General features: G+C 47.2%; 3 protein-coding genes and 1 long non-coding RNA gene across 9 annotated transcripts in view; all 4 read left to right on the top strand.

The window, feature by feature from the left end:
• The first annotated feature begins 10,440 nt into the window (after window positions 1-10,440).
• LOC130252073 (uncharacterized) lies at window positions 10,441-16,541 on the top strand. The gene is made up of 3 exons (XR_008840294.1): window positions 10,441-10,549; window positions 13,185-13,248; window positions 15,919-16,541. It is a non-coding gene; the product is annotated as an uncharacterized LOC130252073 (long non-coding RNA).
• A 65,115-nt stretch (window positions 16,542-81,656) lies between these two features.
• SLC4A11 (solute carrier family 4 member 11) lies at window positions 81,657-184,601 on the top strand. Of its 5 annotated transcripts, none has more exons than XM_056489231.1 (21): window positions 81,657-81,764; window positions 99,310-99,360; window positions 111,322-111,465; window positions 120,189-120,235; window positions 125,105-125,336; window positions 125,965-126,027; window positions 126,570-126,651; window positions 143,513-143,636; window positions 146,862-147,068; window positions 151,655-151,739; window positions 158,714-158,839; window positions 160,267-160,380; window positions 161,424-161,556; window positions 161,851-161,924; window positions 166,479-166,704; window positions 167,410-167,516; window positions 168,618-168,786; window positions 171,643-171,816; window positions 176,126-176,321; window positions 177,791-177,960; window positions 181,108-184,601. In XM_056489231.1, the coding sequence occupies exons 1-21, from the start codon at window positions 81,728-81,730 to the stop codon at window positions 181,172-181,174; spliced, it is 2,628 nt and encodes an 875-aa protein (XP_056345206.1). In that variant the 5' UTR covers window positions 81,657-81,727; the 3' UTR covers window positions 181,175-184,601. The 5 variants fall into 5 exon arrangements, with proteins under 5 accessions (XP_056345206.1, XP_056345208.1, XP_056345204.1 ...); XM_056489229.1 differs by lacking the exon at window positions 81,657-81,764 and adding an exon at window positions 86,116-86,554; XM_056489232.1 differs by lacking the exon at window positions 81,657-81,764 and adding an exon at window positions 88,611-88,700.
• Window positions 184,602-193,904: 9,303 nt separating this feature from the next.
• LOC130252066 (5-hydroxytryptamine receptor 7-like) lies at window positions 193,905-204,627 on the top strand. Of its 2 annotated transcripts, XM_056489252.1 has the most exons (3): window positions 193,905-194,234; window positions 195,085-195,629; window positions 202,946-204,627. In XM_056489252.1, exons 2-3 carry the CDS (start codon window positions 195,124-195,126, stop codon window positions 203,715-203,717), a joined length of 1,278 nt encoding a protein of 425 aa, XP_056345227.1. In that variant the 5' UTR covers window positions 193,905-194,234; window positions 195,085-195,123; the 3' UTR covers window positions 203,718-204,627. The 2 variants fall into 2 exon arrangements, with proteins under 2 accessions (XP_056345227.1, XP_056345226.1); XM_056489251.1 differs by having other exon boundaries at window positions 193,997-195,629.
• A 73,696-nt stretch (window positions 204,628-278,323) lies between these two features.
• Window positions 278,324-284,648, top strand: part of DDRGK1 (DDRGK domain containing 1) — a 33,869-nt gene continuing 27,544 nt past the window's right edge. The window contains exon 1 of the mRNA XM_056489254.1: window positions 278,324-278,481. Coding sequence (XP_056345229.1) covers window positions 278,394-278,481 — 88 coding nt within the window. The 5' untranslated portion in view covers window positions 278,324-278,393. The remainder of the gene's footprint in view (window positions 278,482-284,648) is intronic.

Raw genomic sequence — 284,648 nt, 5'->3', positions numbered from 1 at the left:
CACTCCTAGGGAGCTATCTCGTGGCCTTTCCTGTGGAGTCCTCTGCTCTGCTTCTGCTGTGGGAACTGCTTCCCAGATGGATTGTTCAAGCTTGGAGCACTTCTTCTTCTTATTTTTATTTTTTTTTTCCCACATCTGTCCTCCCTGGCAGGAGGAAAAGAAACGGAGGGATCTCCAGTTTCTGTCTGAGCTGGGATGCTCTGGCAGCTCCTCTCCTGCCACTTCTTGATGCTCTTCTGAGCCAGGTTCCCCCTGCTCCCCCTTTTCTCCAGGCTGAGCCCCTGTCCCAGCTCTGTTCCTCTGCTCTCAGCTCCTGCCACGGTCACTGAGCTTTGGAGGGCACCTGGGGCTCCCTCTGCTCTCCATGCAGGCTCCTAATTAAATCCCTGCCAATTAACCCCTGCCTGTATTCCCCCCTTGAGCAGATTCCCATCCTGCTGTGCCTGATGAACGACCCTCACCCCAGCTGGCACAGAACTGCTTCTCTGGAGGGATTTTTGGGGAAAAAATGGCTCTTTCTAAGCTGTGGAGGTTTAGGATGACCCCAAGCCTGGAGGCCTTTCCCAGCAGTGAATTTCTCTCCCAGCAGCACACACCTGGATGTCAAACCCTGGAAGAGGGGCAGGACTTGTTTCAGCTGCCCCAAGTTTGGCTGAAAACTTCGATTTTTTCATTCCCTCCCACCTTTGCACCCTCCAGCATCATTTTCCTCCAGGAATGACAGTTTGCTCAGGAGGAGGAGCAAGTCCAGGTATTTTTATTTTATATTTTTATTTTATATTTTATTTATATTTTTATTTTATTTTATTTTATTTTATTTTATTTTATTTTATTTTATTTTATTTTATATTTTATTTTATTTTATTTTATTTTATTGATGTGATGACACAGGCTTTTCTATTCGCTGCAGTTTAAATAAAAAAGCTGCAGCTGCTGTAAGAGCTGCTCCAGGCTGAGCTCTGGATGGTTCCTTGGCATCTGGGAATTCCAGCCCAGCCTCTCCCCACCCTCCCAGTCAGGAATTCCTTCCCAATATCTCACCTAAATCTCTCCTCTTTTAATTACATTTAATTACATCCCAGTGTTACAAAGCCAAATTTTGCTCCTAGTCTTTCTAGACCAACTCCAGAGCTACACTAAGACCCCCCTAAAAGATAAATTTTCCCACAAGGCCCCCAAGAAAGACAAGAAAATATAAAATGTGCACGTGTCAGGTGCAATAGAATATTCAGTGGAGAAAGAACCCTTCAGTAGAAAAGAACCCATTAACCTTTGTTAGAGGTGAGATGAGAGGTAGGAAAGACTTGCTGATTTCTTCAGAGCACCAAATTTTCTTAATTGGCATTTTCTTCACATGGACCTGTTGGTGACAGTCCCCAGGACAGAACTTTGCTCCATCTCTGGTTTTTTTTTCTTTTTTTTTTGTACTATAAACTCTTTCAGGCACAGGCTGAGGTTTATTTTGTCACCCCAGGTGGAAAGGATGGAGACACGACCATGAATTCATATTTTCTATTTCCTTGGATCCTGTTCCCTTAATGAAGCCCACCCAGGCAGGATTGTCTCTGCAGCCTCATTTGTGTGCTGAGAGATAAGGAATGGATCTGGCTGGCTGGCAGCTCATTAACAGGTCACTGATGAATTTGTGCCACTCTCTGCAGGGCTCTCACCCTCCTGCTGAGCTGGGGTGGAGCACAGAGAGTTCTGTGACATCTCTGGTGCCCCCCAAAGCTGAGCACTGCTGCTGCTCCAGACACCCCCAAGCAATGGATCTCTAAATTAAAATAAGGAAACTCAAGGCAGGTGCTCCTGTGGCCTCCATGTTGTGCACACCCCCAAATTTTAATTATTCAGGCTGAACATTGCCAGGAAAATCACACTTTTTTTTTTTTTCCTTTTTTTTTTTTTTTTTTTTTTTTTTTTTCCTCTGAACAAATTATAAAACATCCCAGGGTTTGGCAGTGCAAGGCTGCTGTCAGCAGGAGATGCAGGGCAGATGAGGCTTTGGGGAAAATCCCTTTCTGCTGCACCTTGTGGGGACTGAAAACCCTTTCCTGAGCATCTGCTGAGGGATGAGTGAAGAGAAAACACCTGGCAGGGGAGGAAAACATTTTCTGGAGGTGCAGAGAATCATCTGAGCTCAGGTATGAAATTAAGCAAATAATCATTTGGGATTTTTAACCAACTTTAATTCAATTTTTTCACTCTGTCTTGTTCTCCTTTCTTTACTTCTATTCCAGAAGTAAAGAACCAGAAAAAAATCTATATAAAGATCATGAGACATTTTGGATTTTGGATTTTCAGTTGCTCAGAGAGGTTGTGGATTCCTCTTTAAGCTCATTCCAACCCAAACAATTCCATGATTCTGTGACTTCCTTAAAATCTGTAGGGTGGTCCAGCTATTCATGAGAAGTTCTAGTGGCAGCCTGAGAAGGTTTTAATGAGGAGAATGGGGCAAATTTCTTCAATTTTGGAGTTCTACAGAGCATCCCCTGCTGTTGTGCAGAAGATTGGCCTCAGGGATGTCAGGAAAGCCCCTGAAACACAAACTCAGTGGCCTAAATGTGTTTATTTGCACACCATCAGTCCAGAAGAACATCAGGTAAGACATGTTGGGATTCCATTCCCAATGGAATAATCCATAATAATGGAATGATGGAAAAATGGAATAATGGAATAATGGAATAATGGAATAATGGAATAATGGAATAATGGAAAAATGGAAAAATGGAAAAATGGAATAATGGAATAATGGAAAAATGGAATAATGGAAAAATGGAATAATGGAAAAATGGAATAAAGGAATAATGGAATAATGGAATAATGGGATAAGCCATTCCCCATGGTGGGGAATGCTGCCTGGGAAGCAGGGACTGGAAGGATTTGGGGACTGGCCTCTTGAATCCTGGCTCCCAGTTTGATGCTGTGACCAAAAATCTGTCAGGGCTCTGTGTGTGACGTGGGGCAGCTCAGGTAGGAAGGTGGGGTCAGCTTGGTGACCTCAGGTAACTCAACCTCCCTTCAAAAAATGGAGTCTGGAAATAAAATTTTTGGATGCATCACCATTAAAAAAAAAAAAAAAAAAAGAAAAAAGTTCCTCCTGATTAATCACAGGAATGACCTTCAAAGCCGTTTTTTTCACCCTGTGATCCAGCCCAGATCTCCCTGGAGCTGTGAGTTGTGTTGCATCAACTGGGAATTACAAATTGCAAGAAAATGCAGGGTCTATACTTCCACTGTTGATGCAACATTCACACTGTGATGCTAAGCAGGACTTTAAAGCAGCTCCAGGGGGACTGAGACACCCAAACCCTTGGGATTTCAGCACGGGGGTGAGTGTGAACCTTGCTCTCATGGGAAATGGGTGGCTCATTTTTCATCTGTTTTGCCCTCAAAACCAGAGCAAAGAAAACATCTCATCCCAGGGAAACATTTGTGCAGATCTCCCTCCTCTTAGATAATAATCCTCAGCCATTTCTGTTTCGTTGTTTACTTTTCTTTCTTCTTTAATTGAAGCCCTGCTGTAAAGGATTAAAAGCAAACTGTTTTGTAAAAGGGCTGCACATGGTCCCAAGAAAATCTGTGTGAGCTTTCCCCACTGCTCAGAGCTCTGGGATTTGCTGATCTGTGCCTTTCTGTGCTCTTTGGCTTCAGTTAACATTTTGGTCTTTGCTCCTTTGCCTGCATCTGCATCCCTCCACTTCCCTGTGCTCCCTGCCAGGTTTGGAAATGCACCAGCTCTGATGGAGAACCTGCAGCAGGAGCAGCAGCATCCCTTGAGGTGCTCTGTGCTGGTGGCCTCCCATCAGCTGAACATCTCCCTGTCAGCAGCTTTGCCTCTCTGCTCCCTTTCCATGGCTGTCAGCACCTCCTGGAGCACAGGGCCAGGAGGGAATCAGGGAATGAGGTGGGAACACAGCAGGGAGGGAGAGGAGAGGGGCAGGGAGGGAGAGGTGAGGGGCAGAGAGGATGTTTCCACACTTGGGTGGGAAGATTTGGGGTTTAAAGACAGGGAATAGCCAACAAAGAGAGGGTTATCATGAGCTGGTCAGCCCTGTAGTCCAGGGTCATCCTCAGCTGTGGCACCTAGAGGTGAGTCCTGCTTGTGGGATCCCCTCCTGCCCTCATGAACAGACCTTGGGAAGCCCATCTGTCCTGTACAGCCAAAGACAAGGATAATTAAAGCTGCAGTGCTGGGATTCAGTCAGGAGACCCCTGGAAGTGCTTGCAGGGTGTGCACTTGTCTCCAAACCCCCTGTGGAAGTGCTCATCCCACTCCAGCATGGGGCAGAACCTCCCTGAGGGGTATCAGGTGCTTTCTCTCGGTTCAGATTCGCTCTACATCTAATAAGAGCTTGCAATGAGTTTTTAACTGCTCTGGAGAAGCCAACCCAGGCACCAGAGAGAGCAGAAAAAGGCAATTTTTGCTGAAGGCACGGAAGGGAAGAGCGGCCTTTGCCAGAGGAGGATGTGCAGGGACAGCCGTGGAGCAGAGCAATTTGGCAGTGATCCCCCCCTGGTTCTGCTTATTGGGGTATCAATAACAGGGCTAATGGCCCTCTGGTTCCAGATACAATGTGCAAGGCTGTTTACAGCCTCTGCTGAGAGCCTCTTACTTTTACTCTCGCTGGCAAGCGATTGTTTACGTCTCGCGTTTCGAGACGCGGCTGGGTTCCAGCCTCTCCTCACCCACCGGCCGATCCCTGCCCCACGTGCTGCTCTTTAGCAACACAAACAGCACAGCCAGATCCCACTGAGAGGGGTTTGCTCACTCCCCAGACACGCAGGGCTTGGCTCCCAGCGCTCCGGCTCTTCCCGCCGGCTCCCCGAGAGGCACCAGAGGGATAAAGGCTGGCTGAGCACCTCTGGGATATCCTGGAATAAAAGTGGGCTCCATTCTCCTGTCAAGGTTCATGTTGGTGTGGCCACATCCCTTTTTTCCCCCCACCTTTTTTGAAGGATGGATGGAAAGCTGGGCTTGAGGAGCTTGGAGGTCTTTTCTGACCTGAAACGATTCTACAGAATTTGAAAACAAAACCAATGAGAGACTCCAAGTCAGAAATACAATTTAATAGGGGAAAAAAAAGAGGAAAATAAAATATGTGCCTGCAATAGTACAAAAGAAAATCCACTGACAGAGTCAGAATACAACCTGACACCCCACTAGTCAGGGTGGTGGTAACAGTCCAGGTGAAGTGGTCTTGTTGAAGCAGTGATCCTGTAGAAAGGTCTGGTCACTCTGAAAACCAGTGGCTAAGGGCTGCTCTGGTGTTCCAAATGTCAGTTTTGATCTGGGTAGGAAAGGCTTGGCTCCTCCCCTGGCTGGAGCATCTCCCAGTGGGATGATGGAATTTTATCAGTCATGCCCTGGGACTCAGTGGCCATTAACAGGAGATATCTCCTGGAGGGAGGATGGGCTGTGGGAAGATAAAGATGATTGCCCAGCTGGTTTAAAGATGGCCCATTAGCAGAGGATATCTCCCACGAGGAATCACTGCCCCACCATGGTTTCAGCCCATGGTGATAGAACACAGACTTTTGGCCACATCTTTACATTGTGACCTAGGACATGGAATCATCCAGTGATGGGGTTGGAAAAGACCATCTCATTCCATCCTCCTGCCATGGACCTTCCACTATCCCAGGTTGTCTGGTGGTCAAACAGACAAAAAAAAAAAAAAAAGGACTGGACATGTTTGGCACTCTGCCACCTTAAGCCCTTAAATCTCCAGAGAGGAAAGATCAGCCCCTATCTCCAGTCACCCCCTCAATGCTCAGGGGAAACCTCACTCACTGAATTTGCTCAAAGGGATTTCCACTTGTGTCCTAAACCATCTCAGGACCTGCTTTCATGCATGCCAGTGCTACCTCACAGGACAGGTTAAAAATCTCCCTTTTTCAGAGCAGACAGCACTTCTAAACAGATTTATTCTGCATTTTTCCATGTTTGAGCAAACAGAACACATCATGGAAGGATTGCTGGCCATACTGGGATCCCATGGGGGTGTTTGGGGGCCCCTGTGCTCTGCTCCTCCTTGCTGGGAAGCATGCAGGGCTCAGAATACCTGGGAGAAATCCCGAATTTTTGTTTCCCACTCTGGCCCCATGTCCAGGGCGCTGATGGAGGAGGGAGCAGCGGCTGATTTGTGTTTTCAGGAGCCCCACAGAGCTCCTGACCCCCTGTGGTTCCCTGTTACATAAAGGAGACACCCCCGTGCCAGATGTGCTGCATCACACTCCCCTTCAGCTGAATCCGTGGGCTCTCCACACCATGCCATGTTTGTGTGGACTCCTGAGCACCAATTTTGCAATCTTTCCCATTCTCTCCAGCCAACACACATCCAATTAAACTGTCCAGTTACCATGGTTTCCTCCTCACCAACCTGGGGAGTTGGGATGTGGAGTTTGTGGAAAAGAAAAAAGTGTTTTCTTGTTAGGAAATGTGCTCATTTGGCTTAAAATGTTGTGTTCAGCCCACTTTGTGTTTGGGGGGTTGATGCTGTGTTTGTGGGGGGTTCTCTGGGTACCAAAATCCATGGAAAGGGAAGAGCTTGTGAATGGTTTACCATGACAAATGCATTGTTTTCAGAGTCAATTTAAGCAGCCAGAGAGGAGGACTGGAGCTGGGGAATGTTTGCTGGAGTATCTGAACGTGCTGTTGGAAATAGTTTGTTGTTGGTAAAAGCTGGGTTTAATTGTAGTTTCTTAAAACCCCTGAATGACATATAAAGGGAAAAAAAAAAAAAAAAAAAAAAAAAGCTTTACAACAAAACATGCCTTTCAGGGCAGAGCTGGAAATGAATGCAGAGCCTAGAAACAGACTGGGGTTGCCTGGACTGGATTAGTGAACTCTGACTGTTGTCATGCAGCACATTCACCATCCTGATTTTCAGGATCCTTCCATAGCACAGGAAGCTGGACTCAACTCCTGTAGCCATAAAATACCTTCAGAATCAAACAAGAAAAAAAGATTGAGACTCACTGAATGATCTGCAGAGAGTTGGAATTCATCATATTGTAATGACCATCAAGTAAGTGATAAAGGTGGCTGACCTGGTCCTGGAGGAATTTCATCCTGAATTCTTTGGCTTCCTCTGTTTTCTTCCTCTCCATGGTCAAGGGAGATGAACTGAAATTCAAAGAGGAGGGACAGAGAGGAAGTAATAGGATAGTATCAGAGGATACCTGTTCTACAAAAAAACCCCAGCCCAATCCCCACAAAAAACAAAACAAAACAAAACAAAACAAAAAAGCCAACAGCAAAAAGACCTGACAAAAAACCCCCAACAACAACAAAACCCACAAAAACCAACCAAACAAAACCAAACAAAAAATCCCACACCAAATCAAGAGTTTGCTGGCCAACAGAAATCCACTAAATCCACTAAACAGACATAATGCCATAAAAAAATCAGGATAGAAAATAGGTTAAAAAACTGTCAGGTGATCATCCAAATGGTTTCATCTCCTCAATACACTTTGGCCTGGTCTGTCCCACACTCTGCTCTCCCTAACCGAGTCTGGAAACTTTGCAGGGGCACAGCAAGAGTCAAGGGAATATGGGAAAAAATCCTATTTTGCAGTCTGTGATCACAAACCTCGCTGCTCCATGTGTCTCCAGGGCCAGAAATATCCATGGCATTCAATATGAAATCTGCTGGGGAGCTGCAGCCATCCCCTGGTTTTATCCCTGTGCAGAGGGAATGTTGACTTCCATGACTCCCCATCTTAGGGAAAAATTGAAATTACAGCCAGAAGTCTGCACCTTAGCACATGAACCCAGGGATGCTCCAGAGGCAAAGAGTCATGGAATGGTTTGGGTTTGAAGGGAATTTAAAGGCATTGCACTATCCCAGGTTGTTCCAAGCTGAGGGTGCTGAGGGGCTCAGGGCACTTATGGGATGCTGTGGGAATGCACACAGGAATGGACAGTCAGTATGAAATCTGCTGGGGAACTGCAGCCATGCCCTGGTTTCATCTCTGTTCAGAAGGGAAGTTGAGGTTACAATGACTCCTTAGCTTGAGGAAAAATTGAAATTACAGCCAGAAGTCTGTACCTTAGCACATGAACCCAGGGATGCTCCAGAGGTCAAGGCAAAGAATCGTGGGATGGTTTGGGTTTGAAGGGAATTTAAAGACTATTCCACTATCCCAGGTTGTTCCAAGCCCTGTCCAGCCTGGCCTTGGACACTTCCAGGGATCCAGGGGCAGCCACAGCTTCTCTGGGCACCCTGAGGGTCAGTGGGTGAGGATGGGAACCAGCAGCTCTCCAGTTTCCATCACTCCCTGGCGAGCGTGGCCCGGGCAGCCTGAGCTCATGAGCTCATCCTGCTAGCCCGAGGTCAGCACAGAACAACATTTCAGCACTGGAGCAGACCTCAGAGCCGAGCCAAGCCACAGTGCCATGGTTATTGTGCAGGGCTGGCAGGGAGCCTTCCATTCTGCAGGGCCTGGGGCACTCATGCTGCAGTGCACATGGTGGGCTGGGGGTGCTGCTGGAGCCCCACTGCTCAGCCGTGCTCTCACGGGCGTGGACAGCCAAAAAAAGGGTTTTGTTGCCTGTCTCCCAAGCAAGTGGCTCCTGGCCACCACCACGAGGAGGGATGGAAGAGGGTTTTGTCAGCAGGAAGGCTCCAGCTGGCTCTGGGAATGGCACACACGAGGTGGGCGAGGCAGGAGGGGAGCGAAGGTGGGTGGGGATGGGATGGGGTGTGATTTGGGATAAAGGGGTTTTGGAAGTGCAGTGGTTCTGCTGAGGAGGGTGGAAGAGTGGGGAGAAGGAGGCTGGATTAAAGCCACGTGGGGGGATTGATGGCAGTGTGCTGGATCCCAAAAATCTGGGTTTTCTCCTGTGCTTTATGGCACTGACCCCCTGGAGAACACTGCTTTTGACCTGAGGCCTTGGAGAAGGATTCCAAATTTGAGTAATAAAGTTAAAACCACGGGTGTGTAGTTAAATAGAAGTGTGTGATTTCACATAGGTGAAGGGTTTGAAATTTGAGGGTTTTGTAGTATAGTAATAGGTATGAAACAAGATAGAAAATGTTGGGTGGTGTCTCTTTCAGTGTTCATCTTCCTTCTTCTTCATAAGTTTCAAGTAGTAGTTCTAGTCAGTCAGAGGGTCATGGGAAGTTAGTTCTTGGGTTAAAAAGATAAATAATACAAGTGTTAATTATGTTTATCTTTAAAAGACCTTGTAGCAGCTGGATCTTGCTCCATTTTCCTCACTTCTAGCAAGTAGCTGTAAGTGCTGCTAAATGTTCTTTTTTAAACATTTTAATAACATTTAATTACACTTAACACATTCAATACATTTAATAACATTAATAGCATTTAATAAACAACCAAACCTGAACACAAAAAATCACTTTCCTTCATGTATCTTTTAATCCTAGCTCTAAATAAAGGCAAAAAAAGACTAAAATTAAAGACTTAATTCAGTAGTGCAAACTCCCACCACTGTTACAGCAGTGGAAGAGAGACCATGGAATGTCAGCATCCCATTATAATTAAGTTGGGAAATTCCTCCAAGGTCATTGAGTGCAACCTGTGCCTCATCCCCACCTCCTCACCAGAGCAGAGCAGTGGGTGCCACATCCAGGAATTCCTTGGTCACCTCCAGGGAAAGGACTCCAAACCTCCCTGGGCATGGGAACCTTCCATTCCAGTGCCTGACAGCCCTTTCCACGGAGAAATTCCTCCTGAATTGGGTATGGGGTGTGAGTCAGGCCCATTGAGCAGATGGTTGGGGTGCTTGAGGGTGGCAGAGCAGCCAAGGGCTCAGGAGTGTGGTGGGAGATGTCACTGATGTGCCAGGGGGGACCAAGAGGGACAAATGTGGTGGAGATGGCAGGAGAGAGAGAGATGGGATTAGCTCTTGAGGGCTGGTGAAAGGCAGAGCAGAAGGGAGTTTAATTATTAAATGACAAGGAATGAGAGAGAAGATCTGGAGGGGATGAGAGGAGGGGTGAGAGGAGAAGGGGCTGGTGAGGTGTCCAAGTGACAGATTGCAGGAGTGGGGCCATTTCAGTCAGGGATCTGTGGCTGCCCCTGACTGAAAGGGAAAATCCAGGATGTGATGAGGCTGATGAGATTTCACAACTCCTGCCTGCCCTGTTTCTGATCAGGAGGCTGCAAGATGCTTGTGGTGCTTGGGCCACGAGGTGCTGGGCTGGACCAGAAAAGAGGGATGAGAAATGGGCACAGGGATGTGCAGCTGGAACTGCTGGGCTGTGGACACGTCTCCCTGTGCTTTGGAAATCCAAGGGAATGTTGAAGAAGGCTAAGAATAGCCTGTCAGCCCAGCCCTCAGACACCAATGGCCATGGGAAGAGGAACCACACAAACCACAGCTGAAATTCAGAGTGAGAGAGGTCCCTGCTAATCATCAGGCATTATCATGCCATTGCTGCAAAAATGTGTTTGTTCCCCACAGAACAGCCTGTCCTTCCTTGGGAGGAGAAACTGAACTGACTCTGGGGCAGCAGCAATCCATGAAGTTCCCCAGGCTCCTCCATCCACCTTGGCCACGCTTTGGCTTCGTGTCCAGGTGAGCTCCTGAGGGAAATCTGGCTGTGCAGGAATGGGATGAGATGCAGTGCACTGCAGTTCATCCTCCAGAGGGGTTTATTAGGGGGATTTTATTAGGTTTTATTAGGTTTTATTAGGATGTGCTCCAAAGGACACTTGGGACATGTCTGTACCATAGACAGAATGAGCAGGGAAAACTCACCAAGATGCTTAAAATGAAGAAGTAATGGGAAGTTTGTGGGGTCCAAAACAATGGTAAATTATATTTAGGCACTACCAGACCAGTTTATCCACCAGGCTAAGACACAGAGGCTCTGCCAAACTGGAATAAATGGGTTCACCTGGTGTCACCTCAGCAGAACAGGGACATTGCAGGCTCCTTCAGGACTGTCAGCAGTTCTGTGTGTCCTGCTGTGCACCACAAGTGGTGACAGCAGCTGTGGAAAGCAGCAAATCCCTGGATGCAGCTGAAAGGTGTCACAGCCAAACCAAAGAAAAGCATCAGAGTTGTTCCAGGCCATACCTGAGCTGAGGAGAATCCATGGAAAAATCAGTGAGGATGAAAACCCTCAGCTGTGAAATGCTCCAAATGACCAATTTTGAAGCAAAAGCCAGGGAGAGATTCTCCCCACTGGAGAAGGGATGCTGCTCTGCAGAAGATCCTCCTGCCTCTCCTAGAGGGAGGATAATGGATGCTGATTCCTCCAGGCAATCCCATCAGCAGAAAAACACCTTTCCCTCCCCAGCTCTGCCTGCCCTGGTGTGACAGGGAGGCTTCTCTGGTGAAGGAAATGCTTTGTGCAACACAAATGTGTTTTGTCACATCAGGGACAGAGCATTTCCAAATGTCTTGGCTCTTCCACATTCAGGAAAAAGAGAAATTAGCAACCTGAGTTGCCATGGTAAATAATACAGCAGCACCCTTGCTTAATGCCACTCTGCAAATACTTTAATATTGAATAACTGTAATTTTTTTTGCTTTAGAGTCTGGAAAATAGATTTTTGAGACTAACTGAACAGTAGCTGATGAAAATAATTTTGCAGTGGTCTCTAACAGAGCCAGGCAGAAAGAGGCCAGAAAAATTAGAAACCTTATAGTCAGAGTTTTTTAAAGAATCTGGAAACAGGCAATTGGATGGTAGATGTGCTATCAATGCACTTCATGGGATGTGGGTTTGGTCTGCTGAATGGCAGGAATGCCTTCAGAGTACATCTCTCTTATTTATTGAGTAGTGACAGTGGCTTTAGAGCAGCACATGGCAGAGGAGAAGTCCCAGTTCTCCAGCACAGGGTGTTAAATAGCTCCAGGGGAAGTGCTGGGTGTGGTGGGGAGCTTTGGAAAAACAAACCAGTGCAGGACCCTCTTCCCTTCCCTGGTGCTTTCTCCCCCATTTCTCCTCCATTCCCCTCTCTCAGCAGCTGTGGTGACTGGAGAGCATAAATTAAATCCTCTGTGGCAGGACAGAACACAACTTCACACTTGACCCTTGCCTGGTGAGCCATCAGTCCTTGCTTGCCCAGGGGAGATTGTCCACGATTCAATTGCACTGGAGAAGAGGAAGAGCTCAGCAGACTCTGCTCTCCTGTTCCTCCTTGGCCAGGGGATACCTCTCTGTGCTGTGTTTTTTGGGTGAGCAGCTCATCCCAAATCCAGGGATGCTGTTCCCACCACGTACATGGGGTTGGACCAGGCTGAGGTGACCTAGCCCCTCAGACTTCTCCAAACTTCTCAGAGCAGCAGTTTTGTCATGGGCTGAAGTCTGATCCTGTCACCCTCTATGCTCCAGCATCAGTCAGATCCTCAGGCTCTATCCTGGAATAAGAGGGGAGCATAAATGCCCTGAGAGGAATGTCCTTAACCTTTATTCCACATCCTGATCTTGGTACTTGATCTTTATCCAAGATATTGATCAGCCAAAAGGCTTCCTGAAGTGGTAGGTTGTGGATTTTACATCTTCACTGAGGAAAGGGAAATAAAAACACTCAGTAAGACTCCTCAGAGTTTTTAATTTGGGGCACTGAAGAAGTACCAACCCCAAAGCCAATTTGGAATATATTCAGTGTCTTGCCCTGTTGCTGACATCAGAGGAGGAAACAGGATTAGCAGGTGTTGGATTTTTGTCTCCTGAGGGTCTGAGAAGTGTGGAAGGCTGTGGTGAGCAAGGTGTGGAAGTAGATTTGATTTCAGTTTTTCCTTCTTAAAAAAAAAAAACCAAACCAAACAAACCCAAATCAACAAAACAGAAGCAACTGAGTGCTTTGTTTAAAAAGTAATAGAAAAGTTGTGCACAAAATCTAAAAAAAAAAGACTGAAAAAATAGAAGAAAAAAAAAATCAGCTCCAGAAACAAGCTGTATCCTCTGCTGGATCCTGGCGTGGAGGGGAGATGACAGATCCCTTGCCCTGACAAAACACCAGTGGTAGGTCTCAGAACAGCATGTGAGACACCAGTTCCTCCAGGAGGTTTCTCATTCATTCACAGGCCTGGGATACATGGTGTGCTTCAACCACTGGGCAGGCTTGTGCTGTCAAGTTCTCATTCCTCCCTGTGGTTTTGGCGGTGGAGGAAGCTGGAAATTGGGATTACTTGATATTGCTCTGCCCAGCTCCACATCATCCTGCTCTTTTCCCTCACAAATATCTCCTTTTGACAGAGAACCACCACCAGAAACATCAGCCTTTCTTCAGGGCTTCAGAGCTGCTGGACACAAGCCACAGGTGGGCAAGACAAACCTTGGTGGTGGCTGGAGCACTTGGACCTTGTTTCCTAAAATTTGGGTGGTGGCTTGGACAGTGATAAGAGGAGGAACTTTTATTTTTCAGGGCATTTTGCTGAATTTCTCTCTCACACAGCCTGGTCCTATGAAGGTTTCAGCACTGGCCTTGCTTGGCTCCTCATGGAGTTGGTTTTTCAGTGAGTCAAGCCTCTGTCTCCAGAGATGGCTGGGATGGATTTTCCACGTTCCAGGATGGTTTTCATGTGATGTGAGTGCCCACCAGAGCTGGTCTGTGGTTCCCTTCCCTCTGGGGAGATGCCCCAAGCAGGGCATTGAGGTAGAGCTGAGCATTTGGGACAGGAAGAGCAAGGAATAGGGAGCAAAGAAAAAACAAACCCTCATTCATTGGACTTGATGAGCTTAAAGACCTTTCCCAGCCCAAGCTGCTCCATGATTCCATGACCCCTTCTCAAGGACATCTCCCACCTGTGTCCTGCTGTTTTCACCCCTTTCCTCCCAACACTGGGCAGCTCCATACCCTGGGCAGATCCCAGATTTGCAGAGGAGAGAGATTTCACACAGATTTGGAGATGGAGAGCTGGAGTTTCACCCTTCCTTGTGCCTCCTCTCTCAGTCTCTGTCATCACTGACAATGTGTTTATTTGCCTCCATGATGCTCATGTCCTACAGAGAGGGACTTCCCTTCCTCCCTTCCTTCCTTAAAGGTCTGTAATGGTTTTGAAAGCAGAACCAGTGAGAGGCTCCAAGTCAGAATATATTAATAGGGGGAAAAAAAAGGAGAAAGATAAAATACATGCAATAGAACGAAAGAAAAATCACTGACAGAGTCAGAATACAACCTGACACCCCGCTAGTTGGGGTGGTGGTAGCAGTCCAGGTGAAATGATCTTGTTGAAGCAGTGATCCTGTAGAAAGCTCTGGCAGCTGTTGTCCTCTGGAATCCAGTGGCAAAGGCTGCTCTGGTGTTCAAATGTCAGTTTTGATCTGGGTAGGAAAGGCTTGGCTCCTCCCTTGGCTGGAGCATCTCCCAGTGGGATGATGGAATTTTATCAGTCATGCCCTGGGACTCACTGGCCATGAACAGGAGATATCTCCTGGAGGGAGGATGGGCTGTGGGAAGATAAAGATGATTGCCCCGCCTGTTTTTTTAACAGCTGGCCCATTAGCAGAGGATATCTCCACAGAGATAAGGATCACTGTCCCACCTGGTTTCAGCAGATGGTGATAGAATACACATTTCTGGGCACATCTTTACATTGTAACCTAGGACAAGGTTTGTAAAAAAGATGAAGACAGACTTTTTAAGTAGAGCCTGTTGTGATAGGACAGGAGTTGTTGGCTGCCCCATCCCTGGCAGAGTCCAAGGCCAGGTTGGACAGAGCTTGGAGCACCCTCAGACAGTGGAAGGGAGGTTGTATTCCATGTATTCCATGACTTTTAACATCCCACCCAAACCATCCCACGATTCCTCCTCTCTGAGACAGCAGAAACTGCTCTCTGCCTTGTGGGCAGCACACAAAACACTCCAAGAAGATTTCTCAAGCTGCCTCAAGTTTCTCTCCTTCTCCTGGAGCCTTTGTCACCCTTATCCTGATTTCTCCAAAGCCATCCCTGCAAGGCCAGATCTGTCAGCAGGAGAAGGCTGCCAGGGCTGCTGATAAGAGCCCAGCACTCCCAGTTCCAGGGGACATTTGCTGTGGGGATGGTTTTTAGGGCAGGTTTTCATTATGTGGAAAGCGTGTGTCCTGCAGGGTGGCGTGGTGCCTGTATTTACAGGGCTGGCAGCTTTCAATAGCAATCTATTTTTAATGAATCCAAGCTGGAATGTGGTGCCTAAAGCCCTGATTTAAGGCAGATTTCTAAAGGGAAGATTTACGCAAATTTGCTTGATTGGAAATTAATTACTGCAACAGTCAAGTTCAGCTCAAATAATCTCGCAGAGACGGCTGCAGGAGTCAGATAATTCATGTGGAGAGAAGACATCAATTTACATTCCTTACATTTCCATCTGGAAGGTTTCCTAATTCTAGAGCAGGCCAGAGGCATCACAGACAAAGCAAAGGGTGAGGGGGACTGGTGGCAAGCTGGATCTGCTGAGGGGCACTCGGTGATCTTGGAGCTCTTTTCCAGTTTAAAAATTCTGTGATTCTGGGTCATTCCCCAAAACGCTCCCAGGAGAGCCATTGTGCCACTGAGTTATGGCCAGCTGGGTTTCAAAAGGGGTGAAATATTCCAGACCCTGTCACTTCTCCAGCTTTTCTGGATGCTCCTGTGAAGGGGAGTTTTGAGGATCCAGGTGTGAGAGGGAAAACATTTGTTGGTCTTGATGAGGGAAAGGCTTTGATTTGCAAGTGTTTTTTTTTTTTTTTTTTTTTCCTAATTATTAATCTTATTTTGCTGTGAGGAGCCCTTATCAGATTTGGGAAGGCTCTGCTGGGCTCTGATCCTGCTTACATTGCACAGATCCTCTCTCATTTCCTAAGCCAACAGTTAAATTTGGGGAATGGAAGAGGAACTGAGCGAGCTCTGTGGTCCAACAGGTGATGGGGACATGAAATGTTTGAAGTCACCCTGCATTGCCCTCAGCCTCTCTGCTGCCTCACGTGCTCCAAGCCCCCTTTCCCACCTTTCTCCCCTCTTTGCACTTCAGGAAGCAGAGCCTGGATAGGAAGGATGCTCCAAATCTCTGTAGTGCTGAAGGCTGTGCTTCCCTTTGAAGCTGGACTGGTTTTCCAGCCTTTCCCAGCTTGCTGTTCATCTGTCTGGCATCTCTTCTCCCCCAAATGCACTTCAGGAATTTCTCTGATCCCTTCCTTAGCCAGAGGGAAGAGCAGAACATGTCATCCCACATGTCACCCCTCCTCCTCTCAAAACTCAATCAAGGAAATGCTCTGTCTTGGGTTGAAATACAGGATGTGGCCAGAAATGTGAATTCTGTCCCCACCTGGGTGGGGCAGTGCCCCTGATCTCCTGGCACACATTATCTGCTCATGGGCCATCTTTAAACCAGCTGGGCAATCATCTTTATCTTCCCACAGCCCATCCTCCCTCCAGGAGATATCTCCTGTTCATGGCCACTGAGTCCCAGGGCATGACTGATAAAATTCCATCATCCCACTGGGAGATGCTCCAGCCAGGGGAGGAGCCAAGCCTTTCCTAGCCAGATCAAAACTGACATTTGGAACAGCAGAGCAGCCTTTGCCACTGGATTCCAGAGGAAAGCCAGACCTTTCCACATCATCCCTGCACCTTCAGAGGAAACTGCACCTTCTCCAGGAGCACTGCTCCAGCTGAACCACATCTGCCCCTGCAGGAGGATGCAGCCACCATTGAATGGGACTGTGCCAACACCCTGACTGACTGACGGGTGTCAGCTTGGATTCTGACTCTGGCAGGGTTTGGGATTGTTCTGTGTAATACTGCATTGCTATTTTAATTTTCCTAGTAAAGAACTGTTATTCCTAATTCCCATATCTTTGCCTGAGAGCCCCTTAATTTCAAAATTATAATAATAATTTGGATGGAGGGGGTTTACATTCTCCATTTCAAATAGGAGCTCCTGCCTTTATTGGCAGACACCTGTCCTTCACACCAGGACATGCTCCCAGCTGAGCTGTCACACCCTGGACCTTGCAGTGACACCTCATGGGTGGTTTTTGAGGTTCCCCTGTTTGCCCACAGTCACCAAGAGCTTCATGTCCATTGTGGCTGCAGACCAAGGGCTGGGAGCTGCTGGAACACCTGGCAGCTCCTTGAGGGATTTTTCTGAGGAAAAGATGCTGGGTTTGATCCCAGAAATCCACCCTTCTAAAATGGTTGGCATCCCACTGAGGTCCAGCTCTAGCACAGAGCTGTGTGATTGGTGCATGCAAAAGTAGCTGTTTGCAAATAAGGACATTAAAATAGAAATTCATCCTGGGCTGAAATGTCATCTTGCCATTCTCTGCCATGGGACAACAGGGAAAGGACAGGAATTCACAATTGTTGTGATGTTTTCCTAACTGGGAGAGCTGGGGCTGTTCAGCCTGGAGGGGGCTCTGGGGAGACCTTCCAGTGCCTAAAGGGGGCTTAAAGGAGTTTGGAGGGGAACTTTGGACAAGGGGTGGAGTGACAGGACAGTGGGGAATGGCAAGAAGCTGCCATAAGACAGGGTTAGGTGGGATATTGGGAAGGAATTGTTCATGTGAGGGTGGGCAGGCCCTGGCACAGGGTGCCCAGAGAAGCTCTGGCTGCCCCTGGATCCCTGGAAATGTCCAAGACCAGGTTGGAAATTGGGGCTTGGAGCCACCTGGGACAGTGGAAGGTGTCCCTGCCCATGGCAAGGGGTGGATTGAGATATTTAAGGTCCCCTCAACCCGAACAATTTGATATTTCTGTGATACTCTCCCAGCCTCTCACCACTTGTTCAGGATCTTCCCAAACCAGGGTTGCCTGCATTGTTTAATATCCTCAGTCACATTTCTCTTCCCTGAATCCTCCTGTCACAGCTGGAACACATGCCAGGCACAGATGTTTATCTGGAGACCCGAACTCTGCCCCCACCTCACCCCAGGTTACCTCAGTGATGCTTCCAAGCCTCTCTCAAGGATTCCTGCCCTCCAGCCTGGAATGCTGAGGTCTGACCCACCGTGGTGCTGAGCAGTTGGAAGGATCCAGACTTTTCTGGAAGAGAACGTGGGATTCAGTCCGTGGAGCTCCCCTCCAGGTTCTTGGAACTGCCAAGTGGCTTTGAAACACCTTGGGGGGGCAAACAGATGGAGAACACCACGGAGCACAAACTGCATTTCCTAAGGAGACCTGACAGGAGTAAATAAAGGTGATTTTAGCAAGGAGGAGGAGACAAGCACTTTGTTTTCCTACCACAGGATGCCATGGGTACAACGAGTCACACAAAACATTAAATTTCCTTCCAGAAGGTGGCTGACAGCATCCCTTTCTGCTAATTAAAGTAATTCTGGGTAGCTTTTTCTTGCTTGAAATTAGGCAGGGTAATTTAATCATATTTAGGTCACTCTCAGTGCACACACTGCATTTAGCAGTGCAGGTTTTTTTTTTTTTTTTTTTTTTGGACTGATGTGGTTGTCTCTGCCCGCAATCATGAATATCTACAGATTTTTCTTTGTAGATATTCATGTATCCCAGAAGGAGAGATGAAAGATGAAATCTTGAGAATTGCTGATGGTTGTTCTCACCAAGGAGCAGAGACTCCCCTCTGAGCCCAAGGAAGGGAAGGGTGGCCTATATTTTGTGTGGGAGATGGTGAATAGTTCTGCAGACACAAAGATGGAGTTTTCTCTCTGGCTGTTCACCATGCTCTAATTAGTCCAGCATTAATGGGAATTAAGTGTCCTATTTAGCTGGAGCAAGTGCCCATGCTAATGTTATTAGTGCAGCCAGCTGCAGCTGGTATTCCTGAGCTCACAGGGATTCTCTCCTTGCTGAGGAATCCAGAATTCCACAGGATTTCATGTGGCTTCACCTTCTCACTCGAGGAGAGCTGTGATCTCTGGGAAGCTGAAAGAGACCAGAAGAGCAACAGGGGTTTCAGCAGATTTCTGACACTTGGATTCTCATCAAAGTTTCACACAGGAAATGGAAAAAAATCACACAGTGCCTGGGGGACAACAAGGACAAAAAGCAAGCAGACCCTGACCTGGTCCTGCACCTCAGAAATTCTTGGCCAGCAGAAACAGAGAGTCCAACCAGAATGATGGCAAAATGTTGTTGTCCCAAGGTCCATTGAGCACAGTGCCCTGTCCCCAAGAGGAAAGGAGGGGATGACTGGATAAATAGAGAAAAAAAAGATGATAAGCACAGTGGTCCATCCCCTGCAGCAACGAGCAGGTTAGAGCTCCATGGCAGCTGGAACATCAAATTTATTGCCAGGGGAAGAGTTATCCTCCAGAAATTTCATCATCACCCCAAAAACCTGTGGATGAGGTTCCCTGGGAGGGTGGTGAGACTGGCACAGGTTTTCCAGAGAAGCTGTGGCTGCCCCTGGATCCCTGGCAGAGTCCAAGGCCAGGCTGGGCAGGAATTATCACTAAAAGTTGTTCCTTTCTGAGCCTTCTGCACCATTTATGGCTTTTCCCATCCCCTGCCAGGTCCCCTCAGGGTGCACAATGATTTTCTGGGGTTGTGGCACCTCAGGGAATCTTTTACCCAGCTAAAAACCTTTCACTGAGGAGTAAAAACTCTTTTTTTCCAGGAAATGAGGAAAAAGAAAAGACTTGTCGATGTCTGTAGTCTGGTTTTGTTCTTTTATTATTGTAGACACTCAAAAGTACCAGTGGAGGACCCAGACAGATCTGTGCTAATTTATGGGATGGAAGGACAATCCTGGCCCAAAATTGCCCTACAATTGATGTGCCAGACAAGAGCCTCTCAAATGGTTTCCAGGAAGGTTCCTGACTGTTTCCACTGATAACCAGACACCTTTGCTGGGGGATGTCAGGGGTTTTTCATCCAATTTTTAGGGCTGGAAAACACAAAGACCATGGCAGTGCCTCACATTTGTGGCCAAAAGGAGCCTCTCTGTGCTGCTGGCAGATTGATCCCGTGGGTTAAAACCCTCTGGAGCTGCAGTCACCACATCCCCATCCCTGGGTTGCCAAGGCAACCTCAGCATCCACTCCAGGATCTGGACACACATGGCTTTGTCTTCTGGCTCTGAAAGGCTCCCTAAAGCCACCTCCAATCTGCTTTTCCCAAGGGTAGGTCCTAGGAAAAGGTGAATTTCTGCACTCAGATGGGAAGTGCTTGTTTTCTAGAATGATTTAACTCTTGTCCCAGCCTGCTGGAGTTTTCTGAGCTCTCATTCCTCAGTGACACGGGAAGGGCCAGAGTGTGCCAGAACCAGTGGCCAGCCTCACTCCCAACCCTGCTTTTGACATTAATCATTCCCAGCTGCTTCAAAGAAAGATGGAAGAAATGCTCCACTTGATAAATTATGCAATTTTCCCACAGGAGAAGTTTCATCCTAATGGGCTGTTGGTAGCTGGTTTGTGCTCTGCAGCATGAGAATTGATATCCCTTTTCAGAGCAGTCTAGCAGAGCTGTAGATGCTCCAAAAACAGAGATAAATGCCATTTTCTCCCTCTTTTTTTATTTAAAAAAATATATTTTTTTGCAATCTTTCTAACCTCTGAGCTTGCACAATCGCTCTTGGTGATGAGTTCCACGGCTTAATTAGGCATTGTAATCACACAGTTTAAACTGATGAGGTGCTCTGCTTGCCTTTGAACTGAGCTGGATGGGTTTGGGTTTTTTTCTAGACATGATGAAAGCAGTGGAGAACGGGATTCCCAGCCTGCTCATTCATCATTTCGTGCCTTCTTCATGTCACCTCTTCTCCCTCTCTGCTCTCTGCATCCCCCAAGGCAGGGAAAAGCCTTTCTCTCTGTCCTGATCTAAAATCCTTTTGAAACATGGGAAGAAAAATCCACCTTTCTCCATGGATAGAGACAAACCATTTTCTTCCAGCTTTTTCCTTTGAAGGAGGGAGGAGAGAGAGAGGAATGACATTGAGACTTCATCATCCCTTTATTTTGACTTCTGGGCTAAACTGAGTCAAAACAAGATGAAGCAAGATGCTGTGAAGTTAAAATAATGATTTTTTTAAAAAAAAAAATCTCAATAGTTGATGAGACAAAAAAGGAGAAAGATTTCAAATGTCCATCTTAAAATTAATTTTATTTTTATAGACATTTTAAACGTTTGGAGGAACAAATATCCTGTTGCTCAGGAAGCCCACACTAAAAACACCAAATATTCCTATCAGGAGATAGGATGAATTATGTTGTGGTTAAGAAAACTTATTGGGGCTCAGGGAACGTGGATTTATTTCCTGTCAGGCTTATAAATACCCTCAGTAGCTCTGAACAAACCTCTGGGAAATAAATCTTAGCAGGGATTCAAACACCCCAGTCCTGAGCACTTCATTACCCATTTCTGAGGTGTTTACTGCCTGCAGAGGGACTGAAATCCCAGGGAGAAGGGGATGTGGCCAGGGAAAACATCCATATGGGAGCAGCAGATTTTGAGTCTAGCAGATTTCCTCATTCAACATTCCTCCTTCAACCCTTCCCTGAAAAAACCTCTTCCCTCCAGTCTCTCAACACTCATGGCAGGAAAAAAAGGAAAGATTTGAGAGGCTGGGAGAGATTTTTTAGAGCTGTGATAGATAAAAACTTGGGGGTCTGTTTGCTTTATATTATTTTTAGTTTATTGGGTCTTTGTTGATTTTTTTCTGTGATTCCTGCAGGTAAAATTATTCAATAATCATGGTTTGGTTTGGAGGGGACCTTAAAAATCATCCCAGCCACTTTCCACTGTCCCAGGTGACTCCAAGCCCTGTCCAACCTGGCCTTGGACACTGCCAGGGATGGGGCAGCCACAGAGGAATCACAACTCCCAGCTGAAAAAATGACAAATTGTCCTTTCCTCTGCAGCTGCAGGATTTTCCCTGCACTGATGCAGCTGGAAAATGGATCCCACCTCTGAGAGAGTGTCCCCCCCTTATCCCACTGCCAAGAGCAAACCAACGTTCAAGTTTCAGGCAGCAGATCCCAGCTGGAGGTTGGAGATTGAGAAGGACTTGATGGTTGAGGCAGAACTTTGGAATCAGGGAATATTTCTTCTGAAAGAGTGCTGTGTCCTGGGGTGCTGGTCCAGCTCTGGATCCACAGCAGCAGGAGGATGTGGAGGGGCTGGAGAGAGTCCAGAGGAGTCCAGGAGATGCTCCAGGGCTGGTGCCAGGCTGGGAGAAGAGATGAGATGAGATGAGATGAGATGAGATGAGATGAGATGAGATGAGATGAGATGAGATGAGATGAGATGAGATGAGATGAAGAGAAAGAGAAGAGAAGAGAAGAGAAGAGAAGAGAAGAGAAGAGAAGAGAAGAGAAGAGAAGAGAAGAGAAGAGAAGAGAAGAGAAGAGCTCCAGGGAGAGCTCAGAGCCCCTTCCAGAGCCCAAAGAGGCTCCAGGAGAGCTGGAAAGGGACTGGGGACAAGGATGGAGGGACAGGACACAGGGAATGGCAGGGATGGGTGGGATATTGGGAAGGAATTCCAAATAGAATGGAATCATGGAATGGTTTGGGTTGGAAAGGACCCTAAGAATGATGGCAAAATGTTGTTGTCCCAAGGTCCATTGAGCACAGTGCCCTGTCCCCAAGAGGAAAGGAGGGGATGACTGGATAAATAGAGAAAAAAAGATGATAAGCACAGTGGTCCATCCCCTGCAGCAACGAGCAGGTTAGAGCTCCATGACAGCTGGAACATCAAATTTATTGCCAGGGGAAGAGTTATCCTCCAGAAATTTCTTCATCCCCCCAAAAACCTGTGGATGGGGTTTCCTGGGAGGGTGGTGAGACTGGCACAGGTTTTCCAGAGAAGCTGAGGCTGCCCTGGATCCCTGGCAGTGTCCAAGGCCAGGCTGGGCAGGGCTTGGAGCCCCCTGGGCTGGTGGAAGGTGTCCCTGCATGGCAGGGGCTGGAGATAAATGATCTTTCAGGTCCCTTCTTGGCCAGGGCAGTGTGCAGGATTCTCTGGTGCAGACAGCAATGCAGAGCAGAGCTGCGGGACAGGCAGAGAGCCGGGGCTGCTCCCTCTCACTCAAGGGTCACTTAGTTTGAAACTTGCTGCTCTGTCAGAGCCACCAAGCCCCTGGGGATGGTGGGATCCATGTGTTTCCTGAGCTCTGCAGGCCCAGGCCATGCCAGGGAGCTCTGGGGGCTGGTTTGAGTCTGGCCCTTTTTCTTGTGGGATTGCGCCGGGGCCGAAGCGAACCCGGAGATGCTCTTTGATGCTGCCCCTGGATCCTGCTCTGCCAATGTGCTGAGGGCACAGTGACACCAAAATAAATCAAATATTTCTCAGGAATGGGGTGGGGACATCAGCAAAACCTCTGCATTATGCAATTGCCGCCAGCATTACAGCAGATTTAAAGCAGCTGCTGTTGGCTTTCCCTCTTCCCTTTCATGAACTGGTTGTTTGTTTGCTCAGGGCTGGAGGAGAGGGGAGATGTGGGGGCTGAGATGGTTGAGTGAGGGGATGGTGCCCAAATCTTCCAGAGAGAGCAGAAAATGGATGGGCAGGGTGAAGCTTGGCCAGCCTGACACGGGCAGGAGTGGTTTTGTCACCCCATCAGTATTTGGGGTTTGCATGGAGGGCCATAAACAGGGGTTGAGCCAAAAGGGATGTTCCTGGAAACACCAGCTGGAGGGGAAAAAGGTGTTTCCATCAAGGCATCGACTCCCAGCAGCTGAGGAATAGGGTCAAAGGGTTGGAGAAAGGACTTTGCTTCCTCAAGCAAAAGGAAAGAGGAGTCTGATTTATTTATTTATTTATTTATTTAAGTAGCAAAAAGTGGAGTTACAAGATTTGGATGGGGTGGGAGGGTTCAGGGGATAGGACTGGCCCTAGGGTGGTGACCAGTGGTGGCAGAGGGGACTGACCCCACTAAGGTTGGGAACCATGGGATCCTCATGGGGTTGGAGAGTGTCCAGGGAAGGGAATGGAGCTGGAGAAGGGTCTGGAGCACCAGGAGCAGCTGAGGGAGCTGGAAAGGGGCTCAGCCTGGAGAAAAGGGGGATCAGGGGGCCCTTGTGGCTCTGCACAACTCCCTGACAGGAGGGGACACCGGGGGGGATTTGGGATCTGGGAACAGGGACAGGGACAGGAGGAGAGAGAACGGCCTCAGGCTGGGCCAGGGGAGGTTTAGATTGGATATTTGGGAACATTTCTTCATGGAAAGGGCTCTCCAGCCCTGGCACAGCTGCCCAGGGCAGTGCTGGAGTCCCCATCCCTGGAGGGATTTAAAAGCTGTGTGCATGTGGCACTTGGGGACATGGGGCAGTGCTGGGGGAATGGTTGGACTGGATGATCTTTGAGGCTTTCCCAGCTGCAATAATTCTGTGGTTCCTGCAGCAGGGAGGGAGGATGTGATGCACTTGTGTACAAAGAGGAGAGGGGCAAGAGAGGGAAGATAATGGAAAGGTGGCACAGGAAAAAATCTCCAGGTGAGCACCTGCAAACAGGAAAATCCCCCAATCTCAGACACAGCAAGGCTTTACTTTTACTGCTTTGAGCAGCCTGCTGGAAACTCTGCAGGATGAGAGAAATCCCCATTCCCAAAGCACAGCAGTGCCTGCACATGCAGAGTACCTGCCTGTGGGAAAACTGGGATGCATTTTCCATCTCACCCCAGGAAAAAACATCTCTGGTAGGAACACTCCAGGCTGGAGCTTCAAAACTCAGCCATTTATGAGGAATGATTGGGTATCTCTGACCCAGGCCCTTTCCCAATCCAATGTACTCCCTTCAGCCACATATTGCTGCCTTTATTGAGCCCAAATGCTCATCAGCTTCTTTCTATTCAAATATTACCAAAAGAACATGCTCATCCAAGGGTCAGCATGGCTTAATATACAACCAGCATTTCAGCAAGCCCCAGGAGCAATCAAGTCATCACTCTAGTAGAAACAGTCCAGCCAGATATGCACAAAGCAGCCTTTTCCATCATTCCAGGAAACAGTCCCTCAGCTGTCTCCAGCAATCCTATTGTGAATAGATGTCTTTTGCCACTTTCCCAGAACATCCATAAATGCAGGGGGTTTCAAATCTGGAGAGGACAGCCCTGTTAAACCAAGATTTAGAGTCTCAGTGGAGGCAAAGGAATTCCCTGCCATCCATCCCTCTGCCTTCAGCCAGGCTGGAATGAGCTCCAGCCCTGCCAGTGATCCTCACGGTGTGAGACAATGGAGCTCTTTGGAGGTTTTTTTTTTTTTTTTTTTTTTTTTTTTTTTTTTCATAGAATCACAGAATCCTTTGGGTTAGAAAAGACCTGTAGGGTCGTGGAGTCCATCCATTCCCCCCCAGCACTGCCAAGGGCAGCTCTAACCCACGTCCCCAAGTGCCACATCAGCTTTTAAATCCCTCCAGGGATTGTGACTCAGTGACTTCCCTCAACAGCCATTTCCAGGGCTGGACAGCCTCTTCCATGAAGAAATTTCCTCTAATATCCAATCTAAACATCCCCTGGCACAGCCTGGGCCATTTCCTCTCATCCTGTCCCTTGTTCCTGACCCACCCCCCTGGCTGCCCCCTCCTGTCAGGGAGTTGTAGACACATAACTGGTGCAGTTTTAGGGTTGCTTGTCTTGACAGGGGCTCTCAGAGTCCAATCCATGATGAAGTTTGGATGGTGACAGTGAAAGACTTAAAAAAAAAAATTCCTTTCCACTCCCTCCATGCCCAGCTGTGCCTTTGCAGGGAGTGGGTAAGGGATAAACCCATGGAAAACACCTCCCAGCACATCATCTCCCCAGTTTCTGAGGCTGTGTTTTATCTGCATCTCTGTTTTATCTGGGCTTTTCAGCTCTTTGGGCTGAAAGTGAGGCCTCTGGGTTTGCAGATTGTTCCAAGCCACCACCTCATTTCTGTGTTCCCAGCCTCACCATTCTCCTTCCTCTTTGGATGCTAAAAATGCAGCAAACACCTGCAGGGCTGGAATTTTGCTTCACTCTGATCATCTCCAGTGGGAAGGTGAAAAGGAGGAGGAGCTTGCTCTGCACCCTGGGTTTCTCACCAGCCTGGGATTTATTTTCACACCTTTGTGGACAGAACTTGTGCCCTGTGAGTGCTGGATTTTCACCCATCTGCCTGAGACATCCTTTAATCACAACCACTGGACTTGGGTCAGTTTTGTTCACTACAGCAGCGCTCTGGTGCTGGGTCACAGCTTGGACTCGATGATCTCAGAGGTTTTTTCCACCCTGAGTGATTCTGTGACCCATGTCCTTGCAGGAGAGGCAGGAAGACAAACACAGGGGGAATCTCCTCACCTTCCCATTCTCCTCCTGAGAGAATCCTCACACTGCCAGGGAGTGCAAGCAGATGGAGGCTCCCACACAGCTCTCAGCTTGCATCCCTGATGGTTCCCTGAGCTTGGACAGAGCTGCTCTGGCTGCTCTTCCTTCCCAACTACTTCAAAAGCAGCTTGAGAAGACCCAGAGAGGTGAGAGCTCAGCCCTTCCCTCCCCTTCCACATTTCCCCTGCTGTTTATTTAGTCAAAGACCAACATTTTCATTTTCATTACAGTATTTCTGCTGGGTTGGTGCTGAGCTTGGTGTTCTGTTGGGTTTGTGCCATGCACCTCCTTTCCCTTTGTTTGTAGTTCAGGAACAGGAGCAGGTACATTTCCAATCCCATTATCTGCCTTTCACCTGAACTAAAAGTTTTCCAGTCTCCAAGGTGAAAGGGCCATGTTGTATTCCCAAAAACCTCTTCTTTCTTCTAAAGGAGAGTCTCAAACAAAGAAAGAATTAGCTGAAGCAAACATTTATTAATATTCATAATAATAATTGTTTCTCATTTATTTTAATCATGACTCCACTCCTGCTTTAATCCTGATTTTACACCTGTCATTATTGTAAGAATGTATGGCAAAAAAATGAGGCTGAGAACCCTTTACTGCATCAGTAACAGCAAGAGCAGCAAGTGCAACAAAAGGTAGAAAACCTTATCAAAACTTACAATAAATTATATACATCTGAGTTAATTAGAAAAGGAATTAAAGGAATTTAAACATGCCTTTTTTATTTTTTTCCCCCCAGGTGTGTAGGTTTGTTTTCTCACCCAGATGAAGTTTTACATCCAGGGATGGAGAGAATATTTTGGCAGGGGCAAGTGACCTCTCCAGAGCTCTTAGTGGGATGCATGACTTTGGCCATTGTTTTGTTCTCCTTTTATTCAGCATTTCTTTCCTTTACATCAGTGAAAGCTTTGGGTGAGGGAAGCTGAAAAATGAGGCTTTAATTCAAGCCAGAGAGGGGAGAAGCAGGCTGAGGGTTGTGCAAGAGGTGAGGCAGCTCCACCTGAGCATTAAAGGGCTCAGAAAAACCCACAAAGATGAAAGAGGATTTGAAACCAGAGCCTGGAGTGCTTTTTTTGCCTTGCAATACCACCGTGAGAATTTTAATGAGTTCTGATATAAATGAAGAATTGGACTTTTCACATTTTACTTGAACTATTTAATTATTAAAAATGAAAAGAGATGGACTAAAACAATGCAGTTTATTTTCAGCAGTTATTCTTTAAAGACAGTGTCCACATCTAGAAAAGAATTTTATTTTAAATACTTTCCATATCCTTGAGGTAAATTTCTGGCTTATTTGAACACATATAAACTCTTCCTTTGATCTTTTTGTTTACTTGTAGCACACCTAAGGGTGGAACTGAGTGTGAGTGAGAACCAAATCCAGGGTGCAGAGGTGGAAGGCTCAGCTTGTGAGTGACATTCTTTGTCACAGAGCCCCAGGGGACACCTGGTGCCACTTGCACATCCTTCTTGTGGTTGAAAAATTCAAATTAAACTGAGGAAGCCCTGTGGCCACAGAGGAAAGGATTTGAGGAGAACTCGACATCCAGGAGGGCTGAGGACAATGGGGAGGCACCAAATGACATTGAAAGCACAAGAATTTTATTCACAATGGGAAAAAAAAAAAAAAGTGTTGATAATGATGAAGACAGAAAAATTCCCTAAATATTTCTGCTCTGGCATTGGGAACAGCCAGATGATGGAATCCCAGCCTGGATGGTGAAGGGGGGCTGGGGCACAACCATTAATTCTTGACTCACACAGCTCTAACTGCACCCAAGAGTTTTCAAAGAGCATCCTGAGGAGGTCTCTGGAACAGAAATGATGTTTTTTTTTTCACTTGATTTGGGTGGTTCTGAATGATGAGAGCTGGGCTGAAGTTATAACTGTGTTTTCCAAAAGGTAAATGGGATATCCTAGGAAAGTGTATGTCCCTTGGTCTGGCATTAATCCCAGGCTAAAAAATACATAATCTCACACAGGACACAATAAATTAAGGGAAAATAATTAATAGAGGAAGGAAATTAAAGGAGGGTAACAAAAGTAAGACAAAGCAGTAACGCTGTCAAGTGAATTTGGTACCTGATAAAAATAAGATTATGAAGTTTTTCAGAATTGTAATGGGCTTGATCGTAAAGATCTTGTCACAAAGTTACAGAGAGTGGCGCTTTAAGTTAGTCCTGGGTTTAGTTTGAGTAACAATGGTGAGCAAGGCATGTGGAAGGCATTAAACAGCCCTCAAAGCAGCTAATTAATGGGATTCAAAGTGTAATTGTGAAGGCAGTAATTAAAGCAGGGACCATGTTCCCACCAAAAGGCCAAAAGCATTTCCATGCTCTTTAACTTTTGGATTAATGACCTGGAGACAACACACGGTGGCTGCTGATAAAACCTTCCAGGTGACCCAGGGAAGCCATAAACACGGAGGAAGGAATTGTGCAAGGCAGAGAAATGTTGGTTCACTCGCTGACACGCCACGGGGATGGAGCTGGACACGGCCAAGGATGAGGGAAGGCAGCAAAAACCCAAAAAGCTTTGGGAATTTGGGGGTGTGGTGGGAGCCGTCTGGATCTGGGCTCCCACTGCTGCTGGAGCACCAAAGGATGTGAAGGTGGAATGGAAAGGTAAAGCAGGGATGGAAGGAGCAGGCTGTGTCCTTGGGACACTGCTGGGAGCCAAGAAAGCAGCATTGCTCAGGCTGCTCAAGGACAGGGGATTGGGACAATGATTAAACACCTGCTGGAGATGTGATGTTTGGCACAAAGCATGTTCTCAAAGAGGTGTTGCCTTCTTGGGCCAATGAGCTTTTCCATTCTGCATTGCACGATCTACTCTATATAAGTGCAGTGTTTCTTTAAATAAAGCTCTCTTGTGCTTCATTACATGAAGAACTTCGCTGCATTATCCTTTTCTCCACTCTCCTATAGCTCAAATACAACAAGGCTCAGCCCTGAAACCAGCACTGGAGGGTGGTTTGAGGGGAGACACAGCCTGTGGGAAGTGCTGGCAGCTGGAAAGGGCTGGAGGAGCCCAGGGGTGAGCTGTGGGAGGGAGAAATCCTTACAGGCAGTTTGGTTTTCTCAGCTCACAGCTCCAAGCTCAAAGGCAGGAGCACTCTGGGAATTCCCCTGGGAATTTTGGAAGTCCTTAGGTGCAAAGGGCAGACACGAGTTCCCAGGGGTGCTGGGGCTCCTGAGTTGCTGCTGGCAGACCCAGACCCAGCAGGGCCCTGTGAGGGAGCTGAGCCCATCATTGGAGCTCCTGGTGGGATCTTTGGGATGGCAAACTGGGCTGCTCCGAGTCCAGGCTGCAATCTCTGTGATTGCAGAATCACAGAAAGATTTAGGGGGGAAGAGACCTCCAAGATCATCGAGTCCAACCCAACCCTAACACTCAACTAGACCATGGCACCCAGTGCCACACCCAATCTTTTTAAAAACACATCCAGGGATGGTGACTCCACCACCTCCTCAGGCAAAGCATTCCAATATTTTATTATTCTTTTATTATTTTATTCTTATTATTTTATTTATTTTTATTCTTTTATTTATTATTCAGGCAACTTCTGTCATCCTTTCCCTTTCTCCCATCTGATGATTACCCTGGGAGGAATTGTAGCTCCAACATTTTAATGGATAATTCCTTTGGGATTGGGAAAGGTCAGGTGCCCCTTGACAGAACTTTGGTGCATTACCTTGTTTTCCTGAACCTTGTGCCTACAGCCTTGGCCCTGAGCTCTGTGGTCACCATGAAACCTTGTCCAAATCTTTACAAATAAGATCTGAAAGGCAACAAGAGTTCCACATGAGCTTCAGCAAAAAAACAAAACAAAAAAAACCCAACAATAATAACAACAACAAAAACCCCAAAAAGACACAAACTAAAAAAACCAACAAAAAACAACAAAAAAGGAAGCTTTCCTGCTTTTATGCTGTCCCTGATTTTCTTTTCCTTTTAAAAATAATTTTACTTCAGTTTAAAGATGCTATTTTTCCAGAATGAAAATTATGAAAATTAACCTTTTGCCTGATTTGTGAGACAGTATCAGGAAACACACAGCTGTCCACATGTTCTTTGCTACTTCCATTAAATCAATAAAATGGTAATTGTTAAGGCTGGACAAGAGTATTAAATTAAGAAGACCTGAACCCTTGAGTGGAAGAGACCTTTCCATGTCACCCTGTTAGTCTTTGTAAGGAGACTCAGAGCTTGTGTTTGTCCAGGGCATCTCTTGCAGAAAGACACTTGGCTTTGAACTAGAGAAGTGAAGAAGAGAGAGCTCCACTGCCCTTGGAGGATTTTATTTCCACTGTGAAAAAAAAAAAAAAAAAGGAGACTTCACTTCCTATTCCACTTTATCTGGCTTTAATTACTGTGGAGAGAACACCAAAGTTTCCCCTACAATCCAGAAAATCCCCGTGCTCAGTGAGGATGCCCTGTGCTGGCATCTCTGCTGTGCTGTGGAGATGAGTGGAAAAATCAGAATCATGGAATGGTTTGGGCTGGAAGGAACCTTAAAGACATTTAATTCCAGCTCCTGCCATGGGCAGGGACACCTTCCAGTAGTCCAGGTTGCTCCAAGCCCCATCCAACCTGGCATTGAACATTCCCAGGGATGGAGCAGCCAGAGCTCCTCTGTGCCACAGCCTCAGCACCCTCACAGGGAGAATTTCTTCCATATTTCCAATCTAAATCTCCTCTCTTTCACTTGGAACCCATTCCCCTTGTCACTCCAGCTCCTGGTGAGTCACTCTGGGCTCCCTTTCAGACCTGGAATTGCTCTGGGTGTCCCCACAGCTTCTCCTCTGCCCATCTCCACAGGAGAGCCTCAGCCCCTTTCCCAGCTTGATCTGAGGTGTGTCTGCCAGGAAACACCAGGAGACAAGAGGTGATTCCCTGCCCTCCCACTGATGGGCAATTTGAGCAGAAAGGAAACTGCTTTACTTGGCTGTCCCTTCTAACAGGGGCTCCCCTGCTGTCTGTAGGTGCACCTCGCCTTTCTGGCACTCAAGAACCAGTTATTGTTCAACACCAACCCCCAAAATCATCCCTTTGAGCCTTCCCACCCCTTCCCAAGCTGCTCCATGGCCCTCAGGAGCTCAGCCCTCTTCTGTGCAGGGCCAAGCTCTGCTCTGGATTCAGGACAATGATTTCTGCAGCTGTAGGTCACAGGGTCTGCTGCCATTCCCATCCCACTGTCTCCCTCTGGACATACCTGGATCTAAATCCCAGCCCTGGATGTGGAGGAAATGAAATCCCCACTCTCTGATCCTGAGGCCACCTCAGATGAAACATCAGAAAATCTCAGATGCCATCAGGAACAACCCCAGGGCTGAGGAAACCTCCCAACAGAGGCAGGATCCACTGCCTGGTCTGAACTGAGTGGTGCTCCTGAGATTCTGTCCCTGTGTCCAGCTTTAACTGGGAGCTCCAGAGCTGCTGCTGCAGGCTGAGCTCAGGGACACTCGAGGTGACAGTGCTGTGCTGGTGGCACTTCCAAAATCTTCCACCCTCAGGGCCATCCTGAACGTGGACACAGGCATGGAGAGCAGGTCAGCAGGGCTTGCTGCTCCAGTTCAGCTGGGGGATTTAAAACACAACCCAAAAGGCAGCACAGCATTGACTGTCACATTGACTGATTGTGTAAAGCAAAGAAAAACTTATTTATTTGGGTTTTTTTTCCCCTGAGAAAATGCTTTCTCTTCTCAGGTGCACCTGAGTGACCCTTGTAGCACTGAGCAGGGAAATTCCATTTTCCTGAGGGCAGAGCCTCATGCAAAGCTCACCAAAATCTGTGAGGACCAGGAGATGTTGGAAAACCACTGAGCACATCTTGAAATTGTTCCCTGCTTTCTGTTTGCTTATCAGACTGATAGACATGATTTCACAAATCAATAAAAAAAGGTAAGATCATAGAGGGAGTCTTAATAAGAACCAAAAAGCAGTGAGAAGAAATTGAATGTGATTATTGTTCCCAAGGAGATTATTACAGCATCAAACAGAAATTCTGCAGGTTCCTAAACCTTCTGTAAATTCTTTTTGTGGTCACTTCTTTCTGGGACATCACAAAGGAGTTCTTGCCATCAACACCTGAAGGATTTCCAGCTGGCTCCTCAAACTTTTCTCAGTTAGGGACTGCAGATTCAAATAGGTTTGACAAATTCTTCTTTATTCTTCTTTTTATTTTTTACCCACCTAGGGATGAAATGGTTTCTTTTAATAACATTTAATCACCTCCCTGCAGGACAGAGGGATTCAGAAATGCAGAGCTTGGAGATGCAGAGTTGGGGTTGGAAGTTCCACTCCAGGTGTGGTGAGATGAGAGGCAAAGAAATTTTAGAGAAATTTCTCCCATTTTTGCCTGCAAATCCACCCTGTGAGCACTTTCTGGGATAAGTTCCTTCACCTTTCCAGTGCTTCCTGCATTGCTGATGTTTCTAACAGCCCCATGAATTTGGGGACAGAGTTAGCACAGGGCTGCTCCCACCAGCACTTACTGACTGTTGCCTCTTTGTCTTCTCTAAAATGAAATTCCTCATTATCAACTGAAATGTGGGCTTAGCCCTCATTGGGAAAAGGGGAAGATCCTAAAAGGTATTCAGTCAAAAAAAACCAGCTGAAATTGCTCAGTTTGGATTCTCCTGAAAGGGCTCAGCAGCTGATGGCTGAAGCAATTTCTCTATGGCAGAAAAAATATAAAAATTCTTGGCTGTGGAGAAAAAGTAAAATGTTTTTGTAGAATAATTGAAAATTCTGAGTTGGAAGGGACCCACAAGGATCATAAAGTCCAAATCAAAACCCCCACCATGAGAGGGTCACACCCTCCTGTGCATGTTGTCAGGAACATTTTTATTGTGACTTCCTCTCTCTAATTCTTTTTTTCCTACTGTGAGCAGCTTTGGAATGATAAACCTAATCATGGAATTAGAAAAGGAGTTCTCCTCGTTAAGAGCTGCTGACAAATCTCCACACACAGCCTTATACAGCACCCTCAGCCCCTGCCAGGGAAGGGTGGTGTGAGGAGATGTCCCCCCTGACAGGCAGCAGCCTTCCATGAAAATCTTTATTTGGGTTCCAGGAACACAAACAAGCTGGTTTTGCTCTTGGGAGAAGGTGTGAGCTCCATAAGGAGCTGAAAGTTCAGTGTCTTCACTCCCAGCCTCGACCAGGCTGCAAACAGGGACAAATGTTGTCAAAACCTTGGCAAAACGTGCTGAAAGGTGATGAAAGGAAGACTTTGGGAGCCACAAATGTTTCTCTCTCATTCCCTGCATCTCCAAAGCACATGGAGATTGTTTCCCTGCTCCAAAGCTTGTGTCTCCTGTGCTCCTCACCAGTCTCAGCTTTATCTTCCCACAGCCCATCCTCCCTCCAGGAGATATCTCCTGTTAATGGCCAGTGAGTCCCAGGGCATGACTGATAAAATTCCATCATCCCACTGGGAGATGCTCCAGCCAGGGGAGGAGCCAAGCCTTTCCTACCCAGATCAAAACTGACATTTGGAACACCAGAGCAGCCTTTGCCACTGGATTCCAGAGGAAAGCCAGACCTTTCCACATCATCCCTGCACCTTCAGAGGAAACTGCACCTTCTCCAGGAGCACTGCTCCAGCTGAACCACATCTGCCCCTGCAGGAGGATGCAGCCACCATTGAATGGGACTGTGCCAACACCCTGACTGACTGACGGGTGTCAGCTTGGATTCTGACTCTGGCAGGGCTGGGATTGTTCTGTGTAATACTGCATTTCTATTTTAATTTTCCTAGTAAAGAACTGTTCTTCCTAATTCCCATATCTTTGCCTGAGAGCCCCTTCATTTCAAAATTATAATAATAATTTGTAGGGAGGGTGTTTACACTCTCCATTTCCAAGAGAAGCTCCTGGTTTATTGGCAGACACCTGTCCCTCAAACCAGGACACATTGCTGCTTGCATTTCCATGGCAAGCTGCCTTTTGAAATAATTCCCAGCAGAGTGAGGACGGTGCCAAACACCAGCACTGTGCCTGACTCCAGTGCAGCTGGAGATCCTCTGGGGTTTTATGGCTTCAGGGAGAATGCACAGCACAGAACGCTGCAGAATTTCTAGGAAAACGCCTCTGTTGACAATTCACAAGAAAGAAATGTTTCCTCTGGTGCAGGGTGCTCAGCACGTCCCGGTTTTCATGGCCCAAAGCGAGTCCATTTGAGAGCAGCTCCTCTCTCACTGCCAGCCTTGGGCCAGCACATCTGGAGAGGTGAAATGTCACCCCCAGGGTGTCCTGAGGGCCACACTGGGAGACCAAAGTGGGGCTGGCAGCTGCAGGATGGTCCAGGATGCTCTGCAAACATCAAATCAAACTGTGTCATGGTGCCACCACTTCCTCCACAGCAGTGACACCAAGGTGGCTGCAGGTGTTCTCTGGGATTTGACCCGGCCTCAAATCCCTCCAGAGTCTGGCTCCTGGCTCAAAAACCAAATTTCTAAATGCACAGACCCACTGCTCCCATCCACATCTTGCTCCTCCTTGCTGTACAAAGACAATTCAAGATAATATACAACCAACTTTCAGAGAGGCTGCAGCTCACAACTCTGCCTTTAAAAATGTATTTTACAACCCCACCATTCTTGATTTCCAGGAACTCATGAACAGAAAAGATATATTGTTCTTGGTAACTAAATAGCATCATTAAAACCATTATGAATCTTGCAAAAATCATTCCTGTCTACCTAATTTAATCTTGGAACAATGACTATTATTAACTTGTCTTGTGCTGTTGCCATTTGAGATGATGGCCCTGCATGCACGGGGAGCTATTGCAGGATCCAGTTTTGGTAAATGTGCATTGCTCTTAAGTGCCTGAGTGCCTCTCCTTCAAGGGAGCTCCCAGGATTTATCACTTCCAGGGCAGTGTTGTGAAGCTGAAGAGGGAATTGAGGAGTTTAGGGGACAACAGAGAGCTTAACTCCTGTCCTTATCACATAGATAAGAGTCTCATGGCTGAGTTCTCATGCTCAGCTCCACAGGAGATCCACTGGAAGTTCTCCTTGTGATTGACAATGACATTTCTCCACGTGGATGTCCTTGATGTCCTCAATAACGTGCTCTCTCCCAACTGTCTGTGAAGAATGTTGTATTTTGAAGCCTTCAAGGTTCAGCCAATGTTGGTTCCATTCCCTCAGGCTCTGTCTCACAAGTGCTGAGCTGCAGAGGAGAGAAAAGGAGCCCCTGTCTGGTTCCCAGCCTTGGATTCTGTTCCTGCACCTCACCTCAAAAATGTGGCACCTTCAGCAGGCAGCACTCCCTGAGCCTGTGACTGTTTGACCTCCCCCTCCACACAGCTTGATGGAATGGGTCTCATTTCCTTAGGAAACTGGCTTCCAGGGGAAAAAATTAAAAAGTCTTCTACCTGTTTCCCTCATTCCCTGGTAATAAAAAATCAGTGAATTATTTCCCTGACCACAGAACTGAGATGAACCAAACAAAACCACAGGAGTCCCCCAAATAAGAAGAATAATAAATATAAAATCTGCTGCACTTTGGGATGGAATCCCTGCAAAAACCAGCTTCAGCAGAAGAGGGTTTCACGTGCCTGCAGAGAGCAGGGACAGGGGCTGAGGCTCCCCTCTGCCCTGCTGAAGGTGCTGAATGTGCCTTCACCCATTCTCATTGCTCTGCTGCAAAGGTGTTTATCCTCTTCATCACAGGGGCAGAGAACAGCAGTTCCCAGGCATCTCCAGCAGGAAGCAATGATGCTGCTGGTGTAGAAAATGAAAAACAGGAAACATCAGTATTCTTCTAACACGATGGGGTGTGATGTGTGGGTGTTGATGTTATTCCTGTCCCACTCCTCCCTGGTGCAACCTTTTACCCCCTTCTCCAATTCCAGAGCCACAAGAATTTGGGTTTTTTCAGCTTTCTGTGCTTTCTGACACTGACCCCCAGGAGAACACTGCTTTTGACCTGAGGCCTTGGAGAAGGATTCCAAATTTGAGTGATGGAGTTAAAATCATGGGTGTGCAGTTAAATAGAAGTGGGTGATTTCACAGGGTGAAGGGTTTTAAATTTGAGATTTTTATAATATAGGTATGAGACAAGATGGAGGATTTTGGGTGATGTCTCAGTGCTCTTCTTCATAATTTCAGGCAGTTCTGGTTGGGAAGTTAGTGCTGCACTGAGGGTCACAGGAGTTTGGTTATTGGGTCAAAACTATAAATAATATAAGTGTTAATTCTCAATTGGACTGTTTAGCTTTAAGAGACCTTGTAGCAGCTGGATTCATCTCCATTTTGCTCACTTCTAGCAGGTAGCTAGGAGTATTACTGAACTCTCTGTACTTTAAATAGGATTTAATAAACAACCAAGCCTGAACACGAGAAAATTCGTCTCCTTTGTGTCTTTTAATCCTGACTCTGAGTGAAGACAGAAGAAACTTCAGACAAGCCACTGATTAAATGGTGCAAACACCACCCTGGTACAAGTGGTGCCCTGTGTGAGGAAGGAAGACACCTGTTAAACCTCAGAGTCAGGACTTCCCTGAAGAAAAAGAGAGAACAAGCAGCTGGAAGCTGGAAAAGTCCTCGGGGTGAAAAGGAGCTTGGAGAATCCCTACATGCTGGTGAAAGGTGCCAATACACAAAACCACTGATGTTTCTCAAGAACAGACACCTGAGCAGAGGTGAGAGACCTCAGAAATCTCCTGTGGACAGCAACACCCACCTCAAACCTACAGGAGAGCAACATCTGTGTGCAGGGACTGACAGAACTCTTTGATTTCAATCTGGTTTTATGTCAGAGGGGTTAAAAAAGCCAGAATTCTGCTCTGGTCCCAGCAGAGCTGCTGAGGTTTGTGGGGGCATCACCAGAGTCTCTTGAAGGAAAGGTGTTCTGCTTTCCACAGTCTTGGGTTACAATACAGGATGAGGCCACAAATGTGAATTCTGTCCCCAGCTGGGTGGGGCAGTGCCCCTGATCTCCTGGCACACATTATCTGCTCATGGGCCATCTTTAAACCAGCTGGGCAATCATCTTTATCTTCCCACAGCCCATCCTCCCTCCAGGAGATATCTCCTGTTCATGGCCACTGAGTCCCAGGCCATGACTGATAAAATTCCATCATCCCACTGGGAGATGCTCCAGCCAGGGGAGGAGCCAAGCCTTTCCTACCCAGATCAAAACTGACATTTGGAACACCAGAGCAGCCTTTGCCACTGGATTCCAGAGGAAAGCCAGACCTTTCCACATCATCCCTGCACCTTCAGAGGAAACTGCACCTTCTCCAGGAGCACTGCTCCAGCTGAACCACATCTGCCCCTGCAGGAGGATGCAGCCACCATTGAATGGGACTGTGCCAACACCCTGACTGACTGACGGGTGTCAGCTTGGATTCTGACTCTGGCAGGGTTTGGGATTGTTCTGTGTAATACTGCATTGCTATTTTAATTTTCCTAGTAAAGAACTGTTATTCCTCATTCCCATATCTTTGCCTGAGAGCCCCTTAATTTCAAAATTATAATAATAATTTGGATGGAGGGGGTTTACATTCTCCATTTCAAATAGGAGCTCCTGCCTTTATTGGCAGACACCTGTCCTTCAAACCAGGGCACACACTGATAAAATTCCCATGGAATTCTTGGTCTTATCATTGAAAATTTCAAAGCAGACCCCAAACAGGGGCTGAAAGTGAGACCAGCCAGAGGAAATCCCCCTTGATGTGTGACCTGATCCCTGAGTTGAGCCCAAGCACCCCCAGCTGCAGGGCCAGCGTGCTCCAGAGCTGAGCTCATTTCCATGCTGGGTGGAAACTTCTCACAGTGGGATTCTTGCATTTTGTTAATTAGGAGTTGTTCTGCCAAGCCAAGGGTGGGAGGATGTGCCCTCCCCACCCCTGCTCAGCCAGGGAGGAGCCAGAGCAGGGATCAGCTCCTGCAGGAACGTGGAACCACCTGGGATGATGAAAACCTTACACTGAGGATGTAATGAAAAAACAAACCACTTTCCTTCCAGTGGAAGGCTCTGATATCTGTAACTGAGCAGGTCAGAGGGAAGAGAGGATAAAACACAGTTGTGGCAAAGCTTTGCAACTGCAAGGATGTTGTTTTGAATATTTTTTCAGAGCCAGGATAAGGAGCAGGGGATGGACATTTGCACCTGGTAACACATCCTTAGGTCCCATAACACAGGAGATCTTGTGTCATTTAATGACACCCAAAGAGGTGCTTGGGTGTGTATTTTTTTCTCCCAATCTTCTCAAAATATGAGATTGAAGCCTCTGCCTGAGATATGGAGTCTGTAATGATAATGACCAGTTATTTTTAATAGGATTCCCTGAAATTTCCCATTTTATTTAGCAGGAGACAAAGTATAAAGAGTATCAGAGCAAGAATTTATTCCTGGGAAGTATCAGGAGTGTGGCCCTTTATCAGAAATCCTCATTACAACCACAAGAGCATCCCAGGGGGATAACTCTGAAAAAAACAGGGAAACAAGAACTGAAAGCAAACCTAACTATATGTTTTAAGCTCTCCCTATTAGAGAGTCCCCAAAACACCTGAAAGCCACAACTCCCAGTCCTTTTGGAGCTGTTCCCCTCAGTTATCACTCCCTTTGGCTTTTCCCAGCATCTCCAATCCATGGGGGAAGGATTTCTGACAAAAAGCTCTTTTTTGAACCCATTTTCCCCATCTCCACCCGTGCAACCTCTCCCCACCCCAGTGCCCTGTGCCCCCTGTTCCAGGGGTGTTTTCAAAACCAGGAATTTCAGGAGGCAGCAAACTGAATAATAAATAATAATGTTCACCAAACTGAACTTCTCCAGCTGCTCCTCAGGGATCCCTCTCCCTGTCTGGAGGGGTAACACTGCCTAAACAGCAAATAATTGAGTATTAACCTCCCCAGGCTGGTGGTTCCAGGGCTGTTGGGCCACTGAGCTCCAACCCAGGCAGCTGAGGAGCTTCCCCCACCCCAAAGTGTGAATGAGCTGATGGGAAATGGCAGAGGGTAAAGGGGAGGCTGGGTGGAGAACTTGTTTTCCTCCCCACCCTCATTAGGGGTCCTGACCTCTTCACTAGGGTGGAGAGGAGCTGGTTTTTTAATTTTTTTTTTAATTTTTTTTTTTTTTTATTTTTGGGTCTTTTTTTTTGTTATTTTTCCCCCCATATTTGTGATGATGAATGAGGTGACCCCTCTGGGCTCCAGCAGAAAAGGAGGAGAGGCAGAAGCTGAATCTTCTACACCCTGTAAAGATGAAAAGTGAGTCAAAGGAGGTTCTGCCTCATGGAAATGGGCTCTCTGTCCAGCAAGGTAAGCTCTGATTTTAAGTTTTTTAAAATTTTTTGTCTTTGTCTGATTAACTTTGTCTTTTGCTGATTATTTTTGTGGCTGTTTGAAGTGATGGGAGACAAGGGAGGTGATGCAAGTGCAGCTGAAAGCTGTTGAGCAGCTTGGTCAAACACTTCTGTTTGGGTTTTATTAATTTCTGTTGATTTTTAAGGATTTAAGGCTTTTTAAAATCTGCTCTTGGCAAGTCCTAGTTGCATTTTCCAAGTAAAAGCAACACTCAGGGATGCTGACTGTGGAGACCTTGCTGTAAAGGGAGGAGGGGGAAGGAGCAAAGCTGTGGGATGGTGTGAAACAATGAAAGGGACAGAGGTGAGACATAAATTTATTCCCTGGAACCCAGAGGTTGAGGCAGGGGTTGTGCATTTCTTGAAAGGTCTTCCACTATCAAGCTGCTGTTAAAAGAACCACCCCACCCTGCTGTGCATCCTGCAGCCAACTTGTATTTTTAATTAATGAAACACCCCTGGCAGAGAGGCTGCAGCACAGCTGGGGCAGGGGGAAGCCAAGGTGGTGAAAAGTTGTGTCCCTTCCCCTGGAGCTGTGGCATCTCCTGCCAGGAGCTTCTGGGAAGAAATTTCCATGCTGTTCTTGGAAGGAACAAGAGAAAAGAAAGGTCCCTGTGCCTGCTGTGGGAGCTGGAGTTTGTGGGCAGGGTGATGGATGAGCTGAGGGAGCAAGATTTCCCTGCCCAGGAGAAGCCAAGTAAAGATTCCATGAAATTCCTGATGAAAATCTGGGCTGGAAAGGGATGGAATAAACCAGGTGAGAAGGTGCCCTGGTTTGCAGGACAGGTGTCTGCCAATAAAGGCAGGAGCTTCTCTTTGAAATGGAGAATGTAAATGCCCTCCCTCCAAATTATTATTATAATTTTGAAATTAAGGGGCTCTCAGGCAAAGATATTGGAATGAGGAATAACAGTTCTTTACTAGGAAAATTAAAATAGAAATGCAGTATTACACAGAACAATCCCAGCCCTGCCAGAGTCAGAATCCAAGCTGACACCCGTCAGTCAGTCAGGGTGTTGGCACAGTCCCATTCAATGGTGGCTGCATCCTCCTGCAGGGGCAGATGTGGTTCAGCTGGAGCAGTGCTCCTGGAGAAGGTGCAGTTTCCTCTGAAGGTGCAGGGATGATGTGCAAAGGTCTGGCTTTCCTCTGGAATCCAGTGGCAAAGGCTGCTCTGGTGTTCCAAATGTCAGTTTTGATCTGGGTAGGAAAGGCTTGGCTCCTCCCCTGGCTGGAGCATCTCCCATGGGATGATGGAATTTTATCAGCCATGCCCTGGGACTCAGTGGCCATGAACAGGAGATATCTCCTGGAGGGAGGATGGGCTGTGGGAAGATAAAGATGATTGCCCAGCTGGTTTAAAGATGGCCCATGAGCAGATAATGTGTGCCAGGAGATCAGGGGCACTGCCCCACCCAGGTGGGGACAGAATTCACATTTCTGGCCACATCCTGTATTGTAACCCAAGACAGAAGGGGGCTGTGATCTCATCACCATCATCACCACAACCTTTGTGAAGCCTCCCTGAGGGACCTGGGGCAGCTTCCAGGGGATGGGGGGAGATGGAGAAAGGATGGGGATGGACCCTGAGTGATGATAATTCTGCTCACTTTGGCCTGTGCCTGTTGCCTCTGGCTGAAGATCCCCTTTGAATGAGTGCTGGTGGTCAGAAAGGGGGAAATTTGTTGGTTCAGGAGTGATTTCTCTTCTCTAGATGCTGTTTCTCCAGCAAAGATCTTGATGGACACTGTTCCCTCTGAAGGGAAAGAATGAGGATATGGGAAACCACCAGGTGGGTCCTTTCAAGCAGGGAAGGGTTGAATATTTGCTCCCTTTTTCAATCAATGTGCCCAGTCTGGGGTACAGATTGAGATGAGCTCTATGAAAAAAAATATCCTCTGGCACATTTAGGAAAATACCCCCAGATCCTGAGGCTGCTGATGCGGGTTTTCTATCCAAAAGGAGCTGGGAGAAGCTTTCTGGGAGAGGCTCAGGTGGGTTTTATCAAGAAGCAGATGTTGAGTTATCCCTGCACCCACCTGTGTGTGTCTCTTGCTCTGGAGCTCAGCTCTGTCCTGCAAACCACCCAGCCAAAACTCCATTTTGGATGCTTTTTTGCTCAGTTTTTTTTTGCTGCTTAGGACTTTATTCTTGCAAAGAGGCACCTGAACTCCTTCCCAGGCACCTTGACTTATCCCTGTGTCCCTTCTCTGGTTGGGGAACAGCTTTAGGGGAGCCAAGTGTCCTTGTCCTCCTCCCAGGAGCTGCAGAACCTCTCTCTGCATGGCCTGGGAGAAAATGTGGCCCTGAACTCGCCCTCAGTTTGATCTTCAAAGCAATAATTAATTTGCTGACCCAGAATATTGAACAGTCTCTCTGCTGAGAGCCTTGCTCCCTCCCAATGAACATTCCTGTGCCTGTCCCCATATTTTGGGAGGGTGGAACTCAGGTGGGATCCCCAAGGGAGCAGAAATGACAATTTTCCCCTTCCATAAATCACTTGGGATGGAGGAGCTCCTTCAGGGAAGTTGTGGTTGGGAATTTCCTTATTAAAAGTGCTCAGCTGGGATCCCATTCCCTTCCTTGGTTAAAGGGTGAGTTTCAACCCTGAGCTTCACAGTCTCTGGTTTTGGAGGGTGACCATGGGCAGCACACAGCTCTGCTGTGAAGGTTTTCCTTAAAAACAGACCAAAAATGGAACCTTTGCCTTAAAACAATCCCTTGATGGTCCAAGGCCTGTGCATCACCTGATTTTTTTTTTTTTTTTTTTTTTTCCTCTATCACCCACCCCCCAAAAAGCCAAACCCCAAATCTTCCCCTATTTAACCCCCTGGCCAATCTTTATTTTATTTATTTATTTATTTATTTTTAATTTATTTATGGCCCAAAGGCATTTGGGTTCCACCAAGTCCAGATGTTCCACTCCAATTACTTCTGTAAATAACATTTCTGGGGAAGTGGGAATCTTTAATCCCCAGCCCCATCAGCAGAGTGGAAGCAGGGAAGGAAGTGAAGCTGGATTCTTAAAGGGTTTTTAACCCAGGGAAGGATTTTTCCCTGGCAAAACCAAGGGTGGGTGTTGGAAACCTTTGTCTGTGTGATGGGATGGGATGGGATCCAAGAGAGCCAAAGGCTTCTCCTGCTCTGGAAAGGGAACAGAACTTTACAGAGGACAGAGAGAATCCCATCACATGAAACCTGTGCCTGGCACTATTCTTATTTCTTATTCTTATTTCTTATTTCTTATTTCTTATTTCTTATTTCTTATTCTTATTTCTTATTCTTATTTCTTATTCATATTCTTATTCTTATTCTTATTCTTATTCTTATTCTTATTCTTATTCTTATTCTTATTCTTATTCTTATTCTTATTCTTATTCTTAATTATTTCCTGACACTTCTGGTGTTGTCCCCTGGACTGGTGTGAGGTACTTTGGTTTGGGGGAAACTGGACCAGGGTGGGTTTTTTATAGGATAAGAGTGAGAAACACTTTTTATCCTCTGATCTGGGATATCTGTGGCCTGTCTGGGTAAAAGTGAAGGGAGGTGTTCTCATGAGACCCCAAAGTGTTGGTTGTTTGGGAAAACAAGCCACATCCTCCTGTTTGCTATTAAAAGTGAGCTCACAAATCTTTTCCATTCCTGTTTTATTTATTAAAGTGAGGGATTCCCGAGGAGGGAGCTGGTTTTCTGTGGGAAGGAGGTTGCAACCAGCAGCAGAGTGGGAAATTGGGAGGGAGGGCTGGATTTTTTCCAGGGAGGAGCCTCCAAGCACACACCTGGTGTGTGGACAGGATGGGATTGGCTCTGCTGTGGGAATTCCATGGCAGAACAGCCTGGGGATCCCTCCAGGCATCCCCCCCAAGCCCTGGCAAGGGCCTGAGTCCTTCTCCTGCCTGGGGTTTACCATCTCAGTGTGGCTGTTCCTAAAAAGTTCTGTGCAGTTGGAACTCATGGATGGATGTTCCCAGAACAAAAAAGAAAATTACATCAGCTGTTCCCATCAATGGAATTAAGGCCAAAGCCTCCAGATGTCAGGCATTGTTGTTTTGTTTTGTTTTGTTTTGTTTTAAATCTTTGTGTGACTATAGGAGCTCTTCCTTCATTTGCAGCTAATGAATAGAACAAAACACAGAAATCTGCACTGGGTTAGAAAGAAATGGATGTTTTGCTGGTTGGGGCTGCATCCATGGGGGCAAGGGCTGGATTAATAACAGGTGGGAGCCTGCAGACCAACCCCAAACAGGATTTTTCAGGTGGAATACCTGTAAGAAGCTTCCTCAGCATCTCTGCTGATGGTGCCTGGCCCCAGAAATGTCAGTGGGAAGTGTCTGAGCCCTCAGCTGAGGGCTGGTCAGGACTAGCTCCAATTCAGTGGAAATCCTGATTATTTCAGTTCAGCTCTGCAATGAGATGGGCTGGGGCAGCAAAGAGGGATCTGAGATGTGAACTCTGTACCTCAGGAGGAGGCAGGGATGCACTCTGTGTGGTGGCCAAGAGCATCTGAAGTATCTCCTAGGATGTCACATTCCTTGGGAAATGCCTTTAATTAGGTCTGGGGATTTCCACACGTCCCTGCACTGCTGGATGCCAGTAAAGAGCATCTCCTTTGTCAACTTAATATGGAAAAAAGCTCAAAAATTAAACAAAAATTACCCAGACAGGCCTTCTGTACTCACAGCTGGTAATGAAAAGAACCCCAAAGCTTGTGGCTCAGGGACACCACGAACATTTTAAGGATCTTTTTGAGGAGAGGTGTTGAGTGAACTCAGAGCCAGGTGTGTAAGGAGCTGAGAGCTCTGGAACTTGTGTCCCTCTGGGGAAACCCCTTGAGGAGCAATTCCTGCTGATTTGATGTGGTGCTGATCAAACTCCAAACTGGCTCCAATTCCCTTCTTGGACAGCAGAGCCTTCATCTCCCTCCAGAGTCTTTGAACCCTGGAGTCAGTGGGTGGCTCAGCCAACAGCAGCTCCTCTTTCCCCTCACCTGCTCTTTTCACATTTCACTGTATTGAAATGATTTTTTCCCCCCACCCATTATCTAAAGGACAATGGGAGATAACTGTGACCTTAATGGCTGGGATGGCTCCATTTATTTTACTTTTCCCAGGAGTGCTGTTGCAGCAAAGCCTGGAGTGTTTGAGATCCAGAACAATGCACGGGCTCATCTTTGTTTTAACTGGGTTGTTGGGAGCTCCTGTTTCTCCTCTTGTCCGTGTAAATGTTTTATGGAGTGAGTTTAAAGTCAATAAAGGCTTCCTGTTTAAGCTGCCTTATGAAAGATGCTTTGTAAAAACATCAGAGCTCTCACCCTGCACGGGGCTTATCTCAGCTCCCCTGCTAAGCATGATATCAAAACTCATCTAGGAGGGGGAAAAAAAAATCCTGATTTCAAAAGAAAATAAACTCATGTCTTCCTCTTAATGATGCTGCACTGATTATGCAGCAACACAGCATATTGAAATTGCTCTGAAATTGGATTTTGGAGCCAGCTGAGCTTCAAATCCTGGTGGGAAGGCTCATGGGGAAAGCTGGCCTGCAGTGAGCACCCAGCTCGTTGCTTTCTTCCTGCTTTTTTTTTTTTTTCCCTTCCTTTTTCAGTGTGACAAACGAAATTTGAATAATTGCTGTGTAAACTGAGAGCAGTTGTTGAATCTGAGAAATCTGTGCTTTGCTCTGCTGCTGCTGCTGGCTCACGTTGATCGTGGCTGGAATCTCAACCCCGTGCACTGGGACAGGAATTTCTCTGATATAATAAAAACCAGGCAGGTCCCTGGCTTTGCATGACTCTGCAAAGCTGCAGCTGGCACAGAAATGGGCACAGGCTGGGGGTTGGCAGGGCTGATGTGGGTGCTGCCAAGGCAGCCCTGGGCCAAAGGTGGGTGCAGAAAAAAGATAAAAGTGCCTGATGTGATGCAGCTCCAACCTTGTCTTTGCTCTTCCTGGGGTGGCAGGTACTGGGATTTACTTGCTTTTATTTGTACAGATAATTTTGCTTTCCTTCCTTTAGCAAGGGGAATCTCCTGGGGGAGGTTTTGTTGAAACTCCTGCTCTGTTCCATCAGGTGGAGCATCACCTGAGGAGTGCAGCTAACAGCCTGTGATGTCAGGAAAATGGCTTGGGGAGGGAAAACACTGATTTGATTTTTTTTTATGGTTGTGTGTATGTCTAAATTGTGTCTTAACAAGACTGGGATTATTTTCAAACTGCCTGGTCCTCTGGAAGAAGTTTGCTGACAGGAATAGTGCAGGAGATGGTTTGTTCCTCCTCAGCCTTCACCAGGAGCAAAAATGCTGAGCTGCAGATAAGATAAGCTGCTCATCAGACCCATGTGGGGCTGAAGGAAGCATCAGTTTGCAGAGAAAAAAAAGAAAAAAAGTTTCCCTATTTTTTAGTATTTTTTTTGTGTTTCTGAGAAGTGGCTTATTGCAAATATCTCTGATGTGGAACAACTCAAATCTGAATTGTTTTAGTAGAATAAAATGTAATCTGAGCAGTTTTTGTTATCAAGGGGCTTGCTGAGGTTTGAGTAGGTGCCACACTGAGCTGGGCAGCCCCTGAACTGTGTCTGCTGGAAGGGAATTTGGAAACTGGGATTTCTCCCTGCCAGAACCTGGTGCAGCTGCTCTGTCTGGGCAGCCTCAGTTCTGATTTCCAGGGGCTGCCTCTGCCCTGCAGTTCAGGGACTTTAACTTGATTTGCATCTTCACATGACACAGCTCTACAGCTGCCTGTAGCCCAGATTCCTGCCAGGAGTTTAGTGAGTTTAAAAATCAGGTTTATTCTTTCTCTAGACTCCTTTATTTCTCCACCAAACCTCCTGTGCTCCTTTACCAGCTGGGACTGCTGAAGGAGTTTTGCTTGAAAAACTTAGGGCAAAACCCCTTTTTCTGATTTTTTTCCTTTTTTTTCCCTGACTGCTCCTCCAGTAGACAGCTGCTTTGGACATGACTTTTTCTTTTCAGGAGAGTCCCTGCTGTTCCATTGCAATGATTGCTCTGATGAGACCTTGCAGGTCATGAGTGACCTTTGTGTTTTACCCAAGTAGGAGAGACTGAGTGGAGATGAGTTTAACAAGGAGCCCTTGGCACAGGTGCTGTTTTACTGCTTTAAAACCCTTTTTTTGTGCAATTATCCTTAGAATTAAAGGAAAGACTTCTGATAAAGGCCAGGCTCAGGATCAGCTGTGCTTTATAAAAGGGAGCAAGCTGTGAATGGAGAGGCAGCAAAGCTCTTGGAGATGGAGCTGGGGGGATGCTGCTGCTGTTTTCTGGCTTGCTTGGATCAGGCTGGGATCTCTCATTTCACAGGATATCTGCTCCATATCCTGCCTCCCAAATCAGGGGGGACAGCTCCCTGTCCCTGAAGGGCCATGAGGGGACAGGAGGGGCTGCCCAGGGTGGCTGGAAAAGGGGATCTGACACCAGTTTGGATGTGGTGAGGTCTCTGGGGCACGTACAATCTGCTGATGCTGTTGGAAATGTCTCCTGTGACACTGGAGTGCAGGAGATGGAAAGATGGAAACTTCCACAGATACTGAAGAGTTTGATTTGCACCCTTGGGAGAAGCTTGGGTTGATGTAAAAATAAAAGCACACAGACATTAGGCAGGAAAATTACAAATTTATGCTTTTTGAGTTGTAAGTAAGAATATGCCTTAAGTAAGAAGCTTAGTATTAAGTAAGAAACTTAAGTATTGGGTAAGATGGTGAAGGGTTTTATAGTGTAGTAATGAAATTGCACAGAGTAAGGTAAGAGTTTAGAGGTTATAACAGCAGCATGTGTGTGTATGAATATCCAGTGCAGCAGAATTAAGTAAAGGGGATTGGTTAGAAAAACAAACTTTGTGGCAACTTTCTATTGGATTAGAATTTTATAATTTGAATTATGAAATGGGAATATATATTGCCTTGTAACCAAGAAAGTTGTGACTACTTTGATCTATGGCTGACTTCTTTCTCCTCTAAAATCTCCCAGCCTTTGAGGCTGATGTTTATCTGAGTAATAAATCATTTTTAGCCTGACAGTGGTCCCATCCCTTTGTTAAAGTGTCAGTAATCCTGGAGAAATCCTTCCCACCTGAAGAGGGACTCGAGCTGATGTTCTGATGGTTGCAGTGGATGGGGAGCCCTCCCCTGACCCTGCGGGTGATAAAATCCTTTAGGGAGGCTGCAGGAGCCCTGCAGTGAGTCCCAGCTCCCTGCTCCTGCTCCATCCAGCTTCCCAACCCCAGTGCTCTAAGCTGAATGCCCCAGAGAGCAGCTGAGAGTGGCTCCAGGACAGAAACAAGCCACAGTCTAGCCTTGGTTAACACATTCTGTGTTTTGTGTCTGTCTGCAGCAATCCTGTTGCTGCTTGGGAGCTTTGATGTGCAGCCAGGATCCTCCCAGGGGTGACCATGCCCATCCTCAGGGAGCAGCTCTGCTCCTGCCTGGGAAGGCTGCTGGAATCCCAGCTGCATGGTTTTGGTTTTTGGGGAGGCTGCTGGAATCTCAGCTTGTCCTGGTTTGAAGGACAGGTTATCTGCCAATAAAGGCAGAAGATTCTCTTTTAAATGGAGAATGTAAACCCCCTCCCTCCAAATTATTATTATAATTTTGAAGTTAAGGGCTTCTCAGGAAAAGAGATGGGAATTAGGAATAACAGTTCTTTACTAGGAAAATTAAAATAGAAATGCATATTACAAAGAACAATCCCAAACCCTGCCAGAGTCAGAATCCAAGCTGACACCCGTCAGTCAGTCAGGGTGTTGGCACAGTCCCATTCAATGGTGGCTGCATCCTCCTGCAGGGGCAGATGTGGTTCAGCTGGAGCAGTGCTCCTGGAGAAGGTGCAGTTTCCTCTGAAGGTGCAGGGATGATGTGGAAAGGTCTGGCTTTCCTCTGGAATCCAGTGGCAAAGGCTGCTCTGGTGTTCCAAATGTCAGTTTTGATCTGGGTAGGAAAGGCTTGGCTCCTCCCCTGGCTGGAGCATCTCCCAGTGGGATGATGGAATTTTATCAGCCATGCCCTGGGACTCACTGGCCATGAACAGGAGATATCTCCTGGAGGGAGGATGGGCTGTGGGAAGATAAAGATGATTGCCCAGCTGGTTTAAAGATGGCCCATGAGCAGATAATGTGTGCCAGGAGATCAGGGGCACTGCCCCACCCATTCACATTTCTGGCCACATCAACCCAACACAGCTGCATGGTTTTGGTTTTTGGGGAGAGCTGCTGGTACCTTCCCAGTGCTGTGAGCTCTGTGAGATGCAGGTCACCAAGAGTGCACAAAGGGAAATGCAAACTGGGGGTTGCTCTGTCTTGGAAAGACCTGTCTGGTTTTCATCAGGGGTTTGGGGACTCTGATTGAAATCTCTGTCACTTGTTAAAAGCCCTGAGGTGAGGTGGAGAGTTCCTGGTGGGAAAACCACAGTCATGACAGCAGCAGGAGAGTGAATGTCCTGCTGAGGAGCATTGGACAAGGCATGGAATGGGGAGGGAAAGCTGCTCCAATCCTTGCTGAGCCTTTTCAGGAAGCCCCTTGGATGCAGTCAGCCTGTCTGCCTTGGCCTGGGTGGGCAAACAGCTCTGTTTGATGTCACTGGTTCCTGCTGAGGGGTGCTCACCACCCCCAAAATAACCTGGGGGGCTGGTCCAGCTCTGGATCCCCAGCATCAGGAAGATGTGGAGGGGCTGGAGCAAATCCAGAGGAGTCCAGGAGATGCTCCAGGGCTGGAGCCAGGCTGGGAGAGCTGGGGGTGCTCACCTGGAGAGGAGAAGCTCCAGGGAGAGCTCAGAGACCTTCCAGAGCCTAAAGGGGCTCCAGGAGAGCTGGAGAGGGACTGGGGACAAGGGATGGAGGGACAGGACACAGGGAATGGCTCCCACTGCCAGGGCAGGGATGGATGGGATATTGGGAAGGAATTGTTCCCTGGGAGGGTGCTGAGCCCTGGCACAGGGTGCCCAGAGAAGCTGTGGCTGCCCCTGGATCCCTGGGAGTGTCCAAGGCCAGGCTGGATGGGGCTTGGAGCAGTCTGGGATCATGGAAAGTGTCCCTGCCCATGGCAAGTAATGGAATAAATTGGGCTTTAAGGTCCCTTCCAACCCAAATGGTTGATTCCATGCTTTGCCAGACTAACCATTGCTTCTTGGAATCTCCTGTCTGTTGTAAACAGAATTTGCATCCTAGAGTGAAAAAAAACCAAACAAAAACAATCCAAACTCAACCAACTAAAATAAATAACCCCAAACCAAACAAAACCCACAACTCAAACCACAACCTCAAATCCCAAGAAACTTGGCCACCTTCTCTGCAAATGGACTGGATTTTTCTCCCTCAGCTCTCCTGGCAGATTTTGTATTGTCTGCCTCTGATCTGTATCTCCTGGCAGGCAAGGCAGTGTTTCCTTTGATTTGACAGCATTTAGAAACAAAATCTGAAAGGAAAGCTTGTGATCTGCAGCTGTCAGAAATGCCACTTGCTCTGAGTGTGCTTGGAACAGGGAATCTGCTGGGACTGCCTGCAGCCCTCCTGAGAGAGAGGTTAAAATACAGAAGTGAGATAAAACAGAGGGGTTTGGCAGCAGATTTTTTTTTTAGATTAGATTTATTTTATTTATATATATGTTTATAAATTTCTGCCAAAGCCTTGCCAAACCCTTCTGGCTTATCTTATGCTACAAGGCTGAAAGGGAATCTGTATTTCCATATATCTGCTTTCCCTGGGGAACCAGCTGCTGGTAAAAGGTTTGGAGTGGGATGTTAATGGAAGTTGTGGGACAAGAAATGGGAAGAAATCTTTGAGATTTTTGCCTTGGCCATCTTGAAAGATCAAACCACAGCACCAGCAGCACTTTGGCCCTTTTCTCCCCAGCAGTGCCTGCTTTGGGGTCACTCCAGGTGAATTTCCAGGCCTGTTTTTAGGATTTTTCTCAGGGCCAGGACCTGTTGTTTGGGCTCACTCCGAGCTGTGTCACCAACAATGGCAGAAATGGGCAGCATTTCTGAAAATGTGATTATTCCTGATTTGTGCAGGATGGGGGAGTCTGGAGCAGGGCTGTGCCTTCCCCTTGTGCTGCTGCACAGAAGGGAAAGTGCCTTCAATTCCTTGGGCAAGGAGACTGGAATCTCCCATCAGTAAACAGTAAAATGTGATTTATGGAATAAATGATGGTGCAAGGGAGGTCTGGGGGTCTCTGGTTCTGCTCCAAGGTGGCTTTTAAAGCAAGGGCAGGTTCCTAAGAGTGAAGGATGGGAGATTCTCTCACCTCACTGGGGCCCTGATCCAGTGCTCAGACTTGGTCAGAAAGAGAGAGAGAAAAACCCACTCATGGTGATGGAGTTGGCATTTCCATTTCTGGCTTGTATTGTCTCTGCTTTAAGGTTAAAAATCTTGCAGCACTGATAAGGAGAGCTCAGCTTTTCTCTTCAGAAGTTCCTCCTGCTCTAGATAAAGCAGAACCCAAAATAGCAGCTGATCAGTCAAAAAAGGGTTTAAATTTCAAAGTTGAAAGTGAATCTACAAAGGAGTGGTGCTGATGCTGCTGGGTCTTGTCTTTAATTCTATGGAATTTTAAGGGATTGAGGACTCAGGGAATGGCTCCCAGTGCCAGAGGGCAGGGCTGGATGGGATATTGGGCAGGAATTGTTCCCTGGGAGGGTGCTGAGCCCTGGCACAGGGTGCCCAGAGCAGCTGTGGCTGCCCCTGGATCCCTGTCCAAGGCCAGGCTGATGGGGCTTGGAGCACTCTGGGACAGTGGAATGTGTCCCTGCCCATCCAGGGGATTGAAATGGGATTGATCTTGAAGGTCCTTTCCACTGGAACCATCCCATGACTGAAAGGACTCCTGATGAGCAAACCCACAGCTTTGGCTGCTCCTCTGGAACTCGCTGGCTCAGAAGTGTCTGGTGCCTCCTCCAAGACACCTCAGGAACAACAATGGCCCTCCCACACCTCAGAACATTCTTTCAATAGATTTAAAGACTGGCATTTCCCCAAATAACTCTCTTCCTCCTCTGCTGTAGGAGAGATGACGCACTTGCTTGGGAGGGAGGTGAGCTGGTGCTCGGGCTCATTCTTGCCTTGCTTTAAGGAGATAAACAGAAGGTTTAAGTCTGGAGCAAACAGGCTGGAGCTTGGTATGAACTCTCAGGTTACTCATAATTGAAAGGCTTAAAACTTTTCTGCACCAGCAGTAAAACAAAGAGATTCTGCAGGCAATTACCCTGCTGGCTTTGGAGGTTCCACCTGCACAGGCAGAGCAGAGGCTCCTGGGCTGTTTCCTGCATTCCTTTGCATCTGCTCAGGCTCCTTAATGTGGCAACTCTGCCCCAGCCCTGCCTTGTTTCCCAAGCTGCTGGTGACTCTGACACTGATTTCAAGAAGTGTCTGCATCTGATGTCTCATTAGGATTTCCACAGTGTCATGCAGAAGTTCTGTTCTAGCCCTAGCAAGAAGTTTGAGCCCATTTCTGCCCAGGTTTGCTTGTGCTTATTTTCTGTTAGGAAGTCCCACGAGCATCCTTGCTCCAGGTCCAGCTCTGCTCTGGTGGGAGCAGGCATGGATGTGTTTGCATCCCAAACTGGATTTATCTGCCTGTTTCCAGTGGTGGTTCCAGCTGAGTCTGTCAGAGGTGGTTTCTTGCATGCTGAGGAACACACCCTAGATCAGAACAGCTGGACAAGGCCCTGTCTGTTCAAACTGTCCCTAAGAATATTTTGAGTTGTTTTTTTTCAGGTTTTTCAGGTGGTTGAATCACCTGGCCAAACCAGCCAAAGGTAAAGAAGTGAGTGCTGGGCTTTTCCTTTCAGAGGAAAAAGTTTCTCCCAGTGTTTGTCTATACTGCCACAATCCCCAGATTTCCTTTTTCTGCCCATCAGGGGCCATGGTTCAGCTGCAGTTTCCTTCAGAGCAGTTTCTGATCCAGTCCCACCAGTGCCAACACATTTGTGATGTGGATTTGCACAAAAGTATTGCTTTGGAATCTGGAATAGTCAGAGCCTCCACACATCAACACAAACTTGAAATGGATATATTTTCATGTCTGCCTGTGCAAAATGATGCTTGGGCTAATAATGGAGGCTGTTGGTTTATTAAAGTCTGGATTCCTGTGTTCTTGCTGCTACAGATTCCCTTCAAATGAGCCATTCTTCCCCTGAACACGAGGGTTTGGCTGCTCAGCCCCCTGGCAGCCTCTCCCAAGATCAGGGAATTCAGGAATGAGTTTTTAATAACAAGGCAGCACAGGGATGCTCTGAGAGCACTGCAGGCTTGGGGCTGACAGCTCCCTCAGCCTGGGGATGCCTTTCACTTGGAACTGAAATAAAAACAAATGTCAGAGTCTTCCTGAGCTGCTGCTGTGAGGTGCCTCATCCTCAGAAACACTTCCCTGGATTTGTGTGTGCCAGGAGCTGGAAGAATCCAAGCTGATGGAGCCTCCAGCACTGAGTGCACTCAGATCTTGTCACTCTGAGATCTCCCTGGTCCCTGCACTGATGGTTGAAGTGGATAACAGGGATGCAGGAGGTGTTCCAGCTGCTTTCCCCCTGCAGGAAGGAAGGTTTTATGCAACAAGCCAGAGGTGCCAGGTGATCCCAAAGCCTGGTGCAAGGCTGGAGGGAGAGGGGAGCTGCTGGCCAGCATTCCTGCTGCTGTGGTGCTGGGGGATCCACCTGGGGGCTGGAGCCCAGGGGTAAATTTGAGTCATAGAATCATGGAATGGGTTGGGTTGGAAGGGATCTTAAAGATCATCTCATTCCAACTCCCTGCCATGGGCAGGGACACCTTCCACTACCCCAGGTTGTTTCAAGCCCCATCTCCTGCAGGGATGGGGAGCCCACAGCCTCTCTTCTCAAGAAAATACTTGTTTATCCAAGGCCAGTCTCAAATACCAGACTCTCCAACTTGGATTGTGAAGCCACTTCTACCCAATCTCACTTCCCCAGCTCCTTGGAACTGGGAAGGGTTGGAAATCTCCATGTTCAGAGTGTTGTGCTGATGTTAGGTAATGTTGGCTGGAGGGAGTGTGATTGTATTAAATTTATACTCTGCCAAACTCCTTAATTCTGTACAGTTGAGCCTTTATCCTTTGCCTGGAGCATTTCCTGGTGAGTGATGGTGAGTGACAGAAGTGACAGGACAAGGTGCAATAGGTTCAAGCTGAGAGAAGGTTTAGATGAGATAAGAGGGAAAAAAATAAATTCTTCCCTGTGAGGGTGGGGAGGCCCTGGCACAGGGTGCCCAGAGAAGCTGTGGCTGCCCCTGGATCCCTGGAAATGTCCAAGGTCAGGTTGGAAGGGACTTGGAGCAACCTGGATAGTGGAAGTTGTCCATGGCAGGGGGTGGAATGAGATATTTAAGGTCCCTTCCAGCCCAAACCAGTCTGGGATTTTATGACAGAAAAGCAAAACTGACCCACAGCATGGAGATGGGAATGCAATCCCCCAAAAAACCTGTTCACCCTGAGCTTGGAGCTGCAAAGCAGTTGTGCAAGTGCATGGAAGGATGTGGGCTGGCAGGGAAACTGGATGTTTTGGTGGAGGCACAGCCACAGTTCTGTTGCTTCAGGAAAGCAGGATGCATCCAGGGTGTGTAAATCTGGGAGGAAAGGGATGAGCCAAGGGAGGGACAGGTGGGAATCCAGGAACAGGCTGAGGGGAGGCTTGAACATCCCCCAGTACTGGTGTTCCTCAGCCTGTTTTTGGCTGGCAAGGGGCTGAACCTCCCCCTGTATTGGTGTTGACTGTTCCCCAATTTGTTTTTGGCTGGCAAGGGGCTGAACCTCCCCCAATATTGGTGTTGACTGTTCCCCAACTTGTTTTTGGTTGGAAAGGGGCTGAACCTCCCCCAATATTGGTGTTGACTGTTCCTCAGCCTGTTTTTGGCTGGAAAGGGGCTGAACCTCCCCCAGTATTGGTGTTGACTGTTCCTCAGCCTGTTTTTGGCTGGCAAGCCCAGGGCCCACCCTAGCTGGATGAGACCCCTTCCCTGCCCTGCCATCAGCTTGAGTGTGTCCCTGTTACCCTCCTGCTGCTGCTGCTCCCTCTGAACCTACAACAAGTGTTTCAAAGGGATGTGCTGTGCCCAGCAGCTGCTGTAAGGATGATGTGGCAGAGCAAGTGGAAGTTGTTTGACATATTTGGGACAGAGCTGAGACCACTAACAAGCCCTTGGCTCGACAGTGACTGGGAGAAAGGCTGCCCAACCTGCCTTGCACTGAAGTACAGCTGTCTTAAGCACAGCAGGACTGTGGGATTGCTAATGAGGATTCTACCCAGGCTGGGGATCTGAAAAAAATCTCATTTTTGTGAAACCAATCCTATTGTAAACAAGTTTTGGTTTTTTTTTTTTGTTTTTTTGGGTTTTTTTTTGTCTCAGTAAATAGACACCAAGTGCTGTGGAATTGCAAATGTGAAACTGAATTGTGAGGGGTGACTTTTAGGGGTAGGCTCCTGTTCTGTCTGTATCTCTGCAGGCTTCATTACCTTTCCCTGCAAGCCATAAATTGAATAAAGCAGTGCAATAGATCCATTCCTGCCTCATTTTTAGATGCTCTCATTTGCTTTTATTGTACCCTGAACAAGGTATGAAAAACTTGGTGTGTATGGAAAGCTGGCAGGGGCTAGAAAAACAAGAGAAAACTTTATAAAATCGACCTTCTTAAGGGTGTGGGCTGACAAAAGGGGAAGGAAAGGCTGCTGGGGTCAGATCTGATTTTCTGATTTTCCATAATGTGTACTTCTAGTTGCTTTGACTTCTAACAAACCTCGAAACACTTGACAAATTTTTTTTTTTTTTTTCCCAGCTCAAAAGTGAGGGTGAATAAACTGAAGGAAAAGAGGTGGTGTGTAAGTGCTGGTCCTGAGGAGATTTTGGGCTTTAGAGCTCTGCTGTGCCCTGATTAGAAGCAGCAGCCCTTGGCTCCCACCAGCAGATGCTGAAGTTCTCAGCTGCTCCAGCCCAGCCCCTGGAGCCACATTAGCAGAGGCTCATTTGAAGCATGAAATGAGCTGAGTGTTACCAGATTCTGTTTGGAGCTCCTGTGAAGGAAGGGATGAGATCAGAGTTTTGACTTTCCCTCTGTCTACCCCACGAGTGATAAAGTGCTTGAAACCTGTGCCTGTGGTGCTGCAATGTCAGAGCTGGAGGTGCAGCCTCCATCTGCAGGTCCTGGACACCAGGTGGGCAGGATTTTAACTGGGGATTGGTGTTTATGACCTTTGTACCCCCTGCTGGTGCACAGCTGATTTAAATCTTAGTGCTGTGCTGGAATGGTTTGGGTTGGAATGGACCTTAAAGATCCATTAAAATCATCATATTCCCCCTGCTGCCATTACAGGGACACCTTCCACAGCCCAGCCTGTCCAAGCCCTGTCCAGCCTGGCCTGGGACACTTCCAGGTTGCTTCTTTTGGCAGCCTCACACCCTCACAGGGGAGGATTTGTTCCCAATATTCCTCTGGCAGTGGGAATCCATTCTCCCTTCTCTTGTCACTCTTAAATAATCTCTCTCCATCTTTCTTGGAGCTCCTTCAGGTATGGAAAGGTCACAATCAGGTCACCCCAAAGCCTTCTCCAGGCTGGACAATCCCAATTCTCTCAGAGAGGTGATCCAGCTCTCAAACCTGGTGGCTGCCTGGACCCAATCCAGCAGGAAATCTCTGGAGCAGTTTGTTCCATCTGCTGCTGCCTGTGCTCCTCCAGCCCCGTCCCAAAGCACAAGGGAAAGCTGGATCATCCTCAGACCCAAGGTTTCACAAACTCCACAGTTCTGGATCCCTTCTCCTCAAGCACAAGACCCAACACCCAACTTGGTGCCAGATGCTTGAAGGCCACCAAAGCAGTGCTGGGGAGCCCAGCAGGATGGAACTAAAGCTGGATGTTTTATGGGGCAATAATTAAACACTGACTGGTGCTCTTTCACTCCCCAAATCACAAAAACTTGCTAATTCCTGCCTGCTACTGGGAAAGGGCTTCTCTGGTGTCAGGGCTGCCCAGCAGCAGGTTTGTGATTTCCTTAAACAGCCTCTGGCTGCAAAGGGCTTTTCCAGAGCTGGATGGGACACAGGACAGACTTAGGTAAAGGGTTCTTGTGGCTGCTGGGCAGAGGATGTTGGGTCCTCGTTTCACCCTACAGAATGCTGGATGGGGCTTGAGAAACCTGTTTTGGTGGAAAGTGTCCTGATGATCCTTAAGGTCCCTTCCAGCCCAAACCACTCCATCATTTTGTGCTTTATGCTGGAGCCAGTAGAGAACTTTTTGGCACCTTTGTCTTCCCCCCTGTTGCCCTCAAAGCTGGGTTTTGAACCTCCTCCAGTCACCAATTTTCCTGCTGTTGACTTTTTCACTGCCTTTTTCATTACCTCCTCCTTGCCCCATACCTGCTTCCAATTTTCCTCAGCAAAGCCAAAACCCTCCAGCTTTAAATCCTGAACTCTGAGGGCTGTTGAGCATATGCAATTTAGTTGCTTTTTCTCCTCCTCTCAAAAGGCTTGTAATTTGCCTGGATTTTTGGCGATGACAAAAATGAAATTTGACACAAAAAGCTTGTCCCTTGCTCATTAAAGCCCTTGTTCTAAATCATGGGTCCGAGGCTTTAAGGGGAAAAAAAAAATAAAAAAAAAATGGAAAAAGCCACCAGAAATTGAAGAAAACAATGTGTTTATTCCCATGCTGCTTTCTGAGAAGCAGTTGGATTCACATGTTCCAAGAGAACTGTGCCCCAGGCAGACCCAGCCTAGCATGCAAACTCCTGATGAATTTATAACCCACTGAAAGCAGAGCTGGGCAGAGTCAGGCAGCCCTGATAACCCTGCCTGGAGATGCACCCCTGGAAGGAAGGTTATCCCTTAAAAACACTCTTTAAAAAATAATTCAGGCCCTGCTGAGCTCCCCATAAGGATGTGCAGGATGGAATCCAGGCTTGCCACGCTCCAAGCCTTACAAAATCCCCTCTAAACATCCCAGTTGTTCTTGACTCCACCACAACAGCACAAAGGATGAATGGAAATGGTTCTGTGCCTTTCAGGGGTCATGGCCATGTGGCTCTGCCTCCAACAATCAGACCCTGAAAGAACATTTTCTGCTGGACAACTTCCTCTGCCACAGCAGCTTCACCCCCAAAGGGCAGCCCCCCTCTGTGATCAGGACAATGAGGAATGTGTATCTCTAAAGCAGCATGCCCCTTAATAGTTGATTTATTTTCAAGAATGGGTGTGATTCAACAAATTTTTAAAGGCTTCATCTCCTGTCTGTATCATAAGGAATAAGCCTGGTGTTGATCTGGTGATTCTTTAAATGGATTTTTTTAAATGGAATCTTTAAATGGATTTTTTAAACGGCTGAGCTCAGTGTTTTGAACAGGTTTTCTCAAAGCTGGGCTCTCCAGGTTTGCTCCTTGGCCCCACTGCAGCAGTGCCTTGCCATGGAGATGTTTCCTGTGAGAGGGATTTCCACTCTGGCAGGGCTGTGTGAGCCCTGGGACAGCCAGCACGAGTGTTTGTGTGAATTAACCCAGTGGAAGCCTGGTGTTCTCCCACTTTTGGGAGCTGGGAGTAGAAAAGGAGATGCAGAACATCAGGGGATTATTTTTTCTGCCTGGCTGCTCAGGTTGTGCTCTGCTGCTGGAGGTTTCACAGTGGATTTGGATGGTTTTTGAAGAGTTCCACAAGGTGTTAGCAGCCTCCAGGAGAGCTGGGGAGAGAATTTCACAAGGGCATGGAGTGACAGGAGGAGGGGGAATGGATTCAACTGAAGGAAAGTGGGTTTGGACTGGGATGAGGAGAAATTCTTTGCTATGAGGCCCTGGCATAGGTTGCCCCATCCCTAGAAGTGTTCAGGACCAGGCTGGATGGGGTAACCTGGGCTGGTGAGAGAGTTTTGGGTTGGAACTAGGCAGTCTTTAAGGTCCCTTCCAACCCAAGCCATTCTGTGACTTTTTTTTTTTTTTTCTTTTAATGGGTTTGGCCATGATTTGTGTAGAATTTTTGCAGTTTCTGCAGTCCAAAATCCCCACAAGCACTGCAGGATCCTTGCCATCCTTCCTCCTGGATGGGAAAGAAGGAAGAAATAATAATTGTGGTTCTCAACCATGGTTCCCCTTCTTCCCTTGCTGCTTTTTTAATGCCAGATCTCTGATATTGGAACATGAGGAACCCCTGCCCAGATTCTCTTCTCTGCTCTCCTGTTTCCTCACTGGAAGTGAATAATCCTTCCTGGACAGCACTTCTGGATAACTTTTCCTGAATTATGCTGTCTGATCACAGAACCACAGAATATTCTGAGTTCCACAAGATCATCCAGTGACTCCTGGCCCTGCACAGGGCACCATTCATTATTTTGCCTTCCTCTACTGTCCAAATTCCTCATTCTCTGAGCCTTAAAAAGCAGCTGAGTGTTTAATATTCAGCCTGGGATGAACGTGGGTGCTGAGCTGGAGATGAACCCAGCTGACCACCAGCTTCCTCCCCCTCCTTCCACCCCACGAGTGGTCACTTCAAATTCCAGCTCTGCTGGCTCCTGAAAACTTTAAATCAGATCTTGGGTGGGCTGAATTATCTTCCTGAAAAGTCCTTGAAGGGTCTTGTCTGTAATAATGTTCCTCAGTGCCTGGCGTGGGTGAGCAGCTCTGAACTCCCAGCAGAGCTCCATGGTAACCAGAAATGGCATTAATGAGAAAAAAATCACCATTTCTGCTCAGTCACTCTTATAAAATAGCCCTGCAGCTGCAGGAGCCAGTGCCTGGCTCAGGTGTGACACAGGTTCAGGCTGGAGCAGCCACTTCCACACCTTGGTCCTCCCCAAACCCCAAGGTTTTGGTTTTCCTCAAATCCCAAGTCTTGGTGGTCCCCAAACCTCCCAGGTTTTGGATCTTCCCCAAACCCCAAGGTTTTGGTTTTCCCCAAAACTCCCAGGTTTTGAGTCTTCCTCAAACCCCAAGGTTTTGGTGTCCCCTAAACCAGCAGTTTTTGGTGTCCCCAAAGCCCCAAGGTTTTGGGTCTTCCCCAAACCCTAAGGTTTTGGTGTTCCCCAAATCCCAAGTCTTGGTGATCCCCAAACCCCAAGGTTTTGTGTCTTTCCCAGCTCCCAAAGTTTTGGTCTTCCCCAAAGCCCCAAGGTTTTGGATCCACCTCAAACTCCCAAGGTTTTGGATCCTCTCCACACCCCAAGGTTTTGGGTCTTCCCCAAAACTCCAAGGTTTTGGGTTCTCCCCAACCCCAATGTTTTGGTGTCCCCAAACCCCCAAGGTTTTGGTCTCTCCCAAATCCCAAGTCTTGGTGATCCCCAAACCCCCAAGGTTTTGGTCTTCCCCAAGGTTTTGGATCTTCCCCAAACCCTAAGATTTTGGTGATTCCCAAACTCCCAAGGTTTTGGGTTTTCCCCAAACTCCCAAGGTTTTGATTCTTCCTCAAACCCCAAGGTTTTAGGTCCTTCCCAACCCCAATGTTTTGGTGTCCCCAAACCCCATGGTTTTGGTCTCTCCCAAATCCCAAGTCTTGGTGATTCCCAAAGCCCCAAGGTTTTGGTCTTCCCCAAGGTTTTGGTCCTGCCCCAAACCCTCAAGGTTTTTGTGTCCCCAAGTTTTGTTCCTCCCCAGTTCCCTGCTGAATGAGATTTCCTCTGCAGATCTTCCAGAGTGAGTTTGGAAAGGCACCAATGAGCTCTTCCACCTCATGGCTGCTCCAGGTATCCCTCACTCCTTTGGGACTGGAATTTCTTTATAAAAACCCCACTCTTTGATTTGGTTTTCATCATTATCCATCTCTCAAGGGGCTGCTGTTATTATGGGATGGAGGAGCCAGCAGGACAAAAGGTAAGAAAATGATATTTCCTCCAAGCCACCGTATTCCCATTTCTCATTAGAGGCTGGTGATAGTTGGCAAGGGTTGGTCAGGTTTATTTTTAATTTCTTTTTTTAAAATCTGCTCTGACTTTCAAAGGCTGACAGGACATCCTGTACTCTTGAAGCTGCTTGGTTTTCCAGGTTTTTTTTTTTGCTGTTACCACTAAAAACCTAGAAAGGCTTCAACTTCTGTGCTGGAAGAGTTGAGTGTTTCCCTTACAGACTCCACATGAAGGGGAGGAGACCAGTTCTTGTCTACTGAAAATGCTCTTCAGTGCCTAAAAACTGGCCTGGACTTTAGCTGGTCAGACACTACAAGAATTACCTTTAAATCACAGATTTCAGAGAAATTTGGAGTGCTAAATTTCTGTCAGCAACAACAGAATTCAGTAGCTGATTTTTTATTTCATCATTTTGCTCCTGCAGAGCAGTGAACCCAAATGAGGGTAACTCTGAAGCAATAAATACTTGTTTCTGATAATTTAAGGTATTTTTTTGGTTTGTTTCTGGTAATGAAGATGATTTAGGCTCCCTGAAGAGCTCTGACCAGCCATAGTAGTGCTCCCCACCATATCTTATTTAAAAGTATGTGTGACACCCATCTTGATGATCAGGGCATGAAAACAACCCAGAAAAGCTGGAAAATGCATTTGGAAGTGAGACCCTTCCTTTATGAAAAGCTTGAATTATTTTCCCTGCTGAATTATCTTTGATTTTTTTTTTTTTTTACCTGGCTTTTTTCCACGAGCACTTTATGATGACACTTAAATAACACTTTATATCTCAAAAGCACTAAGTATGCATTAAATCCTGCTGTAGCTATTAGGAAATAAGACTTCTGGCTAGTGGTAAAAAAAAATTAATATGATGCTTTTTGGTATTTGAGTCATTTATTACCTAAAATAGTCCAAGGTGGAGGTCTGGCAGGGAGTTCTGCAGCCCAAGTGTGACACAGATCTCCAGGAAGGAGCCCAGTGCAGGCAGGCACAGGAAGCTTGGGATGATGAGCACTAATTCCCCCAGGCAGGTTTCTATTAACACCACTGTTCCTTCAGCAATTTTCAGCTGGAGCTTTTTCCTCCCTCATCTCTGTGGGTATATTAAATAGCACATGGTGTGCCAGAGGCTGGGAGATGTTTTGTAGGGAAGGGATGTGTGGGTCCTTCCCCAGCAGATCAGAGGTTGTAGCCAGAATGAGCAAAATGATCCAAGTTCTGTCAGGGTGGTATCTTGCTCAGGTTGGTTTGAAATAAGCAAAATGGGTAAGTTTTTTGTTTGTTTGTTTTTTTTTTTTTTTTTTTTTTTTTTTTAAGCAAATCTACTTTGGTAGAGGGGGAAAAAAGAGATTTCCTTAAATTCCATCCTCAGCATTTGTGGGTGAGAGCTCCTTTCTCCTGAAGGAAGGAAAGTCTGAGTATGAATTCTGTGATTGCACATCTTGTCTTTGTTTTGTCTTCCCTGCCATGACTTTCCCCCTTTTCTCCAGCTGATCCTGATGCCTTGTTAGCTGGGTTAATCCCTTTCCCTCTTGGAAAACCCTGCATTTCTCAGCTGCTCTGCCAAGCTGAGCACCAGATTTATCATTAATTCCTCGTGTGGATGCTTCACCCATCTCCAGTGCTCCTCATTCCCATGGCTGATTTTTGGGAAGGTTCTTTAGTCCTGGGAGTCCCTCTGCTTTTTGCTCCAGTTGCTATTAGCTGGGAGTTGGATTTCAGCTCTTTTCAGCTGACAGACACATCAGTGAGTTGTCACTTCCCTGCAGAGCTAAAAATCTGCAGTGTGGAGCTGAATTCCAACCTGAGCTTGGTGTGGTTTAATCTTAACCTGGTGCACTCTGCATCACCAAATGCTCCCAACCCTCCTGCTCTGCTCTTCCAGGGTGCCCTGTGGGCCATGAATTTCCCATATTTTCCTCCCTAAAAGATTCCTTTGCCCTCTCCAGTTTCCACCTTGTAGGGGATGGATTGTTTATTTATCTAGATTTTTTATTTTTTTTTTTTAATATACAGGCATCTCTTTATGGTGTCTTCTTCTGGCTATACAAACACCTCAGCTGAGAGGCTTTTAAATTATGATGTCCCTGATGTAACCCAGGTGATTTAGGAGCTGGGATAGTGTTTGTGAGGAATACCTGCCCCTGAAACAGGGCAGTTGAAAGCTCTGAGGTTTCCTGAGGCCCTTAGTTGTTTAGAAATAGGAGCAGCTTTGCTTTAACATGAATTAAAGACAGTGGGTGAGGACTCTGGAAATCCATCAGCCTGTGCAGAGAGCAGCAAGAAACCAAATGCCTCAATCTTATCACAGAGTCATGGAATGGTTTGGGTTGGAAAGGAGTTTAAAAATCACCCAGTTCCATCCCCTACCATGGGCAGAGACACCTTCCCTACCCCAGGTTGTTCCAAGCCCCATCCAGCCTGGCCTTGGACAATCCCAGGGATCCAGGGGCAGCCACAGCTTCTCTGAGCACCCTGTGCCAGGGCTCAGCCCCCTCCCAGGGAGCTATTCCTTCCCAAAATCCCATCTAAACCTTTCTTCCTCCAGTATAGCCACTGCTCCTGGCCCTGCCATCCCCAGCCCTGTCCCCAGCCCCTCTGCAGCTCTGCTGGAGCCTCCTGCAGCTCTGAGCAGTTTGTGCTGGAGCCCTGCCCCTGCCAGGGATGGGGAAGGTGTGATGCAGGCACTGCCTGGAGCACAGCAGGGCTTCTTGGAGGAGAGAGGAAAGTCTGTGAGTGCAGCCCTGACCTTGACTCCAAGCTCCCAGGCAGATAAAAACGAGCTGGGGAGGGCTCAGGGGTCGGGAGCACGCCAGGGCTGGGGCTCTGCAGCTCTGCAGATGGGGGAATGTGCCAGTGACAGCTTTTTGGAGGGGTCTGAAAGGACAGGCTGGGTCCTGGGGAGGTGGCAGAGCTGTGTGGCTGGGAGGGGAATGTGAATTTATTTGCTTGGGTGAGTGCTCTTGCAGCATGAGCTGGGAATTTGGAGAGCAGCAGATGTGGGGTGGGGCTGGGGATTGTTTTATTTTATAAATAAAATAATTTTATAATGTTTTATCATTTATAATATATTTTTTTATATTTTATAATTTGTAATTTTATAATAATTTTATGCTTATTTTATAAAATGAGCATTTATTAAATGTCCAGCACAGGAATCCAGCACACCCCAGGGACCCTCCTGCTGAGCCCCCATTTCACTGCAGCTTGTGCTCACAAGGTTGGAGTGAAAGAATTGAAAAAGTTGTCCTGGAGAGCAGCACTGAGAGCTTGGCCTTGCTTTTCACTTCTTGGGGGGATTTTGAAGCATGAGCTGCTCCTTGAGTGACTAAAACCCCAAGATTATTGGTTTTTATTTTATCTCCACAATGTGAGAAGGAACAACCTTATTTGAGGTGACAGGGTCTGACACAAGGCTGGACAGGGCAGCTTCAAACACATCTGCAACACGATTTCAGATAAAAAAATTCTATATACATGTGATTTTAGCTGCACCTAGAGTCCAACCAAGAGCCAACCTGGCACTGACAGCATCAAAATTAATCTGTGGTGGTTGGGGTTTTTTTTTTTTTTGTTTTGTTTCGTTTTTTTGTTTGATTTTTTTTTTTTTTGGTGTGTGTGTGCTTACTATGAATAAATATAAACAGTCTTCTCCATCCAAGTGTTAGCAAAAGCAGAGCAGGGGATTAAAAAAAGTTAACACCCACCCTGTTTTGCCTGAAAACCTCTTAGAAAATAAACAGTGCTGCATGATAGCCTGAACTATTTACAAGTCTACTTTCACTGCTGATGAGAGTGGATGGGAAGGAGAAAACATGTTTAAAAAAAAAAAACATGTTTTGTGTCTTGTTGACTTCTGCCTAAATTATGGAGAGCCTGGAGCACTCAGGTGCAGGTCCATGGCTACCCTTAAAATGAAAATATTGATGTCTACCAGCTCTTGTGTCTGCCTGAAACAAGCTCTGGGGCTCCCTGGTGCTCTCTCCAAGCTCTCCATAAAGTTGGGTTTAGGAGTGTGAAGATCAAATCATTGCTGTGCTCACTCATCTCTGAGGTGATGTTTCCAAAATCAGGAATTCAGGCTGCTCCTGAGGTTCAATTATTAGGGAACAGTGGTGGTAGCAAGGCTTGTGTTAAATGACAACAATTTACTACCTGCTTATGTTACCAGGCTTTTCCTTGCTACAGCCACACTGGTACCATCTGAGCACTTAAAATTTAATTTTGCTGAAGGACTCCTTCAGGGTAAGGCTGTATTTCCATCACACAGCCCTCAAAACAGCCTCTGAAATTCCCTCTGGGGAGCTGAGACTTTGCAGCAAGAATCTGCTGAGCAGAACCAGCCTGATCCTCTTCAGTGACACTGGGAGAAGGTCCCATGGCACATCTGGGGCTTTCCCCTTGGACAGCACAGGTGGATTTTGGACAGGAGAGTGGAGCCAGGTGAGGGTCAGGCTCTCCTCCCAGGGAAGTGGCCTCAGCTTGTGCCAGGGGAGGTTCAGGTTGGATTTTTGGGAAAATTTCCTCACTGAAAGGGCTGTCCAGAAGAGTGTTGGAGCCCCCAGTCTCAGAGAGATTGAAATGATGTGTGAATTCTCCACAGCAGGGCATCCCCCTCATGGTTAACAGGGATAAGATGTCTGTGGTTGCCACATCTTGATGGGCCTTCAGTTAATTAATTAATTAATTAATTAATTAATTAATGCCCCTGGATGCTCTGGCCCCAAAAATTCCTTCCATCTTTTCTGACCCTGGTGCTTCTTTCCAACCAAAATTAACTTGGAGCTGAAATCAAAACAACTCTTTGCAATGGAAGTGTCTGAAGTTGGAAGCCCTGCACAAGCCACATGCTGGATTGCCAGACAGGTCTGTGTGAGCAATCCCCCTCCCAGAATGCTCCCATGGGGGGAATTTCTATTAAAAATCTAAAATGAACCCCTGGGATAACACCCTGTGTTACAACTGGAGAACAAACTCCTCTGAGTGTTTTAATCCCTGTGGAACCTTCTCCCCTGTGACACATCTTGGCAATTTAGAATGTAGCAGATATAGCAAAAATATACCAGATTTGAGAGATTTGAGATTTTTTAAACTTGGGCTCTGGCTAAAAGTCCATTTTCACATCTGACAGACTTGGAACTGGGGGTGTGTGAAAACAATCTCAGAATTCTCCCTCCACAGTCCAGCCAGGGAGGTCAGGACCACTTGTAGCCCAGGGATCCTGGCTGGGGGTTTGGTGGCCGAGTGGCTGAGCTGGGGCAGGGGGGTGTGACAATGATCTGTGAGCCTGGGGAGGTCACAAGGGCTTAAACTGTATGTGTGTCACCTCACAGGAGGCTTTGCTGAGAAACAAAAGGTGTCAGGGCAAGGCCAAGGGCAGCACTGGCAGAGCCAAGAGGAGCCAAACCACACAGCCCAAGGTTGCACTTGATGGTCTGGGAGGGTGTCTTGGGTTGCAATAAGTGACCAGAAATGTGAATTGTGTCCCCAGCTGGGTGGGGCAGTGCCCCTGATCTCCTGGCACACATTATCTGCTCATGGGCCATCTTTAAACCAGCTGGGCAATCATCTTTATCTTCCCACAGCCCATCCTCCCTCCAGCAGATATCTCCTGTTCATGGCCACTGAGTCCCAGGGCATGACTGATAAAATTCCATCATCCCACTGGGAGATGCTCCAGCCAGGGGAGGAGCCAAGCCTTTCCTACCCAGATCAAAACTGACATTTGGAACACCAAACAGATGGGTTGGGATAGTTGAGGGCTACAGGGGTGGCTGCTGGAATTCTCCCTGTGCCCCATGGAACCAATGTTTTCCTGGAGCCCAGGAAGAAGGGAGGGCTTTGGGGAAGGTGTTTCTGAGGTTTGGGTTCACTTCTTGCCCTGCTCTGATTTGATTGGCAATAAATAAAACACACTGCCCTGAACTGAGTCTGGATTTCCCCTGTTTTAACCCGTGAGGGATCTCTGCCTGCCCTGCTCTCGACCTTGAGCTTTGTTGTGTTTTCTCTGCCTTGTCCAGCTGGGGAGGGCAGTGACAGATCTGCTTTGGCACCCACTCAGGGTCAGCCCCACCACAAGCCCAAACAGCTCCTCCAAGGCTGCTCAGTCTGGGATCTGGGGCTAAAGGCTGCAGAAATTCAGGGAAATGTGGAGAGGCATTTTCAACTGAAGATGAATTAGCTGCAGAGCACTTTGTTCTGTCCACACCTGCTTAGATTTCTTTGGATCTGGGAAACACTTGGGGAAAAAAATGCCCAGATTGCTTTTTTAGGCACCTTAAAGTCTATTATGGATAGGGTTTTTCTGCAAGGGAGCAGCTTTAGAGGAAGAATTTGAAAAAGAATTATTGACTGTGAGGATGTGGCACAGGGTGCCCAGAGCAGCTGTGGATCCCTGGCAGTGTCCAAGGCCAGGCTGGATGGGGCTGGAAGCAGCCTGGGACAGTGGAAGGTGGCACTGGATTGTCCCTAAGGTCCCTTCCAACCCAATTAATTCCATGATTCTGTCATATCCATGTTTAAAAGCAGCAGAAGCATTTATTTTGTGCCTGGGGCTCATCTCAAAGCCTCGAGAGCAGGCTCTGCTCCCCCTGCCAGCCTCTTGATTATATCCAAGAATTCCATGTGACAGAATGTGTTTGTGTTGGGAATATTGTCACACTCCAAACTGACACCCTTAATTGGGATCTGCCTTATAGACAAACTTGCTTTGTGATAAATGGCAGCATTTCTTGTGCATGGTTAACTTTTTTTTATTTTTATTCTTCTTCTTTTCCCTCCATCCCCATGAACCAGGAAGATTAATGGGAATTTGCTGTTTTCAGCTGTAGGTTTCTATCCTGGTGGGGATAGCCCCTGTCCACTATCTGTAGGGAAAAAAAAAATATGGGATTGGGGGTTTTGGGTTTATCAAGGCAAGGAAGGAGCCACAGGCCATTGGGAAGAGGAGGAACAATTATCCAGATGCATTGCTGGAGGTGCAGAGAATTAAGTTTTGCTCCTGTTGTTCTATTCCCCTCTTGAACTTGGCTTTATCTTTGTCTTAATCTCCTCCAACCCTTTTTTCTTTGATGCTCAGGAGCTGAGGGGTGGGGGGGATCTCCTCAGGAGATGCTGAAAGGATCCACTTCTGGATTAGGATAAGGTGGTGGAGAAGAATAAAAACCATTTCTGGATTAAGATAAGGTAATGAAGAAGGAAAAAAAAAGCACTTCTGGATTAGGATAAAGTGGTGGAGAAGGAGGAAAAAACACTTCAGGTTTAGGATAAAATGATGGAGAAGGGAAAAAACATTTCTGGATTAGGATAAAATGGTGGAGAAGGGGAAAACACTTCTGGATTAGGATAAGATGGTGGAGAAGCAAAAAAACCCCATTTCTGGGTTAGGATAAGGTGGTGCAGTGTCCCACAGCCATGGTCAGGCTTGCCCAGGGGAGGTGGTGATGGCAGGACTGGTAACAAGCTCTGATTTGGGGCGGTGAGAAAATGGGAAATCTGCTCAGCTTGTCCTTTTCTGCCTTTCCTTGGGATCAGAGAGCCTAGGGAGCAGAAGTGTGGGCTGGCTCTTGGTGCCTTGAAAAGCCAGAATTGGTGTGATGGGGATGAGCCTCATTTTCTATTTAGTCAGAGTGGGGAGTGCAGCTGGGGCTGAGGTTTCTGCTCCAGGGTGGCTGAAGGGATTTTGGGATATTCTGGATAGCTCCAGAGCTCACTGGTCCTGCAGCATCCTCCCTGCTCCTGGGTCAGGTGCACAGGCAGCAGTCCAAGCTGGCCATGCCTGGGATCCTCAAAAGTTTGGACTGGCTGGGAGATGTTCATGAGAAGTCCTTGGAACCCACCCAAAAATTGGTCTTCAATTTACAGAGAGCTTCCAGCTCTAAGGGATGCAGGTAGAGATTTGTTTTCTGCTTTTCCTGTGCCAACAAACCACATCCCAGGATTGTAACCTTGTTAAGAGGGAGGTTCTGGCAGCATTGGGGTCTCTTGGATTTTGGGGGCTGCCTGATGTCCTGGTTTGCAGGACAGGTGTCTGCCAATAAAGGCAGGAGCTTCTCTTTGAAATGGAGAATGCAAACCCCCTCCCTCCAAATTATTATTATAATTTTGAAATTAAGAAGCTCTCAGGCAAAGATATGGGAATTAGGAATAACAGTTCTTGACTAGGAAAATTAAAATAGAAATGCAGTATTACACAGAACAATCCCAACCCTGCCAGAGTCAGAATCCAAGCTGACACCCGTCAGTCAGTCAGGGTGTTGGCACAGTCCCATTCAATGGTGGCTGCATCCTCCTGCAGGGGCAGATGTGGTTCAGCTGGAGCAGTGCTCCTGGAGAAGGTGCAGTTTCCTCTGAAGCTCCAGGGATGATGTGGAAAGGTCTGGCTTTCCTCTGGGATCCAGTGGCAAAGGCTGCTCTGGTGTTCCAAATGTCAGTTTTGATCTGGGTAGGAAAGGCTTGGCTCCTCCCCTGGCTGGAGCATCTCCCAGTGGGATGATGGAATTTTATCAGTCATGCCCTGGGACTCAGTGGCCATGAACAGGAGATATCTCCTGGAGGGAGGATGGGCTGTGGGAAGATAAAGATGATTGCCCAGCTGGTTTAAAGATGGCCCATGAGCAGATAATGTGTGCCAGGAGATCAGGGGCACTGCCCCACCCAGATGGGGACAGAATTCACATTTCTGGCCACATCCTGTATTGTAACCCAAGACACCTGGTCACCCCAGCTGGGCTGTCCCCATCCCATTCCCAGGACTCCCATCCCATCCTGGGAAGGGAAATGCCACTGTGAGAGCTCTGGCTGGGAAGTGTAGGAACTGTGCAGCCTGGGGAGGATTTGTGCTTTTCCTGCCCTGATCCCACCCCACATCAGCCTGTTCTCAGGGATGATTTATTGGAATTATTGTGTCTCTCCCTCTGATAGGGAATCCTTTACCTGCTTCAAAGCTCCTCAGCTGTTTCTTCCCCCAGAGCTCCCTGTTCTGCTCTTCTGGGCTGCTCTGCTTTGTGCCTCCTGAAAAAACTCTTCCAGATGGTTGAAATCACTGCAAATCACCTCTCTTTGGAGCAGAGGTGCAGTTGCTTCATCAAGCACCAAACTTTGGGATAATTTTTTTTTTTGTCTGTCCGTGTTAGCCACAAGTATTCTGTTGGGATAATGACTGGATAATTATTTAACCTCTTTTGAGTTTTGTGGTGCTAATCAACCCTGTCTTCTTTAATCTGGGCTCCAGTGTCGTGACTGGGGCTTGATTTACAGGGAGGAGAGGGGCATAAACTTGTGTTATTGAGCCAAATTTGCTTAACCTCCCTGAAACAGCCTGTGAAGGTTGTGTTGCTCCAGGCCACAGCTGATCCTGTTTTTTTTTTTTTTTGTGCTGCTGGAGATCTGAAAGGCTCTGGATGATCTGATCTCCCTTTGATTTAGGGTTCTTTTTGTTACTGTGAGTGCAGGGAGAAGTTTCTGCCTTACCCAGACAAATCATGGCTTCTGGAAAAGGAATAATAAAACAATTCTCCAGCCTGCACGAGGTCACAAGGGAGGAGACTGAAGAGTGTGGTCAAAGGTGGGGGAAAAAGAAATATTATGGAGATTTTTTGCTTAAAAATCTAACAAAAGGTAACTGTTCTTGTGACACAATGCAGAGCTGCAGGATTTTTGGAGATGCTGAAATGACCTCAGAGGATGAGTGAGCCCTCCTTAAATGGAATCCAGACTTGGGGGGCACCTTAGGCAGCCTCTCCATAGGCTGGGAAGCTGCAAAAGCTCTTTAATGGGTATTTATTGGTAGTTTTTATCCAATCCAGAACCCTGGGCTGCAGCAGATTTATGGATGAGTGGGAAGAGCTGGTTTTAGGCTCTTGAGATGCCCTTTCTCCCCCTCCACAGCCATCACCAGTAACTCCCACTGTGTTCAAAGGCTGGCAGCAACACTGCTGCAGGCTTCTGCTTTCTCTGTGGAACCAAAACCTTAATGGGATGTTTGTTTGGGAATTGTGGCCAGGAACACTCACCCTGGGTGGATGTTGCAAGGAGAGGGGCTGAGCCTTTGGCTGTCTGCATCCTGCTCCTCATGCTTCTCACAGGGCTTGCTCAACTCTTCCCTCACAGTTTCTGTTTCTTGTGGGTGATCACAGAGGAAATGTGCCAGGTGAGCCTTTTAGTCTTTCAGGAAGTCAGATAATGACCTTGAATCCAGCCAGGATGGTGCTGTCAGCACCTCAGGGTGTTTGGTGTGATGGGGACACTGCCACTCAATGATTTCAACCTTTTTAATGAGTGAGGCTGGGGCAGCCTGGTGTCCCAGCCCAACCAGATCTGGGCAGGGATGAGCTGGATATGGGCTGGAATCAACCACAAATTGGGCCAGACTTTCCTGAGCTGCAGGATGTTCCTTGGGCAAGAAGGGATAAGACTTTCTTATTTTTCTAGATTTTTCTAGAGCTGTCAGATCTCACCTTGCTCAGAATTTAAATAATTGAACTGCAGAATATTCTGAATTGGAAGGGGCCCACAAGGATCATCAAAGTCCAACTCCTGGCCCAAGAATCCCACCCTGTGCCTGAGAGCCTTGTCCAAAACTTCTGGAACTCTCTCAGGTTGTGCCTGAATTGGTTTTGGTATTGGGACAGAATTCTCTTCTCCTTCCTCCTGCTGGGGAAAAGAAACCAGGGATGTGATGTCTGGGCAGAGCTGCTTGTGGGGAAATCCCACAAAGCTGGGTCACAAACTCAGCTCAAAGCCTCAGTGAGGATTTCTTGCTCATTGATCAGTGTGGGCCAGGGTGGAACATCCCAGGATGGAACATCCCCATCCCAATCTGCTCTGAATGCCTCAGCCCAGGGAGGTGAGAGGAGCCCTGGGGGGATTTGCATCACTCACCCAATACAACCACAATGAACTTTTGGTACTTGTGGATGTGAGCATGGTTTTAGAGTGCAGGGAACGTTCTGACTGTGAGAGTTCAGGTGCAGCAAGCATGAGAACAGCCAGACTGAGCTGGAGGGGAGTCCTGGAGCCAGGAGGTGGCAATGAACTGCTGTGGTGTTTCAGTCTGTAATCAATAAATACTTGTGATGGCAGGCAAACACTCTGTTAAAAAGCTTTGAGAGTGTTTGCTTTGTGTTTCCAAGATGAAAACAACCATGCCAGGACAGCAGCCTCCCTGATTTTCTCCTTCCAAATGCTGCCTCTGTTTGGTCCCCTGTTCCTGGCAGCAGTTCAGGGGGTGCCTCGGTGTGATGGTGTCTTGGTTTGCAGGACAGGTGTCTGCCAATAAAGGCAGAAGATTCTCTTTGAAATGGAGAATGTAAACCCCCTCCCTCCAAATTATTATAATTTTGAAATTAAGGGGCTCTCAGGCAAAGATATGGGAATTAGGAATAACAGTTCTTTACTAGGAAAATTAAACTAGAAATGCAGTATTACACAGAACAATCCCAAACCCTGCCAGAGTCAGAATCCAAGCTGACACCCGTCAGTCAGTCAGGGTGTTGGCACAGTCCCATTCAATGGTGGCTGCATCCTCCTGCAGGGGCAGATGTGGTTCAGCTGGAGCAGTGCTCCTGGAGAAGGTGCAGTTTCCTCTGAAGGTGCAGGGATGATGTGCAAAGGTCTGGCTTTCCTCTGGAATCCAGTGGCAAAGGCTGCTCTGGTGTTCCAAATGTCAGTTTTGATCTAGGTAGGAAAGGCTTGGCTCCTCCCCTGGCTGGAGCATCTCCCAGTGGGATGATGGAATTTTATCAGTCATGCCCTGGGACTCAGTGGCCATGAACAGGAGATATCTCCTGGAGGGAGGATGGGCTGTGGGAAGATAAAGATGATTGCCCAGCTGGTTTAAAGATGGCCCATGAGCAGATAATGTGTGCCAGGAGATCAGGGTCACTGCCCCACCCAGATGGGGACAGAATTCACATTGCTGGGCACATCCTGTATTGTAACCCAAGTCAGATGGACAGAGAAGGAGCTGAAGGGATGGATTCATGTCCCCCATGAGCTGGAGAGGAGGGGTCCTCAAGCAGCCTGAAGTGATCTGCATGGACAAGGAGATAAAGATGTGAATGCAGCTTCTCACCTAAACATTTTTGTTTTGTTAGGGAATAACCCTGTAGCTGCTGAATGAGGGCTTGGCATGTTTGTGTGTAAGGACAAAAATATCAAAGAGCTCCAGGTCAGGTTGGATGGGACTTGGAGCAACCTGAGATAGTGGGAAGTGTCCCTGCCCATGGCAGGGGTGGAATGGGATGAGCTTTTCCCTTCCAACCCAAATCACAATTCCCTGATACCTGTAGGAGTTTTTGGGAAGGAGGATCAGTGTGTTTGGTCCCTGGGAGGGGATGAAGGTCAGTTTGGGCTGCTCTGGAAAAAGCATCATTGGACCTTTCCTTCCCAAAGCTTAGAGCTGTGAGCAGTGACACTGAACTCCATCACTCAAGGATCCTCCTCTGAACAGCATCATATTGGTGGAATAACATCAACTCTGACCCTAATTTTGGCTGCTTATCTGGTTCCCAGCAAGCTTCAGTGCTCAGAGACAAAATCATCTGAGGCTGCTGCTGTCTTGGGGAAGCACATGCTGCAAACAGAGGAGCTGCTTCTTGCTCTGGAACTAAAATATTTCTGAAATCAAAGTGCTGCCCAGCTTATCAGGGTGTAAACACGTTCTCCTGTGGGAACAGGAATTGCAGGCCAGGCTGAGCTGAGTCTTGCTGCCTTTCCTCATATCAGTCTGCTGGAGTTTCTCAGGCACTGGAGCTCTGCAGAGGGTTTGAAATCCATTATTTTTCTCATCTGTTTTCTTCACGGGGGAGGCAGCAAAGACCTTGGACTACCAAGAATGTTTGGTTTCATTCAGAGCTGCTCTGTGGTGGGTGTTACACCAGAGCAAGGCAATGCACTGCTTTTATTCCCTTTCTCAGAAAACCCCTTCTTTTGTTGGTTCTGGTGCTGAAAGCTCAGAAATTACACTGAGGCTCCTTCCACAAACCCATCCTTGGGGATGTTTCCAACTGGTTGAACTCTTGGGGGTGTGGACCATCCCCCAAAAAAAGGAAGGACAGAATGTTGTGATAAAGGAATTGTGCTCCTGACGTGTTTTATTCTGTCCTGGGGTGTAATCTCTTGCCACATCCTGGGACTTGAGGCTGGGGAAAGGGCAGGGCATGTGGGAGCTCCCCAGAGAAGGAAATGACTCTCAAGTTACTCTCTGCTTTAATTTCAGTCATTTCTACCTATTTTCTCAGCATTTCCAGCCAGGAGCCAGCCTGTCTGTGAGAGAATAGATGAGAAGGTGCCAGCACTGTTGGAGGTGGCTCTTTGAAGTCTGCTCACTCTCTTCAGCCAGGACACCCCAAAATACAGCCTGGGAGGGAAGGACAGGGAGCAGGAGTTGTGAATTCTGCAGAAACAGGAGCTGCAGCCCAGCAGACACCAGCCTGTCCTGGTGGACAGCTCTGAACTGCAGCTCCCAGTGGCAAATCCTGCTTGGGTTTGGTCATTTTGGTGGGTAAAAGTTGTTTCTGCTCACTGGGCTAAGAAGGCAACAACAGCATGAAAAGATATTTTCTATAGTTCTGCAGCCTCAGGTGGAGAATGAGGAATGGGGAATATTGATGGGCTGATTACAAAATAAATACAAAATAAGTACAATATAAATATTATGAAGCCTTGCATCTCTTTGCAGGTAGAGATCTTTCCTGCAGCAAGGAAATAATTTTATATTCTGGCACAGGACTGACAGTGAAACACTGAATTCAGAGATAAGAATCACTTGTTTTTCTTCCAACTCTCCTCTATTAAAAAGGAGTAAAACTCATCAAACCCCCCCCCTTGTTTTTTATATAACAACCTTTGGGGTTTTCTGGTTTGTGCAAGAAGAATGATCTCCTAGGACATGATGACCAGACTGGTGTTTAACTGGTTTAATGTTGGAAAACTTCCCTGCCAGTGAGTCAAAATTACCTTGCACTGGTCCTTTCCTGTTCCTCTGCCTCATGGCAGTAAAACATGGCAAAAACTCATGGTCTACTTGGAATTTTTTCATGGAATGGTTTTCTTTGTAAACTTGCAGGTGATTTCAGGCTTCTTACTTTGGCTATCAAATGCTTACAAGTTTCCCTTTCTGCTTTGTGAAGACTGAGAAGGAAGCTAGAACCCTCCAGATCCCTCTGGGACAGTTTTTCCTGTCCAGAAAGGGTTGCAGAAGGCAGATCTCATCTCTCAGCTGGACTGGATGGTCACTGTGGGATGGAAATTCTCTACCTCAGAATGGCTTGTCCAGCTGGTTATTCTTTCTTCCCTCTCATAGAAAAGGGAGGTGTTAGGCTGGAGGGAAAAAACTCTGTTTTCAGACTCCTTCCTCTGCCACTGTTCAGTGAGAGTCACTAAATCCCTGCTGGCATCAACAGTCTGCAAAAATATTATTATAAAGATACTGAGCTGCTTCCTCAAGTCAGTGAGGGCTTTATTTATCCCCTTCTGCAGGTGGTGGGAATGCTGCTGATGCAAATTAATTTGAAGAACATGTGCTGGGCTATTAGCATGAAAAGAGCTCAGTTTTGGTAAATGTGGCAGTGGGGAGAGTAACTCAGTCCCACGGTTGGGTTGTGCTGTTGCATTGGTGTTCTTTAGTTTCATTTCAGAGTAAAAAATTCCTCTAAGTTGCTGTTGGTTTGAAGGGAGGGCTCTCAGACCTGAGACTCTGGGTCTGTGGGGGCTCTTGGTGAACCCTTGGAGGTTGTGGGGAATCCTCCTGCTCCACAAGCATTGCTCCCACCCAACCCTTTGGTACCTGTGCTTGACACATCCCTTGAAATGCCTCCTGTGCCCCCAAATATCCCATCCTGGTGCAGGGATCTTGAGGTGTGCAGCTGTAGTGGCTTCACTGGGGTGCTCTGTGCATCCCTGTCCCATTGCTGGGGGGAGGAGAAAGAACCAGGAGGTTTTTCCTGCAGCCCAACTTGAGTTCCACGAGCACAATGAGTTCTAAATCCACTCTAGCAGGGAGGAAAACCCTGTTGGGCTTTGAAGCTGCTTGTGGAACTTGAGGGGCATTTTTTTTTCTTTCTTTTTTTTTGTGTGTGTGTGTGCTCTTTGACATTGCTGCTAGCAATTGTATGTGCTCAGTGAGATGAAAGTCACCGTGCCCAAGTGTGAAGAATCTTCACAACCACATCCCAGAACCCAATCTATTTTTGTGTTAAAAGTGGGAGTTTTAGCTTGTCTGGAAGTTGTTCCAGTTGCTCACAACTTCTCTGTGCTGCAAGTCCTCATGAACCTGCTGCTGAGTCAGTTAAAATCTGCTTTTTTTTTTTGCCTGGAAAATGGTCTTCATTAGGCTTGTTTTTGTTTCTGCTGCTTCCCCTGTGTTTTTGCCTGGTGTGAAGCTGCACTGCTCCTCTTCCTCCCCATGAAGGTTCCAGGTAAACATTTATGCCTGTGGATATGTGTGATTTAACTGGATTAATTAGTCAAGGGGCTCTGCAGAGCTGGGATTTGAGGTTGTTCCTCATTACATCTTGAGAAGCTGCTGATTGTCCCTGGTTTTTATCTGCTGCTTTCTGTTGTGTAATTCTTCACTGCACTGTTACATGACATCATCTGGATCTGCTGCTCTGGGCATCAGAACATGTTCAGCTGAGTCTTGGGCAGGGAGGAGAATTTATTACTAAATCCATTAGAGTTCTGAAAATAAATAAACACCATGCTGAATTCCTTATCACCAGCACGTTGCCTCCAGCAGCAGTGAAAATATTCACATTGAGTCGGGGCTGGGGTTGCCAGTGCCTGGAGTGACTGAGGGTTTTTTCCTTCAAATTGTGCTCTTGCACAAAAAAAAAAAAAAAAAAAAAAAAAAGAAAGGTTGGCAAGTGTGTTCTCTACTGGAATCAACAATCTCTTAATGCTCTGAGGCTAAACCAAGGCTGAAGTCAGCTATTCAGCTGTGGCTCTGTGCAACTCCATTGTGTTTATCTCTGGCCCAGACGTTCTCATTAGGCAGCAGGACTCTTTGTGTGGCTGGAACATGGTTTTAAGGGTAGGATTTTCCCAAGATTTTACCCACAAAGAAACCACAGCAGTGGAAAACCATCTTCAGCTGAATGTCCTCTCTTCTTCAGTGGCATGGCTGAGGCTCAACAATCCCACTGTGCTGGAGAGGAGGGGTAGCTCTGGTCTCTGCTCTGGGACAGGGACAGCACCAGGGAATGGCTGGAGCTGGGTCAGGGGAGGTTTAGGTTGGAAATCAGGGAAAAGTTCCTCATCCAGAGGTGCTGGCACTGCCCAGGCTCCCAGGGAATGGGCACAGTCCCACAGAGCTCCAGGAGGGTTTGGGCAGCACTGCCAGGGATGCTCAGGGTGGGATTGTTGGGGTGTCTGTGCAGGGACAGGGGTTGGATCAATGATCCTGGTGGGTCCTTTCCAGCTCAGGATTTTCCATATCCCACCTTGTGTTTGCAAGGCTGTGTTGGGTCTCTGGCAGCAGGGAGATGCAGCCTGGGCTCTCCTGCAGGGTCCCTGTGTGTGACAGCCCCTGTGTGACACAGACCCTGAGTCCTGCTGTTAACCAGCCATGAAGAGGGGATGTGCTCTGACAAGGTCCATGGAGAGATCTCTGATTGCTCCAGGAGGGAAATCTGACAGCCAGGTACTGAAGGGCCAGAGCAGAGCTTCAGCTGCTGCTTGGGAGATGGATTTCAATCCCACACTCCCCAGGAAATAACTTTTTCCTTTATACCAAAATTAACCACAATCATTGTTTCAAATTCTGCCCTGGGATGGATTGGCTGTGCTCAGGAGCCTGAGGACAGACTGTGGCTGCAGGAGGAACCGAGTCCATGTGCTGCTGCTCCTCTCTCCCCCAACAGCAGGAGGATGTGGAGGGGCTGGAGAGTCCAGAGGAGTCCAGGAGATGCTCCAAGGGCTGGAGCCAGGCTGGGAGAGCTGGGGGTGCTCACCTGGAGAGGAGAAGCTCCAGGGAGAGCTCAGAGACCTTCCAGAGCCTAAAGGGGCTTCAGGAGAGCTGGAGAGGGACTGGGGACAAGGGATGGAGGGACAGGACACAGGGAATGGCTCCCACTGCCAGGGCAGGGATGGATGGGAAACTGGGAGAAAATAGTTCCCTGTGAGGGTGGGTAGCCCTGGCACAGGGTACTCAGAGCAGCTGTGGCTGCCCCTGGATCCCTGGAAATGTCCAAGGCCAGGCTGGATGGGGCTTGGAGCACCCTGGGATAGTGGGAGGTGTCCCTGCCCATGGCAGGGGGTGGCACTGGATGATTTTTAAGGTCCTTTCCAACCCAAACCATTCCATGATCCTCTCCAAGCTGCAGTTCCACCCTGTGTCTCCTGCCCAGGTGATAGTTGGGTGGGAGCTGCTCCCTTTTCATCCCCTTTAACCCCTCCTGGAGGTGGGAGATCCTTACAGAGACATGAATCCTGTTTTGGGGCACGAGAAGGGCTGTGCTCAGGGCAGAGCTGGGCAGTGACCACAGTGCTGATGTCTGAGCCCTGGGTCCTGCTCTCACCTCCCCATTCCAGCAGGAGTTGGCTGCAGCTCTGCCCTAATGAGATCTGCATGTTGGCATGGCTCTGGCCAGGCAGTTTCTGCCTCCAGCTCTGGCACAGCCTGCTGGAGACTGGCTGCCTTCCCCAGCTCCTGCCACTGCCAGGAGGAAATCACCATCTGGGTGCAATCTGCAGCTCCAGCAGCCTGACCTTCCCAGCAGCTCTGGGTTGAGCACCAGCTCTGGCCCTCACTGGGCTCCTTTCCTTCCTAGGGAAAAGGATTGCACAGGGAGGAGACAAAGGAGTGGGTGTTTGTGCACATTTTAATCAGATATAGCTGATTTCTTCTTTGGTGGGAGATGATTCTCACCTTCTGGCTGGGAGCACGAGCAAGGAGCAGCAGAATATTGACTTTACCTTAAAGCTTCACATTTCTGGGTCTGCTCCTGCTAAACTCTCCTAATGCCCCTTGTGCTAAAAGCACTGTTGTGCCTTTTCCTGCAGTTGTTTTGTGAATTTCATGCTCTTCTCTCTCTTATTTGGATGACTTTCTCAGGTAGGGGCAACCTTAAAATATTTGACTCTTAAAGGAGGCTCTGCTCCCTTTCACCTGGGGGAGCTGATGCTGTTCAGTCTAATATTTATTTGTGCCTTTGTGCACCAAAAAGAAGATGGCAGTGGCTAAACTCACCTCAGAGTCTCAAAACCAGCTCAAACTGGCTCCTTAGCCTCTAAATTTAATTTCTTTGATTCCTGAAAGCAAACCTGATGCCTCAAACCAGCCTCATGGCAGCCTGAAATGGGATCCCCAGAGCTGCTCCTGAGGGATTGAGCTCCAGGGATGAAGCCAGAGAGCCCTGAAGGAAACAGTGGTGGGATAAACACTTAAAACCCATCCCAAATGACAAGGACTCCAAGGCAGGAGTTACCTGGGAGTTCCCAGCAGGTCGCTGCTCCCTCTGCTGTGCTTTTTGTTTGTCCTGCAGGTGATGGCATGAACAGGATGTGCAGCAGGAGCTGGGAAGAGAACTCAGCTTTCCCTTGAGTTCAGTCAAAGCAGCAGGAGGTGGGGTGGGATTGAAGGAGATCATGATGTAAACAGAATAAAACAACCCAGGATTCAGGTATGGTGGTACTTAAATTTTTTATTTGGGTCCCCTAAGCAACTGCTTTGCTTTTGTTTCAAGTCTTGGCTGTGTCACGGCTTGGGAATCCCAGAGCTGCTTCACGAGGATGGGATAAGGGTTTCTCTGCAATGCTTGGGTCCACCTAGTGTTACTTTCTGTGTCCAGGCTCTTGCAGCCTCCAATGTGAGGCCACCAAAAAGAAAATAAATTAAAAAAAAAAAAAAAAAAAAAAAAAAAAAAAAAAAAAAAAAATCAATCAAGAGTCTTGGAAAAGCATCCTGCTAAAAAGCAAATACACCTGGCATCTGTCCCTGGCTTGGAGGGAGCCCAAGAATCTTCTGCTGGGATGCTCAGCTGATCCTGCTGGACCAGGCAAGCAGGTCCTGTAGGATCTGGTTGTGAAGCAAAAATCCACTTCCAGCTGGTTTCCAGCCTCAAACCAGCCTGGCTACAAAGAGCTGCTTAATGCCAACCAGTCAGTCAGTGAGAAAGGAAAATGAACTTCTGCCTGGGAGGGAGGCTGGCTTTGTGCATAAAGTTAAGAACCTGCTGGAGGGGAATGTTGGATGAGGCTGATGGGCTTGGGGAAGGGTGGGACTCCTGCTCCTTGCATCCAGCTGCCCCTGGGTGACTGTGCTTGGCTGTGGCAGTGGGGAGTGTCTGCAGAGATCAGGTCTGGAGACGCTGGGACACAGCAGGCAGACACTGGGGTATCTGATGTCCCCTCTGGTGCCTGGCATCCTGTCAGATAAGTGATACCCTCCAGAAAATGCTGCTGCTGGTGGGGGCTAAGATTTCCAGCATGGGACAGGCACTGCTGTAATGATAATTTATCATCATGGGGAATAGGGTTTGGTGCATTAAAAGGGAGTTAATATGGGGCCAAGTTTTCTACCATGAACTGAGAGGCTGCAGGATGTAGGACTGGAAGGGATTCAAAACTCCTGGCCCTGTGAAGTTGTCCCTCCATGCTCTTGTATATTCCACAGTCCTTCCTGGCTGTCCTCTTCCAGGAGGAGCTGGCAGGGGGGACACTGGGGTCCCACCCACCTGGTGCAGCTCAGCATGTGCACAGAATTAAATGTTGTATTCAACATGTACAGTTTAAGCTGTTCAAACAAGGATTCACTTCTACAATAAATGCATCTTCCAAGACAACATAACTGGATTAAAACCAAATCCCCCCCACTTTTTTCTTGTTTTGGCTGGGATATAGTTGATTTTTATTTCCTCAGGAGCTGGTGTTTTGGATTTAGTGTGAGAATAATGTTGGAGTAATAGCTTTAACCTTCAACTTTTAACAGGGAGTTTCCCACCTCAGTTAAAATGATGTCAAATGCTTTCCTGGGTGGTTGGGTTTTTTCCCCCTGGATGTGGTTTGTTGATTTTGGGAAAGGTTGACTCAGGATATGCTGCCTCTATACCAAGATTTGTACCATCCAAAAAAAAAAAAAAAAAAAAAATCTGATTTCTTTAAACCTTTTTCAGTCCTCATTTCCAAATATCCAAATTTTGTGGCTGTCCTTGGATCCCTGGAAGTGCCCAAGGCCCCAGGCTGGATTGGAGCAAGCTGGGATGGTGGAAGGTGTCCCTGTCTGTGTCAGATGGGCTGGCACTGGTGGTACTACAGCAATTTGGGAATTCTGGAATGGTTTCCATTTCCAAACCATTCCAGGGTTCCCAAATTGCTGTAGCTGGATCAGCTGAGACCCTTCTGGAGGAAAGAAGAATCAGGAAATTGAGAAACAAACCAATCCCAGTCCAAACTTTATGGTGTAAGAACTTAAATGTATCTATTTTTTTTCCTAAAGCAAAGGCTGCAGGTTGTTTTTTTTCTGCACTTGCTTTTCAAACTTTCTTTACAAAAATAAAGAACCTCAAGCTCGCTTTGCTGTGCCCCAGGGATTTATTTTGACCCCCAGCTGGTTGGTTTTGACTCAAAAGTGCCTGTGCTGGGTTATTTCAGAGGAATTTTGAAGTGGCAAAGCAAACCAGTCTCGGATGATGGTGTCCATGGATGATGGGGAAATCAAGATTTGTCAGTGCTGTGCTTTCCCCCTGCTCTGAATTTATGAACATCATCTCCCCTGCTAATGCTTCCAGCAGCCTGCACCCCTGGAAAAGTGAATACAGATTTAATTTTTCATTGAAAGCAAAACCTCGATCCAGAGCCTGTTGAGCTGGAGCAAGGCAGGATGGTTTTAACCAGAAGGATATGTGTCTATATAGATAAGAATCAGTATTAGGTAGAATTTTTCAATAAGAAAGAGGGTGGGGAGGGCCTGACACCTTGCATTTAAGGATTTCTTTAAACCCTCTTCACCCCGGGTTCCGGGGACCCCTGAGGTGTCCCGGGCGGTCGGACTGGCGCGGAGCCAGCGGCGATGGTGGAAGCTGTCCCGCCATGGCAGCGGGTGGCTCTGGTGAGGCCCCTTCCCACACAAAATATCCTAAAAACCCCCGAGGAGGGCTGTGCGGGACAGATGTGCCTTTGCCGTGTCGCTGTCCCCGCGGTCGGGCTTTAGGACCCGGCTGTGACACCGCCTGTCCCTTCCCCTCCCAGCCGCGCTCCTCGCTCGGGACTTTCTCCACCTTTTTTTATTTTTTTTTTTTTTTTTCAATTATCATTATTTCTTTCAAATCGGCGCGCGCGGTGGGGGGGTTGAAAACCTAATCGCGTCTCTCTCTTTTATTTTTTTCTAATTATTTATTTATTTTCGGCGGGGGGAAATAAATAAAGAACCCCCCCCTCCCCTCACGGCCGCCTCACGAAGGCGCGGCAGCGATGGTGCGGACGGGGTGAGCGGCGCGGCCATGGCAGCCCGGCGGCTCTTCCACCTCCAGCCCTGCGGTGAGGGACCCCGGGCCCTTTGGGGGGGCTCAGAGGGGCTTTTTGGGGTTCAGCAGGGACAGGGCTGTCCCCTTGTCACCCCGCTTGCCGCCCCGGCTTGTGCTTGTTGCATCGGCGCGGGGGTCGCGGCGCGATGCGGGACGGGGATGCGTGTCCTGATTTTCCCTCTTGGAGGATCGGGGGAAAAAATCGCTTTGCATCGCTGCTAGAGGTTTTATTTATTTTTTTATTTTTATTACACACAACCCCCAAAGTTGAGCTGCTTGGGCAGAGCGGGATGTTCCAGCTCTGGGGATGAGGGGGGAAAAAGGAGCGATGGGAATTTGGGGTAGCTTTTTTTGGGATGTTTTATTTTACTTTGAGACTTGTTTGCAGCCGGTGTGGTGCTGAGCTCCGCTCTGCTGCTTGCGGATGAGGTTGCCTGACTTCGCGTTGGTGTAAAAACCGCAATAAAAACGAGGGGAGAGGAAAAAAAAAAAAAAAAAAAGAAAAGTAGAAAAAGTGAAACTTTAACGTGAAGACTTGGGGGGTTGTGCACGCTGGGAAAGACCCCCCGGCAAGGAGTTTGTTTGAAATGCGGGGGGAGGAGGGGTCTGAACACCTTCGGGAATTGGTGTTTTCATCTCGGGTGAGCTTTTAAAGTTACTTAGCGCGGTGTGTGCTGGCAGAGGAAGCGCTTCCTTCGGCGGCATGGCCGCGACAGCGCTGGGTGACAGGGACGGGACAGGGACGGGACAGGAATATGGGGACCGGGACAGGGACCGGGATAGGGATATGGGGACGAGGACTGGGATGGGACCGGGACAGGGACGGGGGTATGGGGACCGTGACAGGGACTGGGAAAGAAAATGGGGACAGGGACCCGGACAGGGATATGGGGACACGGACCAGGACAGGGACAGGGACCGGGACAGGGATATTGGGACACGGACCAGGACAGGGACCGGGACAGGGACAGGCACTGGGACAGGGATATGGGGACGCGGACCGGGACCAGGACAGGGACCGGGACAGGGACTGGGACAGGGATATGGAGACGCGGACCGAGACCAGGACAGGGACCGGGCAGGGACACGGACCGGGAATGGGGACAGAGACCAGGACAGTGACAGGGACCGGGACAGGGACTGGGACAGGGATATGGGGACACGGACCGGACGGGGACATGGACCGGGAATGGGGACAGGGACCAGGACAGTGACAGGGACCGGACAGGGACCGGGGCTCAGCTCTTTGTGCTGGACCACAAGTGACTGTAGGTGGCACAGCAGCTTTGTCACCCGTGCTGTCCCCGGGATCAGTGCTCGGGAAGGGTTCGTGCCTCCGGAGCTTTCCCCGCTGCGGTTTAATGGGAAAAGTTTGTATTTAGAGCTGATGTTCTGCCTTAGAGCTTTGCTCTGCTGCTCTTTTCGTGTCCCGTGCTGTTGTTCTGGTGCCTGCAGGAATAAAAAATCATGGAATGATTTGGGTTGGAAAGACCTTTAAGATCATTTAATTCATTTAATTCCACCCCTGCCAACGGGCAGGGACACCTTCCACTGTCCCAGGTCAATCCAAGCCCTGTCCAGCCTGGCCTTGGACATTTCCAGGGATCCAGGGACAGCCACAGCTGCTCTGTGAGGATTTGCACGTGGAGGATCCACAGGGAATTTCCCCTTTCCCCATAGCTGTCCCAGCGTTTGCAGGATTTCTCCTGGATTGTCTCTGGGTGTGAGCACAGCCTTGTCCCTCCTCTGCCAAATTCCTGCCCCACGGGATAAACCACTTGACTTTGAGTAAATCCAGCTGTGCCTCACCTGGGTTACTTGTTGGGTTTGTGGCTGCTTTTTGGGTTTTTTTTGGGGCAACACTCTGAGTCCTGTCTGCACAGCAACCTCAGTCATTGCTACTCCTGCCACTTCCCAGCTATAATCAGGATTTGTTGGCTAATCCATCTCAGCCAGAGCCCTCCAGTTTTGAAATATCTGTGGCTTTTGTACAGTTGGTGCTCCGTAAGAATGATGGACCGCAGAGGAAGTTCCCCTCCGGCTCTCCTGTTGTTCCTTGGCACTTTGAATGCTTCAGCTTGTTTAAATAAATGCAGATAAAAAGAAAGGGTTGGGGTTTTAACTGGAGCCCTTGCTTGACCCACCCAGTGGCATAAGATATCTGTGTGTAAGCTCAGAGTGGCTTGACTTCTAGTAAAGCTGTAGTAAATCATTGGAGGCTGTAAACATTTATTAAAACAAGCTTTATTTTTGTGTTGAGTCAGTGTGAAAACAAAGATGTCTTGGGTTTCAAAGGGAAAGGATCCGCAAGGGAAGCTTTCTGCTTTGGCTTAAAGGAAAGTGTCAGTGAGAAGTTGGATATTTCAGCAGAAGGGAGCTGAGGTAAGAGTTAGGGTCAGATTTTTGCTTCAGAGTTGGAATTTAATCCAGAATTATCAGACTTAGCCTGGTGCTGTTCAATTTGCCTGTTTGTTTGTTTGGTTTGGTCTTTCTTGCAGGAGGCAGCTGAGGTACGAGTTAGGCTTAGGGTCAGGCTTTAATTGGATTTTAGTCTGGAATTACCCAGCTTAGCCCTGGTGCTGTTTTATTTGCCTGTATAAGACTAAAAGCTCCAATTCTGTCCTGGCAGAGCTGCACTGATGCCCTGTATAGGTACTTTATGCTTAAGGACAGGTGTTAAATTACATTATGTGGGGAAAGCCGCTTGTTTGGAGTTTTTTAGTGATTCTAATACAGTGCTAATACAGCTGGGAACCCTGTGGAATCCCAGAACCTTTCTGTTGCAGCAGGCTGGGTGGCACTTGAGTTATCTCCTCCTAACATGAACCCACTTCTGGAGAAGTCCTGGTTCCTTCTGTAGGATTGCCCTGGGACACTTGAATAACTCATCACCATCATCATCATCGTGGAGCTGTTACCTACCCTCTAAATATGCAAATCCTTGCCAAGACACCCAGCACAGGTTAGATCCCAGCTACCTTTGCTATTACCATACAAGCTGGGTGGGGAGGCTGTTGGGAAGGATGCAGAGTGGTTAAAAACTGGGAATGTTGAGGCAATTCCTCAAAGTTCATCCTTGCTGGAGTCTGAGCAGCATTGTGTGATTGTGAGGTTTGCAGAGCAGCTCCTTCAGGAGTTTGTGCTGGGACCTGGCAATGCTGAAAATCTTGTTTTATTCTTTTTTGTTTTTTTTTTCTCATTTTTAGTGGAAATACAACTTCCTAAGTGTGATCTGTGCTGAGCTGCCCACAGAGGCTCTGTGCAGAGCACGGTGACACGCTGGCCCAGAGCTCAGCTCTGCAGGCTCCTGCATCTATCAGTGCTGGCTGTGATATCAAAGGGCTCTGCTGTCACTCATAACTCCATGGCTTCTTCTACCCCCTCTTTCTAAATTCATCCCTGGCTCTGACTCCCAATTAAAACCAGCAGGACTGAGGGTTTCACTCTACCTCTGCTGCTGAAGGAGGTTCTGTTGCTCTGATGAGCCAGTGGGGCTGTGATTTGGGAGCAGAGGTAAGAGTAGTGTCAGCACTCAGAAATTTGCCGATAAAATGTGAGAACATGGGGAGAAAAACATGAAAACCAAGGCAGTGGAGTGGGTGACACTTTATGCTGGTGTTGGGTGAGGACTTTCCTTCCCCACGTGTCCTTTGGGGTTCCCCAGTTAGCAGGACCTGATGGAAGAGGCAGGAGCAGGGCTGGTGGGGCTGTGCCGTGATGGGATGGATGCCAGCAGTGCTGGTGGGGGCTGTGCTGGGGAAAACCAAGATTTGAAGCTGAAGGAGAGATCTCAGCTGCTCCGTGCTCAGAGCTGGGCAGCCTTTGTCTCCAGGTGTTGAGGTGGGGTGAGTTGTTGCTGGTGTTACCCGCTGAGAGGGGCTCAGGAGTGGAAATGAGGAGGACAGGGCAATTTGGGAGGAGGATGATGTCGCCTTCCTCCCCTCCTGGTGTTGGTGCACCCTGCAGTGGCCACCTGGGCTCCCCCCTGGGGACAAGCCACCCCGCGGGACTCAGTGGGAGGCACCAGGTTTATTCTCCTTTTCCTCTGCCTGCTGCCGTCTCCTTTAGCAGGAGTTCCAGCCTCTTCCCTTTGCTCCGAGCCTAATTGCGTCCCCAGGGTTTAACACGCGTGTGTTTGTTTTATTCAACGTGTTGGCTGTTCCCACCGGAACACGCTGATTTTTCTTTTTTTTTTTTTTTTTTTTTTTTTTTAGTGATTGGGCTATTTTTTTTTTTTTTTTTTTTTTTTTGCTTATTGTGCACAACAAGATATTCGTTGCGGGAGGAGGTGGGGGGGGGGGGAGGAGGAACTGTAGTAATGCCAATACTTCTTGAATATTATAAACCTGGCTTATCAGCCCGACGCAGAGCTGGAATTTGTCTCTTCCTGTGCTGCATCTCTGCTTTCTGAGAGGGGCGTTTAAATACAGGCTGGAGACGCTGCCTTGCCAGTGTGCTCTGCTGGGCTCTGACAGCAGCAGCGGGGCTGCTCCAGCGTCTTTGGGGCTCCTTTTTTTCTTTTGCACTAAATCCTTGGGGAAAAAAGGAACTTTCCTGGGAGAAGGCTCTGAGACTGCATGTCCCGAGAGTTGGCGCTGCAGGAGGCGAAGGCAGACGCGGTTTGCTTCGTACCTGGCTCTCCTCTCTTCTCGGTGCTGATGGAGCCGGCGTCCTTCTGCTACCCCCAGCTCACCTTCCTGCGCTCGCCCTACGGCCAGTTCGGGGCCAGCGCTGCCTCTAACCAGGATTTGGCCCCGTGGCCGCAGCGTTTGGTGCCCCAGAGGTGGAGCAGGCCGGTGGATGGTGAGCAGGGTTGGGATGGGGCAGCAGAGGGGTTTGGGGAGGTTTTGGAGCGCTGCTGGGGTTTTGGTGTGGTTGTGGGATGCTCTCCTGGTCCCACAGCATCTCCATCGAGGAGCTCTGGTGCCTGCTGCACCCAGGGAAAGCTGATAAACAGCCTCAGCGTGGAAAAAAAATTAAAAATAGAAACTGATCTGAGGCAGTCTTTTGTTTCCTGAGCTTGTTCACTTGCTGAAATGAATCCGGCACCGCGTGAAACCTGAAATACCTGCTGGAGGCTGAGCGGGCTCAGTTCACCTCTGGGGTTGTGATGCTGTCAGGTGTCCTCTAAACTGTTGGTGAAAGTATCAGGTGTGGGGATAGAGGAAGGTTTGAAGATGTTCTGATGCAGGTTTGTCTCACTGTGAGGAATTACCTCAAAAATTCCAGCTTGGTTCAAATCTTGCTTTAATGGTGAATCCTACTGGTTTAGGAACTGAGCTCTGTTAGGATGGCAGTCTCAACTTCTTACAAAACTTTTTTTGGGGGAAGATGTCTGGCTCGGTGAGGTGTTGTCCTGATTTCTCTTTAAAGGTGGAGCAAGGAGTGGGACTGGAGACCTCCAGGGGTCTCAAACACTTCCCGAGCCATGCTCTACCTCCTTAGCATCTTATTGCCAGTCTGTGATGTGCTTTACCTGGAAAAGCTCGTCAGGTGGCATGGCAAGAAAAAAAAAAATTAAAAAAAAAAAAATGGAGGAGACTGGCTGAGCAGTCTCGGCAGAGAAAACGCGTGGGAGGTGTTTAAAAACACGAATTGCCTGTGGCTCTGTGCAGTGGAAACCAGCCTGTGGCAGGGCCTGGGCATGGGGGACTGTGGCTCCCTCTGCTAAGGGGATGCCCCTGCCCCAGCTGGCTGCTGCCTCCCCTTGCCTTGCTCTGGGAAGTGTTTGCTGCCTCCTGCTAAATATCATCACTGGGGATTTTTTTGCTGAAATCTCAGCGATTGTCAGAGTTTCTGTAGTAGGGGAGTGAACCCAGCCTTGCCAGCATTTGGGTAATTTGTTGTTTATTTCTGTCTTGTTCTTTTAGGGTTCTGCCTTTTCTGAGGCTGAGTTGATGGTGCTTTGGGGGCTTTGTTTTTTTGTTTCTTTCCCCCCCCTTTTTTTTTTTTTTTTGTTTTGTTTTGTTTGTTTGGCCAGCTTAGACCATTCCTCTGGGCTTTAAATATCCAGCTGGGGGAGACTTGGCTTATTGTGCTGAAAATGTGAAATTGTAAGGAAAGTGAAGCAGTGTAGAATAGGCTGGGGCAGGAGGAGGGGATGTGGCATCTTCCCTCTGAAGCTTTTTAGGCGCCTCGTGGTCCAGCACTGGGCACACAGGCTGGGATTTAAGTCCCCTCGGATGAGGTGAGGTCTTTCAGCTCTAAATTCTGCAACTTGCTGCTGGAGCACAGACTTGCTGCCCTGTTTCTCATTCCACTGCATGCATGCATTAACCCTTGCAGTGCTGCTGCTGTGCAGCTGAGCTGGATGAAGCACCAGAGCCCGGCAGACACGGCAGCTGTATCTTTAAGGAATTTGCTCTATCTCCCTCTCAGCAGCAGGTTTTTCCCCCCTCCTCGTTTTTTTTTTTTTCATCCTCAGGCTTTCCCTGTACTTCTCTCTGTAAGGTACAGCATCTTCTCACTTCAGCTCTGCCTGGCAGAGAGCTTTTTTTCTTTTTTAAGGAGGCACAGGAGCTTTCTCCATCCTTCATCCAGCAAAACTCTCCAGCTCCGGAGCGCTGGGTCACTTTAACTCCTCAATTTTTTTGCTCTTGGAGGCAAGCAGCTCTGAGAGGCGCTGGGCTCTGGGTGGCTGGAGGAGGAGACAGCCCAAAGCCTTGGCTGGGCAGTGTGGCATGTGCAGAGGTGCTGCCCAGGTGTGGGGTTGGCAGGGCTGGGCTGGACGTGTCCGTCTGGGAGCTAATGGGTCGCGCTCTCACTCCACCCATCCGCCGCTCGCCAATTGGAAGTGAGGGACAAAGATGCTCTGGATGGATTCACACTGGAGCCAGTGAAAAAGCAGGAGCCAGCTCTGCCCCGGCCACCTGAGCGAGTGGCCTTTGGGGACAGGTGCTGCTGGCTCTGGGAGCAGCCCAGGCATCTCTCTCTTGAAGAAGTAGTGCAGGTAAGTTGTGGTCTTAAAACCTCCCCCCCAGAACTGAAGCACTGCTGTTGCTGGGTGATGCATTTGGTCAGGAAATCTGAAAAAGCAGCTCTGCCAGCTCTTGAATTATTTAATTCACTAAAGTAAGGCAGTGCTTGATGTATTTTCTATGGGCTTTGCTGTGCTTAGTGATGATATCTGTTGCCTGTGCTGGATGTCTCTGTGTTTAAGGATGGAGAATGCCTTTTAAATTCCATTTAAATTAACCAGAGCGCTGGCTGTCGGGGTTTGAATTTAGTTTCAAGGTATGCATGGGGAGATGAGTGCTGAAGAGCTTCTCTGTTCTGGTTTTTCTCTTAATTAATGGCAAAACATCCTCCCAGCCTGTCAGTGAGCTTTACACAGAGCTGTTTCACTTGGGGGAAGTGCAGTGCTGAGTGGAGACAAAATCATGCATGTAGTGTGTGTGAAATGCTCCCTGGTGCTGGAGCTGTGGAAGCCTTGTAGATGAACCAGAAACAACATCCTAATGAATAACATCATCTCCCAGCCTGTCAGTCTGCAGTTATTTCATCACTGGACTGGGGCATTTTAATTTTGGATTGGTGATGGACAGGAAAATGGGATTTGGTGCTGCTGCCTCTCCCCCCACCTGTGTTGTTGTTGTTGTTGTCACTGATGTTGTTTTATGGCTCCTGAACGTGGGGAGCTGCATGGGGTGGTTTGTGCTGTCCTGCTGAAGCTGGTGGGAATGGCAGACCCTGTTTCTGGGGGCTGGATGAGGCTGCAGAGTGCAGCTCTGTGGCCATTTGAGTATCCTTTGGGCTGTTTTTTGTGGCAGAGGGAGGTTTTTTCTTTCTCTGTCTTGATGAGAATCACAGCTGAGAATGTGTGTGGTGATCAGGTGGCTGGGTCCAGTGCTCTGCTTCTGTTTCCAGTACAGACCTTGGGTCTGGGCTAACTTCTGGTTTTCTGTGGGCTAGATCTGTTCCACACAGTGCTTTCTGGGGGCTGCTGGTGGGAAGGGGTGCAGGAGCAACTTTGCTGTAAAATCTTGGCTCAGCCACTGCTGCCTTTTCAGCAGCTGTTTTCATTTCTGGTGGTGATAAGATAGTGGGGAGAAAAAAACTTTCTAGAAATCCACTTTGTTCCAAAACATGACCCTGGTACCCTGAAAGAGGGAGGGATGTTCCAGAGTGAGACTGCTGGTGCTGCAGCATCTCTTCTACAAACCCCCAAGAAAGGCTTATTCCCAGCAGTTTACTCCTCCCTGCTGCTTAATTTTTACAGTATTTACACATTTAAACCCCTGCAGGGAGCAGCTCCCACCCTCTGAACAGCCCCAAGTCAGTGAAATGTTGTCAGACTGTCTCTTAACCATTTTTACATGGTTTACACAGTGCCACTGCAGATAAGTGGCAGGTGGTGGCCTCTGGAAGACCTGCCTGTGCAAAGAAGGCATTTCAGCAGAGAAAAATATCTCAGGGATCTTTTAAAATCCATCCTCAACCCTGAGCAAGAATTGGGGCTGTTAGCAGTATTTCTTTTTCTTTTGGAATAAGAGTGATGAGGCTTCTGATAGAGCCCTGCAAGGGAAAGAGCTGCCTGAGAAGCTGTCAGTAAGAGTTAATGCTTTGTAAATTATTTAAATGTTTCAGGAAAAGTCTACTGAAGAGCCTCAACTGGCCTGATCTTGGGCCTTTGCCAGCTTGTGGGATCTCTGGAGGTATTTGCTGTCTCTCCATGTAGTGCTTAAGCAAGAAACCCTGCAAGTCCTAAATCACTTTTTTACAGGGTCCAACAAAACAAAATCTTTCCCTTTAACCTGTTAAAAAAAAAAAAAAAAAAAAACAAACAAAACAAAAAAAAGGGAGGGGGTGAGGAGAATAGCCAAAATAGTCCAACAACCAAATGCAAAAGTGTTGTTGGTGCCTTGGTGCTGAATTGTCCTGCTCACCTGTGAAATGCAGAGGATGAGGAGTGGGTGTCCTGTTGGGAAAGCAGCTGCAGGGCTCTGGCTGTGCAGGGTGGCTTCCTCTTGCAGCTCACCTCTGGGAGGCAGCCTCGGATATTAATTGTTTGGGTGGGCTAAATTGTGATGAGTCAACCTGGAGAACGTGGTGCTCCTGCTAAATCCAGACAGCTTTTTTTTTGTTGTTGTTTTTTCTTTTTGGGTGGGGGGAGGTCTCTGGGAGCTGTCACTGCTGCACCCAGTGACTCTTTCTCAGCTGGTTTTATTGCAATGGGTGAGCTGGAGGAAGCTGAGGAGGGGAATTGTTCAATGCAGTGAGGAAAAAGGCTTTGAAAACAGGCACGTCTGATCCCTGAGCCTGTGTGTGGGTGTGTGTTTGCCTGGCAGGGAGCAGGCAGGAGGATGCTTCCTGCTTTATCCCTTCAATATGATGCTTTATTTTCCCAGCCAGCCACTGTGAAAATGAATTCTAGGGTTTCATTTACCACATTGACCCATGGCATAACTTAAAAACCTCCCTTCCATCCTCAGAAGAGTATCCAGCTCCTTGCATATAATCCATGATTTGAGCCTCAAAGCCAGAGTTGTGTTTTCTGCCTGGAGCAGGACTGGGATGTCACCCCACTCTGATGGAGGACACTGTTCAGATAGATCCATGGAGCAAAACTTTATTTCCAAGTGACTCAGGATAGCCCTGGAAATGTCAGAGGACTGGTTTGTGTTCTCCAAAAATGACAGAAATGGGACATTTCAAAGGAGTGTGGTTATAGTTTGGAGAATCCAGACCCCTGAGTCCTAAAAACAGGGATGTGGGGGAATGAAACCCCTCTGGGAAGCAAAGAGGTGGTGAAAATCCTATGGGGATAGGGGAATAAGCAACACATCAATGCAATCCTGTGGCAAGAGGAAAATGTTAAACATAAAGGGAGTTTTAAAGAATTATTTAACTGAAACATTCTCTGCTGTAAAGTTTGCTAGAGGACATGTTTATCCATCAGGAGGGTAAAACCTGTGCCCCTGCAGGTCTGAGTCTCTGGCCTGGAGCAATAATTTGCCATCAAATTGGGCTGCTTAAAAGCACTTTCCTCCCCAGTGATGCTCTGAGCAGCACTTCATCTTCCAAAAGTTTGGTGGGGTGAAGAGCTTTGGAGTAGATTTAAATCTTTCTGGGGCATGGCTGTCTCCTAAAATGTTAATTGAGTTGATTTCTTGTAGGTATTTGCATGTTAATCAACCCATTTAGGTAAAATGTTTACTTCCCAGTAAACATCCCTTGTTAAATATCCCTCTTGTTGCCCAGGGATGCCAGCCCTGCTGCCTGTGCTCAATCTCCAGGTGTGCTGTGCTTTTTTCCCTTCAGGGGCTGGGTTTTTCCTCCTGAGGAGGAGGAGGGTGAGCTGAGGAAGGTGAGGGGCAGCAGATGCAGGCAGAGGGGAGCTGCCCTCCCTTGGGTACCAGCTGCACTGTGGGGCTTTGCCCACTCTCTGCTCTTCTCCCGGGGCTGCAGGGAGCTGGTTTTGGGAGGATGTTTTGCCATCTGTGATGGGTGGAACGGGGGGGAGCAGGGTCACAGCTGTGCCTGTGGAGCTGGGTCTCTCCTTGCAGAGCCCTTCCCTGCAGCCCTGGCACTGAGCTGGGAGAGACAGGGGAAGGGAGGGACAGGGATTATCTCCCTCTGGCTCTGCTGGGGATGGATGTATGTCTGCACTGACAAAAGAGAGCCAGGCTGCAAAGCTGTGCCTAAAAAGAGACCTTCAGCTGATCCTGACTGAGCCCTTCAAGAAAAAACTCCCTGGGACTCCCAGTGCAGATTTTCCCCAGTTAATGACTTACAAAAGGTCTTTTGGCCCCTCTTGAATTTTGTCTTTGATGTTTTCCTTTGCCTTTATGGATGCTTTTTGGGGAAAGGTCTGTGTTTCACAGACACCATTTACCAGGCACTTTCCTGGCCAGGTATTACCAAGCATCCCTTACTGATCTTACACTTCTTGAATTGCAGTGATCAGTTTAGAAACCCTGTCTTCTGTGATTTTTCTTCTTTTTTTTTTTTTTTTTTTTTTTTTTTTAATCACACCACTCTAGGCATGGAGGAAAAACAAGTCAAATCTCCTTGAGCTCTTGTCCTGTCTGCCAGTTGTGATTTCCCAGACCAGCAGCACAGGGACATATTCCAATCTCTGTGCCAGCAGGAGTTTTGCTTTCACCAGGCTTTTCCAGCTGAATTAGGTGGAGCTGTGGGAAGGAATCAGCTGCTGAAGGTGTAGATAGAAATGAGAAGTGGCAACTTGAGGCAGAATAGCTTTTTGCTTGCTGCTGCCCATTAATTCTTGCTGACTTGGGTGGTTTGAAATGATTTGCAGGGAATGTCTCCACCAAGAGCCTGTGCTGCTTGGTTCTTCGTGGAAACTCCCACAGTCTCTTGTTTTAAGAGCACAAGAGAGGCTCTGTTGGAGAAAAACTTGAATATTGACATATTTGGAGCTGATCATCTCAGCTGTGATCAGATTTGCTGCCTTTCAAGCTCCTGTCCTATTCTGCTGTGATGCAGTTGTGTTATCAAAGGAGTTTGAGGCTTCCTCATCCTCCTCCAGCTGAGCTCTTGCTGCACACTGAGATTTTTAAACTCCAGTTCAGTCAATGCTCCACATAATTAAAAAACTCCTCCTCTCCTTCAGGTTCCCCCTGAGGTATTATTTCCTGTATGTGTGATTTTTCTCTGATTTTTCTCTTTAAGTCTGGGTTTCTGCTGACTTTGGATGGAGAAGAAGAACAGCACCATTTGTTTATTGGGTATTTAAGCACATAAATTGTCACTCTCCCCTTACTCCAAATTGCAGGAACCTGAATTCAGCTTGCAGATCCCTTGTGCAGGAATCCCTTGTCCTGGAATGTTAATTCATGTTGGGGTGGAGACAGCAGAAAATAAGAATTTAATAAGAGTTTAATATTGAACACTGGGACTGGGGAGCTTTGGGTGGGAGAAGCTGCATCATCTTCCAGCAGGTGAACCCTTGGATGAGACCATAAATTTATCCAAGGTGGATCAGTTTGAGCTTAACTGTAATATTCTTCATTTTGCATTCAGTGCTGGTGGACATTGACTGATAAGCTCCTGGAGTCAGCTGGAAGTGACCAAAACCTTGCTGCAAAGCTCAAGTCCTGCATGTCTTCTGGGAAGTGGATTTCTTTCCAGTTACCCATCCCATTTCTGCCCAGTTATCTGACTGGGCAGTTCAGTATGATGCAATAATTGGTAATTCTTCCTGGGAGGAAATGGGCAAAGTCTGAAGGCTTTTTCAGCACAAACAAGTGATTTTTGTGGTAATTTCTCACTCGCAGTCTGACGTGTTTTGCTTTATCAGCTTTGAGGCAGGACATTACAAGTGCTGATGGGTCTGAGAAATGTCCTCAGAGCTCCAGCAGAAAATGGTGGAAATTGAGGGTGTTGAAGAATCTGTGGCTGCCCCATCCCTGGAAGTGTCAAAGGCCAGGCTGCATGGGGTCGGAGGAACCTGGTCTGGTGGAAAATGTTGGAATATGGGGCTGCAACTAGATAGTCTTTAAGGATCCTTCTGGCCCAAACCATTCTGTGAAATTGGGATAAAAATTGGAGCACACCCTGAGTAAAAGATAATGAAGATACATGATGTTTTCTGATCAGAACTTCTGGGGTAACTAAACTTCCCAGATGTACGAGCTGCCCGTGTTCAGAGACAATCCAAGAGCTGCCAATATTAAAGAGCCTGTAAATAAAAAAGTTCTTCCCCAATACCTCTTTCAAACGGGTGTTATCTCAAAATAAACTCCAGTTAACTATCAAAGCACTAGAATTATTTGAGATTTACCAGAGAGAAATCATAAAAGGCTGTGGCAGTACTTGCAGAAAGCTTTTGCTGTGTTTAACTTCAATATAAGGCTTGTGCTGCAGAGGGCTGTTTACTTGGAAGATGCCAGCACCAGAACATTGTAATTGAGTTACCCAAGTATCCTGAGAATGTGTTTTTATTCATAATCCTCCAGTATTGCAAGGCTCAAGAGAACTTATTGCTAACTTTAAAACAAGAGAGTCAAAATGGGTTATTAGACTGGAGACACAGTGCCCACAGGGATTTAATAACGGGGGATGGCATGGCAGGGCTTTGTTGTTAAAGGTAAAAATGGTAAGAATGTAAGCAATCAGGAAATATATCCATGTCTTGTCTGGTGCTTCCCATGGTGGATCAGCTGTTCCATCCCAGTCCTAAACCCAAGCACCTTAAACAACAGCAGCAAAGTTAAAAGATAAATGTCATGTCTAAGTCTGGTGGAAGGTGTCCCTGCCCATGGCAGTGTTGCACTGGATGGTCCTTTAGCTCCCAGCTCAAACCACTCTGTGATTCTCTGATATTCCTCTGCCTTGGTGGCTCTTGGGGTCTCTGCTGTTGCCTCAGCTCAAAGGGTGGTGGCTTAGCCATGAAATCTTCACCTGTATCCTTGAGTCTAGAAAAAGCAGCTTTGTTTCCTCTTTTGCAGCACTTCAGCTCTTCACCTCTGAGTTCAGCACTCAGCTCAGAAATTTTCCTTTTGAGAAAAGAAAGGATTGGTAACACTGTGTGCCTCTCCAATTTAGTCTCATCTAACACACATCCCTACAGGGAATAAGGTTGGGGTGGCAGTAGGAAGTTATTTTCTGGAGTAAATTAACGTTTAGGAAAGAAGAGCATGGCTTAAATTGTCAAAAGAGGGTTGCACCATGTGCTTTTGGGCAGACAGGGGAAGGTGGCCCCTTGTTCTGCCTTTGGACAGGGAGAGCAGCTGGAGAGTCTGGTTGTCCTTGGAGGTGATGGGTGAGAAAGAGTCTGGAGAGAGGCAGGACCTCTTTAGAGATCCCAGAGGGATGAGCTGTGCTGTGCATCTTTGCTCCTTGGGTAGTGCTTTCCAGCTTTGTCTCTAGAAGTCTTGCTGGAATTTCTTTGCTTTTGCAGCTTTTGAAGGAAAACCTGGGTGAAAGAACAGGCAGCGTGGGCTTGGTGAATCTGAGGGTGTGGAGAGGGGGAACCCCTGAGCCCCTCTGCACTTTGCAGGCTGGAGGAAGATTTATCCTTCATGGAAACACTTCTGCCACTTCAGGCAAACCGTGGAGCATTATCATGCTGATGCCTAATGAATTTGGAGACTTGTATTCCTGCCCAGGCTTCCCTAAGCCCAGCAATTGCATCGATCACCGCCGTGTTTCATAACTGGCCCTTGCTTGAACTCTTTTTAATTTCAGGAGTGGAGGTGAGGTGGGGAGAGGAAATGCAAGGTTGGTGTGTGCGTCAGCTGGAGCAGAGCAGGCTCAGCCTTGCTGTCAGCTCTGCACAGCCCGAGCCCATGGCAGCCAAACCCGGCCCAGGAGCCGAGACCTTGGAGGTGAAATCCCGTAAGCGCCGGGAGAGGGGAGCAGGTGGAGCTGCTGATGTGTTTGTCTTGCTGGCTGCTCCTGAGCCTGCACTTCAGCACCAGCCAGCTGGCCTTGTCCTTAGCTAGCATCCCTCAGCACAAGGAGTGCTTGCTCCTGATGGGGGAATACGGGCAGAAAGGGATTGCAGATAAAGGAGATTAATGAATTGGGCTCCCCCTGAGATGGGTCTGGTTTGTTCTGCTCAGTTCAGAACTTGGGGTTGGTCAAGCTGAAGAAGAGGTGTCATCTATTAGAAGGCACGTTCATTTCAAGGTGTTTCCTCCTAATTTATCCAAAACTGGGACAGAAGGTTCTAGGGTGAACTTACTGTGATGTTTTAGAGCATAAAGGGGGCCTTTCAGAAAGGTGGGGACAGACTTTTTAGAAAAGCTTGTTGGGATAAGACAAGGGGTGATGTTTTTAAACAAAAGGAGATTTAGATTAGACATAAGGAATAATTTTTTTGCAATGATGGTGGTGAAATACTGGATGAGGTTGCTCAGAGATTGGGTGGATGCCCCATCCTAGGAAGTGTTCGGGATCAGGCTGGATGGTGTGCTGAGCAGCCTGATCTAGTTACAGTTATCCTTTCCCATGGCAGGGGAGGTGGAGTAGACCTTTAGAAATCCCTTCCAACACAACCTGAATGAAAAACCAGGTGAATGCTGAATTCTGTAGTGCATCAGAGGTGCAGATGCTGTAGCCCCCAGTTTGCCCTTCCTGCCTCCACTTGTGCTAATCCCTGACCTTTGCTGCTCCCGTGGCTCCCTGCCTGTGTCTGGGCTTGTACAAACACCCATCACCTTTTACCTCCTGGGCACGCCACACGCAGGTTCCTGATGTTAATGTGCCCCTTCCGTGGGGGTGTAGCAGCTTTTCCAAAGGCGCCAACAAGGCTGTTTGGAAGTCTGAATTGGGTTGGTGCTGTGGGACACCATTATGTTGGGAGAAGACAAATTACCAGGGCTGGGTTTTTGCCAGGACATAGTAGGGTGAACGCCTGACTTTTTTTTCTTTCTTTTTTTTTTTCCCCTCTCCAAACGTGCCATTGCATCTTTAATTACAAGGTTAAGACCTCTGTTTTATGACTCATCTGAAAAAACCAGCACCTCCACCATAATTACCTGAGCATGTTGCCGGGGGGACTGTGGCTCATTAGTGACTCAGAGGAACCAGTGGCACCTAATGAAATGGCACTGCCTGCTGTAACACCCCAGCCTTGCCCTTTTCATGCCTGGTCCAAGCAGGGACCAAACCAGTCTCCAGTGATGGTGTGATGCCAACCCAAGTGATGCTGCAGTTGGAAGGAATTTCTGAGGAAGAAACCAACCAATTCCTGATTGTTAGACAGCATCAACCTGCAGCAGAAATAGCTGTGTTCAGTTGAAGGAAAAGCAGAGTGTCTTGTTTGGCCCAGTGAAGGATGAATATGTTGCTTCAGGCTCCCTCAGAAGCCATAAGAGGAGTGAGAAATGGGTAAACCATCCTGGTGGGAATGTGGGTTCCTTGGGTAATCCGCCCGCCGCCGCGTATTTGTTTGTTTCCCTGAAATACGTAAATGCAATCATTGCACAATGAGAGCCTCTGTAAAAACTTTCCTTTGATCATTAACATACTAATCAGTCTGGATGGATCTTCTCCTTCCCTTCCAGGTGGAGGGAAACAATTGACTCGTGTAATGGGTGCCCCTTGGCCACAGTTCGGTGCCGTTTGTTCCTCCAGCCCATTGTTCTGGGATGAACTTTGGAACATTGTGTTTCTCCCTTGGACCAGACACTTGAATTGCCCTCTGGTTTATGTGCTGGCTCTTTTCTTTCTTTTTTTTTTTTTTTAATTTTTCATGGCCATCAGGGTATCCCTTCAGGAACCTGTTGGCACTGGAAGGTCTGAGTGGTGACAAGTGACAGGGCGGGGAGGTGCTGCCGTCAGCGCCGTGACTTTGTCATGTGCACAAAGGCTCCTGAGGGACCTGCAGGAATTGTGAGCCCTCAAAACGTGGCTCAGTGTACAAGGGAATAAAGAGTCTGCAACCTGGGAGCCAAAAGTTATGGGGCAGAGAAAGGGTCTTGGGAAAACAGTGTCATACCTCAAAGGAAAAGCAGGAAGCCTAATCTGTAGAACAATAAGGCAGGCAAAACCTCTTTCCTTGTTGGCCCAAATTCATCCCAGGCTTGCGTAGGTAATGTTTGATTAGCCTAATGAAGTGGGGAAAGACAGAGCAAACCTATTCCTCTTTCTGATTGCTTTTTGGCTGGGAGGAATTGTGTGAAGAGGCAGCATCGAGCCCCAGGTTTCCAAGGGACTGCTTGGGTGACTCTTGCTCAGATATGGAAATCAAGAGCTCTGTTATTCACTGTAAAATGGGCTGTGCACCTGTCCAGGGTGCCCACACAGGCTGAGCTGTCACCTTTTGTCAGTGTTCTGAACAGCCAGGCTGGCTTTGGGCAGGCTTTGATCACACCTGAGAGCAGGTGCTCCTGTGCTCTGTTATCACACCAAGAAATGTTCCATACCCACTTTGCCAGCAGTGAATTGCAGAAGTGACTCGGTACCAGAGTCCCTATTCCCTAATAAATGATGGGGATACATCCCTGCTGCTGCTGTGTTTGTGGCTTTGCTCTTGCTCAGTGTCATTTCCCATTTGTGGCTTCCTCACCAGACCCTGTTGGTGCAGATGGTGTTGGCTGCTGGACCCCAGCTCAGGAAGTGGGCCAAGGAGGGCTGGAGGGTTCTGGGGCTTATCTTCAAGTGCCAAGCGCTGTTTGGGGGATATCCTAATGATTAGGAGCAGCAGGATGGGAAGTGAATTCCCATTTTCATTGAAATAGAGTTGTTTTTTCTAAATTAAGCTGGTTCTTTCTATCTGAGCACAAGGTACAACCTAGGTTTCATTATGGCTTATATTTTCATAAAAACCTTTCAGGTGTTTAGTTTGTATTATTGCTGACATACTTGTTCAGGTTTGGTAAATCCCTGAGTTGATCAGACTTGTCCTGATCTTTTTTGCTCTTTTGTGGTCCCAGCCCAGGATGTCTGAGACTTTTTGTCAAGTACTGCCTGTGGCTTTAAAGGAAAGTTCTGGTAAATACTATAGCATCAATAAGCAAAAAGTTACATTTACCACATACAGGAAAATCTGATGCCTGCAGTATTTTGGGACTGGCTTTGTGCTGTAAAGTGAAGACATTCAGCATTTTGATGATTCTCATGTTTCATTTTTTTTCTGTCTTCTCCAGAGTCTCCACCAGCAGCGATGTCAAGAAATGGATACTTCTTTGAAGAGAGTGGCAAGTATTATTTGACTTTTTTGCATACACATCTTATTGGAGGGAGAGCTGCACTGCAGGGGTAGCTGCAAACCTGATATGGGTGATACAGGATCCATTTAACTGAAGTGTGATGTGAAAACAGTCTGGTGTGGTGGTTGTGTAATCCTGTCCTGGGAGCAGGCTCCGTGTTTTTAAATCCTGTAGATGTTTGAGATAGTCAGGCAGTAAATAATCAACTCCACATTGTCATCAGTGACTGTTCTGGGTGGCTCCTTGTTTTTCAAGTTCTTTGGTGATGTTTTCCTGTCATACAGCCTGGCAGGTGTATCTGCTTGTCTTTTTCTGGAGTGGGAATCGTGCGTGGGTGTTGGATCCCTTTGGAGACATCCTGCCAAAGAGCATCAGGCAAATGTTGGATGGCTCTGGCAGACACATCTTTTACTGCAAAGATTTTTATTTTTCTTTGAAGCGAGATTAAATGGTGGCATTTGAAAACTTGGATCATCTGCCTCAACTTGAATCATCTGCCTGAAAGATGACTGAGATCTTGGAGATACTGTACTGACAAAGGAGCAGTTGAAGTGCAGTAAAGTCCCACCTTCTCTGCTGATTTTGGAGAAACAGAATCATGGACTAATTTTCGTTGAAAAAGACGTTAAAGATAATCTTGTTCCAACCCCCTGCCCTGTGTTTTCCCCCACAACAGCATGTGTGTAGTGAGAGAGCTTCTGGAGAGTTCCAGCCTCTTCAGGAAGAGAGCTTGGGGCTTCCTGCCCTTGGAAGGGCTGGAAATATTCAGGACTTCCAAATGGTGAGAGGAAAAGACTGAAATTCTCTGGTTGTTTAGGCCCTTAGATGCTTGGCTCCTCTTTCTTGTTGCAGGGGTTGACATCTGGAAGGGGAAGCTGAATGTCTGCCAGATGTCAGCTGATCCAGCACCCCTGGTGACAGCACTTCCTTTGCCACTGGCTCTCCCCTTCTCCTGGGGCTGGCTTGAGTTGCAGAAGGGCAGAAAATAATGTCTGACCTCAGGGAGGGTTTCTGAGGGCATGTGGGGTGTGAGGTCTGGGTATCCCAGCTCCTTCCCACCTTGCCTGGGGGCTCTTGGGATGTGCTTGGTGCTTTCCTGAGGATTGGGAGTGTGAGAGGGTGACCCAGGCTGGGACCTGGGGAGGTGACTGAGCCCCCAGCATCTGCCTGAGAGCAGTGTAAGGCTTGGGGAGAAACTCTGCTGGCTTGGGAGGCAGGGCAGACACCTTCTTCTTCCCAAACCCTTCTGCTACAGGAAACACCAGCCCAGCTATCTGTCCTAGCATTTTATGTGGCTCTGCATGTCCCCTCCCAAGACTCAGTCTTGCCTTCTTCAGACTATCCCCACAAACAACAAAAAACCCCAAAAGCAGATCTCTGAATGTTTTCTGTAGTTTGGCACCCTCTGTGCAAATCTCTGAGAGACGCTTCTTCTTTTCCTGACTTGGTGCCACGGCAGTGGGCATTTCTGCCCTGTAATTGTGTTATTGCTCATCTTCCTCCTTTGTCTTGAGGAGACAGCCCCTTGGAGCAGCCTGTGAGGGCTTTGAGAGGCCGTGTGGTGCTTTCCTGTTGTGCTTCTCTGTGGTTTGGGCAAGGAGGGGACGCCGCTGGCGAGTTCCTCCTCGGCCCGCGCGCCGCGCCGTTGTTGGAAATACAGCAGATTTCTTGGTTGTTTCCCTCTCAAGGCTGCTGTCACTCTTTCTCCTCATTACAAACTGACCTTTTGGAAGAGTTCAGCTGCTGTGGAGTGATGAGTCACCTTCTGCTGCCTGATGGAGCCGAGGCCTTGGCGCGGCCGGCCGGCGCATCTCGTGTGAGCGCTGCCGCCCCGCCGATCTCTCTGCAGGAGTTCTGAGCTCTCACATCCTCAGACCCATCACCCCCAACGTCACTGGGGCTGCAGGAAGCCACAGATAAAGATGTCACCTTTTCACAGGGTTTCAAAACAGCTTGTTTTGAAACAGAGCTGCGAAATCACCGAGCTGCTTCGTGGCGCCGCTTGTGGGGCTCTGCTGGGCAAGAGATGCGCTTGCCCCAACTCTGGAACAACAAAAATCCCCAGTCCCTTAATGCTCTGTTGGGAGAGGGCAAAGAAAAAAAAAAAGAAACCTCTTTAATTCTGTTTTTTTGGACAATTTCCTCCCTTTTCTCAGCGGAGCAACATCTTTTGATACTCTTGCTCTGCGTAGAGTGGAGCTTTTTTCCTTATCTCCTCCTGGGATCTTGCCTATACATATGGTTTTCTGTATTCTTAGTAATTAGGATGTTTTTGTTTCTGAGCATATCTGAGGCTCTGTTTGGAGCCTGGGTCTCTCTTTTGCCAGCTGACTTTCCTTTACCCTTCTTGTGTTCTCAGCAATGTTAAAATTTAAAAGTTGAAACCTCATTTTCAGTTGAAAGGGCTGTAGGAGGGTGATCTTGGCTGCAGCACCAAAGCAGAGTTTTGGAAGAACCTCCTGGATGTTTACATCCATAAAAACTTCATGTCTTTGGTAATTTGTAGCTCTGTTAATTACTGAGGAGTTGGGGGAAGCCCTGGAAGGATTTTCTAGTGAATTAATATGTGACTGTTTGGGAATTTCAGAGGTTGTTATGGTCCCAACCATCTCCCAACCTAACTAGCTAAAAATCTGGAAAGTTTATCAAGGAAACCACATCTCCAGCTTTGAGTTCAAGTTTTCCCTTATTTCTGGAAGAACTTGAAAGCCACTTTTGTGCCTTGCATGAGGTAAATACTTAAAATGTAGCTGGGTGAGTAGTTTGTTCTGTACAGACAATATTAAGAGAAAAAAAAAAAAAAAGGAAATAAATTTGTGCCTGCCCAGTTGGATATTTGTGATTGAGGGTGGTGGCAGCAAATTTGATGGCATCTGATGGCCACAGTCTGTTCTCAGCCCAGGAGCATTTTCAGTTTTAATAGTTGTCCTCTGTCTTGCTGATGGAAATCCATGTTTTTTACTCTTTTTTTTTTTTAATCTCTGGAACAAACCTCTTACACAAACAAACCTGGCAGGGCTTGGAGGTAATTGGTGTCCCCCTCCCTGTGTGTTAAAGTCACTTAAATCCTCTGTAAGGTTGTTTTGACAAATGAGTTTTCTTTCTGGCGAATTTGAGTGAGTAATGAGATGAGTGTGTAGCCCCAGTCCAAACCTGGGGATAATTGGAGCCCTGATGAAAGGCAGCTCAGCAATCAAGGCTCAGAATTAACTCATCAAGCCCCCCATTGTCTCTTGTGAGCATCCTGCACCCTCCTGGTGGAGGTGGGTGAGCTCTAAAGGCCCTGGAATTACCTGCAAGTGATTAAATTCTGCCCAAATTGCCATGAGGTTTTTAACTGAGCCAAGAACTTTCCCTGATAAGACACAAAACCAGAAGTTTTTTGGTTCCTCTTGCAAAATCCAAGGGGAGGAATCCCAGTGCAGTGCTGGGGATATCTGAATTGTTGCATTGTTTTAAAGCTGGCTCAACAGATCCTGCAGCATAAATTTATTTTTTTTTCTGGTCTTCCAGAGCAAATCCCTCACTGCTTGGTCTCCTCTGACTTATTAATTGGTTTTGCTGGCACAATAAATCACAGTTGTGTTGAAGGGCCCCAAGGCCTCAGTCTGGCTTGGGATGTTTGGATATATTTTATCTGCTTGTTTTTGTTTTTCAGTTTGCAGTTCAGCTTGGTATGTGTGCTGGGGGGTTTTTTTCTTTCTTTTTTTCTTTCTTTTTTTTTTCTTTTTTTTTTTTTTCTTTCTTTTTTTTTCTTTTTCTTCCTTTTTTTTTTTTTTTTTTTTTTTTTTTTTTTTTTTTTTATATTTGACTTTATCTGTCTTGGAATTGTTTGCTTTAGTAGGAGATTAATTTAAATGTTTTTGTGAAACAAATCTTTTCCCAGTGGATGCCCAGTTTGCCAGCAGGAGATGAACTGCTGCTACCTGTGGGAGAGCACGAGGGGATGGCTCACAGGTCTCTTGCACATTTTTACTTCTGGAATTATCAGGCCTGTAATAAAGTAATAAAAGGAGAAGGAGCACCCCTGATTTCTGAGGGTTCTGCTGCAAAACTGACACTCCACGTGCTCCTGTGTTCTGTAAAAACAAAACAAAAAAACCCCAACAACACTCCACTGAATTACTTGGATTATTCACAACATTTCCTAGAAATCTGGCTGCAAAATACAATACTGGAATTAATTCAAAAGTGCCTGGGTGTTGTTTGTTTTGGGTTTTTTTTTGTTTTGTTTTGTTTTGGAGGGGTTTTATTTGCAGCAGCAGATCAGCTCTTGGAGTTCTGTTATGAATTATCACTGAAGTGACAGGGGAAGCTTGATGTTTTCATCTGGCTCTTCATGCCAGGAGGCTGGAGTTGGGTTGGGAAGATGCAGCTGAGGTTATGGTCTGCAGGGATCTGGGAGAGCTCTGCTCTTGGTGACTCACCTGCTCTGCACTTTCTACCTCTGGTAGTTTGGATTTTTAATTTTTTTTTTCCTTTCCAGGAGGAGGTTGTGGTTTAATCTGTGCTCTTGAGCTTAGGTAATGGATTGACATCATTGTAGCAGGTGGTCATAGCTCCATAAAATCTGTGTCTGATGAGCTCCCAGAGAGTGCTGGAGAGCCAAAACCATCACCCACCACTGCCCTGGCTCTTAAGGTACCTGTGGAAGGTCTGGCATTGGGGACACTTCTCTAAATCCCATTTACATGACCTGAAGATCTGCCTGTGCCAACCCAAATTATTTGGATTAAACCTAGAGTGATTTATTTGAGTTGGGACCCTAAAGACCCATCTCTTCCACCCCTGGCATGGGCAGGGACACTTCCACTATCCCAGGGTGCTCCAAGCTGTGTCCAGCCTGGCCTTGGACACTGCCAGGGATGAGGCAACTTCTCTGTGAATGTTGATAAAGAAGTTTTTCTAACCAAGGTATTCAAGATAAGCTCTGGATCCTCCTGCCTAATTAATTTTTAGCAGCAAACCCTCTGAAGTGCAGCCATGAGGTTTGGGGACACCCCCAGCCCCACAGGAGTCTCCTGGGCTGGCACAGTGTCCCTGTGAGCCTTGCCAGGGACCCTCTCAGCTGTGGATTAAATGAAGGAAAAGTTGAAAATCCTAGCAAGCATCCAGCTTTATTTAATCACTGTGGTTACAGTTTTAGTTGGGTGGGAGACAGCTTTGGGTGCTGCTGGCTGGTTGCAGCCTCACAGTTGTTTTTGTCTCTGAAATGCAATAATTTGTTAGGAAGGAAGGGGTTTTTCCATGATTCTTGTCATGCAAAACAAACCCCAAGCAGGGATGTGTAAAGTTTTAAGTGTGTATTTACCTAAAAAATGTGGTTATATCAATGTAATTGCTCTCATTTTGTCTGAAAAAAAAAAGATAATTACTTTGGTAAGTAGGTGATTGTGCTGGGATCAGCCTGTGAGATGTGCCCACAAACTTGCTTTGGTTCCTGTGGGAGTAGGGTGCTGTTTAAACCCTTTTTTTCTGGAATGCTCAACACTTGTACAAAATCCTTCCAGGTCCCTCCTGAACCCTCCAGTTTCCCTGCCAGATTAACTGACTGGAACCTATGGAGGCACCAGGAATCCGTGTTTTCTGTGCAGAGTGTAAAGGTCAGGATGGAGGTGGATGCTCCACTATAATTGAGTTTCCTTTTGCACCCAGAGTTGGGGATTTGGGTGTTTTCCAAGTGATGCAGTGAATTGGAGCCTGCAGGGAGCAGAGCAAACCCTCTGAGAGCTGAGATTTAATTAAAACTTCATGCCTTTCTTGAAAATTAGTGTCTGCTTTTGGCTAGAGCAAGTTAAAAATCCAGAAGGAGAAAAATTAGGTGAAGATGATTTTTTTTTTTTTTAACTTAATGCCAGTATTGTCACCAGTTTTTAGGTAGATACAAGGCTTAAGTCTCTTTTGAGCTCCTTAATATTCTGTTGCAGCCAAGCACTGGGATGCTCAAAAGAACCAGACTGGATTTTAGGGTAATGCCCACATCCCAGCTGATGCTCCTTTACCTTTAAAAGTTATTGAATATACATTATTATCATTGATTCCTTTGGCCTTCTGTACTTGACCTGCAATTTCTCTGAGAAAATGGATGCAGAAATGGTTCTCAGGCTCTTCCAAAACAATTTTGCTGCCTTCTGTGCCTAAAAACTCACTTGAGAAATCTGAAATGGCTTTTAAGGTGACAAGCTGATCGTGTTGGATTGCCAATCATAGCTCAAAAAGCCTCTTTTAATGTAGGTTGAGGTTCCTGGCTTTCTGAGGAGAGTTTTTTGAAGGGGTATCTGCAACTTCAGAAGAGAAGAGATGCAATTCCACGATTCTGGAAGCCTGGGCTTGGATTTGACAGAGGGAATAGGCACTGCTATAAATGAGAACAGTTTTCCAGGCCTTGGAAATTAAGGATAAAAATCAGTTGCTTCCAGAAAACTGCTCTGAGTCAGTGGCTTGTGCCTGCAGATGTTGGTTAAAGCTCCACAATTGGCTTTGTCACCTGAGACACCCCAAGATGTCATGCAGGAGCTGTGGCTGGAATAATTTCCATCACCTGGGGTGTAAGAGGATGTTTTTAGTAATAAAGCTGCTTTTCTCCCAGGAAATTGAGCTTGATTGAGGTTTTTGGCTTTCCTGGAGCAGCCTGCAGCTCTTGGGCTGGGAGTTCAGCTTTTGCAGGGAATGTATCTGATGTGACTGAGTCTGAGCTTCCTGCTCACTGATTTTATTGCTCCAGGTGCAGCTGCCAGGTGCCACCAGAGCAGCGGTGGGACACTCAATGCCAGCTCTGATGGCAGCACCTGCAGTCACTGCTGCTCCCTGCAGAGCCCTGGGCACTAAAACTCAGCTCCAAAACAGAATAGCTGCAGGGCAGGCACCTTGTCAGAGCTGTGAGAGGGCTGAGAGCAGCAGGAGCTGGGAGATGAAGTGGAGCTGAGAGTGTGAGGAGAGTAAAGAGAGAAGAGTGGGGATGGAATCATGGAATCCTGGAATGGTTTGGGTTGGAAGATTGTCCAGTTCCATCCCTTACCATGGGCAGGAACAGCTTCCATTAGACCAGGTTGCTCCAAGCCCCATCCAGCCTGGCCTTGGGTGGATATTGAGATATTAGAGCCAGGGATAAACTGGAGAGGAAGGGATGATTCTTTGGAGGGGAATCGCCAGAGAAATCATAATTATTTCTTTGTTTCTGTCTTCCCACCAACTGCATAAAATTTGGTTTATTTTCTGGTTTATTTTCATATTGCATGGTATGCACTGAGGGAAGCCCTTGAGGTAAAAGAGGATTTAAGTGGAAGCATCTGCTGCTTCTGCCTGCAGAGGGTGAGGAGGGGGTTTTGTTCCTGCAGCACTGAAGGATGCTGCTTGCTCTCCTTGTTCTTGTTCTCTTCCCAGATTTTTCCATTTCTTGGCCATGAGCTGAGTCCTGCAGGGTGGACTGAGGGGGATTATCCTGACCACAGTGTGTTTGTTCTCCTTGGTGCAGGAGGGCTGCTCTGATCTGAGCCAGCTTTAACTGCATTCCAGCTCCTCCTCAGCCAAACCTATTTTCTCCAGTGCTTTCAGACCATATTTTTGGGCTGGAGTGGCACTTTCTGTGCTCAGAGCTCTGACTGGCCCTCTCCTGTAGCTGGTGGCACTTCAGCCAACTCTGCCTTCCTCTGAAGGTGCCACCTTGCAGTGATAAAAATGAGGGGAGCACCAATTTGGAGATCTTAAACTCTCCCCCAGGAAATCTGATGCCAGTGAAGAGGTGTGTCAGTGTTTTGGTTCTTTTTTCTTTCGTATTACTGTACTTTTATTTTAATTTTCCTAGTAAAGAACTGTTATTCCCATTCCTATATCTTTCCCTGAGAGCCCCTTAATTTCAAAATTATAATAATTTGGGGGAAGGAAGTTTGCATTTTCTATTTCAAGAGAGGCTCCTGCTTTTTTTAGCAGATATCTGTCTTTCAAACCAAGACAAGGTGTTTAACTCTGCCCTCTGTCTCTGAAGCAACTGCTCCTGACACAGCCTGTGAAGTTTTATTGGGACTTCTGTATGGAAACTTGAGTGGCACAAATTCTGCAGCAGCCACATCAGATCCTGCTCTGAACTTCTGCAGAACACCCATCAAACTTCCAGGGGAGCTGAACAGCTTCTGCTGTCGCTTGTGGCACTGGGTGAACATCAGGGGATGGGAAGGGAAGGGAAGCAGCTGCCAGGGCTGGAGGCAGGGCTGGAGCTCAGAGGGAATGTGCATCTGCCACAGAGCCTGTGTCACCTCGAGGTCACCCTGCACGGGACAGGCGTGAATTGCTCCTGATTTCAAACTCCTGGCAGACCAAAAAGGCTGAAGTGGTCTGAAAGGCTGGAGGTGGTTCAGTGACCAGGCAGACACCTGTCTGGGAGTGCAGTTCCTGTCCAGCCCAGGTTGGGGATTATTTGCAAGCCCAGTGTTTTGTCCGTGCCTTGCCCAAGGGACACGAGCTCGGCTGCCTTTTGTTCTGCTCTTTCCTCCCCTAAAGAGGGAGGAACCGAGGATGCTTCCCTTGCCAGAGTCCTCGCTGACCTCTGCCCAACCCTCTGATGCTGCTCCACCCTTGCCCTTCTTCCAGCTCCTGGGCTGCTTCTCTCCTGTCCCCAGCCCTCCCTGTTTTCAGAGGCACCACTGCCACCCTCTTATCAAACCAGTCAGTGGCTGGGGAGGGGAATAAATCGTTTTTCCTGCTTGGCTTTTCTCTGTTTACCCATGTAATCCCATTGGGACAGGGAGGAAAAGCTCAGCCAGGTTCTCAGAGCTGGGTGCTCAAACCATCCTTGTGTCTCCCATCTGACCCAGTGAGTGGCAAAGTTGGAGATGAAGCTCAAAACTTCCCTGAGGCTGCAATTCTGGATGTGGTTGAGGTGGAAAAAGCCTTCCCCAGGCTGACTTTTTTTCCTTTTCAGGGCTGCCCAAACTCTCCTGGCACCGAGGGGAATGTCAGCACTGTGGGTCCTCGACTTTGAGGAGAGGTTATGGTTTCCATCTTGCATTTTGGAGGAGCCAAACCCCAGCTTTGGGGCTTAGTTTGGGATTGAGATGCTCATGTGGGACTTTGCAGTACTTGTGAAGGCAGCAGGCACCTTGTCTGGCTGTTGTCCATCCCTCCAGGACATCCCTGCCACATCTGCCAGCATTCATTTCATAGCTGGTGGTGCCCACAACATTCAGGTGTTTCCTGTACTTTCCTCACCTCACTTTTTTTCTGCCTGGACAAGTTTCCATCGTGCAGGGATGCAAACACCCTCAGCTCTGCCAGCAGCAGAGGGTGATATTCTTGGCGTGCTTTGCTGTATGAGGACAGCATGGATGATTTTTGAAGCCTTCAGGGCTTATGCACATTTATTCCTGTCAAGCTGTAAGGTGAAGGAGGCAGAGATCAGAAGGGGGGTTAATCTGAGGGGCTTTATCAGGTTTCCCACCTTTGATAAGCAGTTTAGGAGTCATCTGGAGGCTTGAAGCTCCTGCAGCCCCTTTGCACCCTCTGAGCCCTCTGGGGGGATGCTGAGCTCCATCAGCTCGTGGCAGGAAATGCTGCAGCTCCTGTCCTGTGTCACCGAGTTTCTGTCTGTGGTCTCACTCCTCTGGGTTTGTGTTTTGTGGTGGAGAGCTGTCAGCTTGATCCCTCAGAGGCAGCATGTGCTGCTTTCAGCTGCTGCCTCCACATTTGCTTGTACGAGGCTTTAAATAAAGCCATCAATATTTTAGTTTCCGTTCAAGCCTCTGCCTTGAAGCTTCCCCTTTTCATTTCACTGTAGTGCCTAGAGCCAGCTAATGAAATATCTCCCTCCTGCTTCGAATTAGGCATAAAAGACTTGTCAGAAGAAGAGGAGAAGCTGCTGAATAATCCTGGTAATGTAAAAATCGACATTCTATAATGTCCCTAATTCTCCTAATTAAACATGATGCATGAGTGTGCTCCAAGAGTCCTCCAGCTGCTCCGTAATGAGATGTTACAGGGACCAGTTTGCTGTTGGATGAGGCTGGGTTAAACTCTAATTAAAGCCTCACAAAAGGCTAAGGAGTTGTCTGGTATAATTAAAAAACTTGTCTTGTATTCTCAGTGCTGCCACCCCCAGCGACCTTCTCCTCTGCCCCGTGGGGACCTGTGGGTCTCTCTCTCCTTATCAGGTGTCTCACTGGAAACTTTTTTTTTTTTTTTTAATTTTTTTTAAATTTTCCCACCTGTAGTTTCAAATTGCGGTGTTGCAGAGGTGTGGCCATGGTTTGGTGGAAGCATTGGGTTCAGGGTGTGTAACAAGGGGGAAGTTTGCACTACTTAATTAGTGGTTTGTTTCAGTTTCTTTTTCTTTTATTCAGAGTTAGGATTAAAATATACACGAAGGAAATGTTTTTTTTTCATGTTTGGGATTGGTTGTTTATTAAATATTATTAAAAAGTACAGAGTGTTTAGCAGCACTTCTAGCTACTTGCTAGAAGCGAGGAAAATGGAGAAAGATCCAGCTGTGCAAGGTTTCTTAAAGCTAAATAGTTTAATTGTATTATTTATTTTTTTTACCTAATAACAAAGTTCTCATAACTCTTAGTGTGACACTGACTGACTAACTTCATGAAACTCACGAAGAAGAAGGAAGATGAGCACTGAAAGAGACACTACTCAAAATCCTCAAAATCATGTTCTATACGTATTACTTGTTCTATATCTCATTTTATACCTATTACTATACTATAAAACCCTTAAATTTAAACCTTTAGCCATATGAAAGCACACACTTCTATTTAACTACACACCCAAATCATCACTCAAATTTAGAAGCCTTCTGCAAGGCCTCAGGTCAAAAGCAGGGGTGAGTGCCAGAAAGCACAGAGAGCTGGAAACCCCCGGGTTTTTGGGATCCAGCATCGCTGGGCTGGGGCGCAGCTCTTGCTTTGGTGGTGTTTTTATTCAGCATTTCCATCCTGTGGTGCAGTTTTACCTGAGGGCAGCGAGGTGCTGGGGCTGGGCCTTGCTGCCAGCACCGTTACCCTCACAGAGAGCCCCGTGGCCACCCCAAAACACACCAGGAGCCATTTCCTGAGCCACCCCAAAACACACCGGGAGCCATTCCCTGAGCCACCCCAAAACACACCGGGAGCAATTCCCTGACCCAGTGCAGCCACCCCAAAACACACCAGGAGCCATTTCCTGAGCCACCCCAAAACACACCGGGAGCCATTCCCTGAGCCACCCCAAAACACACCGGGAGCAATTCCCTGACCCAGTGCAGCCACCCCAAAACACACCAGGAGCCATTTCCTGAGCCACCCCAAAACACACCGGGAGCCATTCCCTGACCCAGTGCAGCCACCCCAAAGCACACCAGGAGCCATTCCCTGACCCAGCACAGCCACCCCAAAACACACCAGGAGCCATTTCCTGGGCGCTGCAGGCCTGTGCAGCCACCCCAAAACACACCAGGAGCCATTCCCTGACCCAGCGCAGCCACCCCAAAACACACCGGGAGCCATTCCCTGACCCAGCACAGCCACCCCAAAACACACCAGGAGCCATTCCCTGAGTGCCGTGGGCCCAGCGCAGCCACCCCAAAACACACCAGGAGCCATTCCCTGAGCTACCCCAAAACACACCAGGAGCCATTCCCTGAGCTACCCCAAAACACACCAGGAGCCATTCCCTGACCCAGTACAGCCACCCCAAAACACACCGGGAGCCATTCCCTGAGCCACCCCAAAACACACCAGGAGCCATTCCCTGAGCCTGCACAGCCACCCCAAAACTCACCAGGAGCCATTCCCTGAGCACTGCAGGCCCAGCGCAGCCTCAGCAGGCCCTGACACGGGCCCGGCGCGCCTGAGGCCTCGCCTGCCATGGACTCGGAGTCGGAGTCAGACTCGGAGCTCGACTCGGACACTTCCTCCACGCCGGCGCCCAAGGACGGCCTGCGGGCCTCTCATGGCGCCCCCGTCTCGTTGTCAGGGTACCTCAAGTGCGACACGGACGACGCCAAGGAGGAGGCGGCCAGCGAGGAGCTCTTCGACGGCGTCAACTCCACCATCGTGTCCGGGGACAGCATCCGCTTCTTCGTCAACGTCAACCTCGAGGGCCCTCCCAGCGCCACCGGTGAGTGGCCCCAAAAAACAGGGATGGGAGGAGGGGTGTTCATGGTGGTGGCTTGGGTTGGAAGGGGCTTTAAATGTCATTTCTTTAAGGGTAGGGACACCTTCCACTAGGCCCTGACCAGCCCGTCCTTGAACCTTTGCTTGTGGCACAGTCTTTTAGTGTCCTCAGTACTGCTTGTGATAAATGAGGAAGACAGCTGAGCCCTTCACCAAAAACTTCTGTCATTTTCTTTGTTTAATTTCATACACGATTTTGAACTTTTTTCTTTGGCACAAAACCAAACAAAATCCCGTTTGCTTAATTTCCCATAAAAACCAGCGCTGATGTTTAGTGAATCTTTTGAGAAATAAACCTGGAAGAGGTAGAGAATACAGATCTAAACTGAGATCCCACTTAGTGCCAAGCCAGATCTGAGAAACAGAAGTTTTAGGAGAGGACAGAAATCAAGTCATACAACTGAAGAATTGGTTTTTTTGTGGCTGGTGGCTCTGACAATCTTTTATTTTTCTAGAACATGTTTTCAATTACAAAAAGATAAGTAGTTCTGAAGTTAGACAAAACTTAACCTTCTTTACTCCCTGGAAATGTTCAAGGCCAGGTTGGATGGGGCTTGGAGCAACCTGGTCTGGTGGAAGGTGTCCCTGCCCATGGAAAGGGGGTGGAACTGGGTTATCTTTAAGGTCCTTTCCCACCCATTTTGTGATAGCTGGATTTTGTGCCTGGGAAAGCACAACTCTCAGACTCTGCAGGAGCCTGGGTTTGTCCCAGCAGCTGGAGCACTGGATAGTTTAGAGGTTAAAAGCACACACTCTGAATTATTCTTGGTGTCACAGTGTCAGAGAGTCCTTTAAGTTTGTTAAAAGTTATTTTTAGGTTACATGCAAACCCCAATTGATCTGCAGTGAGTAATTACTGGGAATGGTGATGCACATTAGGCACGGCCTGGAGCCCTGTTTGACTGTCTTGGAGTCTGCTTTTTGACTCTTAAGTGATGGCCTGAACTTAGGAATAATATCCAGCAATTTCCAAGCCTGCAATTTTACAAATGCCATCCTAATTGAAAGATTTAAGGGAGCTGTGCTGTGCTATGACAAGTCTGGATTTAATGCCGTGGGGTGCATTGTTTGGGGATGAGGAATGCGAGTGCTGGGGATTCTTCTGCATCTGAAGAAGTTCACTTTCCTTGTGTGTCCTCCTGGGCTTTTTTTGTTTTCCATTCAAAACAGGACAAAAAAGGCTTCCTTAGTTCCCTGAAGCACTGCTGTTTCTGCTGGTGCTATTAGTTGTATAGGTTTTTGGTTTTTTAAATTTTTTTTCAGCTGAGATGTTCAGGATTTTTAAGGAAAAATTGATTTCTGGTTTGCTCGGGTCCTGTTTTAGATGGAAGGCTGGAGATTTTAAAAGTGAGCTTCAGGCAGAACAAACGCCCAAACTTTCAATAATGTGAAAAAAAGAGGTTTTTTGAGGGTTTTTTCCCCCATTAGAGCATCAAAGTGATCCAGGTAGCCCAAATCCATCTTTTTCACTGTTAGGCAAAGAGTCCAGGTGTTGGAGTCATTTGGGCTATGAGTTCTTTACAGAGATGGTTTTTCTGGAGTTTTTTCAGGCTGGATTTTATACACATCCAATCAGTCTGTGGCTGCACAGGGCACAGCTGATCCTCCTTGAGGGTTGAGTTTTTGGGAGGCTGAGATGAGCCCCTTAAGCTCTTCCAAGAAAAATACCCTGAACTTCTGAAAAAATACCCAGTTCCCAAACTGAGGTTTAATTATGCCAGAGCCAAGGTGTGTCTGGGAGTGAGTTGTTCCCTGCTCAGAAATTCCCTTCCATCTCTGCTACTCTTTGGAAGATTTGGGAGGTTTGTCTTTATACTCAGGCTTTGATTTCCTAGAACAAAGCTGGAGCTGAACCTTTGCATGGATTGTCCAGAGCGAGACAAGCTGGAAAAGAGGGGGAAATAAATGTAGGATTTCTCCAGGTGATGCCAGAGGTCCCAAACATCTCATTTCCTACCCCTGGGGAGCACCAGGATCCTACAAAATCCTCTGAAAACACAGAGGAAAACCAAGCATGGGAATGGAATCTTTGCATCCTCATCTTATTTTCCTGTGTTCTCCAAGCTGGGTGAAATGTTTGAGTCAAAATGTGCTCTCTTGGTTGAATGTGGTGCCCAAACTCTCTCCTGCTGGAGACTTTTTTTGGCTCAGCTGCTGTGAGGTTGCTGCCCACCTTAATATAGGGCTAAAAAATCCAAAATTCCCATTTAGGGAGGGGATGGGTTGGAACCCTGGGATCCAGGTGCTGGCAGGCAGTGAAGGTGGAATTACAGATGCAGTGACAGCTCTTCATCATCCTGTTGAGCTGTTCCTCTCTGTGTGATGTGTGTGCAGCTCTCCATGAGCATAATTGGATGCTCTCCACTCTAATTCTCTTTTGAAAAGATCACTGTGTGGGATTAAGCTTTGAGCCAACAAAACACAGCATGACCCATAAAATTCCAGCAATTGACCATTGACATAAAATATTGGGCTTTGTGTGTAAAACAGGATGGTTTGAAGAAATCTGGGGTTCAAGGTCTGGCCTGTCTTACTTTTAATTAATACTGGCTGCTTTTGCAGGGAATGCTGAGCCCAAAGCAGTGCAGATGCCTGAGCACTAAAATGATGCTCAGAAGTGACATTTGGGTCATTTCTCCTGGGTGTTTCAGTGCTTCCTTGTGTTAAGTGATGAAAGATTTTATTTATTTTTTTTTAAATTCTCTTCTGCTTTTTATCTTTGTCACTTGGATTTTGGTGGTTACCTTTGTTTTCAGCAAATGTTGGTAGCTCTAACAGGAAGGTGGGTGTTTGTCTGAAGCTGGAGGCTTTTGGACCTGGGATCTGCATTTTTGGGGGAAGATCAAGGGTGGTTTTTAGGCTGAGGCTTTTTCTGAAGTCACAATAAATGTTTGCAAGTAAAATCACAGAATTGTTTGGGTGGGAAGTGACCTTTAAAGGTCATCTAGTCCAACTCCCCTGCAGAAAGCAGGAATGTTTTCCACTACACCAGTTTGCTCCAAGCCCCATCCAGCCTGGCCTTGAGCTCTTCCAGGGATCCAGAGGCAGCCACAGCTTCTCTGGGCAAGCTGGGCTTCACCACCCTCATTGTAAAAAAATTTATTTTTCAGGTCTAATCTAAATATCCTCTGTGTCAGTGGGAAGCCATTCCCTCTTGTCCTGGCACTCCAGGCTCTGGTCCAGGAGAGCTTTATCTGCAGCACACCTGGAATTAAATCCCTGCAAATAAATACAGCAGTTTGGTTTAGGCTGGGCCTTAAATTTAATGGACAGGTGATGCAAGTGAGTCTTTGGGATACAAGGGGCAGATCCTTGCCATCAGTCACAACGTTTTTATCCCCTTGGCAGCTCCCTTAAATCATCCAGGCACAAATTTTCATCATTTGGATCCTGGGTTTTTTTCAGTTTTAGGTTTTAAAGCAATCATTTGGGTCTTGTTCTTGTAGTTTGGGGTTTTAAAACAGCTCTTTGGATGTTGTTTTTGTAGTTTGAGGTTCTGGAACAATTTGCCTTCTCCTTACCCAGACTGCAAGAGGGGTTTGCACAGTATTTCCTTAAATTTCGGCACAATTTATCAAGGATTTGTGGAGCTGTAGCTGCCTGACTCTCCCCACTTGCAGCTGACGCTCAAACTGGCGATTTTTGAGGTGCCTGCAGCAGTTTTGGGGAGAGCAAACTCCTGACAGCAGCAAAGAGCCCATTGGAGAGCAGGATGCGGCTCTGCCGGGGTGGGGGGGCAGCAGCGGAACACGAATTACGCTTCAGGAGAAATGAAAGGCTGTTCCACCCTGTGCACAATTGATCATTGCTAGATACAGAGAATCAACAGTTTCCTGTATCCCGCTCCAGAGGCACACACGTGCACGCCCGCGGCTCCCGGCAAAACACGGCATCCAAATGTTGGCCCAGCCCCTGCCCAGCTGACTTTTTTCTTCAAGGGGACGAGGAGAAAAGCTGGATGCTGGCGCCAAGGATATTCCAGGGAGAGTAGCGTCCAGAGACAAGTGGTCTGGGCTTGAATGGGTATCACTCTGCACACAATAGTCACATTTCCTCACATTAATACCAAGGTCCTTTTTATGTCTCGAGGCACAATGCTGACCCACGCGTTCCATCTGATAACTCCTGTTTTAGCAGTTTGATGTCAGAGTGGGATGTTGGGCTCCTGAGGCTTCCTACCCTCTAATGGAAAGTGGATATACCGATTGTGTGCCGGGGAGGGGACGGCCTCGCTCCCAATTTCCTGGCCAGGGTGTTTTCAAAGCGCTGCTTAGGAAGCCGAGGGAGGTGTGGGGGGAGCACGGGTGGTTCTGCACGGAGGCAGCAGCCTCACTTCTCTCTGCTTCACCTTGCTCCTTCAGAGCAGCTTCCCCTGGGGTTTAGGGTGCATGAAAAAATGCACATTTTCCCCCTGCCCCAAATTGGTTGACAGAACCTGCTGCAGGTGGGTTTTTTCGTGAAATATTCGGCTTTTATAGCACGTGGGTGTGACAAGTGACACCTTCTCCCTGGTCACTCTCTGTGCTGTCCCCTCTCTTCCCAATTCCCCACCCTGGAGTGTGAGGGGTGGTTCTTCACCTGCCCTGCTAGTTTTGCTGTCCCAGAATCCTTATTCCCACCTGCCTTTAACTTGGGGATTTGTGGGATGAACCCCGTTGACTTCAAGCCCTTTATCTCACCTGTTGTGGGAATGTGGGATAATGAAGGCACAGTTATTTATCTAACAGTATTTAACCAAAATTACACAAATCTGATGATGGTTAGTCCAGGCTCAGGACAGCAAAGAATCCCCCTGATATCCTGTTTGTACAGTCCCTTACTGCCAGTGGTGTGTTAGAGGTGTCACCACTGCTCCTGACAAACTCCTGCCATGCTGTGTGGTGATGGGGTTTTATTTAAATATTTTTAAGGCAGATTTGAAAACCAGAACAACTTTACTGCTTGCACTGGGGTTCAACACAAGTGGCTGAGTCTTAGATTTGGGCAGACCCCTGATGAAAACCAAAGATAAAATAGATTTTTTTTTTTTTTTATAATAAGCCTTCCAAACCTTAAATGCTTTCACTCACACCAGGTCCTTGATATTTTTCAGGAGCAAACATGGAAGTGCTAATAGAGTATTCTGCTCTGATTTATTTTACAGTGCTTATCTATATTTACCGTGAAGATGCACCAGGGAGTGTTTGTAGATCTAAAGAAATGTGCACAGCCAAAAAGCTCTTTCTCTCTAATTTCCACTCCTTTTATCCCAAAATAAAATACTGTCTTAAGATGCTGCAGGCATCCAGTGGTGGCTTTGCTCCAAAGGCTTTTGGATCTTCTCAGGTGTTGAGGGCAGCACTGGGGACCTGGATAATGAAAAGGATGTAAAGGAATCCTGGGTGAAAGGAGATCTCTTAAGACAAAAGGTGAAAAGCCATAAACTTTGATATTTGACTTTTAGAGGTTTGTTTTCAGGCTTGCATGGCAGATGTTGTTACCTAAGCAGGGGGTGGAGGGGAAGCAAGGAGGATTTTATTTCTCTGGGTTGCTCTCAGGGATATTATTAGGGCAGCTGGGATGCAACTGAGCAAATAAACTTGCAAGCATTAAATCTCCTCGTGCGTGTTGGAGTTGGATGGGGCCTGTTTGGAGAATGGTGGGAAATAAAAAGCAGAGGCAGGGCCCTGAGTGTGCCATGAGTGGTGGTGTTGACAATTGCTGGGTGTTGTCAGAGCTGAGCTCCCAGGAGCTCCCAGGAGCGCTCCGTGCCCGCGCGCACGCAGCCAGAGAGCGGGGACGCGCCTGGTGCCTTGATGTGCCTGCCAGGGGATGTCGGGGATGACATGCTGACTTTTTGGCTTTTCCCTTGGGCAGGACCTGGAGCAGAGCCCAACAGATAAGCTCGGCCACCCCTGGCAGCTCTCCCTCAGCTGTGTGTGAGGACACACTGTCATGCCCCTCGCTCGCTCGCTTGCCTAAAATAGGCTTTTGCTGCCTGCTCTGTCCGGCAAGGAGGGCACAAAAATAGACACGAAAATTTCACGTGGTCCCAACCTCCTCCTCGAGTTCCATTGTGCTTGTGATGTTCAGGTGTGAAATCTCAGATTACTGAGATTTTCAAGTTACTGCTCTTGGTAGTAAGACTCGGCTGAGGAGACTGATGGGGAGTTTCTTGCAGGGTGAATCCAGGGTTTTCTGTATCCATGTCATCTCCATGAAGGCCTTCTCTGTGGAAGTGCAAGGCTGAGGGTGTTGACTTTTTTTACCCCTTCCCTGGTTGGAGGAAGGCAGGGATGGTGCTGTGGAAGAGGAGAAAATGAGTGGCAGGCTTGGATGTGACATGGGCAACCTGCAGGGTCTGATCCCACATTGCCTGGCAGGAAATAAAAGGATCTTTAATGTGAGCGAGGCAGAAGAGCACTTGAGAAGTCTCTGATTATTTTTCCCTTTCCTTTGTCATGTTCCAGTGGATTTGCTGCTATCCCTGAGTGATGTTGTAGCACTCCAGTGAGCATTTAAGGTACCAGCCCAGAACTGGGATGGCCATACCCATCCATCTGCCTGCCTGGATTAAATCCGAGCCGTGTGTTGTTGGGATGAATGATGAATGAGGCTCTGGGTTTTCCAAAGTGCCACCTCCATACCCAAAACATCTTTTCTGAAAAGTTTGAAAGATCCTGCTCCAACAGATGTAATGAGATGTTTTTGCTTGTGTTGATAAAGCAACACTTGGTGCTCCTCCAGCTGGGTACGTGAGAGAGCTGTCAGCAAAGATTGATACACCTTGAGAATGATAAGAGGAGCCAAGAGTTGCTGCCTGATAAAAGCACAATGAGAATTTCTGTTCCATTTCCATGCATCCATGAGGACAGGCTGAAGCTCTCCCTTCAGCATGTGCCTGCTATTGTTCAGGATTTTGGGTGTTTTTTGTCTCTCCCGAACTATTTCTTGCAACAGCAGATAAACCAAAACATGTTTTCTCCTCAATGAATATTTATGGGCTTCCAAATCTCCCCACATACTTCTGCATGTGTAATTAGGCTGGAAGTTGGGCAAGTGAGCGTTGGAGAACTACAAATGTGAGAGCCTGGGGAAAATGCTTGATGTTTCTGGTTTATTTGGGTGCTTGCTTTTTAATAATAAATTGCACTTTTTAGATGAAACAGCTTGTGTTTTCCAAAAGGCGTGTCAAAAGCAGGAATAATTGGAGCTGTTGCAGCAGCAGACTTGTCTGGTTAAGTGATGCTTTTAATCACATGTGCAGCATCCAAGTGAAATCTGGGAGAAGTTGGCTGATGTAACCAAAGCTTCTGAACCACCTCATTTTGTTTAGGGGGGATGAAGTCAATCCTTTCCCTCATTTCTACAGCTCTGCTCCCACTTTGAGTGGGAGCCTTTGAACCCCCCATCGAGGACAAGACTCAGATTTCTGTTTGATCAGCTATGATTTTGTTTAAAGCAGTTTTCTGCATGAAAAAGATACTTGTTTTTTTTTTCTGGAGTTGAACGTGAGTTGCACCTTCAGCTTATTTTTTGGAGAGTAGCAGGGCTTGGCTTGAAGGAGTGTGGCCAAGTCATGGGATTGCAGCAGCTCTTACAGGTTAAGATTTGGAAGTAGAGATCTGGAAAGGAAGCAAACCCCTCATCTGAGTAACTGTAATTCCCTGTTACATCTCTGTAGTTTTCCACAGCTTGGCCTCTGGAAAAGTTTTGGTCTTCAGTGGGTTTTTTCCATGCTGCTGCTGTGATAGTTCAAATTAAAGTGTTCATGTGTTTCATTTTGGTAGCAGCTCAGGCTTGGGGGGTTTTTGGAGAACTTAAGGAGGATGACAGGCTGGAAGTGTTCAAGGCCAGATAGGATTCCAAACCATTCCACCATTCTCTGCACAAAAAGTACCTGTGGGACAAATAATGCCATGGAGAGGCTGCCTCAGCTGCAAGGAGTGGGATTTTGGCAAATGCAGCTTGGTTTGGTTTTGTTTTGTAGCTGATAACCAAAAAATGCTTCGTAGATACTCTAAGAAAATGTTATTGTTGGCACTTGGAAGTTTGAAGTGGGAATTTCCTGGGTTCCCCCATCCTGTGTACTCAATGACATTTACTAGTCCCTAAACAGCAGTTTTCTTTCCCAAGAGCTGTGTTGCTTTCTCCTCAGATTTATGGAGGCAGCGTGGTGAGTTGACAGAACATTAATGTGCTCATCTTGGAGTTGCTGCCTGCAATCCCTTGGAACTGCCTGGCTGTTATTGTTGACTCCTTAACGAGGACAAGGAGGGTTTCCAAAGGAGGGTGACTCATGAAATCGTAGCCTCAATCTATCAAACAACGATGCATTGGATTAAATGATTACTTCAAGGATTAGGAGTTAGATTTTTGGGGAGGTGGAGAGTGAGGGAGAGAAGGGAAGAGTAAAAATACCTCAGAGTTACAAAAACCTGGCCAAAAAAAGCAGCAAGACACAATCCCTTAGTGATCAGATAATGCCAATCCTGCGCTTGGTTCACGCTTCCAAAATGGGAGATGTTGTAAAAATTGAATCTCTGCTTTTCTCTAGAGATCATCCCCTGCCAAGAGAGTGATGCTTCACCTCTTCCTGAGCCTCCTGCTCGGCTCCTGCTGCCTGTCAGGTACCTCTGATAGTAGCACTCTTCTGATGTGGTTTTTCTTCTTTTTCCCTCTTTCCAGCTGAAAGTGAAGGTGCTGGCTGTGTGTTACTGCACACATCAAGGAAGGTAAGTAGAGGTGCTGTGTGACCAATTCGATTTTTCCATCATCCAGTACAGAAAAGGCTCATGAAACACACTGAGGGGCTGCTTGTCACTGCCCTGAGCAAAAGGCATTTAAATGCTTCTTCTCTTGAATTCCTCTCCCTTTGTTTAAACCTAAAAAGCTTCATGCTGCTCATTCTCCAAACAATTTCTCTGTAATTCTGATTGTTCCACTGCTTTTTGTCCCAGACAATTCCTTGACATGTTAATTCATCACTTTCTCTTCTGCAGCTGCCTCCACAGGGCTGTAGTGCTGTAGAGATCCTGGCTGCTGAGTTCCTCTGGAGCTGGAAGCAGAGACACCCAGCAGACATGGCTGGGATTTGGTTCCTTCTTTATTCCAGCTAATCAGTCGTCCTTCACGAGGTTCAGCAGGAGTGAAATTCCTGGAAACAAGCAGGCTAGGAGGAGATTTAGGAGCTCACACTTAGTTTACACTTGCTCCCGAGGCTGTAACTCACTAATGATAAGGTGAAAGTGCAAAATAACTTGTACAGGCTCTGTTATTCCAAACCTTCAGCTGTGGAAGGGCACAGAAAATACTCAGGGAGGAATTGGGTTGGTATTTTGATAACTTCCCTGTGAGGATGCTGAGGCCCTGGCACAACTTTCCCAGAGAAGCTGTGGCTGCCCCTGGACCCCTGGAAATGTCCAAGGCCAGGTTGGATGGGGCTTGGAGCAACCTGGGCTAATGGAAGGTGTCCCTGCCCATGGCAGGGGTGGCACTGGGTGATCTTTGATGTCCTTTCCAACCCGACCCATTCTTTAATTCTCTGATTCTGTATTTAGTACCATGTGAAGTTTTGTCTTTAGGGTTGTGAGGCTCGTGGTGAGGGCTGAAAGGAGTGGCTGTTGTCATGGGAGCTTGTAGCATCACTGATCCTGGTAAATCCCAGCATCATTTAGGATGGAAAAACCCTCTAAGGTCACCAAATCCAACCATTCCCCCAGCCCTGCCAAGGCCACCACTGACATGTCCCCAAGTGCCACATCCACAGAGCTTTTAAATCCCCCCAGGGATGGACACTCCACCACAGCCCTGGACAGCTGTGCCAGTGCCTGAGATCTTGGATTTCAGGCTTTGTTGCAGGTTGTAACTTGAGGTTTTAGTTTGTGTAGCCTTGTAAGCTCTGGGGGCTTTTTAGGGAATCCCAGAGAGCTCTTTAATTCTACTTTGCTTTAGGCCTCTAAGACAGCTCAAATCCTGAAAAGATATTTCAGAAGGCTGAATTAGTAGTGGGAGGAAAATGTGTGATAGCTTTAGAAACCTTTTCCCCAAGTTAACAAAAAATCCCCAAAGCAAAAAAATACCAAAGAAAACACTACCCAAAACAAAGCCACCACCACCAAAAAAAAATTAAACATTGGTTGGTATAGAATCATGGAAAGTTAAAATAAGCAATTCCATGCTCAGGAATGAAAATGTCTTTATCCCTAATTTGTCTTGTCTAATCCCAGTGCCAAGGTTCTCAGTCATACACACTTGACTGAAAGTAACCTGAGAACTTAATCACTTAAAAGTGCAAATTCTAAGCCCAAATGCAGGATCTGCCTCTGATAAGAAATAGTTGGAAACTGCTAACTCATAAGTGTCTGTTCTATTTTGTTTTTCCTTTTCAGGGCTGTAGGATTCTTGCTTTTTCTGGCCTACAGTTCATGCTTGAGCATTTTAGTGCTGTGGAGCCACAAATACCAGAAGGCTTTAGCAGAGCTTGAGAAAAAGTTTTTTTGCCAGTTTTTCCCTCCGGGGAGGATGAGTGGAAATTTTGTGCTTCAGATGCAAAGGAAATTGGGACCTGACTCATGGAGGAGATGGCTCCAAATGTCTGGGGAGGGGGAATCAGCAGCAGAGAAGTGAGAAGCTTGGTCTGGAGAGGTTTCCCTGTGGGTTGTCCCTGTCTCTGGTGCAGCCTGTGGTTCTGGAAGGGCAGTTTGTGTCTCAGGCTATGTAGCAGGCCACTTGGTGGGCAGGAATAAAAGTTTTCACACAGATTGAGCTTTTCAGAGTGGTTCTGAGGGAATTGGCCTGAAGGACCAGCAGCCCAGGCAGAGCTCTGCTCAGGAGAACAGGATTTTTTGGGGGATTTTTGGACACCACAAAAAATTTGCTTGGTGGCTTTAAGTGGAGCAGCCAGCCAGGAGAGAGCTTGCATTTTGAGCCTTATTGATGAGTTAAAATGTGTGATTTTGGCCTGCCTGAAGTCAGGGGAGGCTGTGTCAGTGTTTTCCCCCTTTTTTGGCACAACAGCCTCTGCTCCTGTCTCGGTGCAACGTGGAGCTTTGCAATCAAGGATGCCCAGAGCTGTTCCAATGGCTCTTGGGTAGCTGGCTTGGGTTTCTTCCTAAGCAGTTTCCAGCATCGAGTTTCCAGCATCAAGTTTCCTGGTGTGACTTGACTATCCAGCTAAAAATATTAGTGAGGCAGCATTCATTAATCTCCCCTGAACCCAACAGGGGTCCTGGCTGGAACAGTTGTGCCTGAGCTGTCGCTGAGGCTTTGCTGTGCCAGTGCTTCCAGTAATTTGATTTTGGTGCATCTCAGGGAGTGATGGATTTCTCTCCTTTCATGGTGGCTGCTTGCCTTGTGATGTTTAATGTGCATAAATCCTCCTTAAGCTCAGAGAGGAGATTTAGATTGGGTGTTTGAGATGCTCCCTTGTGAAGGTGAGGAGGCCCTGGCACAGGGTGCCCAGAGAAGCTGTGGCTGCCCCTGGATCCCTGGAAGTGTCCAAGGCCAGGCTGGACAGGGCTTGGAGCATCCTGGGCTAGTGGAAGGTGTGCCTGCCCATGGCAGGATGAGCTTTGAGTTCCCTTCCAGCCCAAACCATTCCATGACTCTAAAATGCCTTCCTTAATCTTGGGAAGTGATAATAATGATAAATGTATGAGAAATACGAATCTTTCCTCCTATTTCCTATAAAGGACTGGGGAAATGAAACAGCAGTGAGGCATGCAAAGTTATTTTCCCAAGGTATTGCTTGAAGCCTGTGGCTCAGCTGGAGCTGAATCCTCCTGCCTTGCAGGAGCTGCTGCTGGTGCTGTCAGGCTCAGCTCAGGATCAGCATTGATTGAGATGAACTGGGGCCTTCCAGTACCCAAAGGGAGCTACAGGAAAGATGGGGAGAGATTATTTACAATAGTCTGGAGTGACAGGACAAGGGGAAATGGCTTCAGACTGAAAGAGAGTAGGTTTAGACTGGATATTAGGAAAAAGTTCTCTATCATGAAGATGGTGAGGCCCTGCCCCACCCTGGAAGTGTCCAGGGCCAGGTTGGATGGTGCTCTGAGCAACCTGGGCTAGTGGAAGGTGTCACTGCCCATGGCAAGGGGTTGGAGCTGAATAACCTTTCAGGTCCCTTCAACCCAAACCATTCCATGATTCTGTGATCTGGGCTCATAACCCACATGAATGTCTTTGATTAATTTTTGACTAAACCTCAACTTTCTCCTTCTGCTCTTCTGCTTCTGGTTGTTTCTCTCGTGCAGAAGTTGGTGACACAAAGCCACCTTGGCTATTTTGAAAACTCTTGTTCCAGGTGTGTGTTGATCTGCTCTCAATTTGAGGCAGACTCAGTGCTTGCACTTCTGAGGTGGAGTTGTAGCTGTGTCACCGTCTCCTCTCCTACGAGCAGATGGTTCCAAAGCCTTGGGGGTGGGAGCTGAAACACTTCAGAGAATCCTCCCTCTCAAGGATGCTGTGGAAAGAGTGATTGATGCAAAGTAAAACAGTGCTAATTGCAATGGATGTGTACTGACAACTTGATAGTTGCTGTGATAATTACAGTAATTAGGGAGATGTTAGCATTTTTTTGCCTGTGTCTATAAATGGAAAAGGTAAGAGAGAGTGTGCATGGAAGGAGAGGACCCATGAGTCAGGCTCTGGGGTGGCCCTGTACCCTGGAGAAAAAGTGGCATGGTCCTGGCTGTGGAGGCAGTTGGGGATCAGATTTGTCAAAGCAATCCAGAGTTTGCTTCTTCCTGAGCTTGAGGGGAGCTGAGGGTTTCAGTGTCTCTTGATAATCTGGTTCTCAGCATCACAAATTCAGCCTGGCAGCTTTCCCATCAGAGGAAGAGCCACAGAACAGCACAGTTCCCCTTTCCTCACTCAGTTTTAGGATGTTGAGGAGAGGGCCAGGACTGCCAGCCCTCCTTATCCAGGGCTCTGTGTGGGATAGTTTCAGCCTCTGCTGTGTTTTATTCATGATTGCTTCAAAGCTAAATCCACAAAGGAAGAAAACTTCCATGGAAGTGGAAAGAACAGAAATCTAGCAAATGTTAGAAAATGTGATGGGCTGCATGGCATTCCCCACCTCCCTTCAGGCTCCCTAACTGGGAGCACTGGGGACACATGGTTCCCACTTTGAGGACAACTGGGGTAACTTGGCACTGAGATTCATACTGTAATTTTTTGTGCTGCTGAGCTCAGTGTCCAGTTCTCCCAAATAACTTTCCCACATTTTTTTCAATCTTTCTGAACTACTTGAACCTAAAGAATATTTTAAAATACTACCTTAAGTATTTTTACTTTTAGACCAACTTACCCTACTTTTTTCTAGGCTGAAAAAAAAGTCTTTTTAAAAATTTACTCTGCTTTCTATATCAGGGTATAAATGGTACCTGGGCATTCACCTGTGGGCACACTGTTAGGATAAGCCTTGAAAATGCAAACCTTCAATGCATTAATGCATAAAATGCCTTTTGTCCTGTGATCTGAATGATCAGTGGAATCTTTGGTTGGGTGGTAACCTCAGCAAAACAGCTTGTGAAGGACACGGATTCTCTTTGCTGGTATTGTGTACAACTGTCTCATGCTGTGACCTTTTCTCACCACAGTACCTGAAATTAAAGAATTTTGAGGAGGAGGTCAGAGCCCAGCGAGACCTGGACGGCTTCTTGGCCAGAGCCAGCATCATCCTGGATGAGACAGCCACGTCCTTGGACGATGTTCTGCGGGAGATGCTGAAACACTTCGCCGAGGATCCCGAGAACATGGAGCCCAGCTGCAACTTCGAAAAAATCATGAACACTTTATTCACAGATTCAGGGACGCCGCGGGAGGGGAATGGTAATCAGCTCTTGGCTTGCTCTGCTGGTGGGCTGCTGTTCATTTGCCATCCTTGCTGTGCTGGGGTGCTGGACACTCACTGTGTGGTCCCCAGCCTTGCATGTTGCATGTGACACCGTGGGTTGATTTTTTTTTTTTTCCTGTGTCACTCAGACTGAAGGGCTTCATTTCTCCAGGGTTTTTGTGTTTTGGTGGAGTCTTGCCCCTGTTTCATGAAAATCACCTGTTTGGTGCTTTGGGGTGAGGAGTCAGCAGCACTGGGGTGTCTTGTCTGCGTGGACCCTTTTGTTTTGCTTGTCCTCAGACAGTGCTGTAAAGCCAAGAGACTCTTGCTGGTCAATGGCTCCTTTGCCTTGTGATTCTGCACCTGAATTCACACAGGCTGGGTAATTTTGCCTGCTTTGGATGAATAATTGGGGAGGGTTAATTCTTTTTGTCACTCCCAACCCACTGGAGGAGATGGGGGAGACACTTGATTTTCCTCCAGAAGCTCAACCAGGGCAGCCCTAGCCAAGGTTGTTGGCTCTGGTGTCACCTTAAGCTATCAACAAATGTTGTAGTGTAGTCTAAAACCACTGCCTTGTAGCCCAAGATGTGAAGAGCTTAACTGAGCATTGTTTCTCTGTAGGCACCCATGATGTTTCAGAGTCAACAGGAATGAATGTACAAACAGGTCCATCGCACCTCAAATGTAACTGTCACAGCCTGAGTGAATTTGTTTTACAGATATGTCAAGTCCTGAGCATGTAGTAAGCATGTTCATGCTTTGGTTACTTCTTGCTACCTGTCTTAGAGCTTCGCATTTGTAATCCCTTTAATTTAGGCTTTCTGCCAATAAAGAACCAAAAGTAAGTAGTGCCATAAAATAGTGTGAGAGCAGTAGCTGGGAAGAGGGGGAGAGAGGGCAGGGATTGGGAAGGTGACAGCCCTCCCAGTCCTGTCTGTGTGTGTGTGGTGGATAATGCTAATCTAATAACCCAGTACTGCAGTAGGATGATGTTGGGAGGAGAAAGCAGCTGCCTTTCTAAGCTGTGAATAGTTTAAGGACACAGTTCAAAAGCAGCAGGACAAATGTTTCCATCTCTCTCTGTCAGCCCCCACCCCTGCATCAATCCACTGGGCAGATAGGAATGCTTGGGATTAGTAGTCAGCTTCCATTTAGAAGGAAATGTTATTTACAGCTGCAGAATAAATGAGGACAGCCTGTGATGTTTCCCTCTCTTCTCTTCCCAGTTCACCTCTTATCAGACACAATTCAAGGGGTCACAGCCACAGTCACAGGGGTGCAGTATCAGCAGTCCTGGCTCTGTATCATGTAAGTACCTGGGTTGGATGAGCAAAATCACTCACATCCCAACCTCTTCCTGCTGCTGGGAGGAGCAGAGGTTCAGAATGTGCCCTTTTGGGTTAAGATGGTGCTGCTTGTTCCTCCATCCTGTGGGATCTGTCTCTCTCTGGGCTGCTCCTCTTTGCAAACACATGCAGTAGGTGACCACAGCCACTCCAGGGCAGCCAGCTCTTGGATATTACAGAAATCTGCTGTTAACAAGCTAAGAATGCTGCAAAAATGAGCCAGAAAATGCTAATTACTGAGAAATGCTAATAAAGGAACTTCTCAAAGGGACAAGCAAACTGGTTCATGGACTGCTTTGGCTGCCAAAGTCTGGGAGCCTGGACCAGAAGATTTCTTAGGTCCTTTGATGGAACCATCCAAACTTTGTAGCTGAAAATTGAAGTCAGACATTCCACGCTATTTAGACACTGATTACTTTGTCTGACAATTAATTTGGACACTGATTAATTGTCAACACTGTTAAACATTGGAGGAGCAGGCCCTTAAGACACTAAGAGCTCTGTCACCTGGGATTTATGAGATGTGGTGGCTTCACCCCAGCTTGCACTTGACCAGAACTGGGGTTTGAAGTCATTGTCTCCAAGTCAGGCCTGTGGGGTGAGCCAGGCTGTCCCTTCACAGGGGACAGGCCAGAACCTGAGTCCCTGAGCCAGCCAAAGCAGTGCCTTTTTGACTCTGTTGCTTTATTTGCCTTTTTGACTCTGTTGCTTTATTCCTGTGCAGTCTCAAAGTCGAGTTGTCAAGAAATATGTTAATTCTCAGAGAAATGGCTGGGATTTGTGGGCTAGGTGCCTAAAGGCATGCACATATTTCAGCCTTCACAGCCAGTTTGCTGGGACAACTGTCACAATAGTTTTCCTTCTGCTTGCACTTCTGCTCCTGCCCTCTGCTTATGGCTGGGGAAAATGGAGAGAAATAGAGGACTTAAAAAAAAAATAATCAAAGATGATTCAACAACATCAACAAACAAGGAAAAATCTCCCACTTGTTTTTAATCTCTTTTGAAAGAGAAGGATGTGATCTCAATGTGAAAAAGAATTGATTGCATAGCAGGGCTGTGGCCTGAGAAAGAACAGAGCTGGATGGTATTTTGTGCTTTGTCTGCTGTGTTTTTACACCTGGCACATACAAAGCAGGACCACAAAGAAGAAAATGAGTTTATGAAGTAAAGTGGTGTCAACCAAGAGGAGTTTTGGGCAGTTTTCTCCACTTTGGATGCCACAGGAAGGGTAACAGCAGTAAGGATGTGTAGGTGATGCAGAGGATGGAAGTTTCTCCTGTGGGGTGAGGCAGCTCTGTGGAGGGTTTTGGGGATGTTGCCTTAACACCAAAGCATTTTAAAGGTCATGATACAAATGCTGTGATTACATACATGAGGCTGAAAAGGGTGGGTTCAGCCTGTTAGGAAAGTGAGCCAGAGCTTTAAATGCATCCATGTGAGTAATCCTGGCTTCCATGACAAAAGATGATTTGAAAAATAAGCTCACAGCCTGAAGGTGTCTTGTGCAAAACTTTCCTTGTTTCTTCCTTTTGTTGCTCTGAAGAGGGAGAAGAAAGTGGTGGGAAAGCAATGATGAGTTATTAACTATAATTATCTAATTGTTGCACTGTATTTCTGCTGGATTTATTGTGCAACAGATTGTGAACCATATTTTTAGATCTTACATTTTTCTTGAAGTCAGATTGCAAAACAGCTTCCAAACCTCTGAAGTAAAAGGAATTTGTTGATGAAAAAATTTTCCATATGAGTGGGAAGAATCTTTAAGATATCTGCTATTCTTTTTCCTTGCATTTGGTCTATACTCTTTGCTGAATTTTAAATTAGCAAAATTGCTGGGTTGATGCACCTTAACCAACTTTTAATTCCTGGTGGATGAGATAGAATTGAGTATCATGATAAGATTATATTAAGGAGGAAGAACAGCTCAGAGATGAGGTTTTGGTGGTGTTGTTTTTGCATAGATGATGAGGGGAAATATTAACAGCTGAAATTAGTTTGGGGTGAGAAAGGAAGGAATTTTGTAGGATATTCACAGAGTTGTGCAGAGCCTGGCTGCAGAACATTTCTAATGGAGACAAAAATGTGTTTCCCTCTCTTTTGTGCTGGAAGGAAGGCTCTGATTTCTTACCTGATTTATCTCAGTGAGTGGAGCAATGGGGAAAACCTGGGGGTGAAATAGATGTTCTGCTTCTGCTGGATGTGGTGCTCTCCTGATGGTTTCAGGTCTAGGGAAGCTCCAGCAAGGTCAGACATCCCATATGGATCTGGCCTTCAGCCACAGGGCAGAACAAACCCTTGAAGGATTGAAGATCTCAAGGTTTCAATGTTCCAGTGAAGTCCAGGAAAACAAACTGAATTCTGAGTCACTGCAGGCTTTGGGGCTGGTTTTGTCAGGAATGGCCAAAACCTGATCTTGCTGAGGCCATACCAGGATTCATCAGCTTATGGAAAACTTGGGATTCTTCTGTTAAAATGAGAGCTGACAGTATCAAAGCCTTTCATGCCCCAGTGACCAGCAGGGTCCAGCTCTGGAAGAATAAAAGCTTTTATTTACACAGTCATTTCCTAACTAGAAAGCAAATCTTGAGATTTACAGATGAGCTTCATCAGCCCAGGACAAGATTTCACACCTTTGAAACCATGGCCACAACTCTTTTTTCCTCCTGCAGGGAGATCCAGACTGGCTCAGAGATCTCCTGCTGCTTCCCTGGTTGTTTCCTTGGAGAAGCTGGGATGAGGGATGGTCCTGTCCCACAATGGGGAGTGCTGGACAGTTTTCCTCAGTTATTTAAGTTGGGAATATCAGCTGCTGGCAGGAGCTGAAGCAGAGGTGCTGCCAGGAGGGTGCTTGGAGCTCCCCTGAACCACCCAGACCTGCCATGATCCCAGCAGGGAGGGGTAAACTGGGTGCTTTCCATGTCTGGACTGGGAAAAATGGCCAAGAAGCTCCAGTGGGAGCTGCTGGTTTTGCTGTTGCAGTTTTGTGCCTCAAAAAGGCCAAGAAACTCCTCCTTATCCCATGAAGAAGTGACTTTATCACAAGTCTTATCACACTCAGTGCCTGACAGATGAAGATCAAAATGCCTGGTTTTTAATTTTTCCCTCTTGGAGTGAAGGATATATGATTTTAAAATGGCTTAACTGGGTGCTGGTGGAATTTTCTCCCTCATGTCCTGCTAGGAGAAACATCAGCTGGGTGGGTTGTGGAATAAATATCCCTGAGCTGATGGAGCTCCCCAGGCATCCCAGCTTCCAGGCTGTGTTCTCCTTGCCAGCAGATTGATACAAGTGCTGATTTCCAGAGCTGAATCCTTAGAAAAACATGAAATCAAGTCTGCATGGAGTAGTTTTTCTAAGCCATGTGGACTGGGCATTAAACTAATTCCCTTGAGCTGTTTTAACAGGCAGGGCAGAGGGGAAAAAATTCTCTCTGCAAGCAAAGAGTAATTCAGTGGTCTGTGTGCTCTGTGTTGCTGTAGAATTTCTGCCTTTGATGTAGCCTGTCATGGCAGTGACTCCTGTGCAGGAGTCTAACTCAGAAAAACCCAGGTGGCCTCTCAGAAATAGGTATTGTGAGATGATAGTGGATAACCAGCAAGGCTGCTGTTGAGATAATCCAAATTTGAGGAGGAAGATCCCAAATTTGATATATTACTGTGTGAAAGATGTGACTGGTGTCACTCTCAACAGAAGTGATCCAAGTCCATTTTGTGTGTCCAAGGACTTTTCCAGACCCAGAGGTCTGTGGGTTTCTAGAAAAGTCACATTGTCTCTGATTTAGCTGTTGAATAGATTGCAAATAGAGATGCTTCAGTTGCTGTCTCTTCCTCAGAGTAGGAAAATTAAAACACTTGGACTGCTTTAAACAAATATTTTCATTTAGCAGAATGATTACAAGATTTGGAGCCTTGTAAGCAAGAGCCTCTTCTCCAGAATTTACAACCATCATCTCTCAAGGGTTCTTTGGGCTCAGAGAACTATATCGTTTTTTAAGGGTCTCTCCATCCTTTTTGGGTTTTCTCAGATTATTCTGGAGAGCTGAAGCTTTTGCAGGTGCTGTTTTATGAAAAGAAAACCTCAGATTCAAACTCTGCATTAGGAATTTTTATCCTGAAGAAGAAAGATGGCTTATTTTGTCTGTACAGGGATGGGATGTCTCCTTACAGAATAATGAAGGTTGGGAAAGTCCAACCATTAAAGCAGCACCATTGTGTTCTCCCCTAAACCGTGTCCCAAGTGCCACAGCCGAAATCTGGCAAGTGTGCTGTGGATTCAGAGAACCAGTTAATTTTCTTTTAAGGGCCTCTCTGCTCCGTGCTGGCCATCCCAGGAGGTGCTGGAGAGCTCCTGTGTGATGGAAAGGAGTTCCCAACACACACTGGCCTGGAGGAAATCCTTCCCCTGGAGGGGATGAGTCTTCCTGGAGCCAGCAAGGTGCATTTCCCAAGCCAGAAGGATTTCCAGGCTGGAGTGGGGATGTTGTGGCTGAGACAAGTGCCAAGCTCTGGGTGAGCTGCCTGGCCTGGCCACAGCTTCATTCCTCACTTGCAGATCCTGCTTGCTCAAAGCTGCTGCCTGGAGCTGCTCAGCAAAGGAAGATTTATTGGCAGTGGTTGAGAACAAGAAGTGTCCTTGTTGTTCTCTGTGGGGACAGGAAAAGGCTGGCTGGCTGATTACCTCTGCTGGGCACTTTTTCATACTGCAAGGGATAATTTGTTTCTGAATTAACTTCCTTTCTTGCCCTTTCAAAAGAGGGTTTCTGTTTCTCTTAGGTCTCCATAATTTGACCCTTTTTATGATTTGGTTGAGCAATGTGTTATTACTCTGATAATATCTTGGGTGTGGGGCAGAGCTGGGGCACGTGGGATTTGGTGGATCTGGGATTTTGGTGGAGCACTGCCAGTTCTCACCATCCCAGTGGCACCCTCAGCACCACCAGAGGCAGAGAGGAGCACAGGGCAGCAGAATTTGTGCTGTGATTTAAATGCCTTTTTTACCAGCTCAATTATTAGGGGATCAAGATAAAACTGCTGAGAACACAACCTGGCATCCCATTAAATCATAGTCCAGCATTTCCTGGGGTGACTAATACTGGGTGAAAATAGATTTTTCAGCTTTCTAGCCAAACCAAGGGAGAATCAAATGTAGCTCAACTCAAACCAAAAAGGAACTTGGAGGCTTTGACCAAACCAGACTTGATTTAGAGTCAGCTGAAAATGTCTTGCTAGTTCTCAGTTTTTTAGGGCTTTGGCTATTTATCCTCCAGCTTTTTTGCTTTTTTTTTTTTTTTTTTTTTTTTTTTTTTTTCCCTTAGTGGGAATTTGTTTAAGTGCTACTTAAAAAAAAAATAAAAATAGTTGTTTCATTTTGAAAGTGCCTTTTTTCTTGGTCTGAGCCATGCTGACTTTTACCTGGGGTCTTGCTTGACTTGGGATTTCTCCATGTGAACCAAAGAATATTTTTTGCTATCTTTTACAAATATGCACAAGTCTAGTTGGGACTGCAGTTGTGGTTTGTATTGTATTTGTATCTGGATTCTGGAATTAAAACAAAAGTGGGAGCTGTAAGTGCTACACCAGGGAATAGGATTTGAGTCAGCTGAATAATGGCTTAAATTTGAAGAAAAGCTTGAGCTGCTGAATGATGCATGGGCAGGAGTGACTTGGCCTTGCACTGGAAGTATTGAAACATCGTTTTTTTCCCCAAATAAATGGATATAACAGAGGGAGAGCAGACTCAGATGAGGCTGCATTCTGCACTGTTCCTCTCCTGCATGCAGCCAGGCTCAGGTACATCCCATTCATCCTCTCTCTCTGGCACCTGTTTAAATCTGGTTTTAATCAGGTTTGTCCTCACTAAATCAACTCCAGCCTGATTTGTAAAAGTGTTATTGATCTAAATTATTTGTCCATTGACCTAATCTTAATTTTACTGGTGTGATATTGGGATTTAGATCCATGTGTCAGTATCCACAGAGCTCTTTACAGAGGAGCTAGAGGAGACTCTCAGAAGTGTGAGAAACCTCAGACTCCAGCACTCTGGATAAAACTATTTCAGATAAAAAGGGGTACAGTGAATTTCTTGGTGTCTTGTAAATGTGCTCCATGTGAAATCTTTCAGAATCTTTCAGGATCCTCTTCTTGCCCATTCCCTCAGCTTAAGGAAACAGAGAACTCCTGACTAAGAGAAACACAAATTTTTGGTGACTGCCAGAAAAATGATCTTGTATGTGAGAGAGACTCAATAGCAGAGCTCAGTTTTTACAGTCCAGTTTCCCCTCCAGAACTCTTGAGCTGAAGTGGGATTGTGGCACTGCTGGCAGGACTCCTGTCTCTGGAAAACACAGCCCTGGAGACAATTCATGGAGCTGAAACATAACCCTGTGGCTCCAGGGAGAAAGAAAACTCCAGAACATGTGGCTTGCTCCATGATTACACTTCATAATAGGCTTTTCCAAATTGCCCTGTAGTTCACTGGTTTCTTGCTTGGTCAGGTCCTGCCTGGTGCTCATGGTAGGGCAGGGATGATGTGTGGGAAGGGTTGGTACAGCTCTGTGAGCTGCAGGTAGCTGATACTCATGGTAGGGCAGGGATGATGTGTGGGAAGGGTTGGTACAGCTCTGTGAGCTGCAGGTAGCTGATACCTGCTTCTGGCCATGCCTGGGATAGAAATTATGTCCAAAATGCCCAACAAATTTTCCTTTTCAAAACAGATTAGTCTGTGAGCTCAGCAGCTGAGCCATGGAAGTGCTGAGAGCTGAGCTCAGGGTTAATGCTGATGGTGCAGTAATCACTCACTGCTGCTGAGCAGGTGGGTGAAGGTGAGAGAACTGAAGGTCTTGGGCCACTTGAAGGTTCTCCAGTTGGTCCAAGTCCCAGAGTTCATGGCCCCTCTGGCTTGTTGAGCTGTAACACAAGGAGACTTGTCTGCTGTCCAGCCACAGCTGGACTGCAAGCAGGAGCTTGGCTTTGGTTGTGAAAACAAGTGTAGCTTGCACTCTATTTTCAATTACTTCAAAAGATGTTTATTCCTCACCTCTGGACCTGCCTTGATCTTTCTCTCTTTCAAAGCTGATTCAAGTACAAAAAGAACAAGAGGCTGTGGTAAAGGAAGGTTAGAGAATGAATGAAGCAGTGTCATCTTTCTCATGCCCTGTATTGTTCTAATTAAGCTGTTTGGTTGCTCTCAGAGTGCCTCTTTGAGATTAATTTATAGAAGGAGAATGCTTTCAGTCTGAGATCAGGAAGTCAGACTCAGTAAGAAAATACTTCATGGTGTGATTTTTATTTTTTTTAAATGCAAATAGTGAAGAACTTGATAGAAAATACAACGTGGTGCTGGCTAGGACATCTCCAGCCAAAGATCTCGTTAATGGAGCAGCCCTCAGGGTGCATGGGGGTGAGAATACATCTTAAAAGGAAAGAAATAAAATGGGATTATGGAAGAGACATTAGAGAAATAAATTGGAGGACTCTGATAGGTGCTTGTTCAATGAACAAAAGGGAGCAAGCAGCTGAAATAACTTTAAACCAGATAAAAGGAGGGGAGAATCACTGTGAGGTACCATACCTCTTCCAGGTGTCTGGAGGCAAACCCCGTGTGCATTTTTCACCAGTGGTTTTACAGAAGGGCTGGGAAGTGGCTGGTGGCTCTAAAGGGAGCAGGAGAGCTGCATGCCAGGCTGGCACCTGCTGCCCCTGCACCAAGCCCCCAAATTTCCCAGCAGGAAAAGTGGCAGCTGAGCAGGACCCAGCTCTGCTTAAATATCCCAGGGTGGAGACAGAGCTGGTCTTCCACAGCCTCTGGAGATGATCCCTGTGCTTATTCCACACAACTTTTTTTTGCTAGTCTTGGTTCTGGGAGTCAAACATCCATCCCATTCCCTGGATCCCAGCCAAGGATTTCCCTCCAAGCACTAATCCTGTCTCTGCATCTTGAGGAGGGAGGTCAGCCTGGTTTCTGTAACACTTGTGAGCCTGAGAGGGGAAAACAACAGCTGGGAGCAAATGGGGAAAGATATTACAACAGAGAGGTCTGCCTGAGGCAGAAGTGGGAATATATTGGCTTGGCATTTTGCCTCTGTGTTTCCAGAAGCACTTTGGGAGATCAGGTGAAATGAAGTGTGATCTGCTTTCCAATAATGCAGGTGTTTTTTAATAAGATGGGGGTTTTTTTTGTGTGTAGAAGCTTCTGCAGCTCTGCAAGCACTCAGTGTGTTGTGCTCTCTGTCATTTGTTTTCTTGGCTGTTAAAAAGCAGCTGGAGGAAAAGGCAGAATACACCTTGAAATGTTGAAGGGTATTTCCCATAAAAACACAGGTGTCAGTTTGTACTGACAGAAATTGGGGTAATAGTAACTAAAAGTCATTGTTGAGTGTTATAAATGAGCGCAATGGGCCATAAAAGATCAAATAACAATTTAAAAGATTTATTGGTTACAGAAAGCAAAAGCAAATTCAGCGCGCTGGACAGCAGGGGAGTCTCCACTCCACCACCTGCTGCACCCACCCCCCCTTAGTCTGTTCCTTTTAAGCTGTTAGGTTTTTGGGTGACGTGCTCCTCCTTTAGTAATTCTGCGCATGCTCCTCCAGTTGCTAGGGGGTCTTTTTCTGCCTTCTGATGGTCGGGGGATGAGGGCGAGTAGTCTTCCTCAGCCACTGACTCCTTTCTTGGCACTTAAAACAATATGTAATTATGCAAGCAAAGCAAAACACATTCTGGCTTTTTACTGTAAGGCCTATCAAGCAGAGCAAAGCAATTAACAAGTTCTAGCGATATCTTTTTCAAGGTCTGTCTGTCAGAGGATCAAAGCAGAACAACCCCCATTCTGACCTCACAAATCTTGGTGATATTCCTCCAAGGTCTAAAGTCTGTCAGGCGAACAAAAGGCCTCTTATTTATTACAAGTCCCCCTTTTTCTATATTATTACTTTTGTTCGCTAAATCTTTGTAATTCCCTCTTACTTAACTCCAGGTAATCTTTTTCCTCTCCCCCATTTAAGGCTTCATATTTTGCTCGTATTAACATGAGGTGAGCGGCTTCTAACCTGTTTTTCACAATGCTAATTATTTTGTTGAAAATACAGGGGCCGAAAACAAGCCCTAAAATTATTAAAATCACTGGTGCAGCTATGCTTGACAAGAGGGTCGTTAGCCAGGGTGAATATTTAAACCAAGACCCATACTAATTTTGCTGGGCCTCCCTTTCTCTCTTGCGCTGCTCCAGTTGTTTTCGGAGCTCAGCCATGGTGTCAGTTACTATCCCAGTGTGGTCTGCATAGGTGCAACACTCTTCTCGCAAAGCCACACACAGTCCCCCTTGCTGTAAAAACAACAGGTCTAATCCCCGTCTGTTCTGCAATACAACTTCCGAAAGAGATCTTACTGATTTTACGAGACCGTCTATTGCCTTCTCTATTTTACTTAAATCTTCATCTACTGAAATTCTGAGATCCTTAAATCCTTGCTGTTGGTTCACTAAGGAAGCTACTCCTGTCCCCACCCCAGCACTTCCTATACTTAGTAATATAGCAACTGTGAGGGCTGTAAACGGTTCTCGTTTGTCTAAGTGGTGTTTTGGAGTGAATTGATGAGCATACACATAGTCTTTTGGGTGGTACACAATCCGGGGGACTACCATGACCTGAATGCAGTATTCGGATGTTTCATTGAAATTAGATATTGATATACACGGGGTTACCCCTAATGTGTTACAAACCCACTTGGTGTTTGCAGCAGGGATCAACCATTGGGCCGGTTTGCAGGAGTCGGTTACAGTCATTTTTACCCTGCAAAGGTGGTCTTTATTCCGAGGTATGTTGCCTATACACCTCCCCTTCCCAGTTACCTGAGCCATGGATACCCCTGGGGTGCTTTCTTTTCCCCTTTTCTAAAGGCACAAGGAAGGACTGGTCCCGTTTATTCTTTTAAACTTTGCTACAGAACCTAAGGCTTCATAAAAGGGTGGATTAATACTGTAGCACAACCAGCACTCTTTAGTTAAATTGGGGTATGTGCCATTTAACACCCTAAAGGTGGCTTGTAGGATTTTCCATAGGGTCCCTCTACTTGGTTGTGTCACGGCCGTGGTCTCCATTAACTGTGATTTATTATTAGCCTCCGTGAAATTTTCTGGGGTCATGCTGTCTAAATCACCTTGATTTATTATTGTGGCTTTTGAGTCTGTTATTGCAGGATTCGGTCCAACAGGTTGAGGATCGTGGGGTACAATTTCCTTCTTTATAACAATATGCCCCCCCCCCCGGTCTTTCCCGGGTTCCCATATTCTAACTCCCCAGAATTTTCCTACTACCCATCCTGGGTCTTGGGGTTGCGTGACGTTAAGATAGACCCATTTGCAAGTACCGATATAAGTCACCACCCCTGACAGATCTGTCCAGGGCTTTTTACATCCATGTGGACCTCTTTCAACCCTTAAGTATTTATCTTGGATTTGAACCGACCATCCCAGGGAAATTGTTTCACAGCTCCAATATCCACAGTAAAATTCTCTGGGGTAGTTACACCATGACCTCCCTGGGTTAGATGCTGGGCACATGTAGAATACACTATAGGGGCTAGAACCCGTCTTATCAAGTAGGTCATCCAGGGTTATGTTAAAGCTAAAACCTTTCGAAGTAATTTGTGTTTGAATTTCCTTCTGACCTTCCCATTGTATTAGTGACCATTTAAAGGGTTCATGGCTTGCAAGCACAGATCTCAAAAGCATTATATATAAGATTCCTAATTGGAGGTGGTAGCTTCCCCATTTTCTACAACTGCTTTTTTTTTTTTTTTATTTTCCTTCTAATTTACCTCAGACTTTTCTTTTCCCTTGGACTTTTGACGGCTCTGGGTACCTGTTCCTCGTTTTCCCCTTTTTCTCGGGCTCCCCCCTCCACTGCTCTCATCTCCTCTGCCTTGCCCATCAACTCGGTTGCTACGAGCTATGGGGAGTTCTATCTTCTCGGCAGCAGGAGTATTCTTCAGGAGGGGTGTTTGACCCATGCTTTTTGATACATTTTATGTATTTATACCACTTGTGGTTCTTAATTTGAGGGGTATAGCAACTGAGTTCAGGTACCCACCGTCTGCACAGGGCGGCTATTATCCTGGCCACAACTGGGGCAGGTTCGTTAGAGTGATAACAATAGAACTGGGGGTTTATCCCCTTTGTAAAAATTTTCCACCACTCTTCAGACCCTCTTAAAAGTTTTCTGGCAGCCACTTTGGTAGCCAGGACCTGAGAGGTGAGTAGCCTTTGGTCCGAATAACAATTTTTACACACTCCCCTTGGGGGGTAACTGTTGCTGCAATGGGTCCACCACTCCTCCTTACAGACTAAACAAATAAAGCATACAAAAGGGTTACAATTTTCCCAGCAATTTTCAGCATTACATCTTATTTTCACTGCTGCATTCAGCAGATCTTCCCCCCCCCACTGGTGCTCCTGTTGCTCGGAGCTCTGCCAGGAAGGAATAGTATGTTGGATCCCACAGTCTGTCTCTCATGTGGAAAAAGTCTTATACCTGTGGTGGGGTGGAAATAATGTAGCCTGTCTTTTTAATTAGAGCTTACTCGCTTCTTAAGTGTCAGTTTCAGGCTCCCAGGTGTGCCCTTCACTTCCCACCCGGGGTCGTTGGTGAATTTAGACGGATCTACTGGTCCCTTGATTCGGCTTGCGTGAGTCCACCCTTTTTCCACAGTGCGTACTGCTGTGTTTGTTGTAAGCAACACCTGGTAAGGTCCTTCCCACTTGGGTGTTATCGGATTTTTCTTCCAACTTCGGACCAGTACCCAGTTCTCGGGCTGAACTTGATGTAATACAAGATCTAATGGTGGTCTCTGAACCAACATTCCTTTTTCCCATAATTGTTTTTTTTTTAAATTTCATCAAAGCTATTAAATACTCGTTAATGTATTGTTTACTAACATTTGGGTTTGTCTGTGCCTTTTTTAAACTATAGGGCATGCCATATAACATCTTGAATGGGGAAATTCCCAAATCCGCCCGGGGTTGAGTCCGAATATTTAGCAAGGCTAGGGGAATGCATTTAACCCATGATAATTTTGTTTCTAGTACCAATTTAGTAAGTTGGTTTTTTTTTTATTTCTCCATTCATTTTTTCTACCCGGCCTGAACTTTGAGGGGGCCAAGGAGTATGTTGTTCCCATTTTATTCCTAATGCTGCTGCCAGGTCCTGAGTTACCTTTGATGTAAAGTGAGGCCCCTTATCAGAGTCAATTGTTTCTGGTACACCATACCTGGGGACTATCTCCTCCAGCAGGGCTTTTACTACTGTTCGTGCGGTTTCCCTTGATGTTGGGAAGGCTTCCACATAATGAGTAAGATGATCTACTACCACTAAAAGATATTTAATTCTCCCCACCTTTGGCAATTCGGTAAAATCCACTTGAATATTTGCAAAGGGTTGTTTTGCTAGAGGCTTTCCCCCATAGGGTAATTTTCTGAGGTTACTTCGATTTACCCGCAAACAGGTAGGACATCCCTTTGTGATATGTTTAGCTATATCATGGAGCCCGATGCTCATGTACCTAGCAGCAAAGTGATCCACCAGCCCCTGGGCTCCCCAATGAGTTTTCTGATGTAACTTATACAATACCCTCTGAGCTATTGCCTTTGGTAACACTTCCCAGCCGTCTGCTAATATCCACTTTTCTGCTTCCTCTGTAACCCCCATTCTTCTAAGTCTTTCTTTCTCCTCATTCGTAAAAATTGTGTCAGTGTTTTCACCGTCCTTGACTCCATCTTTTCCTCTTTGCCCCCCTTTTTCTTTTAGGACCATTTCCTTTAGGGCTGCCCGTTTTGCCTCCTGATCTGCAGCGTTATTCCCCCTGCTTTTTAAATCTATTCCTTGTTGGTGTCCCTTTAAATGAACCACTGCTAACCTTGTCGGCCCTCTCAGAGCTTTTAGTATCTCAACTATAAGTTTCTGGTGTATCAAATCCTTCCCCTGTGAGTTAATAAGGCCCCTTTCTTCCCATAGCTTTCCAAATGTATGGACTACTCCAAATCCATATCTAAAATTAGTATATATTGTCTCCTCCTTCCCCTCAAGAAGTTTCAAGGCCCTTAATATTGCATATAATTCACATGCCTGGGCAGACCATGATCTATCTAATGCACCCGACTCTACCACCTGTAAGTTCAGACCCTGCACTATTGCATACCCCGATTTTCTCTTCCCTTCTATTACCCTGGAGGATCCATCCACGAAAAGTCTTTCACTACTTTCTAATTCTTCTTCTTCTAAATCCGGTCTAATCTTCGTCTGCTCCTCTATTATAGCTATACAGTCATGGGTCAAAAACTCATGCTCCGGTCCCCCATATAAAAATGCGGCCGGGTTCTGTAGTGCAGTGGTTTCTAACGTCAAATTGGGTGCCTCTACCAGAATTCCTTCATACTTTAAAAGCCTAGCATCTGAAATCCATTTTTCTGCTTTTTGCTGTAATACGCTCTGGATGTTGTGAGGGGACATTACTTTGAGATTACCATTAAAATAATTTTTCTAGCTTCTTCCACCAATAGGGCACATCTGGCCACTATTTGTAAACAGGCTGGCCAGCCCCTACTCACAGAATCTAAAATTTTTGATAAATATGCAACAGGCTTTTTTTTTTTTTTTTTTTTTTTTTTTTCCCTGCCCAATCCTGGGTAAGTACCCCAAATGCAATACCCTCTTCTATGTTTACAAATAAAAAAAAAATGGTCTCCTCACATCCGGGAGGCTTAAGACCGGGACATAAACTAAATTTTCCTTTAATTCCTGAAGTTTCTCTGTGTCTTCTTGACTCCATTTTATTAACCCTTCCTGTGTTAATTTATGGTAAAAAAATCTAGCTTTACTGCTATAATTTTCAATTCACTGCCTGCAGTACCCAGTAAGTCCTAAAATTTAACGAATTTGTCTCTTGTTTTTTTTTTTTTTTTTTTTTTTAAATAGGTAGTGACATAATTGCTTGGATCTTTTCAGGGTCTATTTTTTTCTTTCCCTTCTTTAAATAGTGCCCCAAATATTTTACCTCCTCCTCTACAAACTGAAGTTTAGTCTTAGAAACTTTTAACCCCTTAAGTCCCAGAAAATTCAACAGCCTTATACTTTCTTTCCTTACATCTTCCTCATGTTCCCCTGCCAGAAGCAGATCATCTACATATTGTATCAGGGTTACTCCCGGTCCTGTTTGGTAATCTTGCAAAATTTGTTCCAATGCCTGTCTAAACAAATTTGGAGATTCTGTGAACCCCTGGGGTAACACTGTCCACCTCAGCTGTTGCCTCCTCCCTGTATCGGGGTCCTCCCATTCAAATGCAAAGTACTCCCGGCTTGCCTCATTGAGAGGGCAAGCCCAAAAGGCATCCTTTAAATCTATGACACTATACCATAAGTTATTAGGCCCCAATTTACTTAAGAGTGTATATGGATTTGCCACCACGGGAAACTGAGCCACTGTGTGTTTATTAATTTCCCTTAAGTCGTGCACTAACCGATAAGTGCCATCTGATTTGCGCACAGGGAGTATCGGAGTGTTGAAGGGTGACATGCATGGTTCTAGCAGCCCCTTGCTCAACATTCTATCTACCTCAGGTTTTAATCCCCATCGACCCTCAGGGGATATGGGATATTGCTTTATTTTTACCGGGACTTCCGGATTTCTAATAATCACCGAAAATGGGGCTATTTTTAGCTGCCCCACGTTTCCTGGATTATACCATACTTCAGGGTTTATCTTTTTTCCGTCCTCCACTCTGAGAGGACAGAGTTCAATTTGCAGTTTCTTTTCTACTACTTCTATCTTAATTTCTAGTTTTATAATCATGTCTCTCCTCAATAAATTATATTCAGATTCTGATACTAACAAAAAGTCTCCCAACCCGATTCTTGATTCTGATTCAACTGTCACCCTTTTAATAACCCCCACCTCAAAGGGTTCTCCCTTTGCTTCTACTACCGTGGCAGTCTCTTTAGATAGATTACATTCTTTTGGCAAGAACTGAATAGTTGATCTTTCAGCTCCTGTGTCAACTAGAAAAACTATTTCCTGGCCATGGGGACCCACCTTCAGTTTTATCAAGGGCTCCTTATGATGTTTCCGTGTCCCCAAGAGATAGAGCCCCTGACCCCTCTAATCTGTCTTGAACTCCTTTTCATCCCGAATCCCGACCCTACACTCTTTCTTGAAATGTCCTTTTTTCCCACAATAAAAACACACCTTAATGTCCTGTCTCTCCCTTGAATTCCTAGACTCCTTAAGCTCTCTTACTGGCCGCCTCTGTGTCTCTCTCTGACCCTGTTCCCTACTTTCTCGTACCATCATTCTAACTTGCCGTTTCTGACTTTCCTCTTCCCTTTTTCTTATTTTTGTTATTTCCTTTTTCGGTCAATTTAAAGATAAAAACCTCAGGACGGGCTATCCAGATTTTTGCATACTCACTTTCCTCCAAACAAACAGGTTTTTTTTTTTTTTTTTTTTTTTTTATTTACCCAAATATTTAATCTCTGTTTTATCCAATCCTCTGTTGACCCAAATATTGGCCAGAACACGTTTCCTGAAATTTCCTTCCCACCCCAAACTTCTACACAGTAATATATCATTTTTGCCTTATCCTTCCCTTCCATTCCAGGGAAATGGTCCCAATTTTCTAGTAAAAATCCTAAGGGACTATCTCTAGGTATGGGTGGGAGTTTAACACTTGCAGGAGGTTTACTCTTCCCCTGCCCCATTTCCTCCGGAGTACCTTCACTCCCACCAAAAATCACTTTCGCTTCCCCTGTTTCGTGGCCCACGCCCTCGCGGGTCGATGGGAACCGCACTACTAAGGGTCCGCACTCGCTTGGGGAATCTGGCTGCCAGTCCCCCTCTCACACACACACCACACGTTGTACTCCGGGATCCCGACCCCGCCCGAACGGATCCCTTATACTTACGCGTCCTGCGTCTTCGTCCGGACTTTGTGCACAAAATTTAAGGGGTCAATTGGGCCCTCCTACCTTTGCTTTTGCTTTCTTAATTTTAGGTTCGTCGGTCGAGGTTGGGATAGGACTCCCGTCCCCGGGGCCACCAAAATGGTGGGGCGCGCCTCCCCGCAGGCAGAGAGCCCCTCCAAAATCTCGATCCGAGTCACGGCACCAAATTTGTTATAAATGAGCGCAATGGGCCATAAAAGATCAAATAACAATTTAAAAGATTTATTGGTTACAGAAAGCAAAAGCAAATTCAGCGCGCTGGACAGCAGGGGAGTCTCCACTCCACCACCTGCTGCACCCACCCCCCCTTAGTCTGTTCCTTTTAAGCTGTTAGGTTTTTGGGTGACGTGCTCCTCCTTTAGTAATTCTGCGCATGCTCCTCCAGTTGCTAGGGGGTCTTTTTCTGCCTTCTGATGGTCGGGGGATGAGGGCGAGTAGTCTTCCTCAGCCACTGACTCCTTTCTTGGCACTTAAAACAATATGTAATTATGCAAGCAAAGCAAAACACATTCTGGCTTTTTACTGTAAGGCCTATCAAGCAGAGCAAAGCAATTAACAAGTTCTAGCGATATCTTTTTCAAGGTCTGTCTGTCAGAGGATCAAAGCAGAACAACCCCCATTCTGACCTCACAAATCTTGGTGATATTCCTCCAAGGTCTAAAGTCTGTCAGGCGAACAAAAGGCCTCTTATTTATTACATTGAGGACACTTCAGCAGTCTTAAATCACAAACTTAATGTGTTTCTCAAAGCTGAAATGGGGTTTTTTTGTGCACCAGGGGGATCATTCCTGGTGTTGTGGGGCTCAGTCTAACAATCCCCTTTTCCCTGGCAGTTGCACTATAAAGTCCCTCCAGCGACGTCACGTTTGCATCAGCCGCCTGGAGAGGCCCCAGAACTGGGGTGAGAACTCCTGTGAGGTCAGGTTTGTGATCCTGGTCCTGGCTCCTCCCAAGATGGTGAGTCTTGTCTTCTTGCTCCACGACTTTGGGGTCTTCTCCTGACTTTGCTTTTCCTTGGTTTCCTCCAAGGGTTAATAAATGTTGTTTTTAAAACACAAAGGGATGTGAAAAGGCCTGAGGTCTTCTCAGCAGCTGTCAAGATGATCTGTCCTGTTGGTTGGGGTGGGTTAGTGGGCTGTGTCCTTGTCTCATGGCCTGGATCCTGGTGGGCAGGAGAACACTGTGTAGCCTCCATACACACCTGGGATGCCCTTAACACTCCATGGATTTCCCTCTCCAGCTGTAGCTGCTATTTTTAGAAGTGAGAAATGCAGCTCCTTGCTAAAGCCAAGCTTTGAAAGGCCCTTGTGAGCCTACAGCTGGTGCTGCACTGCAAAGGTCTGGGTTGCTTCCCAACAAACTTCCCTGATGGGGCTGACATTCACCCTGCAGGTGTGGCTGCAGCAGCTGCAGGTGATGTAGCCAAGAGGAAGATGATTCTTTTTTGAGCTCTGGAGCAGTGAGGGTGAGACTCTGTGGGAGCTGTGGTGCTTCTAAGGTCAGCCTGTCCCTGCTGTGTTTTCAGAGCTTTTAGCACTTGAAACAGCAAGGTTAAAGCTTGCTCAAGTTGATTCCTCAGTGTAGACAAGAATGGCACAGTAGAACACATTTACTGCACTCAGAATATCCTGAGTTGGGAGGGAGCCACAAGGATCATCCAAGTTGGATATCGTGGGGTGCATCAAGGTTAATTGGGGATCACCATCCTGTCTTCCTAGAAAGCACTGGCCTGACCAAGGTGGTTCTTCAGCTGATGGCTGAGTGGTTCAAAGCTCAAGACCTTTTGACACTCCAGCTGGCTGTTTACACCTTGGAGCTTCTGGTCTGTGCTCCTGGGAGGTGCTGGAGAGGCTGGGGACCTTTTCTGGGACAGGATATGTCCTGATTCAATTTCCTGCTCTTCAATTCTATCTGTGTGACCTTGGCACCTGCTGGTCTGGCCTGAATCCTCCCTCCCTTCACCACCACCCTCACTGAAATGGGAATACTGGTGTTTCCTTCTTTCCCAGCATTTCTGGCAGGTCTTTCCCAACCCATGCTTTTGGCATCGACCTCGGAGCCAACAGGCTGAAAACATATTGATGTTGCTTGTGAAAAGCAGGAGGGAGAGCAGCTGGAGCCGTGTGCAGCTCCATGGATCTGTCTCTCCCTCATTGTTATCTCGGGCCAGCTCCGTGCTCGCCCCGCGAGCGGCTCCGCATCCGCTCCCATCCCAGAGTTTGTGTTCCAATGGTCAGCAGCAAGTGAAGGGAAGGGAGTGGAGGCCAGCAGAGCTCACACTTGCCAATCTGCTTTTTATATTTTCAATGGGTTGGTGGAGCCAGCCCCAAGTGCGCATTTCTGGTGCAGCAGTTAAAATAATTAACCTGCTGACAGCAACGCATTCAGCGGGCCCTGCTGGGGGGAGGGGGATGGAAAGTCCACAAAATGGGCATTTGTTGTGCTGGGAATCCAGATCCTTGGCCTTGCTAATATGGAGGAAGGAAAAAAATGGAGTTTTCCTGCATATATGTATCCTCTCTAAACTGTTCATCTCCTCAGTAAAGAGCACTGGGAATGTTGAAGCAATCCTTGCAGCATCCAGCCCAAGGGTTGCTGCTGCTTAGAGAAGAAAGGTGATGCCTCCTCTGTGATGGCAAATCCAGACTGGTTCACAAACTCTAAAAGCAAATCCCAGGGAAGATCCTTCACTTAAATCCAAACCTCTCCCTAGAAATTTGAACTGAGTGTGCCCTAGTGAGTGTTTGATTCCTGGTGATGGAATCCCAGAATGGTTTGGGCTGGGAGGGACATTCAAGACAATCTCATTCCAGCCCTCTGCCACGTGCAGGGACACCTTCCCCTATCCCAGATTGCTCCAAACCCCATCCAGCCTGGCCTTGAACACTTTAGGGATGGGGCAGCCACAATTTTTCTGAGCAAATGGAAGAGAGGAGGGTGATGTGAGTGGTGGAGGAAGGGCAGCGTTAGCAGTGACTCTGGGACAGCTCAGTGCCACCCACACCTGCCCCTCTGCGTCACCCACCCTGAATTATTTGGTTGTGTTCATGGAGAAATTGTTCATCTGTTCAGTTGTGAATCATGAGAAGCAATTGGGATCAATCACAGATGCTCACTCTTCTTTTCACAGCAGTGAGAGGAGCTTGGAGGTGCTCCAGGGCTGGGGAGTGTTTGGGTGTCTCTGGTAGTGCTGCATGATGAGTGTGGAGTGTAGAAGAGGTGGGTGGGTTAGAACTTGGCATCAGAAGGAGCTGTGATTTTAATGAGCTGTGATTCTGTGTGATTTGGCCCTGGAAAGTATTTTACCTGTCCTGGCCACAGCAGGAGCATGTGAGCAGGTCAGGATTGAGAGCTTGGATCTGCTGGGTTTGTGCAGGGATGGGGAGCCTGCTTTGCTCTTCCCTTTGCACTGAATTTCCTGCAGTAGGAAGGCAGCTTGGATCCTCTTGGAAGCTGGACCCCCAAAGATCAGGCCTGTGTCTCACAAAATTATTAAATCCTAAGAATAAACACTTTTTTCATGTCTGCAGGACTCCTGTCCCTTCTGAACATTTAGTGAAGACAGACAGAGGCTCCCTGTGTGTGCTCAGCTGTTTTTTCCATCCTTTCCTCTGTGCCAGTGGTTACTTGAGCTGAGAGCTCCCAATCTCCACTTGTGCTGCCAGAATTGCCCCAGAGTGGCCACATGAATTGAATGCCCAGAAAACAGGAATCAGATAAGCACAATAATCTCAGTCTTTCAGATAAGAGATCAGTAGAAACCTGTCAAGGTTTCTACCTTGTCCACCCCAGGAGCAGCAGTGCTGAGGTGCTGTGAGGTAGCAAAGATTTTTGTTTGTCTAGTCTTGAAAGGAAACCAGGGATAAAATGCATGCTCAGCATGATTCAGCTTTGGATTGGTTTCTGGGAAGTTGATCAAGTAAAGATCAATCAGGGCTTCAGACCAGGACCTGTGTTGTTGCCTCCACAGGATTCTGCTGTGGATGTTTCTTCATCTGCAGCAGCTTCCACATGTGCCCTCCTCCCTCAGGTCTCCCTGGGATCCTGGGAGCCGGGAAGTTCCTTTTGAGAGGGATAAATTATGGGGTCTACCTTTCAGAAATGAAATTAAATGGTTTTACAACCACTTTCTCTGTCTTTTTTTTTTTTTTTTTTTTTTTTTTTTTTAATTTGCCTGCTTAGAAAAGCACCAAAACAGCCACAGAAGTGGGCAGGACCTTTGCCACGATGTTTTCTGACATAACCTTCAGGCAGAAGCTCCTGGAAACCAAAACTGAGGAGGAGTTCAAGGAGGCCCTGGTGCACCAACGCCACTTGCTGACAGTGGCAAATCAGAGACCCTCAGGGATGAAGGATGGGCACAAGTCACATGGTAGCAAACAACTCAAGGTAAGGCTTGGCCAGCACCTCTGCCATGCCCCTGCTTCCCAAATCCATCAGTCCAAGGGGATTTAGGGTCAGGAGGTGAGCATTGAGCCAGTGGATGCAGCAGCATTCCCAGCAAGCTCCCAGCACTGAGGCTTCCCAAACTTTGCTGTGTGCACACCCACCTTGCTCAGACTCTGCTGTAAATCTCCACAAAGCCACTTGAAAGAGGCAGGTGCTGAAGGGATGCAGAGCTCCTGGGGCTTGTAATGGTTACAGGACTTGGATTCCAGATGCTTAGTGGAGGGTGGGATTAATGGCTCCCTGCTCCTTGTCAGGCCAAGGTACTTAATCCTCACAATCAGAAGGCTCTGAAGGAAGCTGCTGCTTGTCTCTCCTGCAGCCAAAAGGCTTCTTGGCCATCTCTGCACGGTAATTTCACTTAAAAGTTGCCTGTCAGTATTTGGCCTGAATTCTCCCTGTTTGATCTGTAGCTCTGTAAAACATTACTTGCTTTGTACTTTAAAGTTCGAGGGAAGTGCTGTAACTCAGCTTTCTTTTCTGGAATTTCCTGTGTGTTGGTCATTGCTTTGTTTTTCCGTTCAGAAATCCATTCTTTAAGCAGACAGCATACCTGAAAAACAAACTCTGCCATCCCCAGCATGCTGCTCCTGCCCCTACACTACAAATAACCCCAAAGATTTGGGTTGCTTAGAGTGCAGGAGCTGCTTCACTTAGCACTTTTGTTTTTTTTTTTCCCCCTGGAATAGATTTAAGGGGTTTAATCTGCACATCTGGAAATGAGCAAAGCTCATGTTTTTCCTGTGGAATCCCCTTGCTTATAGGTAGTGCTTTGAACTTTGCTAGACCCCATACCTGCTCTTAACTTTGCAGAACAAGTCCTGAAACCCTCTTTAAACCCAGCTCGTGCAAGGCAGGGATATTTGGAGTAGTAATTTACCTAAAGTAGGTTTAACCCTTTACAGCTGGCCTTTCAAAGGGGTTTTTGTTAGAGCATTGAAGTGTCTGGCTTCGTCTTTTGCTAAAATAGCCAAAAAATGTCTCCAGAGAGTTTTCAGCTCTGTCATTTGGTGAGGAGGGCTGGATAACACACTAAGCTTGTAGATTTTGGCCCTGAGACTGGTGATTCCTGCTGGCCTGCTTGGAAAAGCAGCCTTGGCCAGGCAGAATCCTGATTTCTCCAAACCAGTGCTGTAGAGAGTGACACTTCTTCCTTCAGCTCTTGCTTTTGGCATCCAGTTGTGGGCCTGGATTTGCTGAACTGTTGTTTTTTTAAAGCCATTTTATCCTTAAGCTCTTGGGAGATGCAGCCTCTGTATCCCCACCTCACCCTGCCAGCACAAAAACCTGGGAAAGGAGATTTCATGGCAACCCAAGGTTTGCCTGGAGGAGTGAGGTTGATTTGAGCCCCTGGGCTGGATTCCTCAGCTCCTGAGAGCCAGCTCCAGCATCTCCCCACCTTGTGGAGAGGAAATATTTAATACAGGCACGAAGCCACATAAGACCAGGAGTGGAATTTCAACCTGTCAGCCACCCCCAGAGAAATCAACACCCTCAGTGCAGCCCCTGGACTGTGACAAGTGAGCTCTCAGCAAGGTGTAGAATCTCTGGGTGACATGAAAATCTGCCCTCCTGGGTCCTGCAGTGATGGGAGAGGAAGCAGGCTTTAAATTCTGTGTGTGAGTGGGATTTTTGCAAGTGCTTGTTTCTGCCTGTGCTGCAGTACTGAGGGGGATGTGACAGTCACATTCCCTGCTGTGCCTACAGCACCGTCACTTTGCCTTGGCTCATCTCAGAGGATTATTTAGGCAAGGCTATGTACTCAATCATAATTAAGTCAGCCAGAAATCCTCTTGTTTACTGAGGCATCTAATTGTGAATTTGTTCATGGAGGAGCCCCTAACAGCTGTGATGTTTTTCTGGCTGTGATTTTGTGTCCTGTGTGGATTTGCTGAGGGGGCTGTGTGTGCTCAGCATCAGCAGGAGGGAGGATACAGAGGATGGAGGATTTTTGCACAGACTTGTGTCCCTGATCTCTGTAAAATACTCCTGCAGCCCCCCAGCATTTTTGGAGAAAGAGTCACAGTTGTTGGAGCAGATTTTTTCTGTTTGGCTTTGTAGCTTCTATGTGCTGGCTTAGCCTCTTCCTCTAACCCAAATAATGGCAAGAAGCTGGGAGAGATTTGTAGAATGGGAAATGAAAAAATTAATGAATTTCATCTGTTTGGATAGGTTGGGGGGATAAAAGTGAAACCAAAAAGGGCTGTAACTTTGGAGGCCAGTAAACTTAGTCTTGCACATTTTGCATTTTTTTATCTTTTTTAGCTCAGTCTTTTAGCAGCCTTCTACTGGAAGGATGTGTGGAGAGGGGCATGGAGTGACAGGAGAAGGGGGAATAGCATTGAGCTGAAAGGGGTAGATTTAGGTGGGATATTGGGAAGAAATCCTTCCCTCTGAAGGTGCTGAGGCCCTGGCACAAGTTTCCCAGATTTGCTGTGGCTGCCCCTGGATCCCTGGAAGTGTCCAAGGCCAGGCTGGACATGGGAACAGGCTGGGACAGTGGAGGTTTTCCTCCACTGGCAGGGGTGGAGCTGGGTGGGCTTTGAGTTCCCTTCCAGCCCAAGCCATTCTGTGATATCTCACAGGTATCTGTAATATCTCTGGTGCAGCCCAGGTTGAGTCTGAGGGTAGGAGAGCAGAGAGGAAAGCTCACATGAGGATCAACCCAACAGAAGGAACAGCACTGAAACCGTCCCCTCGTTTCACACTCACACAAGAAAAGAGTGCATGAAGGAATCAGGGAGGGCCTTAAACATAACCCTGGTGCCTTGTGGGATGAGTTAGGCACTGCTTCCCTCCTCTGCACACTCCCAGCTGCCTGGAACAGGCTTTGTGCTGCAGAGCCTCCTCCCTGCTGCCCCGGGCCAGGAGCAGCCACGCTCCTCCTTCCCTGCAAGATGAGACACCCCGAGCATCCTTTCCCCGTGCTCACTGCAGCATGAGAAGTAAACATCCCAGTCTGAGGCCGTTGTGACTCTCTGGCTGACTCATGCCTTCAGGAATCTCTTTCTGGGGGGGAAAATTAAATTGCTTTTCGAGTGCATCTGGCTTTGATGTCCAACTCTGCCACCAAATATGGTTGAAGTGCAGAGATTTTTCGGAAATGCTTAAAATGCAAATGTTTGGCTGGTGTCTGCTGGCAGCACATCTGTCTGCTCATCCTGATTGTTCAGGTTAGAGTTGAAACTGTCCTAAAGTTTGAAAAGTTCTACAGGTGTATTGGCAAATTGCAGCAGAATTAAATAGCTGAAATCTGAGATGATACAGTCACTGATAAAGGAGCTGGTCCTCTTTTGCACCCCAAACCCAGTGATTGCTGGGCCCAGTGTATTCCTTCCAAAGGAAAAGATTCCTTTGTTTTGTTTGTGCTTCTGATTTTCCAGGTGCTGCCAACAGGTGAGTCCCAGGAGAGAGAGCAAAGCTGTGTGTAGTCCATTAAATGAGTAGTGTCAAGTCCTTTCTAAAGCAGTCATTTTTATCAGTTTCCACATGAGCCAGCCAAAGGAAGAGCTCCCTGCTTTTTGAGATGATCTGTGGGTGTAAATTTGGTGTCTGTGATTTTTATTTCCCCCCTTACACTCCCTAGAAGAGGTTATAAGTCTTCTGTGCCTGGTTCTGCAACAAATCCATGAAATGTTTTAGCTGAGGCAGCTGGGGTTGTTATCCCTGCATAAAGGTGCATTTGATTTTCAGAGTGGTTTGTGTGCTCTGAGAATAACAGGAAAAAATCTGACAGGTGCTTCATTTGTAAGTGTTGCCTACCCTGACGCTTTCCATGTGCTTTCCATAAGGAAGGAGTTGTGAGGATTGGGAGGCTGAGAGTCAATAGCAGCTGTCACATATTCCTGACAAGTTCCTCATTGCCTGTGGTGAGCAGCAGATCCTATCAGCAATCCCTCTGCACCTTGCAGTTCCTCAAACCAGGAATGAAAGGGAACATGTTGGAGTTTTGGACTCCTTTCCCAGTGTTTTTGTTGTGTTTAATGAGCAGAAATGATGGCTTGGTTGTGTGGGTTTATTCAATCCCTGTTGATGGAGTTTGAGATGCAGACAGCCTGAATTCCCTCACATCTCGTTGAGGTCTCTCTTTGCCATGGCAATGCCAAGGAAGAAGCACTTGCTGGGGATCGTCTTCCAGAGGTTTCATGTGGATTCAGGGGAATTTTGGCATCTAAAGGAAAAGTTGTGTGGAGGGATGGGGAAGGCACGTCAGGGAACCCAAGGTCTGATCCTTCCAGTGGATCTTCAGCTCCCTCACCTGCAAAACAGAGATGCAGATAGGAATGGGAGGGGGAAAAAGGGAAGGAAGGGAGGAAAAGAAGGTGGTCTGGAGGATTTTCTCTTTTACAATGCTGTGAGGATATAGATTGAACCCTGACGAGTTTATTTTTATTACCATGACAAGATGGGATTTGAATGCCCTATTCAAAACGAGCCCTCTCACTCCTATCAGGGCTGAATAAGGAGCTTAATCTCTTTAACAATGCATGAGCCTTTACACTGACACAGCACTTCCTTCCTTTCTTCAGCTGCACGACTTTCTCAATATTGGCAAGGGGATTTCTGATGACATTGCACGAAGATTCCCAGTGTACGCGCTGGACTTCACCGACGGTACGTTGGCCAGTGTTTATGGAAGCGCTGCCCCGATTGGGGATTTTTTTTTGTGATGTGATGTCCTGTTTACAGTGTGCCTTCAGTGTGTGCTTTGATATGTGTAACAGCTCTCCTGGCCCTTGTTTAAAAAGGGAGTTTTGGCAAAAGCCTGTGAATGGGCAGCACTGGAGATGAGGCTCCTGCAGCGTTTCCTTAATGAAGGTGCTGCCTGCGCAGAGGATTTTAATTTTTATTAAGCGGTGATTAAATGGATCGATTATGGCCGTGTGTAGACTCAGATCAACTCCTTGCAATCTAATTACTCAGCACTGGCCTGGTAGGCCCTTTCTGCTGCCTCTGCAAGCCAGCTCCACACTAATTATAGTGATGCAGTGGGAGTTGAGAATGCTTAAACAAAATGTGGGCTGCTGTAACTTCGGGCCGGTGTTGTGAAAAACAGGATACGGCTCGTCCGCTGCCACCAGCTCACTGAGCAGCACTCAGTGCTTGCAGTGAGCCTGCAGCTCCCACAGAGGCCTTGGGGGTTTTGAGAGTTGTTTTCTCCCTTTTCACTCACAGACTTTCACTTTCTTGAAGGCTGGGGGGAATCTTCAGGGCAAAGCAGGGTTGCAGAGCCCCAGCCTGACAGCAGAATGTGTTTTGTTTGTTGGGGAGTTGGTTAATAGATTCAATATCATACCCAGAAAGTTCAGATAAAACAGAGGATTAAAGTGTAGGCCGGGAGAACCTTGAAGATTTTTCAGCTAAATCAAGAATTTATCCCTTCCTGCTGTTAAACCCACCTTAGCTCAAGCGTGTGTCCCTGCCTTGCTCAGTGCACAAGTGCTGTGAAAACTCATGAGACGAGGGTGGTCTTCCTTGAATTAGGCATAAAAAATCCAAGGTGCCCACCCAAACCCCCATTTCCAGAGTCTTCTCCTGCAAAGCCACCTTCCACAGGCAGCTGAAGCTTCAGAGAAGCCTGGCCAGGGCTGTGGGTGTGTGTCCTCACTCCCTTCCAGCCAGCAGAGGACCCTGGGTGAGATGTTGGCTTGGCTCAGGCCTTGAGTCCTGGCTGCTTTTTCCAGGTGCTTTGGCACTGCTGGATGAAAGTATTTTCAGGAGACTCAGTGTGATGGGAGGGCTAATGCTGATTTCCCTGGGGTTTGAGGGTGTTCTGAGGAGGATGGGGGATAGAAAATGATTTTGAGGGGAGCAGGAAGGATTTGGATAAAACAGAAACATTGATTTTTGGCGTGTGCATCACTGGCATCAGGCCAGGCAGGGGACTTCAGCTCCTAAGCTGGACACTTCATCCCTTTGGCTGTTGCTTTCTAGAGCTGTCCAAGGCTCATTTTTCATTACAAATGGATATTGAAGCACTTGAGAAAGGAACTGCTGCAGAAGCACCTTGTGGGGCCCATGTTCTCCTCAAGAGCAGTGTCTGCTGTGCCTGTCTGAGCACAGCAGGCACAAAAGCAGCAGATTTTGGTCCTGCAGCCAATTCTGGCTGTCAGCAGATTTGGAAACCCCCCTTCAGGGTCCATATTGGGGCTCTGACTGCATCCAGATGTCCCTGTGGGTGCTGCCTCAGCTCCAGGCTGTGGCTGTAAGCTCTGCAAGCTTTGCACACATTGATGTACAAAATGGGCATAAAATTGGGATGAAATGCAGCCACAGGTTTAAAAGTGTCAGTCTTTTGTTATTTAACTTCTGGAGAGTGGAAAAGAGCCCAGTGAAACTCCAGAACTGCTTTAGCTCAAATGGGAGGTTCTCACCCTAGGACCAGTTGTGCCCTTTCAATAGGAAGTGGGGAAAAGGAGGTTTTCTAAAACACTCTGGGTATTAGTATGGTCATTTCTTCCCAGAAACCAGAAATGAGGATGAATTCTTTAAGGAACTGCTTGAAATGAAAAGCAGATGGAGCATGAAGCATCTGCCATAAACCACTGAGACTGGAGGTGATCAGGAATGTGGAATTCCTGGAGCATCTCAAAGCAGTGGTGCATCAGAACATCAGGGATTTGAACTGTCCAAGTATCTGCACTTCAGACAGCCACATGTGCACCATCAAAGAGCTCTGAATTACAAAGATGCTGGTTTTGAGTGGTTGGAGTCTCTAAATCCTCAATCTCAGAAGCATCCTGGGATTTGGGGTTAGATAGATAAATCCATCAGGGGCAGGGTGATAAATAATGAGGTTTTTGTAAGACTAGCAAATCTTTGGCCAGTTGGAGTTTTGTGGGACTGGTCCTCTTCACACACTGCACAAATTATTCTTAAAGGAAAAGTCTTTCTTTTTTTTTTACCCCCCTTTTACTCCAGATTAGGAACTCATCAACTTTGTTTTGTGGCAAAGCCTTGTGCATTTTACTGAATGGGTCAAAGGATCAAGGAAGAGTTTTCTGAACTTTTGCTGCAGGATTTTGGTGATAAAGGTGGTTTGAAATAGATGTCTTCCAGCAGGAGCATCTGAAAATGAACAATTGGGTTAAGCTGAGCCTGAATCTGCTGTAGTTTTCCTTTAAACTGGAATTTACTCTATTTGGTATATGCCTGTAACCTTTGTGTGTAGGACTGTGTGTGACTGAACTTCATCCTGATCCTGGCAAATTGGCCCAAAGCACCTGTGTGTCAGTTTTATTACTCTTTAAGCCTCAAACTGTAGGAGATTCTAGAAATTTCTTTAGATTGAGGCTGGTTTGAGTGAAAGGGGATTCTGCCTGGACTTGGATACAAGAGTTCTGGAACTCCTGAAAGCTGCTGTCCTCATTCTTCAGTGTTATTTTCTGGTGCACCACAGAGGAACAAACACAACTGAAGTGCCCAGTGGGAAATTTGAGGTGCCTGAGATTTTTATGGTGAGCTTTGATGCTGTGTTCTTACAAATCCCTATCCCTTAAACTCCTGGGGAGGGAAAATGAAGGAAAAAGAGGAGAATTGAGGTTCATTCTCCTTCCCTGATTTTTCTGGGCCTGTGTCTTTGATATCTGGCTGTGGTGGGTGGAGAGTTCTGCTGGAAGTGTGGATTTCTCCCTGTCCTTGGTCCTGCAGAGGGTCCCTAACCAGCTCCTGAGGTGTGCTGGCTTCATCCTTGGGATTTGCTGTGGTGTTTTACAAGGGGAACTCTCCAAAGCTCCCTGAAATGTGAGCATGCTTAGATGAAAAGCTTGAAAACATTGAAGAAATGGGATTTGAAAGAGAATTTTTGTTTTGCTGCTGCCTGAAGTAGCTCAGAGCTTAAACCTTGAACCCAGAACTGAAATGTTGACCATGCACTGGCTTTGACATGTGCTAAATCCTCATCAACTTTCCTGCCTTGGCCACCTTGTCTGTCAGGATTCCATTCCTGAGGAAGGGGGGGGGAAATAAAAGGATTGCAGAGAGGTTTTTGTGCTCATCCATTCCTCTCCTGCCCTAGATCAGAGATGAGGGAGCTCCTGCATCACTCTGCAGCCCTTCGTCCCTAAACATCACCTGGGTACCAAAGTTTAACATCCTCAACTTGGCATCATTCCCCAAAACATCCACCCTGGGTTGCTCTGGAGTCTCTGTGTCAGTAGTGGATGGAAATGTTCTAAAGATGCATAAAATCATGTTTTGTCTATGGATGTTTCCTTCCAGGAGACTTCCTGGGAAATGGGCTGGAGGAAGTGAGCTGGAAAGGGAAATGTCTGAGCCTTGATCTGATTTTTCATGCCTCTCTGCTCTCAGCATATGCTTGGCTTCTGCTCCAAACTCCCTGAGTGGATTTCCTTTTCCAGTTGAGTTCTTAGTCCCACTTGTTCTGTGATTTACTCTTCACAGAATCTTCAGGGAAGATTCATCTTCACAACATTGGGCAGAGTCCAGCAGCCATCACATAAATGAAAGCCCAGCTTGAGGGCATTGGAAGAAGTTTGTAATTCTGAATTTTTACAGTATTTTTAATATTAAAAAGCTATTTTTTAAAAAAAAAAATTAGGGCTTTAATAAACACATCCTTACTGCTGTGCTGCAGATCAGTGTAATTAAACTTCCTTTGCATGGGATATTTCAGAGAATTGGGAAGAAACATTAACAGTTCAGAGAATGTCCATCAGTTGTAATTTTGATTTAGTAAATGTACAATTAATAGACTTCAGGAGCTGTGAAACCCAGTTTTTAGGGCTGCTGGTCACTTACTGCTGTGGAATCCCAAGCAAAGAGATGCCAGAATTGCTGCATTTCCCCTGAAATTGCAACCTTGTCTCTACAAAGTGTGACATTTCAGAAATCCAGGCAGGTAAAATGGAACTGTCACCTTGATGAACATAATTTCTCCCCATTGCAGTGTGCAGCTGTACCTTAATTTCAGGGGAATACTCCTGTAATAATCAGCTACTCAAATTCCACAGCTGGACCAGGAGTTGATTTTTCTGCTATAAATTTCTGTGGTGCAGGTGCAGTGACACGTTTTTCGGTGGCTTTATGAGCCTGTCACAGATGAAATTCCATCATAATGCAGCTCAGCTTCTTCTGAATGAAACCATGGCAGCCCATGGGCTGCAGAACATCCTGAAAATGTGTCACCAGATGTTGGTAAATTGTGGTTAATGCTGGATTTCAGTGCCTGTGGCAGCTGGATCTGTACAAGGAGAGGCAATGTGTGGTCGTGACTGCAATTAAAGAGTGAGCAATCAGTTTTGGGAAGGAGTTTGTTTAATCTGATGTAGTTATTGTCTCCATTACAAAGTGAATTTTGCTGCCCACCACAAGGATTCTTGATCCTAGAATCTTATCTGGCTGATTGTGAATTAAAGAAAGTGCTGGAGGTCTTGGATGGGTTCATCCAGCCAGGATGAATCACAGAAGTTGGAAAAAACTTCCAAGGTTGAGTCCAAGCTGTGCCAAATCCCCACCTTGGCAGCAGCCCAGAGCACTGGGTGCTGCCTCCATCCTTCCTTGGACAGCTCCAGGGATGGGCACTCAGTGCCTCCCTGCACAGCCCATTCCAGTTTAACCCTTTCCACGAGGAAATTCCTCCTGAATTCCTCCTGAACCTCCCTTGGTGCAGCTTGAGGCCCTGTCCTTGTGCATAAAGACCTCCATGACCAGCTCCTTTGCCAGGATTGAAACTGAAAATGAGCTTTTTCTTCAAAGTTTATTCTTTCTGCCCTATCATAGTGTGGTTTAACTATCTGAATCTTTTAAAAAAGATATTATTTGCGTTTCTGAACCTTCCAGAAATTATTTCAAAGCTTCCAGGCATCGTTGCCCCTGACCTTTTATATTGGAAAGACTCCCTTGTCCAAAAAGCAATATTTTGGAGTGACAGAGAATCCTCTGAACCAGGGTGTGACTGTGTCTACTCATGGAACTACCCCTCAGTCCTGTTTGTCTTGCCAAATCCTTCCTTTCCTCTGAAGATCTCGAGCAGTGTGAGGTGGGAGCCTGCAGCTGTTGGACTCAGGATCATGGGAAGTCTCCCTCTGTGAGAATTGAATTCCAGGCCCTTTGGGTTGCCAGGAGTGGTCAGGAATGTGACCTGTGGTTTCTGGATCTTCCCAATAAATGGAAAAGAATTTGCCTGGGAACAGCTGGTCTGATGACTCCCAAAAGGTCAAGCTCATATTAGCATGCTTGAGGTGTCTCTTGTCAGGTTTTAGCCTGGAATTTGGGGATGCTGAGCATCAGAAGTGCTGTTTGTGTCTGTTCCTCTCCTGCCTGCAAGCAGCACCTCACAAGGTGTCCTTTATTCCTGTGGCTGCCTGCTCATTACACCCCACATATGATTTTTGGGTTTTTACATCCTCCTCCCATCCTTATCTCTGCCCTGCAAATGGTGCAGAAAGCAGATGTTAGATAAGATCCCAGAGTCATTGAGAGATTTTTGTTCTTTTCATTCTGGTGATAAAGATTTTCAGAGTGGCACCAATAACCTCTAAAGCCAAGCTTCCTTTATCTGATCCAGCTAATTGGATTTTACCTCTCTCAGCAAGGGACTGATGCTGCAAAAGCTTAGGTGAGCGTTTGGGAGCTCAGGGCAGATTCCTGTGTGGGAATCCTCTGCTCTGGAGCTTTCCAGAAAGGGGAATTGGGCAGCTCCAAGCTCTTCCAGCTGTCTCAGAGGAGGAGCCCCATCAAGGATGGTGGCACAGGCACAGGCTGAGACTTTCTGCAGTGCATCCTCTCTGTTGTGTGGAAAATCTTGTGTTCTCCTGGAGCAATATCAGCTGCTGCCATCTCATCCTTTCTCCTGTGCATCCCCAGTGAGCTCATATCAACATCAGCCTGAAAACAGGAAGGGGAAGGGAAGCTACTTCAGAGGCTCTTAAATTCATATTCTGACACTTTAATTCTCTTTCTGGCTGCTTTGTGTTTTGGCCTGGTGTGTTTTTTCCGACGGAGATGAGAGGGATGAGTGGATGGAAAAGAGGGAGGCTGTTCTTTCAGCAGGGCCTGTTGAAGCAAATCTCATTGTAGCCATTCCTGACCTCTGGGGCTGTTTGGTTTTGTGTCCTGCTGTCACTTTTTTGGCTCAGGGTAGCATATTATTGATTCAAACCTACAGCCTTAGACTTCTGTCTAGGGAAAAGTGAAATGCTTCATGTTTTCCTGCCCAAGACAAGAGTAGGGAAATACAAGAGATCATCATGAAGCTCATTAGGGACACAGTCCAGAATGCCTGAAAAGTTGGTGTTAAAAATGTAGAGGGTGGGAGTTTATGAACCCTCAACTCAGAGTTTCTGCCTTGATCCTCTTCCAGGCTTTGGGGACTGGCAAAACTGAGCAAAAGGCTTCTTGTTTTTCCTGTTTTGATGATGTCAAAAATGTGCTGGCAATTTTGGTGCTACTTCTGGTCCCAGATGAACAGAAAAGTGTGGGTTGTGCAGAATCATATATCAACAATTTGGTTACATGTTTAAAGTGTGGACTGAATTTCTGCTTCTCAAGATGAATTAATGGTGCCTGTGGATGATGTGAGAAGATTTTCAGTGCTTTACCAACATGATTGTTGTGGTTTGCCCCAGGTATTATTGGAAACAACAAAGCTATTGGAAAATACATCACCACCATGATCTTTCTGTACTTTGCTTGCCTCCTTCCATCCATTGCTTTTGGGTCCCTCAATGATGAAAATACCCGAGGAGCTATTGGTGAGTTCATCAGTTTTGTATTTCTTAAATTAATCACTTTTGTGCATTTTTTTCTATGTACTCAAAATGTCATTCTGGTCACAGAATGTTCTGATAGTTTTTATTGACAGGAGAAAAACAAACTCAAAGCCACAACTGAAGGAATTTTTCTAATTAGGTTCATCACTTTTGTAGAAAACCAGAAAAAATTGAACACTGCCTTGGGTGTTACCATCTGACTTGGACTGATGCATGTGTGCTGCTATATTTTTGAATTATGCTGACTTAATGTAATTATTTGCACATTGTTCTTGGTACAAGCTCCTGTGCATTTAATTGCCAGTATTAAAATCCTTGGGACAGAGCTAAACATCATCTTTTATCCCAGCTGTAGAAGGAGTTCATGCTGCAGTCACAGTTCAAACAAGCACTGGTTACATCTTATAGGTGTTAAAATAAAATAATTATATTTAAAATGTATATGTAAAATATAACAATACACAGAAAAAAAATCCTAGAGTCCACCAATTAGATAAACATCTGGAAGCCTAAATTCTGGGTACAAATAAATTATGGGTACAAATAAAGGGTCACTTTTTAATTCATGAATGTGTGATCTCTGCACTCTAAACATTTCTTCTGCTGGTTAGTGGTTGGTTTCTCTGCCCTGTGAATGCTCCTGGATGAGGGAAGGTGTCCTGGTTTGAAGGACAGGTGTCTGCCAATAAAGGCAGGAGCTTCTCTTTGAAATGGAGAATGTAAACCCCCTCCCTCCAAATTATTATAATTTTGAAATTAAGGGGCTCTCAGGCAAAGATATGGGAATTAGGAAGAACAGTTCTTTACTAGGAAAATTAAAATAGAAATGCAGTATTACACAGAACAATCCCAACCCCTGCCAGAGTCAGAATCCAAGCTGACACCCGTCAGTCAGTCAGGGTGTTGGCACAGTCCCATTCAATGGTGGCTGCATCCTCCTGCAGGGGCAGATGTGGTTCAGCTGGAGCAGTGCTCCTGGAGAAGGTGCAGTTTCCTCTGAAGGTGCAGGGATGATGTGCAAAGGTCTGGCTTTCCTCTGGAATCCAGTGGCAAAGGCTGCTCTGGTGTTCCAAATGTCAGTTTTGATCTGGGTAGGAAAGGCTTGGCTCCTCCCCTGGCTGGAGCATCTCCCAGTGGGATGATGGAATTTTATCAGTCATGCCCTGGGACTCAGTGGCCATGAACAGGAGATATCTCCTGGAGGGAGGATGGGCTGTGGGAAGATAAAGATGATTGCCCAGCTGGTTTAAAGATGGCCCATGAGCAGATAATGTGTGCCAGGAGATCAGGGGCACTGCCCCACCCGGCTGCAGCAGATGGGGACAGAATTCACAGTGCTGGCCACATCAACCCAGCACAGAAGGATTGACCCAAATCCCTGTTTTTGTTTCCTTCCTCCCCAATTCCAGATGTGCGGAAGACAATTTTCGGGCAGTGCATTGGGGGGCTGCTCTACGCCCTCTTCTCGGGGCAGCCCCTGGTTGTGCTGCTGACCACAGCTCCCTTGGCTCTCTACATCAATGGTGAGTCTGCTCCAGGTCTGCACCAGGGGATTGAGGGGCTGGAAATTTGGGTGAGAGCTCTGCAGAGCTTGAGTTGTGTTTGTTTGATAAATTGATATTTAATGGCTGTTATCAGAGAAAGGGTCTCCCCAGAAGGTGGTGGGGCACAGGAACAAACTCTCTGGGAAGTTACAGGGCACAAAGTCAAGGAATGCTTGGACAAGGCTCTCAGGCACTTCATGGGATTGCTGGGGTGTCCTGTGTGGGGCCAGGAGTTGGATTGATGATCATGGATCAGCTCAGGATGTTCTGGGATTCCACAAAACCTGAATGAAATTGCTCCCCTTTCCATCACCATCAGAATTAGAATATCCTAAATTGGCAGGGACCCACAGGATCATTGAGAGCAGCTCCTGGTTTAGTTCAAAATGTTTTTCTCTTTATAGAAATAATTTTGCAAAGGAAAGAACTTCATTAAAATAAGCATTTCTTTAGCTTCAGTGAGGAAATCTGTTTCAGCAATGCTTTTCTCGTGTGGCTGCTTTTACCAGATTGAGACAGAGTTTTTTGGGTTTATTGGGTTTTTTTTTAATTGATGTTTTAAAGTATGATCAGGAGCTTTCCAGGTACTGCAAGCTGATCTCAATGAACCAGAGATCAACCAAAGGAAGAAGTTGAGTATCTGTGGGGATAATCAGAGGATGGGCTGTGACCAGCTGGGAAGAGCAGCTGTGAGACCCCTTGCTCAATAGCATTCCAAAATGTCAATGAGAGCAAATTTCAACTGCTTTTGTGGCCTCAATTCCTGGGAAAAATGCTTTGAGCAGTTGGGGAGGGGGAAATATTTTCCCAATATTTCCCCATTTCTCGTGATGGAAGGGGAGAACAGTTTGTGTGGGTGCAGTGTCCCTTTGGAAATGCAGGAATATGAATTTAATGGTGTCTGTAATAAATGCATTGGGGTGAAGTCTGAAATTGGTTCTTTTTTGGCCTAGAGCAGATGGGAATCACTGGGTGGCAGTGACAGGAGTTGGTTGTGACACAAGAATGCTTCACTTTTGCAGTCATCCGAGGAATCTGTGACGATTACCAGTTGGATTTCAGTGCTTTCTATGCCTGGATTGGACTCTGGAACAGCTTTTTCCTTGTGATCTACTCCCTCTTTAATGTCAGCCTCCTGATGAAGCTCTTTAAGAGGTAGCTATTTTCAAGAAGTCGTATTTTGATCAGATTATTCTTCAAATGGAAAAATTACACATTCCACAAGCTCCTTAATTATGAAGTCGCTGCAAAATGTATTTTGTGAGATGAGGAAAGTATCATTTTGGCTTATTGTTCCAGCTTGAAAGAAGTTCTCTGATTTACTGGGTTTTGTTTCTAAGCTGGAGCCTAACTCAAATTGGTATATTTTCATGTAAATTGATGAATATGCTGATTTTTCTTTGAACAGAGTTGAATGCAGTTCTATTAATTCCTGGGATTTTTCCACAGGTCAACAGAAGAAATAATTGCACTTTTTATATCCATCACATTCGTGCTTGATGCCATCAAAGGCATTGTTAAAGGTAAGTCTTGCAGCAGTGTTTTTCAGAGCAGATCTCTGCTTTGCTGCCTTGTCAAAGGCAAGCACAAGGCTGCAGAAACGTGTCATGTTTGCTTGTTCTGTGTTCATTCAAAGTCTTCAGGGAAAAAGAGAAAATCAGTGTGTGTGAGATGGAAGCAGCCTTTTGTCAGCAGTTTACCTGGGTGTGCAGAATTTTTAGCAGCTCTAATTTCAGTCAGATGAGACAGAATTGGTTTCTAAACTTTCACCAAATGGAGAAACTGTGATGTTATTGATGTGAGAGCCTTCTCCTGATTCCAGTTTGGTTTTGAATAGTTGAGGCCAAAATAAATTTAAATGCAGTGTATGGAGTCCTTATTTCTTGAAACACTATTCAGGCTCTGTGAAGGGGATTTGAAAGATGGGTTGAGATTTCCTGGTTTTCCCTGAGCTCTGAGACCCTTTTTTAATGGCAGCACAAGGACTGCAGTGCCTCCAGCACGTTCCTAAAGCTCCTCTGCCCTTCCCAGCCTCTTGCTTTTCCCATTTCTGGGTTAAATTCTGAGTCTCCATGGAGAGCCTTGGGGTTCAAGAGATTCCTCTCACACTCCTCTCCCTCCCCACGGGTATTTCAGAAGATGAATCACAGTTGCAGAAATCCCTTGTGAGTGGCAGCATTTCTGTTCATCCCAGTGAGGAGGAACATCCCTTGATTTTCATAACCTGTTGTCCAACATCCCACAGTTTGGGCTGTCCTTTGAAATCCTTCAGGATACACCCAAGCACACACTTGTTTTTAAGGCACCCAGGCTTGCAGTGCTTTCCAAGAGATTTGACACTGCAGAGCAATTTGAAGTGAGATACTTTCTCGCTTCACTGGGAATCCTTAATTTGCCTTGTGTGCTTTGATTGTGCAATCAGAGGGGGTTTTTTTTCTCTGCTGAACACCTGCATCTTTTAAATATCCTGCTTAGAGGTGGTGAGGGAGAAATTTTTCTGGGATAGTTGTTGACTCTGTGAGCTCTGCTGAGTGTGTGCTGTCTGTGCCCTGTCCTGGAGGCTTGGGACAGTCTCTAGGTGGTACTCAACAGAACATTCAGCTGCTCCGTAAAAATTAGCAAATATTCACAAAGTTTCTGTAGTCCAGAGCTGATCTCCCATAGCAGAGGTGTGGGGTGCAGGTTAAAAGTGCAGGAAGCATCACCTGGTCTTGTCTGCCAGACTTTCAGGAATATTCAAGTAAATCCTTGGAGTATTGCAGTAGGAGCAGGAGAAGATCCTGTAAGACAAGGGACAGTGGCCTTACTGACAGAAACCAGGTTTAGACTGGGTATTAGGGAGAAATCCTTCCCTGTGAGGATGCTGAGGCCCTGGCACAGGGTGCCCAGAGAAGCTGTGGCTGCCCCTGGATCCCTGGGAGTGTCCAAAATTGGACAGGGTTTGGAGCAGCAGCAGTGGGCCAGTGGAAGGTGGAACAAGATGATCTGAAAAGTCCTTTCCAACCCAACGCATTCTGTGATTTTATGTGTGGTTAGTGACCCTGTTGAATTCTCTTTGTGAAGGGATGAATTTATAGGAATGATGGTAATAAAGTCACACCAATCTTTGCCAGCTGTTGTTGGCTTCAGCTGCACCTGGGAGTGTTCAGGGCACCCACAAGTGGGAGCAGAGCTGTTTCCAGACACAGGAGGGCACCAGTGCTGGCAGGCACAGACTGTGTCCTTAACCCTCTTAAAGCCCAGAATAAAAAGCAGGATACCAGCAGGATACCAGTGCAGCTCATGGCTACAGGCTCATCTTTGTTCTTCCTCTCCTGTTTTCAAGGAGGTGATGGTTCACTGCTGCCACCTCCTCCTCCCACTCAGAATTTTGGTTGAGCATTTCAGTAGGAAGTGAAAGCTGGTGTTTTCCCCATGCTGTTTAAACATGTCCTGGTAATGCCTTACCAGCTGGCATCAACTCTAGGCTTCCTGAGTGCCAGGGGACAATGCCACCTCTTCCCAGATGTTTTCATAGCCTTGATATTTTGCAAGGTACACCTGCAGGAAAGGAGGGGAAGGGCCCTGCCCTGCAGAGGAACCGAAGCCCTGAGCGCTCACGCGGTCCCGGTGACACTTTGTTTTCGCTGCCTGGCCCAGCCACCGAGGCTGTGTTTGTTTGATCTTGACATCTGCACTGGGCAGGAAATGGTGGTGAGCAGGCAGAGGAAAACAAAGCCAGCTCGTGTTGTTGGAGGCTGGAGAAGGGCTCGGCTTCAGCCAGGGCACCGCTGCTCGTTCTGGGTGTTGGCAGCGAGGTTCACTGAGCTCTGGAAAACAAACTAAAAACGTTCAGGAATCAAATCCTTCCTAGCAAGGTGGTACAGGATGAAGGCCTCCACTCTCTGTCTTGGTGTGTTCCTGTTGCTTTAATTAAAATACAAGAGTAAAGAAAGGTTTTTTCCTCTACCCAGGAGGGACTGGAGCAATCCTGCCTGGGTCGGTGCATATAAATTGAATTGCAGTTTCAGAGATGGAGCATGGAGTGATGTAGTCAAGCTGAGCACAGGGCACCAAAGATTAGCCCCAAATATATTATTGAAGTGTAGCCATCTGTGGGAGCTTGAGAAAATCTACAGGACCCAAAACAGTCACTTGTTTGTTACTCATTCCAGTCCAAATCTTAATCCAGAGGAATGCAAATACATTTGGTGTAGTTCCTGGGTTGTTTGTGCTGCTGGTTTCTCTGATGCTCAGATGTGTCTCTTGGACTCAGGAGCACTTAGGATGAGCAGGCTTTTCTCCCTGCCAGCTGTGCATTCCCAGGAAATGCTGCCAGAATCATTTTTGTCAGGACAAGAGCGTCCATTGGTGTGAAAGTGCAAATCTTCTAACAGCCCATCCTGTGCCAGGCTGTGGGTCATGGCAGTGCCCTGGGCCCCAGTTTTACCTGTTTGCAGAGCAGGTGTGTGTGTCCTGCCAGGAGCACGGAGGGAGGAAGTAAAGGAGAGCAGATCTTCCGTAGCACGCGGTGGGAAATGCGCTGCACTGACCAGGGTCAGGATGGGACTGCTCCTCACTGGGGGAACCTTTCTGGAGCTTTAAGGTCATCTCCTCTCTCTTGGCTGCTCTTGGTGCAGTTTAAGAGGTTGAATTTTGAACTGTAAACCTTCTGTGATGTTTAAATTTATGTACAGATGTATTAAATGTGAAGCAGTCTTGTCTCTCATGGTCTGCGTGCTGCACTGACCTCATCCACTTGTGGAATACCAGACTTTTAAAACACCTTTAAATCCTGCTAAAGATGGTACAAGAAAGATCATTGCTGCATTTCAAATGGCTTCTTGGCTGAACTCAGGGCATTTTACAGTGGGGTGAACTCCAAACCAGCAGTAACACAACCTGGGCTTCAGCCAGATTCATGGTGGTTGCAAATATTGGTTGTGCTGCACAAGAATGTACCAAGTTTCTTTTCAGATATTCAGAATTAGTTTGTTTTTGCTGCTTTCCCTGTGGCTGCTGCAGATGGAAAAGCTGAAATGTTTGGGGCTTTCAGAACCTAGATTATCATTTGAGGGTGAAGGAAATGTTAGGAGGTGCATTTTAGCCTAAGCTTCAGGTGGTTGTGTTTTTGCCTAGAGAGGATGGTCTTGCCCTGAAGCTCTCTGGGCAGAGTTTGAAGGGGTGTTTGACTAGAATGAAGAAAGGTCTGCAAAGCTCTGGCACAGTGGTTTCTGTGCTCCTGTATTTCCTGTGGGCACAAGGAAGAATGGATGCTGCATGTTGCCATTTGAGCAGATATTGTGGGAACACTGAGGCTGCAAAGCTCAATTCCCATCTTCTGGTTTCACTTGCTCCTTCAGGCTCTTCTTCCCCAAAGAGGTTAAATGATCCCATATTTATACATTTGGAGCCAGCCAGTGACATAGAAATGGGAACACAGTGAATGTTTAAGAGTAAGAGGATCTTTACATCTGTCCATTCCTTATATAAATGCCTTTGAGTTGATCTAAAACATTTATGGACAGTTCCAGGGGCTTCACTGGGTGTTCTGTTTGTGCATATTTACTTCAGGTGCCCTCTAACTCTATTGTGTATTGTTAATTTAAATGTTCTGCCAGGTTTTGCATATCATCAGCCCTTATCTGGACTAGCATTGGAAGAAAAGTAATTACTGTACACTGTGTAATCCACTTTAGGATCTGTGCAGCCTGGCTGCTCTTGGTGTCTCCAGAGAATCCCAATGGGATTTGTTTGCCAGGCTGCTGAAAGCAGGTGTCTAGATAGAAATATTTATATGTATATCTAACAGCAGTGCTTCAGTATTGGGAACAAAACCACATAATTAGCACTGGAAGTCCTTACAGAGTTGCTTTATGGATTAATTTAACTCTTACCTGTTAAAAGAAGTGAAAAAATCAATTTGTGAAGTGCTGGCTTCCTAAGAGCAGCAGCTCTGATTTCTTTCTGCTTGAGAGAGGCAGAGCTGGTGAAGCAAAACGTTAATAGTTCATGATCAAGCAAGAAACTCACTTTATTTTACTTGCTTTGATTGTCACACTGCTCTCCTAATGCTTGCCTGTTGGTTGTTTGTGCAGTTTTTAAGAAATACTACCACCACGGGCACACAGGAGGTGTAAAATCACGGGCTGATGCCATCCCAGGCCTGGGCATCAACACCACCTTCTTGATGAACTCCTCAGTGAGTGAGAACCAGACCTGCACTCACGATGGGCACTACGGGCGTGAGACCGCCGTGCTCAGCCTCATGCTGATGCTGGGAACGCTTTGGCTCGGCCACACGCTCTATCAGTTCAAGAAAAGGTGAGTTATGAGAGCTCACGGTGCTGATTATTTCATGTTCTCTCTCAGAGAGTCATTTACAGCTTAGATCTTAATTCTGCAACCCAGGAAAATCAGGTGGAAGCCAAAGGCAGAGATGGACTTGGCAGGGCCACCTGGAAAATATTCCCAGCGGAACGAAATGTTCGCTCAGAGGACGATGTCCTTCTGTCTTTGGTTTGGCCTCACAAATTACTTTCTAAAAAAGCTTTGGGTTCCCAATATCTCCCTCCAAACAGGCACTGAAGCATTTTGCTGGGCAAAAATTCCTGATGGTGCAGGAAAGTCTAGTGGGAATGTACCTTCACTGTGCTCTTGGGAGTCAAACACCAGCTCTGATTTGGGGTTTGCTCCTATTGCTCTTAAAACTCTTCATTTGAAATGCAGGAAGCAATTAAAGTAAAGTGGAAATGAGACACAAATTGGTGCTTGAAGACCTTTTTCTTTCCTAGCTTGTATCTTATTTTGTTGATTCTTTGTGTTTTGCTTCTGCATTCATCAACCTTCAAAGGCTGTAGGTTCCAGAAGATTTAGGGCTGAGTGAAACACAAATTCGTCACTCCCAAGTATCTCTTCAGAATTGTAAGATGGGACTGAATTTTCACTTCTAAAGCATTAAATGTTGTCTGGATTGAGTGATTGTCCTGACAGTGGGGTGTTGATGGGAATTCTTTGTCTCTTTTGCAGCCCATATTTGCACGCGAGGGTACGTGAAATTCTGTCCGACTGTGCCTTACCCATTTCAGTCCTGACGTTCTCTGTTGTGGGTTCCTATATCTTCAAGGAAATTGAAAGTAAGTTCTGATTTTGATCTCTGGAATAGTGGGGCTTTATGAAAGAGAGAAGTGAAATCCTAAAAAAGTTTAGCTAAAGAATAAACTTCTTCCATTTCACAAATACTGTGTGTACCTCCCACCAAGAGCTCAGATTTCCTCACCATTAGATTTATGTCATTCAAAACCCTGATTAAATGAGGCTGGGGCAAGAAAAATTACCCAGATGTGTCTTTTCAATGAGTTTGAGGTGTTTGTCACAATAAGGGAGATGAACAATTCTGGCAAAGAACAAAGGGCAGAGTAATCAGCAGGCAGGAAGGGTTGTTGCCAGTCATATCAACATGGAGTTGGTCATCCCAGTTTGTCCTCTTTGTGTCCAGTTTGTTTTCCTAATTTAGGTGAAATGGTGCAGAGCATCTGGGCAGCTCTAAGTTACACAAGGAAATCTAAAAATGAGACACCATTCATTGGCCAGATAGATCAACTTTTCCATATCAGGAAGTGATAATGGGGACAGGAATTGCATTGTCCTGCAGTGACGTGAGCGGGTGATGTGAGGAAATGTATGGAAACAAATAAGAAATGGCTTTTTTTTTTTTTTTATTGTGATGGCCATTCCATCCAGTTGGATTGCAAAATGATGCGTGGCCATGTGTGATTTATCCCTAGCCATGGATTGCTTCCAATGGCAGCAGAGTTTTGATTTAGATTTTATACTAAAATGCCTTGCACAGCTTGTTGGAGATGAGGAAGTTTCCAAATGCCTCTGTGGGTTGATGAGCTGAGCATTATGGTGCTGGTTAGAAATAAGGCTTCCTCTTCTAAAAACACCTTGCATCAAAACAAGTTCCCCTCTTTTGTTTTGCTCCAATATCTGTAATGCCTGCTAGAACTAGCAGTAGTCTGTCCCATCAGGATGGCAGCCAAGTCCTGAGTGGATGGAGATAAAAAATAAACCAAACCAGCCAGATGGACTCATCTCCCATGGCCTCCAGGCTCCCACATGCCAGAGCATCATGCTTGCTTTCCTGCTTGCTTCCCAATGGTTCGTGGTGTGGGTAAAACACTGATGGCTGGACAAGAGGGTTCTTCCTAACATCCTTCCCCTCCTCTTTGCAGTGTCCAAGTTCAACTACAACGCCTCTGACAGCCTGTTTGTGCTGGCCCCCGTGCAGTCCCTGTCCATAGGGTCGGTGATGAGCGCCATGGGACTGGGATTTCTCCTCTCCATGCTCTTCTTCATCGAGCAGAACATCGTCGCGTCCCTCGCCAACGCCCCGGAGAACAGGTAACAGTTTTCCCTCTGTGGAGGGACTTCCCTGGCTCTGACACCACCACCAAGCCCAAAGCTTGTCTGAGCATCAGAAAATGTGTTCAGGATGTGAAGAATTCCTGTTGTCACAGGTGGAGGTAACTCTGCTGAACTTCTCACCATCCCCAGAGCCCAGTGTTGTGGCAGTGAGCCAAAACCACAAATCCTCAACGAGCCCATCACCTCAACCTGTTCTTCTTCTCTCTCTGCTCAACATCATTGTTTGACCTTTAAAACTCTCAAGGCATTTTTCAGGAAGAGTTTTGGGAACCAAGAGGTGGCATAGTGAATGTGAAGTAGATATTTTGTACAGTTTGAGGTCTTTGGATGCACCTCAAGATATTTAGGGAGTGTCTGGCACATGTGGACACTTGCACTGCTCTTGCAGTACAGAGAATTTGTTGAAAATGAGAAGTCAGTGACCTACATAAATGTTGTAGCACAGCATGCTGCAGCTAAGCATCAGGAGCATTTGGAGCTGGCAAATTCCAACTAAAGAAAGGTGAAAGTGCAATAAAACAATATGTCCAATGTCTGATAAGTCTCACTTACGTGCAAACTCGATATTTTGCACTATTAAAATATTCCCTCTGATGTTTTTGTGCCAACTGCAATCAGATATGATGTCAAGAATGAACATGGATAAATTTTTCCAGGGAAACTACCACGTCTCCGAGGATTTTTTGCTAATGTGATGCGTGGGAGGGTTCTCTCCTTGCATAATACCCATTAGCATTCTCCATGTTGTAGCTGGAGTGACACAGAATTAGGAGAGAGGAGACAAGCTCAAATTCAGCTCCACTAATTTAGTTTCCTTTGACCACCTCTTATCTTTATTATATCCCTTTAAGTGTTGCATAAATCTCTATGTAAGTGGGTCATCTCTTGGCTAATATGAATTTCTTCTAAACTTTTGGTATTTTCCACTAGAATATCTTTAAGGAATGTAAAATGTTCTTTGGAGTTTTTCAGAGTTTTTGGTACAGGGCTGAGCTGATGCTGATGAGGTGTTGGGGCAGGGATTTTTAAAGATGGAAAAACTAGGGCTTGACACCATCTGTTTGTGGTGCCATCACAGACACCTTACACTGTCCCAGCTTGCTCCAAGCCCTGTCCAGTGTGGCCTTGGGCACTTCCAGGGATCCAGGGGCAGCCTCAGCTGCTCTGGGCACCCTGTGCCAGGGCCTGCCCACCCATACAGGGAGGAATATTTTCTGATATCTCACTTAAACCTACTCTTTGTCCATGTGAGTCCAGTCCTCCTTGTCCTGTCACTCCAGGCCCCTGTAGAGTCTCTCCCCATCATTCTTGTAGCTCCCTTCAGGTCCTGGAAGGCTGGAATTACAGGACAGCAAACAATGACCCTGAGGGTGCTGAAGGTGCCTTTGCTCAGAGAAATCAGCACGTGAGCACGAGCTGTGTTTCCAAAGCGTGAGCCAACGCAGGAAACGCGTTTGCACTCCCACCCTTCCTGCCAGCACCTTCCAGAGGCTTTGCAGGGTAGACACCTACCTGACCCACTCACCCCACAGCCTCCTCAGTCAGTGGAAGGGGACACTCCCAGTGGGACCAGGCTTTTGTCCCAAAACTGAGCCACAGCCAAGATTTCTGCTGCCCAAACAATGGCTTTGATCTTCATCTGCTGGGTCAACTCCACCAGCTCCATGTGCCTCGTGTCCAGGAGTATCTTGGATGGTTCCAAGTCTGTGCTGAGGTGTTCAGTGGAGCCTGTTTGGGTGGCATTGACACATCTAAACGATGCTTCCCTTTCTGGTGATGCCCAGAGAGAATTCAGCTGATCCCTGCATTGTTTGAGGATGTCAAGTGCTCCAGTGGCAGCCCTGGACCTTTCAGTGATGGTTTAAAGTCTGAGAGCTGAATGCTTCCCCAGCCTTTTTTCTAAACTTTCCTTATAATAGCTCAGCAGTTGGTACAAGATGGGAATATTCAGGAAAGGGGCAGACCTGGGAAAAAATGGCAAGGTTAAAGTAGATAGAGGTGAGTTCTTGCTGGTTTCTGCACAGTCCTGGCAAAGTGAGTGTGCCCAGATTCCTCAGTGAAGGCTATCAGCTTCTCCATCCCCTAAAAATCAAAACAGGGAGACTCTGCAGCATTTGATGAACTTAGGAGCAAATCTCCTTGGCTGGCTACCAAGCTTTTGCAATGTGTTGCTCAGAGAAGCTGTGGCTGTCCCATCCCTGGAAGTGTCCAAGGGTAGGATGAGGTTTGGAGTGAAAGGTGTCCCTGCCCATGGCAGGGGGTTGGAACTGGATGATTTTTACAGTTCCTTCCAACCCAAACCATTCTGTGATCCATTCCATGATTCTGTGACTACCAAGGAGGAGCTGAAGTTTAATGAATTCCTGTCCCATTTTCTTATCATGCAGTAGCAATTACATAATTAGGGGATTACTGCAGCATACTGAGCACGTGTTCTGCTCGTGGGGAAGGAGAGAGATCAGGGTTACAAACAAGAAACTTCAGTGTCAGTGCTTTGACAGCAGATGCTCAGGATTTTATCTGCTCTCTGTGTAGACTCTGCAAGCAAACACACACATGGATTTTGTGTAGGCTCTGTGATAAATGTAGGTGAAAAACACTGATGAAATGTCACTTTAGTGGGCTGCCTTTCTGCTCAGAGTTGTTCTTTCCAGATGACAGCAGCTTTGGGAGCAAACCATCACATTTCCCAACCTTTAGTGTCCACACCGTGCCAACGATAAACCCAGAGGTGTGAACTCTGCGTGTGTGTACGAGACCACTTGAGTATTGAACAAAGGCAGCCTGCAGGGCTTGCACCAGCTGTAACTGCTGTCCCCAACCCTTTTGCAGGCTGGTGAAGGGCACAGCCTATCACTGGGACCTGCTGCTGGTGGCGCTCATCAACACGGGGCTGTCGGTGTTCGGGCTGCCCTGGATCCACGCCGCCTTCCCGCACTCCCCCATGCACGTCCGCGCCCTGGCCTACGTGGAGGAGAGGGTGGAGAGTGGACACATCTACGAGACGTGAGTAGATCCCTTTGCATTCATCTGTGGCTTCCCAGCCCTTTGGGAGCTGTGGGTTGTGTGGTTGGGGTGTTGGTTGCTGTATTGCAGATCTGAAAGCGGTGGAAAGATGCACCCAGTCAGCCTTGATTTGGCTTCATCCCCTGCACTCAAATTCATGCTCTGGCCAGTGGCAGCATCCTGCAGGGATCCCACCCACTCCACTGCAAATTCTCCTCTGGAAGAGTCAGCCAAGGCCATTTTCAGTTTCAGCCTTGTGGGAAGCTGAGGAGATGCTTTAGCCAGATCTCTCCGGATGCTTTCCCCAGAAAGAATCCAGAGCTGATTCACTGCCTGAAACCTGTCTGGTGGTTATTACAAAGGGCAGGAAAAATGCACCATTATTTCAGAGCTCCCATAACATCTCCCACCACATTTTGGGAAGGAGATGCTTAAATTCTCTGGGTTTTAAACAAAAACAAGTGTGAAGCCATGGCTGGGTCAGGGGTTTCTATTTAAGACCAACTCTGAGTTGAGCAACACATTCTTATCACAGATCTATTAAAAAAAAATTAAAATCCTTTTTCTCATGAAACAATATCTACTCTGGAGCAGATCTGGCCCGTTGGATCTCAGTCTGTTGCAGTTGAGTGCTTTTACCACAGAAGTGGCAATTTCCACTCACATGCCATTAGTTTTAATTATCCTGACTTGGTTTCCATTTTCTGAGTTGCCACTTACCAAAAGTGAGGCTAAGTGCTCATTGACTTTGGGGGATGGAGTGGGTCTGTCTTAATCTCAGTCTTGCCTTCAGGCTTGTTTTGGTGCCAGATGGCCCAGCCCAGCCAGGCACAGCTGATTTTTGGGTCAGGGATGGACAGATTTCACCTTCCCCATCTGGGAATTGCTGAGTTCTGCAGATCCTTTCCTGGGAGATCAGTCCCTTGGGTTTCTATTCCCATTAGGATATGTTGCCATCAGTTGTTTCCACAGCCATATCTCTCTTGATTAAACACTAAACCCTATGTGAAGAAAAAATCAGCTTTGAAATTTGAGTTCTGTAGGGTTTTAATCCATGCCCTTGCTCCTCGTGTCCATGGTGTGCTCTGGGGTACTCTCTGTTTCCTTGAGACATGAGCTCACACTTTGAAACCCACGTGCCAAACCTCCCTCCTGTGTCTCCTGTTGTCACTTCTAATATCCAAGTGCCTCTTGTTCCTGCTTTTCCACTGTCATGATTCTGGATTCTGGCTTTGCCTTGACAAAGTCAAGTCCCCTGCCTGAACTAAGGACTAATTCCTGCACTCGCCCTCTCCTCCTTCACCCAGCTGCCCAAAATAAAAAAAGCACCAGAGAGGTCTTTTTGGCCACTCTGACCAAGAGAGAGCTCCAGTGATCATCCTGGAAGGGCTGGGGGCTGCCCTGGTCTCCCTGAGTTTGTTCCCTCACAGCACAGCTCTGCTCTGCTGGAGGCAAATTGGTGCTGGGAACTGGATATTGAGAGTGAAAAAGGGAATGAGGGTTTTCTAGAGCTTTGAACTCCCTTTGAGACCAAAGCTTTTTGTTCTCTGCAAAGCACTGAGGCTAGAACAGGAGGCTCCAAGCAATAGTCATCCTTTTTTTTTTTTTTTTTTTTTCTTTTTCACCTCTTAGCCAGCTCTGCTGAAAAAGAAATGAAGCTCAATTAGAAAATCAGCTCTGTCTCCCTTGGCAGGCTCCTTCCCTGCACTCAAATCAAAGCTCCCACGGGATGATGATATAAACAAGGATAAAGATCTGTCACAGTGAAAGCAAAATTTTCTTCTCCCCTGTAGAGAAACAATTTAAGTTTCCTGTGGCAATCTGCAAACAGGCTCTTGTTGCTTACTTGGAGAAGTTCAGGAATGGCTAATCCCATGCTAGCCATATTTAGAGGATTTTGGGGAAATGAGCCTGGATTATGCTCTTTAATCTCCATTAATTACTTTATTTCCATCACAGCACAGACTGTTTCCTCAAGGGCCAAACCAGATTCTGAACACACTGAAATCAAGGATTCCTCTGTTGACTTACTGTGACTGTGATGTTCTTATTCTGGAAATGAGGTGCTAGAATTAGCAGAAGACCAATCTAAAGCTGGGAACATCAGTTTTAAAAATATAATGTTTGGCCAATTATGAATAATTTTAGCTATGTTCTGATAAAATATTCCAAACTAACAAGTGGCATTTGCAGGAGCTGGCAGCAGTTGCAGTACATCTTGTCTGTGATCAAACACAGTGCTGGGATTGCTGCATCCCTAGGAGATGGCTGTAGAAAGTTCCATGAACTTCAGAAATCTCTTTCCAAGGGGCTGCCACTCTTGAGCTTGTACTTGCAGCCTTGCATCTGACTGAAATGTGGTTATGAAAATTTGATTGAAAATTTGTGGGTTTTTCTCCTGAGCTCTTCCATTTGCATGACTTCCCTTGCAGACTTGTGTGTGCTTGCAGGGCAGGAGCCTCCCCAGCAGGAGGGGAGATTTCTGTCTGAAACAGCAGAAATTCTTCCTCTGTGCTGACCTGGTGCTGGAGGAGCTCTTGCTGTACCTGGGTGAGGTTAAATCATTAAACTCCTGCTTCTCTGAGCCACCACAGAGGCTCATGGTGTTTCTGGCAGCTCTGGAGTGGCCAGACTTTGGATTTATTCTTGCCCAGCACTTCCAGTTGCACTTGAAGCTGCAGGATTATTCCAGGATTATTTCTGTGGTGATCCAGACCTGGGCAAGATGCCAAACCCATTTAGATGTCCCAGTTCTAGCAGAGCTGGCAAGAGTGAAGAGTTCTGCCCTCCCTCAACTTCTCTAGGCACTGGCAGGGACCCCTTGGATGCAGGAGACTTGCAAGAGGATCCAACAAAATCTGTTTGGAAGGAGGAAAGCTGTGGGTTAAACTGTTGGAAGGTTACTTAGAGGTTAACACCTCTGTGCATCCTGTCCTGGTAATCCTGGATGATCTCAGGTGCTGTTTGTGGTACCTGTTATTCTCATGACTGCTGGTGTTAATTCTGCCTTGTTGTCCAAATTCCCAGAGCAAGTTTTGGGCTGGCACCTTTTCCCTCCCTCTCCAAATGCAGGTGTGGAAGGCTCCTTCATCCCCTCAGCTTCATTTTGCTCCTTGAGGGGATAAACAGATTTGAAGTTCATCCTGACCTTACTTCTAAGCAAAACACTCCAACTTAATATTGGAATAATCAGTCTTCTTTAGGGCAGAAGGAATTGGGGAATCCCAGCAGTGCATGTGCAAAGGAGGGAAGTGTGTTTTGATAGATCTTTGATGTTAATCCTTAGAGAAATTTGTGTACAGGGTTAATTCAGAATTTGAGGGGTCTTATCCAGGGAATGAGGTCACCAAATGACACCAAAACAGCCTATGGACAAAAATTTTCCCTCATAATAGAGGGATTTATTCACTTACCCACTCAATTGTTGGATTTATCTTGTAAAAAAAAATTAAAAAAATAAAAAAGAGTTAGGAATCCTCTTTTTTCTCTCTTTGTAAGTAGTCTTGACAGATGTGGGTTTTCTTTCCTCCTATTGTTTCTGGTGATTTTTTTCAGACTGGGAGGAGATGCTCACAGGTTTAGCTGCAGTGCAAAGAAAACACAGCAGCCTCCCCACAAGCAGGTTGCTAAAGCTGCTGCCTGCTTTCCTGTCAGTCTTCCCCTTAAAAAAGCTCAATTTGTGGCCTGTCAGCTCTGGAAAATTTGCATTAATTAATGACATGTTTTGCATGGTAATAGGCAATTGCCCACAGCAGGATTGAATCCCTGTGTGGTGCTCTCAGCATTCCCTTCCATGTAAACAGGGAGATCCTCACATCCATCAAAAATGCTGACTCGCTGTCAGACTGCTGACTTTCTGTTGTTTTTTGTTTTTTGTTTTTTTTTTTTTTTTCCCAAGAGGTTCCTTAGTTCCTGGAGAAGGCAATGAGTTTTTGGGACAGAAGCCAGTTGCATGTGCCCAGGGTAAATCAAGGGAAGGATTACTCTCCAGAAGGAGGATTCTTGGCTGGTTTGTTTTTTTTTGTTTGTTTTTTTCTGCATAGTGCTAAACAGAATCAGTTTTGAGGGCAATTTAGCTCAGGATAGGATCTGTAGAGTTTTGCAGAAGGGGAATTTGGCACTTTTCCAGCTGCTCTGTTGGAGCTGTGGATTCAGTGCCTGGCCTGGCTCCAGCCAGGCTCTGCCTCCTGAAGTCAGCAGTGGGGATGAGTTTCCCTTTCCCTGTGGCTCCTCCAGGAGCAGCCACTGGGATAAGTGCTGGCTTTGGGGCTGGTAGCTCATCTCCTCACCCTTCTTTTGCTGCTTGCAGGATTGTGAGTGTGAAGGAGACCCGGCTGACCAGCCTGGTGGCCAATTTCCTGGTGGGGCTGTCGCTGCTGCTGCTGCCCTTCCCCCTGCAGTGGATCCCCAAGCCTGTGCTCTTCGGCCTCTTCCTCTACATCGCCCTCACCTCCATCGATGGCAACCAGCTCTTTGAGAGGGTGGCTCTGCTGCTCAAGGAGCAGGTACTGCTCTTGTGTTGGCACCCAAAGCTCTTCAAACTTTCCCATTTTTTTGTGAGATTTTTTTTTTTTTTTTTGTGAGTTTTAACCCCCTCCCAGTTGTGGTATCATCTGCAGAGTGCATACATTTAAAAATAATCAGGAAGTGATGATCTTTGATTTCACCAACAAAGCTTCAGGCAGGTAATTTTATTTTTTTTTGGGTGGTGTTTTGCACTTTCATTTTGTGTCAAATACCACAAGATGGGATTTTAAACTCAAAATGAAATTACATGTGTTATTGAAACCTCTGTGATGTGGGCTGAAAATAAACTTGGGAGATGTTTTTTGAATCTGTTTTTCTTAGAGGTGCTAAAAAGGTGTTGTTTGGCAGTGTAGGTGGTACCTGGAGCAATCTCCAGCTCACCTTCCCTTATGTAACAAGGGTTTAATAAGCCCAACATTTGGCTCTGCATCTCTGCTAATCTGTTTTGATCTCCAGTATTACATCCCAGAGGTTAAAACTGAAATTTGGGTAAAGATTACATTTGTCATGTCAATTTTTGAATGAGGGTTGAACAGCTACTGATCTATGTGGCTTATTACTTCTGGTTTTAGTAGGAATTATGTGTGGAATTTTCCAGGTTTTGGTGTGGAAAATTAAAAAGTATTCTCAAATATGGAAAACTCCCTTTTGTGGAAACCTTTTAATGAGTCATGGCACAATCTGAAAGCCACTGAGGCTGTGCTGGTGCCAGCAGACAGTCGCTCATCCTCTTCATTGATGTATAGACAGTGAGTCAAAGCCTGTGCTCAGACATGAGCAAGGAACTGTCAAAAGAAACCACCATATTTAGCCTATTAATGTCATTTTTTTCCACCTTATTTCTCAAAAATGGGTGGCTGATAGGAGCTGAGAAAATCCCTGCAGTCTGAGCACAGCCTCTTCCCACACTTCCCTCATCTCCTGGTCTTCCCCTAATGGGGTTCAGCCAGGAGATGGGAGCACCAGGGCAAGCCTGGAGCCTTGGAAGGCTCTGAAGTAACGAGGAGCTGGGTGTCAGGTGGAGAAACCATCGACAGGAGCAACATCTGGATGCATCTGCTGCCCTTCCCCCTGCACAGCCCCACAGGCACCTCTGGCTGGGAGCCCTGACAGTCCCAGTCCTCCTCAGGGAGTCTCATTACTGCACTTCCCAAGATACTCCATTGCTCTGCAGATGTTCCCAGAGGCACTCCTGGCCCTCAGGGCTGTCCTGTCTTCTCCCCAGGCTCCCAGTGCCCCCTCACCCTCTGGGCCTCTGCCAGTGCTTGGTTTCAGGCACTGGAATTAACCCTACAAACCCCATGTTCAGCTGCTGAACCTTTTAAGGACCCTGATGTTGGTGCATGGCTTGTCCAAATGGATGACTTCCCCCAAACCCTGGTGCCCCACAGCCCCGTTGTGCTGTCACAAGTCCCTGCCTGTCTAACTGTGCTTCTTCTCTTCCCAGACTGCTTATCCTCCGACCCATTACATCCGCAGAGTTCCCCAGAGGAAGATCCACTATTTCACTGGCCTGCAGGTCCTGCAGCTCCTCATCCTCTGTGGCTTTGGGATGTCACCCCTGCCTTACATGAAGATGATCTTCCCCCTCATCATGATAGGGATGATCCCCATCAGGTAGGAAGCTTGGCTGTCTTTTTTTTGGCTTGTTTCCCATGCCTTGTTTTTTTATTTTTTCATCCAGTCCATCAGGCTTGGATTACTGCAAGTCAGAGGAGAGGAGAAACTGGGAGCTGGGCTTGTTTAGTCTGGAAAAAAAAGGAGAAAAAGGAGAGGGAGAGGGAGAGGAGATCTCACCAATCCATATAAACATCTCCAGGATGGTGCCAGACTCTTCCCAGTGGTGCCCAACAACAGGACAAGGACTAATGCCCACAAACTAAAATACAAGAAGTTTCATTTCAGCCTGAGGAAGAACTTATTTCACTGCTGCTGGGAGTTGTGCAGAGGGTTCTGGGCTGGCAAGTGCTCTTCTTCCAGCTTCCCAGGAGGCAAAAATTCTGCTCTTTAGTGCCTGTGAGATGCCTGATCTTCCTTCCTTGACAGTCCAAACCTCTAGGTGGTATTTGATAATGTTCCTTATCACTTTACAGTTTGATTTCCTCAGGCCAGTGCTCACAGCAGAGCTGGAAACTTTTCCTAAGAGGAATCCTTATCTCTTACCCTGTGCTGTGGTGACCTCACAGACCTCCTGCACTGCTGGGTGCCCCTGTCAATGATCACTTGGGTGAAACTGGCCACATTTACACTTAAAATACATGTTTAAAGCTGGGAGGACCTCACAAAATCCTACAGTCTTGAGAGAGAATCATTAAGAAATTTAACTAATTTCTTCCTTGGGGTTCATTAGCAGCCACTGCCCATCATTCTCCAGTTAAATCATTCATGCTCTGAGTCCTTGGGATATAATGAGAGGCCATAATAAGATCTTGGAAGGAGCAAATCAAATTTCCAGTCCACTTGGTTATTTTTAGGCCAGCATGGTACCAGTGATATCTGCTTGACTTTGAGCTTGCAGTCCCAGAGCTTTTCCCTCTGATGCCAAAATTCAGGACTGCCAATTTGCTAATCTGCATCACCTGCTCTGGTGATGATGATAATGAACCTGCTCTGGTGTTTTCCTTGGCTGATAAAGATGGGTCCAGTCCTTCCTGAAACAAAAGCAAATGTCAGAGCTACTGTGGCTTTCAACAGGATCATGTCAGAGCCATTTGGGCTGGATTTTACAAGATAAACAGGTTTGGAAGACACAGAAATTATTGTTCCTGTGGCAGTAATGCCTCACCTGCCCTTCACACTGGTGGCACTTGGGGTGCCTGGATGAGTGGCTGGTAAATATTCCAGCTCTGAGCTGTGCTGCATGAGTGGCTCTTGCAGGGATCAGAGCTTTGCACACAGGGCAGCTCAGTGCACTCAGCCAAATTCAGGTGTTGGGCATGGTACAAAAACTCAATTAGTGTGGAGAGAATGCAGACAAAAATCCTGATCTTGAACTAAGAGCTAGATATGCAAATATATCTTCTTTTCAGTAAATAAGGTGCTGTCACTTTATACCTCCTGTGTTGCTCACTCATTTCTCTTTCCAGAGCAGTTTTTTCCCAGCAGCTGGAGAATCAGCCCTGCTGCCAAGGGGAAGATGCTGCTGCCTGGCACAGCATGGAAATTTGCCCTTGGCTTTCCTTCCTCTGATTTCTTTTGCCTTCATGTAATTTCTGTGGCCTCCAGCCAAGAAGGCAGCGCCATGATCCATGAGCCCTGTAGTTAATGACTTTTTCCCAAAGATTTGGCACTCTAAATAGATGAGGCAGTTGAAGAAATTTAATATATTTTCTCCCTATTTTTTTTTTTAAGAAGTGAAGGGAGACAGAGGAGATAGGATAGTAGCCAGGGGGCAAATTCAAGAATGAAACACAGATGAGTGAGGCATGGCTTGGTGTCCCATCCAGAACACCAGCCAGGTCCCAAAACCACATTTCCATCCATCCAACAGCTTTAGAAACATGATTTGTGTTGTCATTAGTGAGGGATCACTGCTGTGGTCTTAGACAGATACTGAGAAGCCACTGAAATCCATTACTGCAGTGGAAAGCAGCCTGCTGGAAGAAAACTTGATCTCTTTGGGTATTCCCAGCTCCTGGCTTAGATTCAGAACTTTGGGATGATGAGTTTTTGGTTGAAGAAGGATCTCTCCAAGTTGTCTCTTATCTGGCTTCTGTGGCTCTCAAGCATTTTCTTCTGTGCTGGGTCTATTTAAGAAAATCCTGGTATTTCTCATTAATAAGTGATGTTTGGGCTCTCTTGCACAGCTGTTGAAACCTGAAACTGATTTTTTGGTGCTTTATGAGTTATTTAACAACTGAAGAGTCTCTCCCTTGTTAAACAAGGAAAAGTGCCACGTAAGTGTTCACTGGGATTTACAAGAGTGACTTCACAGCCCCTTTCTAACCCAAATACATGAATTTGTGAGGATGTTCTTGCAGAAGATCAAATTATTTTTTTTTAAGTAAGGGAATCTCTGTCTCCACGTGAAAAAGCCAGACACCAGGTTGGGATGGTCTTGTTTGGAGTCATGGCTGGTGACAGAGTCACTGGTGGTGACAGAGCTTTAGGAAGGTGATGTTCCTCTGTGAGGATGAAGATGTTCTTTCTCTTTTCCAGCTTCCAGAGGGAGCCTGGCACTGCTGTTCCTTTAAACCCTGTGTTTGCCTGCAGGATTGGTTGGTTTTGCTGTCCAACCTCAGCTTGGCCAAACTCACCTGGCAGCTTTGGGGCAGAGAGAAAAACGCTGCAGAAGCCAGGACTGGTTCATGGTTTAAACCAGGACTGGTCTATGATTTAAACCAGGACTGGTTTGTGATTTAAACCAGGACTGGTCTGTGATTTAAACCAGGACTGGTTTGTGATTTAAACCGGGACTGGTTTGTGATTTAAACTGGGACTGGTTTGTGATTTAAACTGGGACTGGTTTGTGATTTAAACTGGGACTGGTTCAAGGTTTAAAGCAGGACTGGTTCAAGGTTTAAAGCAAGACTGGTTCAAGGTTTAAAGCAAGACTGGTTCAAGGTTTAAAGAAGGACTGGTTCAAGGTTTAAAGCGGGACTGATTCAAGGTTTAAAGCAGGGCTGGTTCAAGGTTTAAAGCAGGGCTGGTTCAAGGTTTAAAGCAGGACTGGTTCAAGGTTTAAAGCAGGACTGATTCAAGGTTTAAAGCAGGACTGGTTCAAGGTTTAAAGCAGGACTGACTCCCCTCTCTGCTCTGCCTTAGGTACAACCTGCTCCCCAGGATCATCGAGGCCAAGTACCTGGATGCCATGGATGCAGAGTACTACTGAGGGCAGCAGGGCCAGCTCCTCTGGGCCACAAGGGGCGTGGGACCATCTCCCTCAATTCCTTTCACCACTTTCTTCGTGCTCTGACGTTGGCAATGCACTCCTGGCACAGCTCCAGGGGGCCTGTGCCAGACCAAGGGAGCCTTGGACTGGAGAGGACGATGCTCTCTGGAGCTGTGAGGCGAACAAGCTTTATGGAAAATGCTCCTTTCCACATCCCCACCCACACAAACCCCAGAGACCAGCCTGGCTGCACGGTTGGAGCATCCAGAGTTGTCCTGTGTTCCCTTCTTTGAGGGAGGGGGGAGCTTTTGTAATGCACCACATCCTTCTCTTCCCCAACACTAAGAACAGCAACTGACCCTTGTTTTATAGAGTGACAGCCCTGTCCTGGCCTCCAACCCAATTCCCTGTGCACTCAGTATTCCCAAATTGGTGTTCTGGGTGGGATGGCCTCGTTCTAAACCACTGGTGTCAGGAGAGGTGGTGGCTGTTGTCTCACATTAATGGGTTTGGAAACACTTGCAGTGTGTACTGCTACAACCCACAGCTTTGGATGAATTTTGAATTCCTGCAGATGAGCTGGGAACATTCAGAGGCTGGGATCACACAGCCCTGTGGGTGAAACCCCTTCTGGGTTTGAGCTGTTTGGGCATTAGTTTGGATCTTTCTCCCATTTCTCCTGGGTAATCAAACACAGAATTGTAGGTTTTGCACAACTGCAGCATTTTTTGCTTGCACCCAGAGGGCAGTTGTGTGGAGGTTGCATATACATATGTACAGTAGTGCCTATGTGTACATATATACATATGGAGTTGTGTATATATTTTGCATAGATATACAAATAGGCCTGGTTCTTTCCAAATTCACAAGTGTTCTGTGCAGTCAGTGTTACCCACCATGTCCTGACCATATACTTGTTCTCTGCTTCAGTGCTGCTTTTTCTCTTTTGAGATATGGTCACTTTTATTCCTTTGGAAGCTGCTCAGTTACTGGTTTTGTTCATGTGTTGCTTTATTCAAGGTGTTTTCTTTGCTTTCTCCTTCCTGTGGCTTGAGACCTTCATCATTCTGTCTCGAGGCTCCAACATGTGAATTTTCCATTTAATTTTGATGTACAGAATGCAATGAAAATTTTCCTCTTTTCTCCTAATCAATACTTGTTGGTCATTTCATTGTTTCTGTTGTGTAGCTGATTTCCAGTTTCCCCCCGCCACAACTCCCAGATGTTATATTATATTTCTGGATGAATCTTAACTTCTGCTGTCTTTTATATTTCAGTTTATTTAATTTTGCTTGTACTATGGTCAGTTTTCTGATTTGGAGTACTGTGAAACAAGCTGCCCTTTAGTTCAGTGCTTGGCACATCACAGGTCACAGCTAAAAAATGTTCAGAAAAATTGTGAACCTCGGTGATGAACTTTCAAAAGAGTAGAAATGAGGGAAGAAGAGGAATGTAAAAGATGAATTTATCAGCACAGAGAAGTGTTCCTTACCAGTTGCTTGCCCAGTAAATGGTGCAGAGTTTTTTCCTCCCACCCCAGCCAGGAGGGAGGAAGGCTTTGGGTGCAAAGCTCCTGTGCTGATGCTAAGCCAGGCTCAAGCCACTGCAGATTTGGTGTAATTGCACTAAAGATCAGAGGGTATTTAATCCTTGTGGAGCTGCCCATGGCTCTCAAACGTGTGCAGAACTAATTTTTTCATTTTCTTACCAAACCCTTTGTATTGAGACTCGAGGGAGGAGAGCAGCCAGAGTTCCTATACCCATGGTTTTATATCCCTGAGGGAACTGTAGGGGAAACCCCTAACTCAGCCTAGCAGGCAAAACAGTGTCCCAGATAGCAAAACAATGTCCCAGACAGCAGAACAATGTCCCAGGCAGCAAAACCACGACCTTCACGTGGCACCAAGCTGGTCTGAGGAGCCTCAGGGTCAGGGTGACCACCCCAGTGCACCAGGGCAGGGAATTTGGCTTTCAGCAGCCTCAGGGGCAGCAGGGCCACGTCTGACAGGAGCAGCTCCAAGCTGAGCCTGGTTTCTGAGCACTTCTCCCTGGCTTTGGAGTGGTTTCAGGGCCAGGATCACTCAGAGCTCTTAGCAAGGAGCAGGGGCAGGCAGGATTTCAGAGGTGGCCCAGCTCTGTCTGATCTTCAGTCAACAGCAAAAGGGCAGGTGACAGGCAGCAGTTCAGGACCTGCTGGAAGCCAAGAGTGCAGAGGGCTGCTGAGGCTGAAATAACATGTTTTTCCCACAGATGTCAAAAGATTGAAGCAAAGCTGCAATCAGAGGTGTCATGCTCTGGCTGAGTGAAGCTGTAACACACACGTGTCCTGTGGGTGAATTCCTGGTGTCTCCACAGGAAAAAGTCACCTTGTGGGGTGGTTTAAGTGACATTCTGGGTGCTGTGGCTGGAGGAAGGACAGGATGGGGCCAAGGGAACGTGGCTTTGGTCCTCTGAGGCTCTGGGTGGGATTTCCTGGGGCACAGAGCTGTAGTGGGGTGGACTGGCCTGCAGGTCTTGCCAGACAAAAAAGTTTTGAGATGCACCCTCCATCCCCCACTTAGAAGGGCCAAAAATGTCCCCATTTAAAGCCTTTTTTAAAGATCAGTCTTCAGATAGTGTCAGATGTTGCAGAGAGAATTTAAAATCCAGGCAGCAGGGAGGGTTAAATATCCACCACATCTCTTGTTTGTATCTTTTATTTTCTTTCACCGGTGTGACTTCAGTGTTTGTATTTTCTTTGTAGCATCAGTAGGATTCTGTTCTGCAGGGTTTTTGTTCTTACAGGGGCCAGAGAATAAACTGATGGGAAATCAGCACAGCTTGGTGGGGGGGAAAAAAGGCTGTGCTGGCTTGGACTGGTTGAACATTTGGACAATGTCTCAATATTTGGGTAGGAGGGAGATGTGAGACTCGAGGCCTCTTGTCTCAAAAAGGGTTTTCATGATCCTGCAGAGGATTTATTTTATTTTATTTTATTTTTCCATGCCTTTTCTCTTCTTGTTTGCTTCTGGTTTTGCTGACTTAAGTGCAGGCGTTTCCAGGAAGTAGCTGACTAGGGAAGGAGAGTTTGTTCAGAGTTGATTGAGCACTTTAATACTTCTGTGAAGGTTTAAGACAATTAGAATGTAAAAGAAGTTTTATTATAAGCTCTATATACGCACAATGCTCTGTATAACTGTTGCCAAAGAACTGAGTCTGAAAGGTGTCAAGAGCTGTTGGGAGAGTCCCTGGGGTTCACCTGGCATTGCAAGGTAGGGAGAAGCTTCTGAAACGAGTGGATTTTGGAAGTTCCTGTTTGACAGCTGCCACAACGATCAGAAACTGGGGATAGAATAAAATTCTACTCTCGAGCTGGTGGTTTTTGATCCTTGTGTTGAATGTAGGAGCTGGAAGTGAGCTTGACAATTAAAATTGGATTTGTACCTGACTGGTTTTGTTGGTCTGAGATTTTATTTTGTTGCTTTTGAAGATGTCCTTGATGTGCTGTGGGTGGGATTGGATGTGTTTGTCCATGCAAAGGAAGGGAAGTTGGTGGAAAGGTGGAACTTGCTGAGCAAGCAGTGCAGCACTTTTGGGATGGCTTAGGAAGTGCAGCTGAGAACTGCACAACATCTGAAGTTATTTAGTGAATGTCAAGCTCTGCCTGGACGTGCTGTGCAAGGATGGGGATGGAGCAAAGGGGCTCAGCTGGTTTGCTCAGAGCTGCTGCTGGTGAGTGGTCCAAGATGAGCCCCAGGACTGTGGGACACAGCAGGAGCTGCCTGGTGACCCAGGGAGCTGGGATGCCCTGGAAGGAAACAGGGTGGGTAGTCACACTTAGTGCAGTTCTGGGTTCTTCCCCAAAATTCCACATCCCCAGCTGCACCCAGACACTGAGACTTTGCAAACTCCTGCTTGTGGATTTTGGCTGCTTCAGGAGCTGCTGGACTGTGCTCTGTGCACACTCCTGGCAGGAACAGAGCTGGATAGAGCTGGGCAATGTTTGCAGGTGGGAGGGAAGGGGTTGGTTTGGGGTTTTTTTTGTGGAGTTCTCAGCAACAAGAAAGGGACCTGAGATGTCACATCACCAAAAGCAGCTCCTGTTTCCCAGTGTGTCCCCCCAGGCACTGACACCATCGTTGTCACACCTTCATTTTACTCCTTTCCAACCTTTTTTATTGTTTCTTGCATTCTGGATCTGCCCTTTGCAGGTTTTTACCTGCCTAGAACGCTGATGGGCAGAGCCGGGGGTGGCTCAGGCATTTCTGTTGTGTCAGTTCCCCCAGAACTCAGTGCAAGCTGTTTGCTGGCATCCCCTGACCCAGCTCTCTGCTTCCCCAGCCCGTTCTGGAAGCTGCCTCTGGAATTTCCACTGTGGAAATGCTGCCCAGGGGCTGAGAGGGAATTCTTCCTGGAGAACCTGTGCCTGTCTGGCAGTGGCTGCTCCCTGGGTCTCCTTTCCCACATAAGCAGTGATGAAGGATTTGTAACTGTCCAGCAGCTGCACCTCCCATCCCTTCAGAAATCTCCTTTTCTACCCCTGCTCCAGTCGGGGTGTCCTTCCATCTGCCAAGCTTCCAAAACAACCTAAATAGACAGAATAGGATGGAGCTGGTTGTTTTCTGTGTTGAGGCCTGTGAATGTTCTGAGAATCATCTCTAATTGTTTTCCTGTCTGGTTAAAGCATGGAAGGACCAAACCCTGACCATCCCAGTGGCTGCAGCTCTGCTTGCAAAGAGCAAACCATCAACAGGGAGTTGTTGCACTACAAGCTTTAAAATCACAAATTAGCACTTTCCTCTTTGGCTTTTGGGTGTTTTCCTTTCACACTTCCCTGGCTGTGTCTGTCACTGCACGAGCTGGGATTGCTTGGCTCTGCTCTAATGTCACATTAAATATTGAAGAGCCTGTCCTGGGGGAGCTGCTGCCTTCTGCTCCCCATCTGCCTCTCCTGCAAAGAGCTGCTCACTTGGAGAGTCATGAGACAAATCCTGCTGCTGCACCAGCAGTGCCCCTTCCTCAGCCACAGAAGGGGAGCAAAATGCAAAGAGTTGGGGAAAACTGCTTGAAAATAAAGTCTCTCCCTCCTGGTCTGAGTGATGCATGTGGGGAGAACAGGAGCTGTGCTGCAGTGAGGTGTCTGTGATGTGATCAGGGAATCCTCCTATCAAATTCAACATTGAGGGGTTGATTTCAGTGCTGGGGAGGCTTTTGGGAGGGCTGGGAGCAGTTATCTGCCCAGCAGCAGTGATTGTTTCAGGTGAGTTCTCCATGAGTGGGTGAGCTGGGTGGTTCTGAGTCTGTGGGAGGGAGCAGAGGTGGCTGGAGCAGAAGGGGCAGCCCTGGTGCCCTGAGCATCCCCAGAGCTGGGCTGAGGTTTGGTGGCAGTGACAGAGCTCAGGCTGGAGCTGCTTCCCCTGGGAGCTCTGCTGGCACCTCTGGTGTCCAAAGCTTCTCATTTCTCACATGTGGGACGGTGCCACTGATTCCAAGCTGCACCTCCAGGGGAGTGCCAGCTGCTTGAGCAGGATTTTATGGGATTCAGGAACGGGCTGGGTTGGAAGGGACCCTAAAGCTCATTTCATTCCATCCCTTCAGGGCAGGGACACCTTCCACCATCCCAGGCTGCTCCAACCCCCATCCAGCCTGGCCTTGGACACTTCCAGGGATCCAGGGGCAGCCACAGCTTCTCTGGGCACCCTGTGCCAGGGCTCAGCCCCCTCCCAGGGAATAATTCCTTCCCAATTTCCCATCCAGCCCTGCCCTCTGGCAGTGGGAGCCATTCCCTGTGTCCTGCCCCTCCAGCCCCTTCCCTGCAGAGCTTCCCTTGCCTGCCAGGTGTTGGCAGCTCCCTCCCATCTCCACCAGTCCTGATATTAATGAGTAATTATGATTCTGGCATTTAGTGGCTGGGTCTGGAAGCTGCAGCCCTGGGCTGTGCTCTGAGGTGCCAGCAGGTCCCAGAGGGGCTGTGCCCATGGCAGAGGGAATGATCCAGCTGCAGAGCACAGCAGCCCCTGGGGAGGGAGGGAGGGTTTAGCCTGGGGTCACACTGAGGGCTCTGGATTTTGGGGCTGTCCATCCCCTCCTTCCCCTGTTCTCTCTGTTGGTGTTTGCACCTGACCCAGTGATCCTCGTGGGTCCCAAGTCAGGACATTCCATGATCTATTCCATGATCTGTTCCATGATTCCATGATCTATTTTCCCCAGAAAACAGAAATTCTCTCACTAAAATCTGCAGCAACTCAGCTGCTAAAACCCCCCAAACTTTATCCAAAGTACACCCTCAAATTAATGCAACCCTTCCCCATGATCCCACCTGAGAAAGGCATACCCTAAACACATAAATATCTTAAATATCCCTCATTTTCCCCTCCTGCTTTCCTTGGAGGGAGTGTAATGCAGGACAAGCCCTGTTGAAGAGGAGGAACCTTCCAGGGGCAGATCCAGCTCATTCCTTTCCCTTTCCAGTGATGTGGAGCAGCTCTGGGTTTGTTTCCCCCCATAATGTGTTAAATCCTTCTCCACTGGGAGACCAGGAGGTTTGTCCCAGGGTTCTGAGGAAGGATTTTAAGTGAGGGAGATCCCTGCTCAGGGATTTCTGCCCCACAAACATTGCACTTGCTCTCCCTGATCTGCTGTTGATTTTCCAGTGAAGGATTTCTTTTGATAAGAGTTACTAGAGAGGGGAGGGAGAGGGAATTCCTTGGTTGTATAAGGAAGCTCTGTATTTAAAATGGAAGTAAAAAAGGAAATATGCTGTTTATATATTTCTTTTTGCCCAATCCCTGTTTTTTATTTAATCTGAAGTTCCTGGCACAGTCTGGGTTTCTCTCCCAGTGCTGAGGGTGTTTCTCTGGGGATATTTGTGCAATCCCCAGCACTTGGAGGATTGGAGCATCTCAGCTGTGACTGTGAACACTTGTCTGACACATGAGAGCAAAAAATTGGATTTTTTTCACTATTTAATGGGGAATAACTGCACCTTTTACTTGGTTTGGTGCACTGGGAGCATCTGGAGGTGGCTCTGACTTCCTTGGCATCACCCAAAACAGAGATGAACCCAAATCCTGAGGAACATTCTCACTGAGGAACCTGGGAATGAGCCACTTCTCCAGGGAGTGAATTTGTTACCTGCCACAGGACCCAGGCTTGGATCAGCATCCTCCAACCTCCTTTAACTCAAGGATCCTGGAGCAGCTACAAGGACAGGAGACTGAGGTGAGGCTGGGAGTGGCTCTGTGGGGCTCAGAGCAGGATCTGGGGCAATCCAGATAAATTATAAATATAAATATAAATATAAATATAAATATAAATATAAATATAAATATAAATATAAATATAAATATAAATATAAATATAAATATATAAATATAAATATAAATTATATATAACATATAAATATATATAAAAATAAAAATAAAAATATATAAATATATATCAATATGTATAAATATATATATTTATGCAAATCCCAATTCATAAATGGACACAATCCCAGGAAAAGGGGGAGCAGTTTGGATGGTGTTAATTTAGGATGCCTTTGGTTTTTGGGGCTGTTGGGATGTGCCAGGAGCAGAGCACTGAGCCTGTCCCAACCCAGGGCTGCTCCCTCCTTCCTGCACAGCCCCAAAACAGGACAGGAAATTGGTGAGGAGTGGTTGAGCCCCTGTTCAGAGCAGATTTTATCATTATATTGGTTTAAATGTTGATGGTTTGGTGCAGAGCTGGGCATGGTGAGGGTCAGTGGGGATGTGTTTCCCTCACTTTGCCCTTCCTTGCCCACCTGCTGCTCTGCCTGCAGCTTTGCAGGAGGCTTGGAATGTGAGATGACAAAAATTCCATGGATAAAGTGTCCAAGGAAGAGCCAGGCCCCAGGGATGTGATGTGTGGGATTGCCCTGTGCCTGCAGGGCATTGAAAAAGGGATTATTGAGGGTGGCTGCATCTTCAAATCCATGATTTTGTCAGTAATTTTCCCTCCTCAATCTCCTGCTTTGCTTTAAACTGAAAAGGGAGTTGGAATATTCCTCCCTGCACTTCCCAGCCCTGTCCAGAACTGAAATCTCCTCCTGGAGTGATCCCGGTGGGGCAGGGTCAGATATCCACGAGATGGGGAGAGGGACCCAGTTCTCCCCTGTCCCCTGAATTTTGGGGGGATGCAGAACCCAGAGATGAACCAGAAGAGAGAGCAGCAGCCACCCAAGGGTCAGAAATCTCATTTTTTCAGTGTATGAGCCAACAAAGCAATTAATTGTAGCTCTTTTTTTTTTTTTTTTTTTCCTTTTAAACGTTGGGGTGGATTTTGTGATTATTTCTGAGCCTTCCCGGGCACCACAACCCGCCGGGTTTCGTGGGGATTTGATGTGCTGAGAGCCGGTGCCATCTAGGGGACAGAGAGGAGAACAGAGCTCCCGAACCTCCAAAATCTGCTCCAGCCTCTGCAGAGCCTCGGAACGGGAACCTGGTGCGTGCAGGGCTGGACTCAAACCCAACCAGCCCCAAATCCTGCGTGGAAAGCAGAAATCGTGGAATGGTTTTGGTTTGGAGGGACCTTGAACTCTCTGATGCCGTGGGCAGGGACATTTTCCACCAGCCCAGGTTGCTCCTGGCCTTGGGCACCTCCAGGGTGTTCCCTTCAAGCAGAACCTTCTGCCCAAAGCCAGGGATCCCCAAAAAAGTTGGCAGAGAAGGTTTTAGGGAGTGTTTGCTCCAAGGGGGACAGAGCCCTGTGAATTCCCTCCCTCCCCCTGTGCTCTCCACAGGGTCCTGTCCTGCAGGAAAGGTTTGCCCAGAGTTTGGGGAGGGTCCAGACAGGATCACTGAATTATTTAGGGTGGACAAAACCCTCGAAGATCATCCAGTCCAACCATTCCCCAGCACTGCCCCGTGTCCCCGGGTGCCACATCCACACAGCTCTTAAATCCTTCCAGGGATGGGACTCACCCTGGGCAGCTGTGCCAGGGCTGGAAAACCCTTTCCATGAAGAAATTTTCCCAATTTAACCCTCCCCAGCCCAGCCTGAGGCTGTTCCCTCTCCTCCTGTCCCTGTTCCCTGTTCCCAAATCCCCCCAGTGTCCCCTCCTGTCAGGGAGTTGTGCAGAGCCACAAGGGCCCCCCTGATCCCCCTTTTCTCCAGGTTTTTCCCCTGGCACCAAGGGGGGCTCTCTCTCCTGGATAACTCTGAGCCCCCAAAATAAATCTTTCTTTTTACTGCACACACCTAAAACCTTTGGAAAAGGTGGATGGGAGAGCAGTAGGTGGAAAAACTGAACTCCCATCACTCTGAATAAATCATCAGCACTAAGGAGAATAAATAAAATCACCAAGAAGAATCTGGCAAATGGGTGATTTCAGCCTCGAGCCAGAGCTGCAGGGCTGAGGGGTTTGTGTTGGAATCTTCACCTAAATCACTTTTTTTTTTTTTTTTTTCTTTTTCCTATTTCAGGCTCTTGGAGTTTTCCCTGACTTCCCCAACCCCCCTGGAAATCCTTTTGGATCCATGAGCAGCTTCAGGGCGGACAGGAGGGGCTGCAGCCAAAGATTTGCAGTCAGGGGCTTCTCTTCCACCACTCATCCCCAAATGTCCCTCCCAGCTCATCCCATCCCCCAGGGCAGCCCAGCTGGGCAGGACACCTGGTGGAGAACGGGAACAGCTCCTGGAGCCCTCCAGGTAACCAAAATCTGAAAATTCGGTGACTGGGAGCTGCCTGTTGTCTGGGCAGGCTCCAGCAGAGGGAGTGTGGCTGCACGAACAGGATTAAAACTCTCTTCAGCAAATCCACCTTTTGGAGATGAATTATTAGGATGTCTCCTTTGGATGGCGTTTTCCTGTGACATTTCCATTTGTTCCCCACCTCCTCAAACAGCAGAAATGCATTGGAAGCCTTTAAAAACAACTGAAAAGTTTCAAGTTTCTTTTTATTTTTTTTTTTCATTTTAGGCAGGATTGATAAGAAAAAAAACCACCCCAAAATCCTATCTTGGAGTTTTAAATCACAGGTAAATTGTTAAATTGCATCCCAATTTCTGGGAGATCCAACCCTCACTTGGGTCCCACATTCCCACCACTTTTTGGAATTTTTTTTTTTTTTTTTTGCTGGGTGATTCTGGGGGATGTTCCTTGATGCTCATCAGGGGCTGTTTTTGGAGGCTCAGAGGGAAAGCAGGAGATGCCCATGGAGAGAAGGGGATGGGATCTGAGTCACTAAAACCTCAATTTTTGTTATTCTGGATCACAGCCATGGCAGCAGCACCGTGGCAGCTGCAGAGGAAGTTTGGATAGCCCAAACCAGCTCATCCCGAATTTCCCTGGAGGTAAAATCCACCCTTAGAGATGCTCCTTAAAAACTGAGAGTCCCAAGGGATGGATTTTATCCATCTGGGCAGGCTCTGCCTGCTGGGAGGGAGAAATGTCAACATCTGTGCTGCGGGGAAGATTTCCTCGGGATGCTGGTCCAGGTTGAGGACCTTGGAGTTAATGAGATTTCCCCAAATTTGCATATTAATAACTCTGCCTGTTACCTCGCCGTTGGATTAATAGGGTGTAATAGTCACCATTAATTGTTAATAAAACAGCCCTTTCATGGCCATTTGTACGTGAAAATGGAATAATGGATCTGGGCAGTGCCTTCCTGAAGTGCTGGGAGGGTTTTGGTCACCAGAGAAACTTTTTTTTATTTTGTGTTTTCTGCTTCCTGGCTTTTTAATCTTTCTTGGGGTTCATCCCACCTGGCTCCAGCACCTTCCCTGCTCCTCCAAACCTGAGCTGAACTCTCAGCTGAAGGCAGAATCTCCAGTGAGGGCTGAGCTGAGGCGCGCTGGCCATTTCCTCCCCTAATTGCCATTAAATGCAATTAGCGCTTCCCAGCTCGCCCCAGCGGCCGTGTCTCAGCAAGGTCACCGTGGCCTGGGGCTGGAGAAAAGCTGCACCGAGAGTTCCAGCCAGAAGAAGAATTATTTTAATTATTTCTTCACATGAAAATCGGCATCTTCCCTCCTGCCCTCCCCAAAGTCAAGCCAAGCAAAGAATGTCCCCTCTGGCTGCTGGGAGTGACTTTCTGGCTCTGTTTTTACAGGAATTTCTTGCTCCCCAAGTTATGAGAGCAGCTCATTTCCCTGGAAAAACTAGAGGAAAACTCCCCTGTGGAGTTCCCAGACCTGCAGGAGGTCTGAAAGGGAAAAGCTGCAGGTTGTATCCTACAGGAGTGGGGCTGGGATGAGACAGAGTGGGGTAAATTCTGCTCCCTGGAGCTCTTGAAGCATTTTGAGGCTCTGCCAAAAGTCCTGGAAGACCAGAGCAAAGGGAAGCTCCTCACTTCTAAAATCTCCTTTTTTTTTATTTCCTTCCTCTCTGCCAGGACATGAACTCGACCTCTGTGAATGAACCAGCAGGAGGAAAAAATCCTTCCCTGTCTCTCCTTAGTGCACAGGAGCTCTTGGCCATGGTGTTCTCCCAAAGGCAGCCTCCAGGGAAGCTGGAAAAAACCCTCAGGGAAGCTGGAAAAAACCCTCCAAGCTGGAAAAAACCCTCAGGGAAACTGGAAAATCCACTTCAGGCTGGAAAAACCCCTCCAGCCTGTCCCCCACCCCTTATCCCTCCTCTCACCCCTCTCCCAGGGCAGCAGATTGTTTCCCTGAAATTCTCCAAGCATCTGGCCACAGTCTGCCTGAGCTGGTCCTCAGGGGGTGTTTTCATCCTTGGCTGAATTTGTCTGGGTTTGGAGACTGCAGAACAGAATCTGGGAGTTCTGCAGATCCCCTTTTCCTCCTCGGAAATTCCTGGGGGATTTGGCAAATCTCAGTGAGCTCCCACTCCCCAGGCCGTGCAGGGTTTGTGCATCAGCCCCATCCCACCCTGGCTCATCACTGCTCTGGGAAAAAAAACCCACCTGTCATGGGGAAAAAAAAGAAAAAAAAAAGAAAAAATCCCGGAGCTCCTCCAGCACGTCCTGGCCTGCCGAGGAAGCTATTTTCACCATCCTCCCACACACGCTGCGATGCTCGAGCAGCAAAGGAGGAACCCCAGCGTTAAGTGCAGCTTTAACAGCCCCGCGTTAGATCACCGGCGCTTTCCTTGCAGAGGCGCTTTTCCTTTTTTTTTTTTTTTTTTTTTTTTTTTTTTTTTTTTTTCCAGGGAACATCTGCCCCAAAAAAATCCCTGGGGCTCGGTGTGCCGGCTCTGCCCGGAGGAAATGCAGTGCTCGGCATCTCTGAGATCGCAAGGTGTTTTTCCCAGATTCTGTCCCCTGAATGTCCTGGGGTGAAGCGCTGAGCTCGGGGCAGGGTCGGGAAAACTCCCCAGTCACATCCCCGCGCTCTGAGCTCCCCATCCCGAGGGATGCAGGACTGTCCATCCCCCGGAAAAGCAGCAGAGGCGCTGAATTCCCGAGGAATGACCTTGGGAACAGCCCGTGTTGGAGATGCCTCTGCCCCGCATCTTCCACCCCAGCAAACTGTGACTGACGTCTGGGTTTGAAATACCACAGTGATCCCAGCTCCAAAGTCCCCATGGGATATTTGGTGGGGAGGGAAGTGGATGTGGATCTCTCCATGTTCTTTCCCGGTGTTTTTTATGGTCTCTGTTTCGGTTTTCCCAGGATTAGGAAAGGCTCGTCTTTAGGGATCTGCCTCTCCCTGGCTATTTGCTGCTCCTCAGCGCGGAGCTGAAGGAACACGGGACACGCTACAAGCCAGGAGGGCTGGGAAAAAATGCACGGACCGAGAAAAGAAACCCTGTCCTGTAAAAAAATCCTTTAAAAAAATCAAGGGTGAGGGCGCCTTTCCCTGTGCCTGCCCTGCTTGCCGCGTTTCTCAGCGCTCCAAGGCATCTCCTCAACTTCCAGCCCTTCCCTCCAGAGCCTCCCATCGCTGCAGGATCCAGCCTGGCCCCGCTGTCTGCCCCTCCCTGGGGCTCCGAGGGACCCTCTGGGTCCGTGCCCGGCAGAGGCGAGGGGCGGGCGGTAGGAGGGACCGGCCGGGCGGGGAGGGGACAAGGATGCTCCGGGGGTGGCTCTTTGCTTCCCCGCCCGCCCGGAGCTCGCAGGGGCTCGCCTGGAGGATGTCTCACCCCCTCGGCACAGGTAACCCCGGGACCCCCATGGCCGCAGGAAGGGAGCAAGGGGCCGCGATCCGGCTTGGATCGCAACAAAACTTCAAGGGGAAAATGGGGGTTTGAAACAAAACGGCAGCAACAAAAAATAGAGAGGTTTGTGCGGGATGCTGGGAGCATCCAGGGGATGCAGCCCTGCCCTGATGTTGCCTTTGTGGATTGAATTCTCGCAGGGGTGGAATCCCGCGGGTTGGAGCATCTCTGCTGGGGATGCTCAGGCTCCGGAACCAGCTGGGATGCCCGGGCTGTGCGTGGTACCCTGGGCTGCTGCATGCCAGGGATCCGCACCCCGTGGCTACCGACGGCCCGTGGGTGGCCACTGCGAGCCAGGAGCCGGGATTTGCGGTCCCGGCTTTGAAGTTTGCGTGCGCCACGGGCAGGGATGCGGGCGGCGGGGGCCGTGCCCGCGCTGGTGCTGTGGCTCGTGTTGTCGCATCCTCTCCCACATCCACAGAGGAGGCTCTGCAAGGGATTAAATGTATGGATGCAGAGGAGAAGTGCAACAGCAGCAGGCACAGCTCGGCAGGGAAACGCGACCCACAGCCCGTTCTGTCTCCTGGAAAAGCACATGGACGGGCAGGGAGATGTTGCAGGCAGCCAGTGCTCCTTCCCAAGTGGAGAGCGGCTCCCTCCGAGCATCCCCCGGCAAAACGCGTGTCCTTAAGGAGACTTGGGAAGAGCACGTGAGATGCAGCCGCAGTTTTGGGGAGGCAAGAGCTGAGAGGGGTGGAGGGGGAGTGGTGACGGTGGGGGAGAGGATGAGAGGATATTGGATTTTCCTCGCCCTGTTTGTGACAAGATGCTCTGGTTTGTCGCTGGAGGTGTCGCTGCTGGGGGAGCGCTGGTGCCGAGCTCGGAGCATGCTGCTGAAACCCAGGCGGCTTCTGGAGCAGCACCTTCTGCTGGTGGACAGCACAGAGCAGCAGCGGCCGGCTCGGGAAGCAGCGCTCCCCAACCCATTCATGACTGAGGAACCCCCCGCCCCAGCCGAGCCCGAGCTGCCGCCCTCCAACCTGACCAACGCCACGGACTGCGGCGAGGAGATCCTGCTCTATGGGGACACCGAGAAGGTCGTCATCGGGGCCGTGCTCTCCATCATCATCCTCACCACCATCGCCGGCAACGGGCTGGTCATCATCTCCGTGTGCATCGTCAAGAAGCTCCGGCAGCCCTCCAACTACCTGGTGGTGTCCCTGGCCGCCGCTGACCTGTCGGTGGCCTTTGCTGTCATGCCCTTTGTCACCATCACGGACCTGGTGGGGGGCGAGTGGCTCTTTGGGAAGGTGTTCTGCAACGTGTTCATCGCCATGGATGTGATGTGCTGCACCGCCTCCATCATGACCTTGTGCATCATCAGCGTGGACAGGTAAGGCAGGGCTGGGCTGCTGCCCCGAGCTCGGGTGGGCTCTGATATTTGGGGGTTCTGGGAGGCTGGGGGCAGCTAGGGCTGTGTGTGCTCCTGGAGGTGGTTTTTTCCAGCTGATGAAGGTTTTCTGTGGGAATTCAGTGCCTCACTCCCTTTGGAAGAGCTGGGGGCTCAGGGTGTTTTCTCAAGTAACTTCCCTAAGTCACTTCCTTAGTCTTCCCCCTTTTGGCAGCTGCTTCAGGTTGTTCCTGAAGAACAGCACCTGACTTCTCCATGGAAGGATGAAACCACTCAAGAAAGCAAAAAAATCCCCCAGATGCACTTTGGAAATCCAGGTTCCAGGGCTTCTGGAGCCTATCCTGTGGGATTCTCTGCTGTTCCCTGGCTAGGGACCCCATCCCAAGATCCCAACCCCACTGGTTTAGCTCAGTGAACACATCTGTGAGGATTTGCTGGCTTCACCTCCCACACCTGGGGCTGGCAGGGAAGGGCTAAGCCTGCCTGGCAAAGTGTCCAGGCTTGGACAAGTCAGCACCTTGTGGCTCTAATTTTAGCAGCTGCGTCATCGGGGCCGGTGGTGGCCGGGGCTGACGTGTGCTGGCATCTCGGGGGGTCACTTTGGGCTGGGCTGGGAGCAGCAGCTCAGGGAAGGGACACAAAACACATCTGAGACGTGCCCTGTCAGCTGTGCCACCTCCCCGGTCACCTCTGCAGGTGTGACAGCAGGTGACAAGGCAGGAAGGACTGAGAAAATCCTGCTGTGTGCTTGGCATCCTCCTCAGGGCACGCCAGCAGCGAGTCCTGCTCTGAAACCTTCACCCCCAGCAGCCACTGCTCCCCTGGGAGCTGCAGATCCACAGCCCTGGACAGCTCAGAGCTGCTGAGAGAGAGAAAACCCTGCCAGGCACAGGCAAGGTTCAGCTCTTCTGCTGAACTTGCTTTATTTTAATAATTTTCCCGCTTGGGAAAAAAGAAACAGGTGTGTTCAGAGCTGGCAGGAGCCTGACTCTGTGAGAGGGAAGGGATGAAATGCAGGAATGAAAAGTGTCAGTGCTTCCTCCCATGGGTGAGGAGCAGAGAAGTGGCTGCACACTAACCAGAGAGGCTTTGCTTGAAAATTTCCTTTTCCTTTTCATTTTCCTTTTTTCTTCTTCTCCTTTTCCTTTTTTATCCTTCTCCTCCTCCTTTCTTCTTGTTTTTTTTTCCCCTTTCCTTTCCTTTCCTTTCCTTTCCTTTCCTTTCCTTTCCTTTCCTTTCCTTTCCTTTCCTTTCCTTTCCTTTCCTTTCCTTTCCTTTCCTTTCCTTTCCTTTCCTTTCCTTTCCTTTCCTTTCCTTTCCTTTCCTTTCCTTTCCTTTCCTTTCCTTTCCTTTCCTTTCCTTTCCTTTCCTTTCCTTTCCTTTTTCCTTTCCTTTTTCCTTTCCTTTCCTTTCCTTTCCTTTCCTTTCCTTTCCTTTCCTTTCCTTTCCTTTCCTTTCCTTTCCTTTCCTTTCCTTTCCTTTCCTTTCCTTTCCTTTCCTTTCCTTTCCTTTCCTTTCCTTTCCTTTCCTTTCCTTTCCTTTCCTTTCCTTCCTCTTCCCCTTCTCTTCCCCTTCTCTTCCTATTTCCTTCCCCTCCTTTCCCAACCAACCAATCCCACCCCATTTCATCCCACCCCTTGGAGCAGGACTTTTCCAAACACACACACACAAATATGAGAGATCTTTCCCAAAAAATCCTTGCCATGGATTCCACTCCTCTATCACATCCCTCCCATCCCAGCTCTGGGGAGCAGATCCACATCCAAGGACACTGTGCAGGCAGATCCTGAGTTTGTCATTCCTGGGAAGGAGAGAAGGAAAAGCTGTGTCCCAGGAGGTTGTCAAAGAGCCTGAATTTTTTGGCATGGGCTGGTCCCTCATGTGTTGGCACAGGAACTGCACTGTGATCAGTTTGCTCCCAGAACTTTGTCCTCCCCTCACCACAGGCCTGATGGGGAAGTTGGGTGGTTGCAGGGAAGTTGCCTGGAATGTATTTCCAGCTGGGAAAGGAGAAAAAACAGCAAGGACTGAGCAGAGGGAAGAACTTGGACAGTCCCTCCAGTGGTGCCCACCCAGCTCTGGGTGGGAGGAAGGACAACCTGCAAGTGCAGGGGTTTGTGGGGTCAGGCTGTGCTGGAGCTTAGGAGGGATGGGAATTATTGGGATGTCTTCTGGTGCACATCAGAGGAGGAGGTGACTGGGGTGCTGTCCTGCCTCTTTCCCCCTCAAGGATGCCCAGGAATGGGCTGGGAGTTGTGTGAATCATCCAGGGCAGCATCTCAAGCATCCTGTGCAGCATCACTGCTCCACATCCACCCAGCGCCCCCAGGCAGTGAGAGGAGGTGGACTGAGGATCCAGGATCATGCCTGGATCTCCACTTCCCCCCTGAGCCTGGGATGGGCAGGATTTTTGGTTTGACTCTTGATGGAAACATCTCCAAAAGCACAATTCTCAATTTCTCAATTTTTTTTTATACAACCAAAAAACAGAAGCACAAGGAGAGCTGAGCTTGCAGAGTCCCTGAAAAACCTGTTTCAAAAGAGATGAAATTGTTATCTCAGTGATGCACCAACCCAAACCTCCCCCAGTGATGGGGACCAGCTCTTCCTCCTGCCCTGTGAGGAAGAAGAGGAAAAGCCCTGGTGCTTCTTGGAAATAGAAATACTTCCTCTGCTTCTGTCCTGCATCCAACTTGGTCAGCACTGTCAGACCTGTTCCTGCCAAGGAGGAGGCCCTGTTGTTATTGATGGCTGAAGTGTCCTCAATATTTTGCTTAGCTTAGATGGAAAAGCTGCTTGGTTTGCCCAGGATGTTGAGGACTATTAAAATGTAGGCTGCTGTTATTGATTATTAATGCTGAGCGCTTCCTAAAAGCCTCTCGATTGAGGCTGGTAGAACTAATCTTGTCTGAAGCGAGATTTGATTGATTTCCTTTGAAATCAGAAAAGAAAAATGCTAGAAACATCCATCTTCCTCTTATATTTTCCTTATGTAAAAGCCTGCCAATGTTGCAGATTTTTTAATGTCACAAACTAAAAACAACCCCCCCCAAAAAAAATATCCCTGCCTTTGGCTGCTCAGCTTTGATGAAACTCTCCATAAAAATGCCAAGGAGCTGACAAAAGGAGCTCCCCAAAGCCCACACATCACTTCTGCCATTCCTGGTGGAGAAAAAACTCTCCATCCATTTCCCAGGCAGCTCTGCTGGGGCTCTCCCCTTTCCCTGATAAGTATTTTCCACCCAAAATCAGAATATATGCTCCAAATTGGGGTCACCTTCAGTAAAAGGATGCCTCCCAAAAGTCAGTGGGATGAAAGCTGCACAGCATTTTGCTGGATTGCCTTTCCCATGTCCTTCATCCAAATGTTTCCAGGCTGGGTAGGTCCCTGATCTGTATCTGGGATGGATCCCTGGCATGCTCTGACTTAGCAGAGGTGCAGCAGCCTCCAGCTGCATTTTGTTCCCTCCTCTGCTTCAGCAGGATGAGGCAGGAATGGCATCAGCTTGGAAATCAAGGGAAGAGCTTATTTTGGCTGCAGATGGAATTGTGGGGTCAAGGAAACCAAAATTCTGGGCTCATTTGTCCTCCTGTGTGAGTGGGGATTCACCTTTGGAGCTGCAGGATGGAGAAAGGGACACCTCAGAGGAGTTTGGGTTGTTTTTATTATTTAATCCCTGGCATAATGATCCAACGATTGAAGGGGGCCTGCAGGGAAGCCAGAGAGGGACTTTTCATCAGGAAATGTAAAGACAGGACAAGGGCAGGGTTGGATGGGATATTGGGAAGGAATTCTTCCATGTGAGGGTGGTAAGTCCTGGCACAGGGTGCTCAGAGAAGTTGTGGCTGCCCCTGGATCCCTGGGAGTGTCCAAGGCCAGGCTGGAGCAGCCTGGGACAGTGGAAGCTGTCCCTGCCCCAGGGGTGGAACTGGATGGGATTTAAATCCCTTCCAACTTAACCCAGCCCAACCCAAACCAACTCAATCCAACCCAACCCAACCCAACTCAACCCAAACCAAACCAACCCAACCCAACCCAGCCCAACACAACCTAATCCAGCCCAACCCAACTCAACTCAACCCAACCCAACCCAACCCAACCCAATTCAACCCAGCCCAACCCAACCCAACCCAACCCAACCCAACCCAACCCAACCCAACCCAATTCAACCCAGCCCAACCCAACCCAACCCAACCCAACCCAACCCAACCCAACTCAACCCAAACCAAACCAAACCAAACCAACCCAACCCAACTCAACTCAACCCAACCCAATTCAACCCAGCCCAACCCAACCCAACCCAACTCAATTCAACCCAACCCAACCCAACCCAACCCAACTCAACCCAAACCAACCCAACCCAACCCAACTCAACCCAACCCAACTCAACCCAATTCAACCCAACCCAACCCAATTCAACCCAGCCCAACCCAACCTAACCCAGCCCAACCCAACTCAACTCAACCCAACCCAACTCAACTCAACTCAACCCAACCCAACTCAACCCAACTCAATTCAACCCAGCCCAACCCAGCCCAACTCAACCCAACCCAACCCAACTCAACTCAACCCAGCCCAACCCAGCCCAACCCAACCCAACCCAACCCAACTCAACCCAACCCAACCCAACCCAACCCAACCCAACCTATTCCATGATTCCCATTGAGTGTAGAATAAATACTCTGAATTTGCCCATCCATGGGCTTTGCTGGTGCAAATCTCCCCTGGGCAGATCTCCCAGGATCTGCAGGATCAGGGATGTGGCAGGAATTTATTGGGATGAGTGGCTTCACCATCAGTCCCTGCAAATCCACACCAAGTGCCCATAAATCCTGGGAATTGTCTTTGTTACCTGATTACCCCTAAACTTGATTAGCAGCACTGACACACACACACACACACACACACAGAGAAAAACTGAAAAAATAATTCAAAGGGAGAGAATTGCCCTGGAATTGCACTGCCTGTCAGTGGCACCTCGCCTCCTGTAAACGCTGCCCTATTTTGAGGGTTTCCTGCTCCCTTCAAAATTATTACAAAAACCTCAAAACGGCCCCATTTCCTCCAGCAGCTGCACTATGAAATGTGTCAGCTCTGCCTGCTTGTTAAACCTTGTCACCGAGTGTTTTCCTTGGTTAGCACTTAAATTCCTTGAGGTTTCAGCAAATCCTGGGTGGATCAGCTTCCAAAGAAACCTGAGAGTGAGAGAGTAAGAGAAAAGAGCACAAAACACAGCAAAGATTTGTTGGCAAAGTTCTTGGTTTGGATATAGAGGGGTGATATTTGGGGTGTTAATTTGGGAATTACAACAGGTTGCATGGGCTTGGAGCCACCTGGGATACTGGAAGCTGTCCCTGCACGTGGCAGGGGGCTGGAAATGGATAATCTTGAGGATTCCAACCCAAACCATCCTGGAATTCTCTGAACATAGATGGCCACACAAAGTTTTGGTTGGTTCTTGTGATGAAGGCCAGCTCAAAGAAAAGAATACAGGGGAAAATGAGGAAAGAATAACTCAGTGAATGAATTCAAACCCATTTTATCAGGGAGGCAGGGGAGGAAACTTTAGTGCCTCAATTGATTTAGCAGTCAGGAGGGGAGGAGAAATTAAATTTTTTTCATATTTTATTTCCATCTTCTAATCTTGAGGGACGATCTGGAAAAGCGAAATAATCAGGGAAGAGAAAATCTCCTAACACACTAAACTGTCAGAAAAAAAAAATACAGCAGAGGTAAAAATCTCCACAGATATTTTCTTTTTTTTGTTCAGCTTTCAGCAGAAAGTACTCATGCTGTTTTCACTGCCCCTCTGGAGTGACACTGCTTATCCAAGAACAATTAAGAGGTGATGTGTTCCTGCCTAAAAATTCTTGGCAGCAGGAGACTGGAATCAAAAAATCTGTAACAGAACAGAAATCCATATGAGCGGCTCGAGGTTTTTGCTGGATTGATTGGATCTGAGTAGCAGGCAGATGTTTTCCAGGGGGAATGTTGGCTGACAGCAGCCAACTCCCCCCCTGATTTATTGCTTTACAATTCTGATTTACCAACAGCTGACACGATTTCTTTATCACACAAACCCCTCAATAAAAGACAGGATGGTTCACGTTTACACCCTGTGGCACAATGAGGAGCCTCCAGCTCCTTTCAGGCCAAATAACAAGGTAACTAACCCCAGGGGTCAGGACTGGGGAATCTGTGGGTCACCAAGTGTTTTGGGATCTCTTAATCCAAACTCCACTCATTTTCCTCTTGAGGGAGAGCTGGACTGCATCACTTCAGCAGCTACTGGGTGTGCAAGTGAACAGATGGCTCCTGCTGCTTGGGTCATTCCTGTTTGAGTTTCCAGAGGTCAACAGCTTTCAGGGAGTTCTGCAGAGCCAGAAGGTCTCCCCTGCTTCCCCTTTTCTCCAGGCTGAGCCCCTGTCCCAGCTCCCTCAGCCATTCCTTCTGCTCCAGACCCTTCCCCAGCTCTGTTCCCTTCCCTGGACTCTCTCCAGCCCCTCAATGGCTTTCTTGCCATGAGGGGCTCAAAAACTGCCCCCAAACAGCATCATCCACTCTCCAGCTTTGCTTGCAGGGCTCATCCAGACACATCTTGAAGTCTTCCCAAAGGCAAGATTATTTCTTGGTCTCCCAGGGCCATCTTAGCTGCAGGTAGTATTTCTTCACCAACAAATAAGAGTAGGCTGTTGTGCTTCCCAATTCCCATTAAACACTGCTGGGAGTTATTCCCTTCATCTGGAACCAGTCCTGTGGCACATGGGTGAGCACCACCCACCCCACTCCTGGGTGTCTCCTTGGGAAGGGCCACACTCTGGAGTGAGTTATGTGCCATGGCAGGAAGCTGTTATTCTCTGTACAGAATAGTTCTGGTGGAAAAATGAAATTCTTAAAGCATTTTTTATTGCAAAGTTTTTTAAAGCATTTTTATTCCCCAGGAGACCATGCAGAGTTTGGACTGCACTCAGCATGTCAATGGAGTTCTGGACTCCCCATCCCTGGAATGTCCAAGGCCAGGCTGGTCGGGGCTTGGAGCAGCCTGGGATGGTGGAAGGTGTCCCTGCCCATGGCAGGGGTGGAATGGGATGGGATTAAAGGTCTTTCCAACACAAACCATTCTGTGATTGCAAGAAAGCGGGGAATAAATTGGGGTGTTCACTCAAGAGATCACACGCCTGGGGAGACTTTGATTTGGCGAATTAATTTCTTGCCCCCTCTGAGGGCCCAAATCCTCCCACAGGTGATGAGGGATGAAAACCACCCGACTCCTAACCCTGCCAACTCCAACCCGCAGGTACCTGGGCATCACGCGGCCGCTCACCTACCCGGTGAGGCAGAACGGGAAGCTGATGGCCAAGATGGTTTTCATCGTGTGGCTGCTGTCGGCCTCCATCACGCTGCCGCCGCTCTTCGGCTGGGCCCAGAACGTGACGGTGCAGCGCGTGTGCCTCATCAGCCAGGATTTCGGCTACACCGTCTACTCCACGGGCGTGGCCTTCTACATCCCCATGGCCGTCATGCTGGTGATGTACAGCCGCATCTACAAGGCGGCCAAGGTGAGCGCCGAGAAGCACCGCTTCATGAACCTGCCCAAGCACTACGAGGAGGAGGAGGGCGTCTACTGCCTGGAGGCCTCGGGCCGCGCCCACAGCGCCCGGCGCGCCAAGGCCGCCGAGGAGTGCGCCACGCTCTCCAAGCTGCTCCGCCAGGACCGCAAGAACATTTCCATCTTCAAGCGGGAGCAGAAAGCAGCCAGGACCCTCGGCATCATCGTGGGGGCCTTCACGTTCTGCTGGCTGCCCTTCTTCCTGATGTCCACGGCGCGGCCGTTCATCTGCGGCATCCGCTGCAGCTGCATGCCGCTGAGGCTGGAGAGGACTCTGCTCTGGCTGGGCTACACCAATTCCCTCATCAACCCCCTCATCTACGCCTTCTTCAACAGGGATTTGAGGACTACTTTCTGGAACCTGCTGCGCTGCAGGTACAGGAACATCAACAGGAGGCTGTCGGCCGCCAGCATGCACGAGGCGCTGAAAGCCACGGAGAGGCACGAGTGCATCCTGTAGTGCCTGATCCCGGCTCCTGCCTCTCTTCCTCCTTCCCTGGCCTCCCAGGAGCCGTCCAGACATTGTCACTGGGAGTGACACCCCGTGGGGAGCCGCTGTTTTCCTCACCCTGGGAACAAGCGGAGGGAACTTGGGGAGCAGCCCTTCCTTCTCGCTCTGCTCCAGGTGGGAGCAAGACCTGGGGGGTACCGATGACTGTGGGCAAGTCACACCACCTTTCTGTGCCTCAGTTTACCCATCTCTTATTAAAGTTTAAAAATTTAAAAAATATTTAAAAAAAAGGAAAAGAAACTCACCCAGCCAACCGACCAAACGAAAAGAAAAAACCCTAAAAACTTGGTAAAACTGTGGCTCTCCACCTTCACAAAGGGCTCTAAGGTCTGTGGAGGGCACACAAAATCCTGTGTAAAGATGACATTGGCTGCACTTCTCTGTGGAATCCGACAGCAGCTCCGTTGTACATCCAAGCCCCCCCAGCTTATCCGAACCCTTTTCAGTGTAATTGCATTTCACACCCTGAGCTCATGTCCAGGTTTGCACGTCAGAGCAGAAATACCAATGACCCCGTTTCCCCCCACACTGTAGCACTGCAGCACTTGAAGGAGAGGAATTTGCAGGATGAAACACAAACCCACACGGAGTTTCCTTCATGGTTGGATAGGGGAGTTGGGTGCCCCCTCCTCGTCAGGGCAATGATCAGAGAGTGGAGCCAGTTGTGTTTATTGGGTTGTGCTGTAATTCATTCCCAGACAAGTGACGTGTGTTCATCATTTGTGGCTAATTGACTCCATAAAAGCACGCTTTGGTTGACAACAGGAAAAAGCATATAATTTCCCTGACAGCTTTACGGTGTTTCGGTATGATGTCCAACAAGCTTGAAAAAATACTCTGAATGATGTTATCTTTTTCTAAAAAAAAAAAACGAAAAAACAAAAAAAAAAGGTTTGGTTTCCTTATTTTGGTGTAGAATCTTTGATCTCTCTGACCTCAAAGCGTCTCTTAACTCTTTTTGTGGTGGTGGGATTTGTTTTCCTGTGGTTGTCTTTTCTCAAGATCAGCATTGTAGTATCAAACTTGTAGCATCACAAACCTTTGCCCGTTTGATCACAGAATCATAAAGACCCAGCATGGTTTGGGTTGGAAGGAACCTTAAAAAATCATCTTAAAAACCATGGGCAGTGACACCTTGCTCTATCCCAGGTTGCTCCAGCCCCATCCAACCAGGCTAGGACACTTCCAGAGTAGCTGATGTCTTCTCCAGTTCTTGTTGAACATCTCTGGGTTTTTTTCTCAAAGCCAGACTGCTCAGAGGCTCAGGGAAAGTTGTTTGTAGTGCTGTTTTTACTCCAGATTCGCTTTATCTGGTGTGAGTGGTGTAGTTCCAGCTCTGGCACCACCAGGAACTCCGAGTCCTTCATCCATATCCGAGCTGGGTGTTGGATGTCCTGGCAGGGTTTGGCTTAGCCATCAGTATTTCTCCTGTGATGTGTTCTGTGCTCTCATTTGGCCTCTTCTCAGCAGCCATTTCTATCCTGCCTCATTTCCTGCCCTTTTATTAGAGAAATGTGATTTCCAGTTTGGACTGGTGGGTCACAGCTGGGGAAGCAGCTCGAGCCCTCTGGGAATGTCCCCAGGAATTGTGAGGTTGGACACTGCAATGTGCCCAGATGTTCTCCAAGATCATATTCCCCACAGATGGAGTCAGAATTGCACAGAGGAGCAGGGGAGGTTGTAGCTGCTGTCTCCAGAGGGAGATGTTTTAAAGCAGAGCAGAGATTTGAAGGAGAACCTAATCAGGAATGATCCTGAAGGATTTAACTGGAGTCCCACACACCATGTCTGCAGGGCACGCTCTGACTGCCCATCTCAGGACCTGCTTCACAAAACCAGCCCCTTTTTCCCCCAGAAAACACTCCAGGCCAGCATCTCCTCTGCCACCACATCTCAGCAGCAGCTGTCACTGCTTCTGTCCTGCCAGGGGACACGAACTCCTGCAGGCTCCCATTCCCTCCCTCGCTGCTCCAGCTCCCTGCCTGCCCCTCTGACAGGGCTGTCAGCATCCAAACTGACCAGCTGCTCACTCAGGCAGCCTGGGGAGCCCCAAGACAGCCCAGCTCACATCCAGCACTAACACAAGCTGCTCGTGCTGCTGCAGTGTATTTATTGCTGTGCCTAAGGTCACAGTTTTACTCATTTCTGTGTTTAAACAGCCTTAAAAAATCATAATTTTGTTTAATTCCTCCTAACACCCTTATTCTGATAGCATTTCTGTCACTCTTTGAAAGCATTCTGCAACAGAGCTATGAGTGTTTCACCTTTTAAATGAAATCATACATATAACTGGTTTTTTCCTGGTTTGAGGGCTCTTCCAGAATTAAAAGTGCAAAGGGAAGAATAGGATTCTGGATAGGATAGGATAGGATAGGATAGGATAGGATAGGATAGGATAGGATAGGATAGGATAGGATAGGATAGGATAGGATAGGATAGGATAGGATTCTAAGCAAGGGATCAAGCAAAACAGTTTATTTGTCTCAAAAAAAACACCAAAAATCAGTGTTTGCCTTCACTTGGAATTGAATGTTTTGTTGATAAATGCTTCTACAGCTTAAAATGAAAATATGAAGGAAAAAATTTTAAAGGAAAGCTTTTTTTCCCAGAAACAATTCCGGAAGTTTGCATCCAAAAATATTTAAAAATGACAGCTCCACTAAAACAAAGCATTTTGCTTCAAAAAAAATAATGAGATAGGTTGTTTTTTCCCAGTAGTGATTGACTCAAGCTTTGAGATGTCAGGCTAAACTCTGGCTTTTTAACTCCCCAAGATTAAATTGTGTTTGGGTTAAATAAAATAATGTGCATCCAAAACCACCAGGGCCTTTTCCACACCCGAGTGAGCACCAAGCATTTAGTTAAGCCAGTCAAGATCCTTGCAGATGAGCCACTAAATCATGCTGAAAATACTCCGTGGGTTTTGTTGTTTTTTTTTTTTTTTATAATCAGACAGGAATCAATGCTTTTGGCATCTGTATAAAAAACCTGGCTTAAAAATAAATCTGAGCCATTTTTAAACCAATTTTAGCACACGCACACGTGTGCCTAAGCAAACTATGAAGAGAAATTAGCTCTGAAAGAATCCATATTTAGGCAAAAATGTGAGCTCAGGGAGAAAATCACCGATTTAGGAGGATGAGAGAAACTTTTGTGGACAATGAGAGATTCCCAGCAGGCCAACAGCAAGACAGTGGAAAAGAATGAGGAGCCTCAGGCAGAGAAAATTGAACTAATTCAGGCATTAAATGAGAAGGTCTCCAGTCAGCTTTTCATTCCATTCCTGTGCAGGGGAAATACAGGAAAGCAGCCAGGGAGATCTGGGGAGAAAAGGCATTTTTGAGAAACCCTCCAGGGGGTTTGCAGGGTTTTGAGCAAAGCCAGGCAAGGGATGTAAAACCCAAGTAGTAAAATCCAGTGTTTCTCCCCAAAAATCCTGAATCTCCCCACTCTGAGCTCAGCTCCTTGGACTGACAGGCAGAGCTGGAGGTTGTAAGGGGGGGCTGTTTTGTACCACTTGATTAGTGGTTTGATTGGAGGTTTTTTTGTATTTATTTAGAGTTAGGATTAAAAAACACATGAAGGAAATTAATTTTCTCATGTTCTGGCTTGGTTGTTTATTAAATCTTATTTAATGTATAGAAAGTTCAGTAGCACTCCTAGCTACCAGCTAGGAAAAAGTGAGCAAAATGGAGATGAGTCCAGCTGCTACAAGGTCTCTTAAAGCTAAACAGTCCAACAGACAATTAACACCTATATTATTTATACTTTTGACCCAATAACCAAATTCCTGTGACCCTCAGTGCAGCAATAACTGTCCAACCACAAACTACTGCCTGAAATGAAGAAGAAAAGAAAAAGACACTGAGAAGAGACATCACCCAAAATCCTCCATCTTGTCCCATACCTGTCACTATATTATAAAAATCTTAAATTTAAAACTCTTCACATGTGGAATCACACACTTTTATTTAACTGCACACCCATGATTTTAACTCCATCAGTCAAATTTGGAATCCTTCTGCAATGCCTCAGGTCAAAAATTTATTATTATTATTATTTTATTTTGAAATAAAAATCTATTCAACCCACAGCTCCTTTTCCAACAGTAGGAGACACTTAGGGAAAAAATATTATGGCAAGGACAGCCTGGATCACGTGCCTTCCTTATGTTCAAGGCATCAAACCATATTTAGGTCAGGAAATTCCCTCTTTATCCATGATTTCTGTGCAAGGCTCAGTGTAACCCCCTGTTTTTCCACAGAGAATGTCCAGTCTTTCATCTGGGATTGGATAAATCAGAGCCCTGGATGAGCAGGACCTGGTGCCCAGGGCACTGCTGAGCTTGGCAAGCAGGAGGCTGATGGTGGCAACTGAGGGGGATTTTGGCCAAATTCAAACCTCAGCTTCAGGAACCTGACCTGCTTCTGAACCTGACTTTGAGCATGGCACAGATCCAGCAGCCTCCAGGCTGCCCTTCCAACTCCAGTATTTTAGGATCTGGATGATTTGTCTGATTTCCCACTCGATTTATCATCCAGATTGTTTTGGCAAGATGATTTACAGATCTCTGACCTGCCATGTGAAAAAGCTTCTGCTGTTTTGAGTCTCCTGTCAATAAAACTGAAAGGCAGACACAAGATACTTCCCACCTGTGTCCTTAGGTAAGAAATGGGTCTTATTCTTTATTTTATTGCCATTTTAATCTGGAAATCTTTCATGTTTACTATGCCAGATCTTTAGCAGTCTGGCTATTCCTTTCCCCTATTTAGTCTGAGATGGTTTAAGCAAAACCTCAACAGCACCAGATGAAAGGGCAGGTCACCACTTTAAATCATTATATTAAGGCCAAAAGTGGATATTTTATAAAATTAGAGAATGATTTAGGTTGGAAGGACCTTAAAGATCACCCAGTTCCACTCCCTGCCACAGGCAGGGACACCTTCCATTAGAGCAGGTTATTCCAACCTGGCCTTGAGCACTTCCAAGGAATTTTTCCAGCCCTGGCACCCAGGGAAGGAAGCAGACAGCTCTGCTCTGGAAATTCCACTTTTTTTTTTTAAATGACAAAATCTTCCATGTAGAACACACAATTTCAGAAGAAAGCAGGAGTTGGAAGATGATATTATAGAAATGCTTTAATCTGTGAAAAACCTCACAAACAAGTCTGGAACTTTAAGTCCCTTCCCACCCAAACCATTCTGGGATGGGAGCATAAGGGAGGATGACACAAATACAGGTGAGCCCCACATCCTGTGAATGCTGGACAAAAACATCACCTGGGGCTGGATTTTTTCTAGGATGGGGCTGCAGGTATGGTGGTCTTAGAGCTTTTATTTCAGGAAATCAGCCTCATTACAGGGTGAGACACGGGAGATGGTGAAAGCTCTCACCATAACAACACCACCCAAAATTCTCTTTGTTACAAGGTCCTTTTAAAAAGATTTTTACCCAATAGGATACTATTGAAAGCTTACAGGCATTTGCTTAAGCCAATTACTAAAGTTACATGAACACCCTGCTTTTAACAATGCTTGCTTGTTGTTAAAAATAATTGATAAAGGTTCATTATCAAACTTGCATCTTTCTGTTATCTTGTTTAACATATTTTCTAAGGCCTGTCTCTACACAGCTTAAAAACACAGCCTTACTGTTCCTGGTCCTTGCATATCTGTATTCTTGCATTCTTCTATTCTAAGTTTTGCTTTCACACAGCTTCTGGGAGTTTTCTGCCTTTTCTATTTCCCACACCCTGGGTGGGCAGGAAAACCCATCCTGGTCCCTGTCAGAATCAGATGTTCACACCACCACACCTGGAGAAGCTCCCAGGATTTCTGTGCTGACTCTGCTGTGTTCCAGCATCTTTTGGATTCGCTGAATCCAAACCCTGAGCCTGCCCCTCCAAGTAGGGCAGATTATTTATTTATTATTTTTAGATTTTTTTTTATGGTTGCCCAAGCTCCATGCTAATTGCTCTGAATTTAAATGACATATTTTATTCTGTCTTTATGCTGACAAGGTCTTGAAGTCTCAAAGGGTCTTTTCACCCTTCTCCCAACATTTTTCCACCACTAATCCCAGACGATTTCCAGGCTTGGTGTTTTCCTGCTCCTCCCAGCAAGCTCAGGGACCTTGGACAGCAGCAGCAGGACTCTGCTGCTGCACCACTTGGCAAAGAGCTGCTCTAGCAATTAATAAAAGCAGAATCTTTACAGGCTGCAGCGTGTGCTGGGCTAGGGGGCAGCTGGAAACTCCCAGCACTCGCTCAAGACAATGAAAATTAACTCCTTCAGGGTGATGAGAAAATTTGAGAGCCTAATTTGGAACAACTTTTCCAGCTTTTTTCCTTCACATTTCTGACTCTTTGAGCATGACCAGAGGTCTGTTGACACAGCAATCAGAAGAGGGAGGCAGAGAGTGGCCAAGTGCCAGACATTGGTGACAGTGTGTGACAACTCGTAAATCCTGAGCGTGGCTGGGGCTCTGCTCAGAGCCCGGGGTTTGTCTGCTCAGGGCAGACAATCTGAATGTCTTTGTGCACTCCCAGGCTCTGGAATGCCTCGGTCATCCTGCTCCCAGGCCACAGCTTTGGGCAGCAGCTGCTGCCGTGTGCTGGGGTGAGCGTGGCCAGAAAAACCGCAGCCGCCTCTTGGGAGCTGGTGCCACACCAAAGGGAGGATGAAAAGTATGAGAGTGTCCAAAGGAGGGCTGGGAAATGGGGAAAGGTTTAAAGGGGAGGCCCCAGGTGAGGTCTCTTGGTTGGAGAAGAGAAGACAGGGGGCACTCATTGGGGTCTGCAGCTCCTCCCCAGGGGCAGCCCCAGTCTCTGCTCTGGGACAGGGACAGCACCCAGGGAATGGCTGGAGCTGGGTCAGGGGAGGTTTATTTTGGAAATCAGGGAAAGGTTCCTCATCCAGAGGTGCTGGCACTGCCCAGGCTCCCCAGGGAATGGGCACAGCCCCGAGGCTGCCAGAGCTCCAGGAGGGTTTGGACTCCAGGGATGCTCAGGGTGGGATTGTTGGGGTGTCTGTGCAGGGACAGGAGCTGGATCAGTGATCCTGGTGGGTCCCTTCCAGCTCAGGACATTCTGTGGTTAATTAGAAGCAATAAGAGGTCATGAGTGTGGTCCTAGGATCACCTGTGGTTTCCACCACTCTTTTAACTTCACATTTCCGTGCTCCTTCCCATCCCGGCTCTCCTAAATGAGAATTTAAATCCTCAGGTAGGGGCAGCATGGGAGAATGTTGGCCCTGTTAATTAGGGAATTAACATTCCAGGATATTTTATAGAGAGCTTTGGGAGGGTTTTTTCATCTCTCCTTAAAGGCTGGAGGGGAAATATTCCCAATTACAAGCCATGCTGTTTCCAAGCATCACATTTCTATAGCATTGTCAGGCAAAGTCTGGGCTACATATGGAAATGGAGGCAGCTCAAAGGAAACTGTTCTGGTTGACTCTCCTTGGAGACATTAATCAGAGTTTTGTGCTGTCACTTCTCAAGAGCCACTTCTCTGCTGCATCTTCAAGAGACATCAAAATGCCAACAGCCCCGAGCAAGAACAGATCCTGCGTGGAAGCAGAGGGAGGTTTCTCAGAAATCTTGTTCCTGGGATGCAGCCCGAAGGCTCAGCACCCTGGGGACCACCAGCTCACCCAGCCCTGACCTGGGCATGGCCTCCCATGGGGAAACACCTCAAACAGCTCTTGGGATAAAATCTGGAGCAGTCTTGGCTCTCAGACCAGCTCAGGACACAGAGTCCTCCTGGTGTGGTGGAAAAGTGTTGGGAGAAGGGTGGAAAGAGCCTTTGAGACTTCAAGGCCTTGCCAGCACAAAGCCAGGGCTCTAGAATCTGCACAGCAGAAATGGAAATATGTAATTTAATAATAAAAAAGCATTTTTCTCTTGGGCACCCAATACAGTTCTGAAAACTGGTCCTAATCAGAAAATCTCTGGCACCATCAGATTTTAGCCCCCAAACCCTTCAACAGTTATTTCTCACTAGTTCACAATGCAAGGTTGTTTTCTAACAGGCAAACACCCCACGATACATTTCTGAGAAAGGATCTAGGGCTGTGTCTGTGGTTAGAAAAATGATGGCAGGAGTAATGGAGATGTAACAGAGAAAGCAAAAATATCCCTGTGAGAAAAAGCTGCCAGAACCAAAGATCAGGGGAAGAAAAATCCAGCAATTCCAGATGTATTTTTGAAATCAGTTTCCAGCTCTGCTTTTTTTTTTAATACAGCATATCCTTCTTATCAAAATTACTGATATATATTTTTTTAAAACCTTAAGGAAAATACATCAGCAAAGATGAACTACCAGAGCCTAGAAAAGAATAAATCCCTTCAACCACCAGCAAATCAATACATCAGCACCATCCCATTTTTAGGTTTAAATTCTATTATCCAGTGTCCTAAATCCTCAAAAAGAGCTGCAATTTGAGCAGAAACTCCAATAATATTTTGCAATGAGTGAAAAGGTCAGACCTAGAGGTGAGCAAATCTTGGGCACAGCCACTGCTGTACGTGGTAGCCACCCAAGACAGGGAAAATTTATATATTTGGGAATAAATATTCCCAAAACAGGGGATATTTGGACATGTCAGGTCTGGAGAAATCTTGTTCTGGCAGCCTCCCCACACAGGAATTGGCGTTAATTGTTGAAAATTAACTTTTCTCCTGCCACAGCTCACACAGAGATCAGCCCCTGGAATGAGGAATTTGGGAAAGGGGTTCAGTCCATCCCAATGGGCTCTGTCACCCAGCAGCAGGGATTTGGGGAGTGAAAAGGAGCTGAAACACTGAGGTGCTGTGCTGTGGAGGGGCCACAGTCCTTTTCTTCCCCTGGGTCACATCACAGCACGGCAGAGCTGTCACCTCCACAGCCCATGGCCAGGGGAGAGCTTTGGCATCTGAACCCTGTCAGGGATGGTGTCTGCACATCTGTCTTGGGTTGCACTACAGGATGTGGCCAGAAATGTGAATTCTGTCCCCACCTGGGTGGGGCAGTGACCCTGATCTCCTGGCACACATTATCTGCTCATGGGCCATCTTTAAACCAGCTGGGCAATCATCTTTATCTTCCCACAGCCCATCCTCCCTCCAGGAGATATCTCCTGTTCATGGCCACTGAGTCCCAGGGCATGACTGATAAAATTCCATCATCCCACTGGGAGATGCTCCAGCCAGGGGAGGAGCCAAGCCTTTCCTACCCAGATCAAAACTGACATTTGGAACACCAGAGCAGCCTTTGCCACTGGATTCCAGAGGAAAGCCAGACCTTTGCACATCATCCCTGCACCTTCAGAGGAAACTGCACCTTCTCCAGGAGCACTGCTCCAGCTGAACCACATCTGCCCCTGCAGGAGGATGCAGCCACCATTGAATGGGACTGTGCCAACACCCTGACTGACTGACGGGTGTCAGCTTGGATTCTGACTCTGGCAGGGTTTGGGATTGTTCTGTGTAATACTGCATTTCTATTTTAATTTTCCTAGTAAAGAACTGTTCTTCCTAATTCCCATCTCTTTGCCTGAGAGCCCATTAATTTCAAAATTATAATAATTTGGAGGGAGAGGGTTTACATTCTCCATTTCAAATAGGAGCTCCTGCCTTTATTGGCAGACACCTGTCCTCCAAACCAGGACAACATCAAAGGCCAGATGTTTCCTTGAATTTCTTTCAGGCAACACCTCAAAAGGATTTGGACCTGACTGGTTAGAAAATGAGCTTCTTTTGCCTTTCACAGCCCCTGCCAGCAATGCATTCCCAAATTCTTGCAGTATTTGGACACACAGCTTATCTCCACTCACTTCATTTCCAATGTCAAAAAAACTTCACCAGAATTCACAATTCTCCATGGAGCACAGGAACAGGTGGAAATGTTTAATTTTAGATTTCTGCTGATGCTGAGGGAAACGGCACAATGCTCCCGTTGCAGTTGCTGGGGAGAAATAATTTTGTGAAAATATTTCCTTGACCAAACAGAGATGTCTGATAGGCATGAGATTAATTTCACCCTAAACAAGCTGTTTCTTTCCAGGCACAATAAAGGGAGCCCTGAAGGGATTTGCTTAGGGGAGATGGCAGTGCTGGAGATACTTGAATTTGATCTGAATCCTCTCCTGTGCAAATCCCTGCCACAGCTGGAGCTGTAAGTGTGTCTTGGAAAGCTGAATCCAAACATCTGGCATGATTGCCAAGGGCTTTAACCCAAAAATCCCACACTGATAAGGATTGCTGTGACCTGAGTGACACCATTAAAATCAGACCCCAACATGGGTTAGAAACCTTGCAATTCCTGGCACTGAAAAGTCTGGCCATGGCAGTCTGCCCTCCTCCTTGGGCTGAAGTGGCCTTTAGAGCATCCTGCTGGTACTGAGTGTGACAAGAGCACAAGTGGGGACGTGGAAAATTCCCCAGAGGGGCTGGGGGAGCCTCAGCCTTCCTTCAACTGCCCCAAATGAAACATCTCCTCATCTTTTCAGGCTCATTACTGACAAATTTAGCTTGCTCAGCCTCACTAAGTGACAAATCAAGGTCAAGGCTGACCTGGGAGGGTCCAAGAACCTCAAGCAAGGTCATGAGGAGAGATCTTTGTTTTAATTCAGGGATTCAAATAAAAATAAACACTCGCAAGATCTCGCACGCCACCAGGACTGAGCCAGTGACACTTCAAAAATATCACAGCTTTTGGAAAGCTGAGAAGACATTATTTGGGATTTAACCAGAAAACATCTCTCTGACTGACACAATGCCACCAGCTGATGGGAAGTTCAGTTCTCTCCCCACCCCCCAGCGTCCTATAAAAATAAGCGATGGAGAAAAAACAGAAAAAAAAAAAAAAGAAGGGAGCATAGTGAGAAATCTCTTGGCTGTCAAAACATCCATCAGCAAAATGAAACACAATGTGGACACCTCACACTTAGCACTTCTGTTCTTTACTGCCAGAGCAAGGCAGAAATGTTCCAGCTTAGGATCTGGACAATAAATCAAACAGCCTTGGAAAACTTCTTCTGAGCCCTGACAAAAGTTACCTTGATACCTACAGAGATGAGACCCACTTACATCCCTCCAAAGCTTTTATTAAGGCTTTTCTTTGCACTTGTGCTATTTTTTTCCCACCTCACAATATCTCACGGCAGGTGGGAAGGAGAAAAAAATACTCTGGAGCCTGGTAATTAATGAGGTTTGGTTTGAACTCCACAAATTAGAGCGGGATGTGAGTGTCTCAGGTGCTGCTGATGCTCCAGTCACTGTCCCAGCTCGCTGGTGTGCCCAGTCCCTTTCCCCCTGCCAGGAAATCTGCATTATCAGTGCCATTATCTGCATTCCAGGGGAAGGAGAAGGAGGGGAGGGCTGGGGGGACCCCACAGACACCCTGTTACACAGCACACCAAGAACCAGCTCCCTCTGTGCTTTTTTTCCCCTTCCAGGAGCTTTTCAGCCCCTTCTCCATCCCAGCCTGGGTTGTCTCATCACGAGGTGAAGGGCTGGGCAGTTTCCAGCTTGGCAGCCAGACCTTTCCATGAGGTGGCTTTTTGTTTCCAGCACTGATTTCCTTCACTCCCTGCTCAGGATATTTATAGAGAGCAATCATACAGTCTTGGATTTCACTGACAAGGCAGGATGAGGCAAAAAATCTTTTTGTCTCCACTTGCAAGGAAAAAATTCTTTGCTCCTCTGCTGTTCAGCTGCTCCAGCCTGGATCCATTGGCTGGACACAGGTGACAGGAGAGCAGGGACACAAGTGGATGCTGCCATCCCATGAGGTCAGAGGTGGCTGGAAGAGGACTCCAGCTGGGATTTCTTTAGGAAAAACCCTCAGGAATTTGGGGAGCTGAGCACCACACTGGTATCTGATCAGCAACAGGGGGATTATCAACTTGTCCTGAAATTGGTGACCAATAGAGCAGGAAAAAAATCTCCTTTCTGGAAAGCACCTCCTGTCCCACATTAAGTCACATTTGTAATTCTGCAAAATCTTTTGTGTGATAATCCACTACAAGGGTATGCAGTGATGGAATGGGGGGAATGGCTTTAAACTTCCAGAGGGCAGGGTTGGATGGGATATTGGGAAGGAATTTTTCCCTTGAGGGTGGTGAGGCCCTGGAATGGATTTCCCAGATTTGCTGTGTCCAAAGCCAGGTTGGATATTGGGGTTTGGAGCAGCCTGGGATGGTGAGAGGTGTCTCTGCTCCAGGGTTGGAACTGGATGATTTTTGGTCACTTTAAACCCAAACCATGCTGTGAGACACATTAATGTGGGCAGCTGGTGTCCATGGCAAATACCATCAATGGATATTCCAGGAATTCCACCCAGAGTGGGAGGAAAAAACACTTTAAAAGCCAATAAAATAAATGCATGTTGCATGAAGTGACAGGCAGAATAATCTAATTGCTCGAGTTTTAAAACAAAAGGAGAATCCATCATCTGCAGGAAAGTCAGTCCCAGAATTCTGCTGTTTGTTGGTTTAAATGTCTCTTGGATGAGCTCTCTTGTTTGTTTGCTGTGTATCCCACTCGAGTCTCTCCATCTCCAGCTCAAACTAAATCTGTGTTTCTACTTGAGCAGAAACACGAGTCACCTTGGAGGGAGCAGAGCAGAAAATAATCTGTGTATATAAAAAAAAACAACCACTGGCAAATGTCTGAACAGTAACTGAGGAGCTGCTATTTCCCTAAAACCAACTTCAAGTTTTTCTGCTCTCTCACCAGGCCAAAAAAATTGTTCTTTTCCTGGGATTAAAGCAGCTCTCCTAAATGAGGCTGCCTATGATTGACACTTTAATTGACTGGCACAATTTCATGCTTTAATGACTTTGGACTCCTCAGTTTAGCCATGAATAAATTTAACTGTTAAGCCCTTGCCTATAAATCCTCCTGCCTGGAAGTTCCTATTTTCCCTTTAAAATGGAAACTTGGATTAAGGAGACTCACCCACATGTCAGGAGCTGGCTCTGCCCTCTGCACATCCCCTGCTCACCAATTGCCCCTGGACCACCAAAAGTGACTGGAAGAGGATTCCAGGTGGGATTTCCTTAGGAAAAACCCTCAGGAATTTGGGGAGCTCAGCACCATCCTGGTATCTGATCAGCAATTAGTGGGATCATCAACTTATCCTGAATTTGGTGACCAATAGAGCAGGAAAAAATCTCTTTTCTGGGAAGCACCTCTGTCCCAGAGGTGACTAAGTCACATTTGTAATTCTGCAAAATCTTTTGTGTGATAATTAAGGGGAGAGTTTTGGGCTGATTTATCTCCTCCTGTCCTGTTTCTCCTGTAGGCTTTAACCCTGTGGGTGTGCTCTGTCCCCTTTTTCCCTGGTTTGTAGGATCTGGTAGTACAGCAGGGTGAAATGCAGCTCCACATTTCAGGCTGTATTTTTAACTTCTCAGTCATTTTGCTTTTTAAATTCTTTTTCCCCTTGTGTCTAAATCTCCTGATTCAGCAATCACAGCTGGTTTCTGGACTGAACACTTTTTTTTTTTTTTCTTGAAGTGTCCTCTTCCTTCAGCACCTTAAGTCAGGGATGCTCAGATTCATAACAGGTTGCAGAGAAAAAAAAGCTGCAGCTGAAAATTCAAGAGAGGTTCAGCATTAAGTGAAAATTCTGTGAATCCATCACTCCCCAGTGGTTTCTCCTTTCCCACCCTTGTGTCACTGCATGGAACAGGATCAGTCAGGCACCTTCTAACATGGGAAAGCTCATCTTTTCCAAATAAATCTTTGATTGTGTGAGAAGCATCCCCATTTCAAGGATCTCTCCAACTCCTCTGTGCTGCCCCTTTTTCCCCAGGGAATTTCTGGGATTCCTGAAAATTCCAGGAGTTCATGCCCATGGAAGGAGGATGCCCTGGAGATGCTCATGGAGGTTTCTGGATGTCAGTGACTGACCCCAGGGGATTATTGGTTTCTCCCAGATGAGCTGGAGGAAAACAGATAAAAACCATGAATGGGCCACTTCTGCAGCTTTGAGCTGGGACTTTGCCTTACAGGGAATGGTGTCAGCTCCAAAAACCCTGCCAGGAACAGAACTCCCTGACCAGCAGCTCTGCCTCATTCAAGGATCTTGTGGATCACAATTCCTTGCTCTTTGTGCCAAATAAAAGACCCAGCAGAGATGGATAATTCATTATTCCACCCTACCCAGCACTTGGCTGACCACACCTGCAGTATTCCAGGTTTGGTCCCTGCTATTCCAAGGAGATGTGGGCAGGCTGGAGAAAGACAATCAAAGAATTGGGAAGCTGCCACATGAGGAAAAGCTGAGAACTGGGTTTGGGGAGCCTCAACCCCAAGTTCCAGTGCTTAAAGAGTGGCTGCAAAGGAGATGAAGACTTTCCTTTCATGAGGAATCACATGGGAAAGGACAAATAATGGAAAAGCCACACCTGGGAAAGTTCTGATTGGATAAAACAGGAAAAAATTCCACAAGCAGAACAATCAGCCCCTGGAATAATCTTCCCAGGGAAGTGGGGGATTTTCCCACTTAAAATATTCAGCAGGACATGGTGCTGGACCATCTTGTCTGGACTGGGCTTTTGCCAAGAAAGGTTGGAGCAGATGTTCCTTGAGGTCCCTTCCAACCTGGAATTCTGTGATTCCATCAAAATCTGGGTATGATTCAGCTCAGCTGGTGTTGATTTACTGCCATGAAACCTCTGCAAGGTTCTCCCTGGGGGGCATCAAAGTGGATGTTGAAAAAAACAGATTATCAGTTCTCATAAAAATAAATTAAATATGATTGCTTGCTAATATAAGGGGGTTTCATGTTCTCCAGAACTCTCCTTCTGTTCTAGGAAAAGGTGTGGTGAAAATCCATCTCAAAGCTAAGCCTTAACCATGCCAGTCCTAAATTTAGACCTTGTCCCTTTTCTTATTGAAAAGCAAAGCATGAAGGTGCCATAAATAGGAAAATTTCTTGTTATTTCTGCAGCAGTGCCTGGTAGCTTTTAATAATTAGCACAACTTTCCATTTCATGTTGGCCTCTGATGAATCAGAATATCTCTGGTATGAAAAAATGCTCTCCTGCAGCAGATGGAGCAGTTCTGTGGGATGCCAGGGGCAGGGAGGGAACCAAGAGGGATGGATAAAATTGGATCAGCCCTGGGAGGATCCATCATCCAGCCAATGTAAATCTCAGAATCCCAGGGTGGGTGTCCTGGTTTGGAGGACAGGTGTCTGCCAATAAAGGCAGGAGCTCCTATTTGAAATGGAGAATGTAAACCCCCTCCTCCAAATTATTATGATTCTGAAATTAAGGGGCTCTCAGGCAAAGATATGGGAATTAGGAATAACAGTTCTTTACTAGGAAAATTAAAATAGAAATGCAGTATTACACAGAACAATCCCAGCCCTGCCAGAGTCAGAATCCAAGCTGACACCCGTCAGTCAGTCAGGGTGTTGGCACAGTCCCATTCAATGGTGGCTGCATCCTCCTGCAGGGGCAGATGTGGTTCAGCTGGAGCAGTGCTCCTGGAGAAGGTGCAGTTTCCTCTGAAGGTGCAGGGATGATGTGCAAAGGTCTGGCTTTCCTCTGGAATCCAGTGGCAAAGGCTGCTCTGGTGTTCCAAATGTCAGTTTTGATCTGGGTAGGAAAGGCTTGGCTCCTCCCCTGGCTGGAGCATCTCCCAGTGGGATGATGGAATTTTATCAGTCATGGCCTGGGACTCAGTGGCCATGAACAGGAGATATCTCCTGGAGGGAGGATGGGCTGTGGGAAGATAAAGATGATTGCCCAGCTGGTTTAAAGATGGCCCATGAGCAGATAATGTGTGCCAGGAGATCAGGGTCACTGCCCCACCCAGGTGGGGACAGAATTCACATTTCTGGCCACATCAACCCAACACAGTGGGTCAGGGGGTAAGGGACCACAGTGGGGTCACCTGGTGCCACCTCCCTGCTCCACATGGCTCAGGATTGTGTCCAGAGGGTTCATCCCATTGAGTTCCTGGGTGTTTCATTCCATGGGAACTCCTCAAGTGTGCAAAGGATTCCTGCCCTGCTCAGATAAAGACAGGTTTGCTCAAAAGGGGCCCTGAGACCCCCCCAACCCTCCTTGGAAATCCCATCCCAGGGAGAGTCTGATGAGGGGGGAATTAGTGGGGATTATCCTGAGTGAATTGCATTGGAGAAATGCTGACAAGCCCCAGAAAAACTCCTGGGCTGAGCAGAAAATATGTGAAAGAGGTTGTGGTGGTGTGGCAGGAGGGGTGGGGCTGCCAAGCACCTTCTCCTGAGGATTTTCTGGGTCACTTTTCTCTGTTGGTGGCCTCTCCCCTTCTCCTTGGAGCCACAGGAATCAGAAATCACCACCCACACCGGGCAGGGCCAGCTGTGCCTCCTCCTCCTCAGGGATGGAGCTCATCCTGCTCATCCTCAACTCCAAACCTCCTCCCAAAGGAAAATGCTCCTTCCACTCCAGCCTAGTGAAAACCCTGGCAGTGAACAAAGATGCCAAAGTGGAGTTGGGAAAAATTAGGGAAAGCAAACATGGCCTGGGTTGCTCTTGGTTGCTCCTGCAGGGAAGCAATGGGACAAAACTGAACTGGGAGAGGCTTCAGCAGCATCTGAGGGATAAACAGCATTTCAGAAGCTCTTGTTGTGAAGAGAAACTGGCAACAGAAACAGACTCTTTTTGTCGGGAATGGTGGGAGGAAGGTAAAAAATAACGGTGGTGGAAAACTTCACCAGCTCTTTTCTACGCCTCATCTGCTGCTTTATTAGTACTCCTAAATCTGTTCTGCTAAGTATAAACATCACCAAATTTACATAAACTTCATTAAAAGCCTGAGTGTCTCAACTCTGCTGCTCCTGTGGCACACCCAGGAAATGGAGAACTTCAAACTCCTCTGCAGCAAAACAAGAGAAACAAAACAACATTTTAAGGATGTTTTTGATTTTTTTTCCCCCCTGTTTGTTTCTTTATTTCAGCCTTTTTTTTACCCCCTGGTTCACAAGGCTTGTGGGCAACTTCTCTTTCCCTTTGTGGTCTTTTCTTCCCATCTCCTCAGAGCACATTAAAAAAGAGAAGTGGGATGATGAGGGAGAGGCTGGGATGCTGCAGCTCCTTCCCCGTGCAGGGCACCACCCCAGGCAGCCCTGAGCCTCCTGGGCAACCCCCAGGGCTGCTCTGTGGCCACAAACCCTCTCCAGAGCTTCCCCAGAAACTCCCACATGAGCAAACTCTCCCAGAATAAACCAGAGTTTGCTCTTGGACCCTGTCCGTGAGCTACAACCATGGTGAGGAGAGCCCTGAGCAGCCCTTGCCTCCCTTCAGCTCTCAGGGGATTTAATGAGATGGATTTATTCAATGAGATGGGTTTATTCAATGAGATGGATTTATTCAATGAGATGGGTTTATTTAATGAGATGAGTTTATTACATAGGTTTAAGAGGTGATGGAAATTACGTTTCCTGCAATGTTCAGCCAACAAGGACCAGGATGCAGCTCCTGTGAATGGTTTGAGAGGGGGGCATAGTGCAAATATACAGCTTTTGGGAAAACAAATCCTCATTTAGGGCATGAACACCATGACTGTCTGCTGCCTGGAGAGCTGGAACAGGAGGAAGCAGCAACCCAGTGAAGGAATTCTTCAGTGACCAAGTCAGACTCTGCTGAAGGAAGGACAGAAGAAACCCCAAGTGAGAGACAGGCAATTATTTACTAAGGGTGCAATTTCCTCCTTTCTTCCCCAAGGGCTGGGTTAAACTCTTTGGGGAAAAAAAAATGTCAGCAAAACACCCTCACCCCTGCACTGAGGAAATCTGGACACAACCCTCAAAGATTTGTCATCCCCAAGCACAGACCTGTCCCTGAGATAACAGAGAGGAAACAAAACCCAGCAAAGAGCCCTCTGGATTCCAAGTGTTTCCTTTCAGCAGAGTAAATGATGCTTTATGCCTATAATTAACTGGGAGCCAGTACACACTGCGCTGGTTTTAAGCTGACTCAATGCTGTCTGCAAGGCACAGTGTGATAAAACAATATTCAAATCAACTTCTTAGCTGAGCTGGCGAGTGACACAATCTGGAGCAGGATGCCAGGAGAAAGGGGAGGTTTGCAGAGCACAGGGAGGGATTTCAAGGAGTATTTTCTTTAAAGAGTTAGTTTCCAATCCACAGGCTGTGAGTTCTGGAGGGGTCTGGTTTCTGAAGCAGCTGAGTTCCTATAGATTCACTGTAATGTTATTTTTCTAGGGAAAAAGGTATCCAAAAATGCTGGAGACAATTGAGGTTGGAAGGCACAGCTGCTGGGAGGTTTAGGTTGGATATTAGGGATAATTTCATATTAGGGATAATTTCTTCATGGAAAGGGTGATGAACCACTGGCACAGCTGCCCAGGGTGAGTCCCCATCCCTGGAGGGGTTTAAAAGCTGTGTGGATGTGGCACTTGGGGACACGGGGCAGTGGTGGCCTTGGCAGAGCTGGGGGATGCTGGATTTTATTATCTTAGAGGGTTTTTCCAACCTAAATCAGAATCCCTGGAAACATTCAAGGCCAGAATGAATGAATGAACAACCTGAGCCTGCCAAAGATGTCCCTGCTCACTGCAGGTAGGTTCAACAGAAACACCTTTAAAGGTCCCTTCCAACATAAACTATTTATGGTTCTCAGGTTTGGATGAGTGGGAGATACCTCAAGCTGAAAAACCCTTCATTTAGGGGGTCTCCCTATTGTCACCTGCTTGTCACTCACCTGCTGAGGGGTCCCTGATGATCCCTGGAGGTCGTGTCTGTGATTCCACCTGAAGCATTTGCAGCTGCTGGAAGTTTGACTGATGAGGAGAACTCCCAAATTCTGGTGGATGGATCAGGAACCTGAAGGTCACCCTGGGAGTGCTGGTGGCTGCCCCAGCCCCTCCTCCTCTTCCCCCTGCAGGACATGGCTGTGTTGGGCTGCAATACAGGATGTGGCCAGAAATGTGAATTCTGTCCCCAGCTGGGTGGGGCAGTGCCCCTGATCTCCTGGCACACATTATCTGCTCATGGGCCATCTTTAAACCAGCTGGGCAATCATCTTTATCTTCCCACAGCCCATCCTCCCTCCAGGAGATATCTCCTGTTCATGGCCAGTGAGTCCCAGGGCATGACTGATAAAATTCCATCATCCCACTGGGAGATGCTCCAGCCAGGGGAGGAGCCAAGCCTTTCCTACCCAGATCAAAACTGACATTTGGAACAGCAGAGCAGCCTTTGCCACTGGATTCCAGAGGAAAGCCAGACCTTTGCACATCATCCCTGCACCTTCAGAGGAAACTGCACCTTCTCCAGGAGCACTGCTCCAGCTGAACCACATCTGCCCCTGCAGGAGGATGCAGCCACCATTGAATGGGACTGTGCCAACACCCTGACTGACTGACGGGTGTCAGCTTGGATTCTGACTCTGGCAGGGTTGGGATTGTTCTGTGTAATACTGCATTTCTATTTTAATTTTCCTAGTAAAGAACTGTTATTCTTAATTCCCTTCTCTGTGCCTGAGAGCCCCTTAATTTCAAAATTATAATAATAATTTGTAGGGAGGGGGTTTACATTCTCCATTTCAAAGAGAAGCTCCTGCCTTTATTGGCAGACACCTGTCCTTCACACCAGGACACGTGGATAAAATGTTCTGAATGGAACAGATTTTCCTGTATGCTTCAGGCAGATTTCAGCCACAAGGTCCTTAGATGCAGCAAGGCCTAACATTTAGGCTATCAGCTCTTTTCTGATTTCATTTTGCTTGCAGGACCTTCTTAGCCAGCAGAGAAATAGAGATCTGGGAAAGCTGCACAGAGGTTCCACAGGCAACTTTATTTCTACAAAGGGGTCCAGCAGCAAATCCAAGTACACAGAACATCAAAGGGGTTTGGGTGGCTTGGGAGATTGACCAATAATGTTACAAGTTGAAAACCATCTAATTACTTTGAGGTTTTAAGTAATGAGGTGACCAATTACTCACAAGAAAAAGGGACCAATTACAGCACTAAGAGATAACATGTTAGAGTCTGAGTTAGGAGTCTCTGAATTCTTCAGAGAAAAATCAGAATGCAGAAATCAAATTAGAGCTTGTGGATGCATTGAAGTATATTAATCCACTCATAAGGTAGAGGTGTAAGTTTAAGATAAGTGAGTCAGTAAGTAAGTTTTAATATGAGCTCTAGTGCTTTTAGTAAGTGAAAAGTTCAAATGCCAGAGTGGAAGTGCAAGTTCCAGTGAAGGTTGAAAACATACTGATGTTTTCAGTGGAGGCTCCAGGACTGTAGTTTTAGACAGTGCTTAGACATAATAGAGCTATAGTAAGAATATTCCTCACATTCTTCAGATAGAACAAGATAGAGTGTATGCATAGTCTGTACATAACCTGGTGTGCTAAGAAACTAGAATTCTAATAGGTGAAGGAGTGGTGGTCTGAGTTTGTGTCCCAGCTTGTTGGGAAAATCCTATATAAGAGTTTGAACTGGGGAGAGTTGGTGCTTTTGGCCATCTGCCTTTTTGCTTTGCCAGGGCTCTTGCCATTTGCTTGTTGCTTCTGCCATTGCTTCTCACAGAATCACAGAATAATGAGGTTGGGAGAGAGGTTCTGCCATCACTTTTCTCTGTGTGCTTTTTGAGACTGATGTGCTTTGTAATAAACAACCTTTTAGCAACTATTAGCTGCTTTGCTCATTTAAGCCAGCCTGATGAAGCTGGTGCCCAGAGCACCAGTGTAACCTCACATTCTGGTGCCCCTGTCTGGCACCTCACTCCTAACCTCACTCAGGGGTGAACATTTCTCCAGCATGAGCCACCCTAGGGAAGGATTTCTTACCTAAGGGATAATTTTCCAGGGAGGCTGGGAAAGGGTATCTGAATCATCCACAACCAAGCATCCCTTTCTCAGCTTTGGAGCTGTCCAGGTGTTTGCAGATAGCAGAGGAGCAGTAATGGATCGCTTTGTGTCGCCAATCAGAATTTATTTCCCTTCTTCCCTAAACTGTGACTTCTTGAAAATGTTGTCATGGCTACTGAGGAGTGAACTTGACTCACTTGGGCAGCCTTTCTTCCCTCCAAGTAAGCTGAAATTTGTCAAGACTCTCTTGTCACCAGCTGCAAAAATACTGTATGTGCTTCTCGAGAGGAGCTTCCTCTGCCAGCTGAATATAAAGGGCACAGCCAGAGTCCAGGCCTGCTCTAATGCAGGGGTTTTAGTGCCCCTGGGTGCCCTCAGCAAATAACTCTTTAATTGTTCCCTTCCTTCCAGCAAGCTCCCTGCCACACAGCAAAAGGTCAGTCTGCTCTGAGGTCCTCTGCAATAATATTTTCTGATCAATGGTGAAAACTGGCATCTCTTTATTCTAATGGAACCTCCTCCACTGGAGAATGAATTCCAAGAGGGTTTCCAGGAGCGCTGGAATATATTTTGTGGTTCTGGCTCAAATGAATGCATGACATAATTCCACTAAAATCAATGAAATTGTGCTCGGGGATGCTGCTCCACTGCTGATATTAAAGCTGCATGGATGTGGTTTTATTGCTACTTATTGCTTGCCCTTAATCTGTGTTAATATGATCCCAGTCCCACATCCATCAGGGGGAATTCCCAAGGGTTTTGAGCAGCCCATGTGGAAATCAGTGGATGGAAGTGGAGTGGGGAGTTACCTCGTGTGAGTACTGAAGTTCCTGATCACAGTGTGGGAAACAAGCAGGAGTGTACAGTCAAAACAGATGATGCAGATCCATGGCAGACACTGGTTTCTGTAGCTATCAGCATCAACAAAAATAATCTGGTTTATTAGGAAAGCTGCTCAGACAACAGATTTGTCACCATCCAATAAACAGTCCCTTACCAGTCCTTTAAAAAAAAAAAAAAAAAACAAAACCTATTGAATTCAAACATGCAGAAAGGAAAAGAGATGTGTAAATACAGGCTTGGGGAGGAAAAGGTGAGATTGGGGTCAGAGCAGCTGGTGAGGCTGAATCACTCTCTGTCACAAGGATGCTTAGAGCCCCACTCTCCAAGAAAATTCCTCCTGCAAAAAGGCTTTGGGAGATGTTCTAACTTGAAATGGGGGCTGAGAGCTCTGCAGAATAGATTAAACCCCCTTGGCAAAGTCTCTTGGATGTAAAGGGAATAACACAAGTTAAATCCCATTTTATTAAAAGATAAGGAAAAAGAGAAGAAAGGAGAATGGACCTTTACTCCTTTGTTTTCTTGTAGTGTTTCATCTGCCTGGACTTCTGTATCATCACCTCCTTTAGTTTAATGTACCCAAAGATCCTTTCTCCTTGGAATTTCCTTCAGTTTACTCTGCCCAAAGATCCATTCTCCTCTGAACTTTCTTTATTCTGCCCAAAGATCCATTCCCCTCTGAACTCTCTTTACTGTGCCCAAAGATCCCTTCTCCTCTGAACTCTCTTTATTGTGCCCAAGGATCCATTCTCCTTTGAATTTCCTCCATTTTACTGTGCCCAAGGATCCATTCTCCTTGGAATTTCCTTCAGTTTACTGTGTCCAAAGATCCATTCTCCTCTGAACTCCCCAGCTTTCAGACATGTGTTAGTATCAGTGCCTCTCACCCAGCTATTCACTGAGGTGTTTTTGCAGATGAAAACATTTCCTCCATATCTCTCCTTCCCACAGCTGCTTGTTCATTCTGTCACTGCCACTATTTTCTTCCCTCAACATCTTTCCACTGGAGCATGTCTGGTCCTTCCAAAACTCTCCAGCCACACGTGGGGCTCATAAAGCTGCTGTGTTCAGAGAGCACCTGGCCTCACTGAAGGGCTTGAGCCTTTTTCCAGTGCATTAATCCTGTCAGGACCTGAGCTTGGTGATCTATTCCAGCCAAGCAAGCATCACTCAGAGTTAACTGCAGAAAGATTGGAAATGGCAGTTTGGGAACACCCTTGAACGGCCTTGGGGGTTGGTGCTTCTGTACCTTAATAGAGGAAAAACTTTGCTTGGCTGCTCAGTTGAAAGACAGTTTGGAAACATTCTCAAATACACCAAATATTGCAGCAGGTGCAGCAGAGGAGCTGCAAATTCTCCTGGCTTCTCCCTGACCCACCCTGCAAGCTGCAGTGATCTATTGCTCATTGTCCTGGTTTGGAGGACAGGTGTCTGCCAATAAAGGCAGGAGCTTCTCTTTGAAATGGAGAATGTAAACCCCCTTCCCCCAAATTATTATAATTCTGAAATTAAGGGGCTCTCAGGCAAAGATATGGGAATTAGGAAGAACAGTTCTTCACTAGGAAAATTAAAATAGAAATGCAGTATTACACAGAACAATCCCAACCCCTGCCAGAGTCAGAATCCAAGCTGACACCCGTCAGTCAGTCAGGGTGTTGGCACAGTCCCATTCAATGGTGGCTGCATCCTCCTGCAGGGGCAGATGTGGTTCAGCTGGAGCAGTGCTCCTGGAGAAGGTGCAGTTTCCTCTGAAGGTGCAGGGATGATGTGGAAAGGTCTGGCTTTCCTCTGGAATCCAGTGGCAAAGGCTGCTCTGGTGTTCCAAATGTCAGTTTTGATCTGGGTAGGAAAGGCTTGGCTCCTCCCCTGGCTGGAGCATCTCCCAGTGGGATGATGGAATTTCATCAGTCATGCCCTGGGACTCACTGGCCATGAACAGGAGATATCTCCTGGCAGAAGTCAGATTTCAAAGAAATATTCTCCATTTTTCTGAAGGCAAAATGGATTCCCTGATGTTTGGTGAAAGTTCTCATCTCTCCCAGGTGATGCAGGAGCTGGAGGAATTGGGGGATGTGGTTGTGGAACCTGAGAGTGAGGTCTCCACTCTGCTTCCAAGCTTTGCTCCTCTTTCTTGCCTCCACAGGAAACCCCAGGCTGTTATCCTGTAACAGGGCTGGTGTTTGCACCACTTAATCAGTGGCTTGTCTGAAGTTTCTTCTGTCTTCACTCAGAGCCAGGATTAAAAAACATGAAGGAAATTAATTTTCTTGTGTTCGGGCTTGATTGTTTATTAACTCTTATCGAAAGTACAGAGAGTTCTGTAACACTCCTAGCTAGCAGCAGAAAGTGAGCAAAATGGAGATGAGTCCAGCTGCTACAAGGTCTCTTAAAGCTAAACAGTCCAACAGAGAATTAACACCCATATTATTTATACTTTTAACCCAATAACCAAACTCCTGTGACCCTCAGTGCAGCACTAACCATCCAACCAGAACTACCTGAAATCATGAAGAAGAAGAAGGGAGAAGAAGAAAGAGACAACACCCAAAACCCTCCATCTTGTCCCAGACCTATCACTGTATTATAAAACCCTCAAATTTAAAACCCTTCACCATGTGGAATCACACATTTCTATTTAACTACACACCTGTGATTTTAACTCCATCACTCAAATTTGGAATCCTTCTGCAAGGCCTCAGGTGAAAAGCAGTGTTCTCCAGGGGTCAGTGCCAGAAAGCACAGAAAGCTGGAAAATCCCAGATTTCTGGGATCCAACATTATCCCTGGAGCCCATCTGGAGCTTCCAAGGAGGAATCCTTCTGGAAGGGGGTGAAGGGCTCTGTCCCACTGTCCATCAGCACAACTTCTTTACAGCCCTTGGGCTCCTGCAAAGCCTGCAGCCTGCAATGCTTCCTCTTTTTTGCCCTAAAATCCTCCAAAAATGTGACTTTTGGTGGGGACTGGAATGGCTGGGAGGAGATTTCTGCTCTCAGCACTGAGCTCTTGGTTAAAACTGTGGGAGAGTTTCCCTCTTGCTTCCCTTCTCTGCTCTCCTCTCGTTAAACAGAGGCAATTTGGAGTTGAAATATTTATAAATGATTTAGCCTTGTGCTGGGCTGAGCCACTGAAATAATCATTGGCTTTCCCCACACCAGGACTGCACACCAGTGGGGATTTGGACACGGGGAGAGCAGATCTTTTGAAGTCCCCCTTGTAGGTTTTATCCTCCTCCCACTCCTTCCATCTGCAGGAAAATGCAGTAATTCACCTGTCCCCATCTCTGGATGTATTTTCAGGCACTGAAGAGCTTGACCACTCACTGTTAATCAATAGAGTTGGAGTGTAGCCATCAGTCTATTACTGTTTCAAGCTTCTTCAAAGCAGAACATGTCTGGAAAAATGAAAGGCAGAGATGAAATACACACATTTCCCTGGTAATATTTCAGAGGCAAGGGCACAGCAGTAGCTTTCTTTTTTAAGCCTGTACCCTATATATAAAATATATTTGAGGGATTTGGAGAATGAAGAAAAATTAAAATAATTAAGGAGCTGACAGAACTGATTTAGAGTCAGGGGAAGGAGGCAAAGAATGAAACGTGTGCAGTGTGGAGGAGCAGGGCTGGCAGGGATGGAGGGGACCTGAGGGAAGAACCTGCTTCTGTTCAGGGATGTGCTGGGCCAGCACATTTCCACTTCATCCAGGGATGCTCTGACCCTGTGGGAAAGCAGGAGCAGCCTCCTGTGCTGTCACCCTGAGCTTTCCAAATTCAAAGCCCACCCTGGGCTGAAACTGTGGCTGTGACATTTTCAGGTGTCACACTGTGAGGTCTCTTGGAGCAGCCAAAGCAAAAGATGTAAAATTCCCAACAGAGGGAACAGTTTCCTTTGGCATTTTTGGCATTTTTGGCATTTGGGCATTGGGGCTGGGCTGGCCACACCTGCACCTCTCTGCTCCCTCCAGGTGACATCCAACCTTCACCAGCACAGGAGAAAGGCTGAGAGAGCCCAAACCAGGCAAGTCCTGGGTTATTTTGGGAAGGCAGCAGCTCTGTGCTCGAGGCAGCAGATGGAGGATGTAGAATTTCAAATAGGAGTGACCAGAGGAAGGTTTTTCCATCTGCTCTCCAAGCACTTGGACAAATCCTCTCCCATCCAGTGGGGCTCCCCCAGGAGCTGCACTGCCAGTGGAACAGGCTCTACAAACCCAAACTTCACAGGCCCTTCTGCTCTCTGATGGAGGAAAATCCTCCTTGTCCATTCCAAGAACCTCTTGGGAGCAGGAATCCTAAATTGGCATGTTAGCCCTGTCCTTGTCTGGATTAGGAACACAGGAAAAAAAAAACAAAACCAATATTTGATGTTGCCCAGGGAGCAACTTTATCTGCACCCTCACTCTGGCAGTCAAGAGTCCTTAAAAACAAACAAACAAACAAACAAACAAACAAACAAACAAACAAAAAATAAAACCAAAACAAAACAAAAAATAAAACCAAACCAAAACAAAACAAAAAAACTCAAACAAACAAACAAAAACCAAACCAAACCTAAAAAGCAAAACAAAACAAAACAAAACAAACAAACAAACAAATAAACAAAAAACAAAACCAAAAAACCCCACTTTAATTTCAGTGTAGCAACCAGTTCTTTCTGTCCTGCAGAAGTGAATTCAGGTATTTTATATTTATATTCTGGAGCTGAGCATATGAACCTTTCAGAGATTTGACACAGGAGATGGCTGCTGGACATCTTTCACTGAAATGTCTGGATTTTCCCATGGAAAATCATGGAATGGTTTGGGTTGGAAAGGACCTTAAGATCCTCTGGTTCCAAACCACCTGTCCCAGGCAGGGACACTTTCCACTAGACTTGAAATTATTTTGGAATGAGAAATATTTTGTGGGGAAGACATTTCAACACACAACTTTGGAGATCCTGAAGTGCTGCTTTGAGCACCTTAGAATCAAGATTTCCAGACATCCAATTCATCTTCTCTTTGAGTGCCTCCAGACCCACTTTTACTCCATTTGGACACCAAGGGTGCCATTCCTGCAGTGATGAGCTTCACAAATCTCTCTTCTGGTGGAGTTTTGCCTCACCTCCCTCACAGAGATCAGCCCACATCCTTTATTTCCAGTGCCTGCCTCCATCCCAAGGAAGTGCTTTCCTCTAACATGATTAGGTGCTCACTGGCAAGCTGCCTGGAAAGCAAAAAATTGGGGTGGAAAAGTGGATTTCCAGTGGTGAGAGCAAACTGCACACTGGCCTCGCGGCAAAATGTTTGTGCAGGCAAAATATCCGTGATGTGAGAGATGCAGAGAGAGAGATTCCTCATCCTCATCTTCATCCTCATCCTCTCCTCATCCTCATCCTCTCCTCATCCTCATCCTCATCCTCTCCTCATCCTCATCCTCATCTTCTCCTCATCCTCATCCTCATCCTCATCCTCATCCTCATCCTCATCCTCATCCTCATCCTCATCCTCATCCTCATCCTCTCCTCATCCTCTCCTCATCCTCATCCTCATCCCCATCCTCATCCTCATCCTCATCCTCATCCTCATCCTCATCTTCATCCTCATCCTCATCCTCATCCTCATCCTCATCCTCATCCTCATCCTCATCCTCTCCTCATCCTCATCCTCATCCTCATCCTCATCCTCATCTTCTCCTCATCCTCATCTTCATCCTCATCCTCATCCTCATCCTCATCCTCATCCTCTCCTCATCCTCATCCTCATCCTCATCCTCATCCTCATCCTCTCCTCATCCTCATCCTCATCCTCATCCTCATCCTCATCCTCATCCTCTCCTCATCCTCCTCCTCCTCCTCCTCATCCTCTCCTCACCCCATCCTCCTCCCCTCCCCTCCTCCTGCAGCTGCTGCAAGGACACGTTTTCCCTCGAGGAGGTTGGTGAGGTCACTGCTCACTCCAGCTCTGTTTGGCCACTGGAAAGCTGCCGTGGGCTCTCATCCTCCTCACGCCTTTCCCAGCCTGGACCATCTGGGCAGCTCACAAGAGGCATCTGCTCCTTCTGGTTCCTTGCTGGGATGGAGGCAGGAGCTGCTGGAGTTTATTCTGCAGCTCTGATCCCACAGCACACCCAGAGCTGCTTTGGCTGTGAACAGGATGGGCAGAGACCTCAGAGAATCGATGCTCTCACAGGTCTGCTCCAACCTAAATGATTCCAGGGAGGGTTGAGGAGATCCTGAGGGCAGCACCACTGTCACAGGTCTAAAATGGACAAGGTTGGGCTTGGATCAACCTGGCCCAGTGGGAAGTGTCTCTGCCCAGGGCAGGGGTTGGAATGAGATCTTTAAGGTCCCTTCCCACCCAAACCATTCCATGATTCTGATATGATCCCATGGGCTTCAAAGAGCTGCATGTGGCTGGAAATGGATTGGGGCAGTGACAGCAGCTGACCCTGTGAAAACCTCAGAAGAGCCTGTGCCCACCGTGAGAGCAGCCAGAGAGTCCTGCAGCAGCTCCTCAGAGGCAGGGCCCAACCTCAGACCTTCCTCTGGGGCTTTTTCCAAACCTCTTTCTGATCCCTGCTCCCAGAGAGAGCCTGAAATGCTCAGGCAAGTTCCAGGCATTTTCCCAGCCTTTAGTGCTTCCTGACTACCAATCTAAATTCTTAATCCTTGGTGGGTAGTGAGTTCATCCAGTCAGTCCAACAGTCACCAGAAATGCTTTAATTGTGGGAAGCTGATCTTTTCCTTTCCTCCCTTATCCCACTTTTACCATTCCTCATGCTTTGTGCTGTCTAAATGTTAAGTCTTTTTCCCACCTGGATGCACTGTCCCCTCCTCAAGGTCCTTTTTGGTGGAAAGGACCTGAGTGTGGACACCAAACCACATCCAAGAGAAGAAACCAACCAGAAGAAACCAAAGGATCCAACCAGAAGAAACCAAACCACCCAATTCTCCACCACCTGGCCTGGAGATTGGGAAGGAGGATTCTGTCACAGTCCTCCTGGCTTTTTTAACCAGCTGGTGTCCAGATAACCCCAGTGCCCATCAGCACTGCTGGAAACTTCAGAGAGACCCTGCAGAAGGGCTGGTCCTACCAACTGCCTCATCCAGGGATTGTTTCCACTTTTTTTTTTTTTTTTCCTCTTTTTTTTTTTTTTTTTTCTTTTCCTGGACCGTGGATCAAGTAGGTGCAGCTTCACGTATAAAATAACAGCTCATCTCCTTTCAGCTCCCTGGAAAATAATCCAGCAAACCCTTCCTGCCTCCAGGCCATAATGCTGGGAAGCAGAAAGGTGGAAAAAACAACAAGGAAAGGGAATTTTACCATAATAAATGCCAGTGCATTTAAGGAGCACATGTTTGCTTTCACTGGGCTCAGCTCCAGCGTGTGTTCTCTTAATTACCCAGAGCTGGGACCTCTCCTGGGGTGGATTCACTGCCAGGGGCTGCATCAGATGGAGCTGAGTTGGGTCATTTTTTTTGGCTACAGCTGCTTGGAAGTGTATTTCCTGAAGTGGCTTCCCTTTGGGAGTGGGTTGTGCCCATCACTTTCAGGGGAGATGTTTGTAGGGAGGAGGGAAATGGAAAAGGATGGCTTTGCCTGGAAATGTCTGTGCCTGTAAAACAAAACGAGGGAGACAGCCCCTGCTTGGAAGTTACTTGTTTCTGGGGCTTGTCACACTCACTTGACACCAGTGTTATCACATCAGGGTCTCTGTTAGTGGCACTTGGAAGCTATCAGAATAAAACAGCTCAAAGGCATTTCCAAGCTGGATGTTCCTTCCACAGGGAAATTCTTACTTTTCACCTTTCCACAGCAAAACCTTGCTCTGAACTTCGCAGGAAAAATTCCAATCCCCACCTTGTGCTGCTGCTGACCCTCAAAAGAAGGGGAGGGGATGCTCAGTGATTCCCAAAAATGATGTGTAGCCCCCTCTCCTCTGCACATCCCCTCCAGCAGCACCCAGCTCTTCCCATGGATTTCCTGCCCTGCAGCACCTCGCTGCCCTGCAACGGGAGAGTTTGTCCTACAGAAGGACAATTTTCCTTTCCCTGGGAATATTTATAGAAGGGAGAATGAGCTGGATGCAGCAGAGGCCTGGGGAGAATTGGGCAATGGTGGTGAGAATTCTTCCTGCCCTTCTTTGTGCCCTGGGGGATCGCTGGGAGCCTGGGGCCACCCTGGAAAAGTAAAACAGAGCTTAGGGAGCTCATTTAACAAAATGAATCTTTTACATCTCCTCAGGAGCATTGCCCCCTCTGGCAGCCTTAGGCAGGGTCTGAAGTGTCCTGATCTGTGCCTTTAACATCTCTAAAACCTACACATAAATATATATAACACCATATAGATATATAAAAAATACATATATTCATATATATATAGATATTGATGATATAGATATAGATATAGATATAGATATAGATATAGATGATATAGATAGATATAGATAGATATAGATATAGATGATATAGATATAGATATAGATATAGATATAGATATAGATATAGATATAGATGATATAGATAGATATAGATAGATATAGATATAGATGATATAGATATAGATATAGATATAGATATAGATATAGATATAGATAGATATATGATATATTGGGCCTGAATCTCTTCAAAGTATTCATCCACAAACTCATGGACTACCAACCAAATTGTCATGTCCAAATTCCTCTTTTCACAAACCTGAACAAAATCACAGTCACAGAACAAAGTCAAAAAATCACGGAATTGTTTAGGTTGGAAAAGGCCTCCAAGATCTTTGAGTCCAAACTGTGATCAATCACCTCCTTGTCACCCAGCCCTGAGCACTGAGTGCCACATCCTTGGGCACCTCCAGGGACCCCTGCACAGCCCTGTCCATTGCCTGGCCACCCTTTCCATGAAGGAATTCCTGCTGATGTCTGTCCTGGAGCTCCTCTGGCACAGCTTGAGGCATTCTGTGCCTGAGCACAGCAGTGGTGGCTCCTTTCCCTCCAGGAGCTGCTGGCATCAGCTCCCCATCCCATAGTGGTGGCTGCAGCTGCCCCTTGCCTTGTACCTCTCCAATTCTGCTTTTCCTTTGCACCCAAACCCCCTCCAGTAAATCCTCCTTAACACACAGAGCCAGCTGTGCTAAATGATTCCTGCAGGAGTCCTGGGACTGGTTGATGGTGACACCTGCATTTCATGGCACACTGAAAACCCAGCACTGGATCCTGTGTGCAGCTGGATGGGGCAGGACTTGCCAGACTCCACATTAGAGAGCCCCAGGAGTTGAGGAGTTTGAAGAAAGAAGCTGCTTTTGCTCACTTTTGGGTCTGGGGTTGTGGCTTCCCACCGTGGGTAAGCTGTTTAAGCATCCAAAAAAATTCAGTGCAGGGTAACTCACCCTGTCTTCATTTTAAAAAGCCAATAACGCTTTAGTGAGATTTAGTCCACAGGAGTGTTCTACATTTTTTTTTCCCTCTCTTTTGGCACATTCCCTCTTGGACAGACTCCCCAGGGAATGGGCACAGCCCTGAGGCTGCCAGAACTCCAGGAAGGTTTGGACAGCACTGCCAGGGATGCCCAGGGTGGGAATCTTGGGGTGTCTGTGCAGGGACAGGGCTTGGACTGGATGATTCTTGCTCAGAATATTCCATGATTCCATGAGGTTAAGTAGCTCATCATCCAGCTTAAAAAAACCCCAATCCTTCTGCTTTTCTCCCTGGATTCCAAGCCTCCAGAGGAAGGGCATTGTTGATATGTGGCCAATTAAAAAAGCCTTTCAACAAGACCAGGAGTGTCCCAGTCACACCACAGCAGCTCTGCTGGACTTCTTGGTCTCTCCAGGTGTCCCCAGGGAATGTTCAACATTTGTTTTATTCAAGGATTTCCATATTTGCCTTGCCCATGATTTGCAAAATGCTGGACTAGAAGACACTTTGAGTAGGACTCATGAGATTTCACTCAAAATGTAAATTTGAAAGCTGGTCTGGACTCAAAATGTGGTTTAACATCAAATTATGGTTGAGCTCTTGGTAAGAAAGGTCCTCTCCGAGCCAAAGCCATTTATGTGGAGTTATAAAACTCAAATTTTGGAACCCAAAGCAAAGCCAGCTGTGGGTTCAGAGGCCCTGGCTGGTTACAGGATCACAATACTCCAGCTGTGTGTGCTCAAACCACCCCAAAACTGCACAAACATCAACCATTCTGTGCTTCCTCCCAGAAAGAAATGACCACCCAACATTTGGGTGAAATCTCTATTTGTCAATCCTGGGACTTTGGAATGTGGTGGGCCACCAAGTTTTCCACAGAACATCCCAGGGAAGGTGAAGAACCCTCAAGTTCTGGATCTTGGTGGGCACTGGTGGAGGAGAGAACCCACTTAATCCCCCAGCTCCTGTCCCTCTGACAGGATTAACCACTGACAAAATTTGGTTCTGGCTCTTTGGAGTTCGTTCTAAGCAGCAATTGCTGCAGGGAGGGATGGAACACTGGGGAAGTGGCATCTTGAGGAACGTGCAGAGATTTGATTTTAAATTCCTCTGCATGCTCTGAGTGACAAAGGCTGAATTAATTTGAGGCTTTTTTGTTTCTTGGTTGGTTGTTTTTTTTTTTTTTTTTGCTTTTAAGGGGGAAAGGGTGTGTGGCTCTCCTATGGCAGGAGGGGTCTGAGGAGAGAGAGGAAGGGCCAAATCCCTGAGAATTCAACTCCTTCTGCAAAAAAAATTCCAAGTTTTCTCTGAATCCAGCAGGACCACAGGAGATAATTCAGACCACTACAAATTCTCCTCAGAAGCCCTTTCTGCAAAGCTGCTTTCATTCCAAGCTACTTTGGAGATAGGAGGGTACCAGGAGGATATTTTCAGCCTAACATGAAAGCACCATTTTTTCAGGAGAAGAAAAAGTATTTGAGAATTTTTTCCCCCCCTTTTTTTTTGTGCACTGCCCAAGAAATGTGTTGTCAGCTTGTCCCTGTGCCAAACCTTCCTTATTTACATGTATTCCCAGGAGGGGATTGACTAAGCTTTCCATTACTCCACAGCATTTTGGCTCCTGCACAAAACCACTACAAGGCATGGAGGACTAAAATATATAAAGTTGTATGAAGGAGGGATAGAGAAGTTGCTGTGAACTGAAGGTGACTTTGTTTTCCATCCTAATCTTGCTAAATAAATTAATTAATATCAATTTTGTAATTTTGAATGGATCCCAGGAAGGATTCTTCCTAAATCTTGGAAGTTATGACTTGATCCATCACTGCTGCAAATAAATGACCTGGGCTTCTAAAATCTATTGATTTTTCTCATCACTTGACCCTTTCACTGCCTGGAAATCGTCCCACCAGGTCCTGAACTCTGCTACCTCCTGGCAGAAAAATCTTCCATCTGAGTTGCAATAAACACAATTATTTTTGGCTTCATTGTATTTCCAGGAGAGCCACAAAGGACATAAATCCAGTTACAAAACCCCAGGATATCCGAGAGAGGCGAAACAGAAAAGCGCCACATGTGGCAAATACGGCCTGACAGCTGCAAAATGAATAATTCCTGACTATCAAGGAATCAGAGCAGAAATCAGCCCCAGCCACAATCCAGGGCTTGGAAATGAGAGGATTTCAGGGGGTTGGGAATTGAGTTTGTCACCACATTGCACATTTTCCATCCTTGCTGTTGGATAAAACCAACCCTGCCCGTTCTCCATTCCAAGGTGTCCCAGGCTGGGATAACTTGGCTGCAGTTTCCCTGCCATGGCAGTGGCAGCTGCTCTGCTGCTAATCCAGCTGACACCACGAGTGCCTTTAATTAACAAGGAGGGAACAGGATGAATTAAACCTCGAGGTCTGAGTCATTAACAACTGAGAGCATTTAGACGAGGCGTTTTCCCTGCAGGGTGGTGTTATTATTAATTATAATGATCCAGCAGGCTGATACTCCTCAGGATCCATAGCAAGGTATTAAATATTGCAGGGGAGTAATTTGTGCAATTCAATCCACAAGGAAGGTTTAGAATGATGCTGGTCCCTTTAGGACCTGGCACTAACCATCCATGTGGATGTTCCCAAATTTTGCCAGTTCCTCTGGATGCTGGGGAGGAAATATCCAGCTCCCCATGATCTCATGGTTGATCAAACATGTTGTGCTTCATGATTAAAATATAGATATTCTGCTGAATTAATCAGCATGACAATGATGGGAAATCCCTAATTTCAGGTATATATGTATATTGTTTTTTCTGGGTTTTATAGATGAATGGTGAGCACGGGTGAGGTGTCAGAGGGACGAGTTGGGAAGAAAGGGATCATCCTTTCCTCATCCTCCCAGATGTCTTGGTTTGAAAGACAAATGTCTGCTAAGAAAGGTAGGATCCTCTCTTTGAAATTGAGAATGTAAACTCTCTCCCTCCAAATTATTATTATAATTTTGAAATTAAGGGGCTCTCAGGCAAAGATATGGGAATTAGGAAGAACAGTTCTTTACTAGGAAAATTAAAATAGAAATGCAGTATTACACAGAACAATCCCAACCCTGCCAGAGTCAGAATCCAAGCTGACACCCGTCAGTCAGTCAGGGTGTTGGCACAGTCCCATTCAATGGTGGCTGCATCCTCCTGCAGGGGCAGATGTGGTTCAGCTGGAGCAGTGCTCCTGGAGAAGGTGCAGTTTCCTCTGAAGGTGCAGGGATGATTTGTGGAAAGGTCTGGCTTTCCTCTGGAATCCAGTGGCAAAGGCTGCTCTGGTGTTCCAAATGTCAGTTTTGATCTGGGTAGGAAAGGCTTGGCTCCTCCCCTGGCTGGAGCATCTCCCAGTGGGATGATGGAATTTTATCAGTCATGCCCTGGGACTCACTGGCCATGAACAGGAGATATCTCCTGGAGGGAGGATGGGCTGTGGGAAGATAAAGATGATTGCCCAGCTGGTTTAAAGATGGCCCATTAGCAGAGGATATCTCCCACTGAGACAAAGATTACTGGTTTCAGCAGATGGTGATAGAATACAGACTTTTGGTCACATCCTGTATTGCAGCCCAAGGCACCAGGACACTGGGAAATTCCTCCCTCAGCACTTCTCAAACATCCTTGTCCTGGAGTCCCACACTGATGGAACCAGGAGCTAAAACCTTTGTGGGTTGGAGATTCTGTGTTTAATTTGTGGATTCCACCAGCAGAGATTGAAAGGGAGCCTGATCCCATCTTTTGGATTGCAATTGTTCCATAGGATCTGCATTAATTCTTCCCTAAATCACTTGGCTGCAGGAAAAACTGCTTTTATTTATTTATTCTTGTGACCTTTCAGTGCTTACAGGGGGCCTTTAAGAAAGATGGGAACAAACCTTCCAGCAGGGCCTGCTGTAACAGGATAAGGGGTGACAGTTTTAAACTAAAAGAGAGTCAATTTAGATTAAAAACAAGAAAGAAGTTGTTTATTATGAGGCTGATAAACCCTGGCACAGGTTGCCCAGAGAAGCTGTGGCTGCCCCATCCCTGGGAACATTGAAGGTCAGTTTGGATGGGGCTCTGAAGATGTCCTTTAAAGGTCACCTGTCAGCCAGGTACCCATTTTCAGAGATTTTACAGCATTCACTAAAGCATTTTGAAAACCTTCACTGACTTGAATTTCTCAGTGCTGCTCCTTAAGGAATTTCTCCATTCAGGGTCCTGCTTTGCCCCCATCACCCAGCTTGATCTGAATTGACATAAACTGCAGTGTCTCAAACCTTCTCTTTTCTTCCCAAAATAAAATCTGAAATACCTTCACCTCCATGACTCCCTGCAGGGCTGTGTCCTGCCTCACTGCACGTTACACCAGCAAAATCTTTTTTCTCAGCTGCAAACACCACCATCAATGATTTTGTATCATCAGCTGGGTCATTGGCAGAAATGTGATGGCCACAAGCTCCCTGTGTTACTTCAGCACCAGCTCTGCACTGATTTTGGCCAGGAAGCCAAGGTGCAAAGCTGTGATCCATCCCTTTCCATGCTGGGGTTGGGAGTGACCCACGAATTTTGGGCAGGCAGCACCACCTGAAATTCCTGCTCCAAGCTCAGCTGCCATTCCTGCCATCCCTCCTCCTCTCACCCACACACCCACTCACACTCCATTTATTTAAGCCTCCAGAGAATCAACCAAGAGAGAGAAACAAAAAAAAAATATTTTCTCTGAGACAAGTGGAAGAAGGAAAGTGGCCAGAGTTTGCAAGGGGTGGTTGAGGATGTGGTTGTGACCAACCAGGGGGTGCAAACAGCTTCTCAACCATTTATCTCACCGAGGCAGAGCCATCACGACTCTCCCACACACCAGCCCAGCAGGGCCTGAAACACCAAACAGCTCAGGCTTAAAAGGGAATTATTTATTTGCCCTGCTGTGAGATGTTTTTAATTCAGGTTGCAGCCAGAACTCCGCCTGGCGCTCGGCAGCGACGTGGAGACGCCTCGTTATGGAGTCAAAAATCCTCTGAAATCTGGATGGGCTGTTCAGCAAAGTGATGCTGTTTGTTGTAATTGGATTGGGAAGGATTAAATTTCTGGAGAGATTTCCTGGCTCGAAAGGTCTCACTGACCCACTGACCCTCCAGCTGACCCTTGAATTTCCTACAGAGAGCAGGAAGGTCTTGGAGATTTTAAACCTCTGAAATCCTGGAAACCTTCAGCACCACAAAAATAACAACAGCTGGCTGCTCTTGACCACAGGTTCAATGCTACCTCCACGTTTAATGTACACAAAAAAAAAAAAAAAAAGGGGGGAAAAACCAAATTATTCCACACCTTTGGGACCAGTCTGAGCCACTTGGTGAATGGTTTGAACCTCCATAATTAGTGCTACCAAACACCACAATAATATACTCAGTTCAAAATATACTCAGTTCAAAAAATCTCACAAAACCTATTCCTGGCTGGAATATGGAGGGAGGAATATAATCCCAGCCCACTCCAAAGCACTTTTCATCAGGCGAGGTTTTCTTTCTCCCACAAGCCTCTGTTTCTGTTTTGATATGATTTTAAAATAAAAAACATATAATCTAAACTGTTACAGCAATTTTTCATGTGTTTGAAAACCACAATGAGCAAATATTTTAGGAACAGTTGCTCTAAGGGGAAAAAAAAAAAAAAAAAAAAAAAAAAAAAAGAAGCTGTGGGGGAAAAAAAATAAAAAGCAAGGATTTTCTTCAGGGGAAAAAAAATGCCTCTTCACCCAAAGCCCATGTTTGGCCTTTTTCTTGAGAAAGGGGTGAAAAACTCAAGGTTCAGTAAAAGCTGAACATTCCAAAGGGTGTGAAATGAGCTGGTGTGAACATTAGCCTTGTTCTGACTCTTTCAGAGTCTCAAGCCACCTCATGGCTCTGTTTCTTTTCAGCTCTGGAGACAGAGGAAACAATTTGTACAAATGATTGCCTGGAGAAAGGCCACAGCCATTTGTATATGCTAATCAGGTTGTACCTGCCAATCATGCCTTATTTTCAGTAGTATCTGTGGTTTGAGAATGCACAGAGTCAGAGCAGGGGATCTATTCATAGACACAAGCCAAAATAGATGTATTTTCTCTGGTCAGAGGCATCACAAAAGCATCCTCCTTAAAATTATGCAAGAGTTTGCTATTAGCAGTGATTCACGGATGGCAGCAGGAATAAATTTATAAATAGATAAAGCTGATCTCTGGGATGTTCCTGAGTCATCTGGAAGCCAACCTTTGCTTTTAGGGGACAGGATGACCCAGCTCTTCCCTTTGCCAGTTGGACTGCTGTGAAAATTAGATGTGTGTGTGTGTCTGTGCCTGGCTGTGAAACAGCATTTGCAGCCTTGCAAGGAGATGCTTGGAAAGAATCGATACCGAGACAAGAAATAATATCAAGGCAAGTATTAATACCAAGGCAAGAATTAATATCCAGGCAAGTATAAATACCAAGGCAAGAATTGATACCAAGGCAGAACAGCTGAAATCCTCCAACTCATCCCTTCTTTTCAGGCTGATTTGGTATTTCAGTTGAGTCACGTTGAAGGGGCCCCGTTTATGACAGCAGCTCCTGCTGGTGCTCAAAGCCCTGGGAAGAGCTCAGTGCTTGGGAGGTGCTGGAACTTTGGAAATTCAGAATTTTGGGCTTTTTGTGCTGACAGGCACTGACCCACAGGAAAACACTGCTTTGGACCTGAGGCTGTGGAAAAGGCTCCCAAAACTGAATGACAGAACTGAGATCACTGGTGTGTAGTTTGAAGAGAAGTGTGGAATATCACATGGTGGAAAATTCAGAATTTAAGGTTTTAGAATACAGCAATATATATGGAGCAAGGTGGAGGTTTTAGGGCAGAGGTTTCTTTCTTCTTCACCTTCTTCCTCATGGGTCTAGGTGGTACTTTTGTAATTAGATAAAAAATTCCGCATTGCGGGACACGGGTATTCACTTATTAAGTTAAAAGTAAAAATAATTTAGTTGTCCATTCTTAATTGGGCAGTTTAGGCTTAAAAGGGTTTGTAGAGAGAAAGATATGGCTCCATTTTTAACTTGTTAGCTAGAAGTGCTGTATAATCCATTGTAACATATAAGAATTAAAAAACATCTGAGTCCAAACATGAAATTCTGTCTCTTGAGCTTTTAATCCCAGCTCTGGCAGAAGAAAAAAAAAGAAGATAAAATGCAATACTTTGGAAATCTGGTCAGAAAGTCACTGCATGTGGCAGCAAGGGTGACAATGAGGGGACAGCAACAGGCTGCCCAGGGAAGTGCTGGGAACACATCCCTGGGAATGCTGTGTTATAAATACACATTATGGCATTGGCTTTTGGAAAATATTAGTGTGGATACCACATGTGTGGTGTTGAAATGGTTTTTAAGATGTCATTTTCTTTAGGAGTAAGAATATCAGCAGTACAGGCTGATGAAGTGTCTGTAATAAGTGAACTGCTTGTTGGATAACACCCAGTGAAGGCACTGATACACCAGCTACCAGCACTCATCATCTGTAGAAACTGAAGACCACAGCCCAAATTAAGACTAATAAGAAAAATCAATTAAAAACACATGCTCTAAACAGGTGGGCTCAAGGAGAGGCCATGTAAAACAGTCCCTGGAATATGGAAAATAGTTTATAGAAAAGTTTGAAAATGCATGATAGGTCTATGAATGTGCAATGGGTTGATGAATTTAAGGGGTGCCAAGCACCAGCTGTTAGGACCTTTTGCTTTATTATTTGTCACTCATTGTCTTTTATTAAACCTTTTAAAATCTCCCAGGAAAGTTGTTTTTCCCAGTTGGAACGTGGATGTGGCACTTGGGGACTCTGGTCTCAGATCTTCCCCACCCTGAAGGAATCCCTGATTGTACAAAACTGTTCCAGCAGGGCTGCTTTGGGAAAGCTGCCAGCCAAGTCCTTCCCTGGAGCACTTTCACTCCAGCAGAAATGCCAAGGAAAACAGCAGCAGCATGGGAAGCCTGGCCAAAATCCTGGGGAGACCCTCCCTCCCTCCTGCTACTGGGGCTGCTTGTCTGTGTCACCACCCACCCCAGGGGCTCTGGGAGAGGTGAAAAGTCAATTTACTCACCCATAGAAATTGCTGATTTTCCTGTGACCTGAAGGAGCAAGGGGCCAGGGATTTTTGGAGCTGCTGGAGCAAGGAATCAGCTGCTTCTGTGTGTCTGTGAGCAGCTATTTATGACATTTTTAAGCAAAAAAACTTTAAGTTTTTGCTGCTTTACAGACCATGGCCTCAAGCTGTGGCTGGAAGTGAGTTTGGTTTTTTTTTTTTTCTCTTTATTGGACTGCAAAGAGCTGAGCTTTGGGATGTAAATCTCAGCTAATGCAGCAGCAAGAGTTGAGTTCATGCTCCCTCTCCCAGCATGACAAATAGCAGGGATCTCAAAGCAGATTGCAAATAAAAGTCTTGGAAGATTCCTGGAGAGCTGGGCATGGCTGGAACCCCTCTTGATCTGGAGTGGGATAAATCTGCTGTTAGAAGAGTCTTTCAGAAAGGTGCACACAACCAAAACAGGGATGAAAAAAACTCCCTGGTTGTGAAGGAGCTGACACAAAGCCAGATTTTTCTATCAGTGCCTCTGTTTTCTCCTCATTTTTCTCCCTGCTCTCCCCTCCAGGTCCTACTGAAGCTGCTCTTCTCTGCTCCTGGGTCATTATTCCTTCAGATTCCTGACCCAAATGACATCTCCTTTCTCTGAGAGATGAGTTTCCACACCACATCCATCCCAGCCTTACTTCTGCCCCAGTCTTGCCACGCTTGGAGTTCCTCACCCAACTTAAACCAGAGCCCAAGAAATGTCCCTGCTGCTTGTGGAAATCTAAACAGGTGAGGTTTGCATCAAAACTGCTGGGGGAAGTCTGTAAACTCAGAGTTTGTGGGAAGACAAGTGTGGTTTAGGGTGGGAAATACATTTGTGATGGATAGAAATCTTCATCAGGGGCCATGCAATTGCTAAAGGATTATTGTACCAACTCAGCATTCATATTTCACCCAGGATCTCAAACATTTTAAATTATCTGCAAGGAGAAGAGGAAGGGGGATGAAATTCAGCATCCAGCTTAATCCTTAACTGGAAAAACCGACAGAAATCCAGGTGGCTGAGACCAGACACAAAGCCTGGACACAAAGCACTCCACTCTTGACCAAAGAGACTTTCACCAACTTTTCCCAAGCCACAGCTTTGCCCCTCTCTGGGCTTCTGAAGCCAAATGAGATTTTCCCAGACTTTGTCTCCTCCCATTCCATCACCAATCACCAGTCCCAGAAAAATTTCTTCCCCCTACCAGAATTTTCGTGGAATTGGAGATGACAAAACTCACCTCTGAGACAACCAATGTCACAGGGAGGGAGACAAAAATAAGGGGAGGGGACACCTTTTTTTTTTTTTTTTTTTGCTTGTCTAGGAAGTGGCAGGAAGACTTTTTGCCTTCCAAATTATGAGTCAGGATGACCCAGCTCTCCTCTCCAGGCCTGTCTTCACCTGTCAGCTGGATTTTGCTTGTTACAGTGCAGAGTTGGCCTCTGAGGGTTTGAGTATTCAAACAAGAATACAACAAGGGAAACAACAAAAAAACAGAGCCAGCCATGTCTCAGACAAGTAATGCTACAGGGAGAAAATGAAGGGAGGGGAGGGAACCTCTTTTTGCTTGTCTGGAAAGATTTATTTATAGCTCTGCCATGGCTGTGTGAGAGCAGGGCTTTGAGTCAAGCCATCCAAAAATGTTAAAACCAGATTTTCCTTCCAGTTTTGGGCTAACCACACCAGCTTTGCCAAATTTGCAAAGAATCTTTAGAGCCCTGAGTGCTCAAGGACAGAGCCTGGCTCTGTGTGCTCACCCCAGTGTTTGGGCACCTCCAGGGCACTGAGCACCAGCCTGAATCCAGCAAGGGGAGGATCCTTGGGACAGCTTCACACCTGTGCTGGGAAATGTGAATTCTGTCCCCAGCTGGGTGGGGCAGTGACCCTGATCTCCTGGCACACATTATCTGCTCATGGGCCATCTTTAAACCAGCTGGGCAATCATCTTTATCTTCCCACAGCCCATCCTCCCTCCAGGAGATATCTCCTGTTCATGGCCACTGAGTCCCAGGGCATGACTGATAAAATTCCATCATCCCACTGGGAGATGCTCCAGCCAGGGGAGGAGCCAAGCCTTTCCTACCCAGATCAAAACTGACATTTGGAACACCAGAGCAGCCTTTGCCACTGGATTCCAGAGGAAAGCCAGACCTTTGCACATCATCCCTGCACCTTCAGAGGAAACTGCACCTTCTCCAGGAGCACTGCTCCAGCTGAACCACATCTGCCCCTGCAGGAGGATGCAGCCACCATTGAATGGGACTGTGCCAACACCCTGACTGACTGACGGGTGTCAGCTTGGATTCTGACTCTGGCAGGGTTTGGGATTGTTCTGTGTAATACTGCATTGCTATTTTAATTTTCCTAGTAAAGAACTGTTATTCCTAATTCCCATCTCTGTGCCTGAGAGCCCCTTAATTTCAAAATTATAATAATAATTTGGAGGGAGGGGGTTTACATTCTCCATTTGAAAGAGATGCTCCTGCCTTTATTGGCAGACACCTGTCCTGCAAACCAGGGCACCACCCTTGGAAGAGCCTCTGGAGAGGTTTGTGCTGATGAATTTGGTTCCATTTCTTGGGTCTTGCCCAGGGACAGGAGTGGGCACTGCCAGGGGCTGTTCACACCAAGGGGACACAAACCCTGAGGAAAAAAGCAGAGCCACTCTCCAGAGAGGTTTCTCTCCTCTGACCTGGGTGTTCTTCACCACCAACACCCATCACAGACTCAGGGATGGTTTGGGATGGAAGGGATCTTAAATTCCAGCTCATTTCCACCCCTGCCATGGGCAGGGACACCTCACACTGTCCCAGAGTGTTCCATGTCCCATCCAGCCTGGCCTTGGGCACTGCCAGGGATCCAGGGGCAGCCACAGCTGCTCTGGGCACCCTGTGCCAGGGCTCAGCACCCTCCCAGGGAACAATTCCTTCCCAATATCCCACCTAACTGCAGCCTTAGGCCATTCCCCCAACTTAGTCCATTCCCCATTTCAGTCTCTTTTCAAAAGGTGCCCAGTGTGGCTCTTTCTGCTCCAGGACCTTGTTTCCCCAGCTCAGAATCCACATTTCAATCACAATTCCTGGTCCCTGGGTGCTGTTTTCCCACAGCATGTAGCAAGTGATTTGCTCCAGTCCTCAAGGGGCTCACCCAGAGATGCTGGGATATATAACATTTATTGGGATGGAAGGAAGGAAAAAAATCCCCTTTTGAGCAATTATGTCTAGGCACAGATTTATGGATTCAAGTTTCCCACGCCCTGCCAATCACACTGTGCTATCTCCAGTTCCTCCAGAGCCTTACACTCCCTGATCACAAAAATAAGCATGAAAGTTAACTCCAATAATGAGCAGTCACAGAGAGTGGGTTCAGCTCCCTAAACACAGCCCTAGGAAAGGTTCTGGGTTCTCCCAGCTGACCTCCAGCACTGGCTCCATCCAAGGGAGAGCTTTCAACAAATCTTCTTTTGCAGCTCAGATGGCTCAGGGATGCCAGGTCTTCTGCAACGGCATGATATTTTATTATTATAAAATTATTATTATTATTATTATTATTATTATTATTATTATTATTATTATTATTATTGTTGTTTTGTTGTTGTTGTTGTTGTTGTTGTTGTTATTGTTGTTATTGTTATTATTGTTATTGTTATTATTATTATTATTTTTACACCTCTCTTCAGAGAAACAAATACCACTGAGGGGGTTTTGTGGGTTTTTTAACTTCTCAGGCATAGACTTGTTGGAATTACTCCAGAGGAGTCCAGGAGATGCTCCAGGGCTGGAGCCAGGCTGGGAGAGCTGGGGGTGCTCACCTGGAGAGGAGAAGCTCCAGGGAGAGCTCAGAGCCCCTTCCAGAGCCTCAAGGGGCTCCAGGAGAGCTGGAGAGGGACTGGGGACAAGGGATGGAGGGACAGGGCACAGGGAATGGCTCCCACTGCCAGGGTAGGGATGGATGGGATATTGGGAAGGAATTGTTCATGTGAGGGTGCTGAGCCCTGGCACAGGGTGCCAGAGAAGCTGTGGCTGCCCCTGGATCCCTGGAAGTGTCCAAAACCAGGCTGGACAGGGCTTGGAACAACCTGGGACAGTGGAAGGTGTCCCTGCTCAGAGTTTGGAACAAGATGATCTCTGAAGTCCCTTCCAACCCAAACCATTTTTAATAAGATCACACCAGGAGGGCTCCTCAGCAATGATGAACTACAGCAGCAAACACATAATTGGTTTGAGAGTGAAAATGCATCATTTTGTGCACAATGCAAAAAATTAAAAAAACCTCTTTTCCTCTGGATTCCTCTTTGAGATCACTCCCCTTCCATCAAATGTGGGGCTCAAGAGCTGTTTGGGGCAGAGGCAGAGAAGCTGCTGCTGTTCTGGGACAGGATCTCTATTTCACCATGGATGTCTCCACTGCTGCCTCGCTCCACTGCCAACAAAAACAAACCCACATTTCCTGGGCACAGTAAGGCACACATCAAAAGTTCAATATTTTATCCTTTCAGTGCTTTTTTCACTCCATGGGCCACAGCAGGAGCTCAGGGTCAGAAGCTCATTTTCCATCCAGGCATTTCTTGATAAGCAAAGTGAATCCTCCAAACACCCAGAGGTGCCCAGGGAGCCTGAGGTGATACCATGGATATTTCTCAGTGCTGTTTGCAGGATTCACCATCTCACTGTGTTATTCCTGGCCTCCTTCACACCTTGAAATGGACTTGGGACAAAGTTTGGATCAAATCCTTAATTGTTCCTGCTCCCCCCAGGGATCTGGGATGCCCTGACCTCCCAAACCTCACAGACACTCTGTGCTGAAGGATTTCACCTCAGTGATCCCAGATTTCAAACTCACAGACCTGTGGGGACAGCAGATTTGATATTGGCCTGTTCAGTGTGATTTTAACTGGTGAGTGCAGCCAGGAAGGCAGGAGGAGGAGAAATCAGAGCAAAGAGCAGAGCAGCCTTGGCTGGGTGTGATGGATGCTGTGTTTGCACAGATCAATGATCCATGGCACTGGAGAACTAATTCATTACAAGCAGTGCATGATTTTAACAGTCAACCTTCACTCCTTTGGGTCTTCATTTCTTCATGAATATTCTTGGCAAAATACACATTTTAGGTTTCCCCCTCCCTGGCTTGGCCACCCTTATCACGCCAGGTCTGTGAAAACAACTCACCAGCTCATTTTTGGGCAGGACAAAAAGCCCAGCCCAGTGCTTTGGACAGTATTTCATGAGGAAAAGTTAATCATCTTAACTGCTCCTGCCTTCCTGAATAAAAGATCTCAGAGCTCTTGCTTTCATCTCTGTACAACTGGAGAGGGAGAACCCTCCAGCTCATCCTGTGAATCCCCTTATTCCTTTTTACATTTCAAAAGGCAGCTATTGTGCAAAAATACATCTTAAAAACCCCAGAGCTCTGAGAGTTTTTTGCTCTATTTTCCCTTCCCAGCACCTCAGTGGATTTCATCTAACAAACTGTCACCTTCAGCTGGAGTTTGGGCATAATGGGTTTTGCTGCTTGGGTTTGTTGTTTTTCCTGGCAGCCCAAATCTTTGGGGTTTTTTTTGTGTGTTTGGGATTCATCTCCTGGGCTTTCCTTAGGGGTCCCTGGCACCAGAATTTCCTCTGTTGCAGATGGAGTCCTGAGATGCAGACTCTGGTGTTTTGCCCACCCAAACCCAGACTTTCTGTGTCCCTGGCTCAGAGGACTGAGCCACATTCTCACCATTTTAACCTCATGATCACATTCAATCCCATCTTATGAGCATCTTTCCCTTTGCATTTTCATCCTCCCAGCTTCTGTATTTTAGTTCCAGCCTGGCCATGGGCAGCCTCCTCCCAGTCTGTATTTCCTTCTCTGGGGAAATGCTGGACCCCTCTTCCTTATTCTCCATCACCACCTGAGTGCATTTTGTGCTGCTTAATCTCCTTTTTAAACCCCAGCCTTCATCCCAGTCCTCAAGCTCTGCTCCATCCCAAACTGGTCTTGGGAACAGCTATTAGATAACAATAAAATATTAGATAACAATAAAAGCTGGAAGCTGAAGCTGCAGAAAGGGTTTGCCCTTGGAGGAGATTTCTGCAGCCACAGGAGGCAAAACTTAGCAGAGGTCCCATGGGAGATCCATCATTGCAGCAAAGACAGCAGTGGTTCCTCTGTGCATCACCAAACTCCTCAGTGCTCCTGGGGGACCTGCACACTCCCAGAAAACCAAGACAAAGGGGCACAGGAAGCTCTGAGTGGCTCTAAAAGCCCCAGGCTCTCGCAGAGAGCTGAATTTTTAATATCCAGCACTAGTCCTGGGGCTGCCCTTGCCCACGTTCAGTGCAGGGGTGGTGCAGAGCAAATGTCTTTCCAGAAAAATAAAATTTCTTCACATGCCCCCAGGCCAAGGTGGGGAATGAGCTCTTGGGGTGCCCATCTCCCAGCTCTGTTAAAAATAAAGATTTTTATGAGTGCAGCCAAGTACCTACAAGGGTTTCCATGAGGTTTAGGGATGGAAATAAATAAGAGGCTGTGAATTTATTGTGTTGTGTCAGTTTTGTTGTGTCCCTCAGGAGCACCAGGAATAAACTGGGGTGGCTCCATCCATGGCTGACACCTGCCAAGGTCCAGCTCTGCCCTTAGCAATAACAATCTGCTCACAACCATGAAATCATGGGATTATTTTGGTTGGAAAAGCTCTCCAAGATCACCAGATTCAACCTGTTACCAATCCCCACCTTGTCACCAGCCCAGAGATCTGAGTGCCACATCCAGGAATTGCTTGGACACCTCCAGGGATGGGGACTCCAAACTTCCCTGGGCACTTCCAAGCTGACCAACTTTTCTATGAAGAAATTTGTCCTGATGTCCAAAATTCTTCCTGATACCCAAATGTATTTATTTATTTAGAGCTGTCCCTATAACCACACTTGGGAAAAAAAAAAATTGATCATTTGTGACACTGAGAATCACCTTGAATCCAAAGATGTTATTCTATTCTATTCTATTCTATTCTATTCTATTCTATTCTATTCTATTCTATTCTATTCTATTCTATTCTATTCTATTCATCCCATCCCATCCCATCCCATCCCATCCCATCCCATCCCATCCCATCCCATCCCATCCCATCCCATCCCATTCTACTTTATTATATTTTTTATTTTCCAGAGGGTGTTTTGAGAATCTTTTAAAACAAAGTAAGCTGGAGAAAAAAAAATTTAAATGGAACTTTTAAATGAGAAAATTGAAGCGTTTTCATGCAAGACTGCTAAAATGTTTCAGTTGTCAAAATGTTTCAGCTTGTGCATCTTTCCAGCTGAATTGATGGGTGTATTAACAGGAATTCAGGGAACGTTTCTGACAACCAGATGAGCTCTTTTGCTTGTGTTTCCCATTGCCCTGGCTCCAGAGGGAGCAGGTCAGGTTCTGCTCCACCACAGATCTGAGCTGCTGCTCTGACAAATGCAGTGACTTTTTGGGTGAGATGAGACAAAAACCTGGCTGCCATCACTCCAGTGTGGGACTTGTGCCCTTTTGTGCATTTATTTGTCAGTGCTGAGAGGGAGTCTGCCAGCAGCAAAGCTCAGTGCAGGGAATGTGGCATCCCAGAGGAGCTGGGGCTGTGTGTGTGTGATGGGTGGAAAGGATGGATGGAAAATATCCAAACCAGCATGGTGAGAACTGAGAACAGCAGAGCCTGAGCTCAGCCAGAGCTGCTGGAGCTCCAGAGATGCTGTACTCCAACCCCAGAGGCTCAGCCTGGGGAAGAGAAGGGTTAGGGAGAGATTCCAGTGCCTAAAGGGGCTCCAGGAGAGCTGGAGAGGGATTTGGGATGAGGGTTGGAGGGACAGGACACAGGGAATGGCTCCCACTGCCAGAGGGCAGGGCTGGATGGGATATTGGGAAGGAATTGTTCCTGGGGGGTGGTGAGACTGGCACAGGGTGCCCAGAGAAGCTGTGGCTGCTCCTGGATCCCTGGAAGTGTCTAAAACCAGGCTGGACAGGGCTTGGAGCACCTGGGATAGTGGGAGGTGTCCCTGCCCATGGTAGGGATGGAGCAGGATGTTCTTTAAGGTCCTTTCCCACCCAAACCATTCTGTGATTCTCTGTCTTCCCTTTATGGCTTTTATAGAGAAATATTTTTCCCACTCTGTGCTCAGTGCAAAGGAACTCAGGAACTAAAATTCACAACTTCTGGAAACCAAAAGCTGCAAACTCTTCTGTTTGTCCTTCATTATAATCCCCCTTCTGTTATCCTTTTTATATATTGTCCTTTTTCTTTTCTCTCTTATTCTTGTTTTTCCCCTCCATGCTCTCTCCATTGACCCCCTTACCTGCTCCTCCAGAGGCACAAACCTACCCCCAGACAAACAGTCTCAGTTTGGCTCTATTTCAAACAAACATTAACCCTAAAACCAGTTTGATTTCTTTCCCAGGTGCTTTAACAGAAGGTCCTACCTCTCCTACAAACCTTGACCAGCAGAGAGAGATCTGAAGATGGGAAAAATCAGGGATTCTCCACACTGCTGTCAAAGTTGAGGGATTCAAGATGAAAACACTGAAATCCCCATCCTCCTCCACTCCCACACCTCACCATAAAGCTTAAAGGGACATTTCAGGCCTGGAGGTGCCTCTGTGTGACCAGACAGCAGCTGAAAAACCAGGGGAAGGTGCCAGGATCTCCTGCCCCTGGTGGTTTCATTTGCACCATCATTCCCAGCTGCCATCCCACAGCAAAACTCTCCAGGGCTGAACGAGCCCAGCGCTGGACTTGTGCACACCCAGGCCAAAACATCATTTTGCTGTTGACTGCATTAAAAGAGCCTTTGAGGAAGGAGGGAGGCAGAATTCCCAGGCTCCTCCCTCATCCCTGAGTGCTAAATCGAGGTTCTCCAGCCTCTTGCAGGAATTTGTAGGCGAGGCACCGGAAAGGCTCCTCGGAATTCTGCTGCTGCTCATCCATTATGGATGAAGAGCTTTTATGTAAGAGTCTTTCCCTGGCGTTCATCTGAGGCCAGGCTGTCCCAGGCTGCAATGGCAACTCACAGAGGGACAGGGGACACAGAGCTGGGATCGTTCTGCTCTCCTGACAACTGGGAGCACTCAGCTGCCCAGGAACAAAAAACAGCCTCCAGCACTAAATCAAACCTTGTCCTCCCTGCAAGGCACATCTTTCTGTGTGAAATATGCATAAAGGCTCTGTTTGGACATGGAGCATCCTGTGTTTTTTGGATGCAAGAACACCTCTCCCTGTCAGCTTTGCACCTGGTGGGTAGAGGGACTTTGCAGGGAAGAATTTCCCTCCCATCCTCTTGGATAATGCTCTGACCACATTTCCCCTGTGGCTGGTGAGCCAGCCAAGCCTTGCTTGCTCTGCTCTCTTTAAACAGGAGGATTAATTAAGCTGGAGAATTTGCTAATGCACTGTTAGATGTGTCCACAGACAAGGAGGGGAAACGAACCACAGTTAATTAGCAAAGGTATTATCAACAAAACACCCGGATCAGAACCTGCCTGGATGGATAATCTCTGACTGCCCCTCAGCTCAGCCCTAAAAAGCTGGTTAGAATGACTTTAGACATCTCTTTTATTTCCTCAGCCCTAAAAAGCTGCTTGGAGTGGTTTTGGACATCTCTTTTATTTTCTCCTCCTGGCTCTGCCATCCAGCACGGAGGGTTTCCACATATTTGCTCATTCTCCTGCAGGGGCATCAGACAGACAAGGGAATGTTGACCATGTCCTGTGTTTGCAGAGCCCACAGGGCCTGGCTGCTGGACAGGCTGGAGCATTTCCATGTCCCCATTCCTTTGGGAAGGGCATGGGAAGTGCTCAAAGCCCTGGAAGGCTCCTCTTGCTGTCCACAACTCCCTGACAGGAGGTGGAGACAGGGAGATCGGGCTCTGCTCCAGAGAACTGGGACAGGAGGAAAGGGAACGACCTCAAGTTGTGCCAGGGCAGGTTTGGGTTGGATATTTGGGAAAATTTCTTCATGTAAAGGGTGTCCAGCCCTGGCACAGCTGCCCAAGGTGAGTCCCCATCCCTGCAGGGTTTAAAAGCCACATGGATGTGGCACTTGGGGACATGGGGCAGTGCTGGGGGAATGGTTGGACTGGATGATTTTGGAGCTCTTTCCCAAACCAAGGAATTCTCTGACTCTACAGCAGCCACAGGGAGAGGGGCCACCACTTTTTTAGCAGATCTGCCCACAGACAAAGCCCTTCACAGTCAAAGAGCCTCAAAGCCAACAGGACATCTCATCACCTTTAAAAAAACCCAAGACTGGTACAAACACAGGACAGGGGAGTCCCTGCAAGGGATGCCCTGAGGAGCCCCTCACAGCTGGGGCAAACCATAGAGATTTTACCCTCCAACACCCACACAGGAACAAGCCCTTTCCTGTCCCTCTAAGTCCCATTTCCATGGCAGTGGCATTAACTGTTCCAGCTGAAGCTCATCCTCAGTGAGCACAGGACTTTGTGCTGCCCCTCCTGTGCTCTGTGTCTGCTCCCAAACATCTCCACAGTGCTCAGCAGCAGCTGCCTCTGCCCTCCCCTCTCCCCTCAGAGCTTTCAGTGCTTTTACAAGTTCTCCACAGATACAGGAGTGTCAATTTGCATCACCTGCCACCCAGCTGGAGGCTCCCAGCACATCCAGCAGAGTGGGTATTCCCCAAATTCGTGGCACTCGCTGAAGCAGGAGCAAAGCTGGGGCATGGCAGGGCAGCTCCTCTGCTTTCCAGGATTTTCTCATCTTCTTCACAAATTTCCCCAAGTGACCTTGAAATGCCACAAGTAAAAGAATGGAGGATAAAACCTCAGCCTAGGGAGAAAGTGGCTGCTCATTTTTTCCTCCTCATTTGCTCCTCCCATGGCTTGTTTTGTCTTTGCTCTGGGATTTCCTGCACTTTCCTGTATACAGGAATTTCCTGTACAAACCTATAGGTTTGTCTTCTTCAGATTCCAGGACAGCCTGTTTATATCCACTGGGACATCCAAAAATTCAGCTGGAGTTTTAGCCCCCTCAGCTGAGCTGAGTTTGTGTCTCAACATCCCCCTGATACCTCTGGACAGGTAAACCTGATTTTTGCTGTCTGAAAACTATCTTGAAAACACACACAATTCATCCCAAGGGAATCCAAATGGAATTTGAGGTAGCCAGAGTCAAATAATGAAACTGCCAAAGGGAAGGGACTGAGCCCCCTGCATCAGGCACAGGAAAACAGGCAGCAGGAGTGTCTGCAATTCAAAAAATCAAATTTAAAAAATTTCAAGTGGACTTTCAAAATGAACATGAAATTAAAATTAACATTAAAAAAATTAAAATAGACAATAAGGTTTCAAGCATGAAAGACCAGGGACACAAATGACCATGATCCAGGTGGAATTAAGCCACTGATGAGTATTTTTGGGTTGGGGGAGGCTCAGGCTCCCCAGCACGACATGGAGCATTGTTAGAAGGAGGCAGCTGGCAAGACAGGCAGGTATTTTTTCTCCTTGTCACGAAGCCAGCAAGTCTCCTCTTCCACAGCAATTATTTGCCTCAGATGCCTAAAAATACAATGCTCTGGGATTTGGAAAACTTTTATTTTTTAAAGCAAAGTGAGTGCTTTGAACTCTTTTGTCGTGAAGCAAGTCAGCACTTGTGTGGATTTTGTCACAGCTCCATCCCCCAGCCAGCCCAAAACCCTGTTCCAGCTCCTGTAGAGGATTGTTTTAGGCAATCCCATCACTTTGAGGGTGTTAAATCCGAATTTTTGTTAAGCTTGGCTTTGCTGCCAGTGCATCCTGGGCAGGTGTGAGGAGGGAAGGGGAGGCAGAGCTCAGAACAGCTCAGGGCACTCAGAGTCAGCCCCTGCCTGGCACCCAAAATATCCCAGTGGCAGAGCTCCAGCTTTAGCTCCAGCTGTGCACTGGGTGCTGATCACTAATCTCTGCTTTGTTATCATTTAATGTTTTTTTCCAGGCTCCTCTGTGTCACTCCCCTCCTGCTCACCCCACCCCTCTGCTTTGATCTCTGACCAGTTTGCAATGGGATGAAGTTATCCTGCAAAGGGATGATTTTAAGGAGGTCAGAGCCCTTCCAGGCATCACCACTCACAGGTGACAACCACCATGAGCCAGGCTCTAGCTTGTGAAGAGCATTCATGTTTTTTCTCAGGAGAAGATTTACATTTTTCTCCTCAAAAGCCTCCCCAGCAGTCACAGAATCATAAAAATCATAGAGTCATGGAATGGTTTGGGCTGGAAGAGACTTTAAAGCTCATCTTGTTCCACCCCCATCCATGGGCAGGGGCACCTCCCACTACCCCAGGTTACTCCAATCCTCACCCAACCCAGCCTTGAACGTTCCCAGAGATGGAAACTTCTCTGGCCAGCTTCCACCAATGTTTGAACATCCTCATTGTAAAAAAATTCATCCCAATACCTCATCTAAACCTCTCCTCTTTTCAGTTTAAAACCACCAACCCTCATCCTGTTGCTCCAGACTCAGTTAAAAGTCTGTGCCCATCTCTCCCTTTACATGCTGGGAGGCCACAGCAAGGTGTCCCTGGAGCCACTTTTCCTCTGCACCCTTGGCTACCACCAGGGAGGGAGGGGTGGCCCCAGGCTTGTTTCCCAGTGCTGTTTGGAGATCCCAAAGCTTGGGCTGTGTGAGTCATCCCCTACCAAACCCACCCGTGCCATTTCTGAAGCTCTTCCCTGTGAGTTTGCTCAGCTTCCAGCTCCCAGGCATGTGCTCTGCAATCTGTGGGAGGAAAGGCTCTCTCAGATCCTCCTGGGTTTGCCCTGAGCTCCTCAAGAAGCTGGGAAAGGGATGAAACAGAGAGTTTGCTGCCAGCAGAGGGGATTTGACCTGGCACTAAACCCATTGCCTGGAGAGGAAAGAAAGGACAGAGAGGAAATGCACAAGTCCTTCAGCTTTCTGTGCTCCCAGGGAGGAAATCCAGTGCCAATGAATTATACAAATGCTTATGCAATTAGAAGGAGCTTCAGTCAGTCCTCCTGCAGCCAAAAATAGCTGTGTGCACCAGCAAAGGGCCTGCCTGCCTTCACATCTCGTCAGGAGCAGAAAACACTCCGGGCTGCTGAGTGGGAGAAGATTCAGACAGAACAAAATATCCCAGGCTGGGAATGCTGGAGGGCAACGAGACACAGGGGTGGGACACACAGCTGGCCCCACGATTCCTCCTCCCCAAAGGGTGTCCTGGAATCATGGAATGGTTTGGGACCATGAGAGACCACCCAGCTCCCCCCCTGCCATGGCAGGGACACCTTCACTAGCCCAGGTTGTTCCCAGCCCTGTCCAGCCTGGCCTTGGACACTTCCAGGGATCCAGGAGCAGCCACAGCTTCTCTGGGCACCCTGGGCCAGGGCTCAGCATCCTTAAATTCAGGTCACTGGGTGATCTTTAAGTCCATTCCATCCCAAACCACTCTGGGATTCTGAGAGATGGCCCTGAAATTCTCCCCTGACCATCTACACTCACAGGTGGGAGAGGGTTTCCCCTGGCAATCAGACATGGGGCAAATGTCCAGAGTGATGGGAAAGGGACAGGAGTGCCATGGGACAGGACTGAGCCCAGCCCAACCCCTGCTGGCCTTTGGGCAGAAAGATGTGAGGTTTATCCTGAATCCACAGTAACCCTCAAGCTGGGACCTGGAGACACCCACCCTGAGCACTGGCTAGAGGAGCCTGGAGGAGAAGGGAAGCAGAAATGCCATCTGGGCTTGGCAGAGACACTCCTGACATCCCTGCTCCTGGCAAATCCCAGCACTTCCAGGATAAAGTGGCAATGGACCAAAGATGTCAACTCAGCTGCACTTGGCCCAAGGTGCAGGAGGGGTGGAAAGGGGCCAGGAGAGCTGGGGAAGTCACAGGAGATGTTAAATCCTTCCTGGCACAGGGGAGGCAGATGGCTGAGAGTCCCAGAAATGCCACCATGGCAGAAGATAATGAGGGGGGAAGATGCTGAGGTGCTACACACTGTTCCTGAGTGATTTTGTGGAAAATAAAGGTGGAAAGGTCAGTGATCAGCAAGCTGGTGGCCCATGCCAGGGTGGGAAGTGTCCCAGACACACACCTGCAGCAGAGGTTGAAAATCACTCATTAAAAAGTGGCCAGCAGCAAGGCTTGAAGATGGACACTGAGCCTGGATGTGCCACCAGAGCAAGATTTCACATCCCAGTTTGTCTGGGAATAGCACAGAGGCTCCAAGCCCTGTGTCTGGGACTGTGGTTACTATTTGGGAGCAGGAGGTGTTGCACACATCAGGATCTCTCCAGCCTGCCAGGGAATTGATGTCAAAGTTTTGCTCCTGGAGAAAACATATTGGGGTAGATAATGTTCCTGCTGACAAGCCAGATGTCAAAACACAGCAGGATAATGTTACTGAAAGCCTCAGCTGCTCTAAAAGGGAGGTGAAGAGAGATGATTGTTCCTTCATTAGACATCAAAATTTCATGGCATATCACTATGACTGAGAGGCTCATGAATGTATAAAGCAAACAGGGCTGGAAGTTGCCTGGGGTGTCAGGCAGGGAGTTTCCTGGGAGAGGCTGGCACCTTTGGTCTCCTGTGTGCATGCTCAGGGCTGGAGATGGGCAGGGCTGCTGGGGGCTCTGCACACCTCTGGCCACAGCTGACCCACCCCAGGCCAGCCCAGGCAGCAGAATCAGAGGATCACCCAGGCTGGGAAGGCTCTCTAAGGTCACCCAGTCCAACCAGCACTGCCAAGGCACCATTCATCCATGTCCCACATCCACACATCTCTTAAATCCCTCTAGGGATGGGGATCCAGCACTGCACCTTTCCAGTGAAGGAATTCTTCCTAATATCCAACCTAAACCTCCCCAGTGTGAGCCAAGGTCTGTCTGAGCCCTGCTGACAGCAGCTCACAGTGGGTGGGTTCAGGACCAGCAGCCTTTCCCAGGACACAGCACTGTGCTCTCTCCCTGCCACAGCAGAGCTCTCTCCCCATTTCTCTCCTGTCCTTTGGGCTCCTGGATGTCCCCAGGGAAGGCTGGTGAGGAGCTTTGCTCATAGCAGGTGCCAGGGTGACCCAAAAAGGTGAATTAGACACCAAGGTTTTTATTTCTTCCCAATATCTAATCTAAATCTTCCCTCTGTCAATGTGGAAATTCCCTTATCCTGTCCCTCCATGTCCTTGCCCAAAGTCCCTCTCCAGCCTCTTGCAGTTCCTTTAGGTACTGGAAGGAGCAACAGCAGCTCAGTCAGAGGAGTCACTGATTTTGTGACACCTCTGTGACCCTGGGCCTGTGACAGAGCTGCTGTGCTGGGAGCACCACAGAGCTGTGAATCATCAGCTGGATCATATCTTGCTGCCCTGCCAAGGTTGTAAGGAAGTGAGAATCCTGAAAAACATAAAAATGAGAAGGTTTGGGCTGGTTGTTGGCTTTTTTTCCTGAGCAAACATTGTACTATTTAACTTTAATTTTACACATGTAGAATCATGGAATGGTTTGGGTTGGAAGGGACATTAAACACCACCCAGTGCCACCCCCTGCCACCATCCCAGGTGCTCCAAGCCCTGTCCTGCCTGGCCTTGGACACTTCCAGGGACACTTAGCAAGGATTCCACAGGGGAAGGTCTCCCACATCTTTGGCTGACAAACCAAAATACAAACCCTGCAAGTTGATGGGAATTTACTGGGAATGGAGGGAGTTGCCTGCCTGGTTTGGCAGGGAGAATCCTTTGCTCTGTGCAGATTGAGAGGCCTGGAAAGCCCCAAGTCTGCTGCACAAGGTCTGTTCCCTTCTTGTGCCACACTGCTCCTGGACCGGGGTCTGAGCATGCTGGATGGATCATGCCAGGATAACACTGGACAGATGGACATAAACCTGCTGAATCTTGCCCAGAACAAGAGGCAGAAATATCCCCTGTGATTTACAGGCAGAGCCCTGTCATTCCTGCCCACAGAGGGGCCCAGGTTAGATCAGCACAGGGCACAGCTGCCCAATTCCCCATCATTTCCTGCCAGACCTCACCAGCCTGAGCTCTGCCATGACAAACACCACTCAGGGGTGCCATCAGAGCAATCACCATCCTCTCTACCAGCCACAGGACAAGCAGCAACTGTGGAAGCTGCTTTTGAACCTTGCTGCTATCATTTATCTACATTCAGTGCTCCAAGTCCCATCTGTCTCACAGAGATTTCCTCTTGACATCAGCTCCTCGTGGAATTTCTTTATCAACTTCACTGTGTCTTTCAGCACAAAGGCAACCTGCCACAGCTCTTCCAGGAGGCTTTGTAGCAAAATAAAATGGAAATGATCCTGTTCTTAATGCTTTCCCTCCCTCAGGAGTGATTTATGGGTGTTGCTGAATGCACACAGAGATAAATCTCAGTTGGTTACGCCTGGCTCATCTCCTGAACATCTTTGAAGTAAAGAAGGAGAAAAAGAATCCAAACATAAAATTAGAGCAGAGACCAGCTCAGAAAAAGGGGGGATCCTTGGGGTAACCCATCCTCTGCAGGATCTCGAGAGGGAACCTGTAGGTGCCATCTCCCCAGTTTAGAGATGAGCAAACAGAGAGAGATAGGAAATGCTGCTCCCACTTGCTTATGAAAGGGTTAATGGACTTGAATAAATGAGGAAATAAACAAATAAACAGTTAGAAGTACCAGATAATAATGCTTGCTGCTACATTTCCCCAGTATTAGAAATTCCTTCACTCTGCAAAACAAAAAGCAACAGGACTCCTCACTGGGTGAAAGTTTCAGCTCAAGCTCCCACATCTTCCCAATCCCAAGCAATTTCCTTTCACTTAAAAGGGGGGAAAAAAGTTACCAGATCACACATTTACAGCATTGCAATTCTGACCTTCCCCAGCACTGGCTGCCCTGTGCACACCAGAAATGTGCCCACAGTGACAAGCAGCTCTTTTGTGCTCCCAGCACTGGTGCAGCCTCACATATCCTGATCATTCCCTTTATTTGGGGTTGTCCCACACAAACACAAATCTGGAAGCCCAGAGCCACAGCAGATCTGAGCATGCTGAGCACATCTGGCCAGAAAATACAGAGCAGAGCAGCCAGAGCGTGCACACAGTTAATGGTTAAATAGAATTAGTTAAACATGAAAAAGGAGGTCCTAACACAGCCCAGAGTGCCTTCAAATCCCTCACATCCCTAATTTCATGTCAAGGAGCATTTTAGGGCTGATCAGAAAACAAAGCAGGGAGTGGAGCTGGTGCACAAAGAAGCATTCAGGGGGTTTGCTGCTGAAATGCTCTCCTGTTTTTGAGCACCTCACAGAGACTCAGCCCCCACAACTTTCTCCCAAATGCTTTTATGTGGAAGCCCTAAAACAGCAGGCAGAGCATTTTCTCCATTTCCCAGAGATGAGGAGCAGTTTATTCATCAGCTGTTGCTTTTCACCACTTCCCTTTAGGGTGTTCCAGACACTTCCTCAGGAAAATAAATCTGGGAATGCTCTTAATCACCTGCATGCTTCATTAGAGGTTTTTACACTGAGCTGGGAAAGTCACACCCTGTTGCATCCCTGCTGTGTCTGGGGACCAAGAGGAGAAGGGATTGATGCAAGGACACCAGGCTGGCTCTGGAGGGAGCAGGATGCAAGGCCAGAGCTTTGGAAACTCTGAGGATGATTTAATTACAGACTCTACCACACCACGAACTTGGCAGCCTGGGCCATGGCTGGACAACCATTTCTATAAAGAATTTTTTTTGCAATATCCAACTTAAACCTGCCCTGGCAAAATTTGAGGCTGTTTCTTCTCATCCTGAATGCAATTCACTTTCACATGATCTCCATTGTCCTGGTTTGGAGGACAGGTGTCTGCCAATAAAGGCAGAAGCTTCTCTTTGAAATGGAGAATGTAAAAACCCTCCCTCCAAATTATTATAATTCTGAAATTAAGGGGCTCTCAGACAAAGATATGGGAATTAGGAAGAACAGTTCTTTACTAGGAAAATTAAAATAGAAATGCAGTATTACACAGAACAATCCCAAACCCTGCCAGAGTCAGAATCCAAGCTGACACCCGTCAGTCAGTCAGGGTGTTGGCACAGTCCCATTCAATGGTGGCTGCATCCTCCTGCAGGGGCAGATGTGGTTCAGCTGGAGCAGTGCTCCTGGAGAAGGTGCAGTTTCCTCTGAAGGTGCAGGGATGATGTGCAAAGGTCTGGCTTTCCTCTGGAATCCAGTGGCAAAGGCTGCTCTGGTGTTCCAAATGTCAGTTTTGATCTGGGTAGGAAAGGCTTGGCTCCTCCCCTGGCTGGAGCATCTCCCAGTGGGATGATGGAATTTTATCAGTCATGCCCTGGGACTCACTGGCCATGAACAGGAGATATCTCCTGGAGGGAGGATGGGCTGTGGGAAGATAAAGATGATTGCCCAGCTGGTTTAAAGATGGCCCATGAGCAGATAATGTGTGCCAGGAGATCAGGGTCACTGCCCCACCCAGATGGGGACAGAATTCACATTTCTGGCCACATCCTGTAGTGCAACCCAAGACATCCATCCTGGATTGCATCAGGGAAAGTGACCCAAACCCTCCCTGCTACAAGAACACCCCTTTTCCCAGGAGATGTTTGATGGCAGCCTTCCCCACATCCCTCTTACATCTCTCAGCACCCTCTCAATATCTCTTTCTCCTCTGCTCCCCTCTACTGGGAACCCTCCAGAATTCATTTCCCATGTGGGTCAGGCAGCATTAATTTGCCAAAAATCCAGTTGAAGCTTCCTGAGGGCACCTGGGGACATGTTATCCCCACTCAGCTCAACCATCCTGGATAAATACCATCCTGGATAAATATTTATCCTGTATTTATAGGATAAATACCTATATAAATACTCTGGTATTTATATAGGCTGGCTGAGAGAGGAGTGGATGGAGGTCCAGGAGGGGTAGGGAGTGAGAAACACTGATTCCCACCCAGTCCTGATTTTTGGATGGTGTTCTTCATCACACCTCTCTCCACACCCACACAGCCCAGAAGAGAAAAAGCAAATCAGCCACATCACACCAAAAAAACCCATTCCTCTGCTTTCAGCCCTGAAAAATGAAAAGCTCCTCAGCCTCTGAGTGAAAGGAGGTTTTCCCACACAATAGCTCAGATCCCATTAAAGCATTGACAAGCAACCACTTTGTGCTTCACTTAAAATTTAGCCAGGAGGGAAAATATTACTTTGGATGGCAAGAAGAGATTGCTTTTAATTGGAACACTTTCTGCACTGAACTGCTGTTGACACTCAGTTTTCAATTAACAGTTCCACGGGTTTTAGTTCGGTTCAAGTCAAGGCTGTAAAGTGAGAAAAAAGGAAGTAAAATCAAATCAAGTCAGAGCTTCTGGCTGATCTTGGAGAAGTTCAAATGGATTTAAATGCAAGATTGTGTGAGGGTTTTTTTTTCCTTCATACCTGTGTCTGGGGTTGCAATACAGGATGTGGCCAGAAATGTGAATTCTGTCCCCATCTGGGTGGGGCAGTGCCCCTGATCTCCTGGCACACATTATCTGCTCATGGGCCATCTTTAAACCAGCTGGGCAATCATCTTTATCTTCCCACAGCCCATCCTCCCTCCAGGAGATATCTCCTGTTCATGGCCACTGAGTCCCAGGGCATGACTGATAAAATTCCATCATCCCACTGGGAGATGCTCCAGCCAGGGGAGGAGCCAAGCCTTTCCTACCCAGATCAAAACTGACATTTGGAACACCAGAGCAGCCTTTGCCACTGGATTCCAGAGGAAAGCCAGACCTTTGCACATCATCCCTGCACCTTCAGAGGAAACTGCACCTTCTCCAGGAGCACTGCTCCAGCTGAACCACATCTGCCCCTGCAGGAGGATGCAGCCACCATTGAATGGGACTGTGCCAACACCCTGACTGACTGACGGGTGTCAGCTTGGATTCTGACTCTGGCAGGGTTGGGATTGTTCTGTGTAATACTGCATTTCTATTTTAATTTTCCTAGTAAAGAACTGTTATTCCTAATTCCCATATCTTTGCCTGAGAGTCCCTTAATTTCAAGATTATAATAATAATTTGGAGGGAGAGGGTTTACATTCTCCATTTCAAAGAGAAGCTCCTGCCTTTATTGGCAGACACCTGTCCTGCAAACCAGGACAGGGAGATTTGGGACATCCACGTTTGGGTTGTGTCCTGCCTTGGAGTGGGAGCCAGGGTCACACATCCACCTGGCACAACAGCCTGGGACACGGTGGGAAAATGACATTTCTGACAATGGAGAAAGGTAAAAAACAGGTGAAACCACTGCAGACACATTTAATGGAATTGCACTGAAAATACTTGATATGGGCAAAGTGGAAACACCTTTTATTTTTATATCTTGTGATGCATTTAAATGGTGGCCTTGGCAGTGCTGTGTTAATGGTTGGACTCAATAATCTTGGAGGATTTTTCCAACCTAAATTTTCCATTCTGTACATAAAGTCAAGGATTTACTGTTGGTATAACTGGAATCAGAAGTCTGCATTCACAAAAATTATAAAAATAATTTTTAAAAGGAAAAAAATTTAAAATTAAAAAAAAAAAAATCGAAATTCTTTTCTGGCAGTTTCCTCCAGCATTCTTCTGCATGAAAAAAAATCTCTTGTCACCCAGGCCAGGGAGATTATTTCAAGTGGAATTGCTCCAACCAAGAGCAGGAGGATGCTGGAAGATGTTTGCTCCCAGCAAAGCCTCTCCATGGGAAAACCATCTGGAGAGGAACAGCTCCAGCAAATCCCAGCCCTCAAACCCAGCTCCTGGCAGAGTGGTGCAAGCTGCAGTCAGCACTTCTTCCCAAAAACATCAATCTTCTCATTACTGCCTGATTCAAGCACGGGAGCTTTCATTGTTTTCAGTCCCCAGAGGTCAATAGCAGGCACGTCCTGATTGTTGGGCAATTTATTTAATGGCACTGCAATGGGCCATGAGACAAAACAAGATGCTCCGTGCTTGAGTCTATCCAGAGGCTGTTTGTCCCGTTTCCCTTCCATCCCTGGTGATAAAGTGTAACTCTCCAGGTCCTCCAAGCTGTTTGCTCCCATGGATTACCCCCAAAACCAGAGATGAGCACAGCTTCATCTCTGAAATTCTGTGCGGGTTGTTCGCTGTCAGTTTTTGTCAGTTTATTTGGGAGGGGTGAAAAAGGGAAAAGTTGATTTTACTTGTGGATTTTTGCTTCCCTTTAGTAAAAAAAGGATGATTTAAAAATTGTGCCACAGAGATTTATGTACTACAGGCAGTTCTGAGGTTCTAGAAGTGGCCTTGCTCTTGATGTGAATTGTCTATCCTGCAGCACATCCAGGGGAATTTCAGCCCTCTGGAATTCAGTTGCCTGGATTCTGTGGCCAGCCCTGCCAGAAACTCACCCCATGCCCCTGAGAAGGTCACCCAGGCTTAGATTTGGGTGGGAAACTCACCGTGGAGGCACAGAATGGCAGAATCCTTCCAGCTGCTAAAGATCTCTAGGATCACCAAGTTACCCCAGCACCACCACACTCACCTCTAATCCACATCCTCCAGTGCCATATCCACGAGTTTTTGGAACATTTCCAGGGATGGTAACTCCACCACTGCCTAGGGCAGCCTGGACAACCCTTTCCCTCTTTCCTTTACAAACAATTTGATGTGAATAATTTCACCTGCCTTCATCTGTTCTATGTATCAATATTGCAGAATAATTGAGGTGGGAGGAGGGTTTTTGAGGCCTCCAGTTCAACTTTTGGATCAAAGATGAGTCCTCTTCTAACACCAATTTATTGTTCTTGGTTATGTCCAGCAGAATTTTGAATATCTCCAAGGATGGAGAATCCACAGCCTCTTTGATCCCCCTTTTCCCATGTTTGACCACTCTCACAGTGGGAAGGTTTCTCTTGCCTCTCACTGGATTTGTCACCTCCTGTCTTTCCCTGTGCACTCCCAAGAGTCCCTCTCCTCTAGAACCCTCCTTTAGGGGTTGTACACACAATTTGGATCCACCTCAGACCTTCACCTTTCCTCTACCAGTTTGTCACCTCTCCTGCATCCACAGAGGGGACATTGCTTTGGGACACAGCTGCACTTCCCACGGGCACTCAGATGACCTCAGATCCCAAAGGATTGGGTCCAGGCTGATCTGCATGAGCTGCAGGAACATTTGGGCTCTTCTGGCCTGAATATTTTGGGAACTGCCAAAAAAAATATTGCAGCAAATGGTGAGGTTATTAAAAGCTGGTATTTCACACTGAGAGAAGGTAGATTTAATTTGGATACTGGGAGGGAATTCTTCCCTGTGAGGATGCTGAGGCCCTGGCACAGGGTGCCCAGAGAAGCTGTGGCTGCCCCTGGATCCCTGGAATTGTCCAAGGCCAGGCTGCACAGGGCTTGGAGCAACCTGGGATAGTGGAAGGTGTCCCTGCCCATGGCAGGAGGTTGGAATTGGATGATCTTTAAGGTCCCTTCCAACCCAAACTATTCCAGGATTCTGTGATCCTGTGGTCTGGGAAGTGGTGGCTTCCCAAGAAATGAAATTCAGTCTATCTGATTTATTCTCTGGATCAGGATGTGCAACAAGAGGAAAAAAAGGCAGAGAGGGAGGAGAAAAAGGGGAGATGTGAATCCAGCACAGAAAGCTGATGTAGGATGGCAAAATGTGTCTGCTCAGCTCTTCACTGGATTTCTTCCACTTGAATTTGAATGGAGAAGGATGAGGATGTAATTCACTGTGATATCGTCGTTCTGCTGTCCAGCGTGGGTGGAAGGAGATGTGCATGATAAGAGAACTCCAAAGATAACAGCAAATTTTGGAAAGAATTTTTAAAAATGCCATTAGAAGGTGGAGGTGGCCATGCAAGCCCTGGAGCCAGGTGAGTATCCAAGGTGAGGCATGGCCAGAAATTCTTCCTGTCAATCTTCCACAGCTTCCCATCCTTGGCAGGACCAGATCATTGCTGCTCTCCAAGAGTGTGCCTGCCCTGACACAGCTCCTATTTTTATTAAAAGAAAAAAAAAGGTAAAAAACTTTTTTTTTGCTGATTTTGTTGTTTTTTTTTTAACACAGCCTAACAAAACTCCAGATAATGACAAACAAGTGAGCAAGACTCTGGCACAAGCAAACGAGATTGAATCTGTCAGCCCGTGGGTGGCTGGAGCAGGGTAGTGCTGGCTGTATTTTCTTAAGGTGGCTCTTTCCATCCCTGGGGCTGCTTAAAATAAAGCAGATGGGAATACAGAATTATCCTGAAATATGGTGCTGCATGCAGGAAATGTTGCTTTTTGTGGAGTCTCTGCTCTGACACACTAAATCCACAGCAGCAACTCAAGCACTGACTGGAAAATGATGGCCCAGACACTTCAGTGGCAGTGCTGGAGCCAGGGAATCAGATCCCTCAGGATGTTTCAGCCCGATTTTGGGGTTCAGGGTGTTGAAATAGATGAGGAAGGATTACCTGGACTCGATGAACAGAACAAGCCCTGGATAGTTCACTGATAAAACCCAGAAATCCCTCACCAGGCTGTTGGGTGTGAGAGCTCCTGGTCCATGCTGGGATTCATTTAAGGGACCTGGACCAAAATCCTGGAGCTGTTTAAGTCACCCCATGAGCCAGGAGGTGGCAGTGGCTGCTCTCCTCCAGTCCTGTTGCATTTTTTGCTTCCCTCTGATCCAGACTTTGCTGGGGAGATAAAGGTTCAGCTTGGTTCATACCAAAGACCTGATGCACTAAAGCAATGAGTGGGCAGAACACTGAACACAGAATCCCAGAACCACAGAATCCAGAACTGCTAAGGTCAGAAAAACCCTCTAAGATCAGCAAATCCAACCATTCCCCCAGCACTGCCAAGGCCACCACTAAACCACCCCCAAGTGTCACATTGACAGGTTTTTTGAACACTTTCAGGGATGGTCACTCCACCACCTCCCTGGGCAGCTGTGCCAGGGCTGGACACCCTTTTCCAGGAAGAAACTTTCCCAAATATCCACTCTAACCCTCCCCTGGCCCAGTCTGTCCTCCTCCTGTTCCTGTTCCCTGGAGCAGATCCCAAATCCCCCCCAGTGTCCCCTCCTGTCAGGGAGTTGTGCAGAGCCACAGGGTCCCCCCTGATCCCCCTTTTCTCCAGGCTGAGCCCCTTTCCAGCTCCCCCAGCTGCTCCTGGAGCTGCAGACCCTTCCCCAGCTCTGTTCCCTTCCCTGGACTCTCTCCAGCTCCCCAAAGTCTTTCTTGTTGGGCAGGGCTAAAACTAAGCCCAGGATGCTTCTCCCCTCTCTGCAGACAAAGGAAAAGTCAGGAAAGGTTGAGTGACTCAGAAGTGCCATGGGAGAAATGGATGAGCCCAATTCCATCACTGGCAGGACCCTGAAAGGACAATTCTCTCAGGGATGCACAGGGTGGGATCATGGGGTGCCCTGTGCAGGGCCAGGAGTTGCACTCGATGATGCCTCTGGGTCCCTTCAATCTCAGGAGATTCCATGGGTCTGTAATTCCTTAAAAAATTTTGGATACAAGCAATAGAAATAGGATCCCAAGGGCATTCTTATGCTTAAAGGGGATTAAGCTCCTTTTCAGCCCCTGCCCCTCATGACCTGTCCTTGTGTTTCAGCAGGAGATGGGAGGAGAAATCCCTGCCCCCTTCTCTTGGCTTCCAGCTCTCCCTGCCGGCTCCGGGCGAGTTTTGGGGAGGGTCACTGCCAGAGACCAGTCCAGTGGCTCCAAAGGATGGTGACCACGGGATGGCAGCAAAATCCATCACTGGGGAAGTCCCCAAACCCAGTTTTCCCAGTCCTTTCTGGCACTGGGACACAGCAGGGCTGGGGCTGGCGGTGCAGAGGCTGAAAAGGAACAGGGATGAGGTGAGATCTTTTTTCTCAGGGCTAGTTTTGATTTTCTGTTGCAAAGCAGCCCCCTAAAAAAAACCCCAAAAACAAACCAAAGGAGAACACACACCATTCTTTTTGGATGAATCCTCCTGAGCTGGGTGCTTTCTGTAGATGAAGAAGGTGGATGAGAGCGGTGAAAAATTAAAAATTTTGCAACAAAATGAGCTTTTTTTTTTTTTTTTTCCCCACATCCAAGCTGTCCCTCTCCAAGCAGCAACCTCTGTGGATGCTGGGAGAGCAGAAGGCACTCAGGGCAGGCAGAACAGGCTGTTCTGCTCAGGGATGAGGAGATCTCTGCCTAATGAATTGGCCCCGTTTCCAGAATGACTGCCAGGATGAAATGGGGTCTCTCCTCCACTTATTCATGGGAATTGGCTGCTTCCAACCTCTCTGCCTGTGTCATTTCTGGGATGGAAAAAAAAAAAGTGAAATGGGAAGGAAAGGAATGAGTTCACATTTATGTTCTGGTAGGAATTTTGGCTGAACCCCATTAAAACCAAGGTAAATCAGAGCTTTTTATCAGGGTTTTCTAAAGTAACACCTACCTGGCATCCTTTTCCTTTTTTCAGAGCAGATAAAAATTGCAGGAGGGAGGAAAAGAAAACTAAAGCTCTAAGGTTTGTTGGATTTTTATTTTTTTTAAATGACATCTTGGGATTTTTTTTTTTTCTTTTATTAAAGCAAACATGCCTTGATTGACTTTCCCCACCCTCCGTTTTAAACTTTATCATGGAATAATTTAGGTTGGAAGGGACCTTAAAGACCATCTTGTTCCACCCCTGCCGTGGCAGGGACACCTTCCACTGGCCCAGGTTGCTCCCAGCCCCATCCAGCCTGGCCTTGGACACTGCCAGGGATCCAGGAGCAGCCACAGCTGCTCTGGGCACCTGTGCCAGGGCCTCACCATCCTCACAGGGAAGAATTTCTTCTCAATATCCAGTCTAAACCTACTCTTTTTCCATTTGAAGCCATTCCCTGTGTCCTGCCACTCCATCCCTTGTCCAAAGTCCTTCTCCACCTCACTTGGGCCCCCTTCACTCCAAGGCTGTAATTAGGTCACCCCAAAGCTTCCTTCTCTCCAGTTTGAACAACCCCAATTCTCCCAGCCTTTCCTCATGGCCAGATGCCTCATCTCTCCTTTCCCTCCAGCTCAGAACAGGAGCAAAGCAGCTCCTCCTCCTTTTTCCATCCTCAGCAATTATCCATCCCCTCAGACCTGAGAGCACTGACAGAGGGAACCTCCCCACCCATCCCACTTCCAGACAAGGATGGGGTCATGTAATCATCTTTCCCAGCAGATTTAATTGGGAATCTGCCCCACTGACAGAGGCTGGATTCACTCTATCTCTTCAAGGTCAGCACACATACAAATCAAACTCCAGTGCCTCCAGTTAAAGAGATCTCTTAAGGCTGTAGGGTTAGGATTGAAGAGTCTAATAAGGGGAGAGAATTAAGCCTGCAATCACTTGGACTGATTTAAATTAGGGTTGTTTTTTTCCCTCTTGCTTTGATTAAAATAAGCCGATTTTCCTTCCACCTGTGTTTCTTATGCGGGCAGAATTTCCATTAACTTCAGTCAAAGCTTTTTTTAACTTCTCGAAGCTCAAACTTCATGGCATCCCTTCCTCCTGGTTGCCAGGATTTTCCTGAGCACATTCCCTCCCTTGTGATATTAATTATATAATATCTCCCTGCTTTATGTACCAGTCACCTCTGTTATTAAATGGACCTCCTGTGTGCCTTTCTTCTCTCTTATTAAAGAACACTGACCTTCGTTATGCTACAGAAAATGATGAATATTCATTATGGGATGGGGATGATCTTGGGCTTATATTGTCTGCAGGAAGATTTAGGTCAGGAATAAAGGAAACCCTTGCTGTGACAGGGACAGTGATGGACTGGAAGGGTTGGAGGTGGGACAGGGCACGTGGCTTTCAAGCACACAGACAGATATTAGGGATGCAGCAGCAGAGGTGATGCTGATTTGGGGTGAATAGGTGGGATCCTAGGCAGCCCTTGTTCTTTTGCACACTCCCTATGGAAACAGGAGGATTGGAAATCTTCCAGTGAGTTCTCCCAGTAGCCATCCATTAAAAAGAACAGCACAATGTTTAATAGCATAATTTTCAAGCTCTGGACTAATTGTACAGTGCTTAAATCAAAGAGAAGACAAAGTAACCTAGACAGTCATCTCTGGCCATCTATTAATCCTCCAGCCCTGCACTAATGGCACTAAAGACAGTACCTGTCCCCATCCCCCTGATGTATTCATCAACATCCAGGAAATCCTCCAGCAGCCACACTGAGCTCATCTCCCTGCCTTTCACCCAGCCTAGAGCTGGGATACTGCCCAGCAGAGGGATGGGAAGTGCCTGAGGAGCACAGAGAAGGCTACAGCAGCCCCAGATACTCACAAGGTATTCACACCCCTTTCTTGAATTACAGGAGGCATTCCTTTAAATTCCTTGGATGAGGGCAATCCTGAGCACAAACACAGGCTGCGTGGAGAATGGATTTAGATTTATTAGGATTATTTAATTATTGATTGTAAAGTAGTGAGGCCGTGGCACAGGGTGCCCAGAGAAGCTGTGGCTGCCCCTGGATCCCTGGGAGTGCCCAAGACCAGGTTGGACAGGGCTTGGAGCACCCTGGGCCAGTGGAAGGTGTCCCTGCATGGCAGGGGGGTCAATGGGATGATCTTTAAGGTGTCTTCCAACCCAAACCATTCCATAATTGTATGATTTGGTTGCCAGTGGCAGATGAAATCCAGTGAATCTTGTCCATGAGGTTACTGGTTTTGTATCTCTCTCCTAGGGATCCAGTTTAGCTGCTTTAAGATCTGCAACACAGAGCAAAGATAATTCCTGAGCATTATGACCTCTGTTGGAGACAGACCCCTGCAGAAAGAGGCCCTGCAGACACTTTCCTGGCTGCTTTTGAGGGACATTTATTGTCTGGGTTTCCATGTCCTTCACTTCAGAACACCATGGAATATCTTGAGTTGGAAGGGACCCACAAGGATCATCCAAGTCCAACACTTAAAAGTCCCAGGCTTCCATGATTCAAAATACACAGAGGCAGCAAAAGACTCCTGGTACCTCTGGCGCAGTCCATGTGTCAGCTCTGACCTTTTCCCACTTCCCTGGGGGATCCCAGCTGCCTTCCCCAGATTGTTTCCACAGCCCAGGCTGCTGTGACAACCTCAATTACTTGTCCCTACAACTTGCTGTGGGTCTAACCACCACCAACAACTCACAGCCTTCCAGAGACTCTTGGAAATCTTCCTGATTTTTTAAAGCTGACCTTGCAAGGATGGCAGTCAGGGCAATATTTTGGGGAAAAGTGGAACAAAATAAACTATTTTTCTTCTGAAATGTTCTGTACAGCTTTTTTAATGATTCCTGGAAACCTGCTGTGCTGGTCATCAAAGAAAGCAAGGAACTGGATATCGTGTGTCTCGAGCCTAATCCAGCCTGACAGTCCTCACAATTCTGTGTTCCCTCTGTTATCCACAGAGCAGGGACAGGACAGGCAGCTCTGCTCCCTTTTCCCCACTGCCCAACCAACACCAGGCAGGAGCAGCTCCGTTTGTGGGCAGACAAGGCAATTCAGTCCAGACATTTAACACAGGCAATAACTCAGCACCAGCAAGGACTGCTGCCTCCTGATCCTGCTGAGCCCCTGCTAAGTGCTTTGATTTTAAGGATTTCTTTAATTTATTTTTGAATAAAGATACTCTGTCTTCTGCTCTCCCCTGACTTTGCCCAGCAATGTGATCCATTTGGATTAGCTCTGGGAAGATGAAAGCAGCCTTGCTGCTCCCAGAGTTATCTGTGCACTCCACGCAGTGCGAGGAGAAAAGCGAATATTCCTGGTTGCTGATGCAGCTCTTGGCCTGCTGTCAGCAGAACACAGCAGTGGTATTTCAGAGACAGATAAGGAGACTCTGCAGGCTGCATCCACACTCATCTCTGCCTGGACATGCAATTCCTTCTGTTCTGGTTCATGGGCATTTGTAGAATTGCATCAAAACTCAGGCTGGGTGGTGCCTTGTCCAGCTGATTGTGGGACACCTGCAAGGGAAGCAAAGCCCCCAACCCCTCTGGGCTTGTGGTCCAGCATTTCACCATCCAAACATTGCTCCTTGCCTTATGGAACTGCCCTTGCTGCAGCCTAGGCCTGCTGCTTCTCATCCTTTTATCACACACCTCTGAGGGGAGTCAGCCTCTCTCTTCTCTATAATCTGAATTACAAAGCTGAAAAGAGAAATTAGATCTCACAAGGCGAGACCACAACTGGCTGAGACAGAAATATGGGCAGATCTGCTAAGTGAATTCCAGCACCACCAGGGCAGGGAGAAGAGGACCTGGGTTTATCCAGCCTCACTGAAGAAGTCTGGAATGGAGATGAGTGCAGGCAGGTGAACACCCACTCTTGGGTTACACCAGTAATGCTGTTGTGCCACAGACACATCTTTTGCTGATAAAAAGGTTATCAGAAGCCAGGATCCATTCCCTGGTCCGTTCCACCATGTGCTCATGAGCACAGAGGCAAGGCAGGGGTAAAGAGATGCTGAGAACAGTGGGAAAAAGCCTTTAGAGGAAGGGATGCTTTGCCCCAAAGACAACAGGCACCCCACAGCTCAGTCTTCTGCCAAGCCAAAATAAAAGTGATTTCTTCTGTGCTGCAAAGAGAAATGCAGCCCTTGACTCCAGCTGCTCATGCCAAAAGCAGGATGTGAAATGGTGAGCATCGTTCCCATTAAGTGGAGTCTTATCTAACCGCTCTGGATTTATGGAGTTGGCTGGAAAGGTGGATTTTGGCAGCTGAAACCTCCCCTCAGGCAGCAAAGCCATTACAGCTGCAAGTCCCCGTGGTCCCTGGGGACAACCTGAGGGAGGAACTGCTGGCTCACAACTGCTCCCCTTTTCTTCACCGGCAGCAAAGAAACCAAATTCCATTTTGGCATCTCTGGTTTTCTTTCCCCTTCGTGCTGATGGAATTTTGGAGCTGGGAGAAGAGCTCTTTGTTAATTTGTACTGGAAGTTCTGTTCATCCAGGTCTTGGTCACTGCTCGTGTGTTGTCAGCTGAGTCACAGACTTTGAGGAACATTTATTACAAACGCAGCTGACGCCCCGAGAATGAGATAGCATTTGTAATTAAATGGGGTTTAATGGAACACGGGAAGGCACAGGTGAAATTAAAGCGAGGCTGCAGTGACCGACTTCTTAACTAATGACTTGTAAATTGGTTACAATTTACATTTTGAAAAGATACATGAAACTCATTAAAGCTCTAGACAAACAGCTCGATGGGCATGAGAAGAGAGAGCTCTGCAGCGAGAACAACTCTGAATGACAGTCACACCCAGAACAGCAGCAAACTCTGAACGTTCCCTCTGAACGTTTCCTCTACGCTGTTTCTGTTTTTCTTGTCCTTCCAGGACTGACTTTGGCAAGAAAAGCAGTATTTTTATCTTTGATTTTTAGCTACCAAATTCCAGAGGACAAGCTTGTCCGGTGCTGGGACCACAATAATGGAGCTGGAGCTAAGTCTTGGAAAAGCCCTCCAAGATCAAGTCCAACTTTTGACCCATCACCACCCTGTCAAACAGCTCAGGGCACTCAGTGTCACCTCCAGTCATTCCCTGGACACCTCCAGGGATGGGGATTACAAAAGGTATTTTCTAAAAACGTGTCCATCCCCAAGAAACACTGGTCAAGAGTCATCTGGAATAGTTTCTAGCCAAAAGAGATTAATAAAAGATTGTAGATGAATTGAAAAGACAGCCACAGATGCAGTTGCAGCCACACAGGCTGAACGCTGTGGTCAGGGCATTAACCAGGGAAATCCAGATCCGCCACCTCCATGGCTTCACTGCACCAAAGAGCCTTTGAAAGGTTTAGTGGCCCCAGGAGGGAAAGCATCTGAATTTCACTTGTAGGGATTTCACTTCATCATTATTTTTTTCTTTTATCCTCTGTCAGCACAACAGTCTTGATCTCCAAATATTTTTGAAGACCTGCTCAAAGAAATCCTTAATCTGGCTGAATTTCTTTTAGATTTATATCTTTACTGGCATTATTTGCTTCAAATTCCCCCAGCTTTTAAGGCAAAAGAGGCCTTTATCTGATCAAGTCTCACTCCCTGCATCACTCAGACATCCTGGCCCAGAAGCAGCTGTGGCTGAACTAGACCAGATACTCAAATCTTCAGAGCAGAAATGAGCTGTTATGAAACACAACACAGAGGGAATCACCTCACAATGATTTCAAGCCTTCACATTTTTTAATTTTGTAACGTTGTTTTCAAGAACTAAGACTCTATTTTGATGATGACCATTGCTTGTGTTTAAATTTCGCTGTTTAAGGTAGATTTGGAAGCTATCTCAACAACAATAAACCATTTTATTTCACCTAAAACAAGTGACACAAGTAGAGAAGGAAGCAGCAGAGCCAGAAGACACCAAGACAATTCTCAGAAGCTTCGTCAGAGGCTTTGGAAGGTGCTGAGCTCCACATGGTGCAGGGGGGTCCTGGGTGGAGCTCACCCCATATTTAGGGGCATCAGCAATTATGAAAAAAATCTGCAGCTCTTTGGCACTCTTATCCAGATCCTTCCCAGAGTGAGCTCCTGCAATCCAGAGCGCTTCCTGGAAGGTGCTGTGTCCCACTGGCACAAGGAAGTGATGCAGAAACGCTCCCCTTCATCAGCACATTTCGAGAGGATTTGGAAGAATAGCCGAGGTCCATCTCCAAGTGGGCGGGAGCTGGAAAGCAGCACTTGCAGCATTTCTGCCTGTAAATAAATCCTGCTGCACGAAGGTTGCATCCCTGCTGGAAAATAAGGCGTGGCCAGGCATTGGAAGTACATCCACGGGAAAAAATGGTTAGAAAGTTCCTCTGCACAAACTTGGGTGCCAAGCTGCGTTTTCCTAGATAATTCCCGGCTCAAAGCAGTCCAGGAACGGCTCCCAGCAGGCAGCTCGCATCCAGCCACCCTCTCCTGGAAGGCGAGGCAAGCTGACAAGTGTGAAGAGGGCGTTTTGTGCCAGTTGGCCCCGGAGCCCGGGATACACGGAGTTCCTGGATGCACTTTAGTTTATTAGCACGGAACTGCCTCTCCTTAGAGCCTCGGCCATCCATACCTGACCACCGAGCGTCACTGGATCGAAGCCCCGGGGCTGCTCTGCCAGCTGGGCGAGCTCTCCCGGCTGCTCCAAAAAAATGACGAGCACTCACACGTGGATGTGCCTCCAGCCCCACAAGGATTTAAGTTTAAAAGGATTTTAAGTGTAGAGGTGGAACTTCGGGGTGGCTTAGTGGTGGTTTTGACAGTGGGGGAAATTGTTGGATTTGATGCAAGGCTTTTCTAACCTTAATGATTCTTTGATTCTATGCAATTCCTGTATACAATGAGGTGTTTGAGGGGGAATGTGCTATTTGATGTTTTGTCACAATAAATCGAAAAAAGACCAGTTTTCCCTTAAAAGAGCCTATACTGGGATCAGGCGCTGCCCCCACACTGGGTGAGAAAATAGGTCTGCAAATATTGGATTATTGTGATTAAGGATTTACAACTGCTGGCACAAGGGGAAACATTTTTAAACTAAAAGAGGGCAGAATTAGATTAAACATTAGGGAGGGAATTGTTCCCTGTGAGGGTGCCCAGAGAAGCTGTGGCTGCTCCTGGATCCCTGGCTGTGACCAAGGCCAGGCTGGACAGGGTTTGGCAACCTGGGACAGTGGGAAGTGTCCCTGCCCATGGATGGGATGGAATGAGATGGTGTTTGATGTCCCTTCCAACCCAAATCATTCCATGATTCCATGATATTCTTGCAGCATTTGCATGACTGAGTGGAACAAGTCACGCTCCAGCAGCAGTCACCAAACTCAGTCACCACCCACAGCTCATCACAGCCTTCACACATTCTCCCAGTGTCCTGGTAGAAAGCCAGCCAAAAAATCCTCTGGAATTTACATGGTTATTGAAGAAACCAGAGGGATTTTTCCAGACTTAAATTAGGAAAATACAAAAAGGCTTCTGTGAAACACCACCCAGAGGATCTCAAATATTTCAGAAGACTCTGGTGTTGTATCAAACCGACCTGAGCATCCCACGCTCGGTCTTTCTTCGGGAGTTTAAGCCGTTTCTACACGGGATATTGGTGACACCTACAGGAAAAACTCCTCTGCTCCTCTGCAGCCCAGAGAGGAGCAGGTGACATCCCATCATTAGCACCATCTCCTTATTAAAGGCTGTAGGGACCGTGCAGGGAAATACAACACTCAGTGCACTGAGCGTGCGCTGCCTGCAGGGCTGGGTGACAAACAGGGGCTGGGAATCTCCAGCTTCCCCACGTGTTCTTCAGCCAAAGCTGAACGTGAGGGGGTGTTGGGGGGATGAGAAGCTCCACGTGGCCCAGCCAGACCCCCCCGTGCTGGGCTGGTCCAGGGTGGGCAGCAGGGAGGGGGATTCTGCCCCTGTGCCCTGCTCAGGTCAGACCTCACCTGCAGAGCTGGGGCCAACAGCAGGAGCATGTGGAGGGGCTGGAGAGAGTCCAGAGAGTCCAGGAGATGCTCCAAGGACTTGAAATACTAATCTTAGAAAATTAGGATTTTAGTTACCTTGCTGAAAATAATTAAAAGTTAGAAGGGAGTAATTATCTGAAACTTAAATAATTGATTGTCTGTCATTTTATGTTTGCTCAGCTGTGCTGAGACAAAAATAGTGAGCTGATCCAAAGGAAAATAGACAATGCAACTAGAAACCCATTCTTTGGAAAACTGGATTATCCCCAGAAATCATTTGCATTGTCATTGACAGAAAAGGTCACGAGTTTAAGGTGAGGAAGACTCACCTTACTTCCTCCTTTTAAGACCCCTCCCCAGGAAAACGACCCCAGACTTAATTTAAGAAGTCAATCATGAATGCTTAATAGCTATTCAGCTAATTACCATAGGAAGGATGGCAGGGGCTGTTATTATGAATATGTATTTGTTTGAATCCTTTGCCAATAAATAGACTCTGTGATCACCTGTGATTTTGCAGTGTGTATTAGAGGATTACCTCACGCTGCTGCCCAGCGCTGAATAAACACACACTTTGTAACTTTAAATTGTTACAGAGTCTTTTGTTGGTTACAGTTGAGTTTCAGTATTAGACCAAAACTTTTATTTTGGTAAATCACGCTGGAGCCAGGCTGGGAGAGCTGGGGGTGCTCACCTGGAGAGGAGAAGCTCCAGGGAGAGCTCAGAGCCCCTTCCAGAGCCTAAAGGGGCTTCAGGAGAGCTGGAGAGGGACTGGGGACAAGGGATGGAGGGACAGGACACAGGGAATGGCTCCCACTGCCAGAGGGCAGGGCTGGATGGGATATTGGGAAGGAATTGTTCCCTGGGAGGGTGCTGAGCCCTGGCACAGGGTGCTCAGAGAAGCTGTGGCTGCTCCTGCATCTCTGAAAACGTCCAAGGACGCTGGACAGGGCTTGGAACAACCTGGAATCGTGGAATGTGTCCCTGCCCATGGCAAGGAGTGGAACCAGATCGACTTAAAAGTCCCTTCCAATCCAAACCATTCTGTGATTCTATGAATGATTCCCAAAATAAGGTTTTTTGAAAGGCTATTACTAAAATAAAACTTTGCCATAAAACGTTCAGCCTGTGGTTCAGTTCTTTTTTGGGAACTTCCCACTGTGTTGCTGGTTCTACGTTGCTAAAATTCAGCAAATCCCTTGGCAGAAGTTGCTTTTCATGTGCTGACAGATCTGAACTCATCTCGAGCTTGTGACAGGGAACAGGCAGCTGTAGAGTCCACAACAATGACTAATTAGCTAAAACAGTGCTTTTGATAACCTTTAGATGTCCCACAGCCTCTGATTTGCATTTTCAATTTATTAAAACACTTCTCTTCACAAGAGTGCTTTAAACTCACACTGAAAGTATTTCTGCAGCAAGAAAGGGCTCGATCAGCCAGAGCTTCACAAGCACAAAGTGAAAATAAGTACAGCTTAAAACACTTCTCACTCATAGGGCAGAGCCTTACTAACAACTTCAGATCTAACAGTGGGTGACCATGAAGAGGGGAAATTTCTTCTCCATCTCCAGTGCAGGTTTGGTTCAGGCCAGGTCAGAACATCACTCCTGACACGCTGCAGAGCCAGGCAGCTCCAACTTCACCCCGTTCCCAAATTCGACACCTAAAGGCAGAAGACAGAAATTCCTCGGAGATGTAAATTAAGTTTCACCATTGCCTGGGACACCCTGACAGCTGTCAGGGCATGCCTGGGATAAACCCGGTGCGGGGTCACACCTGAGGATCTCCCCAGCCGTCTGTGGAGGACGGACGCGTCACCAGCCGCCCTTAGCAGCCAGATCAGCCGATTTTGCCTCAGAGTTTTTAATTTCTCCTTTAACTGCTGCTTTAATTCCGCCTCTAATTCCTTTTTCCGCGCCCTCCCTCAGCGCCCGCCTCAGGCACGGGTCAGGACCCCTCCCGCGGGCTGCCCGCGCCGCGCCTGCCCGATCGCAGCGCGCCCGCCGCGCCGCGCCGCCACAGGCACCCCGCGGGGCAGCCCGCGCGCGGGGGGCCTTGCGGCAGTGGAAGGGGACGGGGCGTACCAAGGGTGCCGTGGGCGGGGCCGGCGCTGCGGGATGGACGCGGTTCTGCTCGCCGCCGCTGCCGTGCTGCTCGCCGTCCTTCTCTTCTTCGCCACCCGCCTCCGCGGCCAAGCCAGGGCAGGTGGGTCGCGGCGCCGAGCGGACGGGCCGGGCCTGACTCGCCCCCCCGGGGCCCGTTCCGGTGGGCGCGGCCCTGCTCTCAGCCGGGTCCGCACGCGCGGAGCGGGGCGGGTTTGTCGGGAGCCGCCAGGGGGCGCTGCGCCGCGGGCCCATGAGGGGAGCCCGCCATGTTGGGGGAGCGGGGATTTCGGGGGGTCCCCAGGGGTTTTGGGGTGTCCCAGGGAGGGTTCCGGGGCTGTCCCGGCGTCTTCACCCCGCTCTCCGTCCGGGCTGCGGGTCTGCTGCTGCTGCTGGGGGTTCCCGGCCTGAGCGGCCTCAGAGTGAGGGGCGCCGCGTTCGAAGTTGTTATAAATGAGGAACAAAAGTCTCGATATTCAGCAAAATTTAGATTGCTTTATTTTATATAGACAGAGCAATCAGCGCGCTGGGGAGAACGTGAGGGGTCACCGCTCACTCCACGCTTCCACCCAGCTTGGTTTGCAGCTCCCTTTTTATAATATGGTTTTCCTTGTAGTGATAATTGTTATGGTTTTGTTGTAATAATTCTGCAAGGTAAGCAGTGGTGGTCAAAGAAACTTCCAAACTTCCGTGGGACAGCTCTTGGTACAATCGGTCATGTAACCATCTGGTCTTGGTAGATAAAAAAACAGAAGAAGTGGGAATTCTGATCTTTAGCAGTTAGTTTGTGATTGATCACACAAAGGCAGGAAATCTGATTCTGCAAAAAAACCTTTCAGACTATGGAAGGCACTTTTCTTCTACAAACTGGAATACACAATATTCATAACAGGTGGATTTAAACAGAGTGGGTTTAATCATATATTTCCCTTTATCTAGGTTCATGTTCTTTTCCTGTTTTAATTATTCTGGTTTATACAAACTCTAAAACTTGTAGGATTAACACGAATAATTTACCAATTATCACAATAGGAAAAGAGGAACAGCTGTTGTCTCAGAGAGTTGTGCCACCCTTGGGACTTGGACAGGCAGAGAAAAACCTTCTAAAATTCAGCACAGTGCAGTTCAGGGTCGTGCACTGGAGAGGAACAGCCCTGAGCCCTGGCAGACACTGGGGTCTGACTTCATGGCAAGGACCTGGGTGTCAGCTCGCTGTCCCTGAGCCAGCAGTGTTCCCTTGTGCCAGGAAAGCCAAGGGGATCCTGGGATAAGAGCATGTCCAGCAGGTCAGGGAGTGATCCTGAGGGGATCCTGGGATAAGAGCATGTCCAGCAGGTCAGGCAGTGATCCTGCCCCTTTGCTCAGCCCTGGGAGGCACATCTGGGCTGTGTGTCCAGCTCTGGGCTCCTCAGACAGGAGGGAGCTGCAGTGGCTCCAGTAGAGGCTGTGAGGATGATGAGGGAGCTGGAGAAAACTGAGAGGGGACTTCATCCATGTCCTGGTTTGCAGGACAGGTATCTGCCAATAAAGGCAGAAAATTCTCATTCAAATGGAGAATGTAAACACCCTCTCTCCAAATTATTATAATTTTGAAATTAAGGGGCTCTCAGGCAAAGATATGGGAATTAGGAATAACAGTTCTTTACTAGGAAAATTAAAATAGAAATGCAGTATTACACAGAACAATCCCAACCCTGCCAGAGTCAGAATCCAAGCTGACACCCGTCAGTCAGTCAGGGTGTTGGCACAGTCCCATTCAATGGTGGCTGCATCCTCCTGCAGGGGCAGATGTGGTTCAGCTGGAGCAGTGCTCCTGGAGAAGGTGCAGTTTCCTCTGAAGGTGCAGGGATGATGTGGAAAGGTCTGGCTTTCCTCTGGAATCCAGTGGCAAAGGCTGCTCTGGTGTTCCAAATGTCAGTTTTGATCTGGGTAGGAAAGGCTTGGCTCCTCCCCTGGCTGGAGCATCTCCCAGTGGGATGATGGAATTTTATCAGTCATGCCCTGGGACTCACTGGCCATGAACAGGAGATATCTCCTGGAGGGAGGATGGGCTGTGGGAAGATAAAGATGATTGCCCAGCTGGTTTAAAGATGGCCCATGAGCAGATAATGTGTGCCAGGAGATCAGGGGCACTGCCCCACCCGGCTGCAGCAGATGGGGACAGAATTCACAGTGCTGGTCACATCAATCCATCAGTGCCTGCAGGGAGGGTTCTGCTCTGGAGGCCCAGCAATGGCACAACAGGAACAGGAAGGAACTGAAGCTTCACCTGAACATGAGCAAGAATTTCTTCACTGAGAGAGATCTGGAAGGGTGGCCCAGAGAGGGAGGGTGCAGAGTCTCCCTCACTGGAAATATGCCAGAGCCATCTAGACTCAATCCTGTGCCATGTCCCACTTCTGCTCCTTTTCCACCTCACCCAGTGCAGTTGTGGGAAGCAGGTGGATGATGCAGCACTTCCAACCCAGTGTTAGATCAGAGAATCATCTGGGCTGGAAAAAACCTGCAAAATCACCAAGTCCAACCATAACCAGCACTGCCAGTGCCACTGTGGTGGAAGTGACCTCGTGTGGGTGGGAATGAGTGTTGTGGGAAGGAGTCAGGTGTGGCTGTGAACTCACTGACCTCAGTGTGTTCTCACACTGCAAGGAGTGAGGTTGTGTGGCTGCCAGATGTCAAATGAAGATGTTTTAGTCAGGACAAACTTAAATTCTTGGTCTATACCTACACAAATTTTTGGAATACGGGGTGTTTTGGGGTTGGAATGTGTATTATTTATCTTCTTGCTTTGATAATTTTTAATTAGGAGGAAAAACCAGCACACCTTTAGTATAAACACAGTCACTCAGTGCAATACTGTGCAGGTAAGGGATGTGTGTTAAAAGCAGATTTTTCTGATAATAATGAAATTTTCCAACACATTTCTCACATGCCTCTGCTTCCACAGACCTGGTCTAAATCTTTCTCTTGGAAATGTTTGGAAACTGATGTAATTTCACTAGATTCCTATGAATGAGGTAAAATGAACTGTTGGTAAAAGTGAGGGATGCATGTCCTGGAGAAACACATCATTTCCTGAGCTTGACTCCTGTCGTGATTTGGATAAATCAGAGGCTGTGGTGTTTGGGAGGATTTATTTTCTCTTTAAGCATTCAAAGTTCTAAATTGAAGCCCAAGCATTAGTTTTAAATAGTATGAATTATTTTTAAAAAACCTTTAATATTGATTTTGAGCATGTTGGTTGAAGTTAATTTACATTCACGACAATTTAATCATGTTGAAGCCTTTTTTAATGGTAACTTTTTGACACTTCCAAATTGGTCATGTTTTTTTTAGTGTAGTTTTAAGATTTTTTTTTACTTTAATATATTGGTTTCTGTCATGATGAAGCCCTTCACAAAATTTTAGCTTCTGGAGATGACTTTGTTCACTGTACACAACAGAAATTATTTTTCAGAGCCACTGGTACTGTGGTGTCTTTAATAGCCACAAAATTTAATTTTAAGCATGAATTTGCTTTCCTATTCCATTTTCTTAGGTGGAAAATGGAAGCTGCCACAATTCTGCCAATTAATCTGTGTTGCCACCTGCAAAGGACTTGAAACCAGGGACATTGGACCTGAAGAAGTGGTGGGAGCTCTCACCTTTTCAGGGATTGGGGCAGCAGCTTCCTTTTGTGTTATCTCATGGAAATTGGCTTTATAAAATGCTCATGACTTGCCTGCTTTAGGGAGTTAAGGATCAGGAGAGGTAAATCCTGTACCTTTGTATTTGCTTTGAAAGGTCACTTGGAGCAGCACGCTGTTTTCAGCAGGATCATGCCTGGACTTGTTCTGCTGAAAAAAAAAAAAAAATGAAGTGTCAATTCTTGATTTTACACGTGGTTGCCACCTCTCTTTCTGATAAGCTCCACTGGGCCAAAGCCCCTCCACCTGTTGAATTTTGAATCACTTTCTGAATTTCAGAGGTTTTGCACAGGGGCAGAAGGTGCTGGGTGGTGCCAGCACGTGTGAGGGTGCAGCAGGTGGGGGGACTCTGTCCCTGGGGCAGCCCTGAGCTGCCACCAGTTCCTCCAGTTCCAGAGCTCCTCCTGCCAGCCAGGTGTCACCTGCTCGTCTGGGGAACCGAGAGGAAGCTGCTGTCATAGGCAAGGGGTTGCTTCTCTAGAAAAGCATCTCTGCTGGAAGCACAAGTTTGCACAATTTCGTGAAGGGACAGATTTCTACCTGGAGAGTGTAAAATGAGATCCTGATCTGGGCTCTGAATGATTCCATGGTGTTTTTTGCAGTGGTGCAGTTCAGGAATGATTGATTTCTCCTTGCAGAACTCAGTGCTGTTCTCTCTCCCTTCAGGAAGGAGACACCAGAGTCTCAGAGCTGCTGCTGTGCCCTGGGTGACAAGTCAGCTGAAATAATCTCTGCACTGATGCTTCCTGAGCACCGAGGCAGAGCTGCTGTGCCCAGCACAAAAATATTCTTATGTTTTGAGGGCTGAGTCAGACCCTGGACACCGCAGCTTCAAATACAAGCTGAGCCCGTGTCCATTTCCCAGACAGCTGTTGAGTGTTTTGTTTGTGTTACCTGTTAATTTGAGGGGTTTATTTCATTAATTCAGTCTGGCCTGCCATTCTGCAAAGCTTGTGCATGGCTTGTCTCACCTCTTTAATGCTGGCCATTAGTTTTCACTCAGATGGCTCTGGATCAAGGCTAATTAGTGCTTGTGTGACTAATCTCTGCATGATCTGACTAGCCTGGGGTGCCACTGCTGAGACCTCTGCAGCTCCAGGAAAATGAAGAGATGTGTTCAGATAAGTGCAGCAGCCAAACCCCGCCCTGTGCTGCAGGAGGAGGTGAAAAAAAACCACCCAGCAGGGCCAGACCCCAGAGCAAGTCATTCTTGAGCTCAGATCTGATGGTCAGTCCAGTCCCAAGGAAAAGGAAATGTGATTTTTGAGTGTGTCCTCTCTTCTGTGAAGCCTCCCCTCTGTGTGCCATCAGTGTGTGACACAGCAGAGCTGAACTTTCAGCATTCTGTAACAAATGCTGTGTCTGGAGTCTGGTAGGCAAAGCCCTGACCCCTGAGGGAGCAGGTCCAGGTGTGTGACAGCAGAGCAAATGAGGATTTTCTCCTGCGAAGGAAGAAATGCAATGAGTAACTTTCATGTTTTCCAAATCCCTGCCCAGCCGAGTGCCTGGCAAACAGAAGCTGTAGGATGCTGGATTCAAAAAGATTGGAAAAGTCCTTTAAAATCATCCAGTCCAACCATTCCCCCAGCACTGTCCCATGTCCCCAAGTGCCACATGCACACAGCTTTTAAATCTCTCCAGGGATGGGGACTCCAGCACTGCCCTGGGCAGCTGTGCCAGGGCTGGAGAGCCCTTTCCATGAAGAAATGTTCCCAAATATCCAATCTAAACCTCCCCTGGCCCAGCCTGAGGCCGTTCCCTCTCCTCTTGTCCCTGTTTCCAGAGCCCAACCCCCCCGCTGTCCCCTCCTGTCAGGGAGTTGTGCAGAGCCACAAGGTCCCCCTGATCCCCCTTTTCTCCAGGCTGAGCCCCTTTCCCAGCTCCCTCAGCTGCTCCTGGTGCTCCAGACCCTTCCCCTGGACTCTCTCCAGCCCCTCCAGGTCTTTCTTATTGGGAGGGGCTCAAAAAGTGCCCCCAGCACTGGAGGTGTCCCAGCAGTGCCAGCACAAGGGACAGGCACTGCCCTGGCCCTGCTGCCACCTCAGGTGCCCCTGGCTCATGTTCAGCCAGCTGTGTGCTGCTGGAAAAGAATCTGCAGTCAGGAGAAATATTTTAGGGACAGGAAGGAAGGAAGGAAGGAAGGAAGGAAGGAAGGAAGGAAAAAAGCTTCATTAAAACATTTCTTTTTCTACTAAATGCGATTCCATAGTGGCTTGGTGTCTTCTGTTAATGTGCACAGTTTGGTGATGTGACAAATACTGTCCAGCAGCTGCCCTGTGTGTTTGACCATGATATGGGGCAGGTTTGGTGGGGTTTAGTATATTCTGAGTGAGCCCAGTCCACTTTGAGGAATTACTGAGTCTCCTGTAGAGAATTAAATGGAGAAAAGCAGAGAGCTTGGTTCACATGTTTTTCTCTGTGAGGGTTGAGCTCTTCCGTTTGAAATAAATTTATGGCTTATAAATAGATTCCTCTTTCATAAAATGCAAAGCAGTCTCTGTTTCACAGGACAACAGGAACCAAAACCAGCATGAATGAGTGCTGGAACTGCACAGCTGAGCTGCTGGGCAGGACCATCTTGGGA

Source organism: Oenanthe melanoleuca, chromosome 4 (genome assembly GCF_029582105.1).
Source record: "Oenanthe melanoleuca isolate GR-GAL-2019-014 chromosome 4, OMel1.0, whole genome shotgun sequence".
Taxonomy (NCBI): domain Eukaryota; kingdom Metazoa; phylum Chordata; class Aves; order Passeriformes; family Muscicapidae; genus Oenanthe; species Oenanthe melanoleuca.
This window is presented reverse-complemented; position numbering and strand designations above follow the sequence as displayed.

Excerpts from the sequence above, each read along its gene's own strand:
- SLC4A11 (XM_056489229.1), top strand. The coding sequence starts at position 86,329 with ATGTCCCGAGAGTTGGCGCTGCAGGAGGCGAAGGCAGACGCGGTTTGC. Across the intron at positions 99,361-111,321 it reads ATACTTCTTTGAAGAGAGTG|GGTACCTCAAGTGCGACACG; the intron begins GCAAGTATTATT and ends TCTCGTTGTCAG. Across the intron at positions 166,705-167,409 it reads CTCTATCAGTTCAAGAAAAG|CCCATATTTGCACGCGAGGG; the intron begins GTGAGTTATGAG and ends TCTCTTTTGCAG.
- LOC130252066 (XM_056489251.1), top strand. The coding sequence starts at position 194,740 with ATGTATGGATGCAGAGGAGAAGTGCAACAGCAGCAGGCACAGCTCGGC. Across the intron at positions 195,630-202,945 it reads TGCATCATCAGCGTGGACAG|GTACCTGGGCATCACGCGGC; the intron begins GTAAGGCAGGGC and ends TCCAACCCGCAG.